The sequence below is a fragment of the Microcaecilia unicolor genome, chromosome 5 (genome assembly GCF_901765095.1).
Source record: "Microcaecilia unicolor chromosome 5, aMicUni1.1, whole genome shotgun sequence".
In the NCBI taxonomy this organism is placed as follows: Eukaryota; Metazoa; Chordata; class Amphibia; order Gymnophiona; family Siphonopidae; genus Microcaecilia; species Microcaecilia unicolor.
This window is the reverse complement of record NC_044035.1, coordinates 283,273,222-283,550,123: the sequence shown is the minus strand read 5'-3', so window position 1 is coordinate 283,550,123 and position 276,902 is coordinate 283,273,222. Positions and strand designations below refer to the sequence as shown.

General features: G+C 43.6%; 1 protein-coding gene across 3 annotated transcripts; it reads right to left on the bottom strand.

The window, feature by feature from the left end:
* Positions 1–45,809: 45,809 nt before the first annotated feature.
* On the bottom strand, positions 45,810–275,153 carry HTR1F (5-hydroxytryptamine receptor 1F). Of its 3 annotated transcripts, XM_030204243.1 has the most exons (4): positions 275,083–275,153; positions 271,890–272,117; positions 72,593–72,752; positions 45,810–47,609 (listed from the first exon to the last, which is right to left on the bottom strand). In XM_030204243.1, exon 4 carries the CDS (start codon positions 47,566–47,568, stop codon positions 46,465–46,467), a length of 1,104 nt encoding a protein of 367 aa, XP_030060103.1. In that variant the 5' UTR covers positions 47,569–47,609; positions 72,593–72,752; positions 271,890–272,117; positions 275,083–275,153; the 3' UTR covers positions 45,810–46,464. The 3 variants fall into 3 exon arrangements, with proteins under 3 accessions (XP_030060103.1, XP_030060104.1, XP_030060105.1); XM_030204244.1 differs by lacking the exon at positions 275,083–275,153 and having other exon boundaries at positions 271,890–272,154; XM_030204245.1 differs by lacking the exons at positions 271,890–272,117; positions 275,083–275,153 and adding an exon at positions 75,249–75,367.
* Positions 275,154–276,902: the final 1,749 nt, after the last annotated feature.

The following is a 276,902-nucleotide window of genomic DNA, read 5'->3' as shown; positions in this document are numbered from 1 at the left end:
TTTGCCAGTACCTGATGATGCTTCAAGGTCTAAACTAGGATCCATGGCTTATAATTATTTTTTCTGCATACCATGGTGGGAACAGACATGTATGTAACTGTGATCAGACTTTTTTCCTCTACACAAAACTGATGGTAAAGTAGTGTCCATGCCATATTCAGTGTATTTAATTTTGAAATGCACTTTTAATTTTAAGTGTGGGCCAAAGTTCATTTTTACTGAAGGAATAGTTTTAATTTAACTACTTAAGAATAGTTGTAAATCTTTAATTAGATCAGCTATTAAAAGAGTGAGGCATAATTACCCTGTCTGTAGTACATAGGAACAGCCATACCGGGTCAGACCAATGGTCCATCAAGCCCAGTCTCCTGCTTCCAACAGTAGCCAGTCCAGGTCACAAGTACCTGGCAGAGTCCCAAATAGTGGCAAGATTTCATGCTATTGATCCCAGAGCAAGCAGTGGCTTCCCCCATGTGTATAGCAATATATGGACAGTGTATCAAATTAAAACTTGTATTTGCAGTGTGGCACTTGTTTTAGCTTTACATAATCCTCCATTAATATTTTGATGAGCTTTGACATGTGTTAGTATCAGGATGAGTGCACATAAATGAAAGCCATAGTAGGCCATGAGATGTTTGTCATTCTAGCAGCTGTTACCATTTGATACGTTCTGTGTTAAACCAGAAACAGTCTAAAAGCTGCAAATTTAGGGACGTGTAGTGAAGGGGTTGGGAACAAATTTGGTCCTTCTGGCCTGTTATTGCATAAGTTACATAATACTGCCTAGAAGCAACTATATACCAATACCAAAAAACCACAAGAAACCAGCAAACGACATTACCAGTTACCGCCCTGTGGCCTCCATCCCTCTACTGATCAAACTAATGGAAAACAGAGTAACTTCCCAACTCAACGAATTTATGCAAACATTCTCCATACTGCATGAGTCTCAGTCGGGCTTCCGGCCTGCACACAGCACAGAAACGACATTACTCACCTTACTATCCAAGTTCAAACAAGAAATATCCGGAAACAACATACTTCTTCTGCAGTTCGACTTATCTAGCGCATTTGACATGGTAAATCATGACATTCTTACAAAACTACTGGACAAACTAGGGATTGGCGGAAACATCATTAAATGGATAAAAAGTTTCATCACCACAAGATCCTACCAAGTCAAATCAGCCACATCAATCTCGTCTGCGTGGTCATCAAAATGCGGAGTTCCCCAAGGATCACCTCTATCCCCAATCCTCTTCAGTCTTATGATGATCCCCCTGGCCAAGTCCCTATCTAAACATGGACTAAACCCCATCATATATGCAGATGACGTTACCATATTCATCCCTTTCCAATCAAACCTAGCAGAAATCTCCGATAAAATAACTACTGGCATGAACATCTTAGCTTCCTGGGCTAATGCCTTTAAGATGAAAATGAATAAAGAGAAAACACAATGCCTAATCCTCTCATCTCAATACTCTACCCTCCACCCAACTACCCTGATCACTCCTGATGTCACAATCCCCATATCTGAAAATCTAAAAATCCTAGGAGTAACATTAGACAACCACCTAACTCTGGAAACTCACGCAAAAGACATGACGAAGAAGATGTTCAACATGATGTGGGTGCTGAAACGAGTAAAACCTTATCTCCCCCTAAAAACCTTCCGAAACTTGGTACAATCCACCGTCCTTACCCATGCTGACTTCTGCAATAGCATTTTCATTGGCTGTAAGGCCCAAATCAAGAAAAAAAAACTCCAAACCGCCCAAAACACAGCAGCCAGACTCATTTTTGGTAAATCACAATTTGAAAGCGCAACACCTCTTCGTGAAAAACTCCACTGGCTACCTATCAGTGAACGAATAAACTTCAAAGTCCTAACACTGATTCACAAGATTATCTATGGAGAATCTCCAAGCTACATGGACAACCTTATAGACCTACCAGGCAGAAACGGATCAAAATCTTCTCGAACATATCTTAACCTACACCTACCCAACTGCAAAGGTCTCAAGTACAAAACCTACTATGCATCCAACTTCTCTGTCATGGGCAGCCAACTCTGGAATACACTGCCCAGACCCATTCAAACAATCAGTGACCATCTACCCTTCCAGAAGCTCCTAAAAACTTACCTCTTCAAGCAAGCCTACCCAAATGACCCAACTTAATCCATGAGAACATCCCATAGCACCCCTTCCTCCCTTACCTCTACCTCCCCAACCATTTCACTTATTCTAACCTAAGCAACCACATCTTACCCCTACCATTCTACAGCCATGTTCTTTCTATGAAACTTTGTAATACGTACTATTTAAGCCGCACTGAACCTGCTATTGAGTGGGGAAAGAGCGGGGTGTAAATGTAACAAATAAATTTAATACACTGGACCTCTTAGAGGAAGGCTGTGATAAAATGAGCAGGACCGAACTGTGAGTTTTAAAGTTCAGCATTTGCCTGTCCAAAGAATTACTCCTTTCTCTGTAATTCTAGGCTGTGTGTACCACATAACTTGACAACAACCCAGACATTTGCTGAGCCTGTCATGGAACTATGGGCATAAAGCTTGATGGCCTATTTGGAAGTTAGAGGGTACAGCACCCAGAAGAATGCCCCAAAATGAGAGAAAATAGTTCTAGCTCCCTTTTCTTCTAAGATAGTAGTTCCCAAATCTGGTCCTGGAGGCGCCCCAGCCAGTCAGGTTTTCAGGATATCAGCAATGTATTTTCATGAGAGATAATTGCATGCAGTGGAGGCAGTGCATGCAAATCTCTCATGAATATTCATTGTGGATATCCTGAAAACCTGACTGACTGGGGTGCCTCCAGGATCAGGTTTGGGAACCACTGTTACAAGAATTTGTTTAGCTTACTGCATCTCTGGTTAAAGGTGAATTCCTACTTTAAGTAAAAAAAAAAAAAAAAACATGCTAGAAATGTAATTCTTCGATTTCAGCATCTTCATTTACTTCTGGATTAAAGGGGTAGATGTGTAAAAGGACTGACATAATCTGGTACAGGAATATATTTAGCAGTGTGATGGCTGTAATTTCAGAGGAATTTTTAACCAGAAAATGTAGTAGACCATTTTGTTTTTAAAAAGAATAGAGGAGGCCAGAGAACTTCCTTCCCAAGCTGCACTGTGGAACAAGAAGTGTAGATTTTATCTCATGACTTGTTCCACTATTTATTACCTGTTTGACATTCTTTGTTTTTGGCTTTCATAGGTTACAATTTATGGGCTCCTTTTACTAAAGTGTGATAGTTTTACATCTACCGTGTATTCACTTTTACATCTAGCGTGTGGTAGGTGTAAAGCCTGTGTGCTGTTGAGTGTGCTGTCAGTATGTTCCTTTATAGTTCTTACTATAACAAACTTGGGTTCAAAATAATTTTATCTTTTCTGTTTATACACTTTAAAGTGTTAGTTCTTGTCAAACCAAAAAAAGAAGGTCCAGGTCTCCTGCAAAAAACACACAAAACAACAAAGAAAGCGGGAGAAAAACCAAAATAGACCAGGTAGAAACCACAAAGAGTAAGCGCACCAAAGAAGTGTATACACGCTGACGTTCGATTTTAGACAGCACCAGCGTTTATGCCTTGCACTCTATGAGAATTCTGGAGGCACATCTGTATATGTCAATTTGAAGACCCCTGAAGAAGGCTGATTGACCGAAACACAGACCGTCTAGGGTCTTAATAAACTTCTTTGGTGCTCTTACTCTTTGTGGTTTCTATCAGGTATATTTCGGTTTTTCTCCCGCTTTCTTTGTTCCTTTATAGTTCTTGCACAGAAAAGTTCTTTACTGTGCGTTATATTTGCGGTTAACTTGCATGTACTTGCTGCTTCATCTTAGTGATAGCACAAGGTAAGGTACTGTCTGCTAACTGCAGTCCATGCTCATTCCCTGTCCATAACTCACCCATGTCCTGCCCCATCATTGCCTATTTGCTTTGTGTTCTTTAGTACACTTTAGTAAAATGGCTCCTTAATATTTTCTTTTCCCAGAATAACTTTTTATTTTGTTGCTTTTCTTTCTTAAAAGATTGATATTGGTTTTTTTTTAATTGAAATGGGGAGAGGGGGGTTGGTATTTAAGGTAATATCTGAGTTTATTTTTTTGATAAAGGTCATATATTATAGATTGAGCAGTTACTCCACAAATTTATTTTCCCAACAAAAACAGGAGATTATATATGCCTCTTGGAAACTGCTTTGGTTAAGTAGCCATACCACTGTTCTGAAAAAGAAAATGCAGCAGGGGCCAGCCATCATAGTCTTTCATATTTTAAATTATAGTTACTATGTTGACAGTTCAGCTGTACTCATTGTATTTTCATTTTTGATGGCACTTGTGGCCTTAGGGGGCTGCTTGTGTTATTTCTAATTTATTTGGTACTTGTGATTGACTGAATGCAGTTTATGCATTTTGGAATGTTAAGCTATTATAGATTCAGCAAAAAAAAAAAATTGTTGCTGAATTGCAGACTGTTTTGCCTTTTTCTTTGGGTAAGAGTACAACTTAAAACTGAGCCATCGAACTGCAATAAATCAAGAGTAGTGTTTCATTGAAAAAATGTTTTGTACTGTGTGTATATAAATATCTATATATTTGTTCAATAAAACATTTGTCTCTTGTTAAGTCCAAGGATTTTTTTTGTTTGGGTTGGAGAGGGTCAAATTAATTCTATATGCTTAGGTATGTTACTGGTTTTTCATAATTAGAGCTAGCTGCTTACTATATTTTCAGAGGACACTTGGTTATAGCTGGTGTTTCCTGGAGCTATACATCAACATTTAAATGAGTACCACGCTGCCAGAATACTTAGGTGGAAGTTGCATTGTTGAGTAAAATTGTGCCATCATCCTGGCCTTTCTTCGATTGTTTTGAGACTGGCAGACTGGCTTTAAAAAGAAAAAAAAAACTATCTGTGCCATTGAAGTCATTTAGGTGAGTGACTAGTGGGGCTAGAGCATTTAAATTATTGGTGCTAAATACCTTGTAGATTAACAGTGGTGGTGTCTTTGGTCCGTTCTGTTGACTGTTTATTAGTAGCTTGGGCCAATTAGTGCATAGTGCTCACTTATAGACTCCTCCCACGCTGCATATACAATCATAACGTGTATCTTAAGTATAAAACTGCGCTGTAGTAAGGAGGGATAAGTTTAGGATATGCTGAGCTCCAGTTTCGAGCTCCATTCATTTTAGTGGGTTAAGATTGTTCAGTAACAGATGTTTTTATTCACGACAGCCAGCCAAAAAGCAGCTACCTTTACAACTTTTCAGGCATTTTTAGATATCAAAGTACGGATAGCGTGCTTCCAAGTAATGCATTAGTACAGATTGTTTTAGAGTGACATATAGTTATTGATTTCGAGGTCTCCAGATCAAGCGGGAAGGCGAAGGGGTAAGACGGTGCAGAAAATAGTAAGGGGTACTGTGTTAATGGGAGTAGTAAGAAGCTTGAACGAGGGAACAACCCTTAATTTAGAAGTGAGTGGTGCTTAAATTCTTTTATGTTCCTTTCGAAGTGTGCTCTCGTTTTCATTTCAGCTGATTCACCTTCCCGGATTTTGAAGTTATTCTTTTTAAGTAGTAGTGCCAAGTCCTATGTTTTATCGTTACCAGCCAAAGAACAGAGGGTTTGACAGCAAACATCTTTCAATATCTTGCCTGGAGGATCGTTTTGGAGTAAGTTGCAAACCCTTGCAGTCAGGTACCTACCTGCAATAAACCACACACTCACACAAATAGAATAATAAAGGACCGTTGTTGTAAGTGCCGAGTAAAAAGTTGTGTAAACAAGTGTTCAGGACCGCCCCTTTACACCATTGTGCCACTTTAAAAGCGTGCAGGAATTATTTCTCATATGGTATACCTTACTCATTCTGTTGTGCAGCAGCACTGTACTATAAATAATGTGCAATAACTAATGAGTTTTGTTTTCAGATTCATATTTATTTAAGTTAAAGTAGCACTTCTGACAACCTTGTGGTATCTCTGTTTGCTTAGATCCACCCATTACATATAGCTTATTGAAATCAGACACTAGGGGGCTCATTTTCTAAAGAGAAAACTATCTAAAAAGTGTCATAAAGCAACACTTGGACAAAATTCTTCACACACATTTGGCACTTACCGCAGGATGCTTGAGTGTGTCCCATTGTACACCATTTTATTAAGCTGTGTCAGGTGTGTGTTAGTGCTAGCTTAGTAAAAGGGCCCCAATATTAGGACATTTTTCTTCATAGTAACTGTGATAAGGATATGGAACAGTTTGTTAGTACAGGTGGTAGAGACAAAAACAGGGAATGGAATTCAAAAAGGCTTGGAATAACTTTAGGCATATGGTGCACAGTACTAAACTATGTTCTGTAGTTTTTCAAAGGGAAATTCAGTTTAGATAGACTAGATGAGTCTCGTGGGCATTTGCTATCTTATTCTACCTTTTGATGTATATAAATAATTAAAGGGCCCTTTTACTATGCTGCACTAAGAAATGGGCTTAATGGACTTTCCCGCTCACTAAGTTCATTTTTACCATGGCCCTCAAAAATGGCATCTTCCTATTTGTTGAATAGGTAATAGCAGCACACTAGCTGATTAGCATATCTATGCCCATTCTCCGCCCCTAACATGCCCCCTCCAAAAAACTTTAAAAAAAATGAATTACTACATGCTTAGGATTTTGAAGATTTTGAGTTATTCTTTAGAATGTGGTGAATATGTTAACAAAAACATAAATATAAATTTAAAAACAAATTTGAATGAAGTTAAATAGGTTTTACACTGCCTGATCGATGAGGGGGTGAGTACTGTAAAAAAATGTTTCCAAATTATTTTTATTTATATATTATACAACTCAAAAGAGAGAATACAGAAATTGGAAACTCAACACATAAACAAAATAACAGTATTGTCTTTTGACCAGAAATGGATACAAATCAAATTTTGTCCAATATAATTAGGCAATTTGGATCCAAGAAAATAAATAATTATAAAAAGGAAATAAAATTCTAAGTTATAGCTTTTTTATCCCATCAGACTTTCTCCAGCCTATCATACAGTGTGCTATCTGTGACTTAAACAATAACATTTACCTCTTCTTTAGCTAACAAAAATTCTTCTAACTTCTTGGGATCAAAGAATTGAAATTGCTTAGATTGAAATAATACACGACGTATACAAGGAAATTTAAGTACAAAATTAGTGCCCAAAGCCAAAGTCCTTGGGCGTAATGCCAAAAAGGCCTTACGTCTTTTCTGCGTTTCTCTAGAGAGAGATCAGGAAAAATTCTAACTTTAGTTCCCAAAAACAGAGAATCAAAGTGTCTATCTCGATCCATCTCCAAAGCAAAGGAACCTACCACAGTAGTTCTCTGGGTAATTACTTCTAGTGAAGATTCCAAAAAAGATTTAGGGTTCATACTGTCTCCTATTTGGGCTTGAGGATTCTCACTAGTAGATTTTTTTTTTAACCTTCTGTAAATACTGTGCCCGGGTTATGGGAGGCAGTGACTCACCCGACATTCCTATTATTTCAACCAAATATTTCTTTACCATATCTATTGGTGCTATTAAAGTGACCTGGGAAAATTGGTTAGTCTCAAATTAAGCCTCCTAGTCTGATTTTCCAGATATTCCAATCGGCGAAAAGTAAAAGTTTTCTCCTTAATTGCGACTTGTCCCAAAGTTTCCAAAGTATGAATTTTTTTAAATCTAAAAGTTTCGCTTCAGTAGATTGTTGAGCAGTTGCCTGTGCTTGAATAAGGACTGCTTCAGACAAAACCTTAATTTCACTAGAATTGTTAGTTATCAGTGCTTGTAAAGAGGAGTGTAAATTAAATGTCAAGTCCCAGAGTGATTTTTTTCAAAGCCCCCAAAGAAAAAAAACAGGAGGGGGAACATTAAGAGTCTGGTTTAAAGTACTCACTATCTGATGAGGTAAAACTTATGCTGCAATGTGAGTTTCCACCAGGCTGGTCTTCACAATTTCCCTCGGTGCGGGCAAGTTCCCTCCCTGCTCACTTGGCGTCTCAGCATTCAGATCCCCAGCGACAGGACCTGCTTCCGCAGCATTCCTTCCTGGTTGTGGGGGAGCCGCAAAACGGGGCTCAAGGAAACCCTGTCGACACTGCCAGCCAGCCAGCCAAGAAGCGTCTGCTCCAAGAGCAGGTGACGAAGTCTGCATAGCTCCAGCGCTTTTTACTGAATTTCCTCGTATGCCACTTACGTGCAAACTTCAGACAAGCATGCACATAAGTAGCGCCTGATCTACATTCATACAGTGGGGGAAATAAGTATTTGATCCCTTGCTGATTTTGTAAGTTTGCCCACTGACAAAGACATGAGCAGCCCATAATTGAAGGGTAGGTTATTGGTAACAGTGAGAGATAGCACATCACAAATTAAATCCGGAAAATCACATTGTGGAAAGTATATGAATTTATTTGCATTCTGCAGAGGGAAATAAGTATTTGATCCCCCACCAACCAGTAAGAGATCTGGCCCCTACAGACCAGGTAGATGCTCCAAATCAACTCGTTACCTGCATGACAGACAGCTGTCGGCAATGGTCACCTGTATGAAAGACACCTGTCCACAGACTCAGTGAATCAGTCAGACTCTAACCTCTACAAAATGGCCAAGAGCAAGGAGCTGTCTAAGGATGTCAGAGACAAGATCATACACCTGCACAAGGCTGGAATGGGCTACAAAACCATCAGTAAGACGCTGGGCGAGAAGGAGACAACTGTTGGTGCCATAGTAAGAAAATGGAAGAAGTACAAAATGACTGTCAATCGACAAAGATCTGGGGCTCCACGCAAAATCTCACCTCGTGGGGTATCCTTGATCATGAGGAAGGTTAGAAATCAGCCTACAACTACAAGGGGGGAACTTGTCAATGATCTCAAGGCAGCTGGGACCACTGTCACCACGAAAACCATTGGTAACACATTACGACATAACGGATTGCAATCCTGCAGTGCCCGCAAGGTCCCCCTGCTCCGGAAGGCACATGTGACGGCCCGTCTGAAGTTTGCCAGTGAACACCTGGATGATGCCGAGAGTGATTGGGAGAAGGTGCTGTGGTCAGATGAGACAAAAATTGAGCTCTTTGGCATGAACTCAACTCGCCGTGTTTGGAGGAAGAGAAATGCTGCCTATGACCCAAAGAACACCGTCCCCACTGTCAAGCATGGAGGCGGAAATGTTATGTTTTGGGGGTGTTTCTCTGCTAAGGGCACAGGACTACTTCACCGCATCAATGGGAGAATGGATGGGGCCATGTACCGTACAATTCTGAGTGACAACCTCCTTCCCTCCGCCAGGGCCTTAAAAATGGGTCGTGGCTGGGTCTTCCAGCACGACAATGACCCAAAACATACAGCCAAGGCAACAAAGGAGTGGCTCAGGAAGAAGCACATTAGGGTCATGGAGTGGCCTAGCCAGTCACCAGACCTTAATCCCATTGAAAACTTATGGAGGGAGCTGAAGCTGCGAGTTGCCAAGCGACAGCCCAGAACTCTTAATGATTTAGAGATGATCTGCAAAGAGGAGTGGACCAAAATTCCTCCTGACATGTGTGCAAACCTCATCATCAACTACAGAAGACGTCTGACCGCTGTGCTTGCCAACAAGGGTTTTGCCACCAAGTATTAGGTCTTGTTTGCCAGAGGGATCAAATACTTATTTCCCTCTGCAGAATGCAAATAAATTCATATACTTTTCACAATGTGATTTTCCGGATTTAATTTGTGATGTGCTATCTCTCACTGTTACCAATAACCTACCCTTCAATTATGGGCTGCTCATGTCTTTGTCAGTGGGCAAACTTACAAAATCAGCAAGGGATCAAATACTTATTTCCCCCACTGTATGTCAGGCATGCCTTATGTATAATTTCTCAATATCTGTAGAACAGTCATTAATCACTGTATTGTTACATTTTCTATAATGAGAATCAAAATTAGTGACGTATCCTTTCATCATATTATTAGTGTAAAAGTAAATAGGAAAGTGTCCATCAAGGAATCCTAAGGTGTATCTATTATTTCATTTTGAGGGTCTGAATTTCCTAAATTTTCAAATAAAATAGGTCTTCCCTGGACAATCTTAGCGCAAAAAATCCCACACAAAAAAAAAAAGAAAAAAGCTTAGCAGCACAGCAGTTTAGAAAAGTTATTCATACCAACCATAATCCAGTTGTAGAATACTTTTACATAATTGACATTTTGCCCTAACGCAGCAAAAAAGTCCTAATATGGGATACGCTATTGTGTTCTGTTCCCATTGCATGGGGTAGCTTGTACATTTCTGTCTATTTATTGAGCTTTGTATAGGGACCAGGTCCCTGTATTTCTGTTCTCTGTGATGGCCTTTATCAATACCTGGGTTCTGCTCTCAATGCCTTTTAAAGCTATTCTGGTGCTGCCTGCCTCAGAGCATGCTAGGAGGAGCAGAATTTCCTCCTCCCATGGATTACTGTCTAGAAATAGAGAGAGAGAGAGATGGAAGCTGTGCCTAGGTCATAAATCCAGCGTGTTGAGCTCAAATCTCCATGCTGAAGCAGTAAACTTGCTTGCTTTTTTTTTCCTCTCAGGATAGAAAGCCATAGTGATTTTATTATTATTATTTTTTTTTTAACCTGTGGGACTGCTGTGCCTGTTGATTTCAGTGTCCAAATTACCAGGCGCTGCCAGTTCTTCTCAGGCAGAGGGGCTGATCACAGATAGACTCACTCTATATATATATATATATTTCTCCGAGGACAAGCAGGCTGCTTGTTCTCACATATGGGTGATATCCACGGCAGCCAAGGTCCGGAAAATATTCCTAGCAACAAAGGTTGCTAAAGCCTTCGAGCGTGCGCGGCCATCTTCCCGCCCGTCGAGCGAGAGCCCCCCCCCCCCTTCAGTCTTCTTTTTCCTGTGGTCAAGAGCGGCTGAAGAGCCTTCATCTTTGCGGCTTTTCGCTGATTTTCTTCGTTTTTGTGCTCGTGAATGAGCTGTTTCGTTTTCTTTATAAAAAAACAAAAACACACAAAAAAAGTTACCTTAGTTTTCTTTAGTTTAGCCCTCAAGTAAGTTTCCTTTCATTTCCGTGTGCGGCCATTTTGGCCGCCCGTATGGGTTTTCTCCCTTTTTTGTGCCCTTTCTTTGGCACCATCGCGAATTTTGATTTCGCCGCCGCTATTTTCCCGTCAGTGACATAGAGGCCTGCCAGCGGCTTCAAGAAGTGCAATCGGTGCAACCGGGCAATCTCAGGCACTGACCCTCCCGCGTGGTGTATCCAGTGCCTTGGGCCCAACCATCGCCCAGACGCCTGTAAGTTGTGTCTTAGCCTTAAAAAGTGGACATAAGCGTCGAGACAAGCTCAACAGGAACACCTGTTTGGAGCTTTGCCCGGTACTTCGGCATCAGCGTCAGCAGCGGTACCGAGGTCGTCGGCGGTGTTGATATCAGCACCGGAGAGTACATCGACCTCAGGAGTGCAGGTAATGGCTGTCCAGAGACCATCACACGCTGGCAGCAGTGAACCATCGAGTGGGTCTCCACCTGCCTCGAGGGCTCCTGTGATACAGGCCCATCGGGACCAACCCCTTTCGGACCAGACCCCGAGGAGGCGTGTGGATTCCACGTCCTCGTCGGTACTGAGGGGTACCGGTGACGTGCCTTGAGCGAAGGCAAAGAAGCACCGTCATCGGTCCCCTTCTCGTCACGGTACCGAGAGCTCCGGGGCGTCGAGGGGATTGGCATCCATGAAGCGTCGACGCCGGGAGGACCACTCACCCTCCATCCAAGAGGTGTCTCTGCGCCGGTCTCCAGACAGCCCGGTACTGCCTCCTCCTCGGCAGATTCTGGCCTCGACTTCCGCACCGACTCCCCAGCTTTTCTCGACAGACACTCTTGACGAGCGCCTCCGAGCCATTCTTCCAGGGATCCTGGAAGGGCTGTTGCACTTGTCTGTTCCAGTACCGGGGGTGTTTGCGCCGTCGGTACCATCGATAGATGCGGCTTCTGGCTCCCCGCCTGTGGTGAGGCCTTCGACGTCGGTGCCGCTTGTGGCATCGGCCTCGGCTGCCACCCGAGTTGACCCTCCGTCGACATCGATGGAGAGAGCTTCATCGCTGCCGGCATGGGAGTCAACTTCTTGGCATCGCCATCGAGGACATAGCTCCTCGGCGTTGAGACGGGCTTGGCTTCGGACTGCAGTCAGAGAACTTCTGTCCGATAGCGAAGGAGAGGCCTCATGGGAGGCAGAGGAAGATCCATGATATTTCTCTTCTGAGGAGTCTTGTGGTCTTCCCTCTGACCCTACTCCTTCACCAGAGAGAAAGCTTTCTCCTCCGGAGAGTTTGTCTTTCTCGTCTTTTGTCCGGGAAATGTCTACAGCCATTCCCTTCCCGGTGGTCACTGAGGATGAGCCCAGGGCCGAGATGTTCGAGGTCCTGTACTACCTTCACCACCTAAGGAGTCATCCACTGTTCCTCTACATAATGTCCTCAAACAGACATTGTTAAGGAGCTGGATGAAACCCTTATCTAACCCCACCATTCCTAAGAAGATTGAGTCCCATTATCGGATTCACGGGGGCCCAAGAGTTGATGAAGGCCCAGTTGCCTCATGACTCGGGGGTTGTGGATTCTGCTCTCAAGAGAGCCAAAAGTACAAGAGATTTCGCCTCAGAACCCCCTCAGGACGGGAGGCTCGGACTTTGGACTCTTTTGGGAGGAAAGCCTACCAGTCAGATATGCTCATCTACAAAATCCAGTCCTACCAGCTCTACACAAGCATTCACTTGCGGAACAATGTGAAGCAACTGGCGGACTTGGTCAATCAGCTGCCTTCGGAGCAGGCCAGGCCTTTTCAGGAGGTGGTCAGGCAGCTGAAGGCATGTCATAAATTCCTGTCCAGGGGGACTTACGATTCTTTTGATGTGGCGTCCAGAGCTGCTGCTCAGGGTATAGTGATGCGCAGACTCTCAAGGCTGCGTGCCTCTGACCTGGACATTCGGGTCCAGCAGCAGCTTGCGGATGTTCCTTGCCGGGGGGATAATATTTTTGGGGAGAATGTCGAACAGGTGGTAGAGCAGCTCCACCAGCGGGAAACCGCATTCGACAAACTCTCCCACCGGGCGCCTTCAGCATCTACCTCATCAGGTAGACGTTTTTACGGGGAAGGAGGAATGCTCCCTATGCTTACAATAAGCGTAGGTACAATCCACCTTCCCGCCAGTCTGCTCAGGCTCAACCCCAGCTCGCTCGTTCTCGTCAACAGCGTGCGCCTAGACAGGCCCCTGCAGCTCCCCAGCAAAAGCAAGGGACGGGCTTTTGACTGGCTCCAGGCAAGCATAGCCGCTATAAAAGTCTCTGTGCTTGATGATTTACCGGTCGGGGGGAGGTTAAAGTTTTTTCACCAAAGGTGGCCTCTTGTAACCTCCGATCGGTGGGTCCTTCAAATAGACCAGCGGAGATACTCCCTCAATTTGATCTCCAAACCTCCAAAGTGCCTACCGGGAGCTCAGTCCTTTAGCTTCCAGCATAGGCAGGTACTTACAGAGGAACTCACTGCCCTTCTTAGCGCCAATGTGGTCGAGCCCGTTCCACCAGGTCAAGAAGGGCTGGGATTCTATTCCAGGTACTTCCTTGTGCAAAAGAAAACAGGGAGGATATGTCCCATCCTAGACCTAAGGGCCCTGAACAAATATCTGATTCGAGAAAAGTTCAGGGTGCTTTCCCTGGGCACCCTTCTTCCCATGATTCAGAAAAAGGACTGGCTATGCTCTCTGGACTTAAAGGATGCGTATACACACATACCGATACTGCCAGGTCACAGGCAGTATCTTAGATCCATCTGGGAACACAGCACTTTCAGTATTGTGTGCTGCCCTTTGGGCTCGCCTCTACGCCCCGGGTGTTCACCAAATGGCTTGTGGTCATTGCAGCGTCGTTACGCAGGCTGGAAGTGCATGTGTTCCCTTATCTCGACGATTGGCTGGTGAAGAACACCTCGGAGGCAGGAGCTCTACAGTCCATGCAGATAACTATTCAACTCCTGGAGCTACTGGGGTTTGTCATAAATTTATCCAAAGTCCCACCTTCTTCCAGTTCAGAGACTAGAATTCATAGGAGCACTGCTGGACTCGCAGACGGCTCATGCCTACCTCTCCGAAACGAGGGCATATAATCTTCTGCCGCTGGTTTCCTTGGCCAGAGCGTCTCAGCAGATCACAGCTCAGCAGATGTTGAGACTTCTAGGCCACATGACCTCCACAGTTCATGTGACGCCCATGGCCCGTCTTCACATGAGATCAGCTCAGTGGACCCTAGCTTCCCAGTGGTACCAAGCTGCAGGGGATGTGGAAGATGCAATCCAGTTGTCCACCATTTTTCACAATTCTCTGCTATGGTGGACAATTCGCTCCAATTTGACCTTGGGACGTCCCTTCCAAATTCCTCAGCCGCATAAAGTGCTGACAACGGATGCATCTCTCCTGGGGTGGGGAGCCCATGTAGATGGGCTTCATACTCAAGGACTTTGGTCCCTCCAGGAAACAGGTCTTCAGATCAATCTCCTGGATTTGCGAGTGATCTGGAACGCTCTAAAGGCTTTCAGAGATCGGCTGTCCAATCAAATTATCCAAATTCAGACAGACACCCAGGTTGCCATATACTATGTCAACAAGCAGGGGGGCACCGGATCCCGCCCCCTGTGTTGGGAAGCCGTCCAGATATGGCTTTGGGCCTGCCGTCACGGCATATTTCTCCAGGCCACGTATCTGGCAGGTGTAAACAACAGTCTGGCCGACAGGCTGAGCAGGATAATGCAGCCTCGCGAGTGGTCTCTCAATAGGGCAGTTGTCTGCAAGATCTTCCGAGCGTGGGGCAACCCCTCGGTGGATCTTTTTGCCACTCAGATCAATCACAAGGTTCCTCAGTTCTGTTCCAGACTTCAGGCCTACGACAGGCTAGCCTCAGATGCTTTTCTCCTACATTGGGGAAGGGCCTTCTGTATGCATATCCTCCCATACCTCTGGTGGGGAAGACTTTGCTGAAACTCCAGCAAGACTGCGGCACCATGATTCTGTTTGCGCCCTTTTGGCCGCGTCAGACCTGGTTCCCTCTTCTTCTGGAGTTGTCCTCAGAAGAACCGTGGAGATTAGAGTGTTTTCCAACCCTCATCAATCAGAACGAGGGGGCGCTTCTGCATCCCAACCTCCAGTCTCTGGCTCTCACGGCCTGGATGTTCAGGGCGTAGATTTCGCCTCCTTGGGTCTTTCTGAAAGGTGTCTCCCGAGTCTTGCTTGCTTCCAGGAAAGATTCCACGAAGAGGTGTTACTCTTTTAAATGGAGGAGGTTTGTCGTCTGGTGTGACAGCAAGGCCCTAGATCCTCGCTCTTCTCCCACAAAGACCCTGCTTGAATACCTTCTACACTTGTCAGAGTCTGGTCTTAAGACCAACTCCGTAAGAGTTCATCTTAGTGCTATTAGTGCTTATCATTATTGTGTGGAAGGTAAGCCTATCTCTGGAGAGCCTTTAGTTGTTCGATTCATGAGAGGTTTGCTTTTGTCAAAGCCCCCTGTCAAACCTCCACCAGTGTCATGGGATCTCAACGTTGTTCTCACCCAGCTGATGAAGCCTCCTTTTGAGCCACTGAATTCCTGCCATCTGAAGTATTTGACCTGGAAGGTCATTTTCTTGGTGGCTGTTACTTCAGCTTGTAGAGTCAGTGAGCTTCAAGCCTTGGTAGCCCATGCTCCCTATACTAAATTTCAGCATAACAGAGTAGTCCTTCGCACGCATCCTAAGTTCTTGCCGAAGGTGGTGTCTGAGTTCCATCTGAGCCAATCAATTGTCTTGCCAACATTCTTTCCCCATCCTCATACCCGCCCTGCTGAGCTTCAGTTGCATACATTGGACTGCAAGAGAGCATTGGCCTTCTATGTGGAGCGGACAAGCCCCTTCAGACAGTCCACCCAAATGTTTGTTTCTTTTGACCCCAACAGAAGGGGAGTGGCTGTCGGGAAATGCGCCATTTCCAATTGGCTAGCAGATTGCATTTCCTTCACTTACGCCCAAGCTGGGCTGACTCTTGAGGGTTATGTCACGGCTCATAGTGTTAGAGCCATGGCAGCGTCGGTGGCCCACTTGAAGTCAGCCACTGTTGAAGAGATTTGAAAGGCTGTGACGTGGTCATCAGTCCACACATTCACATCTTATTACTGCCTTCAGCAGGATAGCCGACGTGACAGTCGGTTCTGGCAGTCGGTGCTCCAGAATCTGTTCGGGGTTTAGAATCCAACTCCACCCCCCTAGGTCCCTTTTTATTCTGTTCCAGGCTGCACTCTCAGCTGTTCCTTCGTAGGTCAATTTTTGTTATGTCCTCACCGTTGCGAGGCCCAATTGACCCTGTTTGTTGTTTTGAGTGAGCCTGGAGGCTAGGGATACCCATATGTGAGAACAAGCAGCCTGCTTGTCCTCAGAGAAAGCGAAGTTACTTACTTATAGCGGGTGTTCTCCGAGGACAGCAGGCTGATTGTTCTCACCAACCCACCTGCCTCCCCTTTGGAGTTGTTCCTTTCTTTGGTTTTGCTTTATAAGTTGTCTGAAGCGGGGCTCTCGCACAACGGGCGGGAAGATGGCCGCGCCCGCACACTCAAAGGCTTTAGCAACCTTTGTTGCTAGGGAGATTTTCCGGACCTGGGGCTGCTGTGGACGTCACCCATGTGTGAGAACAATCAGCCTGCTGTCCTCGGAGAACACCCGTTACATGTAAGTAGCTTCGCTATACAGAATCCCTATTCTGCCTCAGTGTAACTGTAAGTGAAGAATTTGTTTTATCTTGTCATCAGTTGTACTAAATTGGGGTTTATTCTGAGTAACTAGCCTCAGGGGCAACTCTTTGGATATACAGGGTCAAAATTAATGCCTTGTAGAGGCCAGAATAGTGAGTGTTAACTGCATGCTAATTATTTTTTAACTTTTTTGTTGAGGGGGGTGAGGAGTGGCCATCCTACATTAACTAGCTAGCACATTACTGCACGCTCACTGGTGAGTGCACAGATAACATGGGGACCCTTACTGCCTAGAAAACAAAAGTTATTAAGTGCTCCTGTGGTAATTTTAAAAAATGGCCATACACTAATGGCAACATTAGTACATGATCTAGAAAATAATTGGAGATACCCAACATAAATCGTAAGCACGTACTGACAAAATTAATATTTTTAAAAGAAGGAAAAGACCTCGAGAAGCCCCCAGCATGTATATTCTTGCTTTAGGGGCTGGACTTCTTCATCATTGACCAAAACCTCTATAGCTTAGCAGACGGCAGAAATTAGCACTTAAATATTCTACTTTAACTTTTTTTTCATATTTTCATAAGTATTTTTTGATAGTGCACAAATCCAATTACTTAGCTTGTCTGCTGTAGTTCATAGTGCGGATCTTTCTTTCTCCACAGTGCTCCGACCACGGCCTACAATGGCCAGCATTTCGGTGACCTGCTTCAGGGTCCTGTGGTCCCACTATGATCTCAGCACTTGTAAAGGACAAGCTCTTTACAAGTGCGGAGATCAACGCTGGCCATCGTAGGCCATGGTCAGAGCACTGTGGAGAAAGAATGAAAAATTTGGATTTGTAAAATTGGATTTGTGCACTATCTTAAAATACTCAAGAAAATATGAAAAAAAGTTAAAGTAGAATATTTAAGTGCTAATTTCTGCCGTCTGCTAAGCTATAGAGGTTTTGGCCAGTGATGAAGAAGTCTAGCCCCTAAAGCAAGAATATACATGCTGGGGGCTTCTCGAGACCTTTTCCTCCTTTAAAAAATATTAATTTTGTCAGTACGCACTTACGATTTATGTTGAGTATCTCCAATTATTTTCTAGATTTTGAGTTCATTTATTAGGAGATTACCTCCTTTCATTCTGTAGGTGGAACATTAGCACATGGCCATTAATGAAATAAATAGAAAATGAAGGCTTCTTTACAGCTGCAGTAGAAATGGCCATATGGGAATAACCTACATAAGTGTGCAGTAACGCTATTTGATACTTCACTTTAGAAAGACAGATTTGTATAATGCACAGAGGAAGTAAGAGCTGGAGGAGGTAGGAAGGGTCGCCTGAGAAAGGGACTACAGCAGACAGTATGATAACAGTGGGTACAATAGAAGAGGAATCTGGTGCAGTAGAAATCGTTCAGTATGGTTATGATATTTTAAAAATCCCACAGAGTCAGAGCCTCCCACATTCATCAAGGTGAAATATTGGAAGTTGTTTTCACTATTGGAAAGGTTGCATTCTCATTTCCATATATTTTTAAGAGATTTGATGAAGGTAAAACCTGGACAATCTTGGGTTTCATTCTGCAGTTCTTTTGAATTACCCAATAGAGGCAACCACCTTATCTTGAAAAGCAAAATTAAATTAATAATTTGAGACATATTAGAAATGTAAAACATTCAAAACAATGGTGTTACTTGTTCACAAATATTTAGCTTTTAGATTGTTGTGCAGTGTTATGGAAACTGGATGGTTTAAATAGTCGTGCGTGAAAGTACACTACTAGAAGATTCAAAGGGCAACAGGGCAGTGGTTTTGTTTCTTCTTGACTGGAGGTTTGCTGTCTACCAGTGTGGTGCCAAATCAGCATATGGCATGTTCTGTAGTTGTACACGTGTCGGTATTCTACAACTGCCAATTTTAGGCATAACTATTTACACCAGCCTTTGAGATGGTGTACTTGCACCTAAAGTTAGGCACATGCATGCCAACCTATGCTGTATTCTATAATGGCAATCTCACATACAAATTGCTGGTATAGAATTGGCACTTAGCACCTAATATTTTGCACAATTTCTTGAATCTGTGGCCCACCCTACAGTTTGTGTAAGCCACATTGAGCCTGCAACTAGTGGGAAAATGTGGGGTATAGATGTATTAAATAAAAAAAATAAATAAATAATGGAGATGAGTACTGTTTGGAGATATATATGGCCATTATAGAAGAGATATATATTATGTTTGTGTGTATATACTATATATATATTACACACACACAATCATGACAAGTATATCCAGATGGGTTGTGTTTGAAAGGTTTTATTGGATGTTGATCCCCCCCCCCCCCCCAATGATTAATTTCTTTTGAGAGTTAATTGGTACATTTGAAAAGAAGCACAGTTGGACCAGTGATTTATAAATATTGGAGTGTTCTAGATCAGTGTTTCCCAAATCCGGACCTGGAGTACCCAAGATATCCAAAATGAATATGCGTGAAAGAGATTTGCATGTAATGGAGGCAGTGTATGCAAATCAGTGTCACGTCACAAAATATCTTCACCAAATTCAATGAATGTCACTCATGTACATTGTAATATAAGCAATGGAGGACAAAGCCTCTGAATTGGAAGGGTGCTAATGAAGTGCACACTAACATCTCTCGATCACTGGGTTAAAAAAAACTCGTCCTTTTTTTTTTCTTTTCAAATTTTATTTGTTATAAACAAATATTAAAAACTTTTGGAGGGGTTTTAAGCTAGTGGTTGAGAGATGTTGGGGTGCACTTCATTAACACCTGATTCTGAGGCTTTTTTTCTCCATTGTTAGTGTAAACGAGTGACATTCATTGAACTACATGCACAGATTTCGTTGAAGATATTGTGATTTGTGGGATTATTTCATTCGCCCCTTGTAAATATCCTGAAAACCTGACTGGCAAGGGTACTTCAGTACAGGACTTGGGGAAACACTAATCTAGATCACCAATGTGTGTGATTGAACTGATTGTTTATTTGGACATAATGTTAGTTCTGGATTTTGTTTGGATCTAGCTTTGTATTTAATATTGTGTAAAGTACATAAGTAATGCCATACTGGGAAAAGACCAAGGGTCCATCGAGCCCAGCATCTTGTCCACGACAGCGGCCAATCCAGGCCAAGGGCACCTGGCAAGCTTCCCAAACGTACAAACATTCTATAGATGTTATTCCTGGGATTTTGGATTTTTCCAAGTCTGTTTAGTAGCGGTTTATGGACTTGTCCTTTAGGAAACCGTCCAACCCCTTTTTAAACTCTGCTAAGCTAACCGCCTTCACCACATTTTCCGGCAATGAATTCCAGAGTTTAATTACACGTTGGGTGAAGAAACATTTTCTCCGATTTGTTTTAAATTGACTACACTGTAGTTTAATCGCATGCCCCCTAGTCCTAGTATTTTTGGAAAGCGTGAACAGACGCTTCACATCCACCTGTTCCACTCCACTCATTATTTTATATACCTCTATCATGTCTCCCCTCAGCCATCTCTTCTCCAAGCTGAATAGCCCTAGCCTCCTTAGTCTTTCTTCATAGGGAAGTCGTCCCATCCCCGCTATCATTTTAGTCGCCCTTCGCTGCACCTTTTCCAATTCTACTATATCTTTCTTGAGATGCGGTGACCAGAATTGAACACAATACTCAAGGTGCGGTCGCACCATGGAGCGATACAACGGCATTATAACATCCTCACACCTGTTTTCCATACCTTTCCTAATAATACCCAACATTCTATTCGCTTTCCTAGCCGCAGCAGCACACTGAGCTGAAGGTTTCAGTGTGTTATCGACGACGACACCCAGATCCCTTTCTTGCTCCGTAACTCCTAACGTGGAACCTTGCATGACGTAGCTATAATTTGGGTTATTTTTCCAACATGCATCACCTTGCACTTGCTCACATTAAACGTCATCTGCCATTTAGCTGCCCAGTCTCCCAGTCTCGTAAGGTCCTCTTGTAATTTTTCACAATCCTGTCGCGAGTTAACGACTTTGAATAACTTTGTGTCATCAGCAAATTTAATTACCTCGCTAGTTACTCCCATCTCTAAATCATTTATAAATATATTAAAAAGCAGCGGTCCTAGCACAGACCCCTGAGGAACCCCACTAACTACCCTTCTCCATTGTGAATACTGCCCATTTAACCCCACTCTCTGTTTCCTATTTTTCAACCAGTTTTTAATCCACAATAGGACATTTCCTCCTATCCCATGACCCTTCAATTTCCTCTGTAGCCTTTCATGAGGTACCTTGTCAAACGCCTTTTGAAAATCCAGATACACAATATCAACCGGCTCCCCTTTGTCCACATGTTTGTTTATTCCTTCAAAGAATTGAAGTAAATTGGTCAGGCAAGATTTCCCCACACAAAAGCCGTGCTGACTCGGTCTCAGTAATCCATGTCCTCAGATGTGCTCTGTAATTTTTTTAATGATAGCCTCTACCATTTTCCCCGGCACCGACGTCAGACTCACCGGTCTATAATTTCCCGGATCTCCCCTGGAGCCTTTTTTAAAAATGGGCGTTACATTGGCCACCCTCCAATCTTCCGGTACCACGCTCGATTTTAAGGATAAGTTGCATATCACTAGCAGTAGCTCCGCAAGCTCATTTTTCAGTTCTATCAGTACTCTAGGAAGAATACCATCCGGTCCAGGAGATTTGCTACTCTTCAGTTTGCCAAACTGCCCCATTACGTCCTCCAGGTTTACCGTGAAGTCAGTAAGTTTCTCCGACTCGTCCGCTTGAAATACCATTTCCAACACCGGTATCCCACCCAAATCTTCCTCAGTGAAGACTGAAGCAAAGAATTCATTCAGTCTCTCCGCTACGTCTTTGTCTTCCTTGATCGCCCCTTTTACCCCTCGGTCATCCAGCGGCCCAACCGATTCTTTTGCCGGCTTCCTGCTTTTAATATACCGAAAACATTTTTTACTATGTTTTTTTGCCTCTAATGCTATCTTTTTTTCGTAATCCCTCTTGGCCTTCTTTATCTGCGCCTTGCATTTGCTTTGACACTCCTTATGCTGCTGCTTGTTATTTTCAGACGGTTCCTTCTTCCATTTTCTGAAGGCGTTTCTTTTAGCCCTAATAGCTTCCTTCACCTCACTTTTCAACCAGGCCGGCTGTCTTTTGGAGTAAAGCAATGGAATGGCACTTGATGTGAATTGATAGAGCTGGGTCACGAAACCTGCATATTGGCTATCTCTACAATTATTTCTAGTTGCAACCCAGTTATGCTTTAGCTCTCTTGAAACATAATGCATTTTGACAGGGTCATTAATCTATACTTAATTGATGAGAAGATCAGAGATGAGCAAGCATGGATACCTCAGTAATCTTTGTCGGGATGCGTATGGTAAAAAAAAAAAAAGTTTGTTTGGTTCATTTTCAGATCCTAAAAGTCTTTGGTTTGTTCTTCCTTTGGTTCCTTTAAAGTCAATAGAGGAAGAAATTTTTCGCTCTTGACAGTGGTGTTTCCTTTTGGGCAATAGCATTCCAAAACACCAAAAGCAGTATGAGGCCCTGTTTTGGTGCTATGGGGTCAAAAAGCACTAACCCCCCTAATTCTGTAATCTTAGCTCCTAAGTGCCATTGCACTCAAACTATAGAATGTGTGAATACATAACACTTATGTATTCACACACACATGTGCTAGGTGCACTCTCATCACTATTCTGTAACTTCAGCATGCAAGCTACATGGGACTAGATTCTATATATGGCACCTAAAAAATTGGCGCCAAAAATATTTCTGCTAGGCATATTCTGTAAACCACGCCTAGATTTAGTCGTGGCTTATAGAATATGCCTAGCGGCCATGCCTGTGCCTAACTCTAGGTACATCCATTTATAACTTGGCGTAAATACCAGCGCTAAGTTGAGCATGGAGCAGGTGTATTCTATAATCCTGCACATAGATTTTTGTCATTTTACCGTGTATTTTGAAAAAATAATATTCCTAATATTTCATATAAACTCATCTGTTAGTATGGACTGTTCTTTCACAGTTAGCTTCCTTAGGAGACCCAGGATAAATATAGAGCCCTGTTTACTAAGCTGCATTAAAGGCATGCTAGCTTTTTTAGCACACTAAAAATGAGCATTTAGCGCAAGCTAAAAACACTAGCACCCCTTAATAAACAGGGCTCTTAGAGATTCAATATCTTTCAAAAGCTTAGGCACTCATTTTCAAAGCAGGTGATGCCTAAAAAAAATAATCCATGTGCTAAAAATGTCCAAATCCTATGGAATTTGGATGTTTCACACTGCAGTTCATTCAAATAGCAAGGGGCTGTCTTGTGGGTGTGTTTTGGGCTTGACTAGGGTCAGCCTATATGTAGGACATCCTACAGCAATTTCTGAACGGGATGAAACATCCATGCCTAAAAAAATGTAGTGTTCTATTGTGGATAGAAACAGAGAGTAGGGTTAAATGGTTGGTATTTGCAATGGAGAAGGGTAGTTAATTGGGTTCCCCAGGGGTCTGTGCTGGGACCGCTGCTTTATAACATACTTATAAATGACTTAGAGATGGGAGTAACTAGTGAGGTAATTTAAATTAGCTGATGACACAAAGTTATTCAAAGTTGTTAATCGCAAGAGGATTGTGAAAAATTACAAGAGGACCTTACGAGACCGGGAGACTGGGCATCTAAATGGCAGATGACGTTTAATGTGATGCATGTGGGAAAGAGGATCTCTAATTGTAATGCAAGGTTCCACATTGGGAGTCACTGACCAAGAAAGGGATCTAGGTGTCATCATTGAGGCGTTGAAACCTTCTGCTCAGTGTGTTGCGGCTGTTAAGAAAGCAAATAGAATATTAGGTATCATTAGGAATGGAAATCAAATATGAGGACATTATAATGCCTTTGTATTGCTCCATGGTGCAACCGCACCTCGAATATTGTGTTCAATTGTGGTCACCATATCTCAAAAAAAGACCTAGTGGAATTAGAAAAGCTAAAGCGGCTAGGTCTCTTCAGCTTGGAGAAAAGACAGCTGAGGGGAGATAATGATAGAGGTCTATAAAATGAGTGGAGTGGAACGGGTAGATGTGAAGCGTCAGTTTACTCTTTCCAAAAATACTAGGACTGGGGGGGCATGCAATGAAGCTACAAAGTAGTAATTTAAAATGAATCGGAGAAAATGTTTCCTCACTCAAAATGTAATTAAACTCTGGAATTCGTTGCCAGAGATTGGAAAAGGCAGTTACCTTGGGTTTTAAAAAAAGGTTTGGACGGCTTCCTAATGGATTTGGGGAAAATCCACTGCTTATTTCTGGGATATTGTAGTCAGTGTGACTGTCAAAACAAAAAAACTGTGCCTACACTCTGTCGAGCGTAAGATATAACAAAATATTCAAACTGACATGAATACAAGTATATTTTTACTTCTTTTGTTTTTTATTTCTTTTGTTTTTTATGCTTTTTATTTTTCTGTGTAAAGTGGAGTAGTCTCATATAAATAGCCACAAAATGAATAAAACTGTTGATTACTGCCAGAAAATCTTTAAAATACATGTTGTCTAAATAGTAATTTATAGTAATAATTTAGACAACATGTATTTTAAAGATTTTCTGGCAGTAATCAACAGTTTTATTCTTCTCTTTTTTTGCATAATAGAAATGGTGTCTCCCCCTTGATAAAGTCAACACGAAACGGGGACCTGTCAGGGTTTTTGAGTACACCAACACGCTCAAGTTAAGTGCTGCATTAATACTTTGTTGATTACTTAGAGATAAAGCAAAACGCACTAATATAACTTAAGTTAACAACAAAGGTTGGTGGAGGTCAAGTCAATGATTAGACCATACATATATATGATACACTCAGTCACTGAGTGAGAAAATCATCATTTTGTGGCTATTTATATGAGACTACTCCACTTTACACAGAAAAATAAAAAACATAAAAAACAAAAGAAATAAAAAACAAAAGAAGTAAAAATATACTTGTATTCATGTCAGTTTGAATATTTCTGGGATAAGCAGCATAAAATGCTTTGTACTTTTTTGGGATCTTGCTAGGTATTTGTGACCTTAACTACATATTACTGTAGGTTGTATGTATGCACATGATGTTTAAGCAGTGCAAAGAGGAGTTGAGTGTGGGTGCTAATTTGCAGGTAAGACATGGGTGCGCACAGAACATTAAAATGAATGGTAATGAACCATTAAGTATTCTACTGCAATGCACAGAAGGAAACTGCTTTTGAAGCATGCACTATGCAAGCACCAAGTCTGTGGCAGCATAGAAGGGTTGGGTAAGAGGATTTTGTGCCTTTTTTGCATTTGAAATGCTTTAATTTTGTCCAACCAGAACAGTATCTGCAATTTTAAAATCACAGCAATAATGTGTGCATGTCTGAACAAAAGTGAAAATGCCAGCTTTCTGAACACAAATACAGTGGTGGAAATAAGTATTTGATCCCTTGCTGATTTTGTAAGTTTGCCCACTGACAAAGACATGAGCAGCCCATAATTGAAGGGTAGGTTATTGGTAACAGTGAGAGATAGCACATCACAAATTAAATCCGGAAAATCACATTGTGGAAGTATATGAATTTATTTGCATTCTGCAGAGGGAAATAAGTATTTAATCCCTCTGGCAAACAAGACCTAATACTTGGTGGCAAAACCCTTGTTGGCAAGCACAGCGGTCAGACGTCTTCTGTAGTTGATGATGAGGTTTGCACACATGTCAGGAGGAATTTTGGTCCACTCCTCTTTGCAGATCATCTCTAAATCATTAAGAGTTCTGGGCTGTCGCTTGGCAACTCGCAGCTTCAGCTCCCTCCATAAGTTTCAATGGGATTAAGGTCTGGTGACTGGCTAGGCCACTCCATGACCCTAATGTGCTTCTTCCTGAGCCACTCCTTTGTTGCCTTGGCTGTATGTTTTGGGTCATTGTCGTGCTGGAAGACCCAGCCACGACCCATTTTTAAGGCCCTGGCGGAGGGAAGGAGGTTGTCACTCAGAATTGTACGGTACATGGCCCCATCCATTCTCCCATTGATGCGGTGAAGTAGTCCTGTGCCCTTAGCAGAGAAACACCCCCAAAACATAACATTTCCACCTCCATGCTTGACAGTGGGGACGGTGTTCTTTGGGTCATAGGCAGCATTTCTCTTCCTCCAAACACGGCGAGTTGAGTTCATGCCAAAGAGCTCAATTTTTGTCTCATCTGCCCCACAGCACCTTCTCCCAATCACTCTCGGCATCATCCAGGTGTTCACTGGCAACCTCAGACGGGCCGTCACATGTGCCTTCCGGAGCAGGGGGACCTTGCGGGCACTGCAGGATTGCAATCCGTTATGTCGTAATGTGTTACCAATGGTTTTCGTGGTGACAGTGGTCCCAGCTGCCTTGAGATCATTGACAAGTTCCCCCTTGTAGTTGTAGGCTGATTTCTAACCTCCTCATGATCAAGGATACCCCACGAGGTGAGATTTTGAGTGGAGCCCCACGATCTTTGTCGATTGACAGTCATTTTGTACTTCTTCCATTTTCTTACTATGGCACCAACAGTTGTCTCCTTCTCGCCCAGCGTCTTACTGATGGTTTTGTAGCCCATTCCGGCCTTGTGCAGGTGTATGATCTTGTCCCTGACATCCTTAGACAGCTCCTTGCTCTTGGCCATTTTGTAGAGGTAGCGTCTGACTGATTCACTGAGTCTGTGGACAGGTGTCTTTCATACAGGTGACCATTGCCGACAGCTGTCTGTCATGCAGGTAACGAGTTGATTTGGAGCATCTACCTGGTCTGTAGGGGCCAGATCTCTTACTGGTTGGTGGGGGATCAAATACTTATTTCCCTCTGCAGAATGCAAATAAATTCATATACTTTCCACAATGTGATTTTCCGGATTTAATTTGTGATGTGCTATCTCTCACTGTTACCAATAACCTACCCTTCAATTATGGGCTGCTCATGTCTTTGTCAGTGGGCAAACTTACAAAATCAGCAAGGGATCAAATACTTATTTCCACCATTGTATGAGTCTCAGCCTCAGGTGTGCTGACACTTCCATTTTCCTACAGACATGTACTCAAGCAGCTATACTTAACACTGAACCTTTGTGTCCAACAGGCATCCCCTGATTAATATGTGAGTTCTCTGTACATACAATTAGCATTCTAAATAGCATGGTTTTAAGCTTGTGGTAGAAGCTATGCACTCACCCATCCATGTGCAGCTCTGCCATGTTGCTTTCTGCATTGAACCCCACATTATAGAATAGTGTATAGCAAGCATTCTGGTCACTTACGCATATTCTTGGAGCTTAAATGTTGGCACATTCTTTATAAAATTACCCCCATTATGCAGAACTGTTAACGCCACCTCAAGAGCTATTGCTAATTGTCTTGTATGTTATCTGCTTTGTGACTTAATGCATATTAGCAATGTTCTCTCTGTATTAACTGCACGGCAGTCTTTCCAAAACTGCTGAAAACACCCCTCAACAGTTAACTACATATTACTAAATAGGGGCCTTAGTATCTAGTCAGAATTGGTGTGGGATTTACTCGTTTTAGCTTTCATATACAGTGGGGGAAATAAGTATTTGATCCCTTGCTGATTTTGTAAGTTTGCCCACTGACAAAGACATGAGCAGCCCATAATTGAAGGGTAGGTTATTGGTAACAGTGAGAGATAGCACATCAGAAATTAAATCCGGAAAATCACATTGTGGAAAGTATATGAATTTATTTGCATTCTGCAGAGGGAAATAAGTATTTGATCCCCCACCAACCAGTAAGAGATCTGGCCCCTACAGACCAGGTAGATGCTCCAAATCAACTCGTTACCTGCATGACAGACAGCTGTCGGCAATGGTCACCTGTATGAAAGACACCTGTCCACAGACTCAGTGAATCAGTCAGACTCTAACCTCTACAAAATGGCCAAGAGCAAGGAGCTGTATAAGGATGTCAGGGACAAGATCATACACCTGCACAAGGCTGGAATGGGCTACAAAACCATCAGTAAGACGCTGGGCGAGAAGGAGACAACTGTTGGTGCCATAGTAAGAAAATGGAAGAAGTACAAAATGACTGTCAATCGACAAAGATCTGGGGCTCCACGCAAAATCTCACCTCGTGGGGTATCCTTGATCATGAGGAAGGTTAGAAATCAGCCTACAACTACAAGGGGGGAACTTGTCAATGATCTCAAGGCAGCCGGGACCACTGTCACCACGAAAACCATTGGTAACACATTACGACATAACGGATTGCAATCCTGCAGTGCCCGCAAGGTCCCCCTGCTCCGGAAGGCACATGTGACGGCCCGTCTGAAGTTTGCCAGTGAACACCTGGATGATGCCGAGAGTGATTGGGAGAAGGTGCTTGTGGTCAGATGAGACAAAAATTGAGCTCTTTGGCATGAACTCAACTCGCCGTGTTTTGGAGGAAGAGAAATGCTGCCTATGACCCAAAGAACACCGTCCCCACTGTCAAGCATGGAGGTGGAAAATGTTATGTTTTGGGGGTGTTTCTCTGCTAAGGGCACAGGACTACTTCACCGCATCAATGGGAGAATGGATGGGGCCATGTACCGTACAATTCTGAGTGACAACCTCCTTCCCTCCGCCAGGGCCTTAAAAATGGGTCGTGGCTGGGTCTTCCAGCACGACAATGACCCAAACATACAGCCAAGGCAACAAAGGAGTGGCTCAGGAAGAAGCACATTAGGGTCATGGAGTGGCCTAGCCAGTCACCAGACCTTAATCCCATTGAAAACTTATGGAGGGAGCTGAAGCTGCGAGTTGCCAAGCGACAGCCCAGAACTCTTAATGATTTAGAGATGATCTGCAAAGAGGAGTGGACCAAAATTCCTCCTGACATGTGTGCAAACCTCATCATCAACTACAGAAGACGTCTGACCGCTGTGCTTGCCAACAAGGGTTTTGCCACCAAGTATTAGGTCTTGTTTGCCAGAGGGATTAAATACTTATTTCCCTCTGCAGAATGCAAATAATTCATATACTTTCCACAATGTGATTTTCCGGATTTAATTTGTGATGTGCTATCTCTCACTGTTACCAATAACCTACCCTTCAATTATGGGCTGCTCATGTCTTTGTCAGTGGGCAAACTTACAAAATCAGCAAGGGATCAAATACTTATTTCCCCCACTGTATATGGGCAAGTGATTTTAAGAGAAAATGAAGATGTATTTGTCTGACATCTTTTTAATTCGGCTACAACTAGACAGCTTTGTGTTCTGCATGTCTTTATGCTGAAACACGCAACTGCTCTTTTTCTATGAGTGGGGCACATTTATGGAACAACTTACTTGGATATTTGACACAATCTAAAATATCTTTGAAAACATTTTGTTTATGAAGCTTTTTAAATGTTTGACGCTCCATTATAGGGAGAAGCTGTTCTGGATGATTATAGTTCTGATTTATATATATATATTTTTTAAATCGATGTGTTTATTGTAACCCACTTTGTTAAAAGCTGGAAATAAATATGAAAAATAAATAAAATTGAGTAGGAAGCTGTTACTGCTGCTAGGAGCCTACTCTTTGCTCAAGGACATTTTAATAAAAGCTTACTTTTAAAGAAAACCTCCAATTTCATTTTGTATTTTTTTTTAATTCTTCTTTTCTTTCATTTGTCTTAGAAATGGTTGAACCATAGCTGAGTTACACCTGTGTGCTATTGTAAAATAGCTCATCAATTAACACTTGCAAAGGGGCAACTCCGTAACAGGGTGTCTGCACTTACACTCTGAAATGCCTAAATGGCGATGCCCAGTTATAGAATTGTTCCCATAGGGGTAAATTCTCAAAAGGTTGCAAAATGTAGGCACCAGGATGATGCACGCTAAGCATAAATTCTATAATGGTAGTTCTGCACACTACTGCCATTATAGAATAAGTTATCATTACTAATGTTAAGTCTGTAGTTCTGCGTTGGACTTTAGGCACCTGTGTTTGCCAGCCAAATGACTGGTGTAACTGCTATTCTGGAATTCCTAGGCAATGACCCTGACCCGCCCATCCCACCCTTGTAGTTGCACACTATGGAAATTAGGTGCTCAGTTATAGAATGCCTACTGCCAGTTAAATACCAATAATTGGCAATTATTGATAAAGCCTAGTAACATCTAATTAAAGTAGGCACTTACCTGACCTTATTTTATAAAATTGTGTGCAACTTTGTACACTAACCCCTGTATTCTATAAATGGTGCTTTAAAATTGAGCATGCAAGTTTAGATGTGTGCCCAATTTGTGTATGCAATTTGATTGAGTCAATGCCAATAATTGGGCCCTAAATCAAGGTGCTAATTAGCATTAATTAAAATGTACATGCGGTAAATTTACCTGTCCAGATCCTCGTGTAAAATCAAAAAAGGGGAGCATGGCTGTGGGAGGTTCAGGGGCGTTCCTGCAATTTAGGTGTGGCGTTATCAAATAAGGGGATCCGTGCCTAATTTAAGCATGGGGATTTACACCAAGGTTTTGTTGGTGTGAATGGTTGCACCTAAAAGTAGTCTCATTCCCAGCACTAAGTGCTATTCTTTAAATGGTGCTTAACTTTGAGCGCTGTTTATAGAATAGTGCTTAGTGCTTTTTTTTTTATTAGCGCCAATATTTTCAGTGCTATTTATAGAATTTAGTCCTAAGTGCAAAGTTGGGCACTACACTGTATAGAATTTGGGAGATTTTGTATACTTGCTTGTTTTGTCCTCCAAATAACTTGTGATAATCATAGCCCATGAGGAAAATTTTATATTGGTCTGTATCCATGAATTATACTATTATTTTTCTTTCCTTTTAGTTCTGGGAAGGGTAAAGACAGTAGTTCTTGTTTGTAGGACTTCCGACCTGAAATGAAGTGATGTCAAGGTGTTCTGGGTTCTTTTAGTACCAGGTTTCTACTTCAATGCTATTGGGCTGGTGGAAATTGCACTCGGTCTCAGCGATGTGCAGAAAATGTATTTCCACACAGCATTTTGGTCATTAGCAGTATCAGCTGCCTAATAATACAATTTCTACACAAACTGTCTCAGGAACCAACCTACAAAGTGCAGAAGACATACCCAGAGGCAAAACCGAAAAGTACTGCTCTATGGGCTCATTTTATATTTACTGTATGTTGGAGAAGAAATCATTTTCACTAAATTACCCTTACTTATCTTACTCATTTCAGAGGTATTTTACTTGTTAAAAGTGCAGTATTGATACAGCCACATTGCTCAGTTCTTACAAAACTCATCCAATTTACTTAGTACTTCATTACTTTTTTACTAAACGATTCTAACAAGACATATAGGGGTCATATTAGTAAGCTACAGTAAGCGCTACTGCACACTTACTACAGCTTAAGTTTCAATGAACCTCAAAGGAGGTTTTTGACCAATGATTGAGACTGTGAGCTGTGTATGGAAAAAATGGCTGAATGCTAATGTAGGATGAGCAATTACATTGTCAAAGGATGATCACAGCCAGCTGAGGTCTTCCCCTCCCCCTCCATTTTTTCTGCTCCTCACACACACATATTAAGGTTTTCTGGATTTAGAAGTGAGGTGTTCATTCTACTATTTGTTGTTTTTGGCATTTGCATATTGTGTTTTTTCTTCAATTTTATCTGTTTTGTAACCTTAGCACATGGCCATTCATTTTTTTTTTAATGGGGAAATCAAGTCATTTTACTGCCATGGTAGCAACTGACTTTAGCACATGGGACAAGGGTGTGCTAAGGCCACTTTTTCCCGCACCTTTGTAAAAGGACCCCTATAGATATTAAAGAAAAAGAATTCTGAAGTATATTTAACAGAAAAGAAATGTTAGATAAACTGGAAAACATAGGTGGTATTTCTTCATTCTCTCTCTGCTCTGGCATTTATGTAATTGGTTTTGTTTGCTACCCAGTGTACATGAATGTAACTCACCTTGAGCTATTATTGAAAAAGGTGTGAGCAAAATCCAAATAAATAAATAATGGAGTGCATACTTTCCCTTTGTACAGTCCGCCTCAAGAAGACCCAGCTTTAATGTTTATCTCAGTATTAATGCTCTTATTTCAGTTTACATTTATATCTTTTTCTTCAAGGCGTGGGTGGGATGGGAGCAACTCAGGATATGATTTGCTTACTTTATTTTTGTCTATTAGATTGTAAGCTCTTTGAGCAGGGACTATCTTTCTTCTATGTTTGTGCAGCGCTGCGTACGCCTTGTAGCGCTATAAAAATGCTAAATAGTAGTAGTAGTAGTAGTAGTAATATGCCCTGTTTGGATACCAAAGATGAGAGGGGATGGAGGTCTAGGGAGGGGAAAGGAATGAGCAAATGCCAGCTACCTGCACATGAGGACTTGGGGTCTCCACCTGTGATTTAGGGACAATTGTGCTTACCTCTACAGTGCTCACTAGTGGTGTGCAACCAGAACCTTTTCATTTTGGGGTTGTTTTTTTTGGGGGGGGGGAACGTTCATTTTATTCTGTTTTTTAACCCCCCCCCTTTATGTCCTCATAGCAATGCCATTAAGAGAATGTGCTCTGCGACACACTCTTCTGAAATAGTGCAGACAGTTCACAAATAATATGCATCATTCATGAACTGTGCACATACTCTTCGATGAATAGTGTGCATTATTTGCAATATACAAAAAAATATGAAATGTGCTTTTTCTTTTATTTGCCAATGACTTGAAGACATAAGATGTTCTAGACATTTACCTGTGTCATTTCAACTGAATAAACATGCCTAGTGTGTACCATCTCCTCACATTCATTAAAAAAAAAAAAAGTTATTTCATTGAGGGAAGGTTCTTCATAGCCTCCTTAAGTTGCCCCAGGAATGAAGATTTTCCAGCAAAATCTTCAAACTTTTGCAATAGCCGGTAGAGTGCAGAAAGGACGCACTGTGCATGCGTGACCATCTTCCCACCTGTGCGCGTCCGTTCCCGCCTCAGTTTTTTCTTTTCCGTGGTGGAGAGTGGCTGTTTTCGGTCTCCCTCTCCCTTAGGTCCCAGGACAAACTAAACTTAGGCATCTTTCGTTGGCGTTTATCGCTTTCTTTTTTGTTTTAGGTCACCTTTTTTTCTTGTTTTTCTTTTCCAGTTAAAAAGAAAAAAAAATCTTTTTTTTTCCTAGTCTTTTGCCCTGGTAAGTTTCCTTTCGATTTTTGTTGCAGCCTTCTTTGGCCGCCCATCCGCGGTTCTTTTTTGTGCCCGTTGGCATGATCGAGCCGTTTGACTTCACTGCCATGATTTTTCCGCTGATGTCCTTGAAGCCTCCCAGCGGTTGCAAGAAGTGTGCTCGGTGCCAGCGGATCGCCCAGACGCTTGTAAAGTTGTGTCTGAGTTTAAAGAAGCAGACACAGGCTCTTTGGGACCGTCTTTTTAGAGCTCAGAACTGACTCCTCGGCGTCGACATCGACAGTGGTACCGAGGGTCGGCGGCGTCAATATCGGCACCGGGGAGGACATCAGAGCGCAGGTAATGGCTGTCCTTCACCTTTAGCTGGGAGCAGTGATCCGTCGAGTGGGTCTCCACCTATCTCGAAGGCTTCTGGTGCACAGGCCCACCAGGACCGACCGATGTCGACCCCGACCCCGAGGAGGCTGTGTGGATTCCACGTCCTTGTCGGTGCCGAGGAGTACTGGTACGTGCTTCAAAGCAAAGGCGAAGAAGCATCGCACCGGTCTCCTTGAGGCACGGTAACCGGGAGCTCTGGGGCATCGAAGGATTCGGCACCTGGAAGCGTCGACGCCGGGAGGAACGCTCACCCTCCATACAAGGGGTGTCGGTGCGTCGTTCTTTGCACAGCCAGGTACCGCCTCCCAGGCCTCCACAGATTCTGACATCTACTCCTGTACCGGCCCCACAGCCTTCCTCGACAGCGACTCTGGAGGAGAGCATCCGCCGCCATTCTTCCAGGCTTTCTGGAAGGGCTTTCTCCGTCTGCCTGCTTCGGCACCAGGGGTGCTTGCGCCCCACTCGGTGCCGTCGTTGGAAGCGGCTGCTGGCTCTGTGCCCATGGTGAGGTCCCCGATGCCTGTACCGCTTGCAGCCTCGGCTGCCACCCAGGTCAACTCCCCGTCGTTGTCATTGGCGGAAGCTTCATCGCCGCCGGCATGGGAGTCGACTTCTCGGCATCAACGTCGAAGACATGGTTCCTCAGCGTCAAGACGGGCCTGTTTTCGGACTGCAGTGCGAGAACTATTGTCCGATACCAAGGAGATGCCTCCTGGGATGAAGGAGAAGATCCCAGATATTTCTCTTCTGAGGAGTCTTGTGGTCTTCCCTCTGATCCCACTCCTTCACCTGAGAGGAAGCTTTCTCCGCCGGATGAGTCTCTCCTCGTCATTTGTCCGGGAAATGTCTGTGGGCATTCCCTTCCTAGTAGTACTAAGGACGAGCCCAGGACTGAGATGCTCGAGGTCCTGGACTATACTTCGCCACCTAAGGAGTCATCCACTGCCTCTCTGCATAAAGTCCTTAAGGAGACATTGCTCAGGAAATGGATGAAACCATTATCTAATCCAACCATCCCCAAGAAAGCTGAGTCCCAATATCAGATTCACGGAGAACCTGAGTTGATGAGGTCACAGTTACCTCATGACTCTGTGGTTGTGGATTCCGCTCTCAAGAGAGCCAGAAGTACTAGGGATTTCGCCTCGGCGCCCCCGGGGCGAGAAGCTAGGACTTTAGACTCTTTTGGGAGGAAGGCCTACCAGTCCTCTATGCTCGTGTCCAAAATACAGTCTTACCAGCTGTACACGAGCATTCACATGCGGAACAATGTCAAGCAACTGACGGAGTTGGTGGATAAGCTCCCTCCGGAGCACGCCAGGCCTTTTCAGGAGGTGGTCAGGCAGCTGAAGGCATGTCGTAAATTCCTGTCCAGGGGTGTTTATGACACTTTTGATGTTGCATCCAGGTCCGCTGCTCAAGGTATAGTGGTGCGCAGACTCCAATGGCTGCGTGCCTCTGACCTGGACAATCGGACCCAGCAGCGGCTTGCGGATTCATGAGAGGTTTGCTTTTGTTAAAGCCCCCTGTCAAACCTCCACCAGTGTTATGGGATCTCAAAGTCATTCTCACCCAGCTGATGCAACCTCATTTGAGCCACTGGATTCCTGCCATCTGAAGTACTTGACCTGGAAGGTCATTTTCTTGGTAGCTGTTACTTCAGCTCATAGAGTCAGTGAGCTTCAAGCCTTAGTAGCCCATGCTCCTTATACTAAATTTCATCATATCAGAGTAGTCCTCCGTATGCACCCTAAGTTCTTGCCGAAGGTGGTGTCGGAGTTCCATTTGAACCAGTCAATTGTCTTGCCAACATTCTTTCACCATCCTCATACCCGCCCTGCTGAACGTCAGTTGCATACATTGGACTGTAAGAGAGCATTGGCCTTCTATGTGGAGTGGACAAGCCCCTTCAGACAGTCCGCCCAATGTTGTCTCTTTTGATCCCAAAAGAAGGGGAGTTGCTGTCGGGAAACACACCATTTCCAATTGGCTAGGAGATTGCATTCCTTCACTTACGCCCAAGCTGGGCTGACTCTTGAGGGTCATGTCACGGCTCATAGTGTTAGAGCCATGGCAGCATCAGTGGCCCTCTTGAAGTCAGCCACTATTGAAGAGATTTGCAAGGCTGCGACGTGGTCATCTGTACACACATTCACATCTCATTACTGCTTTCAGCAGGATTCCCGACGCAACAGTCGGTTTGGGCAGTTGGTGCTGCAGAATCTGTTCGGGGTCTAGAATCCAACTCCACCCCCCTAGGCCCATTGTTGTTCTGTTCCAGGCTGCACTCTCAGTTAGTTGTTTCTTCGTAGGTCAATCTCAGCTATGTCCTCGCCGTTGCGAAGTCCAGTTGACCTTCTTTGTTGTTTTGAGTGAGCCTGAGGGCTAGGGATACCCCACATGTGAGAACAAGCAGCCTGCTTGTCCTCAGAGAAAGCGAAGATACTTACCTGTAGCAGGTATTCTCCGAGGACAGCAGCCTGATTGTTCTCACCAACCCTCCCTCCTCTCCTTTGGAGTTGTTGTTTTATGTTTATTTGCTTTTCATTTAACTGAGGCGGGAACGGACGCACGCTGGCGGGAAGATGGCCGCGCATGCACAGTGCGTCCATTCCGTGCTCTACCGGATGTCGCAAAGGTTTGAAGATTTTGCTGGAAAATCTCCGCCTGGGGCCGCTGTGGACGCTGACCCACATGTGAGAATAATCAGCCTGCTGCCCTCGGAGAATACCTGCTACAGGTAAGTATCTTCGCTTTATAGAATATGGAATTTTGGTTTGACCTCATTCTTGTGATCTGTGGGTGGTTTAGTAAACGGGAATTAGAGGCCCTTTTAACTATGCTGTGTTAGATGCTAACACATGCCTAACACAGCTTAAAATGGTGTACCACAGTACAGTGTTTCTCAAGTCCAGTCTGGAGTACCTCTTCCCCGTCAGGTTTTCAGGATATCCACAATGAATATGCATGAACTTGATTTGCATACACAGCCTCCATTATATGCAGATTTGTCTTGATGGGGGCAGGGCCGTGCCTAGGGTCTCTGGCGCCCCCCTGCAGACTATCAGTTGCCCCCCCCACCCCCGGTGAAAATGATCACTCACCACTTGCCACACTGACAGGAATTGTCAAAAATATTCTTAGAAACAAATTGCTATACATTGCAAAATAAGATAGCAGATGTAAATTCTCAAAGTGGACATATTCCAAACACTTAAATGAAAATAAAATGATTTTTTTCTACCTTTGTTGTCTGGTGACTTTCTTTTTCTGATCATGCTGGCCCAGTGTCTGATTCTGCGGCTATCTGTCCTCTTAACTCCGTTTCCAGGGCTTCCTTTCCATTTATTTCTTTTCTTCTTCATTTCTGATCCTCAGCTTCTGCCTATTTTCTTCATCCATGTGCAGTTTTTCTCCTCTCTTCCTTTTCCCTCATTTCATCTTCTTCATCTCTCTTCCCTCCCCTTTATGTCCAGCAATTTCTCCTTTCTCCCTGAGCCCTGCCCTGCAATCCATATCCATCCATGCCCATCTGTCCCCTGCCCTCTCCATTCATCCCTATCCAGCAATTCCCCTCTCCCTGAGCCCTGCCCTCCCAATCCATGCCCATCCATGCTCCTCTGTCCCCTGCCCCCTCCATTCATCCCTATCCAGCAATTCCCCTCTCACCCTGAGCCCTACCCTCCCATCAATCCATGCCCATCTGTCCCTTGCCCCCTCCATTCATCCCTGACCCTATCCAGCAATTCTCCTCTCCCTGAGCCCTGCCCTGCAGTCCATGCCCATCTGTCCCCTGCCCCCTCCATTCATCCCTATCCAGCAATTCCCCTCTCTCACTGAGCCCTACCCTCCCTTCCATCCATGCCCATCTGTCCCTTGCCCCCTCCATTCATCCCTGACCCTATCCAGCAATTCCCCTCTCTCCCTTCCATGAACCCTGCCCTCGCATGCTCCTCTCTCCCCTGCCCTCCCACTCCCATGTCCCAACTGCCCGCCCTCTTCTCCCCCCTCCCAACATCCCTTTCCTTTTTTTTTTCTTTTAAATTTACCTCAATCCGGCAGTGCAGGCGCAGCATCAGTGAAGGAGGTGGTGCTCCCGATGTGTTTAGCCTTCCCTTCGCTCATGTTCTGCCTTCTTCTGACATCAAGAAAATGACGCCAGAAGAAGGCGGAACATGAGCGAAGGGGAAGGCTAGACAGTAGACAAGTCGGGAGCGCCGCCTCCTTCACTGACGCTGCGCTGCCGGACGGAGGTAAAATTAAAAGAAAAAAAAAAGGAAAGGGATCTTCTTGCTGCGGGAGGGCAAGGTAAGCATGGTGCGGCGGCGCCTCCCAAAGGACGGCACCCCCCTGCCATGCTTACCCCGCTTACCATATTGGCACGGCCCTGGATGGGGGATAATGTGCATTCTTTATCCTGCTCTCTTATTAAGTGTACCTGGCTTACTTTCAGCATTGTTGAAACCTCTCTACTGGTTTGCATACCAATGTAGCAGTACATACAAATCTTTCTCAATGCATATTCATTGTGGATATCCTGAAAACCCAGCCTATCTGTAGACCTTAAGGTTCGGAATTAAGTAGCCTGCCTGCTCTACTGTGTATTTCTCCCCCCTAAAAATAAATAATGATTGCAGTCTCTGACTTTGATTCGCAGCATTCACATATGTAGGTTTACAATATGGATGATATTGATGTGTAGGTAAGAAACATCAAATTACGCATGTATGTGGTGGCACTTAGACATGTAAGTTACCAAATTTCTCCACTGATTTTTTTTCTGTGTTTCCAATTCTAATATGGCTGTTCCTGATGTATATGCCACCACCACCCCCCTTCTATCTAAAATGGACCTTATAGTGTCTGATATGGAAATAAGACTCATTCAGTCTGCCCAGTTTCATTCTGAGTGCAGTGTCATAAACCTTTACTTTACTTTTCATTTCTTTGGGTCCCCTAAAGCCATTCACTCTTTTGTTATTTGCCTGGTATGGCAAGGGAATGTGCTGTCTGTATTGCAATAAGACCAAATGTAAAGCAAGGTGAAAAGGTCTGAAATAAAAGGCTTAGAGCAGTATGTGCATGTGATGGAAATGTGCAGGGGAACCTATTAAATTTAGCCAGAGTTCTTCTTACATATTTAGAACCCTAAGGTCACATTTTTAAGCAGTTAATCAACATCTTCCATTCTAACATACTGTCCTCTTAAGAGGGTAATTGTTTTTGCTGTGTGTCCTGTCTTGAGCATTTTGAAAGTTTCAACAGTAGAGACTGTTCATCATGGGGTAATTGTATAAAGCATTTTCCACAACTAATGCATCTTGTACACATGGAAAAGAACTATAACATTGTATGGGTGAATATGTGCACACAAGTATGAGTGCCAATAAGATGCAATCCTTTTATGATGTCTGTATGAAGGCATTCAAGCGAGCACAGTTTGAGTGAATTAGGTACAGAGTTTCCAAGCACTTGTTCACTTTATAAAATTGGAGCAGGTGTAAATTTCTATGAGTATTTGTGTTCTATTGTGGATAGTTATGGGAGCTTAAGGTGCCCTACCAGCTTATTTTCTAAGGAGATCGCCGGCCATCTTCTGAAGCCAGCCAATCGGTATAATCAAAAGCAGATTTTGGCCGGCGTCAACTGCTTTCCGTCGTGGCCAAACTTCAAGGGGGCGTTTCGGTAGGGTAGCGAAGGCGTGACAGGGGCGTGGTTATGAGATGGCCGGCTTTGCCCGATAATGGAAAAAAGAAAGCCGGCCCTGACGCGCATTTTGCCGGCTTCACTTGATCCATTTATTTTTAGGCTCGTCTCAAAAAAGTGCCCCAATTGACCAGATGACCACCAGAGGGAATTGGGGATTACCTCCCCTTACTCCCCCAGTGGTCACAAACCCCCTCCCACCCAAAAGACTTTTTTTTTTTTTTTGCCAACCTCTGTGGCAGCCTCATATGTCATATCCAGCTCCCTGACAGCAGTATGCAGGTCCCTGGAGCAGTATTTAGTGGGTGCAGTGCACTAAAGGCAGGTGGACCTAGGCCCATCCCCCTACCTGTTACACTTGTGTGGTAAAGGTTGAGCCCCCCTTCATGCCTAAGGGCTATGGTAGTGGTGGTAGAGTTGTGGGGAGTGGGATTTGGGGGGCTCAGCACACAAGGTAAGGGAGGTATGCACCTGGGAGCAATTTTTGAAGTCCACTGCAGTGCCCCCTAGTGTGCCCGGTTGGTGTCCTGGTATGTCAGGGGGGGCCAGTGCACTACAAATTCTGGCTCCTCCCATGACCAAATGCCTTGCATTTGGCCGGGTTTGAGATCGCCAGCATTAGTTTCCATTATTGCTGGAAACTGATGCCAGCCATCTCTAAAGCCGGCCCAAATGCTGACATTTGGCCAGCTCCAACCGTATTATCGAAACAAAAGACAGCCAGCTATCTTTTTCGATAATACGGTTCGGGCGCTGCGTATATGGCCGGCGCCGTTCGATTATGCCCCTCCTAGTTGCCTTTATAAAATAGAGCCACCCACACCACCAGACTACATGAGCGATCACAGTCAAAACACTCTCATTAATGCAATTAAAAGTTTTTGAATGTAATGTTTATGGATTATTAAAAAGGAGAGGTCATACATCATTCATAGAACAACATGCAATCTCAGATCTAATCCGTGGCCCAATGTCTATTTTACTTCATAATATCTTTTAAGCAAGTCTATGTATTGATATATATATATATATATATATATATATGAATGAATAAATCATCTTAGGTTTATGCTTATTAGTTTTTGATATACCATCTTTCAAGCCAAAAATAAAACTGGTTTAGAATAAAAAAAATAAGTAGCAGAACATGCAAAGGATCTACAAAGCATTGATAGGAAAGGAGAAGAAAAAGAGAGAGTTGCTACTGGCCAACAATCCAGTCATCCTATGCCTCCTGGAGCAAATTCAGTATAATGTGGTAAGTCTTTAACGATGCTTTATGTTTTGGATAGGATTGTTCAGACTGAACCTGGGACAGAAGAGAATTCCAGAGAGGGCACAAGGCAGAGAAATGCAAATGTCGTGTGGACACTTCTCCTGGAAAGCTCTTCTCTGACATGATATCGCGCTTTGAGTCTCCTGCTGTGCTTCAGTGAAACTTTCATATAACTTACTAATGCACTTTACTGAGCTCTTGTCTACTAGACTAGAAAATATGGCAGCAGTGTGTGTTTATATCCTAGCACATGACTCTTCAGAGTAAATCACAACCCATGTTCATTCCATCAATCAATGTATTATGTCTTCTCCTCCCCTCTGAGATACACACTTAACATATGATATGAATGTAATATTGATGTTGATGGTGTGAAGCCCCGCCCAGCGCATCCCAGGATGCACTGGGCTGGGTGCCGAAATTTTTGAGGTGGTGCCGATGGAAGCGGAGTAAGGCCACCCCCTTCCTCCAACTAAAGATAGGGGGTGGGGAAAGGCTGCTGGACCACCAGATGGGGGGGGGGGATTGACCTGCAACCCACTGGGCCACCAGGGACATCTGAGGGGTGCTGGGGAGGGTTAGGGGGGGGACTGAGACTCACTGGATCTCCAGCCCCCCTGAACCTGTGTTGAGGGGGGTCAGGGGACCGGAGGTCAGCCGGACCTCCAGTCCCTAGTGCTGGGGGGGGGGGGTCGGGTTGGGGTTTCTGAGGGTGCGGCTAGCATGCATATGCATGCTGGACAGGGCTCACTATTCCTCCCTAATGGTCTGCAAGGCCCTAATGTCAGCTCCGATCTGGCGTAGGGTTTGCTGTGGCCAGCAAGCAATCTTTGGCGCGCTGATCATTGGGGATGATTAGGTTTAGCATGCATTTGCATGCAACTTGCGCTAAGAGCCCTGTTTTGCATGAATTTGCATGCTAGTTGCATTCAGAGCCCGCGCGCACGTACTTTCACATGCTCAGGAGCTCTGATCATGGAGTGGTAGCAAACGCAGGTGCTAGTATGGGGCTAACAGCCTCTAGTGCCTGCATTTGCTTCTGATCATCAGCCCCAAGATGCAGATTTTTGCGAATTCCTGGTGAAGAAATGGGAGGCATTTTCAGACACTAATGAGCAACATTGTGATTCCCTGACCCTTTTTTTGGTAAACCTCCAAGGCAGTGCTCAGAGGTGAAATTATTGCCTTTATAAGCGCCTGTAATAGATGTTTATCTCAGAATATCATACACCTGGAAAAGGTATACAAGGCAGCTAAATCTGCTTTTCTGTGTACACCTTATGATACTACTAGGGAAGCCATAGATGTTATAACCATGTGCATCACAGGAGTGTGATTCACAGGGTTCACAGCTGAGGGGTTATCTTCTGCCTTGTGCTTCACATCATTCTTCAGCTGCTCCTCTTTTTTTTTGCAGTCTTCCATATTTCCATTTGCGTGGTAGACCACATTTAGCTTGGGCCATATGGCTCCCATTCCTAGGACTGAGGTTGACAATATCCAGTATCCTGTAGTTTAATCCATGTCCTGGCCCTCATGTTCGGTAGACTCTGAGGCCGGGGCCCCTGTTCTAGCTGTTGGATTCCCTAAACCTGTTGCTGGGCCCAAGCAGGACCAGCCTAGATGCCACCTGTTGCCTCTGGGGACCTCACCAGTTCCAGTGGGAGGGACAGGCACCTGCAGTGTGCTGGACAAGGACTCAGTGTGCCCACCTTCCCTATACTATTCCCCCTGCCTCTGAACCTGTAGCCTATACACTGCCAAAGCACATTTGCCGGGTTTGTACCTCACTGGTCACGTGTGAGGCAATATATATATATATATATATATATATATATATATATATATAAATCCACCTTGAACGTTCTGAAGCTCACTCCAAGGCAGAGAAGCACAAAAAATCCTGTAGTCTTCATAGCTAGGACCAGTCACCCTCACTCATAGACCCGCCCTCAGCCACGCCCCATCTGTACATAAAACGCTACCTCAACATTCTGAAGACAACCTGCTGAGCCATCTGCAAAATCCCTAAACAGTTCGTAAGTTCATGGTGTGAGCCATCCAACTCACCATGTCTCTCTGCCCCGCCCTCGAGGGCGGAACACAGAGAATAAAGGGATCCATAAAGGCACCCCTACCAACTGGCAACCCCCTCCAACAAACAACGACCCAGGCAGGGGGAGTGTTTCCATACTCCTCCCCCTGCTTAGGAATCGCTACAGACTGCTGGCAAACTCCCCAACCATACGACCACAAAAGCCACCCGCAACCTCCCCACACACACACACACACACACACACACACAAACAAACACATACACACCATAAACACACACACACACACACACACGCAAATGCAAACGCACACACAAATGCACACACACAAACACACAGAAACACAAACACACACACACACACACACACAAACACACACAGAGACACACACACAAACACACACAAACAAACACACAAAAACAACACACACACAAGAAACACAAACACATACAAACACACACACACAAACACATACATACAAACACACACACACAAACACATACAAACACATACAAACACACACACACAAACAGCCTCGACGGTGCACCTCTAAAGTGCCCCCCTGCCGCATCGCCACAACAACCCGTGCAACGGGGCATCAGAAAGCCCCTAACCCCTTCCCTCCTCGCCGCATCACCCAACCCCTCCCCCGCCGCTTCACCAAGCCCCCCCCCAACATCGACCGCCTCGCCACCCGCGACCGCTAATACAACTCTGTCCAGCGGCTGCTGCTGCTTCTATTCAGCAGCAGCAGCCCGTACATAAAGAAAACAACAAACAAAAAAAACAACCTCCTAAAACACACCTCCGTGGAGAACCCATCTCCACATTGGCTGACATCTCTGCAGCCGCTCCTCCTCTCCCCTCAACATCAGTGCCCCTGCCGGAAGAACCCCGGAGAAATGCCGAGACATCAGAGGGGAGAGGAGGAGCGCATGCTGAGACTTCAGCCAATGTGAGATGCTTCTCAATGGAGGTGCGTTTTAGGAGAATTTTTTTTTGTTTGTTTTTTTTATGTACGGGCTGCTGCTGTTGAATAGCAGAAGCAGCAGCCGCCGGACACAGTTTTGTATTAGCGGTTGCGGGTGGCGAGGGGGTTGGATGAGGGGGGAGGGGCTTGGGTGATGGTGCTACTGTGGGGGGTCGGGTGATGCGCAGAGGGGGGGACAAGGGGCTTTCTTTGGGTGCTGCGCCAGCTGGGGGGGGAAGGGGGGGTCTCGCTGGGACATGGGTGGCTGGAAGGAAGCAGGGAGAGGGAAGGGAGGGTCACTGCACATGGGTGCTGCAGGGGGTGGCAGGGAACAGGGAGATAGGGATGAGGCTCACACACCACATGGGTGCCTGCAAGGGGGACAGGGGATACAGGACGGACACTGCAGGGCGGGCAGGGGGACAGAAGGGTTGGTGGGTCATCGGGAGGACAGGTGGGTCGATGGACATGGCTGGCCACAGGGGAGGAACAGGGAAAAAGGAGAAACAGTGTCCTCAGACATGGGTGGCTGCACAGGAGAGGAGGGTCGCTGGACATGGGTAGCTGCAGGTGGGGCAGGGGGACAGAAGGGTCGCTGGACATGGCTAGCTGCAGGGGGGACAGGGGGAGAGAGGAGGGACGCTGCACATGCGTGCCTGCAGGGGGACAGGATGGATGCTGAGGGGGGGCCTGAGACCACATGGGTGGCTGCAGGGGGGAGCAGGGGAGACGGAAGGACGCAGCAGGGGGAGAGGAGGGTTGATGGGGCATGGGTGGCTGCAGGGGGATGCTGGACATGGGTGGCTGCAGGGGGAACACGAGGAGAGGAGGGTCGCTGCACATGCCTGGCCTGCAGGGGGCAGGGGAGAGGGAGGGGTGAGGGGGTTTCTCACCCACACACGCAGTCACTCATTCTCTGTCTGCCACATACACTCTCACTCACACACAGTGTCACACAGAAACACAAACACTGTCTCTCACACACTCTCTCTCTCTCTCGCACAAACACATACACTCTGTCTCTCTCTCTCTTTCACATTCTCTCTCTGACACACACGCTCCATCTCTCACACACGCTCTTTCTGAAACATACACTCCAAGGAAAACCTTGCTAGCGCCCGTTCATTTCTAACAGAAACGGCCTTTTTTACGAGTATATATATATATATATCATAGTTCCTTTCCCTTCTCATGTATATATCCCCTATATTTATATATAGTTTTTTCTTCCTTCTCAAATTTTATAAGTTGTGTTAAATGTGTAAATATATTGATAGGAAGCAGCTGTTTGTGCCATCTTCCTAAGCCCTCAGCAGTGCTGGTTGTGAGAAAGGCAACATGCTGAACAGAGAGTAAACTGTGGTTTGTGCACTGCAAAGCACACTTGTTGGTTTATAGTTTATTTAAAAAAAAACGTGATATACCACTATTACAAAATAAATGGTCACAGCATTTTATATTATAATTATAAAACTATCCAGGGCACTTCATTCAAAGTATGTACAGACATTGATATCGTGCTGAAACCTTCGGTTGTGCTGGATGTCTGTACATGCTTTGAATGAAGTGCTCTGGATATTTTATCTATTCACATCTGTTTGAATATCATTGTGATCCCTAAGTAGGCGTTTTATCATGCCGAACACAGACCGCGTTGGGTCCTGCTGTACAATATTTAATAAAGTACCTATTAAGCACTAGTTCCTGTGGTGGAGTGTCCATTTCCATCCTCTACTTCTTGTTGATTGAACTTTCTATGTGGAGATTTTCCCTTTTTGCCTCATCGATCCAGCTCTCTCCTCAGACCCATGTTACCCAGACTAAGGGAACGTCTTTTCATGTGCAGCATTATATATGGACATTGTATTCTCTACTGTTTTAGTTTGCCCAGCTTAAAAGATGTCATGAAGTGAAACAGTGGACCAATGATCATATTTGAGAGACTGCAAGTTGTTCTATGAGTAATGTATGATCTTGACTTTATACAATAGGCACACTTTTAGAAATTTTTATAGATACCCTATCTCCTATGTATCACTATAATGTGCCTGTGTGGCATCTGCTATGCCACATACAAATCATAATAATAGTATCTTTTCACACAGATCTATAAAATACTGTTGATAGGGTACAGTACTAGCTTCTTGTTTCACATATAGAGAATTATCATGCACTATGGTTCCCCCAAAAAGGAGTTGGTATGGTTAACCTTTTCCAGGCAGTAGATTGTGAAAAGTTTTTTTGTGACCTGTAAATTGTAATTAAAATTGAGATATTTTTTCAATGTGTATGTTATTTGAGACTGTGAGGTGATTAAGAATGAGGGAGTATACAACAAATTTAATCACATTCAGCTAAAAACAATCTACCCTAAATTTCATTAGCCTCCTGTTCAATTCTACCCAAGAAAGAGGAAGAGAAGACAAGGGTTTATAACTTCTAAAAATTTTATGGTACTTACAGCCATAACTTTCCCATCACTGAAAGGACATATTAGCTTATGTGCCCTGCAACAGACACACCCAACTAGTAATTGAGAATGGTGCTTTTCAAAACCAGATACTCCAACAAGAACTTTCGACAGGATCAAACTCATGTATTTTGTTCTATGGTACTTAACCCAATATACATTGCTGGGCTTAGGCTGAAAGCATCACATGAGAAAAATACTCAATTTATTGGAAGAATTATTCTCAAAACTATATATAAGACGTTTGGGTCTTTTTAAACACAGCCTTATTTCCATTAAGTGAGTTTTGGATACATTCCATTTCACTTGCAAATACAATTAAGTAAAAGCATTTAAGTTCACTTCAGGGAAATTAATCTAAGGGTTGTATTTTATAGGGAGTCAATCAATACTCATTTCATGTCTGTTTCTGGAATCAAATTATATTATTCTTTTGTCTAATGTTATAAAACTCAATCATACTGAACTTAAAATTTTCTTCTTTTACAAAATTATATTTAAGTCTCAATAAAGCATGGCATTAAGGGCTTGTTCATAAATACAATAAATATCTGCTTTATATAATTCAACTTGTAAAAATGTATGTTTATCATTTAAAAAAGGCCCTCGTTATTAGTATTGCAGTGCTTTCTTAAGGTCTGTAACAGTGTTTTCTTAAAGATAATGTCTACATCGCATGAGCTTCTGGAATGCCTTCTTAAAATCTTCATTGAAGATTGTATAGATAAGCGGATTGATCAGAGAATTGAGGTATCCCAACCAGGTCAGAAAATTGGACATGTCATCAGAAATGTAACACGTGGAACAGATATTAACTATAACTTCTTTAACAAAGAAGGGGAGCCAGCAGATCACAAACGCACCCAAAATTAAACCCAGAGTAGTTGCTGCTTTCCGTTCCCTTGTGCTAGAGATTCTCTGCTTTTTCCATATTTTCTCTTGCCTGCTTTCAGACTTTGGATTCCTTACTGTAATATGAATTCTGTCAAAGTCAGTGGAGGGATCAGAGAAGGATTTTTCTGTTATGCACAAGGTAGAACTCATTTTGGAACTCTTGCCAGTTTCCAACAGAGCTACTCCATTTTGTTCCTCTTTGGCCATCCGACTTACATTCCTTTTATGGTATAATGATTTTGCTGCTCGGTATATTTTGTAGTAAAGAATAAGTATCAAGGCTAATGGGATGTAGAAGGCTCCAAAGGTGGAATAAATCGTGGAAACAATGTGGTCATGTTTGATAATGCACTCATCTTCCCTGTTATTCCCTTGGTGTCGCCAGAATAACGGAGGCATAGATATAAAAATGGAAATGACCCAAACCACTGCTATCATGAATCCTGCACGCTTGGGTGTCCTTTTCCTGGCATACTCTACAGCATCTGTGATTGCACGATATCGATCCAATGCAATTGCTGAAAGATGCAAAATTGAGCATGTGCAGCAGGTTATATCAACACTTAACCAAATATCACAGACCACTTGTCCCATGATCCAGGTCTCCTTTACAATGTAGGCAATGCTAAACGGCATCACCAGGACAGCAACTAGGAAATCAGTAACAGCAAGGGAGCATATTAAGTAGTTGGCAGGATGGTGGAGCTTGCGGGTCACAATTATTGCCGCAATCACTAGAGAGTTGATGGCAGTTGTAATCAGTGCCAAGATGGAAAGAGTAAGTGATGTAAGAATCTTCATGGTTAAGCCTTTTGTCAGCTCTTCTGAAGTGCAGTTATTATCAGTTGAGTTTACTAAATCCATGTTTCTCTATAATATTAATATTCACATGACAAATTGGGCACCTGGAAAAAACAAGGAAGTATATCAATAGACAAAATAACTAGGTGAAAACCCATCATTATTACTATCATTCTTTACCTGTTTATTATGGATGGCAGGGCCGCAGAGAGGGGGGGCAGGGGGGACAAAATTCCCCAGGCATGGGCCTCCAAGGGGGGCCCAGCGCCGCAGTCCCACCCACCCTCCGTCGTCGACTGTCTGCCACTGGGCCGGGCCCCCTGCATTGAAATCACAGCACCTCTCACCTCTGTGTGAAAGCGCTGCAGGCAGCAGCAGATCGCCTCCGTTCAGGCCTCCTTCCCTCCCTGTGTCCTGCCCTCGTCTGATGTAACTTCCGCGAGGGCGGGACACAGGGAGGGAAGGAGGCCCGAAGGGAGGCAATCTGCTGCTGCCTGCAGCGTTTTCACACGTAGGTGAAAGGCGCTGTGATTTCAATGCAGGGGGCCCGGCCCAGTGGCAGACGGAGGGGGGTTGGGGTGGGTGGAGGGGGGAAGCAGCGGCGGCAACCCGGGGGGGGGGGTGTAGGGGGGGAGCGGCGGCAGTGACCTCAGCACAGGCCTGGCCCAGTCTCGGTGGCCTTGATGGATGGGAGAGGTTCTGCAGATAAATAGTGAGTGAGCAGGGATGAAGGCATGATGTTGGCTTTTAAACATAATTTGAAATTCTTCTGCCTACACATTTAATATTTTTTCTTGCCACATTTTTACACTGTTTCAGCTTCTGTTACCTGAAACAGGTTTGTCAAAACCTTGTACTTTGGCAGACATCAAACATTATCTAGGCATCGTGGACATCCTCCATGCAAAAATGATCTCCTAGTCAGTGGCGTAAGAAGGGGGGGGGGGCGGTGGGGCGGTCCGCCCCGGGTGCACGCCGCTGGGGGGGTGTCGGCGCCTCGCTGGTTCCTTGCTCTCTCTGCCCCAGAACAGGTTACTTCCTGTTCCGGGGCAGAGAGTGCAAGGAACCAGCGAGGCGCCGACACCCCCCCAGCGGCGTGCTCTCGGCAGATTGGCCCTCCCACCCGCCCCTCACCGCCTTCCAGGTATATTCTCATGGGCGGGGCGGGGGGGGGTGTTGCGCTACGGAGGGGGGGGGTGCGTCGCGCTGCACCCGGGAGGGGGGGTGCGCAGCGGCGACCCGCCCCGGGTGTCAGCTGCCCTCGCGACGCCACTGCTCCTAGTCTGAAACCTAGAGAGGAGAATAAGGTGGCTATTTTAGAAGCTCTAGTCCTGTTTTGGACATCTGCATGGACATCCAAAACTGCAGCATATCCGTACAACAAGGTGGTGTGGTCTGGGTGTGTTTTGGGTGGCACTAGGAAGGGACCAAAAGATGGATGTCCAATTCTGATTTCCGAAAGGGAAGGGACCTCCATGTCCAAAAAGATGGACATCTGTATTTAGATCTGGTACTTGGCATGTTCAGGTTACAGAAAGGTGCGCCAATCGAGCAGTTCTCCACTAGAAGGAGTAAGTGAAGTCACAGTAGATATTTTTCTGTCTCTGGAGGGCTCACAATTTAAAAAGAAAATTACAAATAGCTAAAGTTGAATTTGAACCTACAACCTGTAGATCTCTGCTCTGCTTCTCATTGGGCTACTCTAACCTTTATACTACTTTTCCACATGGATATCTGTGTGGCCATTTTATAATATGGATGTTTCTACACTGCCAAAAGAGACATCCATATCCCTTGTTTGGACCCGTACTTAGTTTGGATGTTTTTGATCATAAAATGGATGTTCATGCTGGATATAGCTATCACTTGGATGCTCATTTCTCATGTATTTTAGACCAAAAACAGATTCTTTTGTAAAATGCATGAAACATGGACATGTATATTTGACATACTGACCCAGATGTCCTTATTCTGAGTTGGATATCCTTTCTAAAATCTGTCTCCACATGTTCTTATTCCATGTCCTAGTGTTCCTTATGTCAATGACAATTTAACTGACAGCTGAAATGTTTCATGTCTTCTTAATCAGATAACAGGAAATAAGTGTAATGTGAGCATTCATTGTCCTCAGTGCACAAATTCATAAACTGAACTAACTCATGAAATAAAACTCTTAGGGGGGAAGTTATACATGTGGGCTACTATTAAGGCATGCTCTTTTATTGTTAACCCCAGTTATTAATAGCTAGGTCTCATGGCATAAAATGAGACCAGCAGTAAACTAGAATTAGTTGGGGGTAAAATAGCATATCTAAATGTTCTCCCACGTCAGGGGCGTAGCTACGGGTGGGCCTGGGTGGGCCCAGGCCCACCCAATCACAGCTCAGGCCCGCCCAATTTGTCCTGCTCCTCCAATCCGGTGCTGTCTTCTAGGTGCCGGTTAGGCTGCAGTGAGAGTGCTGCACAGCCTTTCAGTTCTGCCCTGTCGTAGGCGGCGTAGCTAGGCATAGCCAGGTGGGGCGCAGGGGGAGCTGGATTTTTAAACAAAACGGCGCCTATGCAATTTTGAATCGGCGGGGCCGGCACTTTTTTTTTTTTTTTTAAATTTGCAGTTTCTCCTCTCCCTTCCCTTCCCTTCTCTTCCCACCCTACGGTTCCACAAAACGCTTCCCTCTCCGAGTCTCCAAGCCCAACACCACTCTCGCTGCAGCAGCAACAACAAACTGCTTGATTGGGTCCGGCAACGGATCCTTCTGCCTTCGTCACGAGTCCCGCCCTCGCGCAAACAGGAAGTGCCTGAGCTGGAGGAGCGAGTCGAGACGCGGTAGAGGGAAGGAAGAGAACGAAGCAGGTTTGATGATCCCCGGGGGGGGGGGGGGGGGCGACGACACAGAAAGCGGCGCTGGACTCGGGGAGGGGAATGGAAGGAGAGAGGGGAACAGCGGTGCTGGACTCGGGAGGGGGAGAGAGGGGAATCAGAAAACAGTGCTGGACTCAGGGAGGGGGGTTGAAGGCAACGAACTAAAGGAGGAGACGCTACTACCCACTTACAAGAGGAGAAGAAATGGAAAGCCCAACCTGGGAAAGAATTTGTAAGGCTGACTTATGGAACAAGGGGAAAAAAAGACTGGGACCAGCCAAATTCCCAGACAACAAAGGTAGAAAAAATATTTGTATTTAATACTTTGTAGGGACTGAGGATACTGCTTTGTAAAATGTACATTTTTTCCTATTTTTATTTTGCAAAAATGTACATTTAAAAAATGTTTTATTTTACATTTCTTTCTCTTTTTTTTACCAGTATTTATTGCACTGTTTATAGAGTCTAGCTTCCTTGGGCAGATTGGGGGGAGGGTCTCTATTTCAATTTTTGTTGTTTTGTTTTGGTGGCTCCGTATTCTGTATTAGATTGGTAGCAAGGAATGTTGTCACAATTGTGTTTCTGCCAGGTGCTTGTGACCTGGGTTGGCCACTGTGGAAAAGGAAATACTGGGCTAGATGGACTGTTGGTCTGACCCAGTATAGCTACTCTTACGTTATATAGATGAGGGTCTGTCCATGTTCTGCATCTGTGACTGAGGTGAAGGATTCTGCTAGCATGTAGTATCTGTGTAGGAATGTGTAACAGTGCAGCTTGTTCCAGTTTCCCAACAGTTTCCCAATATTGGTGCTCCAGAGCCTAGTGTAATATATATAGCACTGTCTTTTCATAGGTGGGTTCAGTCTGTTATGGTGTGGTAAGTTTGGTGTTCTAGGGCAGTTCTGAAGTACCCCCTTGCCAGTCAGGTTTTCAGTATATCCACAATAAATATGCGTGACATTGATTTGTATATACTGCCTCCATTAAATGCAAATCTTTTTCATGCAGATTCATTGCGGATAACCTGAAAACCTGAACGGCAAGGGGATACTCCAGGACCACCTAGGGAAACACTTCTCTAGGACCTACTGTAATATTTATATCACCGTCTTTTCATAAGTGGGTTAGGGCTGTTATGATGTGGTAAGTTTTCAGTATAGGTTTTGGGTGTCTTTTTGCAGAGGTTTGTGTTATTTCACAAAGGGGCCTGTTTACTAAGGTGCTGTGTTTTTTAGAGCACCTACACTTAGTGCGCTCGCTATAGGGATATTGTAGGCACATACATGGTTAACGCGCGTTAAAAATGATAATGCTGTTTAGTAAACAGGGCCCAAAGTGTCTAGCCCTATTTGAGGCTCTGGGGCAAGGGCCACCAAAATAAAAATGTTCAAGACTAGTGTTCTTCACATCCTGTAAAGTCACCACACAAACAAAAGCCCATCTTGATTTAAACAAGGTGTCTAGCAGTGGAAGGACTGGGTGTGCTATTCCTGAGGTGATGGTCACGATTTGAATATTTTTATTTGAAGTTAAGAAGACAGGTTGCCTGCTCTGGCCAGTCCAGGGACCTCTTCTGCGTCCTGCCTACTGATGTAACTTACTGTTTCCTTGTAGGCAGGACACAACAGAGACATCCTGTATTAATCAGTGCCTGCTACAGCCCCTGAGCAACAACACAGACACTACTGTCTAGCTGACACCAACTGGCGCCTATTTTATAAAAGTCTGCTCCCCCTGCGATGAAAACCTGGCTACGCCTCTGGCTAGGGGGGATGGAAAAAACGGCGCCTATGCGCATTCATCGCCAGTTTAGTTCCTGCAGCGCACGTGATGCCAGTTGGCTGGATCGGATTCCTGCCTTGCTTTGCTGCGGATGGTTGGCGGCGCCGGCGGCACCTGCTTGCCGCTTTCAGCCCACTCAGCCGCCTGCCCCCTGTGCTGCCAGTGCCTGCACTGCTTGAAGCCAAGAGAAGGAGCAGAACGTCGTCCAGAGAGCTCAGCCGCAGCCATTGTAGTAGTAAAGTAGCTTACCACACAAGGCCGCTGCGGCTGGGATGAGCTCTCTCGACGACGTTCTGCTCCTTCTCTTGGCTTCAAGCAGTGCAGGCACCGGCAGCACGGGTGGGGGGTGGGGGGTCTGGTGTGTGTTGCAGGCTGCACTCGCTGCTGCAGCCCAGCTGTTTGGCGGCAGCAGCGCTTGACCGTGGTTGGTTGTGGAAAGCTGACTGCTGGGCTGGCGCCATGGCTGTAGTAGAGATAAGGTAAGGGACCGTTCCCACAGCACATGTGTGTGCTGTGGGTCGCTGACTTTGTGGGTTGCTGAGTTCCACCTCTGCGGCACTTGTAGGAGCTATCACCCGACCCGACCCGTCCCCAACACAACACAGGACAGGACAAGGAGGTTGAAGAAAACAGAAGATGGGGTGTTCCTATCTAGTCCATTATACGGACTTTAGCAAAAGAATTTTCAAAATAAATGTGTAGTCCATCTGTAAAAAGCCTAAAACAGTTCCAGTTGGATAGGCATTAGACAGTGCCTTAAAAGGTGGAGGTGGGATTTTGTTTTCTTTTTTTACTTATTTTTTTTTTATTTATTTTATTTATTCAATTTAAAGAAATATACAAGAAACTTCTTGATTGGAAAAGCATCATAAAAATAAAAATATGTCAACAGAAATTAACAATCAAAAAGGTAAATATTGATACTCAAGTCCATAAATTGGAAATCCAAAATTTAGGAATTCAAGGGGAGCAAAAAAAATAATAGGAAATTAATAAGGATAACACAATCTCTACTAGAAAGAGTTAATCTTTTCCTTAACGCTTATCCTTTTTCACCAAGGCTATAAGAGCTGATGCATGTGTTGGTTCTGTAAATACATATTTCTTCTCTTCAAGTCTGACTATGCACTTGCAGGGGTATCTTAAAAAGAAGGTACCCCCCAAGTGCAGTATTTCAGGCTTACGGAGCAAGAATTGTTTCCTCCGCTTACGAGTCTCCTTAGAGACATCAGGAAATAATAATATTTTATATCCCAAAAAGGGTTTATCTTTATTACGGAAAAATAAGCGGAAGATCCAATCCTTATCGGGCAATAATGCAACTGTCGCAACCAAAGTCGCGGCAGTTGCGAATTCGGAGTCAGAAGTTTCAAGCAAAAGAGAGATATCCAATGGAGTTTCAGGCATTTGATTCAATTCTTTTCCTGGGATATAATATGCTAAGGTAAAAGGTGGCAAATTCTGCTCTGGTATGTTCAAAATGTCCCGCAAATAACGTTTTAGCATATCAAGAGGAGGAACAGTTTTTGTTCTTGGAAAATTAACAAATCTTAAATTATGATTTTTTGTATAATTATCAAACATTTCCATCTTTTTTCTAAGATTTGTCAAGTCATTAGTAATTAAAGGTTGAATCGTTTCCAATTTCATAATACTTTGTTCCATTTTGTCAATTTTTTCATCTATAACTTTAATCTTCTCCTCTGTTTTTTGTAAATCCATCTCTAATAGTTTTATTTTAGGTGCAGTTTCATTAACTTGTTTCAGGAACGTTTGACCCAGGGTAGAAACTAAGTCCCATAAAGTGTCCAGTGTAACCTCTTTCGGTTTAACTAATAATTCCTTCGGTATTTCAAACCTTTCAGAAGTTTTCACACGCTCACTCTGTCCTTCGGCTCCTCTCCCTTCTATTTGCGGCGGCGTCTCTCCTTTCTCTAATGGAAGCAAGACCTCGTCTCGACGTTCTTCCGGGTCCATAACACCTAAACAGGGAGACCCCGTCGAGTCAGCGAGGAAGGAGCTTGAGCCTACCGGCTGGGGAGGTGGAGTTCGCATAGCGGGGCTCAGCGTGGTTTCAAGGCTAGGGGAGACCGATTCTCCCAAAACGCCGGTACTCCCTACTAGCAGCATTCCGCTGTTTGGATTAACTTCCTGCGGTCTGAGAAAACGGTCGATTGGACCAGGTAAAGAGGGGGTTAGCGGCGAGGCCCTGACCGTCAATCTCCCTCGGCGTTTTGGCATCGTAGGATCGAGACTCGCAGCGTCTCAGTAGAGTGCGGCCATCTTGGATTTTTCTTTTCTTTTTTTTTTTTTTACTTATTTAACAGCTTTTTAATTTATTTGAAACCTTCCTATATCTAGAGTTAACTATAAAATAAAAATTGAACATCAGTAAAACAGCTTAAAAATTATTATAGCTGGTAGAAATAGCAGTGATAATCTTTGTATTTTGTGCTCATTTATCTACAAGTTTCAGTGAGAATATTCTATTTCTTGATCTTAACTGTTCATCTTAATTGTTTCTGTAATCTGCCTTTGGGAAGCCTGGTGTTATAAAGTGACATAGTTAATGATTACAGATAAAGACCTGTAGGGTCCATCCAGTCTGCCCAGCAAGATAAACTCATTTTACATGGTATGTGATACTTTACTTGTATACCCCAGTTTGATTTCTCCCTTTCTTTCTCAGCCCAGCCCAGTACTGCAGGTAATACAATTTGTAAATGCTTTTTTTTAACATCATAATGGTGGGATGAGTAGGGGGTAGGACAGGGCTGACACTAGGCTACAGGGAGAGGTGGGAGTAGGGTGGGGCTGATGCCAGGTTATATGGATAGATAGGGGGTAGTGTAGAGAAAGGAAGGGCTGATGCCAGGCTATGTGGATGGATTGGGGGGGGGGGGTAGGAAAGGAAGGGTAGGGCTAATGCCAGGTTATAAGAAAGGATGAGGTGAGCAGGGAAGGGAAGGGTAGGACTGATGTCGGGCTACAGGGAGGACAGAGCTGATGCTGGGCAATTGATGAGGGTTGGTCTGTGTTCTGCATGTAACCAAAGTGATTCTTCTGGCATGTGGTTTGTGTTGGGATCTATATCAGTCTGAGTAGTCTGACTTTTCCAGATAGAGGCGTAATGCTGTTGTGTATATTCACTGCTGCCTTTTTAAAAGTACTGTTATTAGTATTTGTGTGTTCAGAATTGGTGGTGTTAAAGTTTGCTACATAGGCTTTGAGTATGTATGTGGTTTATATTGATGCTGGACAGCTGTTGGGCAGACTGTTTATTAGAAATCCTTCATCAAGTGCACTTTAAGGCATTATTTAGGAGTATCTCAAGAAATGCTACTCTCACTTATATATATAGTGCCCATCCATATTAGCTCTGGGCCCACCCAAAATGTCAGGTCTGGCTACGCCACTGTCCCACGTTGATAACTATGCCCACTGATACCCTTAATACTTTCTGTTTCCCTTGGATATTCTTGTAAATGTTTAGTGAAGTATTTGGGAGCGAATAATATTTTCTCTACCCTGAAACAGCTGCAAGTATTTTTGGACTCAAGATGTAGATGATAATAGTTAAGATGCATGGACATATACCTGTTGTTCACGCCTAGAACCTTTTACATTTAATTGTTTTTTTTCCAAAATAATTCCCCTTGTTTAAAGTTTAAAAAAAAACAACCCATAGAGGTAAATTCTATATAGGTCACTAAAAGTTTGGTGCCAAAAAACGGCGAATTAAGCTAGTATTTTATAATGGCAGAGTTATGTGCCAAACTGTTATAGTATATTAGTGTGAGTCTGCATTTACATGCCAAATTTTAGGTGTGCAGAAAAAAAAAGGAGGAGAAATTCCAAACCTCAAGAATGCATATAAAGCCAACAGCCAAAGGTGAGGGAACAAAAGATGAGGAAGCCAAAGCTAATCCAAACAATCAGGTCTTTATTGTTTCTAAAGCACTGCTCAGTTGAGCCTCTTGGACAATTGACCTACAGTGCTTTAGAAACAATAAGGACGGGATCATTTGGATTAGCTTTGGCTTCCTCTTCTTTTGTTCCCTCACCTTTGGCTATTGGCTTTGTAAACTTTAGGTGTGACCTCTTATGTCATATCTATGGCTGGCGTAAATGGTGGAACCCAAATTTGGCAGTTGGGTATATAAATGCAGCTATTCTATAGCAGTAGCATAGGAAGGGGGGTGGTGGGGCAGTCCGCCTCAGGTGCACGCCACTGGGGCGTGTCGGCTCCGCTGGTTCTCTGCTCCCTCTGCCCCGGAACAGGTTACTTCCTGTTCCGGGGCAGAGAGAGCAGGGAACCAGCGGAGCCAACGCAGCTCCCAGCGACATGCACTGGGGGCAAATCAGCCCTTCCGTCTGTCCCTCGCCGCTTTCCGATGTAAGTACGCGCTCAAGGGGGGGTGCGCTCCGGAGGGGGGAGGGTGCGCCGCGTTGCACCCGGGGGGGGGGGTGAGTGCAGCGCGACCCGCCCCGGGTGTCAGCTGCCCTCGCTACGGCACTGTTCTATAGAGCTCATAATGTTGGAAAAAGCTTATCTTAGCCATTTTCAAACAGAAAAAAACATCCAGATTTTCTGTTTGAAAATGGCCGTGAGATGGATGTTTTTATGCTGAGAACGTCCAAAATGAATATCTAGCTTCCAAAATGAAACTCTAACTTATGAACGGCAAAAAAACAGGGATAGGGACGTCTGTCTGGCATCATTTTTAGAAAAATGGCCACACAGAAGTCCAGGCAGAGCAAAGGGATCTTGCCAGGTACTTGTAACACTTGCTGTGTTTAGCAAACAGGATGCTGGGATATGGCAACACTTATGTTCGTATGTTTATGTTCAACCATAAACATCCATCTTAAACACTAGTTAATAAGACTTAACGCGATCTAGACAAAACCGAAATCCTATCACTTGACTGATTAACTTATTTGCCTATTAATGAACAACCACTAATACTTTAATCCTTATGTCAAATATGATCTCTATAGTTGATGACCTAATGTATATTACAATCCAATTTATAATTCAGGAACCTTCATGCAATACCATAATGTATTCTTCTTTACCATGTATGTATGCACATGGTATATATATATATATCATAATCTGTTCCATGTATGTTACGTTCCATGTATGTTACCATGTATGTATGCACCTTAACGTAATACCATTTGTAATTCTGTTACCCAGAAATGGCAACCGCCATTACGGCAAATGTAAGCCACATTGAGCCTGCAAATTGGTGGGAAAATGTGGGATACAAATGCTACAAATAAATAAATAAATAAATAAAAACAAAATGCTCCAAAACTAGGAAAACATCCAAGAAATTTGAAAACAAATTTGTTGTCTGTGCGCATCTAGCTTCCTTCCTACTTTATTGTAACCCATTTTTGCCATAAAGATTTTATAGATGCCTACTATTAGCAGCATGCAGCTTACCACTTGTTCTGCACCCATTTTTATCATTCCCACCTTTGTAACTCTGTTATACCTTATTTGTCCTGTTTGTCTGTCCTAGTCAGATTGTAAGCTCTTTCGAGCAGGGACTGTCTATGTCCAGTGTACAGCGCTGCGTACGTCTAGTAGCGCTACAGAAATGATAAGTAGTAGTAGTTATCAAGGCAATACTTTGTAGAAAGAGACTTGCCTTCAAGACACTGAAGGACAGTGGCACATTGTTTATTTTCGTGGCATCGTGCACACGGATTGGAGATTTTAATGAGTTTGGGAGTTTTGAGGCTTCTAGAAGGAGGTTAGGTGATGGACATCACCATGGCACTAACTCAGGTGGCATGATTAAGGGAAAGGGAATTGGGACTTGATATACCGCCTTTCTGAGGTTTTTGCAACTACATTCAAAGCGGTTTATATATATTCAGGTACTTATTTTGTACCAGGGGCAATGATGGGTTAAGTGACTTGCCCAGAGTCACAAGGAGCTGCAGTGGGAATGGAACTCAGTTCCCCAGGATCAAAGTCCACTGCACTTTAAAAGGGGTTAGCTGTGCATTTGACAGAGTCCTCAACTATCTTAACAATCATTGCATCTTGTTGCTTAATTGTTGTGTAGTTAATACCGCCGATGATACTCGGCAGTCACTGATGCAGACTCTGTCTGATTGCCATAATTGAAACTATAGCAATCACACCGTCATCACATTTACTGAAACACATTCTGCCTGGGTAGATTGCTCAAATGTCAAAACTAATAATATCTGATTCTTTTTACAATTGGCTAACTCATTCTGACATATCCCAATTGCCATCCTGTTTATGATCTGAGCTTTTTCTTTTAGCATCTTTCGTCTTTGGGCTTCAGGTTCAATCAAAACAGTCTTCTAATCAGCTTCAGCAACATGTGCCTTCATTTCCAAGAATCAACCCCACCCTTCCCCATTTTATATCACCTAGCTCAGTTCAATCATTTTACTGACAGTCCTTGGCCTGAAAGCACTAACAGTGACTCCCTCTTCTACAGTATAATATGGACTCTGAGGCTGGCAGGGTGTAGACAATGATCAGTGTCTGAGATTTTAATAAACTATGAAGGTACACACATTACATGCACACATTTACAACCTTTGCTCACAGTAGGTGTAAACTTGTGCGTGCACATTTCTGTCCTGTTGGAGCTAGTACTGCATGCCCATTAAAGCAGTGCTATGCTAGAATCCTTTCATTTTATAACAGGGTGCCTAAATTAACCACCAAAAATGCACTTTAAATTTACAGAATACTAGCATTTATGAGGGTGAACGTGCAATTATGTGCAAGTGTTGCTAGCAGAGCGCTCAGCGGTATTTTATAAAGTATGCGCACAAATACCTTAGGGGCCCTTTTACTAAGCCACGTTAAAAACTGGCCTTAACGTGCCCTTGTGAGGCGTTTTTCCTGCATGCTAAGGCCATTTTTAGCACAGCCAGAAAATGGCCGATTTTCCATTTTCTGAATTAATGGCCATGTGCTAATAATGCCTATTTTGTAGACAGTAAGGGCTCATGTGCTAATCACACACTAATCAGTTAGAGCTTGGTAATGCAGTTGCGCTAACTATTTAGCGCAGAATTGTCCATTCGCTGCCCCCCCCCCCAAACACCACCCCTCCTACAAAAAAAATACTTATTTTTTAGTGTGTGGTGTTAAGTACATAAGTGTTGCCATATTGGGATTGACTGAAGGTCCATCAAGCCCAGCATCCTGTTTCCAACAGTGGCCAATCCAGGTCACAAGTACCTGGCAAGATCCCCAAACAGTACAATACATTTTATGCTGCTTATCCTAGAAATTAGCAGTGGATTTTCCCAAGTCCATTTTAATAATGGCTTATGGAGTTTTCTTTTAGGAAGGTAGCCAAACCTTTTTTAAACCCCGCTAAGCTAACTGCTTTTACTACATTCTCTGGCAACAAATTCCAGAGTTTAATTACATGTTAAGTGAATAAATATTTTCTCTGATTTGTTTTAAATTTACTACTTTGTGGCTCCATTGCATGCTGCCCTAGTCCTAGTATTTTTGGAAAGAGTAAACAAGCGATTCATGTCTACCCGTTCCACTCCACTCATTATTTTATAGACCCCTATCATATCTCCCCTCCAACATCTTTTCTCCAAACTGAAGAGCCCAAGCCGTTTCGGCCTTTCTTTGTAGGGAAGTCGTCCCATCACCTTTATCATTTTCATCACCCTTCTCGGTACCTTTTCTAATTCCACTATATCTGTTTTGAGATGCGGCAATCAGGACTGCACACAGTATTCAAGGTGCAGTTGCACCATGGAGCGATACAAAGGCTTTATAAAATACTCATTTTTATTTTCCACTCCTTTCCTAATAATACCTAACATTCTATTTGCTTTCTTTGCTGCCGCAGCACACTGAGCACATTGCAAAATTACTGCATCTCATGGTAAGCCCTTTTAAGCTGCGGTAAGCACATGCTACTGCTTACCACAGCTTAGCAGAAGGAGTCCTTACTCCCAGAGTCTATATATGATAAATAAATAAATATGGCAACTAAAGTTGTGTGTGCAGTTTGGCAGTGTAGCCAAATTGAATGCGCAACTTGTTTAACAAGCTAATCAGTGCTGATAATTGCCCACTAACAAGCAATTATCAGCACTAATTGGCACTAATTAGAATTTATGCTTGCAACTTTTTAAGTATATTCTGTAAAATGGTATGCGTAAATTCGAATTTGTGGATCTCAAAAGGGAGCACGGTCATGAGAGGGTCACAGGCATTCCTAAAAATTACGTGCACTGTTATAGAATATGCCCAATCCGCGCCTGTTAGGTGCATGCATTTATACCGGGTTTTAGTTGGTGTAAATGGTCGCACCTAAATTTTAGTCACAGAAACAGGCACTATGGGTGAGAGTCTATATATGGCGCCTAAAAACATGGTATGGCATGGTATATAGAATATGCTTAGTTGATATTCCAGCACCTAAAACTACATGCCTCCATTTACACCAATGAAAACATGGCATAAATCCCAGCACGTAGAATTAGGCACACAGGGCCATATTCTATAACTACATGTGTACATTTTGGAATGCCCACAAAACGCCCATTTCCTCGCCCATAACCACGCCCCTTTTTGCCTGCACATGTTAGAAGTGAGGTGCACTACATTACAGAATATGCTTAGCGAGTTGTGCATATAAATTCTAATTAGTGCTAATTAGTGCTCATTATTGCTTGTTAAGAGCTGTTATCAATGCTTATTAGCTTCTTAAGCCAATTAAGTTATGCATGTTATTATAGAATACGCTTGGATTTCGACGCAGATCTCTAGGCGAGATATATAGAATCTGGGGGTATGTATATTCTATACACTGCGCTTAACTTAAGGCGAGGTTTCTAGAATAGTGCTAAGCGCATTTTTGTCACTGATTTTTTAGACGCAATATATAGAATCTGTTCCTTAGTGTGTAAATGCAAGGGGGAAGGAGCAGGGTTCCCACTTGCATTCATTAAGTTACAGAACACTGTAAGTTAAGAACGAAAGTATCGCATTTAGGTATGCACATTTATGCCAGCCTTAGATATGGTGTATGGGGCATGTCTAAATGTAGGCACGTTGATGCTGACTTATACTAGTATATGGACATTGTGGTGCACAGATGCTGTAATAGAATTGGCGCTCAGTATGCAACATCGACACATACAAATTGTGGTGCCCAATTATAGAATTGCCCCCTTAGTGTGCTAAATGGGGCATTTTCGATATGACATCTAAATCAAATTTGGAAAACATCAAGTGACTAACATAGCGATTTTCAAACTAGAAAAACAACTATCTTTTTGTTTCGAAAATGGCCATTTCCTAGACATTATGGAGATGTTTTATGCTCAGTTCTTTTTACTTGTGTGACCATTTTTGAAAAAAAAACACTGAGGGGAAAACGTATAAAAATAAGCCATTGGGATGTAGGAGGAGCCACCATTCTCAGTAGACTGGCAACATAGACATCCCAGCAGAGCAGTGGGGCACCCTAGGGGCAGTGGTGTGCTGGAGCCGGCTCGCTCCGGCTCGCAAGATCCGGTTTTTAAATTTTGGCCGGACTTGCGAGCTGGTTGTTGGAAAGGGCGAGCCGGCTCTCCCTCCCTCCGCCCTCCGGATCCGGTCCCTCACCGATCCTACCTTGACTATTGAATTCTTCGGGGCAGGCAGTGTTGCCTGCCCACTGCTATCGCTGACTTTCCTCTGCCGCCTGTTTGCGCTTTAAAAATGGCCACTGAGACTTCCAGAGGCGGCCTCGCGAGACTTCTGTAAGTCTCGGCGGCCATTTTGAAGCGCGGTCGGTCGGCGGAGGAAAGTCAGCGATGGCAGCGGGCAGGCAACACTGCCTGCCCCGAAGAATTTGATGGCCAAGGTAGGGTCGGTGAGGGACCTGATCGGGAGGGAGGAAGAAGGAGAATTTGCGGAACAAGTCGGGAGGGGGTAGCAGGGGAGAGAAGGGAGCTGCTGGCCATGGGTGGATGGAGGGCAGGGGAGAGAAGGGAGCTGCTGGCCATGGTGGATGGAGGGCAGGGGAGAGAACGGAGCTGCTGGCCATGGGTGGATGGAGGGCAGGGGAGAGAAGGGAGCTGCTGGCCATGGTGGATGGAGGGCAGGGGAGAAAAGGGAGCTGCTGGCCATGGGTGGATGGAGGGCAGGGGAGAGAAGGGAGCTGCTGGCCATGGGTGGATGGAGGGCAGGGGAGAGAAGGGTCGCTGGCCATGGGTGAATGGAGGGCAGGGGGAGAGGAGGGGAGAGAGAATAAATGCTGGACATAGATGGAGGGGAGGGAAGAGTGAGGAAGGAGATAAGATAAGGGAAAAGGAAGAAAGGAGAAAAACTGCACATGGATGAAGAAAATAGGCAGAAGCTGAGGACCAGAAATGAAGAAGAAAGGAGGAAAGCAAAAGAAATAAATGGAAAGGAAGCCCTGGAAACGGAGTTAGGAGGACAGATAGCAGCAGAATTGGATACTGGGCCAGCATGATCAGAAAAACAACAAAAGTAGAAAAAAATCATTTTATTTTCATTATAGTGTTTGGAATATGTTCACTTTGAGAATCAGGTGCTCAACATTAAAAGTTTATATTTATTTACTTATTTATGGCATTTTATCCCACATTAAACATGAATTAGATTGGAACCTGGGATCATTTAATTTTTTTTTTCCTGGAGAGAGTGATGCATTGCCCCCCCCCCCCCCCCCCCACACCCACTGGCTATAGCCAGCTCTGCAATTTTGGGGGGCGCAGAGTTGGACAGGGGGGGGGCACAGAGGTGGACGGGGGGGGGGGGGGTGCGCAGTGGTGGACGGGGGGGGGGGGGGGGGGGCGCCGAGGTGGACCGGGGAGAGAGCCTGTTGTTAAAAATTTACCAGCACACCACTGCCTAGGGGGCACTGCAGTGGACTTTACATATAAGGTCCTAAGTACACAACTCACCATTACCTCCCTTATATTGTATGAGGAGCCCAACAAAATCCTTCTGTATCCAACTGTGTACCATTACAATAGCCCTTGTGTCTGCAGGTGTCATCTATATATGGGTACAGTAGGTTTTTGGTGGGCTTTGGAGCACTCACACTTTCCAACATAAGTGTAACAGTTAGAGTGGGATATGGGCCTGGGTTCCCTTCTCTACAATGCACTGTACCAACCACTAGGCTACTCCAGGGGTTTGGAAGGGGTCACTGACCACTGGGGGAGTAAGGAGGGGGGTCATACCTTAATCTCTCCAGTGGTCATTTAGGGCACCTTTTTGTGACTTAGTCATGATTGAAACAGGTCTAAATCTAAATGTCTAACTTTTAGCCCTGGACTTGTTTGCTTTGTTCCATTATGGCAGAAAAATGTCCCAAGTTTTCGGAATGCCCAAATCCTGCCCACAACAGACCCCTGACATGCTGTTTTGTGATTTGGATGTACTGCAAATGAACTGCATAGAAAAACATCTTTAAAATGGGTAGCAAAAATAGTGATTTGGATGTTTTTGACAAAAAAAAAAGTCCATCTGCCTCTTTGAGCCAATTTTTGGATGTTTTTCTGTTTTGTAAATGAGCCCCTAAGTGGCCTAAGATGCTCCCAGCCTATCATTGTCTTTGTCATCATCCCCCATCTTGTTCTCTTCCATAAATCTGACCTATACTGTTCCAGCTGTAGCCGTCACCTTTCGTTGCCCTTACCATCACCCATGTGCAAAAGACGTCTACCAGCTGTAAACTACTGCTTCACTGCCTGCAGGAGTTCATTCCTTCTCATTTCAGCCTTTAGAATTGCAAGCAAGTCAGCCTGCAACTCATGCTAGACAGCTTGCCATCTTCCTCTCTCTACACTCTTCCCTCCCAATCCCAATTATATCTGAGATGAGGTCATCCTTTGTTTGGTAGTTTCCAGTTCTTCTTCTAATATAAGTTGGGCACAATTCCTACATGGTTGTCCTTTCATTAAGCATTGAAAGCATATGTATTTGAGCAGGCATTTTCAGATTGAAGGACTGGTGGATTCATGTGCCGATAACCAGGTATAGCCTGGTGCTGAATATTTTGCTGTCCTAATATACCTCGATACTTTAAAAATTAAACCTGGTTTTTATACCCTACATCAGCTGTGTTCTGTTCACAGCTATCTTTTAAACATTGATAATTTTCACACTCTTTTACATGGTTTGTTCCTGTCGAGGCTAGGTTATTGCAATATAGTCTACGTGATAAGGATCTCCATATCACTTTTACAATGGCTTCAAACATTGCAAAATTCTGCTGTTATGCCATGCATGAAAGTTTGATCATGTAACCCCTCTCCTATTTGGCCGTTATTGGCTACCAGTGAAATTTAGGGTACAGTTTAAAATTATGCTACTAATTTTTCAAGCTTTTCATTTAGTTCTTCTGTAATACCTTGCTAATTTCATTATACCCTACCATCCTCCAATCACTTAGGGCCTCTTTTACAAAGCCGCACTACCAATTCTCAGTGCGGCAAATAAGAGGAAGGGAAAGGGGAATGGGACTTGATATACCACTTTTCTGAGGTTTTTGCAACTACATTCAAAGCAGTTTACATATATTCAGGTACTTATTTTGTACCAGGGGCAATGGAGGGTTAAGTGACTTGCCCAGAGTCACAAGGAGCTTCAGTGGGAATCAAACTTAGTTCCCAAGAATCAAAGTCCACTGCAGTAACCACTAGGCTACTACTCCACTAGCAACATGCCATGTAGAAGCCTGCCCTTGTAGATCAGCAATGTGGCTGCGCAGGCTTCTGTTTCTGTGAGTCTGATGTCCTGCACGTACGTGCAGGACGTCAGACTCACAGAAACAGAAGCCTACGCAGCCGCGTTGCTGATCTGCAAGGGCAGGCTTCTACATGGAATGTTGCTAGTGGAATAGCAACATTCCATGTAGAATCTCAAATAGTAGCAACATTCCATCTAGAATCTCCAATAGTAGCAACATTCCATCTAGAATCTCCAATAGGGAAAGAAGAAATGGGACTTGATATACTGCCTTTCTGAGGTTTTTGCAACTACATTCAAAGCGGTTTATATATATTCAGGTACTTATTTTGTACCAGGGGCAATGGAGGGTTAAGTAACTTGCCTAGAGTCAAGGAGCTGCAGGGGGAAACAAACTCAGTTCCCCAGGATCAAAGTCCACTGCACTAACCACTAGGCTAGTCCATTCAATTCCTATGAGCTTCCTCTCATTTGCTGTGTGGGAATCGGTAGTGCAGCTTTGTAAAAGAAGCCCTTAATGACCACCACCTGGTCCTTCCTAGACCTGTCCTTGCATATTATGCATCAACATGTCATTCTGCAATCTTTTTTTTGTAGCGTCAGTGACTGGAATTCATTCCCCCTATCATTGAGGGTGGACTTGTCATATTTAAGAAATTAGTAAAAACATTTTTATTTTGTAAGGCATTTGGAGACTTGATGGGCTAATTAATAGCTAAAGCTGTGATTTTCATCTGGTATGGTTGGTTGCGTTTGTATGTTCTATCTGTTAAATGATGGCCTTGTTTACTGGATGAGTTTGTTGTTTTGTCAAATTGTGGTTGTGAATCCTGATGTTGCTTGAATATTCCCTGTCCTATTTATATTGTAGTTCCTTTCTTATCTTTCATTTTAGCCTGTTCACCACTTTGGCCTGCCTGCCAGAAAAAGCAATATAGAAAGTCTAATTAAATTAAACTTATCTGGGTACCAGCACTTAGGGCTGGATTCTGTGTACAGTGCCAAAAGTTAGGTGCCAGGAAGATGCACGCGAAGTCCGTATTCTAAAATGTGCCTAACCTTATAGAATACTAGCGTAGAGCACAGGTGTGCCTGACTTTCGGAACTGGACTGGTTCTATCAGGTGTAAGTCTGATGCCCAAAGTTAGGTGCAGATAAGCATCATTCTCTAACACGGCACCTAACTTTTGGGACTGCCAAGACCCCACCTAGGCCCCTCCCACGGCCACACCTACTTTGGGTTATATGCAGGAAATGTTAGGTGCCATGTTATAGAATAGTACGCAGAGGAAATCCGCATGCAAATCCAATTAATTGCTTGTTAATTAACACCAATTAAGTGCCCAATAATTAATTGAGTTACATGCAGATCTCAGATCCACGCACAAATTGAAGCGCCCAACTTTGGGTGACCTATATAGAATCAGACAAGTTCCAGCTCCACCCCAGACCACCTCAGCATTATCTGAATAGCACTTGGTGGTCAGTAATGATTTTCAGTGGCATTATCCTGGTAATGCCACTGAAAATCAGTGGCTGGCCCTGATGAATAACATTCATCAAGGTAGGAGATGCTCCTATCTGGATAAGTATTGCTGAGTATCAGGCTCTCACTGTTTATCAGTGTTTTCACAGTGCATTGCTTTTTCTGGTGGAATCTTAATACATACATTTTTGCAGCAGAGAAGTTGTTAGCACAGAAAAAGTGCATGCAGTGGGAAATTGAAGTTAAGCCAGGGACAGGTGAAAGAGTTCCAGGATAAGTAGGGATAAAGCTTCTTGTTTTATCCAGTGAACACTTGTTTTACTTTTTATGCATTAGGGGTGTTATATCTGTGTTTGTTGGTTAAAACAATTTCTTTGGGACTGATTTAATTACTGATTTAAGTTAATAGCCCAGTCACGTTATTGTTTTGAAGATGGATAATGTGTCAATGTCCTAGTTTTTCTACAGGGTGTTGATTGATGTTTTTTTCTTGTTTTACTTGTTTAGTGTAATTGTGTGTTTTTATATCTTTTTATTTTAATATGATATTTTTAATGATTACTTTTTTTGTACTTTGGAAAGGGCGGAATATAAGTAAGAAACCATAAACAATAGAACCCTTATAATAACTTAAATTGTCTTTACATTTTTTAAAGTTTTGCATGATATTGTTGCAAACCAAAACATTTAACTAAAACTGCCTGAACAGCCAAGTTAATAACACATGCTATCTTCAGCAGGGCCTATAGGAATAAAATGGATCCTGTGGCAGATAACCTTTAGTAAAAGACTCCCATTAGAAGTTTTCTAGAATAAGAATCCTTACTGCATCTGTAAGAGTCAGAAGCCAAGAAAATGTGGCACCCTTTTATTATTATTATTATTTCAAGCAGACCTCGACATGTTGCCTGTGCATATCAGAGATGTGCATTTTTTTTTTTTTTTAAACGATGTGGGAAATGTCAATATTTCATATGTCATTTCATGTTTTCTGCCAAAATTGTGTTGCAAGATTGCATCAGACATGACTATGGTTGGCATGATGGTGTATTGCTGACTGGCCTATTTGTAATACCAGTGTTTAATCATGATGGAGTATAACCTGCATGTAGTGGCTGCCTTGTTGGGCAGACTGGATGGACCGTGCAGGTCTTTGTCTGCTATCATTTACTATGGGGCCCTTTTGGTAAGCTGTATTAGGCATTAACACGTACCTAGAGCAACAAAAAAATGGACTACTGTGGGACACGTTAGAGTCATGCTGTAATTTTGGAATGTGTGCATGCTAACTGTATGCCAATTGTTTTTTTGGAGGGGGAATATTAAGGCGGAGAATGGGTGTTCCTGTGCTAACCAATTAGCATTTATACATTACCATGTGCTAATTGGTTAGTGCAGTGATGGCAAACCTATGGCACGAGTACCAGAGAGGGCATGCCATAGGCGTAGTTTGACTGTTTCATTTGGGGGGGCAAAGAATGGGCGGAGCATATTAGCATATCATTTGCATATATACATATGCAAATGAATATGCTAATATGGAGGACGGAATTGAAATTTACAGGCAAAATATCACAGATGCACATTTCAAAAAGCTGACACATTTCAATTAATAAATTATGAATAAAATACTTTTATCTACCTTTGTTGTCTGATCATTTAGTTTTTCTATTCGCTTTGGTCCCAGTGTCTTCTGTTTTAAGCAGTGTCTTCTTTCCAGTAGGCTTCCCTCTGCTCCCCACCCTCCCAGTCCCATCCATCTCTTGCTGCTTCCCTCTGCTCCCCACCCCTCCCAGTCCCATCCATCTTCTGTTCCTTCCCTCTGCTCACCATCCCTCCGTCCCATCCATCTTCTGCTCCTTCCCTCTGCTGTGCCTGACCTCTCCCAATCCCATCCATCTCCTGGTGCATCCCTCTGCTCCCCACCCCTCCCAGTCCCATCCATCTCTTGCTCCTTCCCTCTGCTCCCCACCCCTCCCTGTACCATCCATCTTCTGTTCCTTCCCTCTGCTCACCATCCCTCCGTCCCATCCATCTTCTGCTCCTTCCCTCTGCTGTGCCTGACCTCTCCCAATCCCATCCATCTCCTGGTCCATCCCTCTGCTCCCCACCCCTCGCAGTCCCATCCATCTCTTGCTCCTTCCCTCTGCTCCCCACCCCTCGCAGTCCCATCCATCTCTTGCTCCTTCCCTCTGCTCCCCACCCCTCGCAGTCCCATCCATCTCTTGCTCCTTCCCTCTGCTCCCCACCCCTCCCAGTCCCAACCATCTCTTGCTCCTTCCCTCTGCTCCCCACCCCTCCCAGTCCCATCCATCTTCTGTTCCTTCCCTCTGCTCACCATCCCTCTGTCCCATCCATCTCCTGCTCCTTCCCTCTCCCAATCCCATCCATCTCCTGGTCCATCCCTCTGCTCCCCACCCCTCCCAGTCCCAACCATCTCTTGCTCCTTCCCTCTGCTCCCCACCCCTCCCAGTCCCATCCATCTTCTGTTCCTTCCCTCTGCTCACCATCCCTCCGTCCCATCCATCTTCTGCTCCTTCCCTCTGCTGTGCCTGACCTCTCCCAATCCCATCCATCTCCTGGTCCATTCCTCTGCTCCCCACCCCTCCCAGTCCCATCCATCTCTTGCTCCTTCCCTCTGCTCCCCACCCCTCGCAGTCCCATCCATCTCTTGCTCCTTCCCTCTGCTCCCCACCCCTCGCAGTCCCATCCATCTCTTGCTCCTTCCCTCTGCTCCCCACCCCTCCCAGTCCCAACCATCTCTTGCTCCTTCCCTCTGCTCCCCACCCCTCCCAGTCCCATCCATCTTCTGTTCCTTCCCTCTGCTCACCATCCCTCTGTCCCATCCATCTCCTGCTCCTTCCCTCTCCCAATCCCATCCATCTCCTGGTCCATCCCTCTGCTCCCCACCCCTCCCAGTCCCAACCATCTCTTGCTCCTTCCCTCTGCTCCCCACCCCTCCCAGTCCCATCCATCTTCTGTTCCTTCCCTCTGCTCACCATCCCTCCGTCCCATCCATCTTCTGCTCCTTCCCTCTGCTGTGCCTGACCTCTCCCAATCCCATCCATCTCCTGGTCCATTCCTCTGCTCCCCACCCCTCCCAGTCCCATCCATCTCTTGCTCCTTCCCTCTGCTCCCCACCCCTCCCAGTACCATCCATCTTCCCTCTGCTCCCCGCCCCGCCCAGTTCCATCCATCTTCCTTCTACTGCCCCCCCCCCCCCCCGCGAGGTCCAAGATTGTGACTCCGTTTACCCCCTCTCTTCCTCCCTCCCTCTGGTGCAGGCAACAGTCTTCAGCTTTTTCAGCATTCCTGGCAGCGGTAGCGATGTACACGCTGCCTTCGGTCTGCCCCGGAAGCCTTCTCTTCAAGTTCCTGTTCCCACCTATGCGGGAACAGGAACTTGAAGAGAAGGCTTTGGGGCAGGGCCGAAGGCAGCGTGTACATCGCTACCGCTGCCAGGAATGCTGAAAAAGACTGCTGCCTGCGCCAGAGAGAGGGGTAGATGGACACGCTCCTCTCCGTCCGCTTGGCTTCCCTGCCCTCTCTGTCTGCGTCCCGCCTTCCTCTGACGTCAGAGCAGGAAGGCGGGACGCAGACAGAGAGGGCAGGGAAGACAAGCGGATGGAGAGGAGCGCGTGCCTGCATGTTTTTTTTTAACTAATGGCGCGGTGGCGCCTCGTCATCGTTTGGGGGGGCATTACCCCCCTCGCCCCCCCAGTCTACGCCTATGGGGCACGCAGAGCCCTCTCTGTTGGCATGTGTGCCGTCGCCTCAGCCAGGGTTGTCCGTCCTCCCTCTCTCCAAGTTCCAGGGTCGTCGTCCCTCCCTTCCTCCCTCCCTTCCTTCGAGTTCCAGGCCCCCTCCCTCCCTCCGAATTTTAAAAGTCATCTCTTGACTTATCTCATCGGGGACGGGTTACGGCGGCTGGCAGCAGCGGTGGTAAAATGCGTGCAGGCTCGGTCCTTCTCTCTGTCTCTCAGCTCTGGTCCCGCCCTCATTTCCTGTTTCCGCAAAGGCGGGACCAGAGCTGAGAGACAGAGAGAAGGGCCGAGCCTGCAAGCATTTTACCACCGCTGCTGCCGGCCGCCGTAACCCGTCCCCGATGAGGTAAGTCAAGAGATGACTTTTAAAATTTGGAGGGAGGGAGGGGGCCTGGAACTCGAAGGAAGGGAGGGAGGATGGGAAGGAGGACGACCCTGGAACTCGGAGGGAGGGAGGGGAGGGGGAGGGGGGACCCTGGAACTGGGAGGGAGAGGGGACAGGGGACCCTGTGGAACTGGGAGGGAGAGGGGACCCTGTGGAACTCAGAGGGAGGGGGGATCATGTGGAACTGGAAGGGGGGACCGACCCTGGAACTCAGGAGGGGAGGGGGGATGAGGGGGAGGGGGATGAGGGGGAGGGGTTAAATTGCCCTGTTGGCACTTTGGAATAAATAATTAGATTTTGGGTTGCTGTTTGGGCACTCAGTCTCTGAAAGGTTCGCTATCACTGGGTTAGTGCATGGATAATGCATGACCCCTTACCACCCACAAAATAGGAGGCAGTATGTGCTCCTGCTGTAATTGTTTAGAAAAGGCTGTGCATGGCAACATTAGCGCATGACCATTAATGCAAAAAATAGAAAATCAGACGTTTTACAGCTGCAGTAAACATGGCCTTAGCACAAAGGAAAGACCTGTGTAAGGGCACTAAATCCATTACTGCACCTTAGTAAAAGGACCCTATAGTGAAAAAAATTGAAGAAAAAGACTCCCCAAAAATAATAGTTCCTGTAAATGACATGGAAACAACATGAAACAAAAATTTGTGGGCTGCACATCCCTACAGTAAATTACACTCTAGGAACGACAGAAGAAGGCTCTCTTTGGAACAATGCAAATGTTGAAAGGAGCAGTAGCAGTGATTTTAACAGGCTGATATAATCTTCAGCACACCCTGACATTAGAGTGCAGTTCATTCCTGTCATGGTATGAACAAAATGTACTCATTTGGAAACACTACCCTAGAATCTGATAGAAAGGGCTATGGGAGAGAAATGACAGGAGATGGACTACAGTGTCCAGTGACACAGTACACAGGTAAAACTGGCAGACTAGGTAGATCAAGAAGTTGTTATTGGCTAATAATTACTGGGTAACTGAGTCATTTCTTTAGCTGATGATCAGTTTTCCATGTTCCAGTGAAAGTCTATTACTTCTCTTATGGGATAAAAGTGCAATCAATCAATCAATCAATCAATCAATAAATAAATATATACACACAAAGTAACATCAGCAAAGAAAACTACTGTCAAAAGAAGCACAAAGTGACAATATGAAAATAGGGGGAAAAGACCTGAGAAAATGCTCATTATAACTTCTTTAAAGACTTTAAGTTCATTTTTCCATCATTGCTCAAAACCCCCCACTGATGGTTTAGCTGCTTTAGGGCATTTAAATCTCTCAGGTCTTTTTCCTTCATTTTCATACTATCACAGTGGGGGAAATTCTATAAATGACACGCAAAAACTGGGCGCCAAAAAACATTATTGCTAAGCACTATTCTAAAAAGGGCACACACCCTTTATAGAATAGCACATAGCATCAATTCTTATACCTAATTTTGGGTGCCAGACTTATGCCTGTTGAAACCTTGTGTAAATGCTGGCCCAACATAGGAATGCTTACCCGGTATTCTATAACTAAACGTGTAACTTTTCGGAACATCCTTGACATGCCCATGCCCCTCCCATGGCCACACCCCCTTTTGGAATACTTGCTATGGTAGTTAAGTGCCCCCGCCTTATAGAATAGCGCACAGTCAAGTGCACATGCAAATTTGAAAAAGTGCCAATTAACATCAATAATTGATTGTTGGCATCTAATTATTGATGGTTAAGAACTCATTAACCAATTAATTTGCGCACACATCTTGGCAGCTTGCCCAAATTTGGGCGCCATCTATAGAATCCAGGGGTGAGTGCTTCCTTCCTTGATAGCAGTTTTTGTTACCAATGTTTGCCAGTTCTGCTGTATCTCTTCTCTTCATTATCTATAACATCATGTTTTTAAACTTGCCCTTGGACAGGAAACCCATATACTGTTTAAAAATCACCATCATGGACCAAGGAAGCCTGGCATTCTTTTCCTTTACAACTTTGTTTGATTATAAGATTGTCTGTCAAGAAAGCAGAACCATTGCCAATGGCAGTCACATGCAGTGAACCCACCTTCATCTTTCACTTAAAATTGCAAACATCATTGAATAATGCAAAGGTGTCTTTGCTGTCATCTCTGCAGATGGCTTCTTGTACAGTTCCTGTAGAAACAGGCATTTCAAAAGCGAGAGATTTGCTTGTTAGTCTTCCAGGGTTAATTAATTCTTCAAACCTGAAAAAAAGACAATCTAGAATGAGACTGTGTCAAGATGTCTTTAAAAAGTGTTATGCTGAAGGGAGAAGACAAATTACTGTCCTCAGGCTGTTGATTTAAAATGTCAGTATCTATCTATCTATCTATCTATCTATCTATCTATCTATCTATCTATCTATCTATCTATCTATCTATCTATCTATCTATCTATCTATATGTGTGTATGTAAAGAGAGAGAAAGAGAAAGGGAACATACATACAGGTGTGAAAGATATCTGCATCTATTTATATCTGGATTCCTGCCATTGCACACAAAAGTCATCACTGTCTGATGCTCCCACGCTCTGTTCTCAGCACCTTGCAACAAGTGTCTCAGAGTCCTGTAGGGGTTGATATTCAGCCATCAGCACTCAGTGTTTTGCTGACTGCCACCAATGTTATACCCGGAAATTCACTGCCGAGCCATGTCTGGGCTCTGGCATAGAATTTCCAGGTTTATGGCGCTGGCAAAACCATAACTGGTTAAGCGCAATATTCAGTACTTTAGTGGATATGGCAAACCGCATAAAGATAGGACTGAATTTTATGTGGTCTGATTTATATAGTTTCCTTGGCTGATTAAGTGCTGAATATCAGCACTTAACCAGCAAAGTGCTGGCTCCACCTCAGAGGCGGACTGACCATTTGGGCAACTGGGTAGTACCCGAGGGCCCAGAGGCTCTGCCCAGATGCCCACTGTACACTACAGCATTCCACGGTCCTACCTTTAAAGGCGCGGTCTACCTTTAAAGGCATGCTGCGGGTGATCTAGTTGCCTCTGTGGGGGGAGGGGGAACATGTTTTTTCCTGCCCATTGTGCTGCCGCTATTCCCCCTGCCCGGCACTGCTGTACTTTAAAAATGGCGGCTGAGACTCCCTGCAGATGTCTCGCAAGTCTATCGAGACCCACGAGACTACCGCGTGAAGTCTTGGCTGCCATTTTGAAAACACGCGGTGCCAGCAGGCAGGGGAATAGCAGCAGCACAGTGGGCAGGAAAGAACATGCTCCCCCCTACAGAGACCATTAGACCACCAGGGCTCTCCAGGTAGGACCGGGGCAGCAGGGGCGTCGGCTGCGGCAGTAGGGGAGCAGCAGCATGGTGGTAGGGGGGTGTGGGGCAGCGGAAGAGCGGGGGCCCAAACCACTCTCAGTCCACCCCTGCTCCGCCCCAGAGCACCCCAAAAATAGGTCATTTCCAGCTGGATGCTAACTGGACATTTTCAGCAGCACTAACCTGTTAAATGCCATTGAATGTGACTGGTTATCTCCAAACAACAACAAAAAATAGGCTAACAGACAAAATGAAAATTCAAAAAACTGTAGCCTGTTCTTTACAGCGTGTAATATAGTTCAAAGAAATTTTAATAAACTTTAAAATTTAAATGGAGGAGGAAAGACTTCAGTAAAGTAGTGCTACCAACTTTAGTGTATATGCAGCTACTACATAAAACCATCATAAGAATATGAATTACTATACTGGGTCAGACCCATGGTCCATCTAGTCCAGTATCCCGTTTCTAAACAGTGACCAAGCCAGGTCACAAGTACCTGGCAGAAACCCAATTATTAAAAAAATTCCATGCTTTCAATCCTGGAGCAAGCAGCTGCCTCCCCATGTCTGTCTCAATAGCAAACTATGGACTTTTCTTCCAGGAACTTGTTCAAACCTTTTTTAAACCTAGATACGCTAACTGTCGTTACCACATCTTCCAGCAAAGAGTTCAACTTTTTATATATATATATTTTTGAAACAGTATATATAGTAGCTGCATATAAATAGAAGTGATCTCTGCTATATTAGCCCTTCTTCTGGTGTAACACTTCTAATTTTCCCCTTTTCAGTATTTCAGCCTTCTTGCCTGTAGCCTCAGGTAACAGAAGCTTTAATGGTGGCTTTTAAGAGCAGATTAGAACATCTGAGATAAATATCTATCAGTAGCTAAGCATGTCTCCTTCTGTTGATTAGATCAGTGTGGTGAGGAGCTGTCCAGAAAGGTAACAGAGACCTCCTGGGAGGCTGAATGTTTAGTAACAGCTGCACTGGTACTAGTGGTTGTTTGGATTATTGTGGGACCCTCTTTTTTTTTTTACTTTTATGCAATTTTAACAACAACCGTACAGTGTAAAAATTAAAAAGAAACACTAGGGCTATTACGAGTATTTCAAGCAAAGAAAGAAATAATATGCAAGGCAAAAAGTAGAACCTCCATCTTGAACATGGGAGGAGGAAGGCTCTAGGTCAGGAGTCCTCAAATCTAGAAGTCGAGGTCCACAACCCAGGGTGGTTTTCAGGATTTCCACAATGAATATATATAAGATCTATTTGCATGCAATGGAAGCAGTGAATGCAAATAGATCTCATACAAATTCATTGTGGAAATCCTGAAAACCAGGCTGGGGTGTGGACTTCGAGGACTGGGTTTGAGGACCCCTGTTCTAGGTGTTGTTTGTGATGATCTTGCATGCTCACCTACCCAGTAGTGTGGCCAAGCTTTATGACTGGCAACTGGAATGTATCCTTGTTGGTGTGGACAGGAAGAACAGGGCAGACCGGAAGGGTAAAATGGTCTTATTCCATCACTATCATCTCCTGTTTTGCAAGGATTTAGGTGCAGCAGATTTTGAATGGATTAAACAGTCCCTCGATATCTCTGCCAGCCTTTCTTTGATTCTCTGTTTGCTATAATCAACCCAAATATTACAATAATTATTCTGAAATTAGTGAGTGCTTTTCAAATTTGAAAAGTGCAAAATAATTGGGTACAAAGATGAGAAATAAAACTGTTAGTAATTAAAAGGAAAGAGAACTGGTACTAAGAACAGAAGAAGCAACAGGTCTAGGAAACAGATGGGTGGATAACTAAACTACATACTGGTATGTTAGTTTGCATCTATGATGAAGAAACGTTTACCCTATTCACAATTTTTTGGAAAATATCTTTATTAAAGCCAAAGGCAACAAGGTAATACAGGCTAAAGGCTATTCTACCAAAATTGTTAAGAATATCTATACTGCCCTGCTAAGCAAGAACACTATTATCTGCAGTAAATCACATTTTACATTTCAATTTTATTTAATATACCACATATAACAAAGTATCTAGGCAGTTTACAATAAGGAATTGAGGGGAGGGGGGAACTATGCCTGAGGGAAGATTAAGGGGTGGAGGAGGGGCCTAATGGTCAGTGTAGCAGGCTTTGATCCTGGCAACCTGGGTTCAATTCACATTGCAGCTCCTTGTGACCTTGGGCAAGTCATTTAACCTTCCATTGCCCCAGGTACAAAAACAGATTGTGAGCCCTCTAAGGACAGAGAAAGTACCTGCATATAATGTGTACAGCACTGCATATGTCTAGTAGTGCTACAGAAATGATTAGTAGTAGTTAATAGTAGTAAGCACAAGAGGAGGCCTAGGTTACAATCAACTCATAGTAAGGGGGAATGGGAGGGAATGATCAGTAAATCTAAGATACGTTAGGAAGGGAGGATGCGAAAAAAAGACAAGAAAACAGAAGTGTGCTGGTCTTATAAGTTCTTTGGGCTCGATTTTAGATGTATCCGGTGATTGTGGTTGCTCATATACAGATGATATATTTGTTTTGATCCCAGTAGTATTCAACTTTCCAACATTACAAACTTCTATTTCTGACTGTATTGCTTTGATTCGCTCTTGGGAAAATCATCATGTTTTAAAATTCAATGTAGCTAAGACTAAATTGTTATATTTCTGTAATGATGTCTCTCTAGTTCCTAGTGAAGTGACTATAGCCTCTGGAGAACAGCTAAAGTTTGAAACATCTTCTAAGGTTTTGGGAATTGTTCTGGATGTCCAATTGATGATGCATCCGCAGATACGTAAACTATCTGTGTAAGAAGCTATTTTTTAAACTATGACAACTAAGGGCAATAAGATCTGGTTTTTTCACTGAACACTTTCGTATGCTGCTTCAGGCTATTGTTTTGCTTCTGTTGGATTATTGTAGTGCTTTATACGGTGGGATTAAATTTAAGATTAATTAATAAATTGCAGTTACTACACAACACTGCAGTCAAACTACTACTACCGCTACGAATCATTTCTATAGCGCTACTAGACGTTCACAGCGCTGTACACATATGCAGGTGCTTTCTCTGTCCCTAGAGGGCTCACAACCTTTGTTTTTTTTTTTTTTTTTGTACCTGGGGCAATGGAGGGTTAAGTGACTTGCCCAAAGTCACAAGGAGCTACAGTGGGAATCAAACTCAGGTTGCCAGGATCAAAGCTACTCCTCCAAAATGAAATATGGTTGTTCATGCTATGATTATGTAACACCATTGCTCAGATGGCTACACTGGTTTCCAGTCTCTGGGGGTCTTTTACTAAGGCACACTGGTGTTTTTAGCGTGCGGTAAAAATAGGCACACGCTAAACGCTAAAGATGCCAATGAAGTCCTATGGGCATCTTTAGCATTTAGCACACACCTATTTTTAACATGCACTAAAAACGCCAGCTTGCCTAAGTAAAAGACCCTCTCTGCTTGGATAAAGTTGCTTCTATTTAATATACTACAGAGGAATTGCTCTTCCGTTCTTCCACAGATAATAGTTTATCCGACTTTCTGAATGAATTCTCATTTTCATTCTACTCTATTATTGGGATATCCGTCTGTTAAGAAAGTTCATTATAAGAGAATTCATGATAGTTCTTTTTGTCTTCTAGCCAGTAAATTGTGGAATTTTATACCTACACAAGTTCGTGTGCTTTCTAGTTTATCTACAGTTTCGTCAAGGACTGAAAACTTATTTTTCAATAAGTATTTGGATGAATAATTTTGTAAGGCTTTCTTAACTTTTTCAGTATATGTTTTGAACTTATGTAAATTACTGATGTTGTCACTATTTTTATCCCCTTCAAATCCAACATTGCAGAAATTTCCGATAAAATAATCAATGGGATGAACATCTTAGTCTCTTGGGCCTATGCTTTCAAGATGAAATTGAATAAGGAGAAAACACAATGCTTAATCCTTACATCCCAGTACTCTACACTCTCTATGACTATAATCAACACCCCTGACATCACCATCCCCATATCAGACAACCTAAAAATATTAGGAGTATTATTAGACAAACACCTAACTATGGAAAATCACGCAAAAGCTACGACAAAGAAAATGTTCAACATGATGTGGATGTTGAAGCGTGTGAAACCTTATCTTCCCCTAAAAACCTTCCGCAATTTGGTCCAATCCATTGTACTCACCCACGTTGACTACTGCAATAGTGTTTTTATTGGATGCAAGACCCAAATTCTGAAAAAAATCTCCAAACTACCGAAAACTTGGCAGCCAGACTTATTTTTGGTACGTTGCGGTTTGAGAGCGCAACACTCACTTCTCCGTTTAAAACTTCATTGGCTCCCTGCTATGGAACGAATAAATTTCCAAGTCCACACGATGATTCATAAGATTATCTACGAAGAATCCCCAGCCTACATGTACAGTCTGATTGACCTTCCAGCCAGGAATCACTCTAGATCTTCTCGAACGTATCTAAACTTACATCTTCCCAACTGTAAAGGAATCAAGTACAAAACATATTATGCATCCAATTTCTCCATTATAGGTAGCAAGCTCTGAAACGCCTTACCAAGATCGATTCGAACAGTCAATAACCATTTACCCTTCTGGAAGCTGCTAAAAACTTACCTCTTCAAGCAAGCCTACACAAAGGACTTGACCTAAATTAAGATCCTTCTGCACCTCCCGGATCCGACCTTATGACAGAACCTGAAATATGCTTCCTCTTTTACCCCTTTTTGATTTCATCCCTCTTCTACCATCATTATACATTCTTCCTTAATTACAACATACTATCCCAATTTACACCCTCAATTTGAATCTGCTATTAAGTGGGAAAACTCAGGGTATAAATGTTACAGTACAATACAATACACTCTATATTGATATTAATGGGATATAAATACCCTGAATAAAATAAAACAGAATAGAATAAAGGAACCATCCAGTCACTAGAGGAGGCTGAATGATGATACGGTGACATGCAACCTAATTAAATATAGAAAATGCCTCAGAAAAACAAGTTCTGGCAGCATGGAATTATACTTGAAAATGAGTAGGAGTGATTAACAAATGTTTCTATTTCATAATGTCTATTCTATAAAAACCTATGGAAACAAAATATATTGCCAGGTTGGCAAATTAATATTCAGAAAAGTTCACTTTGCTTGAAATGTGATTTTCTGCATGTACAATATTCTTGCTTAACAGGGCAGTATAGACAGGTGCAGTTTTCTCATACAGTATCTGTTGACATCTAAAGAAAAGACCGAAGAGAATTTGGAAGTGGTGACATTTGTTAAAAGATACTCATAGATTAGGTGATCTGAATTAGATTTTGAAGAAGTACTGGACAAAGGAAGTATTGGACAATCTTACAAACGCACAATGTCTTCACAGTAAAATCTATAAGAATAGCTTATGCAAGAGACCACACACAATTTTACAGAAATTCTCTGTGCTCCTGAAAGGAAAACTAATATTAGGACATGACAATCAATTCTTAATGGCCAACAAGAATTGGTCACTATAAATGTGGTGCTGCTCAATCTGTAATGTTACTGTAGAATTTAATTATCAATCATTCAAAACACTTCACTGCTTATACCATATCGAGCCTATTGGATGTAGCCTACAGATAAGTTGTATCAGTTTTAGCATTTTTAATTGGTGTATAGTAAATAAGCTTGAGAACTGCTCTATGGGGTCCTTTTACTAAGCAGTGGTAAACCCGCTGCGGGCTTACCATGCGCCAATCTGGAACTAACACCGGACTACTGCAGGAGCCCAGCAGTAGTTCCAACCTCTAGCACGCATCATTTCCAGCGCTACAAAAGTATGTCCTATTTTTGTAGCACAGGCACTAACTGGCGGTAATTGGGCAGCACTGCCCGCTGCCCGATTATTGCCAGGTTAGCACAGGAGCCCTTACTGCCATCTCAATGGATGGCAGTAAGGCTCCACACCAACATAGCTGTGCGGTAAGTGGTTCACTTACTGCATGGCCAGTTTCTCCCCCAAAATTGACAGCCTTTTACCCGCTGCGGTAAAAGGGGACCTCAGCGTGCATCAAAAATATGCACTGATGCTAGTGCAGGCCTCCTTTTACTGCAGCTTAGTAAAAGGACCCCTATTTTAGGTACTTTGTATTTAAGGACTTTATAGTACTATTAAGAAGAAACAATATTCTGTATACAGTCGATATTCAAAGTGATTTAACCAATCAGAAACAGCTCTTGGCTAGTTAAATCACCTGTTTGGGGCTAAGCTGTCATTTTCAGTGACACATAGAGGGGCATAATCGAACGGGGCACCCAAGTTTTTCTGAGGGCGTCCTTGCAGGACGTCCCCGTGAAGGGACGGGGAAACCCATATTATCGAAACAAGATGGGCGGCCATCTTTCGTTTTGATAATACAGTCGGGGATGCCCAAATCTCAACATTTAGGTCGACCTTAGAGATGGTCGTCCCCGGTTTTTGGCGATAATGGAAACTGAGGACGCCCATCTCAAAAATGACCAAATCCAAGTCACTTGGTAGTGAGAAGAGCCAGCATTCGTACTGCACTGGTCCCCCTGACATGCCAGGACACCAAACGGGCACCCTAGGGGGCACTGCAGTGGACTAACTGATGCACTAACTGAACGGAAAAAGGCATGAAGTGGTCACTAACCACCTCCCACCCCAAAAAAAACAACTTTAAAAATGTTTGTCTTTCTTTTTTAGAGTATGGGTGAAGGATATCCTTTGCTATGCTTCCATCCCTCTGAATGCAGTTGAGGATGTTGTCCATGCCTTTGCTATGCCTCTGACACCCTCTTTATTTATTTGGATTTTGAATCACAAGTAGCAGCAGTGGGAATTGAACTGTCCACCTCTGGATTGCAAGGCCAATGCTCTAACCACTAGGCCACTCCTCCATTCTACTCCACTCCCTTGAAATTTGGCCGTCCCTGTAGGGGGGGGGGGGGGGATAGTTGAGGACGTCTGAAATGTTTGAAAGAAAGACGTCCACGCCTTCGTTATGCCTCCGCTGACACACACATACCTCCCCCCCCCGGGACCTGCATACGCCCCCCCCCCCCCCACAGGGACGTCCAAATTTCAAGGGAGTGGCGTGGAAGAGTAGAGGAGTAGGCTAGTGGTTAGAGCACTGGTCTTGCAATCCAGAGGTGGCCAGTTCAAATCCCAGTGCTGCTACGTGTGATCCAAAATCTAAATAAATAAAGGGGGCACCAGAGGCATAGCAAAGGCATGGGCATTCTTCAGAGAAACATCCACATTTTGGATGTCCTCCAACTGCCCGTTGCAGGGACGGAGGCATAGCGAAGGACGTCCTTCACCCATACTCTAAAAAAAAAAAAGACAAAAGTTTTTAAAGTTGTTTTTTTTTCGGGGTGGGAGGTGGTTAGTGACCACTGGGGGAGTCAGGGGAGGTCATCTCTAATTCCACTGGGGGAGTCAGGGGAGGCCATCCCCGATTCCCTCTGGTGGTCACCTAGTCATTTAGGGCACATTTTTGTGGTTTGGTCGTAAAAAAAAATGGACCAATTAAAGTCGGCCAAGTGTTCATCAGGGACGCCCTTCTTTTTTCCATTATCGCTTGAGGACGCCCATCTGTTAGGTACGCCCCGGTCCCGCCTTTGCTACGCCCAGGAATTTTAGACATCCCCGCGATGGAAAGCAGTTGAGGACGCCCAAAATCGGCTTTCAATTATGCTGATTTGGGCGACCCTGAGAGAAGGACGCCCATCTCCCAATTTGTGTCAAAAGATGGGTGCCCTTCTCTTTCAAAAATAAGCCTGATAATCAATTAATGCTGCTGAAAACATCTTGGCCTTCTTTTACCAAGCCGCGCTAGCGATTCCCGCACAGCAAATGAGAATCGGCAGTGTGACTTTGTAAAAGAGGCCCCTAGTTAGTGCCTAACTGAAAACTAGCTATTTTGGGGGGTGTTCTGGAGGTGGAGTTGGCATGTGGCCAGTTAAGAGCCAATATTCTGCACTTAACCAACCAAGGTACCACATAACTAGGATTACATAAAAGTCAGTCCTATCTTTATGTGGTTACCTATAGCCAGTTAAGTACTGATTTCAGCGCCGATTTTTTAGGCCCCATATATAGAATCTCCCCCTGAGTGCATATCTCTAAAGAGGATGCATGCTCAGTTGCTTGGCATAAAGTTGCCTGCAGACAGATGAATATAAATCAAAACCCATGTGGCATCTGTCCGGAATTTGTGAACGCACAAGATAACCTTCCCACCATCTGCAAGCTATAGTGATGTGGACTGGAAAATAACCAGTAGATGGCGTTCTATGACAATAAACAGACGATTCTTAGCTTGCTCAGGAAACAAAGACCAGAAAGTGTAGCTGAGTGACTCCAATAAGTGAGCAAGTCACAATTAACACTTCACTGAATGCTCCTGAGCACAGAGCAACAGTGCCCGTTCTACTCATTTTTTTCTCATCTTCCAACTGATCCACATGACACACCTGTGCTCTTTTACTCATTATCTCCTTTTCTTCTCACTTCTTAAGGATCTGCCCCATGCCCTATTCTATAAACTATGCGCCTACATTTTATAGCATGTAACTCAAAAGGGGCATGCTAGAATAGGGTCAGTTATGCACCCAACTGACATTAGTTGCGTGCCAGTGTTTACACCAGATTTCAGCAGGCATAAGCACGCCTATCCAAAGTTAGTCACACGATCTGCCCCAAGCTAGCATTCTACGCAGACCACCCTTTCCAGAATACTAGTTTAGGATCCTGAAAAACCTGACTGACAAAGGGTACTCCTGGACTGGACTTGGGACACACTGGTCTAGTTCACCCAGTAATGCATGTCTGATTTCTATTTCTGATAACTGAGTGTTCAGACTGGGCTCATTTGTCTGAGCAAGACCTTTCCATCGACTCAAGGTACATAAACTAACAAACTCAAGGGCTTTTTTTTTTTTTTTACTAAAGTGTAGTTTAAGAAAGTTTGATAGTCTCTTTTTATTATGTTGAATTCTATTGGCTGCCGGTAGAGGCCAGAATACTTTTTAAACTGTGCTGTTTCGTTTTTAACATCATTCAGGGCACTGCTCCAGCATATAGATGTGTTTGATGGTTAAACTGTTGTCTTCTAAATATAATACCCCAAATTATTTACAATTATCATCTCCTTCATACAAAGGATTGCACTCGAAAATAATTTTTTCAAGTTTGTTTTCTTTTCAAGCTGCAAAGATTTGGAATTTTCTGCCGGTTTCTATGATCTGTCTTTTTTTTTTTTTAGTATGTGTCATTCCACAAGTCGCTGAAGGCAGTTTTATTTTGGATTGTGGGCTCCTTTGAGCAGGGACTGCCCTTCTTTGTTAAACTGTACAGCGCTGCGTAACCCTAGTAGCGCTTTAGAAATGTTAAGTAGTAGTAGTATTTAGGAAGTATGTGCTCTCAGGTTAGGTTTTTGACTAATAATATTTGTTTTAAATCATATTGCATTTTTGTATTATGCTTTGTGAGCTCCCAATTTACTGGACTGGTTTCTACTTAGAATGTAATCTGCTTCGAATTTAAGTTTTAGTGTGAGCGGAATAGAAATCTCTGATAATGTAATGAAAAAAAGCTAGCGCAGAGTATGGGGAATTTTATAAATGGTGCTCAAAAATCGGCACTGGAAAAAAAAATCGGTGCTAAACAGTATTCTACAAAGGGCGCTCCGAGATGAGCACTTTTTATAGAATAGCACTTAGAGCTTTATATTTATAAAGTGCACAAATTAATAAATATAAAGCTTGTACAATTTAATAAATATAAAGCTTCCAGCTGTAATTTCCAAAGTAGGACATGCAGTTATAACTTCCTGTTTATCTGGTGTCAGATTTCTCTTTTCATGAAATTTCTGTGTAGCTATTTGTAAGGTTCATGCTGTAAGGACATTGGTAGCTTTCTTATTCCCAATATATGTTTTCACCATGAGATTTTAAAATGTCACATGCTTGCATGTGAGTTTCTATATCTAGTTATTGTGGTGCTGAATTTCCAGTTAAAGGCCCACTTTTATGGGAGCTTAGCTCAGAATACAAAACAGGTTGTGTATGTATGTACTGGGGATTTGGATTATATATCGGCCCCTGTTCCTGGTGAAGCATAAGGCTGATACCTATTAGACATTCATTGCCTTCACAAACAAATCTCTAACAGTAGCAGGCTCACCTGGTGCCCAAGAACACAAAGCTCTATGGATGCATGCCCTGACAAATTTCTCTGAGGTCCTCAGTACCTATGTTGCAGTCTAAAAGATCTTGTCGCAGTTGCCCTCCTGAATCTCTCCCATCAGCTAGTCCAGTCATCACCAACAACAAAACTACCCTACGAACTAGTCCTCAATACCCTCATTTTTGTCCTGTTGGATAACTGCACCAGCTGAAACCTGATGTAAATGCTGGTGCTCAACTCATGGCAATCCTCTCAAGCCCCATTTTGATTTGTACACTATGGGATTTAGGCACTCACAGTTATAGAATAGTACGCAAGCAGGTGCATGTGCAAATCCAAATTAGTGCCAATTAAGAGCAATTATTGATCGATAAGACCCAATAATTCATACTTGTCACGGATTCAGGGATGGTGAGCCCTTAGCAGCTTTGGCTGGCACAGGGCAGGAGTAAAAAGACACAACAAACAAGACAAGGTCTGGATCCAGACGAGGCAAGGAAAGCAAGGCAAAGGGGCAGAACCGGAACCCAGGCAGAACAAGGCAAGACAAAGAACTAGGTTAAAACTAGGTTCAGAATAGGGAAAACAGAACTGAACCCCAGGCAGAACAAGGCAAGATATGGAACTAGGTTAAAACTGGTTCCTGAAAAGGCAAGACAAGGTCAAGGCAGGAACTGGATCCGGACAGGACTGGACAAGACAATGCAAGGCTAGGCACAACTGGATGAAGCAGACAGACAAGAGAGAAGCTGGACCCAGATGAGGCAAGGAGAGCAAGGCAACAAGGCTAGAACTGAACTCAGACAAAAACAAGGCTAGAACTGGGTTCAGACGAGGTAAGGCTAGGCAGGGCAAGAACTGGATCCAGGCATGAGAAAGAGCAGAACAAGACACAAGACATGGCAGACAAGGCAGGGCTGGATCTAGGCAACATGAACAAACAGACTAAAGAAAAGGCAGAAACAGATCTTGGCTGTAGCAGAAACCAGGAACAAGGCTTGGCTGTAGCAGGAACTAAGAACAGGGCTTGACTGTAGCAGGAACTAAGAACAGGGCTTGGCTGTAGCAGAAACCAGGAACAGGGTTTGGAAGTAGCAGAAACCAAGAACAAAGTTTGGCAGTGGCGGGAGCCAAGAGCAAGGTTTAACTGTACCAAGAGTCAGGTGCAGAGTTATACTGTAATAGGAGCCAGGAGCAGGGTCAGACTATAATAGAAACCAGGAACAGGGCTTGGCTATAGTAGGAGGTAGGCTTTCAGGAACAAGGTTCAGAAACAAGCCAAACAGGAACAAGGATTCAGGAACAAGACTCAAATGAACAAAGCTAGACAGGAATCAAGGAATACAGGAATAAGGCTTCCATGAACAAGGTTTGCAAGAGCAAGGCTTTCAGGAACAAGGTTCAGAAACAAGACACACAAGAACAAGGATTCATGGATAAGACTCACAGGAACAAATCTAGGCAGGAAACCAGGCATACATGAATAACGCTTCCATGAACAAGGTTTGCAAGAGCAAGGCTTTCAGGAACAAGGTTCAGAAACAAGACACACAGGAACAAGGATTCAGGGACAAGACTCACAGGAACAAAGCTAGGCAGGAAACAAGGTATATAGGAATGGGATCCAAACAGGAAACATAAAAACAAGGCTAAGAGACCTCTTGCAAAGCATGATAGTCCCAGAGTTCCTTATAAAGGTCCTCACTGACGATGTAAGAACTTCTGGTGTCCTGGAATGAGGCTTGGATGCAGGAACACCAGAGTGAGGCTTGGATGCGGGAACACAAGAGTGAGGCTTGGATGCAGGAACACCAGAGTGAGGCTTGGATGCAGGAACACCAGAATGAGGCTTGGATAACAGGAAAACAGACAGCAGATGCATCAAAGCAAAGATGAGGTAGTACGGAGAAGCCACAGGGCCCGACCACTAGATAAAGGTGAGTCTGAACGCAGGGGCACTGCCATGGCCGTGACAATACTTGATACCCAGCTAGTCTATCACAATGTACTTTTTATTGGATACACGCAACTAATTTTAAAGAGGCTGCAAACTTTGCAAAATGTAGCAGTTTGTTTGATCTATTCTGCTAATAAGTATGATAAGACGTCTCTCCTCTTGGTGAGGGCCCATTGGCTTCCCATTAAAGCTAGGATACGTTTTAAAGCTTGTAAATCATTTTCAAAAGTTTACACGGTCTCGCTAACAAAAATATTCTGTCATTATTTACTCTTCCTTGTTGGGGTAATACCATAAAACTATGAAATACTTTACTTTTACATCTCATGTCTTCAAAATTTGTCAGATTTAAGTCAGTTTTCCAGTCTTCAATTGTTTTTATGGGAATAAAATTCTGGAATGAGCTCCCGGGCGTTCTTAGATCTTTCAATAGTCTCTTCTTATTTAGAAAAACCCTTAAAACATGGCTATTTGAGAAATTTTTAAAGTAAGTTTAATATTGGATTCTCTTTTATAATTTATTTGATGTTTGTCTTTTTTCATGATTGTTACTTCCCAGGTATGCCTGATTCTTTTTTTACGTAAACCACATAGAACCAGCAAGGTGGTTGCGGTATAAAAGTACTGTTTAGGTTAACTTAGTTAACAAATTTGGTCACACATGCATTTTGCATCGGCACTTACATTTTTGCACCAAACTTTCGGCACCATATATAGAATCCAGGGGTAAATGATAAAACTGTGTGATAAATTATGGTGCATGCCCAACATTTGCCATGCATTTATAGCACAGGGCAGACACTTTACTAAGCTGCACTAAAAGGGGGCCTGTGCCGGCATCAGCGTGTGTTTTTGAAGCTCGCTGAGGCCCCCATTTACCACAGCAGGTAGAAGGCTGTCATTTCTTTATGCATAGATCTCTATGGACGCCATATAAGTTACATGTTATCGCTCCCTCTAACCCTAGTGTATGCTGGTCTTGCCAGTCTCAAGTGAGTAATATAAAGCATCTTATATTTGACTGTGTGTGCCTTCGTAAATACTGGCTAGAAATCTGGTCACAACTGGTAGACATCTTTCACCTTCTTGGCTCAATCACTTATAAATTTGTGATTCTCATGGATCAGTGCTATAAGAGTTTGCTGACACATAGTGAAGGGTCTCTTGTTAGCACCATGGTATCTTTAGTATTGAAGGTAATTTTCTCACATTGGAAGTCCTTACACCAAGCCACCTGCCAGGAATGGTGGAACTTATTGCTCTAAATCTACAAATACGAATCACACCTTGCAAAGAAATCTTCTCGCTTTGCTGTATATAGGGAGAAATGGCTACTACTTGTATCTTATTTTGGCACTGTACAGCGATAAGCACTCAATTAGATGTATTTTATGGCCTATGCATGCTTTATACTTTGATTTGTACCCTCCAGGCCCCCCCCCTTTCCCTCTTTTTTTTCTTCTTTTCTACCTCTCTCTTTTCTTAACTTAACTTAAACCTAGATATGGATAGCTACTTCTTATATGTGAGCTCCGGTATTGCCATACTTTGTAAAATGTTCCTTGTTGTTATGTTATGAGCTCCAGCTTATATTTGTATCGAAAATCAATAAAAGAAATTAAACTGAAAAAAAAAAAGAAATGGACATGCGGAAAGTGAGCCACTTACCGCATGGCCATTTTGGGGGGGGGAGCACTTACTGCCACCCATTGAGGCAGCGGTAAGGGCTCCCATGCTAACCTGGGCACGTGGCACTACCCGATTACTGCTGGGTAAACACCAGCACTACAAAAATAAAAAATATTTTTGTAGCACCAGAAATGGCATGCGCTGGGGTTGGGAACTACCACCGGGCTGCTGAGGTAGGCTTACCGTTACTTAGTAAAAGACCCCCTTACTGCGCAGACACCATGCTACATACAGTAGCATAGTGCGAAAATACCCCCAGTATCTGTTACTGCATGTAATGAGTGCGGAGAGGGGTGCATATAAATAAATAAATGATAGCCATGATAGCGCTCCACCAGCCCTCCTTGTCTGATCTCCCCTGCATCTTTGATCCTCCTCAAGGCATCCCACTGGTCCCATCCCATCCCTGGAAGAATGCCCCCTCCAGGTAGCTGGATGGATATTCAGTCTCAATTATGTGAGACCATTTTGTATGTATCCACTCAGTTTCCACACTTACTTATTCTCGGTTACTTAATCGTACAGTTGGAAAATATTTCTGAACCTAATGTACGCAGTTTTCTTTTTTTTGGGGGGGGGGTCAGTACAAATTGCCTCCTTACATAATACTACAACCCATGAGAAAGGTCATTCATTATACATAGAGGGGCATTTTCAATATGCTGTCTAAGTCTGGCTTTGGGTGTTTTGTTCAAAATGTCTAAAATCCAAATAACGAATATAGTGATTTTCAAAACAGCAAAAAGTCTATCTTTTTTTGAAAATGGCCACTTGCTAGACTCCATCAGGAGTCGGGTCTGTGTAAACTTGTAAATGCCTTATGGCTGCAAGACGGTGGGGATTCTACTTCCACCTCACATCTGCCTACCAAACGTCTTGCAGCCATAAGGGATTTACAAGTTTACACAGACCCGACTCCTGATGACGCGGATGTAGCGAAACACAGGCTGTGTAGAGTCTGGGGTATATCGGATGACTGTAAGCAGGGCAGGTCTTAGCAAGTGCGGGGCCCTATGCAGACCAATTTGGTGGGGCCCCATCCTAGCCCCACCCCACCATAGCCCTGCCCCACCCTAGCTCCACCCCATTGATAAAATTATTCCATTTTTAGAACATTTTTTTATTTATGAAATTTCAAATAAAGACAAATGAAGCTAAACTTGTACAAAAAACTGATTGAAATAATAAGCACAATGCTATCATGAAACCTCCCCTCCCCAGAAATTATTCAGTTCAAGTCCACTACAATTAGTAGTTCCAATTCTCATAACAAAGGAGAATAAAGGAAAAATATTAAGAAAAGATTCAGTACTTTCAAATTCCCCTATTACTCTGTAACCCATATATGCAATAAAATAAAAATGAAATGAAAAGATATACAATAAAATTAAGTGATATGTAAAATATAATGTACAATATAAAAACATATAGACCACCAAGGTATTAAAATTGTTTTAAAATATATACCACAACTCTCTGACTCAAGAAGACTCCGACTCGGTCATCCATAATTGTCTGACAACACACAGAAAAAAAATAAGTAAAAAAAAAAAAAAGTCACAATTAATACCTTATACACCAATATACCAGCCATACGGAAAATGCAGATTATCAACAATATGAAGCTAGCAAGGGATCATAATATCACAATTCTCATGTAGAGCCACAAAACACCCTTTTAGAGATAGTGTGTCATGATTTAGGCTCTACACCCTTTCCGATGTTTGGTGCCACCTTAGTAAGGCCAACACACAATCTCTCCACTGCAAAACACTATACACAAACGTGTGCAAAAACACACTCATAACCTTAACAAACCATAAACAGCACTAATTCCAAGGACAGGACGAGCTACAACCTTATGCGTGGCGTGGAAAGGCAACTGTAATTACACCGGGCTCTAAAACACCAGTGCACAACCTAGTGAAAAAAAACAAACAAAAAGGGCTGCAAACTATACGCTAGCAGAATACTGCACCTTCCTTGATCACACCTGAAAAACACATGAAGGCAAAATACTGAACTGGAAAGTTACCTCAAGAAGTCAGACTCAGTATGTAGCAATACTACAAAAATTAAAACTTACATGAAAAATATCACAGATGCACATTTCCAAAAACTAACATATTCCAATTAATAAATCCTGAATAAAATAGTTTTTTCTACCGTTGTTGTCTGGTGACTTTGTTTTTCTGATCATGCTGGCTCAGTATCCGATTGTGCTGCTATCTGTCCTCTTAACTCTGTTTCCAGGGCTTCCTTTCCATTTATTTCTTTACTTTCCGCCTTTCTTCTTCATTTCTTGCCCTACATCCGTAAGTAAAAGCTGGGTCCTCCGCAGACTTGACTGTCCAGTGGATCCAGCTTCTGCCTATTTTCTATATCCATGTGCACTTTATCTCCTCTCTTCCTTTTCCCTCACCTCATCTCCTTCCTCACTCTTCCCTCGCCTCCATCCATGTCCAGCATTTCTTCTCTCTCCTCCATCCACCCATGTCCAGTGACCCTCCTGTCCCCCCTGCCATCCATCTATATCCAGCAACCCCCCGTCCCCTCTGTCCTCCCCTGCCATCCACCTATGTCCAGACATCCCCTCCCCTCCATCCACCCATGTCCAGCGACCCTCCTGTCCTCCCTGCCCGCCCCTGCCATCCACCTATGTCCAGAAACCCCCTCCCCTGCCATCCACCCATGTCCAGCGACCCTCCTGTCCCCCCTGCCATCCATGTCCAGCAACCCCCCGTCCCCTATGCCCTCCCCTGCCATCCACCCATGTCCAGCGACCCTCCTGTGCCCCCTGCCCTCCCCTGCCATCCACCTATGTCCAGAAACCCCCCTCCCCTGCCACCCACCCATGTCCAGCGCCCCTCCTGTCCTCCCTGCCCGCCCTTGCCATCCACCTATGTCCAGAAACCCCCTCCCCTGCCATCCACCCATGTCCAGCGACCCTCCTGTCCCCCCTGCCATCCATGTCCAGCAACCCCCCTGTCCCCTATGCTCTCCCCTGCCATCCACCCATGTCCAGCGACCCTCCTGTGCCCCCTGCCCTCCCCTGCCATCCACCTATGTCCAGAAACCCCTCCCCTGCCATCCACCCATGTCCAGCGACCCTCCTGTCCCCCCTGCCATCCATGTCCAGCAACCCCCCGTCCCCTATGCTCTTCTCTGCCATCCACCCATGTCCAGTGACCCTCCTGTGCCCCCTGCCCTCCCCTGCCATCCTCCTATGTCCAGAAGACCTCCTCCCCTCCATCCACCCCATGTCCAGCGACCCTCCTGCCCCCCTTGCCAACTGCCATCCACCTATGTCCAGTAACCCCCTCGTCCCCCCTGCCCTCCACCCATGTCCCGCGACGCGAGTCTCCTCGTTCCCCTGCTGCTCCCCCTCCCTCCAGCCACCTGAGACATCTCCCGTCTGAACCCCCCCTCCCCGACCTACCAAACGACCCTCTTCTTTCGCCCGCACCTCACCTGACCCGACCCAGCATTTAAAAAAAAAACCTTCAAGCGGCGGTGCCGGTGCCTCGCGTCTGAGGGCAGAAAACTCGCTTCGTCGTTGGCCAGCCTTCCCTCAAGTCCCGCCCGTGCAGAAGTTACATCAGAGGGCGGGACTTGAGGGAAGGCCGGCCAACGACGAAGCGAGTTTTCTGCCCTCAGACGCGAGGCACCGGCACCGCCGCTTGAAGGTTTTTTAAAAAAATGCTGGGTCGGGTCAGGTGAGGTGCGGGCGAAAGAAGAGGGTCGTTTGGCGGGGGGGGGGTCAGACATGAGATGTCTCAGGTGGCTGGAGGGAGGGGGAGCAGGAGGAGACTCGCGTCGCGGGACATGGGTGGAGGGCAGACGAGCGTGGTCGGCGAGGCAGAGGCGAGGCACGCCGCGCGGGGCCCCCTTAGGCGCGGGGCCCTATGCGGCCGCCTCGGTCGCCTCTGCCTAAGACCGGCACTGACTGTAAGAGTTTCAAGCATATCGCATGAGTGGAAGTGGATTGACCACAGGAGTGGAGAACTCTAAGCAAATGTTTGCATTTTTGTTTGGAATTCCTGGGACCCAGCACACATGAAAAGGATTGGATTTTGTGTAGTGCTGTGACTATGATGGGAGTTTAAAGCAACAAGCACACCCTAGGGGGTAGTGCAGCACTAAAATTAGATGAACGTTTTGAACTTGCAGTGTAGTGCTGTGACCAGTATGGAAGATTAAAGCAACAGGCACACCCCGTGGGGGCAGTGCAGTACTAGCATCAGAGGAACTTTTTGAACAAATATCCTGCTGAGGTTACTGGGCATTTTGAACAGTTAGGATATTACATGTATTAGTGGGTTTGCTCCATTAAGGTTTTATTGTGAAATGTGTATGAGTGTGCATTTGTAAGTGAGCATGCATGAGTGTGTATGAAGGAATGATAACTCATATTCAGGGATGAGCAATGACTCTACAAAGTCTACCTGGTTTATCATTTTTTCTTCAGGCACTTGCCCCATAACATTTCCCCTCCCTCAGCCTCCTTCCTTCTCACTGATTTTTCCTCCCCTCACTCATCCTTCCTTTATCTTATGTATTTCTCTCTCCTTTTCCCTTCCCCATCCTCTCCTCTATCCCTTACCCCTCTCCTCTTTCCCTCCCCTTCCTTCCCCATCTATCTTTGAGGTCTTTTGTTCCCTTCCTCCTCCTGTCCCCAAGATCCTTCAGATCTCCCACCCACAAACATCCCCCAAAAAACAAAATAAATTATACAGACATACAAGTCTGACTAAAGAATTACTTTATTGCTATGTAAAGCAAATTTGCATAGCTTAATGTGTAAACTGATGCAAATATATGCAACAGTGGTGCAGAATTTTACTACTAAAATTCTAACCACAGAATCTACCCCTGACGTTGCAGAACACAGGACAGCGGCTAAAGAAGGCCGGCGAGGTGCATGCCGAGCAGCCGCAAATAACATGGCGGCTGCCACGTGGCAGCTCCCCGATCCCGAGCAACCCTTCCCTTCCGGCTTCCCCCCCTACGGTCTGAATGATGTAGCGGGGAACCCTGCCCGTCATTGGTTGGAAGGCCGGAAGGGGGCGGGGCTTCGGGGGGTGCCCTCATGCACCGCTTAAGAGCTGCCAACGAGATGAGGGGAGTCTCTTTGTCGGCAGCGATCAGTGCAGGAGTTTTCCCGCCCTCCCTCTCCCTTCACACTTCTCAGAATGGGCGTTGGGTTCACCTGTTACGGTTAAAGGGGATCAGGGTTCTAACAGCATGCAATTTTCCTGTAAGGCTGCGATACCCACCACAGACTCTTGGGGTACTACTCACAGGCAATTCCACTGTTACGTTGTGATACTTATTGTTGAGTTGAATGGTTCATTCTCCATGGCACTGCGCTGCCATAGCAATTGTTAAGGTTGCCTTGTAATGTTAAGTTAGATTGTTAGTTCTCCATGTCACTGCTTTGCTATAGAAGTTGTTAGAGATTGTGTCCACTTTTTGTTTCATTTGTTATCTATGTGCATTGCTGTGCTCTACGGAAATTAGGTTGGGTTAGGACTATGGGAGGGTGCATGGGGAGGCCGTATGGCACTACTGTTTTGTCTCCCCCTAGGCAGGCGATAAATGATTCTGTATACTGTCACAGCAGTGGAGGCACCCGAGCCTGGGAACTCTGGGATGTGCTGGAACAACAGGCGAAAGGAAGATCGCCCGCTTCAGGCAAGGGACAGGAGCACTCACTGCTGGCAAACTAATCACCTTGCTGGTTATACATGGCCATAGGAGCCGACTCTGTGGGTGCTTGAGCACCCCCAATATAGAGAATATTCATTGAATGTGTCCAGGGAGGGGATATTTCCACTGGGCTTAGCACCCCCAATAATTTTGAAACATTGGCTCCTATGTACATGGCAGGTGGGACTCTGGTCTGGGGTGCAGTCCCATGCGGGCAGATGCTTGGCCACGCTGGCGGCGGAGTCAGGCCTGGCCGCAGCGTGGGTGGGGATGCTGGCTCTCTAGCTGGATAAGCATGGCGGAGGGCTGAAGCATCTGCAATGTCAAACCCAAGGCTCGGGTGCTTCCTAGGGATTGTTTAATGTGTTTTCAATAAAGCTGTGGCCATTTATTCCCAAAATCTGTCTCATACCTGGTCTGTGAATGTTTGAGGGGCAAAAGTGAGGGAGGGGCGAGAAAGTGTGCAGCCTGCCTATGTTATTTTCAGTTATCATATAAGCACAGAGTATTTTACATTTTACAGTGTCTCAGCTACTGTTGCAGAAGAAAACAATTGCTGTTTTGCTCTTAACTGTCTCTTCTTTCGTAGAGGATTGCACTTGAACTCTGCACGTTTTTACCCTTTAACTAAATAGAGCATGCTGCTGCTTGCATGCCAGTATGCTGCTAGAATGTACAGTTACTTCCAGCATCGTCATTATCTTCCTCTCACTATTCCCTCCCACGTGTAGGTAAATTAAATACCACACAGCATTCCCACGGATTGCCCTGCAAGCTCGGTGCTGCTTCTGCCCACACAGATCAGCCACTGTCATATCCCATCGCAGCCCTAATTACACAGGCACAAACTGTCATCCCCTTTGCTTCCATTCCACGGCTTCCCTCTGGTTTAGATAAGAAGCACATTTCTGAGAGCTCTTGCACATCTTACAATTGCCAGTCCACAGCTGGTCATAAATACACGAAGGCTCAGCTCCACAATGAAAGGCAGTTGTGAAATAGGCAGGAAGTGGCAATCAATGACAAAGAAATCAGAAGGACCAAGGGAAATCAGCACGGTCTCTGGGAACAGGGAAATGTGAAGAGATTTTAATCCCACTCCCTCTGAGGATGAAGCCTTTTGCCATGGCTACAAATAAATACACACTTTGTTGGGGCTTTTTTTTTGCTAAGTTTTAAGCCATTTACAACAGGACATAATAGTCCTATTGTCGTACCCCATACGATGCATCTTCACTCGCCAAGCATGACTGCCCTTCAGACTATAAAGATAAATAACAACCCTTGCAAAACTTTTGCTTATCCAGGTGCATCAGCAATGAAGCAAGAAATTAATTTTTTGCTCTCTAGTCCCAACAGTAATTAAACTCAACTTTAACTGTTCGTGGTAAGCAAGATTTTTTTTAAGCACATATGGGCCCAACAAAAAATAAAAATAATTTAAAAAATGGCACAAATATTACAACCACATGAAATGCGTCCGCTACAGCCTTCAGCAGGGAAGCGGGGGAGGGGGGGCGCTTGCTCTTCTCCCATGGCCTACCCTGGTCACTGAGTTTCAAATTTCACTGTTGGTTGGGTACCTATATCTGATGACAGCATTCGAGAGGGAGGGCGGAGGGGGGGGGGGGTTACAGCTAACTGAGATAGATCATATAAGCATGCTTTTGTTTGGTACAGTAAGTATGCATTGAATTTTGGTGTGCTGCATAAAAATAAAGCAATTGAATTGAAAAGAAGAAAAATAACATATTATAGGTGATCAATTTACAGACTACAGTGGTTTGAGACAATTTCAGTGTAAAATGCAAGAACTAGTAGGAGGGACTGACATTTTTCCATCCAGGTTTCCTGACAGCACAATGTGGAAACTTACAATGGCAGGAGAGTTTAACAAAAGCGTTCATCCAAAGAAAAATATTCTTTCTGCTACTGAACATCTCTGTTATGTTATGTACTTATCATTGGAACATACAAATTTAGGTGCTGTAGATTATAAAAGCAAGTTTTATTCTGAATAATCTGATTTGAAATAGAAGGATGTACTCATTTTTTGAAGGGAAAATTGTAGTTGCATACTATCCTCTCCTATTTGTTCCCATTAGTGTTAGAAAATCATCCTGTTTCCACTCACTTATCCAGCAGAAATGTTGTTGGTATCATCAGCCATAGACAAAGTGTTATCTGCTGTTTCTTAAAACCAACCATGGAAACATTCTTAACTCCTCACAGGCAGTTTCTCAAGTACTGCCATTGCAGGATGTGAGGTATTTCATGCCGCTGGACATTTGCATTGCATCCAGTGGCGTAGCTAGGTGGGGCACCAGGAGAGCGGACGCTCCCCCAAACGGAGTTCTGCAGGTGCCGGCGCCTATTTTTTCTCAAGTTGGGTTGCATTGAAAATGTATGCCGGCGGAAGTCAGGTCTCGCGCAACATTCGATCCCCCTGTGCCGTCAACCTGGCTTCGCTTCTGATTGCATCACTCCCTGCACTTGAGTTGAGGTGCAATGTTTTGGGATGATCATTAGAATTCTTCTGCATTATCATGTGAAACACCATTTTCACTCAAAGCATTGTGAGGAGAGTACTATCAAGGGGCGCTTACATTTAAGTACATTTAGGGCTAGATTCTATATATGGGGCTTAAAAATTGGCACCAAATACCTCACGTAAGTGGTATTCTATAAGCCGCACCTAAAATTTGATATGGTTTATAGAATTAATGCTTTGCACGTAAATTTAGGCATGGCTATTTGCACCAAAGAAAATGTGGTGCAAATGCCCGCACCTAAATTTCTGCATGGAGCATCATTATTCTACAATTATGTGCATAACTCAAAACCATGCCACCAATTTGCCCTGAAACGCCCATGACCTTTCCATTTCCGTGACCCCTTTTATGGACCGCATAAATTTTAGGCACCGATCCTATGCCTAACTTTATATGGGTAAGTACTAATTAAATCTAATTAGTGCCAATAATTGCTAAAAAGCCAATTATTGGCACTAATTGGCTCATTATTCTATTAAATTGCAAGCGCAAATCAGGCACACGCCTAAATCTGTGCACACAATTTTTGGTGTCCTTTATAGAATCAGGGGTTAATGTGCCTACTTGTAGTCCATTTTATAGAGAAAAATATGTGTATACGTTTCTTTATAGAATAACAGCAAACATGTCAAACACACTCCTAGAATTAAAGCACAATCACTTATATGAGTTATAGAGTTGGTGTAAATGATCGCCCCTGAATCACAGAAAAATATGAGCATGCAACAGGTACAGCAAAGTCAACTTACAGTTCTTAGAAAACTGTGCTGCAGACACACTCTGAATCCCAAAGGGAAAGAGAATGGGCAGGCTGCAGCCCAGCATACACAGGGACAAAGGGCCAACCAACAGGAAAAGTCCCACAAGGCATAGGGCACAGGAACAGGTGCCTATCACAAGAGAACTATATTTAAATCACTTTGTAGTTCTATCCTACGTAAAGAGCAAAGGACATATATAAACAACATGAATATGAGGGCAAAATAGTTACGTATACAAATGCAGACTTACACTTATGTTCCATAAAGGCAATTGCACACACAATTGTTGATTATAGAATTCATGCTTAGCTTGGTCTATCCCAGCACCTAACTTTAGGCTTTCTTTTGAGAATTGTCGTCTTAAGTGCTAAAATTATAGTATTAGGGAGATGGCATAGTAATGGGTGGATACATTTCTAGATTTGGGCCGTTGCAGGGTGGCAAGTCAGTAGGGTGGTAGTTTTTCAGATTAAGGCAGGTTACAGGGGTACGGGTGAGTATAGTTTGGATTTATTGTGGCAATTGTAGGAGGTATTTTGCATGTGTTGGGACAGTGTGCAAGTTAGTGTGGCAGTTGCAGAGGATGGGGAAACTTTGCTGGTTAGTGCAGCAGTTAAAGGGGGTAGTTTTTGGCTTACGGAGGCAGTTTGTGTAGGTAAGTAGTTTTATGTAGGGGCAGCTTGGGAGTTAGGGACAGTAGAGAATGGGGCAAGGAATTTTGAAAGGTAGAATTCCCTAACTGCTATGTTTCACTCTATGTATGTGTAACCCTGGTCTGGGCACACACATAGTTCCAGGGCACCAGCTAGCTTGTTGCAGGTCAGGGGCACCCCAAGACCAGGGCCACAAAGAAATCCATAAGACAACAATTCTTTTTTCCGCACCTTATCAAGGTCTTAGTTCTTCTAGTTCATTGAGCTGGGCACAGGCTGGGGTTCTCTCTGTTTTTTTATTTTCTTTACCAGTCTGGGAGTAAATAAATTTCACTCTCACTCAAAGAAAGACTCCAGTCCAGAGAGTTTTGCAAAAATAACCAAACTTCACTAAACCTCTGCAACAAGCAGTTCAATTCTTCCTTGAAACAAACCAGCCAATTTATAATCCACTTGGTGTCAGAGATGCAAATTGTAATCCAAAGCAATTTAAGGATATGGTATGTCTTCTTACATTTAATTTATAATTCTACAGTATGTACATATTTACAGCTCCTCCTGTCCATACCCATCCCTTCTGGGTGAAACAACCTAAGGCTGTGTCTGCAGCACTTGTGCATCAGGGGCATAGCCAGACCTCGAGGTGGGAGGGGACCAGAGCCCAAGGAGGGAGGGCACATTTTTGTCGCCGTCCTACCACTGCCCCCCTCCGCCGCCACCTTGCTGGCCCCCCACCTCCGCCTTGCTGCCCCCTCCACTGCTGTACATTTTGGCTGGTGGGGGTCCCTAACCCCCGGCAACTAAAGCACCGCTGCCGCAAATACCTTGGCTGGCGGGGGTCCCCAACCCCCACCAGCTGAAGACTTCATCCAATGCTGGTCTCTGGCGCCGCCGCATTAAAAGGAGCATTCCTGATGTGAGGGGAAGAGAGAGCAGGGCAGGTAATGCGGCGCTGCCGCCGAAGACCAGCGCTGGACAAAGTCTTCAGCTGGCGGGGGTTGGGGACCATGGGCGTACTTTGACTGTTTCATTGGGGGGGGGGGGGCAAAGGATGGGGCGGGGCATATCAGCATATTCATTTGCATATATATTGCAAATTAATATGCAAATATGGAGGAAGGAAGGAAAGGAGAAAGAGCTGGCTTTTTGGGGAATTTTCCAAAAAAAAAAAAAAACATCTCTTTCTCTCTTCCTTCCTTCTTTCCTCCTTATCCAGCACTCCCTCTTCCTGTCCAGTAGTATTTCCCCACCCCCTTCCCATACCATTCCAGTGTAGACCTTAGAAATGCATAAGCTCTATATGTAGATCCTTCAAGAGGTAGTGTGTCATGATTTAGGCTCTAAAACCCTTTCTGATGTTTTGGTGCCACCTCAGTAAAGCCAACACACAATCTCTCCACTGCAAAACACTATACACAAACTTGTGCAGAAACAAACTCATAACCTTACCAAACCATAACAGCACTAATTCCAAGGAAAGGACGAGCTACAACCATATGCGTGGAAAGGCAGCACTGTAATTACACCGGGCTCTAAAACAGCAGTACACTACCTAATGAAAAAAAATGGGCTGCAAATACTACACATTAGCAGAATATTGCACCTTGATCACACATGAAAAACAAATGACAACAAATATGACACAAGGAACTAGAAATAAACAAATATGAAGGCAAAATAGTGAACTGGAAAGTTACCTCAAGAAGTTAGACTTGGTATGCACAATACTAGAAAAATTGAAACTTACATGCAAAATATCACAGATGCAGATTTCCAAAAGCTGACATATTCCAATTAATAAATTCTGAATAAAATACTTCTGCGATGATGTATTTCCTGTTTCCCCAAGGGCGGGACATTGTGTGAGGGAAGGGAGGTGAGCCCGCAGTGCTTTCCTCTTCACTGCCATCACTGCCACTGAAAATAAAAGGGTTAAACACGGGGGGAGGGCGGAACGGAGAGGAGGGCTGTCGATCAGGGAGCTGAGAGCTGAGGGCGGGACGGAGGGATAGCTGCCTGCAGTGTTGCGCCGGCTCTGCGTTTGGGGGGGGGCAATGCCCCCTCGCCCCCCAAACTACACCCATGTTGGGGACCCCTGCCAGCCAACCAGGGGCCCAGATCAAATTGGGGGGGGGGCAGGCCCACGTGGCCTCACCTAGCTACGCCACTGTTGTGCAGCAAGCAGATGTTCCGCCAATATCTGGATACTGGCACTGAATAGTCAGTCGTGTTTTTACCCATGGTAGCCATTTTTTAAAAAGACACTGACTGCTATGGGCTGAATATTGGCCTCATGCTCCTTTTACTATTGCAATGGGCAATCATACTATCTCTATTGTAATGATTTCATGGTCAGCACAATGTTGCTTGACATTAATCATAGCAGCAACAAGAAAATCAGAAGCTATGGTGATTTCTGGTGATAATCTATTTTTATTTATTCATTTTAAAAACTTATATACCGCCTACTCCTAAGCGGTTTCCAAAAAACAAACATAGATTAAAATCATCAACCAAAACAAAATACTACAAAAATAATGCTACTCTGTCTCAGAATAGACAAAGCCATCGATACAAAAGCAGTGCCACTCCAAAACCCACTGTAGACAGAAACATCCTTATAAAAAGATCTCCACAAACAACCGGGTCTTCAACAGCTTTTTAAATTGAAGCACACCAGCACATAAGCAGAAATGCCCTGCTATTTATTTATTTTTCTGCATTTGTACCCCACATTTTCCAACCTGATAGTCGGTTCAACGTGGCTTACAGTTGTCTAGCATTTAGATAGGTTACATTTATGAAGGCTCAGTGAGGTACACCATTCTCTTATAGTTACCAGGTACAGTATGGTTTACATTTAGATTTTGTCAGTCTAATTATGTGTAGTACTGCCGTTTGAGGCGATGACGGATTGGTTCAGTTCTGTTAGTGCATTGTACATCAAAATTCCAGCCACCGAAAAGGTAGAAGCTTTCGTGTCACAGTAGTGTATTTTAACAACTGAGTCCAAGGCAAGCCTCATTGCAGTCTCTGATCTTAATCGTCTTCCTGGAAGATACACTGATATCTCCTTCAAATACTTTGGTACAGGCAAGTACAAAGCTTGATGTACAAAGCATAAAACCTTAAATTGCATTCTACACTGTACTGGCAATGTATTGGATCACATATCTACAATAAAATTGAACTTCTCTTGAAGTCTGCAGTGGCTTATTTGGGAATTATTTGGATGCTCGGTTGACCTTGCAGCAACTTATAAAGAAGATAGTACAGATAACCTTTTATAAAATGAGGATATTACATCATTTGTGTCCCTGTTTGACAATGACAGATTTTTGTACTGTATGTCAGGCTATAATTTTTCTTGTATTGATTAATGTATTTTTTTTCTGTTGCCAGCTGCAACCCTTCAGGCATTGTAACTTCTTCAGAATTTTCCTGATAGGATTATAGGAGTAGCCTAGTGGTTAGTGCTGCATGCTTTGATCCTGATGAGCTGGGTTCAATTCCCACTGCAGCTCCTTGTGACTCCGGGCAAGTCACTGATCCTTCCATTGCTCCATGTGCAAAATAAGTACCTGGAGGGGAGGAGTAGCCTAGTGGTGAGTGCAGCAGACCTTGATCCTGGGGAACTGGGTTCAATTCCCACTGCAGCTCCTTGTGGAAGTGGGCAAGTCACTTAACCCTCCATTGCCCCAGGTACAAAATAAGTACCTGTATATATGTAAACCACAGAAAGGCAGTATATCAAGTCCTATTTCCCTTTCCCTTCCCTAAACTGCTTTGCTTGCAACCACAGAAAGGTGGTATATCAAGTCCCTTCCCCATATTGGGTAAATCTAGATTTGATCATATTATTCCATGCTTGTTTGATTTCTACTTTTTCCTGATTATATATCTGATTAAGCATAAATTTTTATTGTTCATGTTTAGTTTAACTCTGTTTGTTTATTAAAATGTTCATATAATAAGACAATACAAAAACTCTTAAAGTGAACAAACCATACAAATCTGTAGACAGCTTGGACTCTTATAGCTCCCCACATGAATCTCAAACAGGTATATATGAATCCAAAGAAGAACCCACTACCCCCTTTCCCCCTCCCCTAAAAGAACCGAATATTAAACGTAGATTCACAAGACCACTTTACAATGATAATTTATTCAAAATAAGGCGACGCATTCGAGAGGATAGAGATTGCCCATAGGGCTACCATATAGACCAAAATCTCTGTTTTCATTTCAATGTAAGACATGCATCTCGAGCCTCCATAATCAATGCATTAGGTAAAGCATTTCTCCAGTACCAAAAGGTGGGTGAAGAACTCAGGGTCCAATGTTGTAAAATACATTTTTTACCCACCACACTAGCTTTATATACAAGCATGCATTTTTTTTGCATATCAGGCCCACAATGCTCTACCTGTCCAAAAAGGATACCCATCAGAGAAGGTATAATGGATTTGTGGAGCAACTGTTCCAATTAACCAAACTATGTCAAAACTGCTTAATAGGGGGGCAAACCCTACGTGATCACCTAAACCTGATCTTATTTTACAGACCCCCGGGCAACTGGCAAGAGTCACAATCGCACTTTCTGGATTTCATATCAAACACTTGTGTTTCCACCCAGAACCTTCTCATAGCAGGAGACATCAATCTTCATCTTGAAGACACTAACTCAAGCAATGTACGCAAATGCAAGGACTTCCTCCAACTATGGGAGCTCCACTAGCCAAATACACAACCCACCCATAACAAAGGACATACACTAGATATCATTTCCCACAAATTCTCAGCAGAACCAAATATCACACTAATAGACACAAAATGGACAGCCAGGCCATGGACCGACCACTACAGTGCAAACCTTTCCCTCCACTGGAAAACAAAAAAGACACAACAAAAACAAAAACAACAAACATACACTACGAGAGGCAAAATAGAACCACTAACATTCTGGCAACAATTCTACACTGACAAATGGACAATACCTACAGACTCACCCCAATTTCTCCAAGACTGGGATAACAGATGCAGAACAATACTAGACAAAATAGCACCACTTCAAACCAGAACCTCACACAGGAAAAACTCGACACCATGGTTTAACGAAGAACTGAAAGAACTAAAAACACAGGTCAGAAGATTAGAAAGAGCATGGAGCAAGAAAAAAGACGAAAGCTCACACAAAGACTGGAAACAACTACAAAGAAAATACAAATACACTATCAGACAAACTAAAAGGACCTATTACAAAACCAAAACAGGACCAAACTACAAGGATACACACAAACTCTTCTCACTCATAAACAATCTTCTAAATACTACCAAGGTCACCTCCAACAACTCAGATACCCCATCAGCAACCAACCTGGCAAACTACTTCAATGAAAAAATCATAAAGCTCCGACTCATGATACCCACCAACACAAAGGATTACACAAATATCCTTGAATGTCTAGACCCAAAACCCGGAGAATACCCAACAGACCGATCATGGACCGACTTTGACACGCTTTCATCAAAAGAAATCTCACATTGGCTCAGAAAATACGCCAAATCGCAATGCAAACTAGGCATCTGCCCTAACAGCTTAATAAGATCCGCACCCAAACAATTCAAAACAGACCTCTCGAACCACATAAATTACAGGCTTCAAAATGGACTCTTTCCCACGGACAAAGGGAACATCCTACTCACCCCCCTACCGAAAGATGCTAAAAAAAGCACAATGGACCTAACCAACTATCGGCCAGTATCATCGATTCCACTCATGACCAAACTCATGGAAGGCATAGTGACGAAACAACTTAATGAATACCTAAATAAACACTCAATTCTGCACGAGTCTCAATCAGGATTTCGGTCGAATCACAGCATCGAAACGGTAATAGTGTCCGCAATGAACTCATTCAAACAGGCAATTGCGACTGGTAACAGCATCCTCCTCCTGCAATTTGACATGTCCAGTGCCTTTGACATGGTTAACCATGATATACTAATAGATATACTAGAATACTTCGGAGTAGGAGGCACAGTTCTCAAAAGGTTCAAAGGATTCCTGACCACAAGATCATACCAAGTAACAATGAACGCGGACAGATCACCCCCATGGAAACCTGAGTGTGGAGTTCCCCAAGGATCCCCTTTCTCACCAACACTATTCAACCTAATGATGACACCTCTAGCCAAACTACTAGCTAATCAAAACCTCAACCCCTACATTTATGCAGATGACGTCACAATTTACATCCCATTCAAACATGATCTAAATGAAATCACCAACCAAATCAACCAAAGCCTCCAAATAATGCACACTTGGGCAGATGCATTCCAACTAAAACTCAACGCAGAAAAAACACAATGTCTTGTACTCACCTCACAACATAACACAAAAAACTTCTCCACCATAATCACACCATACTGCGCCCTCCCTGTCTCACAAAACTTGAAAATTCTTGGAGTCACCCTTGATCGAAACCTCACTCTTGATACCCATGTGAAAAACACGACAAAAAAGATGTTCTACATCATGTGGAAACTCAAAAGAGTAAAACCTTTCTTCCCGAGATACATCTTCCGTACCCTGGTACAGTCAATGGTAATAAGTCACCTGGACTCCTGCAATGCACTGTACGCCGGGTGCAAAGAACAAACAATAAAAAAAACTCCAAACTGCCCAGAATACAGCCGCCAGACTCATATTTGGAAAAACTAAATATGAAAGTTCAAAATCCCTAAGAGAGAAACTTCACTGGCTCCCACTTAAGGAACGCATTGCGTTCAAGATCTGCACGATTGTACACAAAATCATCCACGCAGACGCCCCAATCTACATGCTAAACCTCGTAGACCTACCTCCTAGAAACGCCACAAGATCATCCCGCAAATTTCACAACTTGCACTACCCCAGCTGCAAAGGACTTAAATACAAGCTGATGCATGCCTCTACCTTCTCTTACATGAGCACGCAATGCATTACCAATAGACCTGAAAGCAATCAATGAAACAACTATCTTTCGAAAATCTCTGAAGACATTCTTCTTCAACAAGGCCTACAATAAGAATCCACAGCCTCACTAAATCATCTCACCAACCCACTCAATTATGAACGCTTACCTTCGATAATCACCCTAATCACTCTCTTCCTTCTTCTTTTTCCCTTCCTAATTGTTACACATTACTAACTGTATCTGATCTGATATCCTGAAACGACAATGTTAACAAACCTATGTAAGCCACATTGAGCCTGCAAATAGGAGGGGGAATGTGGGATACAAATGCAATAAATAAATAAATAAAAGAGTAGGAAAGCATGGCAAATGGAGAACCACACTCAAGGCATGTCATAGTGGAAACACAACCTGCATTAAATCCTTTTTTTTTTTTTTTTGGAGAAAAATATGATCTAGTTAGGATTCTAAATTGACATTCCATATATAGGATACTGTGCATGTAATTAGGTTTCAATTGTAGCAGTTTAATTATTATTATTATTTGTTACATTTGTATCCCACATTTTCCCACCTTTTGCAGGCTCAATGTGGCTTACATATAACCATTAACGGTGTTAGCTGATTACGGTTTGAACAAATACATAGTATAAATGAATACAAAGTGATATTATGGTATAATAAGGTATAAGTATGGTAGGAAATGGGGGGAACTTAGAGAGGGAAAGGGGACGAAGAGTCAGGTAATGTCCCTTGCAAATATGAACTCCCAACTCAGTATTCTACTTCTGCACCAACTGAGCATAACTCTTACCAGGTACTACTAGAGTTAGCACCCCATGGAGTCTACAGACTGAAATCAGATGAAAGAAAAAACATTTTTTAACAAGTTAAATAGGCCCAGGAAACAATTATTACTGAGCAATTGTTTAATATAATAGGACAAGCAAAAAAAGCCCATTTTTCCAAAAATGAAACGGGCCCTAAAAAGGCTCTCGTGTAAGCGATTTGTCGTCTCTCCCCTGCCATCCCCTCCCATCCCATACATGTCCAGCGATTCTCCCCTCCCCTCCATGTCCAGTGGCTTGCCCCAACCCCCACCTTCCCCCCCTTTTAAGCACCCGAGTTCCAGTTCAACCCCAGCCCTCATCTGCCCACCCTCTTCTCCCACAACAGCCCTCCTTTCCTTTCTGCCGCCCTTCCTTTAAAACTTTTATTTTACCTGAAGTTGCAGCGGCATCAGTGAAAGCTCGGCTTGCCTTCAGCCTTCCCCTTTCCTTCTCTCTCAGGGTCCCACCCTCCTCTGATGTAATTTCCTCTTTCCGCGAGGGCGGGACATTGAGAGGGAAAGGAAGGCTGGAGGTGAGCCAATTATGTATACCTCATTTGCATACGGTTAAGAACCCAGCCAGCCAGCCATCCAGGGACGCAGATTGACAAATTATTATATATAGGAGAGGTTTGAATATATTCAAAGGTATCCGAACGATGAGACCCCCAAAGCTTGCTTTGTCATGGCCATGGGCTTCAATATGCCATTATCCTGTAGTAAGTCAGCTTCATATATCACCCCTTTAGTTGCCCAATGGTGAAACATTCCCGTATCCAATCCTGGACTAAAATCAGAATCACCAAGACGTGGTATAACATCTGTACATGTCAGATTCTGTTGTAGATAAGCTAATAAAAACTGCCAAAATGTCCAGAGGTAGGGCAGATTCTTGTGGGGACATGCAAAAGGTAATGAAGATGTATTTTATTTATTTATTTAGACTTTCTATACTGCCTTTGCTAACAAGCAGCTCAAAGCGGTGTACAGTAATCATAATCATAAAACATATATTCAATGTAAGGAAAAGGAATTACAATAATGGATAGGAAAGCGAAATACAGGCAAACATACAACAACTGGAAGAGATTAGACAAACGCCTAGGTGGGAAAAGGAGAAGGAGGGGAAATGCTTAGGAGTAGGAATGAGGTTAATCGAGAGCAAAATAACAACCAGAGAATTTAACCCTAAGGAGCAGGAAAAGCTTGATGAAAAAGACAGGTTTTAACCAGGGATTTAAATGTCAAAAAAGGAAGTTAAGAATGGATGAAAAGAGGTAGTGTGTTCCAGAAAGCAGTTGCAGCACAGTAGAAAGCATGGTGTCTCGTAGATTCGAGAGATGCATTTTTTGGACTGGGAAGAACTAACTGATAGTCATTTAAAAAGCGGAGGACACGGCAAGGTGAATAGGGGATGATCAGAGATGCTAGATTGGGTGTGTTGCCAGATCTATAAGCTTTGAAAGTGAGCATAAGAACTTTGAAGAGAATATGCTGCTCAACTGGAAGCCAGTGATGTGTCTTAAGCAGTGGAGACACATGATCTGAACAATGGGTGTGGCAAAGGAGTCTCATGGCGGTATTTTGGAGGGACTGCAGTTTTTTTCTGAAGTGACTGATACATCCTAAGTATACCATGTTGCAATAATCGAGTCTTGTTGTTAGTAAAGGTAGGATGAGTACATGAAATGAATCATGGTCAAAAAAACGTTGGATTGAGCGCAATTGTCTGAGTACAAGGAAACCTGTCTTGCGTGGATGAGAGATTTGAGCAGAAAATGAAAGCTGAGAGTCCAATATTATACCTAGGTATCGGAAAGATTCAACCAGCTGGATAAGAAAATTGAATAGATAAAGAGGAATACTGGGTGTAGATAGACCACCTGTGAACCAACAGGTTTAAAGAGTTCCTTCTCCACCTCTCAAGGAGTAAACCCCTCTGATCCCAGCACCCATTAGATAGATGTCGCAACAGACACACCAGGTTGTACAAGTGCAAATTGGGTAGGCCCAACCATCCCTGCCTCCAATTCCCATAAAGATAATACAACTTTAGTTTAGGCTTCTTACCACCCCCCCCTCCCAGCAAAATCATGTGATTAATCTTTGAAGAATCACGTGTTCCCTTTATAATATGTGAATTTGGAGGAGCTGGAGTACATATAGCTAGTGAGGAAATAGTACCATGCGATATACACTAATTCTACCACATAAAGAAATCGGTAAAGTGTTCCAAAGGTCAACTATTGTTTTGTGTAATGAAGTAAGATATAAATATTTCTTCTATATAGGTGTTGATGATTGGCAGTGAGCAAAATACCTAGGTACCGAAAACTATCCAATGCCCATTTCAAAGGTAATTTCCCCTCCCATTGATGGCATAGCCCAGGAGAAGTTGGCAATCCTTAGATTTATATTAAGATGAAAAATGACCCATATTCAGCAAAGCTTTCCAACAACACAGGTAGAGATTGAGCAGGGGAGGACAAATGTACCAGAAAATCACCAGCAACATCCAATATCTTAAATTCAAAGGTACCTAATTTTGCAACCATAATCTCTGGATTTCCAAGACTTTCCCGAATCAAAGGATCCAATACCAATGTGAATAATAGCAGAGACAGTGGATATCCCTGTTGGGTTCCACTAAGAACCTCAAATGGATCCGAGAGATTCCCATTCACAGAAACCCTAGTCTATATAAAGCCCTAACTGCTTGCTCAAATAAGCCCTCAACGCCAAAGACATGAAATACTGCAAATAGAAATTCCCAATTAAGGTTCAAGGTTATGTTTATTTGATGAATTGCCTAAGGCAATGCCGTCAAAGCGATTCACATATAAGAAAAGCATTATCATGCAATACAATACAGTGTGTCTTACAATTTTACAGTAAAAGCAAAATAAGCAGAAAACAATAAGAATAAAACAACAGAAAGTACAGAAAATAAGACCAAACAGACCACAAATGAGCAAACCTGCTGTATTCCACAGGACCCCAAAGGCTAATGCAGATTCACAATTAGGGAAAACATGTTTAATTGTTGAAGGCTAACTGAAAAAGATGTGTTTTAAGGAAGACCTTAAATAAGGGAAGAGAAGTCTCCAAATGTAAAATCATGGGCAGGTTATTCCACAGTGTAGGTTCCACTACACTAAATGTCACTTTCCGAAATGTGATGGAATGGTGCGCAGCGAAGGTACAGATAATAGCTGCTGGCTAGAGCAGAGGGCTTGCACAGGGATATAAGACTATAGACAAGGTAACTCTATCAAATGCTTTATCAGCATCAAAGCTGATAAGCTATGTAGAATGTCCACATTGCTTATCAGCTTTGGTAAGCAATGTGGAATGTGAAAAACATGTTCCAAGGTAGCTAAAACCCACTTGAGGATCTATTATAATGGAATGGTGCACCCTTGCAAGACGGTTAGATAAAATTGTAGCCAATACTTTTGCCTCATAGTTGATCAGCGAAATAGGTCTATATGATTCTGGGTATATGGGATCCTTGCCTAGTTTGGGAAAAACAATTATGTCCGCAATTCGCAAGGAGGGGAGGCAACATCTGGTTCTCTATTACAGTGTTAAACAGGGCTGCTACAGGTTGTCAAATATCTGCCAATAAGAGCTTATAGAATTCAGCCCTGTGCCTCAAGGATCTCCACTTTCTCCGATTCTATTTAATTTAATGATGCTACCACTGGCCAGATCTTTATCCAACCTGGACCTAAACCCATATATTTATGCTGATGATGTGACGATATATATTTCATTTAAAAACGATTTATAAGAAATTGCAGATAAAATCAATCTCAGTTTCCAGGTTATGAATTCATGGGCGGATGCATTTCATCTGAAGCTCAACACTGAAAAAACACAATGCCTTATAATATTATCACAATATAGTAAAATCAAATACACCAATATAAACACACTAAACCACACTCTTCCTGTTGCGGACACCTTGAGACTCCTAGGCGTAACAATTGATCGTAATCTAAATCTAGTTAACCACGTGAATAATGTTATAAAGAAAATGTTCTATGCAATGTGGAGGCTTAGAAGAGTGAAACCTTTCTTCCCAAGGGAGACATTCCGTAACCTAGTGCAATCATCAGTACTGAGTCATCTGGACTACTGTAATTCCTTATACGCGGGATGCAAGATTCAAACCATCAAGAGACTTCAGATTACCCAGAACACTGCAGCCAGACTGATTTTTGGAAAGGCGAAATATGAAAGTGCTGGACCCCTTAAAGAAAAATTGCATTGGCTTCCACTGAAAGATCGAATTGCATTCAAAATATGCACCTTAGTCCATAAAATTATTTATGGAGATGCCCCTTCCTATATGTCAAATCTGATAGATCTACCAGAGAGAAATAACAAAGGTTCATCACGCACTTACTTAAATCTTCATTACCCCAATTGCAAAGGACATAAATATAAATCAATACATGCATCCAGCTTCTCATACATCTGTACACAACTATGGAATGAATTACCGACCACCTTGAGAACAACACATGACCTGATGACCTTCCGGAAATTACTGAAGACTTATTTGTTCAATAAAACATACAAAAAAGATCCCCCCCCCCCAAAAAAAAAACGGCACCTTAACTTCACCAGATACAAGTTTAATGGAACTTTTCAAATCTGTTTATCCTAACTTACACCCAAATTATTGAACATTATATCTTGTCCTGTTATCATTATGTTATGTTTTATCTATTTATCCACTTCTCATTATTCATAATTTTCTGTTCACCTTAACTGCAATAGGGCTGAAATTGTTATTCCGCTAATATGATTACCATGATATTCTCATGCACCTTATTTGTTATCTATATTCTGATTTCCTTATCCCATTAATGTGATTGTTGTTGTATTATATTGTAAGCCACATTGAGTCTCAAAACCTGGCCAAGTCGGCTGAGGGTCTTAGCGGGTGAAAGTTGCGGTCAGCACTCTGCTGCCAGTTAAGTAATGATAATGATAAAGAGATACAAAATGGTATGAGAAATATATTTGAGATATGAGACATGAGGCATGAAGAAATAAGTAAAAAAGAAAAATAGAAAAAAATTGTGTTAACGTGCCAAAGGAAGTACAACAAACATACTAGTTTGACAAAGGAGGATCAATGAGGATGTGCATCTGACTACATAAAGAACTTTAATGTCGTTGTCAAGATGCAATAGGTCTGAAGATCCTCTACAACATACCTCATAGGACTGTGATTTCCTTAAAATCTTTAATTAAGTGTGCTTGGGAATCATTTAAACAAATAATAAATTATTGGCACTATTGGCCTTCATTGTTATCAATAGAAATCAAACAAAATAAAACACGGAAAAGAAAAGATGATACCTTTTTTATTGGACATAACTTAATACATTTCTTGATTAGCTTTCGAAGGTTTCCCTTCTTCGTCAGATCGGAAATCTTGGCCTTCATTGAAATCTATGCATGTATTTTTATTTGTGCAGCTCTGAAAAAGGGGCGCGGCCATGGGAGGGCCATGGATGGATCAGAGACGTTGCTAGCAGGGGCGTAGCTATGGGTGGGCCTGGGTGGGCCTTTCGGCTCAGGCCCACCCAGTTTTACAGCAGCTGAACAGCCACAGCCTTAGTTTCTGCCATCCAGGGGCATAGCTACGGGTGTAGGCGTTTTTTTTTTTTCTGGGTGCCAAAGGAAGGGAAAAGGACTTCAAAGGTATTTTACCTGTTTTGCTTAATCAGGCATTTACATTTTTTATAAAGCAAAGTATATGCCATTGCTGTAATTTTACTGCAGGATCCTGTTATGTGTATTGACATATTTGCCATTACAGTAGACATATCTGGTCAAGTTTGATATGGCATAATGTAACTATATTTAAAAATATTGTTATTTCCCATTATGTATGTGGTTTATGTTCATGCAGGGCAGCTGTTGGGCAGCATACTTAAAAATCCATCATCAAGTGCATTCTAAGGCATTATTTTGTAGTATCCCAAGAAACACTACTCATACATAGCACCCACCCATATTAGCTCTGAGTCCACCCAAAATGTCAGGTCTGGCTACGCCACTGGTTGCTAGAATTTATGCACATTGTTATAGAATTTAGATGTGAGGATTTACACCAGGGTTTACTAGGTCTAAATCCTCATGTCTAAAGTTAAGAACTAACCCCCTGATTCTATAAATTTGTGTGCACAAATTTAGGTGTGGTCCCGATTTGCGCATGCAGTATAATTGAATAACAAGCCAATTAGTGCCAATAATTGGCTTATAGCATGCAATTATTGGCTCAAATTAGATTTAATTGGCTGTTACACATGTAAAGTTATGTGTGGGATCTGTTCCTAAAACATACTGTATGGATGGCCTGAAAAAGGAGTTGTGGAAAGGGGATGGTCATGGGCGCTTTGAGGCAGAACATAGGCGTGGTTTTAAGTTACGCACATAATTACAGAATAAAGGGGCTCTGCACATACATTTAGGTGTGGGCATTTGCACCAAATGGCGGTGACTAAATTTACACACAGCCATAATGCTTAAGCATTAATTCTATAAACTGCGCCAAACTTTAGGCGTGGCTTATCAGTTAAGAGGGTTTTTTCAGCACTGATTTTTTAAGCATCATATATAGAATTTACCCCTAAGCGTATTCTATAAACAGTGCCTAACTTTCAATGCCATTTATAGAATAGTGCTTAGCATGTTATATTTCCAGCTCTATAGAATTTGGTCCTTTGTGCATACTGATAGCACACAATGGGACAGATATAAAATATGGCACATTTCTTTTTCAGGAGTAGAGGTGGAGGTTAATAAAACAGAGCAAAGTGTTGAAACATTTTTTTAAAGTACCAGCTATCTGTTCTGTTGTCCAGCTGTCTGTTCTGAATGCAGTAAAGACTTTTTCTCCATATTCATGGGTTACACAGCTTTACTGTGTTAGAGTAAGCCTTCCTCAAGGCTGGAGGCTCGATCACATGCTAAGATAAATCACGGCTAGAATCTGCTTTTCAGGGCTACGGAAACTCAAGTGAGAGATATTGCAGAGCAGCAGAGGCACTTAATATTGCAGGTTGAAGTTTCTATCATTCTTGTGGGAGGTTATGATTTTTGGATTAGGAGCTGAAAGCTGTATTTCTAAGCATGTTAATCGCTCAGCCTAGCCTCTTCAGCCCCTGTCCTGTCAAGCACCGTTATCCTTGATGGCACCTGACAGCTATAGACTTTATAATCTGGCTGTCTCAAATATTTTTTGAGTTGTATGTGGAAGGGGTGGGGGTGCAGAGCAAGCAAAGACTTTCTGGAATATGAGAGCTAGCAAGTTCATGTAGACAGATTTTTTAGCAATAGCTTGCCAAACCTAAAGATCTATCTTTTCTTTCTACAAAGAGTAACACAGCCATCTTATAAAGACTAAAAAAAACATTATGGAATCAACAATACCTTTAGGAATATACTTATAGATTAGTATTAAAACCAATTAGTCCTTGTACTCGGACCTTAAAATATTGAGGAAAAGGTGTGTTCATAAAAAGAGTTAAGGATACCTAAAGGAATAGTTTCAGTTTGTATTGATTCCCATAGGATAGATATTCTCCCTATAAACATGAAAGGTTTGATATCTGTTTATACCCCTTAATGCAATGGCAGCCCATAATACAAATAGTTATTTTCTTGTAAAGTTATGTATCCTGATCTCTATACTTAAATTGCATATTATATGTTTTACCCAGTTCGTATTGGATATGTTGCTGAGTGAGTTACACATTTGTTATTAATTTGTAAAATTAATGTGAAAAAAGGAAGAAAAGAAAGAATAGATATTCTTCTCCATACTCCCACCCCCCACCCTAAGAGATTAGAACAGCATCAAGCAATAAACTTGGTGAAACTATTTAATGCTTTATTATATCATACAAGAGAGATTTTCAAACTTACTGCTCACAGAATGGGGCATTTTATAGTAGAAAAGGCCTAACTAGCCTTCAGGGGTGAATTCTATGTATGGCAAAAAAAAACTTGGTGCCAAAAAAAGCGCTGTTCTATAAACCGTGTTTAAAGCTAGGCGCAGTATATAGAATAACATTTACATCTGGGAATTGTGCCTAACTTTAGGCATGGTCATTTGCATAAGCTGAAATGTGGTGCAAAAGTATGCACCAATATTAGGTGCGTATCCCCCTTATTCTGTAACTACATGTGTAATTTTTAGGAATGCAACTGTTCTGCCCATGACCCTCCCATTTCCGTACCCCCTTTTTGAACTCGCGTGTAAAATGTAGGCACATATCCTGCACCTACATTTACATGTGAATATTTCAATTAAATCTAATTATTGCCAATAATTGCTTGTTAAGAAGTCAATCATCAGCACTAATTAGCTCATTATTCAATTAAATTGCACTCACAATTTCTAGCAACTTTTATAGAATTCGGGGGTCAGTGTGTAGAGACAGGGTAGAGGAGGCGAGAATATGGGTGAGGGATAGCATATTTCTCATTCTTCAAAAGGGCTATTTATCCAGGTTTGTGATTGGGATAGAAAGCCTTCAAACAGGCTGGAGTTATCCTAGCAAAACCATGGTAAAAAGAAAAAGACTGGGTGCACAACTGTGGCAAAAATTATCCCGCAGGGGGCATAGTTTTCTTACATGCTATACAAGTTAAAAACAAGTATCCTCTCACTAGGTCTAAAGAGCTGTGGTATGGTGTTCTTGTAACACTGCCTTTCTGAATTATGCACACCACACTTTTTAATCACACCAAAGCACAAGCTTCTACCTCCCGTTGTTTTGTCTCAGATTCGAGGTCATAGACGACAGAGAAATGGACACAATCTCCTGAGAAGGGCGTCTTGCTGTACAGTACTTCATACAAAAATGTCTAAAAAACACAGGGTGTTTGGAGGATTTTTTTCCTTACATTTGTTCATACAATCATTGATAAATGATGAGAGATTTAGAAGGCTAGATTCATTTTTAATTAATGCATTTAACAACTGGGCTGTAATAAGCTCTTAAATGGCCGCAAGCACTCAGAATGTCTTAGACAGCTTCCTCGTGCTCGCCATCTTGGGATTCACCATGGCTGCAGCTTGTGCCTCCGGGTCAGCAATGTTTATGCCTCCAAGGCGCTAGAAATGAGAGAAGGCAATTCCTCCCTATGGAACAGGTGCACCGCAGTAGGGTCATCAGATTCCTCCTTGATTAATTCACCCCCTCCAGCTCATTCACTCTAGAAAGGCATAAGGACTCCCCAGCAAACAACGTCAATGAGGAGGAGGCAGAAACGGGGTCCAAGGACTCCACCTCAGATATGGAGGCTATTCACCTCCTCTTCTGAGCTGGATCCTCAGCGGAGGTCTGCAAATCCTGTCCCAAAGCTCCAAATGAAACTCCCAGGGAAGAAGCAGCTGGAAGAGGCTGGGACTGAGACAAGACCCTTTTTAACAAATAAGCCTTGTGCAGAAGAAGGACAAATTCTGGGGAAAAAAATTCAGGAGGGCCTACAGGCCCTGCAGCCATTCCTGGAGAAGACCCTAAAGAAGAACTGGAACTCCCCCGTGAAAATAGCGCCCAAATCCGCACCAAACTGCGAGGCCTCCAAAACCACCATCAGTTGAGTGGTAGGAACCACGTCGGCAGATACTTGCAAGATGGCATACGCACCTGAAGCATCTGGACAAGAAATGGACCTCCCCGGAGAGAGGAAAGCACAGTCACCTGCCAAAGCCTCAGAGCAGACTGCTACACAAAGCCCTGCAGCGGATCTCCGTTTTCCACAGCAGGAACATCTCTTTACTGTCTCCACCGCCATAGACACACTACACTAGTCCGCCACCCATACATCCAAAAAAAAAAAATCAAAGTAAGGCAAGGCACTCACCCACGTGGAAAGCAGTCACACGTTTACAGAGCAGGCCTAGGCAACTACCTCCATGAAAGACGGAGGATTCCTGTCTGTGTCTTTTTTTTGTCTCTCTTTTGTTTGTTGTCTTTTTTTTTTTTCTGTGCAGGCTGTAACATTTTTTTTTTTGGCAAGGAAGGCTACAGACCAGCATAAACATGCTGGGAAGAAGTAGACCTCAGGGTGAGGCAAGGAATTCAGTCTACCAGATATGCCCCTAAGGATGACACCGCTTGCTTGGCCAGGCACCCCAAAAACTCAACTTGCTAAGGTAACCCAGGAGCTGTCCCACAAAGAAAAATCCAGGAGCTGGTGAGAAACCGTCCACCACCTGCTTGAAATAGAGATATACTGAGTGAAGGAGGAGCTGGCTGTCTGGTATCACAGTTTTGGTAATCTCTATCTCCACCTGCTGGAAGATGTACACAACCCATCAGTTTCTGGATTCATCTGCTGCGGAGGCTAAAGAAGCACGGGTATGCGTGCACATTCATACATGCATACTGGATATGTGCCTAAGCATTATTCTATAACTTTGTGCATATCTCTGATAGGGCACAGTTGAAGGTGAGTATACACATGGATTGAATCTGAGTATGGAACAAAGTTACACCCTAAACTCTACTATCTAGGCACTCATATCTTTGTACACATTACATGCATAAATGTTTAGGATAATGGCATACACACTCATATCTGTGCACATACACATGTAAATGCCAAAATTCTACCTAATAGCTGTTCTACAATTACCCACTTAACTTACAAAGCATGTATTTGCAAGGGGGGGGGGAGTTACACAGGGTGGAGCACAGATGGGACATTGAAGGAACTCCCACTTATGTGCATTACTTATAAGTTATGCAGGTGCTGAACGTAGAGGAGATGAGAACATCCCAGGAACAGGAAGAACCAAAGCTCAAAAACTCCAAAGTTTCCAGATCAATGACCACTAGAATGTGAAGATGATTTCTCTCTGAGGGGAACAGACATGTCAATCTGCTGTCTATGATGTTCCTGACTGCCTAGTGCTAAGAATAGAGATGTTATTATTATTTATTGCATTTGTATCCCACATTCCCCCACCTATTTGCAGTGTGGCTTACATAGCTTTGTTAACATTGTCATGTTAGGGTTTGCTGAGACTCATCAAACCTACTGACAATTATCTGATGCTTCTCTTTAATGTTGGCATGACTGATATTGCTAGGTATCCCACTGAATGTATCAACAGTGACTTCAAGACTCTGGAAGAGAGGGTGAAGCAGATTGGTGCACAGGTGGTATTCTCGTCAGTCCTGCCTGTCAAGGGTAAAAGTCAAAACAGAGAAGCTTGCATACTGGAGATTAATGCATGGTTGCACAGATGGTTTCATTAAGAGTATTTTAGCTTCATGCATCATAGAATTGTGGAATGATTTTCCAAGGGTTATTGAGCAGAGATGGTTCCCATCTATCAAAAAAAGTGGCAAAACGTCTTTCACTAACCTACTGAAGAGGGCTTTAAATTAGAATCATTGGGAATCGATGAACAACAGCTTCCATGTAAGTAAATGCCCTCAGGTAAGTAAAATTAAATACCTCTATACATATAGCCACTTACTGCCACCCATTTTGTTGGCATTAAGGGCTCATGCAGTATTTCTGTGCTATTAATAAGCAGCTGTGATAACTGGTTGGTCCCAGAATGCCCACTCTCTTCCACCCTACAGACACGCCCCCTCCAAAAAGAAAGTAATATTTTTTTTAGCATGCAGTTAGCGCTCGCTGATTTGGCAGTTACCACAGGATGCCTGAGTGCATCCCACTGCATGCCTATCACAGCTTAGTAAAAGGGCCTTTATGTTTTCCATATCTGAGTTTTCTTTGCTTGTTACGAGCTACATATATTTCAATAAAATTGTAAAAAACACTCGTATCTGCGGCAATGGAAGATTAAGGGTCCTGTTTACTAAGGTGCGTTAGGCGTGTACTAAGGCACATTAACCATGTAGGTGCCTATAGGGATATTGTAGGCACGTACATGGTTAACACAGCGTGCATGGTTAATGCGCATTAAAAACGCTAATGTGCATATAACATGGCTTAGTAAACAGGGCCCTAAGGGGTTCTTTTACTAAGGCACACTCACATTTTTAGCACACGCTAAAATTGGGCATGCACTAAACGTTAGAGACGCCCATAGGAACTATTTTAGAGCGCACTAAAAACGTGAGCGTGCCTTAGTAAAAGACCCACCAAGTGACTTGCCTGAGATCACAAGTGGCGGCAGTGGGATGTGAACCAGGTTTTTCTACTTCTCTAACTATTAGGCTACTTCTCTAATCTAGGCAGTAAAAAGTACTTATAAGTTATGCAGAAAGGCAGTATAATTTATTGCCTCCATAGAGTTTATTTGACAAACGTCGACACCTAGAAAGTCTACATGAATTAAAGAAGTTGAATATTAAATGTCATCCTGAAATCTTAGCATAGGCATTAATTTTTTTATTTTTTCTTACATTTGTACCCCGCGCTTTCCCACTCAAAGCAGGTTCAATGCGGCTTACATATTATATACAGGTACTTATTTGTACCTGGGGCAATGGAGGGTTAAGTGACTTGCCCAGAGTCATAAGGAGCTGCATCCTTTATAACAGCTCCATAGGGTGTGGGGGAGAGAACGTGGCAAAGGGGAAGGAAATAAAAGCCTGGTACTATACTCTATTATACCAACAACAGAATGACGTGTTCTCCAGGATAGGCAACCAAGCACTAAATTATTGTTCTTTTAGCAGAAAATTTAATTTAATTTTCCATTTCATTTAAACATCTTATTATATAAAGTTCTCCACCAAATTATTTTCAGGCCAGTGATAATCAGAAGCAAATTACTGCATTTTGGATCATCATCTTACTCAGAAATGATTACAGCATTTATTGGAAATTTTGTGATCTAGTGGTGTCCTTTAGGAAGACTGCTAAAAAAGATCTATGGTGCCTATTGAGGTCTTGTTTAATAAAGTGCAGTAAGCTTTTGCATTTGCTGTGTGTTAGTTGCAAAACTTAATGTATGGTAATTGAAAAGCCCAGTGGCGATCCTTGGTCGGTTGCCACCCGGGGCGGATCGCCACTGTGCACCCCCCCACCCCCACCAGGTGCAGCAGCATCTATCCCCCCGGGGTGCATTCTTACCTGCTGGGAGCAGCCTGTAAGAAGTAACCTGTTCCAGGGCAGAGGAAGCAGGGACCAGCGGAGCAAGCAGCTGCGCGACTGCTTTCTGCACCCCTCCAGCAGCGTGCACCCGGGGAGGACCACCCCCACCGCCCCGCCCTCGGTACGCCACTGGAAAAGCCTGCTTGGTAACTTTTAGGTGCGGGGCCATCATCTGCATAAGACCAACTTGTAACTGATTTGTTTTCATTTATTGATTTGATATACCACGTTTACACCAACAGGCACCAAAACAGTTTCTAAATAGAAAAGCAACAATTATAATATGGGGCTCATTTTCAAAAGATAAAAACATCCAAAAAGTAGCATAAATCAGCATTTGGACATTTTCTCACAATGTCCAAATTGATATTTTCAAAACCAATTTTATATAGATATTTTTCTCCATCAGAAGTGCATTCAAATCACAAAGGGGCATGTTAAGGGCAGGATTATAGGGTTTCTAACACTTGGACATTTTTCTGCGATAATGGAACAAAACAAAAACATCCAGGGCTATAAGTTGGACATTTTGGTCTGGACCTGTTTTATTAACGAATAAGCCACACACAAAAATACCCTAAATGACCAGATGACTACTGCAGGAATAAAGTAATGGCACCCCCTTACTCATTCAGGTGTCACTGATCCCCTCCCACCCCACAAACCTGTAAATGAAACAGTACATACCAGCCTCTATGACAGCAAACAGGTTCCTGGAGTGGCCTAATGTTTGGTACAGGGCATTGTAGAGAAGGTGACCCAGACCCATAATCTACTCTATCACACTTGTGGTGGAAAGTGTCAGCCCCCCCAAAACCTACTGTACCCACATATAGGGGATACCTGCAGCCATAAGGACTATTATAGTGGTGTATAGTTGGGTACAGTAGGTCTTTTGTGGGTTTTGAAGGCTTACCATACAATATAAGGGGGTAATGGTGAGATGTGTACCTAGGGTGCCCCACTGCTCTGATGGGAAGCCTTTGTGGCCAGTCTGCTAGGAAAGCCGGCTCCTCCTACGTCCCAATGGCTTGATTTTGTACGTTTTTCACTTGGACATTTTTTTTTTTAAGGCTCCAAAATGTTAGAACGTATTAAGCACAACAACATCTAGGAAATGGTCATTTTGAGAGAAAAAAAAAGAGACATTTTTCTAGTTTGAAAATGGTCATTTTCACTATTTGATTTTTGTACATTTTCAGCAAAATGTCCATAGTCGAATGTAGATGTCATACTGAAAATGCTCTTTCACATCTGCACATCAAAGAATGACCAAACACATCTTTCACAATAACCCAAAAGCACTTATATAAAGCCAAGTTTTCAAGAATTTGCAAATGGCAGGTAACTATATACAGGCTTATTTTCAAAGCACTTTGGGAGGCTAAGTTCCATAGGTTTCTATGGAACTTTGGGAGGCTAAGTGCTTTGAAAATATGCCTATCTGTACTTATTTCCTTTGGCAACTGATTCCACAATCAGAATTGGAATAACAAAAGGTCTGATTCACGGTTGATGATAGCTTGACTCCAGAGAAAGGTGGAAGTTCCAACAAGGTTCGCTGTGAGGACTGAAGTTGCCTTTTAGGAACATATCTTTTTGATCACTGCAGAAAGGTAGCCAGGAACCCCTAGACGAAAGGCTTTAAATAACATAAAGTTTTAAAAGTCATTCTTGCAGTTACTGGTAGCCAATGTAGCTCAGCCAGGACCGGTGTTACATGATCAGTTTTCGTTTTTCCCCATAATCATATAGGCACAGTATTCTGTACCAACTGTAGCCTTTTCAAGCAAATCTGAGAGATACCCTGAAAAAGCGAATTGCAATAATCCAATCTGCTGGTCACCAAAGCATGTGTAATTTTCACCAAATTTGCTTTGGTCAATAAAGGCCTTAACTGATGTATCATCCTTAATTAAAAATGACTTAACCCCATCACTTCCATGAACATTACATTTCATTTGATCATTACAGGGAAAGACTAAAGTAACAAAATCATGGGCAATAGTAAACTGTTATCCTTGTAACAATGCCTAGACTCTAACGGACTGGATTTATGAGAAATCCACATGACTACTGACTTATCCATATTTAAAACCAGTTCTTGACTACTCAAACACTCCCTTCGAACTTCCAATTTCTTACTGAAGTTAGCAATCACATCATGCTGGTCGTCCTTCATAAAGATATTAAAAGTGATAACACAGTTCCAGCAACACTATCAGTATCCATATTGCCCAGACCTTCTGATACATTCCCCACCATTCCTGACTACCACAAAAGATCCCCCAAACGATAGCCAATAGACCCCCATCCTCTTCACCTGACTCCCTCAACATCAGAACCAAATAGCTCCCATACCCTGGACCTACCCAATCCACAATAGCCCTCTCTCCTTAGATCTTACCACTAGACACCCCTGGTGTCTAATAGGAATGAGGCACAATCCCCAGTTGCTCATGCTCCTTCTGGGAATCAGCATACTAAAAAAAAAAAAAATTCCAGCACTTTCAAGGGTAGTCTTAAGGTAATAGTGATATAGGTTTGTCTTGATAAAAATATTGAGGGTACCTTGTCAGGTACTCCTTTGTATGATGGTAATCTGAATTGTGCCCCTGATGTAGACTATATGTTGAAAACATGTCAGGCTGCTAATGATAGGTTTCCTTTGAATACATCAGCTCTTAAGTACTTCTTTGGTGCCTCTGTCTTTATTTTTTATTGACATTATAAATCCATATTATCTTTTGCAATCCTGCCAATTTTGTGCTGCTCTTGTATTTTGGTGGGCATTCAAATTCGCAAAGCTGGCATATTCAGATCACTAAACCAAAACTAATTTCTTTTCTACCTTTATTACCTGGACAACTCAACTTGTGTTTCTCACATTTTAATAGGTACTGGGCTATTATGTCTTGGCTAGAGCAGGTGCCTCTACATTCTGTGGACCAGAGGGGATTGGCATAGATACTGCTGGGACTCTTTCATTAATACTTCGGGCAGTTTTTTAGCAAGGAATGAAAAGGTGCCGGTATTCAGTAGCCCTTGAAAAATGTCATGGAGGTTGTTCAGGTTATATTTTAAAGTCCTGGGTCTGTAGTCCTTGGGCCACTCTTTCCTTGCTCTTTTCAATGCTTTGGGTGGCTAGTAATGTTCCCTTTATGGAATACAGGGGATTAGATTTAGGTATGTTATTTCCTTTTCCATAGTACTTATTTCTCCCCAAATTCTATATAGGTCACCCAAAGTTGGGTGCCCAAATTTGGGTTTGGAGCCCAGATGCACACAAACTAATTAGTCAATTGGGTGCTAATAACTAGTTATTGATGTTAATTGGAGTCAATTGAGACTAATTTGGATTTATAGGCACATCAGCCTATACACTATTCTATAATGCTGCAGTCCCAAAATGTCTCACCTGCAACCCAAAAGGGGGTGTGGCTATGGGAGGAGTATAGGCATTCCATATAATTAGGCACAGTGTCATAGAATACCAGAATTATGCACCCAGTTTGAGTGCCAGGATTTACACCGGGTTTCAGCTGGTTTAAGTCCTCATGCCCAAAGTTGGATGTAGGAATCCACTCTAACTGCTATTCAGTGAAGGGTGCTCAGCTCGGAGCATGTTTTAGAGAATAGTACTTAGAATGTTTTTTTCCTGGTACTTAAAGCTAAGAGTTTTCCTGGCACTTAAAGCTAAGATTTTACCTCTATCCAGGGAATCTAGACTGCCCCAATTGACTGTCTGCACATGTTGTCCATTAGATTGTAAACTGACTGCACATGTTGTCGTTTAGATTGTAAGCTCCTTTGAGCAGGGACTGTCCTTCTTTGTTAAACTGTACAGCGCTGCGTGACCCTAGTAGCGCATTAGAAATGTTAAGTAGTAGTAGTAGATGTGTGACAAGACAGCGAAGATGACTCAAAAAGTGGATGACTCTCCAGATAAAGATAACTGTTTATTGAAGGGTGAACAAGACTCGACAGTTGTGTTTCAGCCTATGAGGCCTGCATCAGGAGTTTTTTGTTCTATGATTATATCCACTTGTCGTATTTGTCATCAAAAGTTTGTCTAAATGGAAGCTGCTGCATCCTATGCACCAGGATAAAATAAAGCTATAATCTCTCTATATAAAACGCACCTCCAACGTTCTATGAAGCCTCCACAACACCCAACGTTCTAAATGCATGGTGGTGAAACCCGGAATTCACCCATGAGTGTTAGCTCCACCCCCGCGTCAAACGTCATGACGTAGAGGGCGGAGCAAAGGCTCTCAACCAATCACATCGCTCCGCCCACGACGTCATCACATTTGACATGAAGGCAGGGCATCTACAACACTACAAGCCAGGCAGGGGGAGGAGTAGGGAAACACGCGGAGCGTGTTTCCCTACTCCTCTCCCTGCCTACGAATCACCTCACAGAGCCCCCCCCCCCCGTGCAACAACAAAGCCCCTCCGTACAGGCGCATCTCAGAAGCCCCTCCCCCTGGCGCATCACCTCACAGAGCCCCCCCAACAGCAAAGCCTCTCCGTGCAGGCACATCACAGAAGCCCCTCCCCCGGTGCACCAACCAAGCCCCTCCCCATGGCGCAACACCCAAGCCTCTACCCCCCTACACCCTCGGCCACATCAAACCCCTCGCCACCCGCAGCCACCAACGCTGAATGGCTGCTGCTGCTTCTCCTGTTGAGCAGCAGCGGCCTGTACAAAAAGGAAAAAACAAAATAAAATTATACAACCAGAAAGAATGCTCCGTAGACAGCCAGCTGGCATTGGCTGTTGTCTCTGCAGCCGCTCCTCCTCTCCCCTGCACGTCACTGCCCCTGCAGGTAAACCCCGGAGGAGTGCAGCGACGTCACAGGGGAGAGGAGGAGCAGCTGCAGAGACAACAGCCAAAGCCAGCTGGCTGTCTACGGAGCCGTGTTTCAGGTTTCAGCCACGTGTACGACAGTGGTTGAAAAAGATGTGGAACTGCAGGTAAACTGTCTTAGCATACAGAGAGCAAGGGAAGGAGAGGGTCATGGAAAATGGGGACGGGGCCAGCAACACAGACATACGGAGTGAGCAAGGGAGGGAAAGGGTCATGCAAATTGGGGCCGGGACCAGCAACACAGACATACAGACTGAAATCACTTCACCACACACACTCTCTGTATCTATCAGACACACAAACACACATGCTCCATCAGACACACACAGACACACTCTTCAAATCCCTCTGTCTCACTCGCACACAAACACACTATCGTGAAAACCTTGCTAGTGCCCGTTTCATTGCCTACCGAAACGGGCTTTCAATACTAGTCAGCAATAAAACATTGAGGGTGAACTCGTAGTTAAAAAGCATTAAACCTAAAGCTGAGATTTACTGAATCTGGCCCTTTTAGCTCGCACCTTTTCAGTAGTAGCTCAAGGTGAGTTACATTCAGGTACAATAGTTATTTCCCTATCCAAAGAAGGCTTACAATCTATGAACCTGAGGTAATGAAGGGTTAACTAACTGACTTGCCCAAGTCCACAAGATGCAACAGTGGGATTTGAACCAGGCTTCCCTCCTTATAAGCCAAATGCTTTAGCCACTAGGCTACTCTTCCTCTCCTATTTGAACTCCTGTTCTATCTAAACTCAAGTGAGTTGCACTCAGGTGCAAGAGTTGTTTCCCTGCCCAAGTAGGTTCACAATTTAAGGTGTAGCTCAGGCAATGGAGGATAACTTGGCCATGGTCACAAAGAGTGTCAGATTGCTAACATCTTTCTCTTTGCCAGATGTGCTCCACGGTGCCCCATAACCTGCAGGAGCTGCTGCCACATGGTTCAGATCACAAAATGTCTGAAGCTTGCCTATCTGGGAGAAAGGCGCTGATGGTCACTTAGATGCATACGAGAAACATTGACCAGGCTAAACTACAGATGAAATATATATTTTTTTATTTCCCTTTACTTTTAACTTCTGATATCACACTTCATTTTTTTCCTGGTTGTTTCTTGGTTGCTAAGATACAATTTAGCCCTCTTATTCTGATCTTCCCTAGCTCAGCTCACGTCCTCCAAAAAGCAGATTGTTACCCTGATAACTGTCTCCAGCCCAGTTGTGCAAATATGAGTGGGCCTAAGCCCAAAGAGGGTGGGTGCACAATATCCCCCCCCCCCCCCCCGTGATACCAAATACAATAAATACCTGAGCTGGTGGGAATCCTCAAGCCCTGCCAGCTTAAAAGGTCCTGCTCCATGGCCTAGCATGCTCCTGTACTCACTGCAGCTGGCAGCATTCTCTATGGGTCACTGCCAAGCTGGTCATCCTTCCTCCTGTGCATGTGCAAAAACTGAGCATATGCAAGAGGGTGTGAGCCGGTGTAGCAGAGATCCATAGGGAGTGCAGCTGGCTGCTGGAGCAGGATCTTTTCAGGTGGAGGAACCTGAGGATCCCCACCAGCCTTAACAAAGGTACCACAAGCCCACCTGTGGCTATGCAGCTGAGCTACAGTGGTCCTGTGGTCAGAGATTATGAGTGAACACCTTTGCAAAGAAAACTCTATGTTACTCCGTTGCAGGTCTGATTACATAGGTAAATGGAGATATGTCCAGTAATCTACATATTTCTATGCAGCAGCAAGAAAAACATAATGGCCCCGCTCCAGAAATGTGCCAATCAAATCTGAATAGGAGGAAGTCTATTCTGAACAAGTGGCCCAATAGCATTGAAGCCTGAGTTTTTGGAGGGAAGTATAAAACTCTGAGTTGAAGAAGGAGCCTTGTCTCCTTTCTGGAAGTGGTCCATTAAGGAGCATGTAGAACAGCGGTAGGTGAGTTACACCGCTCAGGTAACTCTTTGTTCAACAGGATAAGGAAGAAGGGAGAAGGAGAAGAGAAATGGCTATTGTTGCCAGTTTGGCTCACAGGTGTGCTCTGCTGTTTACAGGAGAAGTGTATTTCCATAATGACTGAACCGAACGGGGTATGCCAGTCTAATTCACAGCTTTTCCCAAGGCACAGATTGTCGGAAGGAAGAGAGGTCTTGACAGGGCACACTTGATCCTGGTCCTCTATCAGAGAGAGAGGGAGAGATTGAGCATGAAAGAGTGAAGCTGTTGCCTTCAGAGAGTCCTTATCAGGGAAAGGACCTGAAAGCTGGAACAGTAGAGGTAACAGCAGCAGGGAATACAACACCTACCCAGGGTCTTGTCCACTAACCTGTTCAACAAGACAAAATACAGCAGTCGGGGAACTTATTCACAAAGGACAGCTAGAGGAAGCACTGAGGAAGCAAAGCACAGAGCTATTGAGACACATACACAAGAGAAGGAGAGGATACAGGTTGGGCTTCATCCTTGCCCCAAACCAATATACTTACTGTGAAATGAGATAAGGACTCTAGAGTAGCATTGAGGAGGATAAATGCACCACAAGGCTGTGGACAAGTGTGAGTGATGTTGGAGTTTGAGGTGAATAATTTGGGTCAGAGGAGTTTAAGGACTGTCAGTCTCATGGTGTTGTTTGACTATTTTTGCAACAATCTTACTTTGTTTTTATGGACTGTTTGTCTTTTGGTATATAATTCTTCTTTTCCATATACTTGAACATTCCTGGACTGCCCATTAAATGGCAATTTCTAGTTTAAAACCATATCAGTCTTGTCAGTCATGCCTAATTACTATTCTACCTAATATATTTACATCACTAGCAGGGGACCCTTTACTAGTCTGTATGCTGTGAGTGAGAAAATTAGGAGCAAAGATGTATATTTTTGGTCTCCTGACATAACCCTCAGCCCTAATAAAAGAGAGATTCATTGCATATACTTATTACTAACACCATATATTCCAATTATAAAGAATCAAAATGCTGGGCTGAAGTTCAGTGGAATGTCTCTTTGGGAGAAATGCTGGATAATTTAAATCGGTTAGGTCATTTCCGCGAAGCCCTGAAATGTGACGATATGAATTACCAGAGACCGCTGTGCCTCTGGACAGGGTTGTCAAAAGGGATGGGAAGACGGGTGGTCCCTAGGGGTACTAACCTGGGGGTAGAGGAACCAGTGCACCATGCTACTGTTGTCTTTAGAGCAGCAGAAGTAGATTTCTGTGTGGCCATGCCACCAGTTGGAGGTCCTTCCTACCCAAATGCCCAGAGCACCGTTTTCCCAGTCATAGTTCTTACTCTAGAATGACTTGTAATTTAATTGGTATCATAGGATGCTTCAAAGTTAACTGCTGAAATGATGCAGATTCGCATGGAGATCAGCAAGGCAACAGAAGGCTCTTTAAAGCAATCGAGTTACTGTATTTCAGGTTTTATGCAGTTGCCTGTCGAAGGCAAATATAAATCTGCAGCTTCATGGGGACCAGCTCTGTAGATCACGGCTCAATGACTGTTGAGAATTTAAAACAGAAATCAGCTTATTCTGAGAACATTCAGTGAATGCTATTCACAACCTGCAAACTGTTCATCACTGGATGTGACAAGGTCCCTTTTTGGCATATATGCTCTTTAATGCACAGACCATGCATGTATAAATCAATCTATTTTGTCTGCCCATATTAACATCTGCAAAATGACTGCTGAGTGGCTGCTTTAGATAATATGTCATTTGTAATGCTGCAGAATCTACACCAAATGACATATGAGATGTGTCTTATGAACCTAAATTTATACCCAGGAGGTGAAACAGAAGAGATTTGATGCAGATGTTTAAATACTTGAATGGTATCTATACACAAGAAACAAACTTTTCTAAAAGAAAGAAAATTGTAGCACCAGAAGGTGACATAGCTAGGACTGAATGGGCCCCAGGTGGAAAAATTTAAATGGGTACTTAGGACACTGTATTTCCCAAAGTACTACAGGCCAGGAGCAGGTCCCCTTCAGTACTCTAGTCAAGGAAGGGGTTGGCGAGATATTTGAAAATTGAGGGGTATCTGGGATAGAGCATGCTTGGGTCTGGGGGTTTTGTATATAGGGCAAGATGGTTCCTATGGGATATGTAGGGGGGGTACCTAGGACAGTAGGGATATGTGGGGATGTCTAAGGTGTGGGAGTAGGGACTTGTGTATGTCAGGGAGTATACATGTGTTTCATGTGGGATGTCTGGGGTTGTGCAGCAGTTGTGTGTGTGTGTGTGTGTGTGTGTGTGTGTGTGCATGTGGGTGGGGAGTCTATGTGCATAAGAGACTAAGGAGAGAAGTATCAGGTGCACAGTGAGGGCATGGGGAGCCCTGTCTGAAAATGTGGCTCTGTACAAGTGTTCATGGGAGGGTGCAATAGAGAGAGATGTCCAAGGTGTTTTTCTTAACTCCAGTGTTACATCCTTTTACTAAGCCGTGGTAAAAAGTGGCCTGCGGTAGTGTAGGCGAGTGCATTCTTTTTACCGTGTCTGCAAAAAAGGGCGTTTTTTTTTACATGGGATGAGAAAGTGGTAAAACTATGCACACCCAAAACTGGCCTGAGTCCTTAACGCAACCCATTGATCTAGCGGTAAGGGTTCACGTGCTACATGCACAGTGACTGGTCAGCACGCGCCAAGGGCCGATTACCGCCAAAAACAATGTGGTGAAGGGTGTTGTGGTTAATACAATCCAGTGTTATGATATCATCGCATTATATATTCATCCAGTGTCTATTTCAGACTAATTTCACAAGAAGATAAGAATTGGGAAATAAACATTGAAGATCTTCAGAAAAAAACACAGCGGTTTTACTGGCTCTGTGGTGAGGTTCACTGCTGCTGTCTGCTTTAGTTTTGGCTCCATGCCTGTACACCTGATGAAGCCATAGGCTGAAACATGGACCGTGTAGAGTCTTCGCTTCAGTGAATGTTTGTCAACCATTTTGAATGTGCTGATATATAATAAAAACCGTCTTGGCTCATCGCTCTGATCATTCCTACTCCTTGACTTGCTTGTGATGACTCCAGTGGGTTTGCTTGTATTTCTTTTTGTTGGATTATTCTTCCCATTGTACATCACTGTGCATTTGTCCACATTAAATTTCATGTGCCATTTGATTGCCCAGTTTTCCAATTTCCTAAGGTGTTCCTGCAATTTTTCAATGCGTTTTAACAACTTTGAATAGTTTTGTTTCATCTGTAAATTTAATCACATTACTTCTCATTCCCATTTCCAGATAATTATAAATATGTTAAATAGCACCAGTCCCAGTACAGATGAATATTTATCCACATCAAAGATTTTCAAATTTGAACATTTTACTGAGTGCAAACCATCGCAACATAGGAGATCAGAGAGCAGGGACATGCATTTTTTTGTTTCATTTTCCATTTATTTTGTTTTGAAAAACATGTCATTTTGTTTGTATCCTTTTTCACATGCTAATATTTACAGTCTGTGCACATTTGCAAACAGCATGCATTTAAACTTTTCAGTGTGTAATGAAATGCTTCAGCACAAGCTAAAATGACAGCATAGATGATAGGTTTTTTTTTTTGTGCCATTTTAGATAGGAAATAGCAGAAATCTATAAGAAAACTTGGGTGAATCTCCTTATAAGGACAGTTAATAAAATCTTAAGCAAATGAAGCATATTGGTTTTTGTTTTTTTAAATAGCAGCACATTCGCTAACATACAGAGGGTGTGATTGTTGTTGAGAGGATGTCAACAGGGCAATAGTAGATTCAGAGTGATTCTGCTTGCTTGCTCACAGGTTACAGAGTGGTAGCAAGATCGAATTAGGACTCTGCCTCCTTGTTGCTTCATGAGTCCTTTGACATGCACTGACCAGTAAGTACTGTACAACTGAAATTCCATAATTAATGCAGGAATTAAGATCACACAAGCATTGCCAGCAGTGCCGTAGCGAGGGCGGCTGACACCCAGGGCGAGTCGCCGCTGCGCCCCCCCCTTGGCGCGCACCCTCCCCCCCGGAGCGCATTCTTACATTGAATTAGGAAGCGAGGGACAGGCAAGAGGGCCGATCCGCCCCCGAGTGCACATCGCTGGGAGCTGCGTCAGCTCTGCTGGTTCCCTGCTCTTTCTGCCCCAGAACAGGAAGTAACCTGTTCCGGGGCAGAGGGCAGGTAACCAGCAGAGCCGACACCCCCCCAGCAGCGTGCACCCGGGGCAGACCGCTCCACTGCCCCCCACTTCCTACGCCACTGATTGCCAGTTTTGTGAAGGACTATAAAAATAAAGGAGCAAACTCTTTTTTTTATAGGGGGAGGGGGCAATTCAGAATAAATTGCCACAACTTAGAAGCCAAAATGCAGGCAAAACGGTGGGTTCTAAGTGCTAGTCTCTAACAGATTTTATGTACCTACAGTTAAGCATGACCATTTACCCCTGGTCTATGACAGGCATAAATGCATGCGCCTAAATGTTGGCACTTAATTGAATAACTTAGGGGTCCTTAAAGGTGCATTAGTGTTTTTAGCATGTGCTAAAAATAAGCGTGCGCTAAACGCTAGAGACACTCATATATTCCTATGGGTGTCTCTAGCATTTAGTGCACGCTAATCATTAGTGTGTGCTAAAAATGCTAGCATGCCTTTGTGAAAGACTCCCTTATATTGTTCTATAAGCTTTGTGCAACCCACCCATGTCCTGCCCAAGCCCCACCCATGTACATGCCTCCTTGTAGTTATTCACTACATCATTTAGATGCTACTTTATAGAATAGCAGCTTAGTGCAATTATGTGCATAAAATTTGCATTTTTGTTTTGTTTGTAATTTCTACTATGTATGTGTTTATGGTAGCCACACAAGTTTTAAGTGGGTTATAAGTTAAAAAACAAACAAACTGAAAATACAGGCACCATGCGATGCATAACTTCCCATGAAGCACAGTTTTGCTCAGCAGATTGTAGAATTAGGAAGCTGGTATATTAGCAGCAAATAGTTGTAGAGAGAACTTTCTAGTAGATCAGGGGTACTCAGCATTTTCCCATAAATGCTCATGGCTTGTTTCCTGTGTCTATGGGTGAAGACCAGTGCTAAACTTGCTAAGGGCTAAGGAGTCTGCTTATTAAGGTGTGACCATAAGCAACAGAATGGGGTGGGCCAATAAGGCCGTGGTCTGACCAATATTTTCCCTAACACAGCAGCAGCAGCAGCAGCAGCAGTAAGAGAGCTTGGGGCAGGCCAGAAATTGATTTGTTTGGCTCCCTCATAAGAACAGCCATACTGGATCAGACCATTTAGTCCAGTATCCTGCCTCCAAAAATGGCCAATCCAGGTCACAAGTACCTGGCAGAAACCCAAATAGTAGCAATATTCCATGCTTCCAATCCCAGAGCAAGCAATAGCATCCCCCATAAATTTGTGGCCCTTTGTCAGGCTAACAAGGGAACCTAAGTTTTTAGCTGAAATTCATCATAATTTAGGAGTTTAAAAGTTATGCTTATAAATGTAGGCCTGCCATTCATTTGCCTAGATTTATGAGTCTAATTAATTAACCTAATGCTGAAAATCAGTGCTGAGTTCCTAATCCTTTCCCCCCTTATTTTTATGGAATCAGCAATATATCAAGATTTGATTATCATAATAATAATAATCTGCCCCAGTTGCCATCCACTTTTATGCTTTTACATTTGACTTTACTAAACGTTTAAGTACAAATGTAGGTAGTCATCCCTAGAAAATTTTCAACGAGGCCCATTTAGAAGCATAACTCTCAAAGGGTCCTTTTGCTAAGCTGTGGTAAGCGCTAGCATGTGCTTACCGCAGCTTAAAATGGCTTATCGTGGGACACACTCAGACATCCTGTGGTAAGTTCCAAATCTACGCACACTAATCAGGGTACTAATATTTTTATAAAAATGTTTTGTTGGAGGGGGCATGTCAGGGGGCAGAGAATGGCATTCCTGTGCTAATCAATTAGCATATGTTCAAAAAAATCCGCAATCAAGCGGAGAACTCGAACGCCCCACGGGAAAACACAGATATAGGTAAAAAGTGGGATGTTTGACCACGGAAATACAAATCCTGGAGACAATATCATTAAAAACTTCTTTATTGAAGAAAAGACTCGACACAACTGTTGTGTTTCGGCCTACAGGCCTGCATCAGGAGTCGCTATGACGTAGCGTATATGAATCTGAAATGCCTGAAACACGATTTGGTCCGTGTGACGACCCAAATGTAAAGTGATTGGCTATATTACAAAAGTGGTCTTGAAAAAGACCTTTCGTGGTAAGCTTGTCCGTAGCGGGTCACTAGGAGCGCAGCATGGAACGCTGCGCTCCTAGTGACCCGCTACGGACAAGCTTACCACGAAAGGTCTTTTTCAAGACCACTTTTGTAATATAGCCAATCACTTTATGTTTGGGTCGTCACACGGACCAAATCGTGTTTCGGGCATTTCAGATTCATATACGCTACGTCATAGCGACTCCTGATGCAGGCCTGTAGGCCGAAACACAACAGTTGTGTCGAGTCTTTTCTTCAATAAAGAAGTTTTTATGATATTGTCTCCAGGATTTGTATTTCCGTGGTCAAACATCCCACTTTTTACCTATATCAATCAATTAGCATATCCACATTAATGTGCACTAACTGGTTTGCATAGGATTATGGCATGAGCCCATACCACCTATAAAATAGATGTTGGTAAGTGCTCCTATGGTAATTTTTTAATGGATGCATGTTAATGGCAACCTTAGGATGATCTATTAATTGAAAAAATATGTAACTCCGGGGGCAAACCAGTAATGGAGTGAGCTCTGGGTGAGTTCTCCCAGGGGATTATTGAATCATTTCTGGTCAAGGGCTGGGAGGAGCAATGGGAGTTGTTATTGGCGGTTACCCAGCCGACTGACATGCGTTGAATGTGTCAGGGTACAGTACCTATACTGTAATAGGAAAGGGAAAAAATTGATACTGTAATGACTGACAGATGTAATCGGGGAGGGGAGGAATGAAGAGAGATAAAAGTATCTGCAATTTTAAGCACAAGGTCTTTGGCTGCCCTAACCCCCACTAAGGCCCTGGAGTGAGGGGATACCCTACCTAGCACAATAAGCAAGGGCTGCCATAAATGAGTAAGAGGGCTCCAGAGGAGGGAGAGAGAGAATAAACCCCCTCCACCATGAGCGGAACAAGGAGAGACCTCTTCGGGCCCGGCGTTGGGTGAGAGAAACCACACCTTTGAGGGAAAAGGCCTGCACCCAGCTCAATAGATTACCTTTTGTACGTCCTGGTCCAATTACCTTTTGTACACCCTGTTCCGGGTGCCTGACCCAAAGAGCTTAGCTGGCATCCAGGACTGTCTTGAGGGTAACAGGGTAGCAAACAGAAAACTGGCCATTTTCTGGATGTGGTAAAAATGACCTTAGCTTGCGGGAAAATCTGACATAACAGCACACTAAGGCCATTTATTAGTCAAAGGACCCCAAAGTTAGGAGCATAAATCCTTTGATTATCAGGCCTTTATTGTTTACATTTTTAAATTATACAATCAATGAAATGTACAACAATCAATAACAATATGAAAAATTCAGTCTACAATAATAAAAAAAAATCCAAGCCAATATTAAGTCCTGAAATTCTAAGACTATGTTAAAAAAAAACCCAACTTATTCCTAATTAGCGTACTGTGGTGGGGTCTGCAGTAAATATTGTGCCTTATTGCATGCCAAACCTTAATAAATAGTCTCTATACCATGAAAATCCTGCTGATAACTGAATCCCCTTGATGTATAAAAAGAAACCACAAAGCTGGCTGTGACTTTAGAAATTTGATTTTCTTCAAGGTTGCATTTATTCACAAGTGTTTTCTTAGTGGAATTTTGACAGCTTCATTGCTTGGAAAAGCTGCAAGGTGTACAGCTATCTTGTACATTGAACGTTTACTATTCTCCCCAAAGATCTTTGTCTCTATTCTCATCCCTTACTATCAGGAATGTTTCATTCATGTCCTCCTAGAGAATTTTCTTCCACAGACTGGTGAAACATTGCATTACCCCCCTATATACATGGCAATACTTGAAAGCTTTCAAGAGAAATGTTCAATGCAGTGGCGTACCAAGGGGGGGGGGGCGGTCCGCCCCGGGTGCACGCCGCTAGGGGGGTGCCACGCGCCGGTCAGCTCTGCTCGTTCCATGCTCCCTCTGCCCCGGAACAGGTTACTTCCTGTTCAGGGGCAGAGGGAGCATGGAACGAGCGAAGCCGACAGGCGCGCGGCACCCCCCCAGCATGTACAAATGCACCCGGGGGTGTCCTTTCGCCAGGGGGAGGTGTCCTTTCGCTGGGGGGGGGGGGTCACGCGCTGCACCCAGGGGGGGCATCGGCGATCCGCCCCGGGTGTCAGCCACCCTAGGAACACCACTGGTTCAATGAGGAGTCAGACAATCAGTTGCTGTTATACTACCGGTACATCGATGACATTTTTATGATTTGGACTGAGGGGGAAGAAACTCTGAAACAATTTTACTATTCCTTCAATACATACCATCCTACAATCAGATTCAAAATTGACTACTCCCCAGAAAAAATCTATTTTTTGGACACCACGGTCTCAATCAGCGATGGCTATATACAAACATCTATATACAAGAAACCCACAGACAGATGCAGCTACCTCCACAACTCCAGCTTCCACCCTTCACAAACAGAGAGATCCATTATTTACAGCCAAGCCACAAGATATCACCGTACCTGCTCTGACGACAGACACCTTGAAATCCTGACTGCATCCTTCGAACGGAAAGGCTACAACCCCAAAATAATCTCCAAGAACATTGCCTCTTCCCTCAAAACACCCAGGGAAAATCTACTACAGTACAAGGAAAAAAAAGCCACAGACAGAATCCCCCTTATAGTGACATACAACCCTGAGCTGGAAAAATTAAGAAAAATCATAAAAGATCTTCAGCCTCTGCTCCAGGAGGATGAATTACTGAAAGAGATATTCCCATCCTCACCAGTGTTTGCTTTCTGACAGCCACCCAACTTAAAACACAAGCTAATCAGAAGTAAACTCCCAACACAGACTAAAAAAGAAGAGAACGGCACACATCCTTGCAATACATCCAGGTGCAAGCTATGCCAAAACATTTCACAGGACCCCACAGTCATTCACAAAGAAAAAATATTCAACATAAAGGAATCCTTTACATGCTCATCTTCCAATGTGGTATACATCATTCAGTGTAAAAATGTAACGAAGGATGTTATATTGGAGAAACAAGCCAGATGCTAAAGACAAGATTTAATTTACACAGACATCACATGAAGCCAGTGCCAGACAGGATTGCACCCCTGTGGAGCATCACTTTACAAAACCAGAACACTGTACCAGTGATTTCATAGTAAGAATACTGAAAGGTAACTTTAAAACAATATAGGATCGTAAGACCTTTGAAGTCAAAATGATTGAATATTTTGACACCCACCAGACAGGACTTAACAAAGATCTGGGCTTTCTAGCCCATTATAAACCATAAAATTGTATTGCTCTGTCACCCTCCTCTCAACTATCCACCCCCTCCCCCCTGTTAGATTATCATTGAAATGCTTTGATGTTCCCATGCATATCTCCTGGTCTCTCATTATCCACCCCCACCCTGTTAGACTGTCACTGAAATGCTTTGAAGTTTCACCTACAGTGGGGGAAATAAGTATTTGATCCCTTGCTGATTTTGTAAGTTTGCCCACTGACAAAGACATGAGCAGCCCATAATTGAAGGGTAGGTTATTGGTAACAGTGAGAGATAGCACATCACAAATTAAATCCGGAAAATCACATTGTGGAAAGTATATGAATTTATTTGCATTCTGCAGAGGGAAATAAGTATTTAATCCCTCTGGCAAACAAGACCTAATACTTGGTGGCAAAACCCTTGTTGGCAAGCACAGCGGTCAGACGTCTTCTGTAGTTGATGATGAGGTTTGCACACATGTCAGGAGGAATTTTGGTCCACTCCTCTTTGCAGATCATCTCTAAATCATTAAGAGTTCTGGGCTGTCGCTTGGCAACTCGCAGCTTCAGCTCCCTCCATAAGTTTTCAATGGGATTAAGGTCTGGTGACTGGCTAGGCCACTCCATGACCCTAATGTGCTTCTTCCTGAGCCACTCCTTTGTTGCCTTGGCTGTATGTTTTGGGTCATTGTCGTGCTGGAAGACCCAGCCACGACCCATTTTTAAGGCCCTGGCGGAGGGAAGGAGGTTGTCACTCAGAATTGTACGGTACATGGCCCCATCCATTCTCCCATTGATGCGGTGAAGTAGTCCTGTGCCCTTAGCAGAGAAACACCCCCAAAACATAACATTTCCACCTCCATGCTTGACAGTGGGGACGGTGTTCTTTGGGTCATAGGCAGCATTTCTCTTCCTCCAAACACGGCGAGTTGAGTTCATGCCAAAGAGCTCAATTTTGTCTCATCTGACCACAGCACCTTCTCCCAATCACTCTCGGCATCATCCAGGTGTTCACTGGCAAACTTCAGACGGGCCGTCACATGTGCCTTCCGGAGCAGGGGGACCTTGCGGGCACTGCAGGATTGCAATCCGTTATGTCGTAATGTGTTACCAATGGTTTTCGTGGTGACAGTGGTCCCAGCTGCCTTGAGATCATTGACAAGTTCCCCCCTTGTAGTTGTAGGCTGATTTCTAACCTTCCTCATGATCAAGGATACCCCACGAGGTGAGATTTTGCGTGGAGCCCCAGATCTTTGTCGATTGACAGTCATTTTGTACTTCTTCCATTTTCTCACTATGGCACCAACAGTTGTCTCCTTCTCGCCCAGCATCTTACTGATGGTTTTGTAGCCCATTCCAGCCTTGTGCAGGTGTATGATCTTGTCCCTGACATCCTTAGACAGCTCCTTGCTCTTGGCCATTTTGTAGAGGTTAGAGTCTGACTGATTCACTGAGTCTGTGGACAGGTGTCTTTCATACAGGTGACCATTGCCGACAGCTGTCTGTCATGCAGGTAACGAGTTGATTTGGAGCATCTACCTGGTCTGTAGGGGCCAGATCTCTTACTGGTTGGTGGGGGATCAAATACTTATTTCCCTCTGCAGAATGCAAATAAATTCATATACTTTCCACAATGTGATTTTCCGGATTTAATTTGTGATGTGCTATCTCTCACTGTTACCAATAACCTACCCTTCAATTATGGGCTGCTCATGTCTTTGTCAGTGGGCAAACTTACAAAATCAGCAAGGGATCAAATACTTATTTCCCCCACTGTATATATATAGTCATCTACCAACACTTGCTTATTTCCCATCTGACGAAGAAGGGCAACCTTCGAAAGCTAATCAAGAAATGTCCAATAAAAAAGGTATCATCTTATTTTCTTTTCCATGTTTTGTTTTATTTCTATTGATTACCTTTAAAAGTGGACTAACATGGCTACCACACCTCTCTGTTATCATATTAAAAGTGAGACTCTTATTTATGGATAGCAGTGTATGAAACAAAAATGTAGGGGCCTTTTACAAAGCTGCACCAGCCAGTACATGCAAATCTCTCACATGAATATTCATTGTGGGTATCCTGAAAATCTGATTGGCAAATGGTACTACAGGACTGGACTTGGGAAACACTGCATTAAATGATTTTTCCTCCTTGGATCCCAGGACAGCACAGAAGCACAACTCAAAAAATATGGTCCGACAGAACACATCATGCTTCCTGTCTTGCTACAGGAGGTAATGTAAGCCAGACCTCAGCAGCAATTCCTCATTGATCTCACACTTGGAGCTGCAACGCTGACTCCAGAGGTTAAGGACTAACCCAGTCAACTTTAAAGTGGAACCAACTAATCTGCTCATGGAGCTGTGAAATGACAATACATGTAATAGAGAGGGCTAGAGGAAGATAAAGCATGAATGGAGGAGCAGCAAGAACAGCTATCGCTGTACAAAAGCAAACATCAGCATTAGAGAAATGCAACAAAGACCTCTTAACATTCAGGTTCTGGAAAACAGATCTAGGCAAAGAAATCTCTGGTGGTGCAGGATCTTGCAGACAACCAACTTTAACAATTGCATGGATGTTATTATGAGACTCAACCAGCAGGTGTTGAGAGTACTGCAGAGACTGTTATAATTAAAATAGGGTACATCATGCTCCTCCTCTATTTTAAAGGTTTCTTTGCTTTTTCTTTTGCTATCAGAATTATTGATAGGAAACAGATAAGGTTTTTCTTTCTTTTTCTTTATTTCTTTATTTTGGCTCATCTGTTTCCTTCTCTTTGGTTCAGCTTCCAGCTCAGGCAGGTAGTTATTAATGTGAGTTCCCGTTAAGATGTGTTATTTTACCACAAGTTGTGCTATTTTAGCACTGGCTTTCATTGCATAAAGTCAGACCCTGTGCTGAAATAACATGGCTCGTGGTACGATAACCTGTATTAACGACTGCCCACATCGATAACTTCTCCCTTAGTCAGAGTAAGGCTTTGTTAGGCAATGGTGCCATGAACTTCATTAATATACACCCAGAGGCTTTGCATCTGGGTCTGCCTAAACATCATAAAGAAAGTTCTTAGCAGTTTCTGGAACCTGGATAACATGGACACTAAATATGGCCATGGTGAGAGATGGACAATAAGGAGATCACCATGGGAGTAAAATAAAGAGGGCATCATATACCACTTGAGTCACTTTTATTTTTTCAAAATAGACTTACAATCAGCAAATCAAGAAAAGAAGATCAGGATTTTACAAAAAAAAAATTAAACTACACCACAATGAAGAAACATTATTGTCCAAAACCTTCCATAGCGCCCACAGTGAGAGAGGATACAAGACAGAAAGAGTAAATTATTTAAAAAATTTACATATTTTAAACAATAAACTGCCTTGAAAACATTTCTAATTGCTTTAACTATTCCAGGGTAGATACTAAAAAAATTGGAAATAATTCAATTAGGAAAACTTTTATTCATAAGAAAATGTAAGGGATCCATAAAGGAATAGCACACAAGGCACAAGGAAAACAAAGGAAAAAGATAGCTGACAGGTCTATCAGATGAGGTTTAGGCTGTAGAAAAGTTTTCCTCCCTACCTGTGTACCTCTAGCCACACTGGGGAAGACAGTCATATATTGGCCACAAAATGAACAAATTCTTAAACATGATTTTTCAGATTCAGAACACAGATCAGCCACTAATGACTATTGACAGCAGAGGATTAAAAAAAAAACTGAAATACCTAAGCTATCAGCTGATAAACTAGAGTCCATTCCACCTTCTTCATCATTGCTACTTCTCTTTCCAGATGGCAAATAAAATAATGTAGACTCTCTAATATCTGGTTTTTCAATTTGTGTCTTCGTAAGCTTGATAGCATGAGAGAGAAAAGAGGTTGCTGAAAACAAACTACCACGAAACCTAAGAACGACCTATGAACTAACCAACTTCCGCAAACTACTAAAGACTCATCTCTTTGAAAAAATCTATCAAAAGGATCAAAGCACATGAAGACCACACACACTGTTGGCAATGCATTAACACATTCTCCTATTACATCTATCCCCATAATTCACACCCAGCCTTTTTCTCTTCACTATTATTCTTTCCCCTTATCGATACTTGGACATTGTTTCAACTCAACTCCTCATAATGTAACCATAATCATGTAATAACTTATTGTACTTCCATCGTTACAATGTATTGTAAGCCACACTGAGCCCGCAAATAGGTGGGAAAATGTGGGATACAAAAGCAATAAAATAAATAAATAAATAAATAAATAACCCTTAGCCAAGGGTTCCAGTTTGTCTAGCAATGTTCCCTGATGTTTGACCACTAGGTGTCATTGTTGTACAATGTCAGGGATTTTCCCTCTGAAAACCCGAGCAGGATGTTCATATTGCTTTCACAGCATCCCTAATCTCCAGCCAGACTAGGGAACTAATGATCTGATCTAGGAATCAAACCCATTCATCCCTATGGTGAACCAGCCTTAAAGTATCTTTGATAATTAGAGCTTATAACTCTAAAGGGTTTCAATTGTGCACTGTCCTGGCTATTCCTACCTCTGCTTAAAAAAAGAAAAAAAACCCACTTGTTTTAAAATGAATTATCTTTGCAAGGTCTGCACCTGTTCTTTGCCACTGAAATAATTCCTACTGTGAAAATGCTCTGCTCATACAGTGTTACCAGGTGGCGCCAAGGTCATGAAGCTCAAATGGACCAAGTACTGTGAATATCTGCAGAACAGTCTCACTTCCTGAAACTGTGTAGATGATGAGGAACTAGCTAAGATCTTATCCTGCTGCTAAAGCAATTACTGTAACAAACATCCCATAAGGTCATTTTATAGTGTCGAGCATAAAATAGGTTTTTATTTAATAACTCATGAAAGCATGTGTAGGAAAAGAGTGTACTTTAAGGTTACTCCACACTGCGAGTATAAAATGCTCAAACTTCTGTATGTCTGATGCGCTGTTTGCCTGAGTGGGTCACGTTTTGCCTCCTTGATGACCATGGTCACCCTGACTTCATTTTATGTCTTCATGGCCTCTCATATTCTGACCACAGCCTGAGCACAGAAAGCTCAGCTTGGGCTGAACACTTTGTTTTGAGCAGGCAGAAAAATGCTTCTGATTAGAAGTGTGACAGATGTTGCCTGGAAGTTGCTTTGCAGAGATGGAAGCCATTTCTTACATTCATTCTGAGATTATTGAAAGAGATATTACCAGAGCTCTGTCTAGTAGTTCTCACTTTAGTCTTAGGTGCAGCAGGTGTACTTCTGCCCTTCCCTCAGTGCCACAGAGGGAGATGGGAAGTGGGATTTTTAGTTCATGCCTTTTTCAGTAGTTGGGAATTGTCCTCATGGATAACGACCAGGAGGTCTAGATCTAGAGCTCCACACCTATATTTTCAAACAAGACTTGACTCAGACTTATGCAGTCTGTAGTCTAACATCCCTTTTACCCCAGGCTGCACTCTCCAAACTGTGCTGTTGTTCTTCTGGCTACATGGTTTTGTACCTCAGATTGCTGCACCTCAGTGGCATGCAAATATCACCATTTCCTTACTATCCCTTTCTTTAAGAAATTGTCTGCATAGTTAGCTCTTCCTACTGCTGCATGCTTGCAATAAACAGGTTTCTCCTAGGGCTCCTCTTACACTGTTGTCTTTAATTTGATCATTTCAGTTCTTCTGTGGAAGAGGTTCTGTATGGGTCCAAAGAAAACTGGAGAATTTGTGTCAGTGGGGTTCAGTAGGGGCCCAAGGAAATCTGGAGAATTTGTGTCAGTGGGGTTCAGTAGGAGATCAAAGAGAAATGGAGTCATATCAGGGTGAATTCTATAAATGATGCCTAAGAAATTGGTGCTGATAACAAATGTTTAAGCCGTATTCTATAAACCGTGCCTAAATTATGGTATTGTTTATAGAATAATGCTTAGAGGAGAGGATGCCTGTAAATTTAGGCACCACCATTTGCACCAATGAAAACAGGGTGCAAATGTCCGTAACTAAATTTACGAATAGAGCACCAGTATTCTATAATTACACACGTAACTCAAAACCACACCCCGATTTGCCCCAAAACAGCCATGACCCTCCCATTTCTGCACCCCCCTTTTTTCGATCCATGCATACATTTTAGGTATGGATGTCCCAATTAAATCTAATTACTGCCAATAATTGCTTGTTAAAAAGCCAATTATTGACACTAACTGGCTCATTTTTCTATTAAAATTGTGTGCACAAGTCAGACACGCCTAAATTTACACATACGTTTTTGGTGACATTTATAGAATCGGGGGGGGGGGGGGGGGATAAAGAAGAATGATTAAATTCTTCTTTTGATGAAAGCTGTAACCTTGGAGGGAATGAGCTGAGAATATTATCTGTTATCTGTAATTGCTGAACCAGAATGTACTATACAGGACCTTGAAAAACCAGGTATAATGGAGGAAATGTGTGAGTAGTCTACAACCGAAGAAGATAAGGTGTGCTGTAAATAGACAAAGGGAGAAGTATATTGGTCACCAAATTTGTGATCATATATGAAAAGTTCAGTCATGCTTCATTATTGCTAATGAAAAGCCAGAGCTTACAAGGGGAGACAGAAGTCAGTCGAGCAAAGCTGCTAAGCTTTTTAGATGTGGAACTGACCTCCCTAAAGCTTTAGCAAACTTGCAAGTACTTTTGGTGGTGTTGTGTAGGGTTACCATATTTGCAGAGACATAAAAGAGAACATAAAAAATAAATATGGTGCTACTTTTGCTAAGGAAATATTTAATTGTAGCCTACAAAGAGAACCCATAACCTTACACAACTACCTCACCAATCCACCCAATCATGAAAGTCCACCTTCTATCCTGCCTAACACCTTCCCTCTCTCTTCCCTTACTCAATCCTTGTACATCACCAATTGTATCTGATATCATGGAATGATTATGTCATAACCAAACTCTGTAAGCCACATTGAGCCTGCAAATAGGTGGGAAAATGTGGGATACAAATGTAATAAATAAATAAATGGCTTTTAGTTAATAAACAATATCAAACACTGACTGACTTACAGCAATAATGTACCTTTCAAAGAGTTCTGAATTTCAGTGTTTGACCGAGTCTGAGCCCAAGTGTACTTATCAGAAGAACAGATATCCCTCAACAGCTTTGGCTGGTTTCTGAGATACGTGTGAAAGTCTTTGCATGGCATATGTTTGAAGTTGTGCTGCAGGAACAAAATTCCTTTAACAGATTCAATCAGCATGAAACAGAGAGGAGATTGTCGCAATGTTAGGAGTAGAAGTGAGCCCTTGTGCTGATCAAGGGACCAGCAGTCAGAAACTCAATGCTTCACCTATGGCGACTACCATTCCCCAGCCACCTGCATATGCTGTATGCAGGTGTGATTCATTCAATCCAGTGTTTGTCTCCAATTTCTTTTTCTATCAACCTCTATACAAATATGGGAAAATTAGGTTCTTACCGTGATAATTTTCTTTCCTTTAGTCATAGCAGATGCAGCCATTACAGATGGGTTGTGTCCATCAACCAGCAGAGGGAGATAGAGAGCACACTTTTTTCAGTGCCTCATACCAGCTTCCTCCACTGCCTCTCTTCAGTATTTGAAGCTTCCAAAGCAGTATGGCAAACCGCAATGGGAATAACATGAGCTTTCCTCACAGCGAACGATGGCCCTACAACAAAGGGCATTAACTCAGAATGGAGGGAATGAAACATCCTCCCAGAGGTCATAAACTCATCCTCCACTGAGACATAACTGGAGGGAATAAACTCATCCTCCCGGAAGGAATAAACTCATCCTCCAAAACATGAAACTGGAGGGAATTAAGTCATCCTCCTTTAATTGAACAAGAATCCTGAAGACTGTTTTCCGACTTTCTCCCAAGGACGGAATCTCCAGGAAACACGAACAGAACCTGAAATAGATTTACAGCAGATAGCATCAGACAGGGAGGGATCATGGCTGCATCTGCTATGACTAAAGGAAAGAAAATTATCACGGTAAGAACCTAATTTTCCCTTCCTTGTCATCAAGCAGATGCAGCCATTACAGATGGGATGTATCAAAGCAATCCCTAGATAGGGTGGGAACAAGCCACACCACGCGCCAGCACTTGCGCTCCAAAATGTGCATCCCTCCTGGCAGCCACATCCAGCCTGTAATGTCGGGCAAAAGAGAGCTTAGAAGCCCATGTTGCTGCACTACAAATCTCTTGAAGAGAGAGTGCTCCAGTTTCAGCCCAAGAAGAGGAAATTCCTCTAGTGGAATGCGCCTTAAAGGCATCAGGCGGAGGCCGTCCAGCAAGCAAATAAGCTGAAAAGATAGATTCTTTAAGCCAGCGGGCAATAGTGGTTTTAGACGCTGGAGACCATCTGCGAGGACCTGATAGCAAAACAAACAGCTGATCAGAGGTCCTGAAAGAGTTAGTAACTCGCAGATACTGCAGCAGAGTCCTGCGCACGTCCAACAGGTGCAATTGCCCAAAAGATTCTGGAAACTCCTCCTCGACAAAGGAGGGCAAGAAAATAGGTTGGTTTAGGTGAAATGCTGAAACCACCTTAGGCAAGAAGGAAATCACGGTCCGAACCGTGACCCCGGACTCTGAAAACTGCCGAAAAGAGTCTCTACAGGACAGCGCCTGGAGCTCTGACACCCGTCTCGCCGAAGTAATGGCCACTAACAAGACGGCCTTCAGTGTCAAATCTTTCTCTGAAGCACACGAAAACGGTTCAAAGGGAGCACCCTGAAGGGCCTTCAGCACTAGCCCCAGGTTCCAAGCTGGACAAGGTGCACGCACGGGAGGACGGAGCCGAAGCACCCCTCTAAGAAACCGTGCCACATCCGGATGAGCAGCTAAAGACACGCCTTCAACCTTGCCATGCAGGGAGGCCAACGCTGCCACTTGCACCTGCAGGGAATTATAGGCCAAGCCTTTTTTGTACACCATCCTGCAAAAAGTCCAGGTCCGCATACCAAGGCCTCCTGGGCCAATCCAGGGCGACGAGAACCACTTCTCCTGGATGCAGCCGAATCCGCAGGAGCACTCGCCCTATCAAGGGCCACGGAGGGAACACATACAGTAGGCCCGGAGGCCAGGGTTGAGCCAAGGCATCCAACCCCGCCACGCGAGGATCTCTCCGTTTGCTGAAGAAGCACGGGACTTTGGCATTGGTGCTTGTCGCCATTAGATCCATCACGGGCTTGCCCCACTTGGCACATATCTGCAGGAACACTTCGTCTGCGAGTTCCCACTCCGCTGGATCGATCTGATGTCTGCTTATATAATCGGCTTGCACGTTGCTCTGACCTGCAATGTGAGTTGCCGACAGAAACTGTAGATGCAGCTCGGCCCAGTAGCAAATTTGTTCGGCCTGCGCGGCTAGAGCTCTGCACTGAGTGCCGCCTTGTCAATTTATGTAGGCCACTGCTGTCGTGTTGTCCGACATCACTCTGAGAGCCAATCCTTCCAGGGTCACTTGAAAGGCCAGAAGCACCTGAAACACCGCTTTCAACTCTAGGCGGTTGATGGACCACTCCGACTCCTCGGGTGTCCATAGACCCTGGGCATGCTTCCCCTTGCAATGTGCACCCCAGCCTTTCAGACTGGCATTTGTCACCACTAGGCACCAATTGGGGAGCGCCAGCGGCATTCCTCACCGCAGCATGCTGTCTGAGAGCCACCACTCCATGCTGAGTCGGGCTGCAGGGAGCCAAGAGAGTCTGCATTGGTAATCCTGAGATACTGGAGACCATCTTTGGAGTAGAGCATACTGTAGAGGTCTCAGGTGCGCTCTCGCCCAGGGCACCAGTTCCATGGTGGCCGTCATTGATCCAAGCAGCTGGACAATGTCCCAAGCTCGTGGGCGGGGCATCCTCAGGAGCAGACGGACCTGATTCTGAAGCTTGCACCGCCTTTGCTCGGGTAGGTACACATACCCCGAGGCTGTGTCGAACCTGGCCCCCAAATATTCTAGAGACTGCGAGGGGGTCAGGTGACGTTTGGCCAAATTGACGACCCAGCCTAGAGATTGAAGTACTGAGACCACTCTGGCTGTGACATGCTGAGTCTCTGAAGCAGAGTTTGCTCGAATGAGCCAGTCGTCCAGGTATGGGTGAACCCGAATACCCTCTCGCCTTAGAAAGGCAGCTACTACCACCATAACCTTCGAAAAGGTGCGGGGAGCTGTGGCGAGGCCAAAAGGCAAGGCCCAGAACTGGAAATGCTTTCCCATCACCGCAAACCTCAGAAACGTCTGGTGCGGGGGCCAAATTGGAATGTGCAAGTAAGCTTCTTTCAGGTCCAGAGACGTGAGAAACTCTCCTGGCTGTACCGCCGCAATGACGGAGCACAGGGTTTCCATGTGAAAATGCCGCACTCTCAGGGACTTGTTTAATTCTTTTAAGTCCAGAATAGGGCGAAAAGACCCTCCTTTTCGCGGCACCACAAAGTAGATGGAGTAGCGGCCACAGCCGTGTTCGGCGGGAGGTACCGGGGACACGGCCCCTATCTGAATCAGACCTTGTAAAGTCTCCTTTACTGCCGCCCGTTTGGTGGCAGAACCGCATCGGGACTCCACAAACACGTCTCTTACCGGGGCGTCGAATTCTATTCTGTAACCATCTCTGATCAGGTCCAAGACCCACTGATCTGAGGAAATGTTGGCCCACTCCTCGGCAAAGAGGGAAAGACGTCCTCCGATGACAGGACTCGAGGAGAGGGCCAGCACACCATCATTGAGAGGGTCGCCCCTGAACTCCAGGCCTTGAGCCAGTGGCTGTGGAATATTTGTCCGAGCGAAAGGAGTTCTTCTGCTGAAAACGGACACGAGAAGTGAACCCAGCAGAACGCCCCGGGCGGTACCTTCGAGCTTCACGGAAGTGAGGTCTGTAAGAGGAGTGGACCGCCGCACCCTTAGAGAAAGGCCGAGGCCTATCTTCGGGCAAGCGCTGGGGTTTAGCCTCACCCAGGCCCTTCACAATTTTCTCCAACTCCTCACCAAACAGGAAAAGGCCTTGAAAGGGCAACTTCACCAACCTTTGCTTAGAGGCCATGTCTGCCGCCCAATGCCGTAGCCAAAGAAGACGGCAAGCCGCCACTGCTACTGCCATGTGTTTAGCCGAAGCTCTGACAATATCATAAAGGGCGTCAGCAAGAAAGGACAAGGCGGACTCCATCCGCGGAGCCACATCTGAAAAGGGCTCCGCTCCATCACCGGGCTGTTCCACTGCCGGTTGCAACCAAGCCAGGCAGGCTCTAGCAGCATAACAACTGCATGCAGACGCCTGAATAGTGAGACCTGCAATTTCAAATGACCGTTTAAGTGCTGATTCCAGTCTACGGTCTTGAATATCCTTCAGGGCAGCACCTCCTTCAACAGGGAGGGTAGTTCTCTTTGTCACAGCTGTGACTAGGGCATCCACTTTAGGCATAGCAAAGCGAGCCATATGCTCCTCACTCAGAGGGTATAATTGTCCCATAGCCCTGGAAACTTTCAAAGGTCCCTCGGGGTCAGCCCATTGAGCCGAAATAAGCTCTTGGATGGAGTCATGCAAAGGAAAGGCTTGAGCAGGCTTTTTGGTACTAGCCATCCTAGGATTCACAGAGGAGGCTGTGCCACTGGCAGGGTCCTCAATAGAGAGAGCCTGCAGGGCATCAGAATAAGCGCTGCAGCTCATCACGGTGGAAAATCCTCACCGCGGAGGGATTGTCCAGATCCTGAGTCACTTCTGCACCAGACTCTGGCTCCTCAGACCATGAAGGCCTGCCAGAGTCCTCCGAATCCTCGCAGCCCGACCACGGGGGGGGGGGGGGGGGGGGGGGGGGGGGGGGAGGGAGGGCGCAGCACTCTCTGAAGGGGAATGAGCCCTTCTGCGCTCTTTCACATTCTGCCCCAATTATTCAGGTGACTAACACCTCAGAAGGGCATACCCAGGCTAGAATCCACCGGGGGTGGGGGCATTAGAAGAGGCCCATGCCGGGCTTTGTGGGAGAGCTCTTTTAAGCATGTATGCTTTATGCATTAATAAGACAAAATCAGGGGAGAAAAACTCACCCTGGGCACCCGGATCTCTGCCAGGGCTAGTAGCTCCCATATCAGCCTCACTCCGAGGCCTCCCCCCGGGCTCAGGACTCTCCGTCTCAGCGGAGGTCGCACCATGTGGTAAATTCAAAATGGCGCCCGCTGCCAGCTCAGAGCGTGAAGAATGTCGCTCGCCATGCTCGGGCCGGCTCTAACATCTGTACAGCACGATTTACAGAGCCCCGCTGCTGATCTGCGCTTGCCACACTTGGAACAGCGCTTTACTGTCTCCGCAGCCATCGCCGAAAACGGTGGTAAAATTCAAAATCGCCCCAATCGCGGGCCCACCCCGGAGGAGTCAGAAAACACTCTTACCTCACTGGACCGAGTATCACAGCTCCGGTCCCACAGAAAAAGGCAAGGAAAAACCTCTGTTCCAGCGTCTAAGTGCTTTTTTTTAATTTTTTTAACGCTGTGAGGAAAGCAGAAGTAAATAGAACTCCGGAGGCTCAGGTAAGTGGGAAAGGCAAGGAAAGGGCGAACCTATGTGCCTGCATCCACTGTTGGTGGGGAAGGACAGGGAAAGCTAAGCAATGTGTCCACATCCACGGAGGTATGGGTAAGGCAGGGAAAGGGCGAACCTATGTGCCTTTAAAGTGAGGCTGCTATAGCCTCCAACACCCCTGCTAACAACTGGCAAACGCACAGGAGCAACCTCCAGGCAGGTTTTAGATGGAGCTCGAAGAAGCTGCAGCCACTCTACTAGGGGAGATAGAGAATACTGAAGAGAGGCAGTGGAGCAAGCTGGTATGAGGCACTGAAAAAAGTGTGCTCTCTATCTCCCTCTGCTGGTTGATGGACACAACCCATCTGTAATGGCTGCATCTGCTTGATGACAAGGAAGGAATATTTTTTTATTACAAACTTAGGGGGTCTTTTACAAAGCAGTGGTAAGCCAAACACTGGCTTTTACCGCATGCTAAATCTTAACTACCGCCAGACCAATGCAGCTGCTGGTGGTAGTTCCAGGTCGAGTGCACGCTATTTCCGGTACTCTGGAAATTTTTTTTAGTTTTTTCTAGTGCGGTGGTAACCCAATGGTAATGGGGCATCATCATGTAATTCCCGGTTACTGCCAGGTTACTATGGAAGCCCTTACCACCACTTCAGTGGGTGGCGGTAAGTGCTCCCCGCCACATGGCCATGCGGCATGGCCATTTTTGGGGGGACATTTTACACACTGTGGTAAAAAGGGTCCTAGGCCCTTTTTCCCACAGCTTAGTAAAAGGACCCCTTATTCACTTGTGGATTGATATGCAAATATATTTAATACTAAACATGTTATAAATTAGAAGTTTCCAAGACATATATTACTGTGATTGCCACCTGGTTTGAAAATATATGCATCTGTTGTTTTCTCTATTGAAGATATGCTAAAAGTTTGAAGTTTGGATTCATTGGCTGGATTCGCAATAAATTAATTAACATATTTTCTTTTACCACTGTAAACCTATTCTACAAGACCCATCCCATGAAATATTACAAGCATCTGCAAGATTACTGAGCCCATTCACAGATGGCTATGGGCAGCCACTACTTAGGTGGCACTGCGTCCAGTTGGCTATGATTTGCCCATAGGCATGCAGCAGTATTTAGAGCACAAGGCTGTGTATTGTCTATGTGAATGAACTTTGATATCTGCCTGATATGCAAGTGAGGTTTGTTCTGAAATATTCACTAACAGCTGTCCTATTGCAATATGAACTGAAAAAATCTTTAATTTTTTAATAATACTTAATATACCACGTTTTCCAGTGTGTGGATCAATACAGTTTGCAATAAAAATATAAAAGACAGGAAAGTGTCTCATTCATTCAACTAGATAACAACAACTGTGCATCCAAAAGAAATCCAGGGCTTACGACCTGCAAGCTGAGTGCAAGTCGCCCACCCCAAAGGTCAGTCTAAAAAATTTAGTTAAAGCAACAGTGGCCAACACTGTCAATTAAATTGTTCTATTACGTATTGTGTTGGCATTGTAAGTAATATACTGTGCCATACTTTGTATTGTTGAATATTTTTACTGCTGTAATTGTCTGTTGCTCATGTTTGATTCATTCTTATTGTACACCGCCTTGAGTGAATTTCTTCAAAAAGGCGGTAAATAAATCCTAATAAATAAATAATAAATTCACCACAGGGACAAATAAACCAGTTGAAGAACACCTTCTTCGTGATTCTTTTAACGTTGTCCTGTCTGAAGACACTAAGGGCGTGTATTTGTCAGTGTGCATTCAGTTTGTGGGCACCTAAAACTTTTTATATGTGCAAATTACTTGTATGCACAAATGAATATGCAAGCAATTTGATTTGTGAATGCATAATGTATGTATGTAAAAAGAAATGGAAAAATAAAACAATTAAAATTTAGAAAAAAATGTGAAAATAAGGAAAGAATAGGCAATGTTTTGGCCATGCACATCATTAGGGACATAAAGCTATGTTCATGTATTAGACATATGAAAATCAGCATTTAATCATCCATATTGTATGAGTGTTCAAATCCCAATTTTGCAAAGGCAGGATATGGATGTTTACAACTGCAGAATGTCCATATGGTATGGGGTGTGGTCTGGGTTTTTTTGTTTGGGACTATGTTGCTGTTACTGAGATGAAATCCGAATCAGAAGTATGGGGAATTCTATAGGGAAATACCCTAGCTCTGTGCTGTACCAATTGTTGTGAGGATGCCTTCTTAAACATCTCACCCACAGCAGACATCCTCCCAGCACAGCAGACATCCTCCCATTGTCCTAGATACCCTACACACCCATGTACTGTCCTGCCCTACATATAAAACCTCCAGACTGACACATATTCATAAACCTGTAATCCACCCCCACACACACTCTATCTCAAATACCCTTAAATGTCCAACATCTTCCCACCCTATCCCAGCCATTCCCTGACTGGAGTACTAAAGGGGATGTGCTCCCTGTGCTCACTACCTAGGGAATGTGGTTTATAGGGACCCATCTTAATTTTATCAACGTGGGGCCATTCAGTCCTAGCTATGCTCCTGCCCAGATCCCACCCCCTTTTTTGCATATATAATTTTAGCCATATAACAATTTATATAACCGCACAGACCAGATTTTTAAAAAAGCACTTATGTACTTGGCCCTATCTCCCATCCCATAAGTGCGTTTGAATATCAACCCACTTAAGCACAATTTGTCAATAGCTGATTGCCACAGCATGAGCTCAGTCGTAATACCGGAGTCCTCCATAGAAGGACTGCCATTATTTATTTATTATTTATTTGTTGCATTTGTATCCCACATTATCCCACCTATTTGCAGGCTCAATGTGGTTTACATAGACTTGTTATGGCATAGCTATTCCAGGTTACCAGATACAGTTGGTGTAACAAAAAGAAGAAAGATGAGAAAAAAAGGTCTAAGTAGATAGTATAGAAAGATGACTATCAAAGCTGGGGTGGGTTAGTGATGTGGTGTAATTAATACATTCCCTCAACAATGGCTTGCCTCATCTTTATGCTTGTTTTAAGCCAGTGCAAATGTTTCTCCAATCTCTTCCCTAGTCTGAAACCACCACTCTAATGTATGCAGCTCAAAATAAATAGCAAGGAACCTGAGGTGTTTTATAGCATGAGGTGATAATGAGGTTTATCAGTTTAATTGCTGATCACACCTCTGATGGTTTTCTCATGACCTTATCACCGTCTACTGCTATGAAAAACGTAGCCCACTGGCGTATGCTTAGATTCACGTTACCTGATCTTTGCTCTATTAATATGCATGCAGGGTGCTACAAAAAAAATCACTAGAAAAATTCTGCAAGGCTACTACTATTGGTCCAGAAAACATACCTGCGTAGATTTGCATCTGCTTTTTCTGGAGGTGCGTTTCCTTTTAAAAATGACACACAGAGCTTTAAAAATGCAATCTATGGAGGTGATTCTTAAACATTGTGCCTAAACTAAGGCATCACAATGGGGCGAGCTGAGCACCAATTGCAACGCGCCTAACTCACTATAGAATACAAGCACAAAGAAGCCAGGCATAGCAACCACTTATACAAGGACAATAGCAGGAGTAAGTTGCTACGCCTAAGGGCACCATGACTAACAATATTCTAGAAGTTACGTGCGAGAAAAGGAGAAATAAAAAAAAAATGAGCTGTACTTTAGGGGCCCTTTTACTAAGCCGCTTAAGCATCTACATGCGCCCAATGTGCACCAAAATGGAGTTACTGCATGGCTACTGCGTGGCTCTTGCAGTAATGATACGTGGATCTGAAAAATCATTTTTATTTTTGGCCGCGTGTATCGGACGCATGCCAAGTGGCATTTGGCACGCATAAGTCATTACCGCCCGGTTACCTTGTGAGTCTTTACCACTTGGTCAATGGCTAGCGGTAAGGTCTCAGACCCAAAATGGATGCGCGGCAATTTTGATTTTGCTGCATGTCCATTTTCGGCAAAAAGTTTTAAAAGTAATTTTTTACAGGTGCACTGAAAAATGATTCTGTATGCACCCAAAACCCGCGTCTACATTACCGCAGGCCATTTTTCAGCGTGCCATTGTAAAAGGAGCCCCTTAGAGTTTTTGAACTTCCACTGATTCTGAACCCATGAGGCTCACATTCACATACCAAAAGCTGAACCGCTTTGCAGGGCCAGCTCTAATTCTAATTTCAACTATTTGTCTGTTGCTCCATAACAGATTAGATGGAGAACCTTCTTAGATCCCCCCCAAATTTTATCTACTAGCATCACAAACCCAGAGCAGGCTCATAATATCAAATATTTATATACAATTATATCCTACAAAATTGATAGATACTAAAATGTTACTTTTCTGTTGGTGAGACAACAAAATACTCATCCAAGTTTTTCACCTACACAGCATTATTTTTCAGTTTGCAAAAACCAGTATCAGAATATTGACATTAATTGGAAGATTCTGTCTATTCTATGGCAGAAAGATGAAATTTTGTATAGTATCTATAGGTAAAAACAGTTTGAGAGAGGCTATTGATAAGGCAATGCCAACACAGGCATGGTCCACTTCATTGCTATCCAACAGGTAAGTGCTTGACACTTCTGCAGCCATTTTGGTTCCATCTCAGGTGCCAATTCCATATCAGTGTAATGGCAGCTAAGGGCACGCATGCAGGCCCAGGAGGGTACATTCAGCAATGAAGAAGCAAGGAAGACATTAAAATATGGAGAACCAGTTGATATTATTGAGTGAATTTAAATGAGTCACATGCACGATTAATAATTCCAAGGAAAATTAGCTGCTGTAAATTAAGGTTAATTGATGACAGTATTTTAGGAAAGTATAATTTTACATAAGAAAATTCAAACAATTTAGTTTCAAAAACTTTAAAACAAGATCCATTAGGAGTTAGGATGCAGTACACAGGCAGGCTGGCTCTTATTGCAGCGATTGCTCTTCAAAGACAAAAAAAATGTAAATTGCCCTGGGACCTTCTGTTCAACCACATAATCATTATCTGCAGACATTTATTTATATGTAGAAATTGCAAGATGCAACCCTGAGTTTCCTCCTGTATTGACGTTGAACGTCTTTATAAAAAAAATTGTCACAAGCCCCACGGAATACCGACTGCTTTTACATCTAAATTACTTTCAGCATTCTGGGTTATTTAAAAACAAAGAAACTGAACATCTATTTCTTTGTTAGAGACATTGTTTGCCCTTTCAAGCAGACCTATGTGGGTCAATTGTGTCGGAGGATGTGGTAACAGCGGTTAACGTATCTGGGTTTAAAAAAAGTTTGGACAAGTTCCTTGAAGAAAAGTCCATAGTCTGTTATTGCGATGGACATGGGGGAAGCCACTGTTTGCCCCAGGATTCGTAGTGTGGAATGTTGCTACTAATTGGGTTTCTGCCAGGTACTTGTGACTTGGATTGGCCATTGTTGGAAGCAGGGTACTGGGCTAGGTGGACCATGGGTCTGATTCAGTATTGCTATTCTTAGGTTCTTATATAATGCATAAAATACAAAAAAGGCATTTTTACGGCTGCAGTAAAAATGATCTTAGCAAGTGGGAAAGACCTGCATAGGGGCATGCTAAGGCTACTTTTTACCACAGCTTAGTTTTTAGACCTCTTAGGGGTATGTTTACTAAGGTGCGTTAGCGTTTCTAACGCGCCTGTAAAGTTAAGGTGCATTAAATGATAACGCACCTATACATTTCTATGGGCACATTAGCGTTTAACGTGCGTAAACCGTTTACGTGCGTTAAAACCGCTAATGCGCACATAGTGCCTCTTAGTAAACATAGGCCTTAGATTGTGAGCGCAAGAGGGACAAGGAAAGTACCTGTATATAATAAATGTAAACTGCTTTGGTTGTACCACAGAAAAGCAGTATATCAAATCCATGATGTTTTATATAGAAAAACAAGAGATTTTAACGCTGAAGCATTTTGTGGGAGGATTAGATTTGGATATAATCATGTTTTAACTGTAAAGTATGCTAACATGCAGATCATTTTGGGGGGAGGGGTTCACAAATTTTTCCTTAGGACTGTTAGAGTGCCTGATGCACTAAATGTTTTTTCTCATTTTCAGGCTGTCATAATAAGCGTATGCTATTCTTAGCTCAGCAGTATACTTCCTGACTACAGCAGATTTTCTTGAGTGCTTAGATAACTTCTGATGCAGCAAAGTTTTTAGTAAAGAAAAATCTTTGCTGAGTGAGGAGTAAAGAACTGTGCTCATCTTAATGCAAAGAGCATGGCAACGCATGCCAATAAGCTGCATATGAAACTACTTTTATTGCAGTAAAGAATGCTAAAATTTCTGCCCTGTATTTACTTATAGTTTAGCATAGGATCTTTGCTTTAATCCTGTAGGTGAAACTAACTTTTAACACAGAAATGATTAGGTCAAGGTAAAGAGCAGCACACTGCGGTCTGATGTTTGACAGAAAACACACAAAAAGACCCAGATGCCCTGTTGTGCCATCACCTTACCAGAGACAGAGCCAAGTTATGCTCCCAAGACAGGTGACCCTCCCAACCCAGATAGAAACAGGGCCAGGTTCTCTGGTGTGCTCCCACCCCACAAAGAAATTTGCATATCATAATGTTATTACATTGGAAGAAAATATTAATGCAGAATAGAAAGAAAGAAAGAAAGAAAGAAAGAAAGAAAGAAAGAAAGAAAGAAAGAAAGAAAGAAAGAAAGAAAGATCAGTGTTAAAAATCTACAATAGATTTCTAACGTACTCATTATAACAGCCTGCGTAGTAGTATGGAACACAGTGGGCCAGTAGCTCATAACTATAAAAATTAGGACATTTTCAAAACAATCAACATAATTATATTGATTTAATTTTATTACTACTACTACTACTATTTATCATTTCTATAAGTGCTACTAGATGTGCACAGCGCTGAGAATCAGTCCCTGCTCAACAGAGCTTATAATCTATTCAAGACAGACGTTACTGTAATTTTCTTTTGATTATTTTTTTAAACCACCCTGGGTTGATGGTTTAAGGGAAGCAGTATATAAGTAGAACATAACATAACAATTATAGAAATGTAGCTAGTAAAGGGGCTATATTTTTAACAGGATACATTTATGCATTTAAAATCCAATTTTAGTTCAGTAACTCTTTGGAATATCCACTTTTTAATCCCTAGGGCCCAGAATACAGCTAAACCGTTCAACCATTATCATCAAGGATGAATCTGCACAGGCCTTTGTTATTATCTATTAGAACAGACCACTTTCAGGCTTATTTTCGAAAGAGAAGAGCGCCCATCTTTCGACACAAATCGGAAGATGGGCGTCCTTCTCCCAGGATCTACCAAATCGGCACAATCGAAAGACAATTTTGGGCATCCCCAACTGCTTTCCATCATGTGGACGACCAAAGTTCCAGGGGGCGTGTCGGAGGCATAGCGAAGATGAGACTTGGGCGTGCCTAACACATGGGCGTCCTCGACCCATAATGGAAAAAAAGGGCGTCCTTGACAAGCACTTGGACGACTTTACTTGGTCCTTTTTTTGTTACGACCAAGCCACGAAAAGGTACCCGAACTGACCAGATGACCACTGGAGGGAATCGGGGATGACCTCCCCTTACTCCCCCAGTGGTCACTAACCCCCTCCCACCCTTAAAATATTTTGTGCCAGCCTCTATGCCAGCCTCAAATGTCATACTCAGGTCTATTGCAGCAGTATGCAGGTCCCTGGAGCAGTTTTAGTGGGTGCAGTGCACTTCAGGCAGGTGGACCCAGGCCCATCCCTCCACCCAGCTGTTACACCTGTGGTGGTAAATATGAGCCCTCCAAAACCCACCACAAACCCATTGTACCCACATGTAGGTGCCCTCTTCATCTGTAAGGGCTACGGTAGTGATGTACAGTTGTGGGTAGTGGGTTTTGTGGGGGGTTGGGGGGCTCAGCACACAAGGTAAGGGAGCTATATACCTGTGAGTATTTTCTGAAGTCCTAGGGTGCTCGGTTGGTGTCCTGGAATGTCAAGGGGATCAGTGCACTACAAATGCTGGCTGCTCCCAAGACCAAAGGGCTTGCATTTGGTCGTTTCTGAGATGGGCGTCCTTAGTTTCCATTATCGCCGAAAATCAGAAACGACCAAGACTAAGGACGACCATCTCTAGGGACGACCTAAATGTCAAGATTTGGGCGTCCCCAACCGCATTATCGAAACGAAAGATGGACACCCATCTTGTTTCGATAATAGGGGTTTCCCCGCCTCTTCATCGGGATGCCCTTCGAGGACCTCCTCAGGAAAATTTGGGCGCCCCTTTCGATTAAGCTCCTCCACGTCTTTCTAGTGTCACTACTAAAGCAAACCATTTTGAGCCAGATTCCCCAGAGACGCAAAATGGAAGGGAAGCCTTGGTGAATCACATAACCATTCCTCTGTAGTGTCTTTTTTTCACAATATTGAAGAAGTTCAGTGGTGCCTCCTGGGTATTTAACGGGGCACTGCATCTCAAGGCATTCTTGTTCTCTTTACAGCTAATCAGATGGTTCCTTTCTAGTCAATCATCCGAAACTTATGATATTCTAACAATCAGAGCCAGTGCTAGGGTGGTTGGTGCCCTAGGCAAACCTTTAGTTTCTCCCCCCTCCCTCCCATTAACTTTCAGGCCTCTAGTCTGCAGACCCCTCAAGATTTTGATAATTATACTATGTAATCACGATCATCCCATAAACATCCTATAAAAATCCAGATTAAAGTATGTGCTGGTGTTTGAGTTTGTGTGGCTCTCAGAATCTATTGTTATGCTTTGACTGCAGCTGCTTTTTGCTCCCCCTCCAAGAAGCTACTCTACATGACTGCCTAGTCTGGTCTAATGGTGGGCCGGCCCTGGTAACCATGCAGAGCTGCAGCTTCACAAAGTCATTAGCTAAAAGAATTCATCAACCTTTAATTCTTAGACCCGTAAGGTAAATAATTTAAGGATGCTAACCATGTCTGAAATTAACATCATGAACAAGGAACAGAAATACAAGAACAGAAAGTGAGAGCAGCAGGATATTGTAAGAGTGGGAGAGATGTAGGAAAAGAAACTTTTGTATTAACGATCTAGCAATTATTCTTGTGATTTTTTTGGTGCCCAAGCTATCATTCACCTAAAAAGCATTCAATTCTTGTCAATCCTCACTTTCAACAAATTAGTAAAATAGAGGAAATAGAGATGATTTTAAGGAAGGCAGCTTGACAAAAAAGATATGATATTACAGATGAAAAGTTTAATTTTCCCATTTGCAATACCACGTGAACTATTTATTTAAACTACGGGCCTGATATTCAGCCAACAGCAGTTTACTGACTGTCGCCAGTGTTAAACCTGGAATTCAACGTCAGGCGACATCCGGGCTTCAGCATTGAATTTACGGGTTTCTGGAGCTGGCTAATGCATAGATGGTTAAGTACGATATTCAGCACTTAACGGGCTATGGGTTACCATATAAAAATAGGACTGACTTTTATGCAGTCCTATTTATGCAGTTAACCTGGCCGGTTAAAAGACTTGTTCCTGCATATACTATTCCCAATTCAAAAATGGAGGCTGTGACCTCCCGTAGCAGTCTTGTGAGGCTGCTGTGGGAGGATGCAGCTGCCATTTTGAACAAGGAACCACCAGGAGCAAGACCAATGCGGGATGCTCCTGTCCCGAAGAAGCCACTAGACCACCAGGGCCTTTAGAAGTTAGGCCAGGGGAGGGCCTATAGGGACAGGGAGGGGAGGGTGGGTGGGTGGAGTTGGTGGGTGGGCAATTGGGGGGATAGGTTTTCTCATGTAGTGGGAGGCCAACTCTGGGGGGGCAGTCTTGTGGCAGTGACGATGGTGGTGGCGGGGGAAGGGCCACATTTTTGGTTCCGACCGAAAATGCTCAGGCATTTTCAGCTGAAACTGAAACTCAAATTTTAGGTCAGTTTCAGTGCCAAATCTGAAACTGAAATGCAGTCAGCCTCTAAACTAGTTAAGTGCCACTAAAAATCAATGGTTAGCCCTGTAAGGCAATTTAACCAGCCAGGAGCCGTTTTTGGCTGGTTAACTCATGTTGAATATTGACCCGCACACAAAATGTGGGGCACCTGTCTTCAGGGAACCATTGAGGTGTGCATACATGTGCTAAGGCAAGTATACCTCTTGCCATGTAACTGCAGAGGACACAGGGCTATAGGGCTCATAATGGGCCCAGGGTGAAGGCACAAAGAAGTCACAGGGAGGGAATGTGGGACAGGCAAGAGACACAGAGTCTCATATCAGAACAGAAAAAGTGAGGTTTGTGTGGGATGAGGCAGGGCAGGTGGGAGGGAGAAATGAGAATGGTCAGTCCATATTCAGGTTGGGGCTAGGAAAGGGGAGCCATATGTGTAGAATAGAGATTATGGGGTCAGGCTGGGAGAGAGAGGTCACCTAGTAGGGGGACAGGGAGTTAATTGGATCCTTCAGTGCATTTAACCAGGTGACATCAAACACACAGTGGAAATAATCCCTCAGAACCTGAGCAAGCTACCACATACTGCCTTCATGCTCTTGTGTCTCTATTAAAATACAGTATCCTGCCAGGACTTTAATTGTAGGACTGTGTTTGCACAGTAGTAGCAGTTAACTAACTTCCTAGAATTTTTTCTAAAAGGAAAACAGTGAAAAAATTAGTATTATTGCTATTTTTAAGTACCTTCACTATGATCACTGAGCACATCTAACTGGACCTGGTTTCTGTGTTCAGATCTGGTTTCAAATGAAGATTTATGCATACACTTTTCCTGAGTCTGTTTTTCAAAGAAATATTTTCCTTTTTGCAAGTTGATGGCTAGACAGTATCCACAGACTTTAGACCAGAGTTTCTCAACCCAGATCTCGAGACATACCCAGTTAGTCTGGTTTTCAGGATATCCACTATGTTAATTCATGAGATTGATTGTTTACAATGGAGGCAGAGCATTCAAATCTGTCTCATGCATATTCATTGTGGATATCCTTAAAACCTGCCCAGCTGAGTGTGTTCCAAATACTGGATTAAAAACCAGGTGCCTTACACATATTGATAGGAACAGTTCCCCCAAGATTCGCACCAAGGGTTTGCACCAGATTCACACTGGCAATGTTAAATTAATGAGTTAAGGAGGGGCACTAGTGAGCTGACCATCATGGCAAATGTGTGATCTGATAGCTCTCACTCCAGGAAGATGTTAACAGATTATTTTAGCTCCTTTTATTGTTATGTTTTGCTTAAAATAGATAATGGAAGCTGCCTGGTTTTCATTTGATATTGTTTTCTGGTTGTTTCAACCAAGGCTAACCAAGAATGTTGAATGCAGTTTACTGCAGTATAGTGGCTGGGTTGAATAGGGGTGAGTGAATGCCTTGACAATTCTGGTGCAGTGGGCATTAATTTTGTACATAATGCTGCTCACCTTTGTTATTAAAGACAAATTTGTACTTTGAAGTGTAGAATGAAGAAACAAGGATTGTTTTTGTAGTTGGAGAATTGTTGCTCATAGAGGGCAGCAGCTATGATGAGCAACAGCCCAGGAAATCCAATTGTTTGGACCTACAAATGCCCAAATAAATAAACAGTTGATTACAAATTCCTCTTAAAGATTGAGATTTTAGGCTTATTGGTATCTCTGAATTAGTGTACTGTTAACCTCACTTTGGTACTTATTTGTAGTAAAGTTGAGCCTTCTATGTTCTGTAATGCTCCATAAACATATGGTAACATTTAAGACTGGAATCTTTGACTGGTAAATGCTCGGGGTCTGATGCTCAAATGTCCCCGTTAAAAACTGGGCATTTAGTTCCAAGGTAGAAGTTACTGATTTCTAAATAGTGAGTGATGCTGAAAGGAAATCGCATGCAGTTGGGAGGCGGGGATAATGCGGGGCAGACTTATACGGTCTGTGCCAGAGCTGGTGGTTGGGAGGCGTGGATAGTGTTGGGCAGACTTATACAGTCTGTGCCCTGAAGAGGACAGGTACAAATCAAGGTATATACAAAAAGTAGCACATATGAGTTTATCTTGTTGGGCAGACTGGATGGACCGTGCAGGTCTTTTTCTGCCGTCATCTACTATGTTACTATGAGATGCACGTAAGTTCAGTAAGCAGCTTGATAGGGGAAGCACCTAGCACATGTGCTGAACAGTCTCTCAGTAAGAGTCCATGTTCTACGCATGCCCACTCACAGGACTTCTCTCTTCTGTTGACTCTCCTTTCACCCAGGTGCACTGGTGCTCACACTGCAGCTCCCTCATGCTGTTGATCACCTCTAGACATACCCCCAACATGGCTTAGATGCTCTGGGCTTGTACTTGCTTTCTCTCAGGCTGCCTCCCCTCCCCCCCCCCCCCCCCCCCCCCCATTGATTTTGCCCCTGTGCTTGGGAATCTCTTTTTTTCCTGCCACTTTGGGGCTATACTCTGCCTCTTCACTGATGTTACTCTTGACATAGGCTGACATCATAGGGGCATTCCCCAGTCAATTGGCTGTTTGCTTTTGTTTTTCAACCCCTTGTGGATGGGATTTCTGACATCATAGGGGCTTTCCCCAGCCGACTGGCTATTTGCTTTTGTTTCTCATTGGGCTACTTGTAGAATTCCCTGCGTCTACCAGTTCCACCAGCATTTTGAGCAGATCTTGGGGAAAAGACCTTAGGATGCACATCTATTTACTACTATGTAGGGTTACCATATTTGCAGAGACAAAAAAGAGAACACAAAAAAATAAAATGCTGCTCCATTCCTGGCCCCAGCCACACCGCTGGCCCCACCCCTAGCCCCACTCCCATCATGCCGCACCCTGTTGCACAGTCACCTTGACCCCCAAACAGCAACATGTCCCCCTTTCTTTTCCCTCCCATCCATGAGCAGCATGTCCCCTTCTCCTCTCCTCTCCATCCCCTTCTATCCATGTGCTGATTTCCCCCTTTTCCCTCTCCCCTCCATGTACGTCCCCCTCCCTCAAACCCACTCTATCCACCTTTTTTACAGCCCCCACCCTCCCTTCCCCCATCCACATGACTCCATCCATCCATCCATTCACCCACCCACCTCCCTTCCCCTCCCCTCCAGCCCTGAGTCAGGTCAGACCCAGGATGCCCTCCCCAAACATACTATAATGCTCCCTGGTGGTCTAGTGACATCTTCAGGGCTTGAAAGAACCCCACTTTTTCGTACCCACTGTCACCAATCTCCTTCCTGCCATCCCTTCTTCAAAATGGTGACCTCCTCATGAGGCCGCCGCTTGAAGTCTTGGCAACCATTTTGAAGATGTGGTGTCAGCGAGGAGTTCAATGGCAGTGGGCAAGAAAGAGTGGGATTCTTTCCTGCCCTGAAGAGGCCACTAGACCACCAGGGTGAATAATGGTAGGATTCAATGCAATGTACAGATAAGAATAATCCTAATAACAGAATATTTACGTAAGAAACATAATAACTAATAAAATCTTCCAAATAAATATGTTTCAAATTGCCTTTGAAAATTTAAATAATTTGCTTCCACTCTGATAAATAATGGAAAAGAATTCCAAAGTGGTATTAATACTACTGCAAAAATAGTATTAAATATTCTGAGAAACCGAATCTTACTGTGAAACACAGGACAAAAAATTAGCTGCTTAATTAGTCTAAAAGAAGAACCAAAGAGGGCTGTAGAAATCATATTAATCAATAAACAAGGTGCTGAACCATGAATTATTTGATATAATATGCAAAAAGCTTTGAATAGGATGCGTTCAGCAACTGGTAACCAATGTAGTACCTTCATATAATTAGAGACACTGATGAATCTGTTTAATCTGAAAATTAATCTCACAGCAGTTCTCTGCATAAGATGTAGTTTCTTAAGATATTTGATATTAAGGACCAGGTACAAAAAATTACAGTAATCAAGGTGGGGTAATATCATCATTTGAGCAAATGTTTCTTTGGTGAAAAAAAGCCCGTAATAACCTTAACTGTCTCAATTTGAAAAAAAATTATTCCATAAATGATTAACTTGTGAGCAGTAAAACAATGAAGCATCAAGAATGACTCCTAGAACTCAAGATTCCATTTTGATCATTAGGATATTATTTTCTGCTATTTTATAGTGGAAAGTACTATTTCTTTTGGTCTTTTAAATCATAAGATCTTGGTCTTGTTTGGGTTTAATTTCAATGTATTTAATAAAGCCCATTCTGGAATTCTATTTATTCTGCTGACAATTACATCAGGTAATTCAGAAATTAAGTAAGGGACTGATACGAGTAATATAATATTGTCTGCATATGACAATATCTCACCTGCATTTACATAAGTACATAAGTAATGCCATACTGGGAAAAGACCAAAGGTCCATCGAGCCCAGCATCCTGTCCACGACAGCAGCCAATCCAGGCCAAGGGCACCTGGCGAGCTTCCCAAACGTACATTCTATACATGTTATTCCTCGAAATGCGGATTTTTCCCAAGTCCATTTAGTAGTGGTTTATGGACTTGTTCTTTAGGTAACCTTCTAGCCCCTTTTTAAACTCTGCTAAGCTAACCGCCTTCACCACGTTCTCCGGCAACGAATTCCAGAGTTTAATTACGCATTGGGTGAAGAAACATTTTCTCCGATTTGTTTTAAATTTACTACACTGTAGTTTCATCGCATGCCCCCTAGTCCTACTATTTTTGGAAAGCGTGAACAGACGCTTCACATCCACCTGTTCCACTCCACTCATTATTTTATATACCTCTATCATGTCTCCCCTCAGCTGTCTCTTCTCCAAGCTGAAAAGCCCTAGCCTCCTTAGTCTTTCTTCATAGGGAAGTCGTCCCCGCTATCATTTTAGTCGCCCTTTGCTGCACCTTTTCCAATTCTACTATATCTTTCTTGAGATGCGGCGACCAGAATTGAACACAATACTCAAGGTGCGGTCGCACCATGGAGCGATACAACGACATTATAACATCCTCACACCTGTTTTCCTTACCTTTCCTAATAATACCCAACATTCTATTCGCTTTCCTAGCCGCAGCAGCACACTGAGCAGAAGGTTTCAGTGTATTATCGACAACGACACCCAGATCCCTTTCTTGGTCCGTAACTCCTAACGTGGAATCTTGCATGACGTAGCTATAATTCGGGTTCTTTTTTCCCACATGCATCACCTTGCACTTGCTCACATTAAACTTCATCTGCCATTTAGACGCCCAGTCTCCCAGTCTTGTAAGGTCCTTCTGTAATTTTTCACAATCCTGTTGCGAGTTAACGACTTTGAATAACTTTGTGTCATCAGCAAATTTAATTACCTCGCTAGTTACTCCCATCTCTAAATCATTTACAAATATATTAAAAAGCAACGGTCCTAGCACAGACCCCCGAGGAACCCCACTAACTACCCTTCTCCATTGTGAATACTGCCCATTTAACCCCACTCTCTGTTTCCTATCCTTCAACCAGTTTTTAATCCACAATGGGACATTTCCTCCTATCCTATGACCCTCCAATTTCCTCTGTAGCCTTTCATGAGGTACCTTGTCAAACGCCTTTTGAAAATCCAGATACACAATATCAACCGGCTCCCCTTTGTCCACATGTTTGTTTACTCCTTCAAAGAATTGAAGTAAATTGGTCAGGCAAGATTTCCCCACACAAAAGCCGTGCTGACTTGGTCTCAGTAATCCATGTCCTTGGATGTGCTCTGTAATTTTGTTTTTGATAATAGCCTCTACCATTTTCCCCGACACCGACGTCAGACTCACCGGTCTATAATTTCCCGGATCTCCCCTGGAACCTTTTTAAATTATCGGCGTTACATTGGCCACCCTCCAATCTTACGGTACCACACTCGATTGTAAGGATAAATTGCATATCACTAACAGTAGCTCCGAGTCCGAAAGCTCATTTTTCAGTTCTATCAGTACTCTAGGATGAATACCATCCGGTCCAGGAGATTTGCTACTCTTCAGTTTGCTGAACTGCCCCATTACGTCCTCCAGGTTTACCGTGAAGTAAGTTTCTCCGACTCATCCTCTTGAAATACCATTTCTGACACCGGTATCCCACCCAAATCTTCCTCAGTGAAGACCGAAGCAAAGAATTCATTCAATCTCTCTTCTATGTCTTTATCTTCCTTGATCGCCCCTTTTACCCCTCGGTCATCCAGTGGCCCAACCGATTCTTTTGCCGGCTTCCTGCTTTTAATATACCGAAAAAACGTTTTGCTATGTTTTTTTGCCTCTAATGCTATCTTTTTTTCGTAATCCCTCTTGGCCTTCTTTAACTCCACCTTGCATTTGCTTTGACACTCCTTATGCTGCTTCTTGTTATTTTCAAACAGTTCCTTCTTCCATTTTCTTTTAGCCCTAATAGCTTCCTTCACCTCACTTTTCAACCACTCCGGCTGTCTTTTGGACTTCCGTCTTTCTTTTCTAATTTGCGGAATATGTTTGGCCTGGGCCTCCAGGATGGTATTTTTGAACAGCGTCCATGCCTGTTGTACAATTTTTACCCTCTCAGTTGCCCCCCTAAGTTTTTTTTTAGCCGTTCTTCTCATTTTATCATAACTTTTTTAAAGTTAAACGCTAACGTATTTGACTTCCTGTGTATAGTTACTTCAAGGTTGATATCAAAACTGATCATATTATGATCACTGTTATCAAGCGGCCCCAGTACCATAACGTCCCTCACCAAATCATGCGCTCCACTAAGGACCAAGTCTAGAATTTTTCCTTCTCTCGTCGGCTCCTGCACCAGCTGCTCCATAAAGCTGTTCTTGATTTCATCAAGGAATTGTACCTCTCTAGCGTGTCCCGATGTTACATTTACCCGGTCTATATTTGGATAATTGAAGTTACCCATTATTATCACATTGCCCATTTTGTTTGCGTCTCTGATTTCTTTTATCTTAATCTAAGTTGCCCTAAAGATGACATTAAAAAAAATTGAATAAAACCAGAGACAGTGGTGATCCCTGAGGAACCATAAACTAGAAATTTTTTTTATTGAAGCTTACACTACAAGTATGGTTTTCTAAGAATTCTTTAACTCAGTTATACACAGTTCCTCTAATACCTATGTCAGCCAGCTTCACAAGTAAGAGGATATGGTCCATGGCATCAAATGCTGCAGAAATATCAAACTGTAATAGAACAGTCTGCCTTCCAACACTAAGCTGCTCTTTCACATAAGTAGTTAATACCAAAAGAAGAGTTTCAGTGCTATGAGCAGCACTAAACCCAAATTGAGAAAAATGCAAGCAAGAAAATTTATCAATATATTCCTTAAACAAGTGACTCACATATGTTTCTAGTAACTTAGTGAAAATAGGTATACTGGCAATGGGTTGAGAATGAGAATGTTATTGCCCTTGGGTATTGATGTGAGTATAATCTTAAACAGTAGCAACATTCCATGCTACCAATCCCAGGGCAAGCAGTGGCTTCCCGTGTCTGTCTCAATAGCAGCCTAGTGCGTAGTTGGTGAAAGTATTTAATTGCATGACCCTGGAATTGGCTGTGCCATTGGAGGATGACAAATCTGAGGGACCATGTACAGTTTTACCATTCTTGGGCATTGACTTGGATTCTGAGTTGATGGAATCTAGGTTGAGAAATTAGTTAGTGGATGCTATAGAAAACACTTGTGAGCTAAGAAGCTTACCTTGTGTCAAGTATAGTCCTTAATTTGGCTGTTTAATTTTATTTGCTGAGTGATATCTCAAGGCAGGGTTTTCATTTGGTGTCTGGCATGCCTAACCATCAAGTTTTAGCATAGGTATCATGTGTTGCGGATTCCATCAGTGAAAGAGGATTTGCATATTTGGGGTCAGTTTTTACAGAATTTTAATGGAGTTCATGTGTGGCAGACCCCATCCATTTCAGCTTAGGACTAAGAGTTTTTTTCAGATACTTCTAGAGGCCTAGGTTTCGGCTTGTATTTTCAGGGTGCATGGTGTGTGGATGGAGGCTGGTTAGCTGGGTACAACAAGGGGGGTGCAGAAACATTGCATTGTTGGAAAAGAAATTAGTTCACTAATATGGGAAGAGTATTAGTGGTAATGCAGTCAGGCGATTCCATCTACCATTTTTACATGATCAGTTGTAGTGTTTATTTCATATTTATTTTATTTATTTGTAGCATTTGTATCCCACATTTTCCCACCAATTTGCAAGCTCAATGTGGCTTACATTTGCCGTAATGGTGGATGCCATTTCTGGGTAACAGAATTACAAATAGTATTGCATTAAGGTGCATACATACATGGTATCAGGCATGTAGCATATGCTGCCTGACATATGTTTGTCTGATGGTGAGTGCTTGTTGTTTCGAAAAGCGTAAGTTTTGGCATTTTGTGGGGCTTTTCGAGTGAGTGAGCTTGTGGCGGTCAATAAGTTTGATAAGCGTACTCAAGGTCTGTTACAGAGTGATGTCTGCTTTTTAGACCCGCAAGTTTGTTTATGTATATGGCAGTCCAAAACAGATCAGATTGAACGGGATCATGAGTCATCTTACATAACGTTGCTGATTTGCCTACCTGCCCATGGCAATGTGCATGGTCTTTGCAAATGCGAAGACCTTTGACAGTGTTATTCTGGCTCGTGCATATGAATGGGTTGAGCTTGACTAGATTTCTGCAGTGTTAAGCAGTGCTTGTTGCAGCTTGGAATGGATCCACAGGATTTTGGAACTCTTCATTTCACATTAGGACTGCTATTTCAGCAACTGAGTGGGGTTATTTATGGTGATGGGGTCCACCTATCTGATACAGGTTCAGACATATATTTTGTCTTCCAATCAAGATATTCTGGAAGCACGTGTGCCAACTCAGCGGACCACAGCCTATGTGTGTGTGGGGGGGGGGGGGGAGCAATGACTAGCTAAGTTGTCACCACTCGTGGTGGTAAATACAGTAACCATTCCCAGTTATTTGGCAGCTTGGGGTTGGGAATGATTTTGTGATTTGAAGGCTTATTGGGGTGAGATGGTTTCATGTATGGTACCATCATGAGCCTTCAAGCACATTGACAGGGTTTTGTGTTTTGGAATTTTCAGTTTGGTGCATTTGGGTAATATTTCAATGTTGGAAATGTGAATGTTACATGATATTGAAGTTTTGGGGAATGGTGGGGAATATTTCTGGTTATCTATCAGGCTTATTTTCGAAAGAGAAGCGCGCCCATCTTCTGACACAAATCGAGAGATGGGCGGCCTTCTCTCAGGGTCACCCAAATCAGCATAATCGAAAGCCAATTTTGGGCATCCTCAACTGCTTCCCGTCGAGGGGACTACCAAAGTTCACGGGGGGGGGGGGGGGGGGGGGGTGTCGGCACCAGTACAGAAGAAGCAAAATAACTTGTGATTTTTTTTCCATTATAAATAATTTCTATAAGCTGTTACAGCTCCAGTATACTCAAAATGACACAAATCAAATTAGCATACAGACCAGGAATTAGGAGAACAGTCTTATCAAATCTGAGGGCATTTTCAAAAGAGAAGGGTGCCCATCTTTTGACACAAATCGGGAGATGGGCAGCCTTCTCTCAGGGTCGCCCAAATCAGCATAATCGAAAGCCAATTTTGGGCGTCCTCAACTGCTTCCCGTCGAGGGGACGACCAAAGTTCACGGGGGGGGGGGGGGGGTCGGCACCGTAGTGCAGGCAGGACTGGGACGTGATTAAGAGATGGGAGTCCTCGGCCGATAATGGAAAAAAGAAGGACGTCCCTGACGAGCACTTGGCCGACTTTACTTGGTCCATTTTTTCTTTCGACCAAGCCTCAAAAAGGTGCACAAACTGACCAGATGACCACCAGAGGGAATCGGGGATGACCTCCCCTTACTCCCCCACTAGTCACCAACCCCATCTTACCCTAAAAAAAAAACTTAATTTTTTTTTGCCAGCCTCTATGCCAGCCTCAAATGTCATACCCAGCTCCATGACAGCAGCATGCAGGTCCCTGGAGCAGTTTTAGTGGGTGCAGTGCACTTCAGGCAGGCAGACCCAGGCCCATCCCCCCCTACCTGTTACACTTGTGGTGGTAAATGTGAGCCCTCCAAAACCCACCCAAAATCCACTGTATCCACATGTAGGTGCCCCCTTTCACCCCTTAGGGCTATGGTAGTGGTGTACAGTTGTGGGGAGTGAGTTTTTTTTTTTTGGGGGGGGGGGTTGGGGGCTCAGCACCCAAGGTAAGGGAGATATGCACCTGGGAGCAATTTGTGAAGTACACTGCAGTGCCCCCTAGGGTGCCCGGTTGGTGTCCTGGCATGTCAGGGGGACCAGTGCAATACTAATTCTGGCTCCTCCCATGACCTAAGGGCTTGGATTTGGTCGTTTTTGAGATGGGCGTCCTCGGTTTCCATTATGGCTGAAAACTGGGGACGACCATCTCTAAGGTCGACCATCTCAACATTTAGGTCGACCTAAATGTTGAGATTTTGGCGTCCCCGATCGTATTATCGAAACAAAAGATGGACACCCATCTTGTTTCGATAATACACGTTTCCCTGCCCCTTCGCGGGGCCGTCCTGTGAGGACGCCCTCATGAAAACTTGGGCGCCCTGTTCGATTATGCCCCTCTTTATGGACCAAATATTTGCCTCAACCAAATGGACAGAGCTACTAATTAAAAAAATCAAGGGTGTGTCCCTTTTTCATGTGTGGGACCACTATTTATCAGAATTAATCCACAAGATTATAGAAATTCTATAAAACTAATATCATTAGAATCACTAAAATCTTCCAGGTGAGGATTCAAATCACCAAGAATGATCAACCTATCAAACTGACAGGAAGCTTGTGTAATTATCCTATATAATAATTTGCACCTCCAACGTTCCATGTCTGGCTGCCTGGGTTCGTAACATCTCCTGACGTCAGCCAGCCTCCAGCGTTCCATTCCCTCTCACTGTCCAGCCCTCGCATCAAGATATAATGACATCAGAGGGCAGAATAGTGAGAGAGAAGGGAACACTGGAAGCAAGCTGATGTCAGGAGGGATGTTATGAACGGAAAGGAAGCCAGCGCCAGCCATCCAGATAACGTTCAGATACAAATCGAGGGGAGGAGAGAATCGCGGGACATCGAGGGGAGGGAGGGAGGAAGGGAAGGGGAGGGGAGGGCAGGGCAGAGGAGAATTGATGGACATGGATGGGATGGGAGGACAGTAGAGAATCGTGAGACACAGATGGGAGGGCAAGGAAGAGGAGAATCACTGGACATGGAGGAGAGGGGAAGGAAGAATTGCTGGACATGGAGGGGAGGGCAGGGGAGAGAGAAAAAAAAAAGCTTACATGACAGCCTTCCTAGGGCCCGTTTCATTGTTGAGGAAACGGGCATGGTTCCACTAGTATCTAATAAATTCTCCTCTGATTTTAACCATAGGCCTGGTGGTTGATATATCAACAAAATACCAGCGAAGTTAGAATTGTTTCCTAAAGAATAGTTGTAAAAATCATCCTGAAAGCTACATAACATAAATTCTAAGCTAGGAGAAATCTAAGTTGACACTATAGAAAGCTTAAAAAATTGCTTAAAAATTATAGCTAAATCTCCTCCTTTTTTTCCTTTCCTAGTAGACTGTAGCACACTATAACCTGGTGCACAGAGATGAGAAATAATTGAAATATATTCCTCTAACATCCATGTTTCAATAATGAGCATAAAACTTAAATCTAATGTAGCTAAACAATCTTGAAATATTAAAAGCTTGTTGTTAAGAGATCTTGCGTTTACATAATAGACAGGAACTAGGGTCATAAAGCAATAATAAGGTCAAGTCAACTGTGCTGATAGAGATATTACATATCTATCTAACTTAAGATCTCCCAACAGAGTTTTACTATATCATTTCTCAATAGGAATTCTTTTAGGACATACATCAGGCAAGACCTTTCTGCCAATAATGACATCAATGCTACGAGGGCAGACATCTAAACAATCAATCAATTGCCTTCTTGCTGTATAATTAGATGATTTACATTTCAGCCTGCTCGCCGAATATGTCCATACTGGAATTTTAACTCATAATCTTGTACAGTTCCCGAATTTACCTGAGACAACCCAAGTAAAAATATGCAAAAAAAAGTACCAACTTCATCTTGAGGATGATACACAATATAATAGCAATAAAACCAAATAAGTATTATCCAGTTAATCGCTTCACAAAGATGCTTCGCAAAGGCACACGCTAAGGCACTCGCTAAGGGCTCGTGCCTTTGGCTTTGTGCCAAGCTGCAGCATGTCGCTAAACCTTGTGGTTTAAAAACCCTTTGACATCTAGCACTTAATTCAATAGGCGGAGCTCCCATGCCTAGCTCCCAGATGGTAATGACAACTATAGGCGGAGCTTGCTCCCATGCCAAGAATAGCGATAGCTGCAACCACGTTGAAATTAAAAGAAGCACAGACAGGAACAGTTCTGTTCATCAGTCAGCTGCAATGTGGTTTACAGATGGTAAAACAGCATGGTCCGTTATTTCCCCTTTCCCGGAAATATTTATTATTTATTTCTGACATGAAACAAAGACTGAATTATTCTTTGGCCCTGCAGATGTTCACCAGGGTTCCTCCTTAAGCTTTGGAACCCTCTCACAGTCTAGCAAAAATCCTGTGATGTCATCTGTAACACAGACCAAGACTGTCCCTGAGGTGGTAGTGGCTGGTGCTATTTTAGCATATCTTGTCCAACAAATTAAATCCTTGTGATTTGAAGTCAGTCAGGCCATTGCTGATCCTGAATATTAAGTGAAATCACTTAAGAAGAGAGTGGCTCAAAACGAGCAACATATCAGTGAGCAAACTATTTCCTTGGGCTATTTCTGTGTTAAGCTAAGTGAATTGGAAAGGCACGAGAAGGTTAATAAAGAATTCTTGATGATTTTTAAACTGCCAGAGAAAAAATAGCATTAGGGTGTTTGAAGTCCATGAGAAAGATCATGCAATCCTAAATGATACCATGGCTTGGGTGTCATCAGATTTGATACAGCTCATAGGATCCAAGGTTTGGACCAAGTTAAGTCAAAAAGTGCCCATTGAATTGGCGATTTTTAGTTTCTAAATTAAAAGTCCTTCTCTACTGTTACCCATCACTAATAATGCTTTATTGCCTCTGGGTATTCAGGAACTCTTCAGAGGATGCTATTGGAACAAACGTATTGATAAAACCTCTGACTTTTCTGATGAGTCATCTTGTCTAACATATAAAAAGCTTGTTTGTAGATTAAGGGCTGATTCAGTAAATGACGCAGAAAAAGCTAGAACAAAGGAAAGAAGAAAAAAAAATCTAACCTAGTATTACAAGTACTTATGTTAAAATCATTTTTATCGATGACATTCAGAAAAGGAACAAGTTATATGACAAGCAATACTGAAACAAATATTATCCAAACTTTTCCAAACATAAAAACTCCCATTTCCACCCCACCACCTACCCCTCCATACCCAAAACTTTCCAACTAGACTGACAGAGTAAAATTCTCCTTGTCATCACTTACATTTCAGTATACAGGTGTTCTCAGTCTGGCTATTGTTACTCTGTTACTTTGTGCCAATGCTTTCTCTATCCACTAAATCACAAAAAAAAAAAAAGGTCAGCAATTTCCTAAAGGAAATTTACTACAAAGCTACGAGCCCTCAGGGGCAAAGCCTGTATATATTTATTTTTGTTACATTTGTACCCTGCGCTTTCCCACTCATGACAGGCTCAATGCGGCTTACATATTGTATACAGGTACTTATTTGTACCTGGGGCAATAGAGGGTTAAGTGCCTTGCCCAGAGTCACAAGGAGCTGCCTGTGCCTGAAGTGGGAATTGAACTCAGTTTCTCAGTTCCCCAGGACCAAAGTCCACCACCCTAACCACTAGGCTCCACCCAGAGACAATTGCTATTGTCCCTTGGTGGAGGACCCAACTACCTGGCCTTCCATCAACAAGAGTTCACGGAACTTGTTCCACCAGTGCCATTATTCTGGTGGAGACTCACTTTTCTATGTACCCAAAATAAGTCTTTTGCTCAATATGCAAACTTTCCGAACTAATTGTTGTGCTCCCCTACTTTGTAATGTAAAAAGTTCATATCTATTTAAGAGTGCTCCAAGTGGAGAGAGTGGTATTCGTGTCTTTAATAGAGCTTCCAAATATTGGTACAGGGCAGTCCAAAAGGCTTGAATTTTAGGGCCTTCCCAGAGAGAGTGAAAGAACGAGCTTGTCTGTTGCCCACATTTCAAACAGAGGGGCTCCGCTGTACCCCCATCTTGAATATTTGAGCTTTGGTCAACTATGCTCTATGCAAAACCCGATATTGGCATTTTGGGAGACTTGCATTGATGGTCAATGTAGGTATGCATAGGACAACTGATCAAAATCTAAAGCAAGACTGGGACATCCCAAATCTTGTGCTCTAATTCTGTCTTTGCCCTTACGAGGGGCTAATCGTGAGTGCCTTATATAGACCTGAAACCGAGAGTTGATCTCCCAGGACTGATCTGAAGAATGCCCTGATGTGCTGACAATGCCGATCCCCCAGAGCCTCACCCTGTAATGTACGAACATAGTGTGCCAATTGATTATACGTATTGTTAAAATTAATGCCAACACCCAGGGCTCCAAGGTTCAACAGAGAGCCTTTCATGTTCAGAACATGCTCTAGTCTTGTTATACCCATGTTTGCCCATCTCTTGAATACAGGATTTTCTGAACCTGGGGAGAACAATAAATTGCCTTGAATAGGCAACAAGTCTAAAATATCTGAATCTACTATATCTACGTTGGTCTGGTATTTCCATGCCTCCTTCTCTCCAGGTGCCCAGCATATAGTACATTGCCAATTTAGGTTTAGTCTCACCCCAAATGAACCTTCCCAGGTGCTTGTGCAATACTTTCAAGTCTTTTTAAAGAAGGTGTAATGCTAGCATTTGTAGGACATAAAGCCACCTCGGGTATTCAATCATTCAAAATAAATGTATCCTGCCATGCAGAGTGAGAGGCAGGGATCTCCAGTTGCACAAGTGTCCTATCGTACTATCTAACAAATGAGAGATGTTAAGTTGATATAAGGTAGGTACTCTCATAGAGAGTTTTATCCCCAGGTAAGTAAAAGATTCTTGGGCCCATCTATAGGAAGCCTGTACCCCATTCCTGTCTTACCTGGTCTCTAGAGGCTAACACCAAGGATTTGGAAAGATTTAATTTAAATCCTGCAAAATCTCCAAACTCTCAAAATAACTCCAAAAGAGCTGCCAGGGATCTCTGGGGTCTGGTGAGCTGTGTTAGTAAATCATCTGCAAAGGCTGAGATCGTAAAAATAGATTGCCCAATGGGTACAACAGGGATCTCTGGGTGAGAGCAAATCTCTCTAACAAGGGGATCTAAAGATAGCACAAAAAGTAGGAGGGGGTACAGCGGGAATCCCTGCCTCGTTCCTCGGCGTATATGGATTGATGGTGATCTCTCTCCATTAACCTACATGTATGCCTGTGGGTCAGAACAGAAGACACTACTACTACTACTACTACTTAACATTTCTAGAGCGCTACTAGGGTTACGCAGCGCTGTACAATTTAACAAAGAGAGACAGTCCCTGCTCAAAGAGCTTACAATCTAATAGACAAGTGAACGGTCGGTCCGATCGGGGCAGTCAAATTGGGGCAGTCTGGATTCACTGAACGGTAAGGGTTAGGTGCCGAACGCAGCATTGAAGAGGTGGGCTTTAAGCAAAGACTTGAAGATGGGCAGGGAGGGGGCTTGGCGTAAGGGTTCAGGAAGGTTGTTCCAAGCATAGGGTGAGGCGAGGCAGAATGAGCGGAGCCTGGAGTTGGCGGTGGTGGAGAAGGGTACTGAGAGGAGGGATTTATCCTGTGAACGGAGGTTACGGGCGGGAACGTAAGGGGAGATGAGGGTAGAGAGGTAGTGAGGGGCAGCAGACTGAGTGCATTTGTAGGTAAGAAGGAGAAGCTTGAATTGAATGCGGTATCTGATCGGAAGCCAGTGAAGTGACCTGAGGAGAGGGGTGATATGAGTATATCGGTTCTGGCGGAATATGAGACGTGCAGCAGAGTTCTGAACAGACTGAAGGGGGGATAGATGGCTAAGTGGGAGGCCGGTGAGGAGTAAGTTGCAGTAGTCCAGGCGAGAGGTAATGAGAGCGTGGACGAGAGTTCGGGTGGTGTGTTCAGAGAGGAAAGGGCGAATTTTGCTGATGTTAAAGAGGAAGAAGCGACAGGTCTTGGCTATCTGCTGGATATGCGCAGAGAAGGAAAGAGAGGAGTCAAAGATGACTCCGAGGTTGCGGGCAGATGAGACGGGGAGGATGAGGGTGTTATCAACTGAGATAGAAAGTGGAGGAAGAGGAGAAGTGGGTTTTGGTGGAAAGACGATAAGCTCGGTCTTGGACATGTTCAGTTTCAGGTGGCGGTTGGACATCCAGGCAGCAATGTCGGATAAGCAGGCCGATACCTTTGCCTGGGTCTCCGCGGTGATGTCTGGTGTGGAGAGATACAGTTGGGTGTCATCAGCATAGAGATGATACTGGAAACCATGAGATGAGATCAGGGAGCCCAGGGAAGAGGTGTAGATTGAGAAGAGAAGGGGTCCAAGGACCGATCCCTGGGGAACACCAACAGATAAGGGGATGGGGGTGGAGGAAGATCCATGAGAGTGAACTTTGAAGGTGCGGTGGGAGAGATAGGAGGAGAACCAGGAGAGGACAGAGCCCTGGAACCCAAATGAGGACAGTGTGGCAAGAAGTAAGTCATGATTGACAGTGTCAAAAGCGGCGGATAGATCCAGGAGGATGAGGATGGAGTAGTGGCCTCTGGATTTGGCAAGGAACAGGTCATTACAGACTTTAGAAAGTGCTGTTTCTGTCGAGTGAAGAGGGCGAAAACCGGATTGAAGCGGATCAAGGATGGCATGAGAGGAGAGAAAATCAAGGCAGCGGCTGTGGACTGCGCGCTCAAGTGTCTTGGAGAGGAAGGGTAGGAGGGAGATGGGGCGGTAGTTGGAGGGACAGGTAGGGTCTAGTGATGGTTTTTTGAGGAGTGGCGTGACTACAGCATGCTTGAAGGTGTCGGGGACAGTTGCAGTGGAGAGAGAGAGGTTGAGGATATGACAGATGGAGGGGGTGATAGTAGGAGAGATGGTGTTAAGTAAGTTGGTGGGGATGGGATCAGAGGAACAAGTGGTGCATTTTGAGGAGGAAAGAAGGCGGGCGGTTTCCTCCTCGGAGATATCAGGAAAGGAGGAGAAAGAGGTCTGGGTTGGTTGGTTGAGGGAGAGGGTTGAAGGGTGAAGAGGAGGAGGTGGCTTGGTAGTGAACTCAAGGTTGATCTTTTGCACCTTGTCGCGGAAGTAGTCAGCCAGTGATTGAGGAGAGAGTGACGGGGGGGTGGGAGCGGAGGGCACTTTGAGGAGGGAGTTAAGGGTGGCGAAGAGACGACGAGGGTTAGAGCTGAGAGAATTAGTCAATTGGGTGTAATAGTCCTGTTTGGCAAGGAATAGTGAGGACTGGAAGGAGGATAGCATGAATTTGTAGTGAAGGAAATCTGAATGGGTGCGAGATTTCCTCCAGAGGCGTTCAGCAGATCGGGCGCAGGAGCGAAGGTAACGGATGCAAGGGGTCAGCCAGGGCTGGGGATTAGTACGCCTTGTGGGACGGGAGGTGGATGGTGCAAGGGTGTCCAGAGCAGAGGAGAGAGTGGCATTGTAAGCGGAGACAGCCTCGTCAACAGACTCGGAGGACATGATGGAGGGGAGGAGATTAGAAATACTAGATGATAAGGTGGGAGGGTCAATAATCTGGAGATTCCTGGAAGTAGTGGTTAATGTTGGGCGGGGCTGAGGGGGAGGGTGAAGAAGTGTGAAGGTGATCAGGTGATGATCAGAGACAGGAAGAGCTGAGGTGTGGAAATTGGAGGGTGAGCCGGAAGAGGAGAGGACGAGGTCAAGGCAATGGCCATCACGGTGAGTAGGGGTGGTGGAACAAAGCTGGAGGTTGAAGGATGATGTTAGAGTGAGGAACTGAGAAGCGTGAGAGTTGGACAGGTCATCAACGTGTATGTTGAAGTCTCCGAGAATGAGGGATGGAGATGAGGGTTCTGTTGGAATGTAATTGTATTTTGCATGCATTGCCTGTCACCTATTATTTCTCTGTGATTACTCTGTGACCTCTGATGTGAATTACTTAGAGAGGTCACACAGCTATGCAACTTCCTGTGGGGGTTAGATGCAGCACATGGAGCACATGGAGCTCATGATCTCTCCTAACCTGAGAGGATCTATGGTGGTGTGAGCATCCATTACCATCTAAGCACATGGAAGGAGCTGATAATACAAATGTATAGTAATATGTATATATAAGCCTGTCTGATTATAATCTAACTACAAACTGTGAGTAAACAGATGTTTTGTTACTTCAACTTTAAAGTGACTCAGCAGTGAATTATTCAGGGGTGAATGAGAGAGAGATGAAGAAAGAAATTAACATTTCTAAAGCTGAAGCTGTGTGTACTAAAATCTGCTAATTATTTACTACAAATAATCCAACAAAAGGGTTATGGGCCCAGGGGCTCAGGAATTGAAAAAGAAGAGAAATATTACCAGGCAGAAAAAAGGCCACATTTTTCTCTTAAGTTTTAAAGGAAAGATTCAGTCTGTCTCTCTCTCCCCCCACACAGCAGACAGAAGGCTAAGAAAATGGCTGAGGGAGGAAATTCACCATTGTTCTATTCTCTCAAGGTGCCTAGATTAACTGAGTTTAATTATCAGCTGTGGGAACTAAGATTCATATGTCTCCTTCGAGCAAAAGGATTAAATATATGCTTAGACCAAGACAGAACAGCTGAAAATATGGCTGAATGGGACAATGCAAACTATTATGTGAAGTGCATGCTTTTGGAAGCTCTCTCAGAGAAACAAGCCATATTAGTGGAGGGAAAAGATACACCAAAGGACATTTTATATAAACTGAGAACTATGTATGCAACTACATATGCAAAGCAGCAACCAATTTGGCTGGCAGAGTTGAATGAAACCAAATTAAGGGATAAAAGTAAATGTAATGATCACATTATGCATCTTATGTCTTCATTTCAAAAGCTAGAACTTTCTGGAATTCCCATGTGTGATGCATTGAAAAGAGCATTTCTTTTTACCTCACTATCAAAGAAGTTTGATGTTTTTAGGTCTGTAAATGAGGCCATTGAAGGGCAATCTTTTGAACAGGCAACATCAAAACTAAGGCAGGAATGCATAATAAATGATTCTGAGGAGATGTGTTCTCAAAGCAAGTCAGAGAGAAATGAAACAAATTTCTTGGCAAAGAACAGAGGAAGGCGGAGCTATGGGAAAACTCCACCCAAGGGCAAGCTGATTTGCTACTCATGTGGAAAGGAGGGACATGTATCTAAATGGTGTAAGGAAACACAAAACACTCCCTCTAGCTCACCTAAGCCAATGGAACTAAAGAATTTTCAAACCAGGAAATGTATGAAGGACAAAGATAAACACAAGGGCTTTCTAATGGCAGAAAAATCTTTGACTATGGTAAATAAAAATTCAAATGAAAGTACTTGGATTTTGGATTCAGGGAGCACATGCCATTTAACCAATTGTAAGGATTTCTTTCAGGAAATGTGTCCAGAGGAAGGTATTCTTAAAACTGCAAACGCAGGGACTGCTAAGATCCAAGCAAAAGGTATTGGATTCTTAAAATGCAAAGTGTCTAATGAAGTTAAAGAAATTCCTGTAAGTGATGTCTTGTATATTCCCCAAGCAGTTTGCAATATGCTTAGTGTATCTACATTAGATAAGAAGGGATTTGTGATTCATTTTGAAAACAGTAAGTGCACAATCTCTAAAAATGATGAAGTGTATGCTGAAGCTTTTATGCATAATGATGTTTATAAACTGAGCATTTCAGGTGAAGCCTCACATATGGCGCAAGTAAGGAAGAATGATGGTAAATGTAGTCTGGAAATCTGGCATCGCCGCCTGGGACATCGTGATTCTAAGGTGATCCAGGATCTTTACAGTAAGCAACTGGCCACCGGCATTCAGATAAGTGCAGATGCTGGTAAAATGGAGAAATGCATAGACTGTGTTACTCAAAAAGGTGTGAGACCCTCATTTCCTGCATACACAGGAAATAGGAGTAATAAAGTGCTGGACTTAATACACAGTGACTTATGTGGACCGTTTAATATCCCATCATTGGGAAATAACAGATTTGTGCTAATATTCTTGGATGATTTCTCTAGATACTGTGTGGCCTATTTGCTGAAAGAGAAAAGTCAAGTCACAGACATGCTGAAGAAATACGTAGCCATGGTGAGCAATAAATTTGAAAGAAAACCAAAGGTTCTTCAGACCGACAATGGTGGTGAGTTCACTTCACAAAGCATGCGCACATTTCTAGAACAAGAAGGCATTCAACATATCACAACAGTAGCTTATACACCAGAGCAAAATTCTGTTGCAGAGAGAAAATTTAGGTCACTTGTGGAAATGACCAGATGTATGCTGTCAGATAGCAATCTCCCTAAAAGACTATGGGGGGAAGCCATTCTCACAGCAGTGTACCTACAAAACAGAATGCCAACTAAAGGCGCTGAGCGCACACCACATGAGACATGGCATGGTAGGAAGCCAAACCTGTCACACATAAGAACATTTGGAAGTACAGCATATGCTCATGTACCAAAGCAAAGAAGGCATAAGCTGGATTCCACAACAGAAAGGGGCATTTTAGTTGGCTATACTCCAGGACACAAAGGATATAGAATTTTGAATCTGAAAACTGGCATTGTTGGCATAAGACATGTTACATATTTTGATGAAAACAAAAGGGTTGATAAAGGCTGGATTATCCCAGATGAGCCTTATCATCCAGAATATGAAACTAGAACCATAATAGACATGCCAGTGTATATAAATGCCATACCAAGGCAGATGTCTGAAAGTAACTCACCTGTATCTAACGAGGAACAGGCAGAGGAAGCAGACACAGAAAGGATCATTGAAGAAGACAGTACAGTTGGAGAAGGGGAATCAATTGGAGAAGGACTCTCAGATTTAGAGGATGCGGAAAGGTCAGACCAACCTGTTGTCAGACGCTCATCCAGGGAAAACAAAGGTGTTCCACCCCCAAGACTGTCTTACCTAACAAAGTCAGCAGAAGCTCAAGAGCCCTTAACATGGGATGAGATTGAGAAAATGCCAGCAGAAGAAGCTGCTGAATGGCGTAAAGCTGCACAAGAAGAAATTGATGCATTGGATAAAAATAATACTTGGATTCTTACAAAATTACCTCCTGGCAAGAAAGCTATAGGATGCAAATGGGTATTCAAGTTAAAAAGGAATGCACAAGGAAAAGTGGAAAGGTATAAAGCCAGATTAGTGGCAAAGGGATATCTTCAAAAATATGGAGAAGATTTTGATGAAGTGTTTGCACCTGTAGTGAAACACACGACAATCAGAACACTTCTGAGCATTGCAGTCTCAAAAGGCATGCAAGTCAACCACATTGATGTGAAAACAGCGTTTCTTCATGGAGAAATAACTGAAGACTTGTACATGGAACAACCAACAGGTTTCATAAATACAAAACAAAGACAGCTAGTGTGTAAATTAAACAAAGGTCTTTATGGATTAAAGCAAAGTGCAAAATGTTGGAATGATAAATTGCATGAAATATTGACAAATTTAGGATTTAAACAAGGTGAAGCAGATAAATGCTTGTACACTAGGTGCACAAATGGACAATATGCATACATTTTAGCTTTTGTTGATGATCTGCTCATTGCAAGCAAAAGTGAGCAAGAGTACAAGGACATTGTAAAATATTTAAACCTCAATGTTGAGATAAAAGAACTTGGAAATGTGTCATACTATCTTGGTATAGAAATTGAGAAACAAAATGATGGTTCTTATCTTCTAAGCCAGAAGCAGAAAATAAATGAGCTTATTGAAAGTTTAGGTATGCAAGATGCCCAAGTTGTAAGCACTCCCATGATCACTGATTTTCTGAAGGATGAAACAGTAAGAGAACCTTTACCAGATAACATCCAATATAGATCAGCCATAGGTAAGCTTTTATATCTAGCTACCACATACAGGGCTGATATAGCAAATGCAGTAGGAATTTTGAGCAGAAGGGTCAGCTCACCTACCAAATCAGATTGGACTGCAGTTAAAAGGATGGTAAGGTATTTAAAGGGTACCATTGATTGTAAATTAAAGATTTCAGCCAATAGTAATCCAAAACTAATATGTTACTGTGATTCAGATTGGGCAGGGGATCATTCTGATTATAAATCCACAAGTGGATATGTGTTTATGTATGGAAATGTACACATTTCATGGGCCAGTCATAAACAAAGTATTGTGAGTTTGTCTTCTACAGAAGCTGAATATGTGGCCGTATCGGAAGCGTGCAGAGAACTGATGTGGATTGAAAAACTTTTGCTGGATTTCGGAATAGCTGAAAAGAGACCAATCCAGATAATGGAAGATAATCAGAGCTGCATCCGACTGTCACAGAATGACAAGGTTCAGTCACGCACCAAGCACATCGCAACGAAATACCACAACGTGCGAGAGTTGGCGAAAGAAGGGGTCATCAGTCTACACTATTGTCACACCAGTGAGATGACAGCTGACATCATGACCAAACCGTTACCCAGAGAACGTTTTGTGAATCTGCGTATAAAGTTTGGACTTTGTATGAATAAATAATTGCATGACAGTTATGCATGAGAAGGGGTTTGTTGGAATGTAATTGTATTTTGCATGCATTGCCTGTCACCTATTATTTCTCTGTGATTACTCTGTGACCTCTGATGTGAATTACTTAGAGAGGTCACACAGCTATGCAACTTCCTGTGGGGGTTAGATGCAGCACATGGAGCACATGGAGCTCATGATCTCTCCTAACCTGAGAGGATCTATGGTGGTGTGAGCATCCATTACCATCTAAGCACATGGAAGGAGCTGATAATACAAATGTATAGTAATATGTATATATAAGCCTGTCTGATTATAATCTAACTACAAACTGTGAGTAAACAGATGTTTTGTTACTTCAACTTTAAAGTGACTCAGCAGTGAATTATTCAGGGGTGAATGAGAGAGAGATGAAGAAAGAAATTAACATTTCTAAAGCTGAAGCTGTGTGTACTAAAATCTGCTAATTATTTACTACAAATAATCCAACAGGTTCAAGAAAAACAGAAAGCCAGGCATCGAAGTCGGTGAGGAAGGAAGGGAGGGATTTATCAGGGGGGCGGTAAATGACTGCCACTCTGAGTGGCAACGGGTAGAATAGACGGATGGAGTGGACTTCAAAGGATGAGAAGCAGTGAGACTGTGGTAGGAGGAGGGGTTGGAAGCTACAGGAGGGCGAGAGTAGTAACCCGACGCCTCCTCCACGGCCAACTAGGCGGGGAGTATGGGAGAAGAGATAGCCTCCATGGCATAGAGCCGCAACTGAGGCAGAGTCGTCAGGGGAGAGCCAGGTTTCAGTTAGGGCAAGCAGGTGAAGGGAATGAGAGATGAAGAGATCGTGGGTGAAGGGAAGTTTGTTGCAGACCGAGTGGGCATTCCACAGTGCACATGAGAAGGGGAGGGAAGAGGGGGGGAGGAGGGGAATAGATATGAGATTGGAGACATCCCGGAAACGTTTGCATGGATAGGACGAAGACAGGTGTGGGGGACCTGGATTGGGATTGATGTCTCCTGCGGATAGCAGGAGGAGGAGCAAGAGAGTGCGGAGGAGGGTGGGGGAGGTAGGGCGACGAAGGCGACGAAGACGGGATGCGCTTAGGAGGAATGGGGATGGGTTAATGGCAGGAAGGAAGTGTTGAAGGTTGAGAGCTAGGAAGGAGGAGGGGGACAGGAGAGATGGTGAGGTGGTGAGGGACGGGGGTGAGTAGGGTATTGCAGTAGTGAGCAAGATGGGAGAGGACATGGGTGGGCAGTGAGTTCCAGTGGTAGACAGCGGTAGGGGGAGGGGAAAAAGATTAGGAAGGGACAGGGCAAGGAAGAGAATGTGTAAAGGGGCCATAAGTAGTAACTGAGGTGTTATGGGTATATATGTAGTGACTGAGGTGTTAAGCGATAGATAGAACGGCAGAGCTGGATTAGAGGCTTAAGACACCCACTGCCTCCCTGAAAAAAAACCCTTGATAATTTCTGTAGTACTGCAAATAGGTATTGCCATACTACCTGGTCAAAGGCCTTCTCCGCGTCAAAGCTTATCAGCAGAGAAGGTGCCTGACTTCTCCACGGCTTCCAGGGAGGCCAGGATTGATCTGATGTTCCTGGCAGCCATTCTTCCTTTCACAAATCCCACTTGTGGTGTGTGGACTAGATCTGGGAGCATGTGAAACAGTCTATTCACCAGTATTTTTGCATAGTTTCATATCGCAATTTAGGAGAGAAATGGGATGGTATGACCCCAGATCTTCCAAGTTTCTGCCTGGTTTCAACAATACAATCAGTCTTAAAATATTCTGGCATATCTCCAGATTTCATCATCAAATTGAACAAGTTAAGGAGGGGGGGGGGGGGGTTACCTGATCATAAAAAAGCTTATAGAATTCCACAGTGTATCCATCGGAGCCCGGTGATTTATGGAGCTTGCTCTATTGTACCGCCAACAAGAGGTCTCCTCCTGTGAAGGGGCATTTAGATTTAGAAAATCCCACTGTGAGGGCCAGACCTTAGGTAGGATTAGGTTGTCTAAGTTACTATCTAATATAACATCTGTGGGCGCTTGATAAAGAAGTTCATAAAATGTATTGAAATGAGATGATATTTCAGCATTCATTCTAAGTTATCTGACCTCTGAGTCTTGCAGCCGTACTATGCGGGATGTCTCCCTTTTACCTCATATTAAGTGCGCTGACAGGCCTCCTGCCTTATTCCCGTGAAGGAATAATTGATATTTATAATAAAGTTGAAATTTCACCGTCCTCTGATGCAGCAGTTCATTCAACTCTCTCTGGGAAGCTAAGATGGCTTTTCTCGAAGTGTCTGTCTGAGAGGCCCCATATTGGATTCATTCATGGTGTATCGCTCTCTCCAAGCAGAGAATTTCCCTATCTCTGATTTTCCTAGCTCTGGCTCTGTAAGATATTATTTCCCCTCTCATTACGGCCTTTGCAGTTTCCCAATAGAGGCCATGTTGATGAACATGTTCCCCATTATGAAACGCAAAGTCCTCCCACCTGTCACAGAGAAAGGTATGAAATGCAGTGTACTGATAAAGGTCTAATGGAAATTTCCAGGTGAGCTTCTGTCATGTTCCAGTGCCTGCTTCTAACTGCAACCATATGAGAGTATGATCTGATATCACACATGGGCCAATCTCTGCAGATGGGATTCTAGAAAAAAAGGGCACTTGAGACTAAAAAATATATTCACGATTGCATTGAATGGGCATGGAACAGATGTGTATAGTCTCTAGGGTGGAGCACCTTCCACACATCTATGAAATCCAAAGCAGTGCAAAGAAAGGGGAGGCCGCGTGAGTACTGTACCGAGCTATGGGCCATGATGGTGAATTTGTCCATCTGTGGGTCATATACCAAATTGAAATCACCCTCCAAAATTACATTGCCCTCCTGGTAAGGGGTCAAAAGATCAATTAACCCTCGGAAGAATTTCTGTTCAAAGACATTGAGAGCATAGATATTACATAATACCATTGATTGGCCCTCTAGCTTGACCACAGCCAGAACATATCTGCCCTCTGGACTACACTTAATTGAATTAATCTGTATGTTTAGTCCTTTTCAAAAAAGAATCATTACTCCCTCCCTTCTCTGCACTGCCAGAGCCTCCACTAGGTGTTCCACCCATCCTTTTTGAAATTTCGCATGTTCCACTTAGGTTAGGTGGGTCTCCTGCAAAAATGCTACATCAGCTTTATGGTGTTTCAGAGCTTGCAATATTTTTGTTCTTTTAATCGGCGAGGAGACCCCCCCCCCCTACATTCCAAGAAACTAGCAAAAGTGATCCCTGGATGCCATAAGGTTACTCGGTTAATGTAGTAAGGATTACTGGAGCCTTGATAAGAGGTGGGCCATCTAACCCCTCCATATCCACGCTGACAATTCCCACATGTTTCCTAAACACTTCCAAAGAAATAGGTGTATTCTGCTGACTTCCAAAATAACATAGTTTAACAAAAATAAAAGTATAAACCTCCCCTCCCAACCGTTCCCCACTCTTCCAATTCCCCTTCTCAAAACATTCTTTTCCCTCCAGTGTCGTATACTCTCCCTAAGGATCTGATCACCCCAGGCCCCCTCCTCTGCCCCCCCCCCAAGCATTTCAGAGATAATGCAGGATTTTCAACCCTTCATACACATATTAAATAATGCAATCTTACTCCAAGATTTTAGACAGTTCTATACTTCCCGTTAACTTTGTAGAAGTCTGAGAGTCGTAGCCTTCATCCATGCTGTGTCTCCAACTGGTGGTGAGCATCGCTCTTCACAGTTCCGGTCTCTACCCTCAGAATATAAGTATGCTTGATCATAAAAAGAAGGAAGAGTAATCGATACCACTGTCTCTCTTATAGTAAAGAGTCTTATCCTGATGTTAGTTAGAAGGTCAATATCCTCCATACAAACACTAAAGAATCCCATAGGCAGTGATTTTCAACCTGTAATTTGCACACTGGTCTCGACTGGTGTAAGCATAGTGATTTCAGAGCTTTTGGTGTTATTTGTTATGGAAGCTGCGGCCTGGGGTGAGGCCTCAAGCCTTGCTTGACATAGTTCCCTCTGCTGACTCTGATTCCAGCTGGGTAGCATATTGTAAGGCTTCTATGGAGGACCTGAAAAAATGGGCTTTACCAGTATGCAGGATCTTTAGGCGAACTGGGCAAGTTATATTTTTTTCATACATAACATTTTACAGGTTGCAGAAAATAACCGGCGTTGTGTGGCTACTGCCACCGAAAACTCTTGAAAGCAGATAATGTGGTGGTTTTCATAATGCAGCACTCCCATCAGCCTCAGGACCTGTAGAATCTCCTGCTTTTGTACATAATTGAGAAGTTTAAAGATTACAATTCTTGGTCGGGACTCTCCTGGTCTGACCGGACCCAAGCAGTGAACACATTCAATCTTTAATGGACCTTCTGTGGTTTGTAAGTTTAGTGCCTTGGGCAGCCAGGTCTCCAAGAAGCCATATAGTACAATATCTTTCATTGTCTCTGAGAGTCCGACCAGCCTAAGGTTGTTTCAACATGCACAATTTTCCAGATCTTCAAGCTTGAATTCCAATTGCTCTAACCTTTTCTGCAACATTTGCTGTTGGTTTTTCTGTTGCAGGCATTTATCCTCCACATCAGAAAGTCTCTGCTGGTAGCCCGTCAAATCAGTGTGCAGGCCTTCTAGTTTCTCGTCCATCCTTTCCTGTTTGTCTGAAATTTTCTGTAATTTTGTCAACCGATAATTCCAGTAGCACTGAGACCTCCGCAGCTATTTCAGCCGCCCATGCAGAGCCCACTGATGACGCTCCCGAGGGGCCATTCTCTGCCATCTTGCATTCCCCTGCGTGGCCTCATGTTCCCTCTTTCTTCTGGGCTTTTGCTAACATGTTTGCTCATGAAAAGACTCAGCACTGCCTGTTTCTCATTCCAAATGCTTTCACAGATAGTGTCTGCTATAAAGTGGGTTTTAACAAGAGTATGGTAGCTGCTTGGGGCTAGATGTTAATTGGGGGGCCCAGGAGCTCCACTCTGTGGCTTCCTCTCGCTAGCCTTGCATCACGTGATCTCATTTACAAGTACTTAAATAGACACCTAAGACAAACAAATCGAACAAGACTGTTGGACTGCTGAGTCTCCGGCTCAGCAAAATCTAGGAAAGCTAAGATAAATAGATGAGTTTTTAGTGCTGCTTTAAATCTGGGAAGGGAACATTCTGAATGGAGGTAGGGAGGTAGGGAATTCCATAGGAAATGGGTGGTGCAAAAGAAGGCAAAATGGTGTGTAGTCTGGAGGCGAGAACAGTGAAGTGGAGGAAGTGTGAGATGATTTTCATAGACTGAACGAGTGGATCTTGAGGGCCAATAGGGGACAATTACTGAAGAAAGGTAGGCAGGCAAATTGGTATGAAGTACCCTGTGAGTTAGAATCAATGTTCTAAATTGCAGATGAAAAGGAATAGGTAGCCAATGATGGGAGGCCAGAAGGGGGGGACATGATCAAATTATGAGAAATGTGTGAGAAGATGGATATCAGTGTGCTGTACAGTTTGTAGCCATTTCAAAGCAGACAGAGGAAGATCAGTGTAGATAATATTACAGTAGTCAAGCTTAGAGAGGACAAGAGTGTGAAGGAGCATAGTACAGCCAGAATCATCTAGAAAATACCAAAGAGAATGGATGTAATGAAGGCAGCAGAAACAGGAACTGACAACAGAGGAAATATGGGGGTGAAGGGAAAGTTGACTGTCTAGAAGAACCCCAAGGTACTTTAGGGAAGAAACCTGGGACAAGGGAGAGGATAGAAGGTGTGGCACAACTGTAGGTATAAATGATTGCCCTGTGATTCCCAAAGCCACTGATTTAGATGGGTTAAGGACCAAATGGTGGTCGTGAAGCCAAGAATCTATAGCATCAAAGGTAAGTTTTAGAGAGGAGAGGACAGAGAATATCCTGTGATAAAACCAAAAGTATATCATCAACATAACTAGAATTTGGTGAAAAACAACTGTACCAGAGTAGCTAGAGGACTAAGAAAGATGATGAAAAGGAGCAGAGGCACACCACAGGTGAGGGGCTAAGGAGCAGAACACGAGATGGGGAGACACGATTAAACAGAAAGGGGGAAAAACATTTCAGTACGGTGCCTGAGATACCAATCTCAGCTAACCGTAGTTCAAGGAGGGAATGACTGACTAAATTGAATGCAGCCTTTAGATCTAAAGATACCAAGAGAATTCCCTTTCCCCTATTGAAGGCACAATGTACATCATTAAACAGAGATGCTAGGATAGTTTCGGTAGAGTGGCTCAGGTGAAATCCAAATCGAGCAGGGTGGCAGACAAAAGATGCTTCGATGTGCTCCAAGAGTTGAGAGAAAACCACTCTTTCTGCCAATTTGGTGACAAAAGGGATATTTTAAATAGACCTGTAATTGTTCGAGTCTTTGCTGTCTAAAGATGACTTCTTAAGGATTGGTTTAATTGGAGCAGTTTTCCATTCCAGAGGGACAAATGCCGAGGAAAGGTCATTATTGATCATAACTCATAGGACAAGTCAGGGGCAGGAGGGACATAGATTATGAGAAAATGAAGAGGAAAGGACAGGGTAAGTTGGACAAGAATGGAATCAGGAAAGGAGGAAAGAGTGGTAGAAATGTCGAAGACTGGGAGAGAAGAGGAGGCAAGAAAGGCTACTCTCCTCCCCTCTTACCAGAAGATGTAGTAACAATGTAGGCCAAGTGAATAGATGGAAGACATTGGGAGAGAAAGGCTTCTTCACCATCATGAAGCAATTTCTCTGAGTCAGAAACAGAGAAGAGTGGGGAGAAGAAGAAAGAAGGTCAAAGATCAAAGCTGACTTAATGTGGACTGCCCTACAATCAAGAAGTAAGAAAGAGAGAGAAAGAAGTGAGGAAGTTTTGTAAAGAGAAAACCTGGGAAAGGTAGGAGGGGGCAGTGATCGAGGACCAAGGGAGTAAATACCTAGGCTTAGGAGTAAAGTAAAAGTGGGAAGGCCAATGGCCCACTTGCACTGAGATCGAAGGCCAATGGCCCACTTGCACTGGGATCGAAGACATAGATGAGGTGGGTACAGGGGAGTGCAAGAAAGGAAAAGTTAGAAACCTAACACAAAATATAACATGAAAATTAGAAATCTAACATAAAAACTAAAAGAAAGCTAAAAGAAGGATCAAAATTGGGAGTCACCCAGGAGTTGCTCCAAGAAGCCTGTCCAAAAAGCATGTGCATATCCACAGCGCATGCCATCGTGGTTTAGACACCACTGAGTAGTGTTCCTGGGCGTCACTCACTGATGTCACTATTGGGGGTGGGGTCTTGCTGAGACTTTGGACCAGGGACAAGGAGAGTTATAGAACAGCGTCTAAACAGAAAAAAGAAATAAAACTTACAGTCCAGTAACAGAGAGACAAGCAAGAAGGTAGGAACACAGCAAGTGCAACAGTACAGAGGTAGTAATAATAAAACACAGACACTGCTAAGCAACATGTTAAAGTAATGTTCCTGGACATCACTCAGTAACATCACTATTGGAGGTGAGGTCTTGCCAGGACTTTGGGCCAGAGACAAGGAGAGTTGGAGAACAGTATTGATGTCACTATTGAGGGTGAGATCTTGCCAGGACTTCGGGCCAGAGACAAGGAGAGCTAGAGAACAGTGTTTATGTTGCTATTGGGGGAGGGGGTGTTGCCTGGAATTCGGGCCAGAGACAAGAAGAGTTGGAGAATAGTGTAGTCCAGTAACAGGGAGACAAGCAAGGAGGTAGGAATTCATGCTCAACTTTGGGAACAAGGATTTACATCAACTGAAATCTGGTTAAAATTTTGGTATGTAAATTAAATGTGGATTATTCAGTAAAACTTCATGCATCTTTAGTGAGTGCCCCTGAGCCGCCCATGGCCATGACCCCTTTTGAGTTACATGCTATAAGATTTGCGCACAGATCTTTATACAATAACGCTTAGCAAGATGTGCACGCAAATCCAATTTTTTTCCGATTAATCTCAATAATTGATTATTAGCGCCAAATTATTAGTGCTAATTAGCTCATTAGCCAATTTATTTATGTGCACATCTCAGAACAGCATGCAGTTTTGCACACAGAAATTTGTGCACCATCTATAGAATTCCCTTGTTAATGTCCTTGACTGCTTGATTTTTCTTGGTATGACCAGGGTGGGGTGGGGTTGGAGCCTGAAGGTGAGGGCTAGGGTTACCATATGTCCGGATTTACCCGAACATGTCCTCTTTTTGAGGGCATGTCCGGGCAACCAGGCGGGTTTTGCCAATCTAACCTCCCTTCCCCTTACTTACTAGTGCCCTGGTGGTCTAGTGACCTCTTCTGCCTTCGGGGCAGGAAAGAGCCCCCTCTTTCCTGCCCGGAGCACTGCCCTGCATGCATCCTTCCTGTTGCTGATCCTCGGCGCCGATTCAAAATGGCCGCAGACAGTTGAAGTGACCTCGTGAGACTTCAACTCTCGGCGGCCATTTTGAATCAGCGCCAAGGATCAGCAACAGGAAGGATGCATGCAGGGCAGCGCTCCAGGCAGGAAAGAGGGGGCTCTTTCCTGCCCCGAAGAGGTCACTAGACCACCAGGCCAGTAGTAAGGTAAGGGGAGGGGGGTGTTGGGGGGGGGCAATGGGGTATGTGACAGAGGGGAAGGGAAATGTGACAGGGGGTGGAGCGATGGTGTGAAAGGGGGTGGGGCGGGGTGTGTGGTGGGGGCGGGGCATGTGTCCTCCTTTTTGGGGGACAAAATATGGTAACCCTTGGTGAGGGCTTGCCTGTGTGATCAAGGGGATCGAAGCCTGAAGTGAGGGATCACTTATGTGATGGGGGGGGGGGGGGGGTAGAGCCTAACAGGAGACTTGTCTGTGTGATCAGAGGGATTGAGGCCTGAAAGGGGGGATGTGGAATTCTGTTGGGTAGTAGTAGTAGATTTGTTTTCGAAACAGAAAATAGCTTAAAGTAAAAGTCAAAAGAGTTTGAACTTCTATGTCAAGACGAGCAGCTTGGAATGAGAAAAGATTATCTAATAGCCTAGTTCTTTTCATAGTTTTTAAAGAGGGAAAAGTAAATAGAACTGTTGATCTAGTGACCCTTAATTTTTGGCGCTTAAGTGAAAATTGGCTATTTTGGGGGGCATTCCGGGGGTGGTGTCTGCAGATGACTGGTTAAGTGCCAGTATTCAGCATTTAACCAGCCAGGGTAACTGCATAAAATACAGCCCAATCTTAGAAACATGACTACCGATAAGGCCTGAATGGCAAATAACAGACACAGCAGGACTTGAACCAGTGATCTGTGAGTTCCCAGACCTAGCCACTAACCACTACTCCATACTGATTGGAAACCCAAGTTCTGAATATCGAATTAACTGGCTATGCATTAGATGGCACCACATAAACTGGATATTCAATGCTGAAGCACTGAATATCCAGGAATAACGCTGGCGGCAGTCAGCAAAACACTCACTGCCATCAGCTGAATATTTACCCCTTAGAATCTACTCTTCTTGACACTCATACTTGTACTCTCATGCCTTTTGTTCCTTATGGTAATTGCTGTTCTCTCAAAGTTGAAAAGTTAAAAAAAAATGAGTTAAGAAAATAATACTTTCCACTGTGCTGTGATTTGCAGGAGGTGTGATCCTCCTCTCTGCCTGCTTCATCAGCATCATATGTCTACTTGCCCCAACAGCAATGGCCTTTTTTGGTTTATTTTTAATGCTTGCAGTTTCGATGAATCCAGACAAGGTTTTGCAGTAGAGCCAACTGGTTTATGCCACTTCTAATGCTAATCAGATTGGCCTTGAGCCTATCAGTTTGGGTGCATTTAATTTTGCAAGACTGATTATCCTTGTGCATTCAATTTTATGTTCTTTATCAAAATATCAGCATATTCTTTATATCTCTCTACCTGGCAACTAATTTCAATATTTAGATTGTGGGAGAGTCTGCCAGATGACATAATTAGAGGTACACAGATGCATTTTCTTTTTCTTTTCTTTTATTTTTTTAGCTGCAAAAAAATCTATCAGGATGTTGTGAAGGATCTACTCAGCTTTTTAACCCCCCTCCCCCCTTGGCATAGAACTGGTTGAAAAGCTTTAGAAAATCAGACCCCTATAGAAAGCACAGGGTAGATAATGGCACCCAAGGAATACTAGACTGGAAAAAAAAATTCTCCCAAAAATAACACAGTGACACAAAAATAGATGTTGATTCTTGAGTAACTGTACCTTTGTAATGGTGATAAACCGCTTTGGTAAGTTATCGGCCCCTCTCATCTAAAGCAATGTCAGTCTCCCGCTTTTCTCATTTGTCTTCAGGAAATTGAGCTTTTAAAATAAGGGCAGAGAGTGTGAGTCTTGCAGTATCTGCCTTGCAGCCTAGATGAGGGCTATGTGCAAGTTGCTAAGTTTAAACAGTCGGACAGGGTTGCTGAAACTTCAGTGTTGTCATCATGAAAAGTAATAGGCGCGCGGAGATAAGAGGTCAGCACATAGGGGGAAAGCTTTATCTGAGCTTCAGGTACAAAAAGAACCATATTCTTCAGATAAGCGTCGGGGGAAGAGAGGATGTTTGTCTTATGTAGGTTTGCTTTCAACCTCTGAACCTTTGGCTCTATTTTCAAATAAGTTGTTGATAAATTGGGAGTAGTTTCACTCCTCACACTGCTCCTCCCCGATTCTGTAAACAAAGCCCTGAAGATGCCCCTCCCCTACCTTGTTTTCAGATTAAATCTATTTTAGTTAAAATTATTTAGCAAACTTACCAAATTAATAACATAACTTTACTGTGCCCAGTGGATTTTTAACTCTTTCTATTCTCCTTGTTTTGTCTACAGTACTTTTTGTCTCTTCATGAGAACAAATAAAAGACAAACATAAAAAGAAGAGCTAAGAATGGAATTACACTGTGGGGCCAAAAGTGGTCTGTGGCAGTGCGAGCGCATCCTTTGGGCACACGCCGGGGCAGTTTTTGCCATGTCCTGGAAAAAAGGCCTTTTTATGGGACTGGAAAATGGACGTGCGGCAAAATAAAAACCAGCACACGTCCATTTTCGGCCTGAGATCTTAACGCCACCCATCTACATAGCGGTAAGGTCTCATGCGCTACCCAGGCGGTAGGCATGCAGCACATGTCCACTGCTGTTTACCGCTGGATAAGCACCACATGGTAGAAAATAGAAAATATTTTCTACCAGGTGTCTTTGGTGGATGCCAAATTCAGATTTTGCCACCTGGGGCATGCGGCAGCCAGGCGGTAATGCTGATTTGGCGTATGCTGGATGCACATAGGCCCTTACTTGCCTTTGTTAAAGGGCCCCTGAGTGAACAAAAACAAACGGAATCCGCATGTAATCTCATAACTTGCAATGGTCACAAAATCCAAAAGTCTCAAACAATAAGCGGAGACTGCCAAATCTGATGTTGAAAAAGGAAGAATACAAATTCTAATTCTAAAGGAAAATAAATGTGGGAAATGGGCATGTAGATAACTTGAATTCGGAATGTGCAAGAAGAAATGTGATTCAGAGAGCACGTGGATGCAATATTACAAAAAAAAAAGTCAGATTGTTGTAAATAGAAAATATACTGCAATGTGCTACACAGTAAACTTGAATACAATGTTGCAAAAAGTAATTAACAGAGATGTGATGGTGGACAAAATGAGACCAACTGTAGGAAAAAAAAGAAAAAGATTTAAGTGCTTGCAAGCAATGGTGCCATAAACAATAGACAGCTAATTTTTCAAGCAAAGGTGCTGTGTTGGTGAGTACAGAACGTAAGTGATGCATCATTAAAAATCTTGCATGAAAAATGGTTGTGGTGCTAATTGCGATATAAAAGGCTAAGATTGGCAGCGGGTAATACCATGATTCACCAAAAAGACGCTGACAAATGGTGTGGAACTAGAAAGAAGGAAAATGGTGACTAGGTAGTCAAACATACTACTACTACTTAACATTTCTAAAGCGCTGCTAGGGTTACACAGCGCTGTACAGTTTAACAAAGAAGGACAGTCCCTGCTCAAAGGAGCTTACAATCTAAAGAACAACATGTGCAGTGCAGACAGTCAATTGAGCAGTCTAGATTTCCTGGATAGAGGTAAAATGATTAGGTGCCAAAGGTGACATTGAAGAGATGGGCTTTGAGTAAGGATTTGAAGATGGGCAGGGAGGGGGCTCTGCGTATGGGCTCAAGGAGTTTGTTCCAAGCATAGGGAGAGGCAAGGCAGAAAGGGCGGAGCCTGGAGTTGGCGATGGTGGAGAAGGGAGCAGAGAGGAGGGATTTGTCCTGTGAGCGGAGTTTTCGGGTAGGAGCGTAAGGGGAGATAAGGGTAGAGAGGTAGTGAGGGGCTGCAGATTGAGTGCATTTGTAGGTTAGTAGGAGAAGTTTGAACTGTATGCGGTACCTGATTGGAAGCTAGTGAAGTGACTTGAGGAGAGGGGTGATATGAGCATATCGGTCCAGGCGGAAGATAAGATGTGCAGCAGAGTTCTGAACGGATTGAAGGGGGGATAGGTGGCTAAGTGGGAGGCCAGTGAGGAGTAGGTTGTAATAGTCCAGAAAGATAAAAATTTATCAAAGGTAAAAGTGATATAATTACTCCCATGCAGTAAAACGTTCCTTTATAGCGCTGCAAACAATCACCAAGTAAAAGCGATACTATTGACACTGGACATGTTAAAAAGCATTGTGCATGTGACATCACTTACAAAAGCATGGATGTCCAAAAAATAAAATCGCAAGTGTAAAGGATAATAAAATGCAGATTCCACTTTTACATTATACTGTATCAAATATCTTTCCTATGGCGAATAATCTAGGGCAGCGTTATTTGAGGATGCAATTGAGAAATGATAAAAACATCCTTAAAATGCTGGGGTTCAAAATAAATGAATTAAATGTTTAAAAAATCAAACAGATAACTGAATGCATATGACCAATATCATGTGCTGTTTAGTAACTGACCCCCTTAGATCTGCAGGTCTGTGAGAGTTTTTGTGGAAGTATGCCTGTGCCTGGTGACTGGATTTCATGCACCAGGTTTTACCAAGGTAAGGTGAGAATTGGAACCTGGCCAGTGAACCCCCTTCATATCTGAGGGAGTGCTTCGTAGGGTGACTATCCTGCTTATAATCGAACGAGAAAAACGCCCAAGTTCCGACCTAAATTGGGAGATGGACATTTATCTCACAAAAACGAATAACGCGGTATAATCGAAAGCCGAACTTGGACGTTTTCAACTGCACTCCATCGCGGAAGCGTACAAAGTTGACGGGGGCGTGTCGGAGGCGTGGTGAAGGCGGGACTGGGGCATGGTTATCACCCAAACAGAGATGGGCGCCTTTCGCCGATAATGGAAAAAAAGTATGAGTTTGTAGCTAGAATTTAGGGCACTTTTCCTGGACCCTGTTTTTTTACGAATAAGGCCCCAAAAAGTGCCCTAAATGACCAGATTACCACCAGAGGGAATCGGGGATGACCTCTCCTCAGTCCCCCAGTGGTCACTAACCCTCTCCCACCACAAAAAATGATGTTTCACAACTTTTTATTTTCACCCTCAAATGTCATACCCACCTCCCTGGCAGCAGTATGCAGGTCCCTGGAGCAGTTGTTAGGGGTGCAGTGGACTTCAGGCAGGTGGACCCAGGCCCATCACCCCCTACCTGTTACAATTGTGCTGCTTAATGCTTAGTTGTCCAACCCCCCCAAACCCACTGTACCCACATGTAGGTGCCCCCCTTCACCCCTTAGGGCTATAGTAATGGTGTAGACTTGTGGGCAGTGGGTTTTGAAGGGGATTTGGGGGGCTCAACACACAAGGGAAGGGTGCTATGCACCTGGGAGCTCTTTTACCTTTTTTTTTTGTTTGTTTTTGTAAAAGTGCCCCCTAGGGTGCCCGATTGGTGTCTTGGCATGTGAGGGGGGCCAGTGCACTACGAATCCTGGCCCCTCCCACGAACAAATGCCTTGGATTTATTCGTTTTTGAGCTGGGCACTTTCATTTTCCATTATCGCTGAAAAACAAAAACGCCCAGCTCACAAATTGTCGAATAAAACATGGACGTCTATTTTTTTCAAAAATACGGTTCGGTCCGCCCCTTCACGGACCCGTTCTCGGAGATAAACGCCCATGGAGATAGACGTTTTCGTTCGATTATGCCCCTCCACATAAACATGCCATGTCTTCTTCAGAATGTGGAATTATTATAAAAAGTAATTTAAACCCCATCTAAAGAGCTGAGTACAAGTGAAGAAACATAGACACTAATAGCAGATAAGGATCATGCAGCATATCATGTCTTTCCATCCATACTGACTAGTAAGCCTACAATTTCTTCCTCTCTCTTAAAGATCCTCTTTGTTTGTCCTATGCTTTCTTGAATTCAGATACAGCCCTCAGTCTCCATCACCCCTGCCTGGAGATCATTCTTTCCACAGAGAACTATTTTCTTAGATTACTCCTGAGACTATCCCCATTTACACTCATTCTATGACCCCTCGTTCAGGACCTTCCGTTCAGTCAAGAAAACTTCTTAAAACTGCTGCAAGGACCCAGTTATCAACTGGATTCTTCCAGTTTGGTTGATATATTTCTTTCTGTCCAACTGGCAATAATATCGTTATGGCGTGGGAGATGCCTTCCTGTGCTTGATCACTTCTGGGAATACTGGTTGTGTCAACAGAGTCTTTGTGTGACTTATATCCCCAAAATCAGAAAGATATTACATTCCTACATTACATTTTCAACTCAGGAACCTCATTATAGGCCATTCTAGAAATTGTCATAGGAAATCTAGCATAAGGGTCTACGTTTTAGTTCAATGACTCCATCCTTGGAAGCTGCAGCTGGCTGTCATATTTTAATGAGTGGAACCATATACAGGATCCATATTATGCATATTTAGCCAGATTAAATAAATGATGCTCAAAAATCGTCAAAAAATCAACACTAAGTGCTATTCTATAAAGGGCGCTTTGGATGGAAAGCCCTTTATAGAATAGCAAATAGTGCCAATTCCCATCCCCCAAATTTGGCAATAGCATTTACACCAACTGAAACCTGGTGTAAATGCCGGCGCCCAACTCATGTCATTTGCACAGGTAAATGGCGCTGCTCTATAACACTGCATGCAAATTTTTGGAACATCCCTGACCTATTCGCTATTCTCTAATTTTTGTTGGGCTTGGAAGAAAAGAAAATTGAAATATGCATTTTTGTTGGGGAATTGGCATCAGGGAGGCTTAGGCATACCAAAATTTATGTTTGTACAACCATGCTTGTTTATTGCACCATATCAATGACTGGCTTTCTAATACTGAGCATTTTATATCCCACTGAGATTGGAAAGTGCTTATTATGCCCCATACCATATTTTTTCTTTATTGTATGCTCCTCTCAGAGCATTTCTGTCCCACCTATGTTGTTGCACCCTCTACAGGATGCATGGATACGCTAAGTCAGATGATAAGGGAGATCTCCCTCCACAACTGAGCTGCTTCCAATTACGAGTAATCTTGATTTTCTGCCAGGTCAGGATAACCAGCTTTTTTAAAACTTGGGAACAAGCGGGCATTACCCTGTTGGAATATATTCTTGTGGGTGAGAACACTATTTCTTCATTGTCAGAATTACAAGAGCGTATAGGCGAGAGGTGAGGGAATAGATTTGTATATTGCCAACTGAAGCATTTTGTAAATGCTTGGATTGGAGATCACTTAATCTCTGCGTCGGAGCTAAACTGAGCGCCTTTTTTGATGATCTAGCGGAGGAGGTGGTCTCAATCTTAGATTGTAAGCTCTGTCAAGCAGGGACTGTCTCTTTATGTTCAAGTGTACAGCGCTGCGTACGTCTAGTAGCGCTTTAGAAATGATAAGTAGTAGTAGTATGGGAAAGAGATCTGTGTCCGATCTTACCAAATTGGAACTTGATAATGAATCTCAAAGGTATCCCTTTGACTACCAATGCCAGTCTCCGGGAATGTTATTTTCACACACTGCATAGGGCGTATTTCACTCAAGTGGAATGCTATAAATCTGACTGTGCACAGTCCTCATTGTGTGGGAAATGTAAGCTTTCTGATAATACCTTATTTCATGCTTTTTGGTCCCGCTCTAAAATGGTTCGTTTTGGGCGGCCATTGCACATTACCGTTTGACCTTGACTGATCATGTGACATTGCCCTCACCTGTTACCTGTCTCCTGGATAAGCCGGGGTCTACCAGAGGTGGTACTAGAGGGGTTATACTTCTTATTAGGAAGCTCTGTTTTCTAGGCCTTAAATGTATTCTGCAGTCCTGGACTGTCGATGATGTGCCCTCCTTTTAGAAGTGGTGTGGGAAGCTTGTGGTTCTTTTAAATGTAAGCAATGTTTTCTGTTGGTTTGGGATAGCTATATTCAGCATATCACACCACGGGGACGAACTCTTCTTTCATATTGTGGGATTTTTAACAGCATACTTAGATGTTTTAGAGTTTTATATGGCTTGTATATTCATTTTTTAATGTATGTTGTTCTTATCTAACTATTACGTATGTGCTGTAACCAGCCCAGAGTTGGAGATGCTACAGGATATAAATACTTTTAAATAAATAAGTAAAATAAAGATCTGTTCTTCAATTTTTTAAAATTAATATGTAAAAAAAAGCACATATAACAATAAAACTGTGTTGCTAGCAATAAAACAAGCATGTAAATGTCAAGTTTCAATTTAGTTTGCAATGAACAGTAGAAGTTCTGGTGAAATGTACAAGTGCAGGATTGAAATGCTGGTAGGAAAGTGTTCTTCCATTGTATATTGAACCACATGAATGCTGGTCTAATTTTTTTTCCATAATAACTAGCAATCTTGACTAATTGCTGCATCTAAATGGTTGAAATTGTCTATTTTTATTTCTCTCACAGCAGAGGAAGAGCAAAACTATTTGAACATAGTAAAATAGTAAATGATAGCAGATGAAGACATGCATGGTTCATCCCTTCTGCCCAACAATTTGGCTGCAGTGTAGCTTAATCATACAATGTTATGATTTTATACCTTGGCCACTGCCTAAAACATTTGTGCCTTTCACACTCAGATGCATTTCCCAAGGACTGACAGAACAGAACAGTAACATTTATCATTCCAAGGGAATTCTGCACAATATTTTAAAATAGTGCAACACTCAGAGTAATAACAGTAAAAACACTGTCTCTGAAATTAATATATGGGTTCTTTTACTGTGCTGAAAAATGGCCTATGGTAGTGTAGACGCGTGTTGTGGGCGCACTTAGATCCATTTTTCAGCGCGCCTGCAAAAATGCCTTTTAAAATTTTTTGCCGAAAATGGACGAGCGGCAAAATAAAAATTGGCACGTGTCCATTTTGGGTCTGAGACCTTACCGCCAGTCATTGACCTAGCGGTAAGGTCTCACGTGTCAACCAGGTGGTAATGACCTACGTGCATGAAATGCCACTTGGCGTGCGTGGAGGGGCATAATCGAATGGGACGCCCAAGTTTTCCTGAGGGCATCCTTGCAGGACGTCCCCGCGAAGGGGCGGGGAAACCCATATTATTGAAACAAGATGGGTGTCCATCTTTCGTTTCGATAATACAGTCGTGGACGCCCAAATCTCAACATTTAGTTCGACCTTAGAGATGGTCGTCCCTAGAGATGGTCGTCCCCGATTTTCGACGATAATGGAAACCAAGGATGCCCATCTCAGAAATGACCAAATCCAAGTCATTGGGTTGTGGGAGGAGCCAGCATTCGTAGTGCACTGGTCCCCCTCACATGCCAGGACACCAACTTGGCACCCAAGAGGGCACTGCAGTGGACTTCAGAAAAAGATCCCCGGTGCATATCTCCCTTACCTTGTGTGCTGAGTCCCCCAACCCCCCCCTCATAACCCACTCCCCACAACTGTACACCACTACCATAGCCCTTAGGGATGAAGGGGGGCACCTAGATGTAGGTACAGTTGGTTTGTGGTGGGTTTTGGAGGGCTCACATTTACCACCACAAGTTTAACAGGTAGGGGAAATGGACCTGGGTCCGCCTGCCTGAAGTGCACTGCAGTACCCACTAAAACTGCTCCAGGGACCTGCATACTGCTGTCATGGAGCTGGGTATGATATTTGAGACTGACATAGAGGGTGGAAAAAGTATTAAAAAAATTTTTTTAGGGTGGGAGGGGATTAGTGACCACTGGAGAAGGGGAGGTCATCCCCGATTCCCTCCGGTGCTCATCTGGTCAGTTCGGGCACCTTTTCGAGGCTTGGTCGTGAAAAAAAAGGGACCAAATAAAGTCGAGCAAATGCTCGTGAGGGACGCCCTTCTTTTTTACATTATCGGCCGAGGATGCCCATCTCTTAACCATGCCCCCATCCCCCGATTCCCTCCAGTGGTCATCTGGTCATTTGGGGCACATTTTTGTGGCTTGGTCGTAAAAAAAAAAGGACCAAGTAAAGTCGGCCAAGTGTTCGTCAGGGATGCCCTTCTTTTTTCCATTATTGGCCGAGGACACCCATGTGTTAAGCATGGCCCAGTCCTGCCTTCGCTATGCTTCCGACACGCCCCCGTGAACTTTGGTCATTCCTGCGACGGAAAGCAGTTGAGGACGCCCAAAATCAGCTTTCGATTATGCTGATTTAGGTGACCCTGGGAGTAGGACGCCCATCACCCTATTTGTGTCGAAAGAGGGGACCCTTCTCTTTCGAAAATAAGCCTGAAAGTGGATGTGCGCCAGAAAATAAAAATTATTTTTTGGACTCGCATATCAGATGTGCACCAAAAATGATATTACCGCAAGAGCCATGTGGTAGCTGGCGGTAAGTCCAAACTGGCGTGCGTTGCGCACGTGTAGATGCTTACGCGGCTTAGTAAAAGGGCCCCATAAACTTAAAAAATAGTTCTTGGTCAATTTTAGGGCCCTGTTTACTAAGATGCATTAGTGTTTTTAGCGCGCCTACTCTTAGCGTACGCACTAACCATGTAGGCGCCTATAGGGATATTGTAGGCACGTACATTGTTAACACACATACATGGTCAATGCGCATTAAAAACATTAACACACCTATAATGCTGTTTAGTAAACAGGACCCTTACTTTTAGTTTTCCTCATGAATACAGTAATGCAGTAAAGCAAGAACTTCTGGCTTTCAGAGATTATTTCAACAATCCACTGAGTCCAAGAGATACTCTGAGATGCAGGTAGTGCTGTCTTCAAGCAGGAATAGAGTGGTGTGGGTAGTCCGTGCTATAAATGTCAGCAGTTGAAAACAAATGGTAATGCCTCCCATTCTTCTTGGGCACCTCAGATTCCAAATGAAAATATACAAAATCCAGAAGGCCTAACAATAAAGCACATACACACAGTCCGCATCCCTCAGGTCATACCTCCTTCAGCCTTCAACACTGTTGCTTCTCCTTTCATCAATGTCTCTCATCCTCCTTCAACTCTCTCTCCTCTCAACTCATCCTCCTTCAACATTCTCTCCCCTAGGTCATTTCCCCCTATACTCATCATCTTACTCCATTTGTGGCCGTCTTTGAGAAAACATCACTAAAATCATGAATCCAAAATATTGCGAATGGTCAATTTTTATGTCATGGATCCAAAACCAAAATTGAATTAATGAGTTCTGTACTTAGGGGCCCTTTTACTAAGGTGCGCAAAAAAATGGCCTGCTCTGGTTTAGGCGTGCGTATTGGATGTGCTCAGGTCCGTTATCCAGCACGCCTGCAAAAATGCCCCTTTTTTGTGGCTGAACATGGACATGCGGCAAAATTAAAATGAGCACACGTCCATTTTGGGCCCCAGACCTTACCGCCACCCACTGACTTAGCAGTCAGGTCTCATGTGTTAACCGTCGGTAATCGTCAGCATGCATACACTGCCGATTACCACCCAGTTAGCGCCATGCGGTAGAAAATATTTTCTGCCACATGTCCAAGTTACTGCCCAGGGCATGCAGTAGCCGGGCAGTAGTTCTAATTTGATGCAAGTAGGTGCCTACGTACCTTAGTAAAATGGCCCCAGTTTGTTATCTAATATATGATCATCTAACCTCCTGTGTAATAAAAATGAATTTTATTAAGTATTTATGGAGAGGCTGTTTCAACGGACTTTAGTCAAGTTTTCCTAGAGACGGTCAGGTTTCACCTCCCCTCACACACATCTTTTGAACTCTGTTGTCCACAACTTTCTTCCTCTATTATAATGATGTGGTAAGAATATATACATACATATATTAATTTATTAATGTATCTATTTATTTATTTATTTATTTATTTTGAATGTGTGTTGGGGAAATTGTATTAACCTGCACTGTATAATGTTTAAGGACATATGCTCAGAACATAAGGACTAGATTCTTATTCTCAGGTACAAATAAAGTTTATTTACACTACATGTAATGCAATAATTTTAGAAGGCAGTTTAGGAATTTTACACAAGGGAAATGTGCCACAAGATAAATATTGCTAGCAAGGCGGGATTAATAATTATGCTGGCTTAATAGTAACTCACTTTGATTGAGGCTCAGATGTATTCATTCTGCTGCTTGATGGCGTGGTGAAGGAGCTCTTGTCTCTGTAGCTTTGATGGTGGATCCTTGCTGGGGAAAGAAGTCTTCTATGTGTAGAGTTGATAACATTGGAACCTGGAGAAAGTCTTATCTTGGGTCTGTGTGGAGTCCAGCAAGGCCCAGGAGATCTTCAGGGAGGGTCCAGAGAAAGGTGCAGTGTTCTAGGCTGCACAATTTCATTTGCTATTCGCTAAAACATGTGGAGGGGCATAATCGAACGGAAACGCCTATCTCCATGGACGTTTATCTCCGAGAACGGGTCCGTGAAGGGGTGGGCCGAACCATATTTTTGAAAAAAATGGACGTTTTTGAGCTGGGTGTTTCTTTTTTTTAGCGATAATGGAAACTAAAAATGCCCAGCTCAAAAACGTCCTAATCCGAGCCATTTGGTCGTGGGAGGGGCACGATTCGTAGTACACTCAACCCCTGATATGCCAAGACACCAACTGGGCACCCTAGGTCAGTGTGGTGGAATTCAGAAAAAGCTCCCACATGCATAGCTCCCTTACCACGGGTGCTGAGCTCCTAACCCCTCTCCCCCAAAACCCACTACCCACAAATGTACAACACTACCATAGCTCTTAGGGGTGAAGGGGGCACCTACATGTGGGTACAGTGGGTTTTGGAGGCCTCCCATTTACCAGCACAAGTGTTACAGGTGGGGGAGGATACGCCTGGGTCCACCTGGCTGAAGTGCACTGCGGTACCCACTAAAAGTGCTCCAGGGACCTGCATACACGCAGGCCTCTAGGACTTGTTACTGCTGTATAACATTGGCACATCAGTTTACACCTGAAGACTAATCTCTCCGAAAACGTCCTTTATTGGAATAAGCACCCTTACTCACAGTTAACTGCAGATCAGAGGTTGTGCCCCACCACTGGCAACGAGTCTCCCTGGTAGTGAGATTAGCAGGTCAGAGCTGGAAGAATGTTGTACAATGCCTTCTTTCAGTCACATTCAAGGTAAGAACTAAGTTCTCTAACGTGGCAAACACATGGAAGGGATCTAAAACTGGCTTACAAAAATGGCCACTACCTCATGGACTACCGGAAACACAACAGGGCATACTCTGACCCAGTAGGCAGGGGGAAAAGCACCATGGGAGAAGAGCCTACCAACTACCAACATCGTGAGACTGTAACAGAAGCTAATGAAATCACGGAGCCCAATACCCTACACCACAATGCAATGCTGATGTGACCCTGTAGTGCACCCGAGAGCCACATCTGACCCAGGGAAAGGCTGTGACAGGATCGAACATATTCTGCTGTCATGGAGGTGGGTACGGCATTTGAGGCTGGCATAGAGGCTGGAAAAAAAGTTTTTAAAGTGGGTTTTTTTTTGGTGGGAGGGGGTTAGTGACCACTGGGGGAGTCCGGGGAGGTCATCCTCGATTCCCTCCAGTGGTCATCTGGGCAGTTGGGGCACTTTTTTGGGACTTGTTCGTGAAAAAAAAGGGTCCAAAAAAAGTGACCCAAAATCGCGGTAAAAACACCTTTTTTATTCGATTATCAGCTAAAGACGCCCATCTCTCCTCAGCTGATAACCACGCCCCAGTCCCACCTCCACCACCCCTCCGACATGCCCCCGTCAACTTTATTCGTTTCCGTGTTGGACATGCCCAAAATCGTCTTTCAATTATACCGATTTGGGCGCCATTGCGAGAAAAACGCCCATCTCCCGATTTGGGTCGAAATATAGGCGTTTTTCTCTTTCGATTATAAGCTGGATATTCTATCAAATATTATAGAAAAAAATGTACAGGAATTAGAGAGAATTAAAAGTATTTTTAATTACTCACCCACCATCACAGCATCAGACATCAGTTTCAAGTTATAACAAACTTACAAAATCTAACATCAGTACCTCTGGTAATTATAAGTAATTAGACTAATTATATGAAGAAGAGAGAAAGGAAAAAGAAAGTTTGTTCCTCATACAAAGGTCACAGAACAGAGAGAAAGCAGAGAAAGAAAGAAAGAATGAATGAATGAATGAAAGAAAGATTCATAGCTATAGAGAATTAGATTCTATCAAGGGGGGGAAGAGTACCCCCCTGGAAATAGACTGCGGCAAGGACATAAAACTCTCCTGCCATCCTGACTATTTCAGAGTCTCTTTAGATGAGCAGTTACTTATATACCCTTCCCATCTCAAAGGACCACCTCATATATCACCCAATCAGCAATCCTGCAAGTACATAGGAGACCTGTGATAGGGTCTTAGTGTCCTTGCCACACCTCTGCTTAGTAACAAACAGTTGGGATGTCATGACAATGGGGGGGGGGGGGGGGGTTTGGTCAGTTTGTTTCTAACAAGACAGTTGGTTGGGATGTCATGGCAATGGTCTTGTCAGTTTGTGGTCAGCCACAAATTCCTGTCTTGTAACTATCAGTGGAAACTCACAGAAACATACAGAAATAAGCAGACCTAAAAGAAAAGGCCAGAATATTCCAGAACAGCAGGTCCAGAGTCCAGAAAAAAAAAATACAGATCCAGGGTCCAGAGAAAGAGAGAGGCAGAGACTGTGTTCCAGTTTTGTTTTGTTTGTTATAATTCATGTTGGGCCACAGGCTGAAATCAGGTGGAGTGTATTGGTCCAATCAAAATTCAGGAATAGGTGAAACTGGTTCACTCTGGTTTTTGAGATGGAGACATGAAAATGTTGATTTAGCTGGTCACATGTTTTCCTGGCTGACCAACTACTGCCAACTACTGTGGTATTGTTGTGAAATCTGGGCAAATCTCTTTTGACTGTCAGATGAGTGATGATATTTCTAACCCATTTGTTCCATAGCAACATATTCACAAATCATGTCCTAGCAAAGTGTAATGCAGATAGGAGAGGGTGTGAAATGATACAGTAATTAATACTCAATTTTACACAGCTACCTGGTAATTGCTAGCAATTACCCCTCAATGCCTAGCATGGAAGGGGAGGAGGGGAGAAATTGTTCATGCATAGTTCATCCACATATACAGCTCCTAATGGATTTCTAGGAAGAGTTGATCTAACATGTAGCAAGGTCACTATCGCTGCAGGGACTTTTTCATACACAAATTTCAAATGCTACTTACAGCTTCTGCACAAGAGTTTTCTTTTTTTCAATTTTGGCCCACTAGTTCCTCTTTTCTCTTTGTTCTATCTAGTTCAGATGGAACCATTGCAGTTTTTCTCACTTTCTGACCCTTCATTCACAACTATCCAAAGATTTTCCCCCTGTTTTAGAGGATCCTCCCACTGTTTCTAGTCTGATCATTGCAAGAACAGACCTGAAGCTGGAGCCACCCATTTCTTTCCTTTTCCGACCACTATTGCCTCCAGCTGCCTATCTGCTATGTGAATTATGTACATCAGTAGTAACTTAGGAGTCCTTTTACTAAGCTAAAAATTGAGTACCACAGGATGCACTCAGGCATCCTGCGGTAACTTCAAAATGTGCATGCACTAATAAATGTTTCTTTTTTTTTGTTTTTTTGAGGGGGGCATGTCAGGGGCAGAGTGTGAGCATTCCTGCATCATCCAGTTAGTACTTTGCAATATAGATGAGCTAATTAGTTAGTTCAGCAATACTATGTGAGCCCTTACCACCTACAAAATGGGTAGTGGTAAGTGCTCATGTGATAATTTAAAAAAAATGGCCACATGCTAATGGCAACATTAGCGCATGGCCATTAATACAAAAAAATAGGACATTTAATGGCTGCGGTAAATATGGCCTTCGTGCATGGGAAAGACCTGCTAATGGCATGCTAAAGTCACTTTTCACCACAGCTTAGTAAAAGTTTTCTAGTTCCTCGTTTTCAAGTTTATTAAGGGCTTATATCCCGCCCATCAAAATAATGTCTAGGTGGCTTACAATTAAAAGTAATCAGGGAGGGGTGTGAAACAGAGCGACAGACTGCGAGGAAAGGGAGGAGTGAAATACAATGTTCGATAGGATACGGTGGTGGGAAACACAAATGGGGGTGGGGGGGGGGGAGATTGTGTACTTCACGTTGACAGCCAGTGCCCTTGTATAAGATATGCAAACATCATCAGCCATAGATGTCTGCAAATAGGAAGGACTTAAGGTCGGATTTGAATTTCTGTAGGGAGGATGACAGCAAATGGTAGGTTGGCAGTTTGTTTCAGAGCTCAGGTCCTTAGACTGAAAAAATATGGTGTCAAATCTAATTTCTCGGAAAGTGGGGACTAAAAGCTGGTTTTGTTGGGAGGACCTAAGCGTGCATGAGGGGCAGCAAGGTGGCACAGCCTTTATATACAAGAAGCAGTAGCTTAGGGGGCGTGTCAAGATGGCGGCACCCTGCTGATCGCTGCTTGACTCTCTCATGGATAGCTCTGAATTAAAACTTTTCTTCAAACTTAATGCCTCATACAAAATGTAAAGGGACGGTTAAGGCCGGTCCTTCGATGGCCAAAACCTCCTCACCTCAGCAGCAAACCATTGAGAAGTTCACAACGAGAGCTCCCACCCATAATGCCGGGAAGATCCCTGCTGTTGCTGTGGGAGGAGGAGACCCCAGAGACCTGGGGCTAGATGTCACTCTTTCTCCCCTGGCACTCAACCCTCCGCCTCTCCCTGAAGGACCGTGTCTCAGTGGAGGCCTCCTGAACTCGAAGAAGCTGCAGGAAGTCCTCCGGATCGAGGAATTGAGAACACAGGACCATTGGGAGGTCTGAAGTTTTTCTGTGCTTCGACTGAGCATGTTACGCCATTAAAACAGCCAGAGTCGGTAACGCTGGAGACTATCTGGGAAGCTCTCCAGCAGTTGGATAATACAGTGGCTAAATCTACAACTGAAGTCTCGACTTTAGTGAGTACTGTTGAAACTTTATCAAATTCCTTAGTAGCTATAAAGACGGAATTTAACACTCAAGTGGATAAAATTAAAGAAGATGTAAAGAACTTGCAAGATTATGCTGCAATGGTGGTAAAAGATAAAATGATATTACATCGTAAGATTGAACAAATAGAAAATTATAATCGTAGATTAAATCTCTGCTTTCTGAACTTTCCAAAATCTCTGGGTATTACCCCTTTGGAAGTATTTAAGAAATATTTGCTTGAAATTTTGAAATTTACCCCGGAAATGATTCCACCGATAAATTGGATATACTATTTACCTAATAAGAAAATCTCGGAGAATTCTCTGGAAATGTCTGGTCAAGAGATGAAAGACATTAAATATATCTGAACTTTTGGAAACATCATTATCTTCAGATTCGGAAAGGACAACCTTATTGGTTTCCTTTGTGTTTGACCAAGATTTGGAAGCGGTGAAATGGTTATCCCTCCGTAATTTGCAAACTTTGTTTTATGGGAAAAAAGTTTGGATATTTCCAGACGTAACAAAGCAAACACAAGATAGGAGGAAAGCTTTTTTGGCTTTAAGAATTGGGGGCTTCCTTTTATCTTAATTACCCATGCAAATGTGATGTTAAATATGTTGAAAATTATTTAGGTCCTCAAAAGAAATTATTTCAAGCAAGTACTCTTAATGACTTCAAGAAGAAAAGGCCTCGAAAAACCCCTTGACACATAAAAAAGTCAATTCTTCATTAATTGAGACAGTAGTCTCTTTCGTTTTGTCTATAATCAAAACCATCAGGTCTAGCGAAAATTTGTTCAATATCCCTCCCCAATTCATTAGAAAATCTTTATCATCTTGAAACATTTTTGGTGGTTTTATAATCCTTAGACCTCTTGGAATATATTCCTTTCGGCAATACTCAATAAGAGTCGCCCCATGTAGCTCAGCCCGGACTAAACATTTCATCAAGGCTGCTATGTTGGCATAAAATATGTCTTTTTTTCTTCTGGAACAGTTATGAGCTTTTATATACTTGAAAAAGATTCACACTGTATTACCCTCAGTTGAGAATAAGTAAAAGGGGTGGGGAATAGTGTGCTATAGCATTTATTTGTGACTTGTGTAATGATATTGTGTAGCTTTTCTCCTGAGCTGTATGTTACTTACCCCCTTAATTATGGTCTAAAAGAAGATTAACCATTTGTTTTCTTTGTTTTCATATTCTTGATGTAAAGTTTATTTTCTTTTCTGAATTTCTTGATCAAGTGTTATGACTTGTAAATTGATTATATATCTATACAAATAAAATAAAAATAAAAAGAAGCAGTAGTTTATAGGTTATTCGATGGGTTGATGGGAGCCAGTGTGCTGCTTTCAATAGTGGGATGACATAATCAAATTTTTTATGATTAAGAAGTCATTGGGAGTTTCAGGAAGCTGTATAGCTGTATTTTGAATAAATTGCAATTCCATAGATCTCTGATTCGGAGTCCTCTACATAAAACATTACAGTAATCGAGTTAACTGATCACTAAAGAGTGTATGAGGATGTTTGAGGCTGAAGGATATAAAAGACTTCTTATGGAACAGACACCTTAGGCATATAAAGGGCAATTCTATAAACTAGGTACTAACATTTAAGTGTCTATTGTGCATATAAATATTTAGAATGCTAGTATATATGTGTGTGTGTGTGTGTATGTATATATATATATATATATATATATATATATATATATATATATATATATATATATATATATATAAAGTGTATATATGCCAGTATGCTGCCTAAGCACTATTCTATAAATACGTGACTATCTTGCACAGTGCATATTTGCAACAAGAGTGTACACATGGTCGGATCATGGGCAGCATATATAGGTGGGGCAACCACTTTTGCACATAAGTTACAAAATACTTGCCTCATTTAGGGGCCCTTTCACAAAGGTCTTACCACACGCTATCCCCGAAGTACCGCCAGCCCAATATGGCTGCCATCGGTAGCTACAGCTGGAGCATGCACCATTTCTGGCATGCAAGAAAATATTTTTAAATTTAGTAGTGTATTGCTAACCCTGCGGTAATTGTGCATTGCCGCGCACTGCCCAGTTACCACCAGGTTACTTCGTGAGCCCTTACCGCCACCTCATTGGGTGGCAGTAAGTGCTCCCCTCCACTCCCCCCACTTGGCCATGCAGTAAAAGTACTCTTACTGCATGGCCATTTTTTAGGGGCTTTTTACCTGCTAAGGTTAAAAGGGCCCTGGCACATGGGAAGAATGTCCCCCGCTGCTACCGCAGGGCTCTTTTTCCCGCAGCTTAGTAAAAGGACTCCCTTAGGCGCCCGCAGTGGCGTAGCTAGGGTAGTTGACACCCGGGGCCGGTCATTTTTTAACACCCCCCCCTCCCCCGAAATCCAGTACTAGGCATACCGAGAATACAAAACACTCAGGACCTATAGAGCAATTCTACCATACCATAAGCAGTAATTTGTACGAGTCACACAAGGAAAAGGAATGCATCTTAAACACTACAGTGAGCACTAGAACATCAATTCACCTATTGTAAAACGAAAACAGACAGATTAGTACAGATCGTCGATCCTGCACAGTCAATGCCAACCGAAAGCCATGTCTTTTTCACAAATAGATACACCCTAATCCACTATAGAATAAATAATCATAAACTTTCTATTTAGACAAAAATTAAACTGAACCCCCGATGCCAGACTCTGCATACAATGCAACACCACAGAAACTGAAAATGACCTCTAGTACTGTGCAAAATATAAAGACAGCAGATGTAAATTTGAAAAAACTAACAAATACCAATCACCACTTTACAAATTAACAAACAGAAATAAAACAAATAATATCATTTTATTGGACTAATACATTTAGCTGTCAGAGGCCAAAACCTCCTTCCTCAGGTCAATTCAGTATAGTACTGTTACAGTGTCCTATCCTGACCTGAGGAAGGGGGTTTTGTTCTCCGAAAGTAAAATGTATTAAAATTAGTCCAATAAAAAGATTACCTTATTTACATGTTCTATTATAAACATTTATTAACACAGCTACAATACTACTTTATCCTAAAGCAAAAAAATAAAAATATATATTTACAGTTCGTTGTCTCTGGTTTCTGCTTTCCTCATCTTTTCACTGTCTTCCTTCTATCCAGCATCTGTCTTCGCTCTCTCTCTGCCATCCAGTGTCTGCCCTCTCTCTCTCTGCCCCTTCCATCCACTGTCTGCCCTCTCTCCCTTCCATCCACTTCTGCCCCTTCCATGCACCATCTGCCCCAGTCTGCCATCTCTCTCTCCCCCTTCCATCAACATCTGGCCTTTCTCTCTGCCCCTTCAATCCGTCTGCCCTCCCTCTCCCATCCGTCCAGGGTCTGCCCTCCCTCACGTGCCCCCCTTCCATCCAGGATCTGTCCCCTCTCTCTCTGCCCCCTCTTTTCAGCCCCCAGTTCCAGTCCCCTTCATCCACCACATGCCTTGCATCCCCCCTCTTTCAGCCCCAGACCCATTCTCCCACCTGCCCCAGGCATGGACCCATTTTCCCTCCTGCCCCCATGTCAGACCCCAGTTCCAGCTTCAGACCCCTTCTCCCATCTGAGCACTCCCCTCCCTCCCAATCCCCTTCTCCCCTCTCTGAGCACCCATCTGAGCTCCCCCACCCCTCCCCAATCCCCTTCTCCCCTCCTTGATGCTCTCCCACCCTCCCTAATCCCCTTTAGGCACCCCTCTGAGCTCCCTCACCCCTCCCCACCCCTCCCCAATCCCCTTCTCCCCTCCTTGATGCTCTCCCACCCTCCCCAATCCCCTTTAAGTACCCCTCTGAGCTCCCCCACCCTTCCCCAATCCTCTTCTCCCCTCTCTGAGCTCGCCCACCCTCCCTAACCCCCTTTAAGCACCCCTCTGAGGACCCCCACCCCTCCCCCCTCTCTGAGCTCCCCACCCTCCCATATCCCCTTTAAGCACCCCTCTGAGCTCCCCCACCCTTCCCCAATCCCCTTCTCCCCTCCTTGATGCTCTCCCACCCTCCCTAATCCCCTTTAAGCACCCCTCTGAGCGCCCCCACCCCCCCCCCCAATCCCCAATCCCCAATCCCCTTCTCCCCTCTGAGTCCCCGACCCGACCCGACCTGAGATCCGTTCTCCTACCCTGTATATATTGTTTTCGAAGCGCCGGAAAGTGGCAGGCAGCGTGCCTTGCGTCTGCCCTGCTAGTAAAGAAGATCTCGCTGACGTCGTCGCCCTTCCCACATTGAGTTCCGCCCCCTCTGAGGCAAATTCCTATTACCGCGAGGGCGGGTGGGACTCAATGTGGGAAGGGCGACGACGTCAGCGAGATCTTCTTTACTAGCAGGGCAGACGCGAGGCGCGCTGCCTGCCACTTTCCACGCTTCGAAAAAAAAATTTTAAAGGCAGAGCAGCAGGAGCGGAGCACCCCCCCACCCGATGACACCCGGGGCAGACCGCCCCCACCGCCCTGCCCTTGCTACGCCACTGGGCGCCCGCACTTATGCCAACTCTATGGCTGGTGTAAGTGCAGGTGCCTAAATGTTAGGGGCAGGTTGCACTAGAATTCTATAATAGAACCTATGCACAGGATCAACATTAGAGTTCACTTGGCTTGTTTTTCTTGTACACTCCAGATATTGGTCTGTCTGATGTGCTCTGTTTATCACTCAGTATACACATCCTCACTAATTACACATTAACTCTTGTTGCACTTTTGGTATATCAGCTGAGTTCTCAGACAGCTGTATTTCTCACACATGGAGCTTGTTTTCAATTGCCACAAAGACATTATCATACATCTTTTATATTTTTCTCATTTGTCCCTTATTCACTCACACGTGAACATTATTACAGTTTTCTCCCCCATTGAGAAGTGATATCAATATGTTTTCAATTTATGTATTTTAAATTTACTTATTTATTCTATATGTTTTTACATTTGGGCAATATTATAGTCATCTCTCCAAATACTATTGGTTAACACCTAATTTTTCTATATGGTTTATTTTATTACCTATTCACTTATTCACACATTATTTTATGTTTTATACTCATGGTTACATTACACAAGCTTCCAATTCAGCTTTATATCAACAGATACATTGACCTTTTTCAGACGTCTTTAAGTGGTATGTATACACATGATTTTCAACAAAAATATATATTGATTAATATTATATATTTTCATACACTGACATATGTCTCTGAACATATCATATATCACTCAATTTTGAGTAGATTTATATGTTATTTGATATGAGATACATGTTGTCTGATATATTTGTATATGGGATGTACTATGAGTTGTTTGATTTTAGACGTTTTATTTATTCAGAGTTTACAGTGTTCTCTTGTGCATTTTCATTAAGTTATATTTTAGAGAACAAGAGATATTTATTTTAGCAAGATTATTTTAACTCACTATTGTGATAACTATTTTTTATATTTCATTAATGTTTATAAGCAATATTATTATTTTTAAACTTAGTTTTATGATTTGCTTAGGGGCCCTTTTACTAAGTTGTTTAGGCGCATATGCGCATCTTACGCACATCAATTTTGAACTACCACCCGGCTACCGCATGGCCCGGGCAGTGATTACATTTTCTACGGGTGCCTACTACATGCCCCAGAACATTTCTGGCACGTGGCACTAACTGGATGGTAATCAGCATTGTACACGACCTCACAATTACCACCCAGTTAATGCGCAAGACTTTACTGCTAGGTCAATGGATGGTGGTAAGCTCTCAGGCCCAAAATGGATGCACGCCAGTTTTTATTTTGCTGCACATCCATTTTTGGCTTAAAAAAAGGCCTTTTTTGCAGGTGCGCAGAAAAATTGACCTGCGCGCATCCAATACACGCGTCTACACCAGCGCAGACCACTTTTTTCGGCGCACCTTAGTAAAAGGACCCCTTAGTCCTCTTATTTTGATTTTATTGTTATTTATGAATATTAATTTCTTGATTGTGTCATTCTTGGTTTTCTTTTATATACAGTGCAATCCTCTAATCGGAGCGTGCACTTAACCGTTGTGACCCAAAGAAGCTTGACATCTGATAAACATATGTACAGTACTGTTTATTACACGTACAGCATACAGTCTCCATTAACTGACGTTATACAGTCTCCGTTAACTGGCGGTAGGCTTACTTGAAGTAATCAGTCATAGTTCTCTGTACACTATTGTGTCTGACTTTGTTTGTTTTCTACTTTTTTAAGAACTTCTATTCGTTCAGCCAGTGTTAACGTCTTACAGTTGTGCGATGATGACGATGACTCCAGTGTACACTCTAACAACTTTCTTTCGCTTACTCTGCCTGTGGCAGTTAACCAATGAGATTTCAAATTTATCGCCCCTTTGTCACATGCCAATCGGCTTTCATATTCCATGCATGTGCTTATACGTAGTCTTTCCTGCAGAGGAGCGGTCTTAAACCATGCATATAAGTGAATCTTGCACTTATCAGTGGTGCGCTAAACCGACGTTTGCCCCCATAAAAATTGATGGCGCCAAAAACGGGACCGAAGTATGGCATGCAGTTAAATAGAGCATGCGCTTATCCGACATGCACTTAAATGGAGTGCACGGTACTTGCTTACATTATAAGTTGTTGATGTGTTTTAATTTAGACTATAAAGACTCCTGAGGCAGCCGTGTCAAGTCTTTAAAGCCATACAATAAATCTAGACTATCCAAGCATTGTCATGAGACTTTTTTTGTGTGTCGTGATCAATCTGCATGCACCACCTCCAGTTTATACATGGATCTACCTCATACATTTTCTTTGTGAAAACCTTGAAAACTTGACTGGATGGGTGTGTTCTGAAGGCCGGACTGAGAACCACCGAACCAGGGAATGGATACAACTGAGATGAAAGGGGGCATCTTTGGAAAGGGGAGGGCAGAGACTGCGATCAGAAGATGAAATATGTAGTAGAAATAGGTAGAGGAGAGAGAGAAGTAAAAGGGTAAAGGAGAAAACAGGAGAGAACAAACAACGTCATACATTTAAGCAATAAGGAACAAAGAAATATTCTGCTGAAAAGAAGTTTAGAATAACAGTGCACAAGCACAAATAGTATTATCAAAAGATAGAAGAATGATGAAATGTGCAAAGATAAGATAAGGATGTCTGCCATCCTGGTGCTTAGGTTATTGGTACATGCCAGCCAGGGCCGTGCCTAGGGTCTCTGGCGCCCCCCTGCAGACTATCAGTTGGCGCCCCCCCCCCCCCCCCCCGTGAAAATGATCACGCCCCCCCCCCCGGTGAAAATGATCACGCCCCCCCCCCCCCGGTGAAAATGATCGCTCACCACTTGCCACACTGACAGGAACTGTCAGCAATATTCTTAGAAACAAATTGCTATACATTGCAAAATAAGATAGCAGATGTAAATTCTCAAAGTGGACATATTCCAAACGCTAAAATGAAAATAAAATGATTTTTTTTTTACCTTTGTTGTCTGGTGACTTTCTTTTTCCGATCATGCTGGCCCAGTATCTGAGTCTGCTGCTATCTGTCCTCTTAACTCCATTTCCAGGGCTTCCTTTCCATTTATTTCTTTACTTTCCTCCTTTCTTCTTCATTTCTTGCTCTATATCCATTTCCAGCAATTTCTTCTCTCTCCCTGGGTCCTGCCCTCCCATCCATGTCCATTCTTGTCCCTCTCTGCCCTTCCCTCCTCCATCCATAGCCAGCAATCCTCCTCTCTCCCCTCCCCTCCATTTCCAGCAATTTGTCCTCTCCCTGGGCCCCCATGTCCATCCTTGTCCCTCTCTGCCCTTCCCTCCTCCATCCATAGCCAGCAATCCTCCTCTCTCCCCTCCCCTCCATTTCCAGCAATTTGTCCTCTCCCTGGGCCCCCATGTCCATCCTTGTCCCTCTCTGCGCTTCCCTCCTCCTCCATCCATAGCCAGCAATCCGTCCTCTCCCTGGGCCCCCATGTCCATCCTTGTCCCTCTCTGCCCTTCCCTCCTCCATCCATAGCCAGCAATCCTCCTCTCTCCCCTCCCCTCCATTTCCAGCAATTTGTCCTCTCCCTGGGCCCCCATGTCCATCCTTGTCCCTCTCTGCCCTTCCCTCCTCCATCCATAGCCAGCAATCCTCCTCTCTCCCCTCCCCTCCATTTCCAGCAATTTGTCCTCTCCCTGGGCCCCCATGTCCATCCTTGTCCCTCTCTGCGCTTCCCTCCTCCTCCATCCATAGCCAGCAATCCGTCCTCTCCCTGGGCCCCCATGTCCATCCTTGTCCCTCTCTGCCCTTCCCTCCTCCATCCATAGCCAGCAATCCTCCTCTCTCCCCTCCCCTCCATTTCCAGCAAATTGTCCTCTCCCTGGGCCCCCATGTCCATCCTTGTCCCTCTCTGCGCTTCCCTCCTCCTCCATCCATAGGCAGCAATCCTCCTCCCCTCCATTTCCAGCAATTTGTCCTCTCCCTGGGCCTAGGGTTACCATACGTCCGGATTTCCCCGGACATGTCCTCTTTTTGAGGACATGTCCGGGGCGTCCGGCGGATTTTGCCCGCGCCCACGTTTGTCCGGATTTCTGGACAAACGTGAGCGCGGGTGCGGGGAGGCGCGCGCGTGCGTGCGGTGGGCGGGCGATCGGCGCCGTGGGTCACCTGGTCTCCCGTCCTCTCCCCTTCCTTACCATGTTCCCTGGTGGTCTAGTGACGTCTTCGGGGCAGGAAAGAGCCCCCTCTTTCCTGCCCGGAGCGCTGCCTCCCCTGTCTATCATCCTTCTCGGTCTGGCTGGGGATTCAAAATGGCCGCCGAGAGTTGAACTCTCGCGAGGCCGCTTCAACTCTCGGTGGCCATTTTGAATCCCCAGCCAGACCGAGGAGGATGCAGCAGGCAAGGGCAGGCAGCGCTCCGGGCAGGAAAGAGGGGGCTCTTTCCTGCCCCGAAGAGAAGACACTACTAGACCACCAGGGCTAGATCGTAAGTGAGGGGGGGGGGGTATGTGATGGTTGGAGGGGACTATGCGACGGGGGGGGGGGAGTAGGGGCGGAACCCGACCTGAAGGGGCGTGGCATGGGGCGTGGCGGGGAGCGTGGCATGAGGCGTGGTGGGGGCGGGGTAGGGGCGTGACATGTGTCCTCTTTTTCAGAGGACACAAAATGGTAACCCTACCTGGGCCCCCATGTCCATCCTTGTCCCTCTCTGCCCTTCCCTCCTCCATCCATAGCCAGCAATCCTCCTCGCTCCCCTCCCCTCCATGTCCAGCAATTTGTCCTCTCCCTGGGCCCCCATGTCCATCCTTGTCCCTCTGCCCTTCCCTGCTGCATCCATAGCTAGCAATCCTCCTCTCTCCCCTCCCCTTCCAGCAATTTGTCCTCTCCCTGGGCCCTGCTGCTGCCCTCCCATCCATGCCTCTCTGCCCTCCCATCCATGCCTCTCTGCCCTCCCATCCATGCCCTCCCATCCATGCCTCTCTGCCCTCCCATCCATGCCTCTCTGCCCTCCCATCCATGCCCTCCCATCCATGCCTGTCAGCAATTCTCTCCCCTGCTCTGCCCTCTCCCCTTCTGTCCAGTGATTTCTTCTCTCTCCCTGCCCTGCATCCATACATGGCCAACAATTCTCCTCTCCCCTGCCCTCCCCCCTACATGTGGCAGGCTGCAGCGTTTTTGCGAGGCAGCTCTGGCTCTCCCTCCTTCCTTCCTTAGTTCCCGCTCTGGCTCCCCGATCAGCAGCCCCCCCCCCCCCCGCGTGTTTTAACCTTTACGCGATGTCAATCAATGAAGAACGCACACCAGACTCGTTTCCAGCTTCTCTCTTCACACAGTGTCCCGCCCTCGCGGGAACAGGAAATGCATCATCGCTGACGCTGAAGGCGGGACACTGTGTGAAGAGAGAAGCTGGAAACGAGTCTGGTGTGCGTTCTTCATTGATTGACATCGCGTAAAGGTTAAAACACGCGGGGGGGGGGGGGCTGCTGATCGGGGAGCCAGAGCGGGAACTAAGGAAGGAAGGAGGGAGAGCCCGAGCTGCCTCGCAAAAGCGCTACGCTTGTGAGGGCAGCAGGGACATCCGAAGTCGACGATTGGGCTGGGGCGCCGGGGTGAGGGTAAGCACCGCGGCGGCGCCCTCCAGAGGTGGGCGCCCCCCTGCGGCGCTTACCTCGCTTACCGCATCGGCACGGCCCTGATGCCAGCTATTATCAGTCTAAGGAGGTCATTTTATTTATTAGGATTTATTTACCTCCTTTTTGAAGGAATTCACTCAAGGTGGTGTACAGCAAGAATAAGTCAAACACAAGCAATAGACAATTACAACAATAAAAATATTCAAATAACAATACAAAGTATGGCATAGTATGCTACGTTACAATGTCAACAGAATACGCAATAAAACACTTTAATAGACAGTATAGGGTGGAAGTAAAGATTAAACACATAGACAGATAAGATAGAGTAGCAGGAGTAAGAAAATACGGGACTAATTTAAAGAAAGTTGCAAATGCGGTCAGAAAGGTGCCTGAATGTTATCTTAGTTATGGTAGGAGTGGATAAGCATGCCCTGCTATAGTATGTGCAGCTGGTGTTATTCCTTGTGCGTGTGACTAGCAAGTTAGTTACTTCTTCCATTAAAGGCCTGGTTGAAGAGCCAAGCTTTCACCTGCTTCCTGAAGTAGAGATAGTCTTGTGTTAAGCATTCCAGAGTGTGGGGGCTACTCCAGGGAAGGCTCGCTTGCAGGCAGGGCCGCCGAGAGCCAGAGCCGGGCCCGGGACAAGGCTACCCCTGGGCCCCCCCCCACCCGAGGTCGCCGCCCACCCGAGATCGCTGGGCCCCGCCCACCCAAGGTCACCGCCCACCCGAGATCGCCATCCACCTGAGGTCACCGGGCCCCCCTCCACCTGCTATCGAACCGGGCCCTCGGAACTAACCTTAAGCCTCCTTTCACTGCGCAAGCAGCGGCAGGGCAGACCTCTCCTCCTTCCTTCCGTGCCCCGCCCTCGCGGATGTTACATCAGACGAGGGCGGAACATGGAAGGAAGGAGTGGCCTGACCTGCTGCTGCTTGCTGCGAAGTGAAAGGAGGCTTAAGGTTAGTTCTGGGAGTGATGGAGGGCGGGCCAGGCGGTGACAGAGGGCGGGCCAGGCGGCGGCGGCGCCAGGCCCCCATGGAGGCCCAGGACTTTTGTCGCCCCTGTCCCTCCCTCTCGGCGGCCCTGCTTGCAGGTACCACATCGTGTGATGTCCTTAAAGTGCTTGTGTGGTATCTACACATGTAAATAGCAGCATGCAGACATGCAAATGATGATTTCACAATGCTACTGTTTAGACACAGGACACAGAGCCTATAAGGGAATATGTTCTGGAAGTGGTTTTGGAGGGGACTGAAAAAAATATATACGAATATTTCTGATTTTGGGAGCAGAAGAGAGGGTCAAAAAGTACACAAGCAAAGATAACATAAAAAAAAGCACAAAAAGCCTTCAGGATTGGAACAATCAAGAGATCTTTAATAGAAAGACATGACACGGGCCATGTTTCGGCTTGCAAATGCCTGCGTCAGGAGTCAATTGAAATAAAATACCTAAAATAAATAACAAATAAAAAATCTTCAGATAAGAAAGCAAATGTCCAATCAAGCAGAGCTTAAAAGCGCATCTTGGAGCACCACGTCTATGTTCGTTAGTGAACACAGATGCTTTCTTATCCGAAGATTTGTTATTTGTGATCTATTGAGCAATTTTACACCAATTGACTCCTGATGCAGGCATTTGTACTCCAAAACATGGCCCGTGTCGGGTCTTGTTATTAAAGATCTCTTGATTGCTCCAGTCCTGTAGGCTTTTGTGCTTTTTTCTGTTGTTAGTTCTGATTTTGCACAGAAGTACTGGTATAAGTTTTAAAATTTCCTTATTGGCTTTTGAACTTCCTCTGAGCTGCACATAAGTGTAAGCAAACTGCGTGATTCAGCCAGGAATTTAGAAAGGTGATTGAGGGAGCAAGTGCACCTTATCTTCTGCTATGTAAAATATTCTTTAAAAGACCTCTTAATTTTAAGACCTCTTAAAAAGACCTCAAAAGTTGTGAAGACAACCTACGACCACCTAAACTTCAGGAAATCATTAAAGACCTACCTGTTCAAAAAGGCATACCCCGCCGACCCAACATAAATGCCTGCACTCTGCAACACAACATAACCAAAGCTTGTACTGGACACTAAATAATCTGTCCTCTCCTTGATTCCCATTGTAATTGAAACATATGTTCCTTACTCAACCAGAATACCACCTGTATTTGTTTCTTTCCCGGACTGGCGAATGCCTCTACGGTACTATGTAAGCCACATTGAGCCTGCAAATAGGTGGGAAAATGTGAGATGCAAATGTAACAAATAAATAAATAAATGACTGCTCGTATATGTGGATTTTGTACAATGCATTGCTAAAACATGTACGTGCTGACACTTCTAAAAATCACCATCTACACAAATAAGTGCTGCTGCTTACGTAAATAAGATGCCTAGTCATACCGCTGTTTTAGTACACATGCATTTTCCTAAAGGCTTACTCTCAATAAGGGCCCTGTTTACTTAGCCACTCTAGTGTTTTTAGCATGCACTAAACGCTAGGGTCCCCCTTATATTCCTATGGGTGACAGTGTTTAGTGCATCCTAATTATTAGCACATGCTAAAAACGCTAACATGCCCTTAGCGCTGCTTAGCAAATAAGGTCCTGAATGTTTAGGAAAAATTCCTATTGCCCCTATACCACTCCCTCGTCCTGAGCCATTTCGACCACTGCAATGGAATTTACACCGGCTGCAAAGAACATACCCTTAAGTAACTCCAGACTGCGCAGAACACGGCGGCGAGGCTTCTATTTGGCAAATCTCGATTTGTAGCAGCAAAACCCCTTTGTGAAAAGCTCCACTGGCTCCCGATTAAAGAACGTATTGAATGTAAACTCTGTGCTCTTACGCACAAGATAGTTTATGGGGACGCTCCTGCTTATATGTATAGCCTGATTGACCTTCCTCCACGAAATTCCATGAGGTTGTCCCGCACCTATCTCAATCTACACTTTCCTAACTGCAGATACTTGAGATACAAGCTACTTTTTGCCTCCTCTTTTAGCTTTATGAGTCCCCATTATTGGAACGCATTACCACTATCGTTAAGAGAGCTATCCGATCACAGCCTGTTCAAGAAGTCCCTAAAGACCTACCTATTTGATCGATCATGCTCCTCTGCTGCTTGACCTCCTGCAGTTCCCCATCCCTTTATCCTTTTGTTTCCCTCCCTTCCCCTCTTCTGCCTTATTCTCTGTTGCTCTAGAATTACTATGTTACTATTTTACTTGAATATTGTAAGCCACATGGAGCCTGCCTCAGTGGGATTTTGTGGGATAAAAGTGTTCACAATAAATACCTTCTGTAAAATAGACAGGAAATTATAACTGTTCCAACTTGGACATTCCATTTTCAACCCAGATGTTCAATGCTAAATCGAGCTTTAATACTGTTGGAATAAGCTGTATTCTAATTACACAAAAAGAATGTGAGGACAACGGAGTGAGCCAGTGTCTTTTCCCATAGGAAGTTTGAGTTCTTTCCATATGGGTAGAGGTGCTGTATTTTGAGGAACACTTTGGAAAACTCAACTCCTCCTTCTCTGAAATGTTGGAATGCAATGTCCCAAAGCTTCTCGTTTGTCATACTACATCTGATGCTGCACTTTATTTTTTTAATAGACAAGTTTTGAGTTTTTTAGCCCCAGTACTAGTATCCCCTCTGAACTTTGTATTTTGTGGTAAAAAAAAAATAGACATTTTCAGAATTAACAGAAGTTTCTAAAGGTACAATAATTTTTGAATGGCATAAGATCAATCATTGAGGCATTTCATGAAACATTTGGGTTGAAAAACCCTCAGTTAAGTGAGAAAAAGTAAAACTATAACATTTATTTGCAGATGGCATGCAGGTATTAGAAACAAGATTTCTGCTAAGGTAGGTGGAGGTTATATCACCCTAGTAAAGTTGTTATGTGATATTTTCATCTGATAAGGCTGAACTTTAAAAAAAAAAAAAAAACCCCATTCAGGATGACTCATTTCCTTTTGAAGCAGTGAATTGATTAACATCTTATTAGTAATTTATTTTAGAAGTGTATATTATGCTTTATTTGTACTGCTGAAGGGTAAGTTGGTAAAACTAAAAAAGAGAATTTTTATTGTTACGATGGTTGTTGACTCTGGTTTATTTCCAGATTTTTTCACTAAGGGATGGTCTGTTGTTTGTAAGAACAAAGGGATGTCAACAACATTGAGGTGGGTATGACATTTGAGGGTGAAAATAAAAAGTTGTGAAACATCATTTTTTGTGGTGGGAGGGGGTTAGTGACCACTGGGGGAGTCAGGGGAGGTCATCCCTGATTCCCTCTGGGGGTAATCTGGTCATTTAGGGCACTTTTGGGGCCTTATTCGTGAAAAAACAGGGTCCAGGAAAAGTGCCCTAAATTCTAGCTACAAACGCATACTTTTTTTCCATTATCGGCGAAAGGCGCCCATCTCTGTTCGGGTGATAACCATGCCCCAGTCCCGCCTTCACCACGCCTCTGACACCCCCCCCCCCCCCCCGTCAACTTTGTACGCTTCTGCGATGGAGTGCAGTTGAAAACATCCAAGTTCGGCTTTCGATTATACCGTGTTATTCGTTTTTGTGAGATAAACGTCCATCTCCCGATTTAGGTCGGAACTTGAGCGTTTTTCTTGTTCGATTATAAGCAGGATAGTGTGCTCTATTATCAGCAACTGACAAAACAACAAAAGGGCCAAACAAAAATGAAAAGTCTTGTAAATGACATAGGAAATGACATGAAATTAAAATTTTCTGGCTGCCCATCCCTATTCTTAACATGGCCCAGTCTGCAGCAAAGCCCTTGTGGGTTCACATGTGCATATGACTGGAAGTCTTCATCCTGATGGGAATTTATAGGTAATTGAAATGTACAACAGTCCTGCTCTCTAAGGGGTCCTTTTACCAAGCTGAGCTAAATAGTGGCTGGCCCTGTTGTCAGCGGGTGAGTTTTCTGTGCGCTATGGCCACTTTTAGCGCGGCAGTAAAATGGCTGCTTTTCTATAATGACCAAAAATATCAAGCTAAAAATTCAATCTCATTAAGATATGACTTAATTTGTTCACAATATTCAGTTGTGAACAAATTATGTTCTTTGAATTATAATATTCACAATTTTTATTTAAATTTTAATTTGTAGAGGAAAATACTTCAAATGTCTTGGCTCGGCAGCAGATATTTCTGATTGCCAGCTCTTCACAGACTCCAGTCAAAAACCTCCATTCTTAATTATAACTTTGTTACAATTTTTTTGTGTGCACTTCTTCAGTACTTCTATATATAAAAAAAATAATATAAACATTTGAAGGCACTTAGCTTGTTACCCAACAGGGTTCTCTGTTTCACTTTAACACCAAACTTTGTAAGGGGATTAAGGGGCCCTTTTACTAAGCCGTGTATGCTTCTACGCACGCCCAATGCGCACAAAAATGGAGTTACCACACGGCTACTGCATGGCTCTTGTAGTAATTTCATTTTTGGCGAGCATCCGATACGTGCGGCCGAAAAATAATTTTCATTTTTGGACGCAAGGAGGTCATTACTGCCTGGTTACCGAATGAGACTTTACTGCTAGGTCAATGGCTCGCAGTAAGGTCGCAGACCCAAAATGGATACACGGCAATTTTGATTTTGCCGCACGTCCATTTTTGGCAAAAATAGAAAAAAGGCCTTTTTTACAGGTGCTCTGAAAAATGGATTGGCGCACACCCAAAACCCGCGCCAACATTACTGCAAGTCAATTTTCAGTGCACCTTAGTAAAAGGACCCCTAAGTGCTTCCCACTCTCATTCTTGTGCTGAACCTTCAGACATGGCGTTCTGTGACTAAAAGACGCTGACCATAGATTAGCCTGCCACCTCTTCTTGTCCTAGGGAATGTGCATTTCTTTGAAACAAATGAGTGCACACTTTAATAGTGTTCCTGTAAAGAAAAAAATGTCAAAACATTCCCCTCAAATATGAACATTCCTGTAAACAACATGGGGAAGGACACGACATGAACATTTTCAAGCTGCTCACTTCTATCTTATCCTTTCACTTCCCTCTTCCCCTTTCCACCTTATAATTGAAAGAGAAAAACGCCTAGATTTCGACCCAAATCGGGAGATAGACGTTTATCTCACAAAAACGAATAAATCGGTATAATGGAAAGCCGATTTTGGACGTTTTCAACTGCACTCCATCGCGGAAGCGTACAAAGTTGACGGGGGCGTGTCGGAGGCGTGGCGAAGGTGGAACAGGGGCGTGGTTATCGGCCGAGGAGAGATGGGCGCCTTTCGCCGATAATGGAAAAAAAGTATGCGTTTGTAGCTAGAATTTAGGGCACTTTTCCTGGACCCTGTTTTTTCACGAATAAGGCCCCAAAAAGTGCCCTAAATGACCATATTACCACCAGAGGGAATCGGGGATGACCTCCCCTGACTCCCCCAGTGGTCACTAACCCCCTCCCACCACAAAACATGATGTTTCACAACTTTTTATTTTCACCCTCAAATGTCATACCCACCTCCCTGGCAGCAGTATGCAGGTCCCTGGAGCAGTTGTTAAGGGGTGCAGTGGACTTCAGGCAGTTGGACCCAGGCCCATCCCCCCCTACCTGTTACAATTGTGCTGCTTAATGCTTAGTCGTCCAACCCCCCCAAACCCACTGTACCCACATGTAGGTGCCCCCCTTCACCCCTTAGGGCTATAGTAATGGTGTAGACTTGTGGGCAGTGGGTTTTGAGGGGGATTTGGGGGGCTCAACACACAAGGGAAGGGTGCTATGCACCTGGGAGCTCTTTTACCTTTTTGTTTGTTTTTGTAAAAGTGTCCCCTAGGGTGCCCGGTTGGTGTCCTGGCATGTGAGGGGGACTAGTGCACTACGAATCCTGGCCCCTCCCATGAACAAATGCCTTGGATTTATTCGTTTTTGAGCTGGGCGCTTTCATTTTCCATTATCACTGAAAAACAAAAACGCCCAGCTCACAAATTGTCGAATAAAACATGGACGTCTATTTTTTTCGAAAATACGGTTCGGTCCGCCCCTTCACGGACCCGTTCTCAGAGATAAACGCCCATGGAGATAGACATTTTCGTTCAATTATGCCCCTCTTTGTCTCCTATGTCCTATACATTTTACTCTCTCCCATAGTTTAAGGATAAATTCTTCTAGTCGGAGAGGGAGGGCTTATTACCTAAAATGTTTGGGGGGGGGGGGGGGAGGTAATTTTGAGATTAAGTTAAGCCCAAGAGTTGTTGGGTCTTATTCCAGAAGTACTTTTCCCCTTTTTGTGCCTGCAGGAAAAAAAGTTATTGAATAAGCCCTATAAAGAGGTAAAGTGTCTTTGATTTCCAAGCTATTCATTACTAAGGATGGTCTTTCTTTCAAATTTTTTTTCTGCTGCTAAATTTAGAAAAGGAATGGAGGCAGTAGGTGATTTACATGGTAAACTGAAAATGGAAGCGTGCATATTTTATCATGAATCTGTGATCTCTTAGTAATACAGAGGCAGTGAACATGCTGGGAGGCTTTGATTAATCAGCAGTACAAGAAGAGGCATGAAAAAATAAATTCTGCATTTTTCTTTCCCGTATCTGTGTTTTGTTTCTGAGTTTTAATGTCAAACTAATGGAAAATAAGCCAGAACATGGTTCTATTACACACCATGAGTCTTAATAGTACTATAAGTCATTGCTTAAGTGTTAAAAGTTAACTCCAGGTTAAATCTTTTTGGTTGTTTTTCAGTCACGAAACAGGAGAGACACAGGGTGACACATTATTCCACCATTTAAAATGATATAATGCTGGGTATATAATAACAGAGTCAAGGTGGTACTTTTTCAAATGTAGAGGCCCTTTTACTAAAGTGTTGCTTGCACTTATTACATGTTAGATACAAAACCTAGTGCCTGGTAACTGCCAAGCCTGTGCGGTAAATGCAGGGGCTGTTTCCAGCATCGGTTCTGCATTTATTGCACAGGGAACACAATCAGTGCATGGGTACCATGTTGTATGTAGTGGCAGATAGTGCAGAAGCACTCACGCCATGTGGTACAGCATGCAATACGATGCAGGCCCACTTCATAAAATAAAGGTAGAACAGATACAACGGCATACTCCCCCAACACATCCCCTGCTTTCTGATCCCCAGACAGCTCTCCTTCTAACCCCCCCCCCACCTCCAAAAGAGACATATCCTAATCCTCATCTGACCCTCCTCCTCACCCACAAACCCTGCACTCTGAAAAAAAAAGTACTGCCCCCAGAACCCTGCTCCTACCTAGGATTGAACTGGGATCCAAAATGGTGCCAAAGCCCCCTAGCAGTAGTCTTGTGGTAGGTGGGAGGAGAGGAAGACTACTTGAACCACGGGGCTACTGGACTATCAGTGCAACTCCAGTATAATTTCTAGGGGGTCAGCGGGTGAGAGAATGGTCAGGGCCTGGGGCTTGGGTTTGTTTTGGAGAGTGAAATTTGAGGACAGGGAAGAAAATTGGATAGAGGGATGAATTGAGGGATCAAAAGGCAGGAGTGCACCGCTGTGGATGTTCTTCCTTGAGCATCCATATTACTGGACTGCCAATAGCACAGCCACACTTAATGTCACCTCTTGGGGTGGATAGCATTTAGTGCAGCCATACCGTTGGCAGTTGTGACAGCTAGTGCATGGTACCGGTCCATACACTAGCTTTCATCACCGCCCAGTCCCCTGCTACACATCTGGCATACCCATGCTCTGCCTCTGCCTGTGTAATACTTAGTGTGAGGTTTTTTCCTCACTGGCTGTTTTAGTGAGTGTTAGCCATTAGCACTCTTCTGTGCTAAGGTCTAAGGCTTTGCATCTAACTTGCCAGTGCTTATGTTTCTTCTGGAAAATGCTCAAGGTTGTTCTCATGGGCCCCAGCCAGTTCTGGCAGATGTACATGTAAAAAACCTGACATAATAAATAGAAAATAAAATTCTTTTTTCTACCTTTGCTTTGTTTTTCCTCTCTGTTTTCTTAGCTGTCTTGCCAGGGTCTCCATGTCCATTTGGCATTTCTTCTCTCTGCATGTCCACCATCCATCTTTTCTTTACATCCTCTGCCCTGCCCAACATTGCCTTTTTGTCCCTGCTCCATCCTCCCACCATGTTAATCATCTCCCTTCTTTCTAACCCTATTCTTGTCCTGTCCAATGTAACTCTTGTGTCCATAATATTTGTCCCTCTCTCTAATTTCCCTCCTGTCCCCCCCCCCCCCCCCCCATCAAGCCAGCAGCACTCCCTCTCCTTTCATCTCTCTTGTCCCCCTGCCTCCCCCCAGTGGTCAGCGTGTTCCTCTCTCTTCTGTCCAAAGCTCCCCCCCCCCACCTGAGCTTCCACCCTTTTCCCAATGCTCCTCCCCAGCATGAGGATAATGGAGGGTTTCTGTCAATGAAACACCCCCATATGCCACCAACACATTTCCCCTGCTCTCTGTCTTCCTCTCTTCTTCGGTACATAGATAAACTCACACTCACTTCCTCCCCCTCTGTGGAATCCCAAAATTCAGCCACAGTAATTTACTCACATGTTTCACCCATAGCACCCCTGGCTTGCCCTTTTTCTCCTACAGCCATACTTTCAGTGCATACACCTCTCCTAAGGCAATCCCACCTCAGCTTTCCATTTTCATCCTCTCTCTCACTCCTCAAGGTCTCCCTCCACCTTTAGCATGTACCTGCCCTCCCACAGCACTGCCCAACTTGTCCCATTCATTGTTCCTCATCCCTTCCTTCTCTGATGCTATGCACAAGTGGACAACCCTGTCCCTCCCCCAGATCTAAATAGTGGCCGTGAACTCTCATGGTAGTCTCACGAGAGGTTGCTGCCACCATTTTGAGCCACAGAGCCAGTATGGGCAGCAGCCACTGGGGATTGCTGCTGCCCGCCTTATCCTAGACCACTAGGGCATCATTCATGTAGGTCTGGGGTGAGGGGTAGTGGGAGGCTGGCTGGCTTTTGTGGTAGGGCCGGGAAGGGAAGAGTTCCTCTCAGGGGGTCCTCCCTAAAATGTGTGAGAGGAGGGGGTTTTAGCATGTGAGCTGGTGAATGGGGCCGAAAGCATGTGTCACAAGATGGCCGCCTGAATGCTGCGCGAGGTTGACTGAGAACGCTGAAAATCTTTACCTCTCAGAAATATGCCACATACCAAAAGGAAGGGTGCGACGAAAAACCTATTGCCGAAGGCAATAACTTCGACCCCAACTCAGCAAACTCTCGATCACTTCTTGCAGAATATCCCACCTGAGACCGGTTTGGCGAGCCCGATGTTAAGCCCCGACGGAGGAGCGTCGGCGCTTCTGGGCTATGAGGTTTCTCTCACGCCGCCGGAGTTGATTCCGCCTCCCTGCCCTGCTTCGACCCGAGATGGGGAAGCCCCGCTGGATGCGGAAGGCGCTGCTAGGGGGACTTCGTTCGGCAAACTATCTCGGAGTTTTGAAGGGGAGGACTTAAAGTCCCAGGAAAATCCAGGAGAGGTTACACTAACGGAAGTCTGGAAAGCAGTTCAAGCTTTGACGGTAGCAGTGACTAAATCCACTAATGAATTTGCTACAATCGTGAGTAAACTAGAAAAATTTGATGCTTCATTGGAAAAAATAAAAAACGATACTAACACCCAAACTCAACAGACACAAATTGAAATTAATGGGTTAAAATCTTCAGTAGAAGTTTTAATTAAAGATAAACAAATAATCCATCGGAAAATTGAATTAATGGAGAATAATAATAGACGTTTGAACTTGAGACTTTTGAATTTTCCTATTTCTTCATTGATAAAAGCAGATGAGTTATTTAAAATGTATTTGAAGGAAATTCTGCAGTTACCAGCTTCAAATTTACCCCCATATAATAAGATTTATTATTTACCACTGAAAAAAGGTTTGAATACAGGTCCTGCAAAGAATTTACAAGGAGAACATCAGGAATTACATGATTTGACTGCTTTTTTGGAAGATTCTAATATGGATATAATTGATAGAGGAACATTATTGGTCCAATTTGTGTTTGAGCAAGATTTAAACCATGTCTTCAAATTATATTTCAAAAACTCCACTAAAATGTTTTATGGACAGAAAATATGGATCTACCCAGATGTTGCGAAGGCAACTCAGGATAGAAGGAAACAATTTTTGGATTTAAGAAATGATATTAGAGCTTTGGGTGCATCGTTTTTGCTAGCTTACCCCTGTAAGTGCAGGATTAACTTTCAGGGGAATAAATATGTTTTCTCCGATCCTTTACAGCTACGATCTTTCCTAGAAATGAAAAAAATCCAGGCACCTGTTTTGTAATAACATCATTTATCAACTAAAAGTATATGTGGGTTTAAAGGCAAGCCGAATTATACAAATTTTTCTTTTTGATTTAATGTCTCCTCATGTTTCTTAACGTCTCTCACCATTAGAGGTCTAAGGAAGAATGTATTTCTATCATTTTGGGTAGATATATGCAATATAATGTTACATGAGATTGTTGCTTTTTGTTTTTCTTGTGCAAGTTAATGTACTTGTAATTTAAAATCAATAAATAAATTATATATAAATGCATGTGACCTGGTATGTTTGCATCATACATAAGAGCTAGGTAGATATTTCATTACTGATACAGCAATTCTTGGTGGGTCTGCTCTGTATTTTTTTTGCAATTTTTTACTGCCTATTAGAGAGTTCTATCCTATCTTGTTTCTGCCCAAATCCCAGTTCCAGCTTCAAGCCTGATTCCTGTTATATACCTGTTTCCTGCTCTACACCTGCACTGCTTCACCCTTAGTACATAAGTACATAAGTATTGCCACACTGGAACAGACCAAAGTCCATCAAGCCCAGCATCCTTTTTCCAACAGTGGCCAATCCAGGTCACAAATACCTGGCAAGATCCCAAAAAAGCTCAATACATTTTATGCTGCTTATCCCAGAAATAGCAGTGGATTTTCCCTAAGTCAATATCATAAAGGCCTATGGACTTTGCCTTTAGGAAGCTGTCCAGACCTTTTTAAAACCCTGCTAAGCTAACCGTCTTTACCACATTCTCTGGCAACGAATTCCAGAGTTTAATTACATGTTGAGTGTAAGAAAGATTTTCTCTGATTCGTATTAAATTTATTACTTTGTTGCTTCATCACATGCCCCCTAGTCCTAGTATTTTTGAAAAGAGTAAACAAATGATTAACGTCTACCCATTCCATTCCACTCATTATTTTATAGACCTCTATCATATCTCCCCTCAGCTGTCTTTTCTCCAAGCTGAACAGCCCTAGATGCTTCAGCCTTTCCTCACAGGGAAGTTGTGCCTTCCCCTTTATCATTTTTGTCACCCTTCTCTGTACTTTTTCTAATTCCACTTCTATGGGTCTAGTGGCACCATCCATGCTCCTGCCCAGGAGAGGCCTGACAGTGAGAATCTCAGAAGCCCTCACTTCTCACAGCTAATTCCACTGCTTTAAATCAAAGACCACATCTCAACATATGTTGTCTGCATTTCATGCCTGTCTTTAATAGAATGCAAGCTCCAAGAAAGACGGACTATGTATCTGTAAAGCAGTGTATGACCTGGTAATGCTATAGAAATTATAAGAATAAAATAATAAAACTGCATTTTAACTAATCAGGGCCCGACACCCTGAAATAACAGCCTGGACAAAATAGCCTTGTAACAAAATGGCCCTTGACAAAATGGATCACAACAAAATAATCCTTGACAAAATAACCCCTGATAAAATATTCCCCTGACAAAATAGCCCCTGTAACAAAATAGCCCATAGCCCTTCACAAAAATAAGAAGTATAGTAAAAACTCTGTCTTCCACCTCTCAACACAGTCCAACATGTCTCCCTCTTCCTCCTGCCTACCCTCCGTGGTACGGTATCTCTCCTGCCTTCCTCCCCTGGCAATCCTCCAATGTTCCTGTGGTCCACTGGCTGCATCAACAAGCTGCTTTGGCTGGAAGCATTCTCTGTTGTATCCTGCCTACATGGACATAGGACGTTGCATCAGATGAGGCGGAACACAACAGAGGAAACACTTCAGGGGAAAGGGGGAGACATACCTCAGCTCAGAAAGACACACAGTCACAACAGAAGCAGGTAAAATACTCAAAGATGGGCTCTTTGTCAGGGGGCTCATTTGTTAGGGGACAAATTGTGGGCAGGCCCTTTTGTCAGGGGCTATCTTGTCAGGGGCTTTTTTTGTCTGTTTTTTTTTTCTTATCGGGGCTATTTTGAGTTGAGGCTTTTTTGTCTGGGCTATTTTGACCAGGTACCGGCACTCCGACATAATAGCCTGGACAAATTAGCCTTGTAACAAAATGTCCCTTGACAAAACGGATTGCAACAAAATAGCCCTTGTCAAAATAGACTCGTAACAAAATAGACCATAGCCTTTCACAAAAACAAGAAGTATAGTAAAATCTGTGTCTTCCTCCCTCTGAGGGTCCAGCATCTCTTCCCCTCTCTCCCCACCTCTCAACATAGTCCAACATGTCTTCCTCCTGCCTACTCCCCTGGCAATCCTCCAATATTCCTGTGGTCCACTGGCAACATCAACAAGCTGCTTTGGCTGGTCTTGGAAGTATTCTCTGTTGTGTCCTGCCTACATGGAAATAGGATGTTGCATCAGATGAGGTGGAAGAAAACAGAGGGAATACTTCCGGGGCAAAGGGGAGACATACTTCACCTCAGAAAGACACACAGTAGTAGCAGCAGCAGCAGCAGGTAAACTACTCGAGGATGGGCTCTTTTGTCAGGGGGCTCATTTGTGAGGGGCCAAATTTTGGGCAGGCCCTTTTGTCAGGGGCTGGTTTGCCAGGGGTTATTTTGTCAGGGACTTTTTTGTCTGATTTGGTTTTTTTTTTGTCAGGGCTATTTTGTGTTTGGGCCTTTTTGTCTGGGCTATTTTGACCAGGTACCGCCCTGGGGGTACCTTTTTTTCTTTTTTCTGTTTTTTTAGTTCTATCAGTTTTATTACACTTTTCCAAAGAAACAATAACAATAATAGGAACAAAACAAAACAGAGCATCAACATCAAGATGTAGCAGAACATATGATGGGAAATTTTGCTAAAGTAGCAGGATACCAACGATAGCAGTTGACCAGAAACCAAATTAATATTACAAAATGTCACATGGTGTTTGCTGATCGGTTGGCTGGTCTTTTGTTCTCACTGACAATTCGGGGATTCACAGGGACCTGGAGTCCCTCCAGAGGAGGTTCCAGCGAGTGAGGTGGGAGAGACCTGAAATAATCAGGGCAGTGCGACGGCGCCTGAGGACTCGGCAAAGTTGTTTGTGACCCCTGAGGCAGGCGCTTTGGCTCCAAAACACGGACCGTGTTGGGTCCTTGATATGAATATTCTGAATAAACTGTTTTTTGATATTATCTCCCTATTGGTTTGCACATTTGTCAGCCTCTACTTTTGCTGTTTTGCTTTGACTCTCCGTGGAGGCTCCTCCTATCTTCTTGAACAACAAAGAAGGACACACTGCTGCAGCCAGAGGCAGGTAACTGGGAGGGGAGTGAGAAGTGGAGTCAAGACTCAAATGCAAGTGAAAACAGATGGGTTTAAATGTTTTGGTAATTAGTTCCAAAGGGATGGTGCCAGGCAGAAAAAACCAGACTTTCGTGCAACATCAAGATATGCTGAGGACAAGGGAAATGGGACTTGATATACCGCCTTTCTGAGGTTTTTGCAACTACATTCAAAGCGGTTTACATATATTCAGGTACTTATTTTGTACCAGGGGCAATGGATGGTTAAGTGACTTGCCCAGAGTCACAAGGAGCTGCAGTGGGAATTGAACTCAGTTCCCCAGGATCAAAGTCCACTGCACTAAACACTAGGCTACTCCTCCAGGAAGGAAAGCAGAGTCAGCAATTTCATGGCTGTGGTAAAAATGGCTTAGCACACAGGAAACTGTTGGGTTACCATGCGCTAAGCCTATATTCTACCCTGGTTTTGTAAAAGGACCCCTAAATTAAAATAAATTTAAATTCCTTCAAAAAGGCGGTAAATAAATCCTAATAAATAAATAAATAATGAATAAATAGTCAGCTTTATAAGAATATAAGTATTGCCATACTGGGACAGACCAAATGTCCATCAAGACCACTATCCTGTTTGCAACAGTGGTCAATCCAGGTCACAGACACCTGGCAAAATCCCAAAAGAGAAAGATTTTATGTCAGCGTTAAGGGTCTGATTCACACTGCTTACCGAACTGGCAGTGGCGTAGGAAGGGGGGGCGGTGGGGCAGTCCGCCAGGGTGCACGCCGCTGGGGGGGTGTCGGCTCCGCTGGTTCCTTGCTCCCTCTGCCCTGGAACAGGTTATTTCCTGTTCCGGAGCAGAGAGAGCATGGAACCAGCGGAGGAGCAGAGAGAGCATGGAACCAGCGGAGCTGACGCAGCTCCCAGCGACGTGCAGTCGGGGCAGATCAGCCCTCCCGCCCGCTTTCCCATGAATCAGAAAGCCAGGTAATACCGTGGTTCAACCTTCAAGGTTTAGGACCATGAAGGAGCCTGCGGGGGAGGGGTGTGACTGATCCCCTGCACGGACTGAGCCGGCGCGGCTGAGAAAGAATGAAAAACCCGAAGAAGCGAGCAGAAGAGGGAGGAGGTGTTGTGGGGATCGGGGAATCCTAGAACAGCAGGGATCTGGGCAAAAGGAGAGGGTGTGGGCACTGCGGAGATTTAGGCAGGCGAGGGTGCGGGCACTGGGAGGTACTGTGGGGGACCCAGGTGGCAGGGGGACCAGGATATCAGGAAAGAGGCGGGGGGGGGGGGTGTGCGCCAAGGGGGGGGGGGGGGTGCACCGTGTTGCACCCGGGGGGAGTGCACAGCAGCGACCCGCCCCGGGTGTCAGCCGCCCTCGCTACGGCACTGCGGACTGGCAATGTTTGCTTCCAGTCTAAAGCAAACATTATTTTGCGAATAATGTACAAAGGGATTTGAGGCTCTAACATGTGTCATTAGCAGCCACAAAGAACCTATGCAAATGAATTACAACAAGCTCATTAGTATTATAATGAGCATTTTATGCAATGCAGGGCTCTAGAGTTCCTAGCAATAAGAAGCTAGATTTTATAGCATCTCTTGAGCTTTCAGAGAGGATGGAAGCACAAAGAAGTAGCTGTACAGCCTGCCTGCTTGTGCTCCCTACCTCTTACCTCCCAAGCTACCACCCCCCCCCCCCCGGCACCTTCCTGCAGCTCCCTGTGACCCCCCCCCCCCCCATTGCCCTCCGCAGAACAAAAAGCTCCCTGGTGGTGTAGTGCACTACCTCCTGACCCCCTGGTGCCCCCCTCCTGTTGATCCAGTGGACCTGTTAGACTTAGCCCCTCCTAGTTGCTCCTCCCCGCCTACTTTTAACTTTTTAAGGTATGGCATGGAGAGGGGAAGGAAGGATTAGTACATAAGTACATAAATATTGCCATACTGGGACAGACCAAAGGTCCATTAAGCCCAGAATCCTGTTTCCAACAGCGGCCAATCCAGGTCACAAGTATCTGGCAAGATCCCAAAACAGTACAATACATTTTATGCTGCTTATTCTAGAAATGAGCAGTGGATTTTCCCCAAGTCCATTATAATAATGGTCTATGGACTTTTCCATTAGGAAGCCATCCAAACCTTTTTTAAACCCCGCTAATCCAGAGTTTAATTACATGTTGAGTGAAGAAATATTTTCGAGAAGGGGTCCACTGGACCACCAAAGATTTTTTGTTCTTAGGGGCACAGGGGGGAGGTCAGGAGGTGGCCAACTGAAGCACCGGGGATTTTCTGCATGTTATCAAATGCATTTGACAGCTTTGGGTCACAAAGAGCAATCGATGCACGAAATGGGATCCAAAAAGCACACAGGCAAGCAGTCTGCAAGATCCAAAACAGCATGTGCATTGGTCGCTGTTTTTGACCTGGTCATTTTTTCCTGTGGCACTCATATCTAACGGGTGCCGCTGTGCATCGGCCCCTTAGTCAGTTGTGTTTAAGTACTTTTTTTTAAAAATGAAGTAAAATGACTGAGAAAAAATGGCGAGAGTCTGGGGTACTTCAAGTGCCATAGAATTATCATTGTTCGAAATGCAACAATTTCCATCTCCATTTGTGAAAAAGTTCTTCCACATCCAGTCATCCTTCAGCAACTTGAATTCAGTTCCCCGAAGGTTGAATAGACTTTACAGTTCTGGCATTATTGTCATTCCCAGACACTGATAAATTACATTTCACTTGCTAGAGGAAGACAAATGGATTATTTTTTCAGTTTGCAAAGAAAAGAAAAAAGACAGTGTGTCCTCTCACAGCAAAGCATGAGCACTCTCAGACAGCCTGTGAAGACCATGAACAAATGCTGAGTGGCTGGAATCAAGGAATGGTTCTGTTGAAATGATACCAAGCAGACTGTTTATGGCTCTTTGCTGCCTGCTGCGTTTCATTGGTACAGAATAAATACATACCAGAGAGAGTTTCCCTTTTATTATGCATGAGCAGAGCACTTTTTTTTATCCTGAAAAGAATTTTGGAAATTGCAGTTGTTTTCAAGATAGCAAAATATATAAAAGTAATCTTTGAATAATTGAAGTTTTTATTCAGTTAATGTGGGCCAAAGTCAACAAATATTTGTGGATAACAGGAGTTTTCAGATTCTATAACTTCATATTCTATTGTACAAACCAATTTTGAAATGCTAAACAATCTGCATTCAAGAATTCACATTCTATGGAATCTGAGAAGCATAGGCGTCGCTATGGGGTGGCAAGTAGTACCACCCACAAAAATTCTTTGCCACCCCTCTGCCATCCATGTATTTTCTATTGTTTATCGGGTATTTACTTTTCAGTGTCTCCACTATAAAGTGGTTTACAGGCTAAATACAGTCAGAAAAGAGTGCCAATTAATTTAATAGAATAAAGGAAACAGAGAAGAAAACAATATGTCTCAGAGAACAGATTTGAACCCAAGGCAGGCGCATCATCCCCCCCCCCCCCCCCCAAGACCCAGGACTGTATGATCAAATGGGTCTTAGGCCTACTTTGAATTTTATATATGAGAGCTCAGCTCTGAGCGGTAGTGAGTTCTATAATGCTATTGCTAGACAGAAAAAGGCCAAAAGACGGGAGAATCCAGCTATGCCTTGAACAGAGGTGGTAGAGAGAACAGAAGATCAGATGAAGAGTGTAAGTGGTGAGGAGAATGGTAAGGTACTATAAGTAAAGCTACGTAAGGCAGGGAGCCAATACAGATTGCTTTGTGGGCAAGAATAAAAATCTTGAACTTAAAGCAATAGTGAATTGGGAGCCAGTAATGCTGATATAATAGTGGTTGATCACATTTCTGAGCCCTACATATACTATATTACAGTAGTCTAAATGGGATGTTACAGTAGCAAAGAATGGTTTCTTGATCCTTGGTTTCTAAAAAATCTTGGATGGCTCTGAACTGGTGAAAAGCATAGAAACAGCATCTAACTACTACAGAAATATAGTGGTTGAAAGAGTTGTGTACCTAAAATGACCCCTTCTCTCTGTAGTGTCCCACCTACACAGGAACAGGAAGTTGCAGCAGAGTGAAGGATTTGGGGACCGACCAGAGGCAAGGCTGCCTTGATTGCTGACACTGTTGGAAGGTTGGTGGACTGCAGTGCATGAGGGAGGGATGGAGGGAAGGGAGGGGGAGAGAGAGAAGGAGAAAGAAACAGATACCGAACTGTGCATGGTAGGGAGGAAGGGAAGAAAAAAAGATATGCCAGATCACGGGGATGGAATGCTACCTCGTGGGGAGGAGAGGGAAGAGAGACTTTGGAAGAGGACGCGGAGAAGAGAGGGGGAGAAATGCTGAACCCAAGGAAGGAGGGAGAGATAGGTAGACAGACAGGCAGGAATGGTGGTGAAGTGAGAGGAGGGAAAAGATCAAGAGACTTGACTGGGGAGGGGGGGAGAGTTGGAGAGATGCTGGCCCTGGGGTGGAAGTGCAGGAGAAAGGGAAGGAAGGGAGAAATGCTGGACATGGGAGAGGGACAGAGACACCAAGGGGAGATGCTCGAAAGGACAGATAGGGACACAGAGGGAATGACAGTGAACATGGACAGAAGCAAAAAACATTTTTAAAATTTTTTTTAGGGTGGGAGGGGGTTGGTGACCACTGGAAGAGTAAAGGGAGGTCATCCCCAATTCCCTCCGGTGGTCATCTGGTCAGTTCGGGCACCTTTTCGAGGCTTGGTCGTGAAAAAAAAGGGACCAAGTAAAGTCGAACAAATGCTCATGAGGGACACCCTTCTTTTTTCCATTATCAGCCGAGGACGCCCATCTCTTAACCACGCCCCGTCCCGCCTTCTGTACTCTGCCAACACGCCCCCATGAACTTGGGTCGTCCCCGCGACAGAAAGCAGTTGAGGATGCAAAAAATCGGCATTCAATTATGCCGATTTGGGCGACCTCAGGAGAAGGACACCCATCTCCCGATTTGTGTCGGAAGATGGGCGTCCTTCCCTTTCGAAAATAAGCTAGATAGGAAATCCAATATGTTAGCATTTAACTTTCAAAAAGCATACTATGAGAAAATGGTTACAAAAAAAATTGAGAGGAGCAGCTGCAAAGGTAAAAAATTTACATCAGGCATGGATGTTGTTCAAAAATATCATCCTGGAAGCCCAGACCAGATATATTCCATGTATTACAAAAAAAGGGGGAAGGCCAAACGACAGCCAACATGGTTAAAAAGTGAGGTGAAGGCAGTGTGTTTTTTTTTTAGCAAAAAAGGTGTTAGTACTCAAATGCTAGGCCACCATTCGGGGAGGGGGGGGCGGGGTGATCATTGGGGACCCACCCACCAATAGCCAGGCCCCCTGCAACCAGTCACAGAATCTATAAAAAGGCAGAATTGATGTTTAGAGCCTGAGCTCTTTCATTAAAACTTGGGGTCCATGGGTCAATTTTAGCAGACAATAGAAAAGGTGCCAGTACTGAGTACCCCCAAGTACCCCCTCAAAAAAGCCCTGGGTGAAGGAGATATGGGGAAAAACATTGTTTGTCCCTGAGATCAGTAGCATGAATCTTGTTACTATTTGGGATTCTGTCAGGTACTTGTGACCTGAATTGGCCTCTGCTGGAAGCAGGGTACAAGGCTAGATGGACCATTGATCTGACCCAGTATAGTTATTCTTATATTCTTATGGTTATTACAGAAAAAAGAAATCCTTCAGAAAATGGAAGAAGGATCTAACTGAAGATAATAGGAAACAGCATAAGGAATGGCAGGTCAAATACAAAGTGCTGATAAGGAAGGCAAAGAAAAACTCTGAATTGCCTTGGAGGCAAAAACACATAATAATTTTTTTTTTAGTTCTACTAAAAGCATGAAGCTGGTAAAAGAATCAGACTGCTAAGATGACTGAGGGGTAAAGGGGGCACTCAGAGAGGACAAGGCCATAGTGCAGGGACTAAATTAATTCTTTGCTTCCGCCTTCACTGAGGAAGATGTGGGGGAGATACCCATGCCAGAAATGGTATTTAATGGTAATGAGCAATACATTTTAGGAGCATCGCTCACAGATTTTAGATGGTTGCTCACAAAAATGTGTGTGTGTGGGGGGGGGGGGGGGGGGGGGATTGTGCTATATACAGAAATGTATTGCTAATTCTGGTGCTAAAAAATTGTTGGTTTTTAAAATGTATTGCTCACACGAAAAAAAAAATTTTTTTGCACACACCAGGCCACTCTTTAGAGGGAACACTGGTGAAGAGTTGGAGGAAATGAAACAAATTTCTAAACCTGGAAGATGCAAAGGGGCAATTTGACAAACTAAGATGTAGCAAATTACCTGGACCGAATGTATACATCCCAGAGTACTGATAGAAATAAAAAAAAAAAACAGAACTTGCAGAGCTATTGTCAATAATATGTAATTTATTTTTACAATCAAGCATGGTACTGGAAGATTGGAAGATGGCCAATGTAGCACCAATTTTTAAAAAGGGTTCCAGAGATGACCTGGGAAATTATAGACCGGTGATCCTAACATCAGTGCCAGACAAAATGGTAGAGGCAATTATAAAGAACAAAATCACTGAGCATATATATATATATATACAGGCATGGATTTAGCCAAGGGAAATCTTGCCTCAACAATCTGCTACATTTCTTTGAAGGAGTGAATAAACATGTGAATAAAGGTGAGCTGGTTGATTTTGTGTTTTTGGATTTTCAGAAGGCATTTGTCAAAGTACAACATGAATGACTCCTGAGGATATTAGAAATTCATGTGATAGGAGGCAGTGTCATATTGTGGATTAGATTCTAATTAAAGGATAGAAAACAGAGTATGGTTAAATAGTCAGCACTGTCAATGGAAAAGGGTAAATAGTGGGGTTCCCCAGGGGTCTGTGCTGGGACAACTGCTGCTTAACATATTTATAAATGATCTGGAAATGGGTATAATGAGTGAGGTGATTAAGGGGTCTTTTTACAAAGGCGCACTAGCATTTTTAGTGCACTCTAAAAATAATCGTGCACTAAATGCTAGGGATGCCCATATATTCCTATGAACATCTCTAGCATTTAGTGCGTGCTAAAAACGCTAGCGCGCCTTTGTAAAAGATCCCCTAAATTCATTGACAGCACAGTTATTCAAAGTTGTTAAATCACAAGAGGATTGTGAAAAATTGCAAGAGGACCTTATGAGACTGGAAGATTGGCATCCAAATGGCAGGTGACATTTACCTCCGGATACTATACCCCGCAACTGAAATTGCGTGCACAATCCGGTCATATTCTCGATTTGTGCACACAATTTAATTATTTAACAAGCCAATCAGCACCAATAATTGCCACTTAACAAGCAATTATTGATACTAATTGACATTACTTAGAATTTACAGGCACAACTTGTTAGGCATATTCTGTAAAGTGGTGCGTATACATTCTAATGCATGCTACCAAAACGGGGGCATGGCCATGGGCATGGAATGGGCAGACCGTGAGCATTCCAAAAATCTATGCTCAGGGAAATAGAATACACTTGCTTTGTGCCTAACTTAGACGCCAGTATTTACAACAAGTTTCACGTGGCATAAATGGACACACCTAGATTTAGGTGCAGGCATGGCCACTAGGCATCTCTCTATATAAAACGCACCTCCAACGTTCTGAAGCCTCCACAAGTCCCAACATTCCAAATGCATGGTGGTGAAACCCAGAATTTGCCCATGAGTGTTTGCCCCGCCCACCGCGTCAAACGCCATGACGTCGAGGGCAGACCAATGACAAACAACCAATCACAACGCGAACCCGTTACTAAGCGACGGTACGTGACAAACAACGCATCACGGAACAAAGAAAACCAGCAGCACACAGTTGCTACGCAACGTCAACAGCAACGCTAAAAGGACCAATCACGCAACAAGGCTACGGAACAAGGGAGCAGAAGGAAGAACACAAACCGGGAACTTCAAGAACAACAAGGAGACGACAAAACTCGCTGGAAACCGATTAAAATTTGGAAGACCATGCTTAAGATCACGGTATGTGCTTTCCCCAGACAAAACGCCATGCTTAAGATCACAATATTTATTTATTTATTTATTTATTTATTTATTTGTGGCATTTATACCCAGCTCTTTCCCGCTCAATAGCAGGTTCAGTGCGGCTTACAAAGTATGGTACAAAGTATCATGTGCTTTCCCCTGACAAAACGCCCTACCAAACCAAAAAAACACTATTCAACATTGGAAGTACAAAAATCTGACTGCTAAGAAGTAGCATACAACAAAAACCAACGAAAAACAAACACTGCAGTCAATAATACGTCCTTAGCTCTCACATTGTGGGAAGAAAAGCACTATATAGATCTCTGCTCTCCACACAAACAACGAACACGGAGGGTATAGGAAGGAAAGAAAAAACCAGCACATACACACTCACTCTCACTCTTACCTGGCTATAATGAGCAAATGACCTGCCGCTATCATAGGGACTGCTAGCACCTCTCTCTCTCTCTCTCTCTCTCTCTCTCTCTCTCACACACACACACACACACACACACACACACGGGACACAAAGGGGATGGAAGACAAGGAAAGAATCGTTGGGTATGGAGGGGGCGGCAGGGGAGATAAGGCAAGAACTGCCTCAAATGTTTTTTGCTGTGCTATGTACAATTATAATGCTGACTCTTCATTTCGACCCTACCCTTTCACACTCTCTTTCACACAGACGCACACACACACACTTACACTGTCTGTAACTCACACACACACGCACCCACACACATATACACACTCTCTCACACAGACACCCAAACACGCCTCAAATGGTTCAGCTGTCCTATGTACAATTTCACTGCTGACTCTTCATTTTCACACTACCCTTGCACACTCTCTTTCACACACACACACCCACTTTCTCTGTGTCACAGACACACATCCATATACACACTCTCACTCTCTCTAAAACCTTGCTAGCGCCCGTTTCATTTGTTTACGAAACGGGCCTTTTTTTACTAGTATTCTATAAACTGACTAGGCGTATTCTATAAACCATGCCTAAATCTAGGCAAGGTTTACAGAATACGCCTAGGCAGAAATATTTTTAGAAACCATTTTTCGGGCGCCATATATAGAATCTAGTCCTTAATGTGAGCAAGTGCAAAGTGATGCATGTAGGAAAGAGGAACATAATCTATAGCTACACGAAGCAAGGTTCCACATTAGGAGTCACCACCCAGGAAAAGGATTTAGGTGTCATTGTTGATGATACATTGCAACCATCTACTCAGTGTGCAGCAGCAGCTAAGAAAGAAAATAGAATGTTAGGAATTATTAAGAAAGGAAAGGAGAACAAAACTGAGAATCTTATAATGCTTTGGTATTACTCCATGGTGCAACCGCATCTCAAATATTGTGTGCAATTTTGGTCACTGCATCTCAAAAAAGATATAAAAGAATTAGAAAAGGTGCAGAGAAGAGATATGAAAATGATAAAGGAAATGGGAAAGGTTAAAGAGGACAGGGCTCTTCAGCTTGGAGAAGAGATGGCTGAGGGGAGATATGAATGAGGTGGTTAATAAATTCCAATAAATAAATAAATATGATAGAGGGCTATAAGATACTGAATGGAGTGGAATGGGTAGAAGTGAATCACTTGTTTACTCTTTCCAAAAATACAAGGACTAGGGGACACAGAATAAAGATATTAAGTAGTAAATTTAAAACAAATCTTAGAAAATATTTCTTCACTTAACATGTAATTAAATTCTGTAATTCATTGTCACAGAATGTGGTAAAAGCTGTTAGCAGGGTTTAAAAAAGGGCTGGACAAGTTCCTAAAAGAAAATTCTATGAGCTATTATTAAAATGGACTTGGGGAAAATCCACAGCTTATTCCTGGGATAAGCAGCATAAAATCTGCTACTCTTTTGGGATTTTGCCTGGTTCTTGTGACCTGGGTTGGCCACTGTTGGAAACAGGATACTTTGATTGATAGATTTTCAGTCTGACAGTATGGCAATGCTTCTTCTCTTATGCTATGACCTGGAAGAATGGAGAGAGGATGAGAGGCATTGAAAAAGGATGGGGATATTGAGGAGGAATATGAGTGGAAGAGGATGGCTCTCTATAGAGGTTGAGTGAGGGCAAAAATGGAGTAGAGGGAAAGAGAAGAATGTCCTGTAGGGAAGGGAAGGAGAGAGACAGGGATTGTGTTGAGACTGGCGATGGGATAAGAGGCAATGGAGGGTAGGTGAGGGCTAAAATAATGAAAATGGAGGACTAGGAAGTGAGGAAGACGGGGGGATAGGAGACTGGTGAAGGAGAGAGATAGAGGGGCCAACAGGAAAACTGTAGAGGGGATGAGAGGGAAGTGGGAAAAATCAATAGATTGATGAAACATGAAAAGATGGAGACTAAAGACTAGAAAAAGGGAGAATGAGAGTAAAATCAATTGGGCAAGCATAAACATAGAGAAGAGAAAAGTAAGAAAAAGCATAAAAAGATCAGTGACAGAGACAGAGAAGAAATAGTAAAGCAAACCTGGAAAAGAATTTATGAGAACACTGACACAAGGAAAGTGGAAAAGAGATTGGGACCAGAATAATTAGAAAAATAAAATGCTCAGACAACAAATATAGAAATTAAAAATATATTTTAATAATTTTAAAAGATTGGGATGTGTCTGCTTTGGGAAAGTAGAAAATGCATTTCTGTTTCTCTTTTACTAGTATTACGCTGCTTATAGAGTCTGGGTTTCTTGGGTGGAGAGGGGGAGGGGAATTCTATTTCTGGTTTTGCCTGCATGTTTTTATTGTGGTTCTCTATTTTGTATCAGGCGAGGATCTGTACATTTTCTGCATGTGCGACTGAGGTGAAGTTTTTCTTTACTCAGCGTGTAGTTAGACTCTGAAACTCGTTGGCAGAGAATGTAGTAACAGCAGCTGGCCTTACGGAATTTAAAGGGGGTTTGGACAGATTCCTGAGGGAAAAGTGCATTGAACATTATTATTTTTTTTGCGGGGGGGGGGGGGGGGGGGGAGGGGTTGCCGGGTTCTTGAAGCCTGGATTGGCCACTGTTGGAGACGGGATGCTGGGCTTGATGGACCCTTGGTCTTTTCCCAGTATGGCGGTGCTTATGTACTTATGTACCAGGGGCGTATCTGCGTGGGGCCTCAGGGGCCTGGGCCCCCGCAGATTTCGCCCTGGATCCCCCTACCGCTGCCAACCCTCCCCCTCCATTGCTCGCCTACCTTCGCTGGCGGGGGACCCCAACCCCCGCCAGCCGAGGTCCGCGTCCTCCTGCCGCTGCCGGCTGCCTTTAAAAGAATTCCGTCAGCTGGCGGGGGACCCCCAACCCCCACCAGCCAATCCGAGGTCCTTTCATTTCTTCCACTAAAGCTGGCACCGAAAGTTTCTTTTGAGTCTGACGTGCAGCGACGTCAGACTCAAAAGAAACTTTCGGTGCCAGCTTTAGTGGAAGAAATGAAAGGACCTCGGATTGGCTGGTGGGGGGTGGGGGTCCCCCGCCAGCTGACGGAATTCTTTTAAAGGCAGCCGGCAGCGGCAGGAGGATGCGGACCTCGGCTGGCGGGGGTTGGGGTCCCCCGCCAGCGAAGGTAGGCGACAGCAACGGCGGGGGGAGATTGGCAATGGCAGCGGCTGGGGGGAGGGGGATCGGCAATGGCGGCGGCGGCGGGGGCTATAATGTGCCCCCTAACTCTGGTCCTGGCCCCCCCTACCGCCGCAGTTCAGATACGCCCCCGTTATGTACTAGTTCTAGTTTCCAAGTACTATTGAGGCTCTAGGGCCAGTGTCTTTTCATGGGTGGGTTAAGGCTTTTATGATTTGGTAAGTTTGCTATTTATGTTTTCAATATCTTTTTGCAGAATGTTGTTATTTTGCAAAGAGTTTGGTCCTATTTGAAAGCAGACTTTGAAGCAAGGGCCACAAAAGGAGGCCCTTGTCCCCCTAGAATTAAAAATGCTCAAAATTAGTGTGCCTGTAGCGTCACAACATAAACAAAATACATCTGATTTAAACAAAATGTCTGGCGGTGGAAGGCGTGTGTGCTGTTCATGAAGTGGTGATTGTAATCTGAATATTTTTTGTATGGTCGCTGTAAGGGGGATATATGGAGTTTGTGATACAGAACTGGAGTTTCAAGATTTATATTGAGATTATGCCTAATCCTGTAGAGAATCCAGACTTCATTTCTGCACAGAAGAATTTGTTGAATGATGCTATTGATTATAATGGCAGTTTTACCAGGTAACTGAAACTAGCTGTAGGGAGAGGGTTTCTTTATGCATAGAAGACCCTGGTGTCTGAAAATAGAGGTGAAGAGGGGAAGAGTGTGTGATGTGGTGGTGGGCATGATGTGTGGAAATATCACTTTGGCTTCCCACCCCCCCCCCCCCCTTTTGCCACCCGTAATGTTGTCTAGGGATGCCACTGCTGACAAGTCTTAAAGCCACATTATTCAATAAGACACCAAGAATCAGGGAATCTACTTAAAATATTCCTCCCATGATGGAAATCACTTTGTAAAAATTAGACATTTGAGCTTTCTCTGAGCAGTTGCCACATTACTTTATTATCTAAAATCTCTTTTTTTAACATTTATTGCAGAGAGAATATTAAAGACAAGGCTCAGAATGTGTTCTTTTGCGGATATTATTGAATCTTAATTTCCCTATTGTCAAATGGCATCAGCTGTAGAAAGAACATACCTTCAGTTCTGCCATCCATTCAAAATGAGTGGTTAATGGGAGTAGTATGGAAAAATATTGTTTACTTAGTGAATATGAGCTGAGCATCACTGAGAAGTTGCCATGTAAGAAGTGGGCAAAGTATCCTATTCAACGAGAATGAGTGTTAACTTATAGATCCAGCTGCTTGTACTGTTCAGAATGCTTTGTTTGGTTCAGCAGTGGCTTTTCTAAGGGTAGCAGGTTCAGGATCTTTGATGACAAAAGCTGATGTAAAGTCTGCCTCTAGGTTGCTACCTATTCATCCGAAATCTTTTCACTTGTGGGATTTTCAATTTTTGGGCAAATATTATGGGGTCCTTTTACTAAGATGCACTGAAAAATGGCCAGCGCTAGTGTTGGCGTGTGTTTTGGATGTGCACAGATCCATTTTTCCGCACGCCTGTAAAAGTGGTGCTTTTTGGAGGCCGAAAATGGACGTATGGCAAAATAAAATCGGCGCATGTCCATTTTGGGTCTGAGACCTTACCACCACCCATTCACTTAGCGGTAAGATCTCACACATTAACTGGGCAGTAATCGTCTACACGCGTACAATGCCGATTACCGCCCAGTTAGTGCTGCGCTCCAGAAAATAAAATACATTTCCAGCGTGCGTAGTAGACTCGTGTAAAAAAAATGAAATTACTGCCAGAGCCACACGGTAGCTGGGCAGTGGTTCTGAATTGGCGTGCATTGGGCACACATAGGCGCTTATGCAGCTTAGTAAAAGGGCCCCTATGTGGACAAATGCTTGCCTATGGGGTTTTCTGTAGGCTGCGCTTATTTCGAAGCATTTTCTTCTCTTTCTTTCTTTCTTTCTTTCTTTCTTTGAGTAGTGATATAAGCTGTACAAGTTGATTCAATTATTCATTACCTTGATTTTTTAATTTGTTGGTGATGCTGCATCTAATTTGTGTGCTGGGTTAGTAGAGAGATTTTCAACAGTTGTCTAGAGTTTTTGGTATTCCACTGGCAACGGAAAAGTCTGAAGACCCTTGTACAAGATTGTTTTTTCTTGGATTTGAGTTAGGTTTGGTTAATTGAACTCAGGAAATCTTGTTTGTCTCAAGAAAATTTTGGTTAAATTATTAGAAATTCTGACTGTAGTTTCTGCTCTAAGGAAAGTTACTTTTAGTCAGACGGAAAGTCTATTAGGACACTTGAATTCTGCTTGTAGAGCCATTCTGATGGGGAGACTGTTTATTAGAAGGTTAGGGCTTTTAACTAGGGGGGGGGGGGGGTTAAAAAGAAACATAATTTTATCAGATTGACTCATCCAGTAAAGGAAGACCTTGAGCTTTGAAAATCTTTTTTGAAAGGTTTTAATGGAATACGTATTTGACAATTTCTGGCAGTATCTAATGTTGATTTGGACTTATTCACTGATGCAGGATTGGATTTGGTATTTAAATTAAAGGCTCATGTTGTGCCAGTGGTTGTCCTGCTTCATAGGTAGAAAGAGGTTGGTGTAAGAATATAAGTTTTTTAAAGGTATTTCCAGTTATTATAGCTTTATTTATATGGGGAACTCTATTAAGGAATAGGAGAGTGGTGCTTCATTCCCATAATAGTGCAGTAGTAGAGACTATTAATAAACAAATTGCATGTTCTGCATTATTAGAGGAAGGAATGAAAACTTTAGTCCTGCGCTGTTTAAAGCTAAATGCAACTTTATCTGCTAGGCATATGCCTGGCGTTGATAATTCTATAGCAGATTCTCTGTCTCATTTCCAATGGACATGATTTTGTTCTTTAGCTCCTGGTGCAGAGGAATTACCGACTAAGGTGCCAACAATGATTAGGGTTTTGATTCCTGCACAGTTAGTAGATTGTTAAAGGGTTCCTTGCAGGGGCGTAGCTACTATGGGGCCACGGGGGCCTGGGCCCCCGTAGATTTGGCCCTGGACCCCCCTGCCGACGACCCTCTCAAACCCCCCCTCCCGCCGTCAACCCACCGTCGCCGTCTGCTACCTTTGCTGGCGGGGGACCCCAACCCCCGCCAGCCGAAGTCTTCTTCCTTCGTTTGGTTTCTGAGTCTGACGTCCTGCACATACAATGTGCAGGACGTCAGACTCACAGAAACAGAACGAAGCCCTGCAGATCGCAAGGCTTTATTCTGTTTCTATGAGTTGGAGTCCAGGCCTGCTTACCTGCTTAATACTTGTTTCCTGCTCCTGTGTGTCAGGACTACGTTAACTCTGCTCTGCACACAGGTCCTTCTTTCTGCTGCGTCCCTTCCCTTGTTTGCGGAAACAGGAAGTACTTCACAGAGGAGGTGGGATGAGGCAGGAAGAAGGACCTGTGGCCGGCAGAGTTAACCCGATAACCCGGCACTGCGGCACACAGGAGCAGGAGACCGATCAGCTATGCTGGCGCCGGGGGACCACTCTTGGAGGTTGGACCCTTGGGAATCTTGCCCCTCCCCACTCCCTGGTCTAACCAAATCTGAGAAGGTGGTGGGACGGTGAGTAAGGAGGCCTGGCAGGAAGGTAGGGAGGCTGAGAGGGTGCCTCCAAATTTGCAAGGAACTATTTCCTGCCCCTTGACTGACAGAAAGGCAGTTGTCAATTGCACCATCCTGTCCAGAGCTTCATTCAGGACCAAGGACTCCAGAAAATTCCTCTTTTATGATATATGAAGGACACTTCTGTGGCCTTTGCTACATTTGTTTGATTAGACTGTCTGACATAAGAAAAATCCATGGATGTCGTACATGAGTTTGACAGCAGATAGGGGTCTTCTATGGATGGGACTGCATAGTGCTGGCTGCATCTTTGGTGTACCAATAGATACAGCATACAAATTCTATTCATTAATTAGGCAATCTGGCCATTTCCATTGGAATTTTGTTTTCTATAGGTTTTTGCATTTCTGTATCTATGGTTAAAGTCTTTACAAATCAGGGCCCTCTCTCCCTCTTCAGGACTGTGTTTGTTGATCATTAAATGTACCAAATGATATTTCACATCCCTAAACAGCCAGTAATTGCTGAGTACTGAAGGCTATTAACAGAACCATTACAGCAATTATAGGTTAATTCCAATCCATAATAGTCCTATCATTCACTTGACAGTAAGTGCTGAAGTAGCTGCTCTTGTCAGTGACAGCAGTGTGAAGCTGATGAGGTTACAAACAACAGTTGGATCTTACAACTAAGTAAAGATAAGAAATTTTGAAACTGGCCCAAACGTGAACTATGCCACAGAAGAAAAGGAAATTTATACAAGACAAAGAACATTGTTCACACAAAGCTGTGCAGCATAGGAGCCAGTCCAATATTGAACAAATTCCTTGCCTGTGTCCATAGAAAGGTAATTTTCATGGGTTTAGCACCTCCAATATTTTTGAAAAGTTGGCTCCCCTGCTGTGCCGGAGTCCTCCACCTATAATCCTGCCAGTGGAGGGTGTTGTTTCACTATCACATTTTTGATAGCGAGGGACTCCAGGGAACCTGCCTATCCCAAGGAGGTTTGATTGAGAACAGCAGATGGCATGACGTCAAAAATTTGAAGCCACTCAGGTTAGTCTATGTTTCCCCTTCCCCGCGAAGCCGTCATTCTGCGTACACTTAAAACAAAGCAAACAAACCTATGAGCTGCTTTATCCACATTGACATTCTTTATCGTTGGTAGCATTTTTATTTACTCTCACTTATATTTTTTTTATTATTTATTTATTTATAAGTTTCAAATATAACATTCACAACAAAGCAAATGCAGGAAAATCAAGAATTATATAATGAAGAAATTGTCTCTCATCCTTTACATATAAGGAGACATAGGAAATATACATTATTTACTTAGTCCATATTTTGATCAAGATACAAAGCAAAGGATATAAAGAAATTTAAGAGATCTTAATACTCTACAAAAAAAAATGAGCGGGTAGAATTCAACTTCCCCACCAACGGTTTCAGCGTCCTACGGGAGTTCCCAGAGCTACTTCACCACCCCTTTCTTTTGCAATTATAAACTGCTTCAATTTTTCTGGTTCAAAAAAATACATAATATGCCGTCTGCAAAGAAATAAGACATCTACATGCAAATTTAAGTCTAAATGTTCCTCCTAATGATAGTATCCGAGGCCGCAGCCCCAGAAACTCTATCCTCTTCCTCTGAGTAGATCTGCTAATATCCGGAATCACTTGTATCTTCGATCCGAAAAACTGAGATGAAATAAATCTGAAGTAAAGTCTAAATATATGATTCTTATTGGATTCGAATGCAAAGGATACAAGAAGAGTCGTGCGCTCCGTTATAGGTTCCAAAGATGTTTCAAGAAATTGAGTTAAATTCACTTCTGGAGCTTCCACAGCAACTGTTTTTGCTCCAGTAATATAATACGCTTTTATAATTAGAGGCAAAGCTTCTTTTGGAATTCCCAACATTTCCATGAAATATTTAACATTTCTAAAGGTGGTATTAATGGAGTTTTGGGAAAATTTAGAAATCTCAAATTATTACGGCGTAATTGATTTTCAAAGAATTCCATCTTCCTCTGTGTAATATCTTTTTCAAGTACTAAGTTTCCCACAACTGTTTGAAGTTTCTTTATTTTAAGTAAATTAGACTCACATTTATCCTCCTGGACCTTGACCTGTGATTCCAAATTCTGATGCTGTAATTTTAATTCCTTCACTTCAGAATTAAATGAATTGAAATTTGAAGCAGGGATGAGTTGAATAGCTGGATCGCATCCCATAGGGCCTCAAGGGTTACAACTGCCAGTCTTGAACTAACTCCGAGACCCACAGGTGGCGCTGCCTGGATGGGGGAGGGCGAGATTTCCAAGCTTCCCGCCCTCCGTGTTGTTACCGATCCCTCCAGCGTCGAGTGACCTAACGGGCCGCCACTAGTCTCAAAAGATTCCATCTGAGACTCCGGTCGGTCCCAACTCTCCACTCGGTCTCGGTGGGGCAGTCTGACAAGGCGGACTTAAAGACGCCGCCTCCACGCTAAGATCCCCACGCTGTTCGGGGGATCCAACCAAGGTAGGGGTTTGCGTTCCAAGCGCCTGTAGTCTGAATGCTTCCAGGGTCGGCTGGCGCAGCGTTGAGGCTCCAGCAGGGCACGGGGCAGCTTTAGCCCCCGGTTTCCCCTTTCTTTTCACCATAATAATGGTGAAAGAAAGATCAGTGCTGCGAAAAATGGCCTAGTTATCGGGAGCTTCAGGCAGCCCTCCCTCTCACGGATGCCATCTTGATCCATCAGTTCACTCTCACTTATATTTTAAACATGCTGGCTTGTGCAGCATACGGATGTACACAGAGGAAGTATAATAACGGCATAACTTTTCATAGGTAGAGTTTTAATTTGTAATAAATTGTAATCAGTGTGTCATTTGGAGGGGCTGGTTATAGGGACACCCTAGTATGTGTTATATTTATGCAGAGATTTTTTTGTCTCCTAGTAAAGTGTCACTAAAACATATGAGAATCAGGTGCTCAACATTCAGAGTTTCTGGTTATTTATTTACTTAGTTATTGCAGTTATATCCCACATTAAACATGAATTAGTTTGAAACCTGGGAGCATTTAAATTCTTTTTTTCCCCCCGTGCTTAGATCAAAAGAGAAAGATGGTTTGTGGTAACTTACTCCTTTTGTTTTGTAGAATGCAGTGGTATATAATAAAAATGCACTTAATATTTATTATTATTATTTAAAAGAAAGATATCAAATAATGAGGGCAGAGCTACCTTCATGCAGAAGACCAGAGTCAATCTAAATATGCCAACATTTTCCAGTTCTGTGTTATATAGAGGGGCATAATCGAACAAAAACGTCTATCTCCATGGGCGTTTATCTCCGAGAACAGGTCAGTGAAGGGGCGGACCGAACCGTATTTTCGCAAAAAATAGACGTCCATGTTTTATTCTACAATTTGTGAGCTGGGCGTTTTTGTTTTTCAGCGATAATGGAAAATGAAAGCGCCCAGCTCAAAAACGAATAAATCCAAGGCATTTGTTCGTGGGAGGGGCCAGGATTCGTAGTGCACTGGTCCCCCTCACATGCCAGGACACCAACCGGGCACCCTAGGGGGCACTTTTACAAAAACAAAAAAAAAAGGTAAAAGAGCTCCCAGGTGCATAGCACCCTTCCCTTGTGTGTTGAGCCCCCCAAATCCCCCTCAAAACCCACTGCCCACAAGTCTACACCATTATTATAGCCCTAAGGGGTGAAGGGGGCACCTACATGTGGGTACAGTGGGTTTGGGAGGGTTGGACGACTAATAAGCATTAAGCAGCACAATTGTAACAGGTAGGGGGGATGGGCCTGGGTCCACCTGCCTGAAGTCCACTGCACCCCCTAACAACTGCTCCAGGGACCTGCATACTGCTGCCAGGGAGGTGGGTATGACATTTGAGGGTGAAAATAAAAAGTTGTGAAACATCATTTTTTGTGGTGGGAGGGGGTTAGTGACCACTGGGGGAGTCAGGGGAGGTAATCCCCGATTCCCTCGGGTGGTAATCTGGTCATTTAGGGCACTTTTTGGGGCTTTATTCGTGAAAAAACATGGTCCAGGAAAAGTGCCCTAAATTCTAGCTACAAATGCATACTTTTTTTCCATTATCGGCGAAAGGCGCCCATCTCTCCTAGGCCGATAACCACGCCCCAGTTCCACCTTCGCCACGCCTCCGACACGCCCCCATCAACTTTGTACACTTCCGCGATGGAGTGCAGTTGAAAACGTCCAAAATCGCCTTTCCATTATACCGATTTATTCGTTTTTGTGAGATAAACGTCTATCTCCCGATTTGGGTCACAATATAGGCGTTTTTCTTTTTCAATTATAAGCTGGATAGTCTTCTTCAAGGCAGTTTTCAACAGTATTTTCTCAGTTATTACCCAAATGTGAATACAATTATAATGTTAATTAATAAGTTTGGGATGTTACTGAATTCTATTACTCTGTCTCGCTGTATTTCCGGTTTTGGCGTAGTATAAGTCATCATAAGAACAAAATATAAGAAAACCAATGGACTGTATTAGGGGCTTATAGCCCATTTAGTTAAAGAAATGAGAGATTTGCATGAAAGAAAATATTTATTTTTATTATTTTGACTTATGAAAATCACTTGTCCCTGAAACATGCTCAAAACAGAATAATCCATTTCTACACAAGAGATAAGGTGAAGATGTGATTCCATGTGCCCAATGAAAGGAGAATTTAACGTTACTTCCAATCTTTATAACATCAGGCTTCCCAAGGCAGATTACAATAGTTGATGAATTCATCAGTAAACAGGATATCCTCTCTGAAATTTGGCCATGTATTACTGAATTGTATAGAACAATGTAGAAAAATGAGCACAAAATACAGCCTTTATTAGTGCTGTTTCTACCAGCTACAATCATTTTTGAAGCTGTTTTAGTGATATTCAGTTTTGATTGCATGATATTTATATTTATATATGGGATGCTTTCAAACAAATTAAAACACACAGATTTGCATGTTGAAGAGACCTATCTGAATTTTATGAAAAGCTAGAAGATATGGCCATATCCTGCAAGCTAAACAGTGTCCATGATGTGATCTATATATCCATTTAATAGTTCATTCTACATTATTTAATTTTATTATTAATTTAATTGTACCCCTCTCTCACATTATCTGAAGCAAGTTATCAAATCAAACAATAAACTAAAACTAAAGCAACTGTCTGGAAAATCTGCTTTAATTAAAAGTACAGTTCAAAGCTGTAACACAACAGAAGCTAACTTTATTACACAGTAGAAAAGTCCTATTCCATTTACCTCTATTTTGCTGTGATTACAGCTTCACTTTATCATCAGTCCTTAACCTTTATCATGTATTCATGTATGGCCTCTTTTCTTGACATTTTCTTTGAGGGCAGTCACATGAGTAGAAGAATAGCTTCATGGTTAGAGCACTAGACTAAGCCCAAGTGAAGCTGGGTTTAAATCCTACTACCAGTCCTTCAAGCCTTGGGAGGCAAGTCTCTTACCCCTCCATTGCCTCAGGTAGAAGCTTAGATCATAAATTCCTCTAGGGGCAAGGGAAATATCTTGAACTACTACTTAAAAGGTATAAGCTAAATAACAACCAGGATCCATGAAAATCTTTCAAAATTAAAGATGGCAGAAGTTATTTATTGTTGTTAGGCTTATAAACAATAGTGTTTTCCTTTGAAGAAAAAAAAAAAAAAAGGTACCAGATTAGGGCCACTGGCAGTTTCTGCTTCAATGGGGAAAACAAAAGAACTTGCTAGAATTCAAACACACATGATATGGCAGTAAATCAGATCTGTTTATAAGGCTCATCTGAGTCATTTTTCCTGCAGTCCGGCAATGAACATGGTAGAATTTACCTGTTGTATCACATTCAAGACCCATTTCCACTACAGTTTCAGGAGTGAGATTTTTAGGTTAGTCCTGGATTTTTAACCACCATGTCCTGATGCACTGTCAGACTTGGGACATTGATTTCAAAGAATAGAATCAGGCAGGGCCGGTCTTAGCAAGTGCGGGGCCCTATGCAGACCAATTTGGTGGGGCCCCATCCTAGCCCCGCCCCCCACTCCAGCTCCACCCCCATTGATAATATTATTCAATTTTTAGAAAATTTTTTATTTATGAAATTTCAAATAAAGACAAATGAAGCTAAACTTGTACAGAAAAACTGATTGAAATAATAAGCACAATGCTATCATGAACCCCCTCCCCCAAGAAATTATTCAGTTCAAGTCCACTACAATTAGTTCCAATTCTCATAACCCGGGGGGGGGGGGGGGGGGGGGGTCAGAGGTGCGGACACACAATCTCTCCACTGCAAAACACTATACACAAACTTGTGCAAAAACACACTCATAACCTTACCAAACCATAACAGCACTAATTCCAAGGACAGGACGAGAACAACCTTATGCGTGGAAAGGCAGAACTGTAATTACACCAGGCTCTAACACACCAATACACTACCTCATGAAAAAAACAAAAAAACAAAAAGGGCTGCAAATGCTACACGCTAGCAGGATACTGCACCTTGATCACACATGAAAAACACATGACACAACAGATATGAAGGCAAAATACGGAACTGGAAAGTTACCTCAAGAAATCAGACTCAGCATGCAGCAATACTAGAAAAATTGAAACTTACATGCAAAATATCACAGATGCACATTTCCAAAAGCTGACATATTCCAATTAATAAATTCTGAATAAAATACTTTTTTCTACCTTTGTTGTCTGATCATTTGTTTTTTTCTATTCACTTTGGTCCCAGTGTCTTCTGTTTTATGCAGTGTCTTCTTTCCACTTGATATTTTTTCTCTCACCATGTCCACCATCCTCCTGTGTCCTTATGTGTCCTGTCTACCATCTGTAGCCCTGTCCCTATCCTTTCTCCAGTTTCAGCATCTGCCTTCAAAGTGTTCCGATCCAGCCCTTAAATTCAGCAATTTCCCCTCCATGCATATCCAGCATTTCTCCTCACTCCCCTCCTTCCATGTACATCTACTTTCCTCCCCTCCCCTACATCCATGTCCAGCATTTCTCCTATATCCCTTCCCCTCCATCCATGTGCATCTCCTTCCTTTGTCTTTCTTTCCCTCCATTCCTGCCCAACATTTCTCCTCTCTCCCCTGCCCTCCATGTCCAGCAATTTCTCATCTCTCCCTGGGCCCTGCCCTCCCATCCTTGCTCCTCTGTCCCCTGCCCCCTCCATTGATCCCTATCCAGCAATTCCCCTCTCTCCCTGAGCCCTGCCCTCCCATCCATGCTCCTCTCTGTCCCCTGCCCCCTCCATTCATCCCGATCCAGCAATTCCCCTCTCTCCCTGAGCCCTGCCCTCCCCTCCCATCCATGCTCCTCTCTGGCCCCTGCCCCCTCCATTCATCATCCCTATCCAGCAATTCCCCTCTCTCCCTGAGCCCAGCCATCCATGCCCAGGTCCTCTCTCCCTTGCCCTCCCGCTCCCATGTTCAACTGCCTGCCTGTCCGCCCTGGCGCCCTCTTCTTCTCCCCCCAACCAAGGATTTTTCTTTTAAATTTACCCTCCGTCGCTGGAATCCCACAGCAGTGTGCATCACTGAAAGCACTCCTCCCTTCCCGAGTCCCCCCGACGTCTCTAGCAGAACGCAGAAGCTCTTCCTGATTCGTTCATTCTCATGAACGAATCAGGAAGAGCTGCGTTCTGCTAGAGACGTCGGGGGACTCGGGAGGTGAGGAGCACTTTCAGTGATGCACGCAGTACGCTGCTGTGGGATTATGGCAATGGAGGGTAAATTTAAAAGAAAAATCCTTGGTTGGGGGGGAGAAGAAGAGGGCGCCAGGGCGGACAGTGGTGGTAAGCATGGCACGACGGCACCCTCCAGCCATGCTTACCATCCATGTCGGAGTCGGACCGGCCCTGGGAAGAGGCTGACTGAGGCATGCCGCGTGGGGCCCCCCTAAGCGTGGGGCCCTATGTGGCCACCTCGGTCGCCTCGGCCTAAGACCGGCCCTGGAATCAGGGACTGTAACCACCACACTGCTTTGGGATGTAGATTAAAAGGCAGGATTGTGGCCAAAAAGTGTCTCTCCTGGAATGGGGTAATTTGGCTGTAACAACATGCACATTACCAGCATTCTGTACTACATATTACAGCCCCAACGCCACATCTGATAATACTCTATCAGAATCCCCAATTAATCCACCTACATTAAACCTTTCAGGCCTTACACTCTTATCTCAAAGCCTTCTATTAATTCTTGTAGTGTGCCTTATCTGTCTGTCCTTCAAGATCCAAAGTGTACAGACTGTCCAACGTAGGGGTAATTTTATAACTGTGATATAAGGTGAAAAAGTATCTGAATACCTTTCCCTGTACAGGTTTCACTGAAGATTTAAATCAGCAGCATGCACGTACTTCTATTTTTGAAATTACTCCAGGGAATTTATTCATTTACATTTACACCTGCTCTGTACCATGCATACATTTTCTAGGTTAATTTATGCTCATGCAACTCAATTTTGAAAAGTACACATACAAATATAAACCCTTTCCCAACCCTGCTTCCACTTTGTCCAGCTAAAGTAGCACATGCACAGTAAATTCAATAACATGCATTTGCTTCCTTATCATGCCTTAAAAAATTTAGGTCATTCTATAAATTAGGTGCTAACATTTACTGTACATGCCAGTTACACATGCAAATATTTAGACTGTTTATATGTGAGCACATGTACATGCCAGATGTGCACCTAAGTGCAATTTTGTAAATACGTGTGTATCTTACATAGCTTTTATTTTACAGATGGGCATGCGCACAGACAGATTTTGGGTAGGGTGTAGAGTGCACATTTATGCACACACTGCCGGAATCTATATAGCGTGCCTAGCATTCCGCACTGAAATTTAAGCATATTCCATAACAACGAATATTCCATAACTTAATTGGCTTAACAAGCTAATAGTGCCTAACAAGCAATAATGAGCACTAATTGCCAATAATTAGAACTCAAGCACACATCCATCTGCCACTTTGTGCCACTTTCTGTTTCAAAAATAAGCCCGCAAGATAATCAGCCAATATAGACAAATACCATCTCCTGCTTGAAATTTATGGTCCCAACGTCCAGGTAAAAAAAAATCAACTGTTGCTTTAGAACAGGGGTGTTCAACTTCGGCCCGCGCCAGGGTTTTCAGGATTTCCCAATGAATATGCATGCGAACAGATCTCTTGCATATTCATTGGGGAAATCCTGAAAATCTGACTGGATTGCGGTCCTCGAGGACAGAGGTTGGACAACCATGCTTTAGCATGATCTCTATATTCCTTCCAATCATCTCCACTTGAGTGGAATCTGAATCATCAGTTTTCTAACGGACTTATCATCCAGTTTAGTCAGAAATCTGATTGGCAATCTTTCACGTTACATTTGAACTTTTACATTTTCAACTGATCCAAAGAATCTTTAAACGTCTCCATTTTCTGTTGTCATTCTGAATGTTGCTTATCATACTTTTCAACTGACAGTGTTTCATGAAGTTTTTTCTTAGTATCTTCAATTGTATTTTGTAATTCACCCTCTACTATAGCCATAGTTTCAAGTAGCAGTAGCATAAGGTCCATACCACATTTACTGAGAATCGCATTCCATTTATTAATAAACTGCGTATCATATGTAAAGATGTTAGGCTCTTTATACATTCTCAGCTCCCTAGAAATCATCCTGGCTTTCACATAGCATTGCGAAACATGATGTCATGTTGGGAAGTTTCCTGATAGTTACCACTGATAGATATTAAGATAAATGTTACATTCAAGTTATAATAATTAGAGGAAAATGGACTATATTTACGGAATCCAGCCCTGTATGTGCAAGTGCCATCCTTGTATAATGCTCTTCTGAGATCACTATTATACTATCTATCTGAAAATTTGGTTCATTCATTTTCTTTTTATCATATTTATTTTTATCATCCAGAAGAACGTGGCTATATCTATGTTGGAGCATTCAATTTTATTTTTCAAACCAAGCTTTTATAGAATATATTGGGATTAAAAGTTGCATCAAAACATAAAAGCTTAATCATGGCTTTATTATAACTCCATCATTAGGACTGGCTCTGGCCAGCATGCTTTACAGATTTATGTTCAGCTTGTATCTTAACACTGGCATTGCTCTGCTGAAATTAGCCCATTGTCCTCTATTAAATTGAGTTTTATCTTATCACTGAGGTAAAGCTTCTTAAGTGCAGCTATGTGACTGAGGAATGAGTACTGAAAATCATAGCAACAAATCAAATACCTCACCATCTGTTTTTTGTCTTTTCAATTTCATTGCTCTCCTGTGTTCTACTGCTTCTGATATATTTTCAGGCAGGGAGAACATGTCCTGACCTGGATGAGCACTCTGTTTACAGGGTCAGAGAATATTCAGTGGTTCATAAAGTAGAAAAATGGTTCTGTCTGAAGGACTTAAAACCTCCTTCCAACAGAACTGCACTCAGCTAAAACACTTCTCAAGAATGTCTGCATTTTACTCCTGAAAATAAAGTTTGAATAATTCACATGTGGAATATATTTTTAAAACAAGCATCATTTAAATATTATACAGAACCTTGCATGTTGACCTTAATTATCAAGAGGGACAATAGGAAATCACATACACCCAGATGTTTGTTACAGGTTGATTGACTGATAAATGCAGAGTTGGAATGAACTATATGTGCTAAATAAATTATTATATGAGGTCTGCTAATTAAAAGTGCTTGTTTACAATACAAAAGCAATTCCTCTGTATGCACTCAGTGCTAACCCAGCAATATCTGAACAAATATTACATGAGTGAACTAGCAGCAGAATTAGAGTATATTGATGGAGTAAACCATCCAGACCCAGCAGGATAGTGGTGCTAATCCAGAACCTACAGAATCTGTTTTAAATCCCCCATTCATCATTGACTGTTTGACCTTGGACAAGTCACTTACTGTAACCTGCCTGTCCAGAGAACTGGTTGCAAAACATTTTCTTTGTCTATGATCAATAGAAGCATTTTATATCTGCAATGCTTCTATCGATCACAGGCAAAAGCAAAAAAGAAAGGTTTCTTATAGCAAATGGTCCAGTTCAGTAGACCACTATCCCCCTAATTCTATATATGGTGCTCAAAATAGCGTGCACAAATTTGGGCACATGCAAAATTTGCACGTGCAATTTAATTGCCAAATGAGCCAATTTGTGCTGATAATTGAGCGCTAATAATCAATTATTGGTGCTAACTGGCATTAATTTAAATTTATGCGCACATCTTTAGGTGCTAGGAACTGCACATAAATTTTACGCATGGATCCGAAAAGGGTGTGCAGCCATGGAAGGGGCTTGGAGAGATCAGGAGCATTCCTGGAATTTGCATTCAGTGTTATAGACTAAGGGAGATCTGCGCCTGATTTAGGTGTGAGAATTTACACCAAGTTTCAGTTGGTGTGCGTGGATCCAAGCGCCAAATGCAATTCTATAAATGGCGCTGGGTGCCATTTATAGAATTGCACCAATTTTTGCATAGCACCAATTTTTCAGCACCATATACATAATTTAGTCCTATCTGCCTAACAGTGATGGAATATCCTAAATAGACAGTAAGGGGGCTAGTTATCAAGATGTGGTAAAAGATCACCTTTTATTGCATACTGATTTTCCAGGGATTCAGCAATCTATGGTATCTCAGTCCTGCAGGTTGTTGAATCCCGTATTAAAAGATAAAGCCCCAAGCGTCACTATTCTAGTGGCCCGAAAGCATCATGCTCTTGGGCCAACAGAATAGGATCTCCCCGGCTCAGTCTGCCATGGCTCAAGCCCCACCCACCTCAATAGGTCTAAGCCCCTACCCTTCTCAATAGGCTAACTTTTCAGTATTGGTGGTCAGGGAAGAGTTGTGCAGCAACAATGCCCAGTCACACCTGCCCAGTACAACGCTGGCCACAAAATGGCACCCCTAGAGGTAGTCTCACGCGACTACCGCTAGAGGTCATGTTTCCATCACTGTTAACTTGTAGCAACTTAAATATTGCCACAGAAAATTAAGACAAGCTGCGTTAGGGCCCTTTAAGTTATGCTAAGGGGTAAATAACGCAACTTAAAGCCTTAACGCAAATTGATAACTTCTCCCCCCAAACGTTTATACTGCTCTTTCACTCAGCACCCCAATTCCTGCCCTGCCCCATACCTTCATGTTCATAACTGGGCTGTTTCTGTTTGAGATCATTTCTGTTCAGCTATGGTTAACATTACATGTAGATAACTCACAGTCAGGGCCATGAAGAATTCTTTCAAGCTCCAAGATAACAAAAATTGTGGGGGTTTCAAAACAGCAAAAATGCTTATTTAGGCCGTCTAGATTCCTAATTACTGCTGTATTCCAGGGAAAACAGTTCTAGTTGCCTATTCTTGGCCATCCTGATCATGCTATGTAACTAGGACCAGCAGTAGCAAGGGGCTAGAAATGTTATAAACCTTTTCCTTCTTAATAGATTCTACTACCACTACTACAAATCATTTCTATAGCACTACCAGTTGTACGCAGCGCTTCTACCATTTTTCCAAGAATGGAAGAACCAACATCCTCCTCATAGTTACATATGACATCTCATTTTCTTCATGTCTGTCAGTCTTTTTTTTTCTTTAATTTATGAATCCTCTTCCCAAATTAATGATCCAGGTGATATACAATCCACACTGAAAATAATATGCCAATCAAATGATACAACATCAAGACACACATACTTACAGATTCTATATAGCGTGACTTAATTAGTTAACAAGCCAATTAGTGCCAATAATTGCAATGTAAGAAGCAATTAGACACTAATTGTCTTTAATTAGAATTTACGCGCAGAACTGTTTAAGCATATTCTGTAACGTGATGTGCATAAATTCTAAGTCACATGGAGGGCATAATCGAATGGGGCCGGCAATATATATCGGCGACCATCTCCAAGGCCGGCCCCGGAAACTGGCATTCACAACTGTATTATCGAAAGAAGATGGCCGGCCATCTTTTGTTTTGATAATACGGTCGGGGCCGGCCAAATCTCAACATTTGGGCCAGCGTTAGAGATCGTCGGCGTTACAGATCGCCGCCATTGGTTTCCTGACGATAATGGAAACTAATGGCGACCATCTCAAACCAAGGCATTTGGTCGTGGGAGGAGCCAGCATTTATAGTGCAGTGGTCCCCCTCATATGCCAGGACACCAACCGGGTACCCTAGGGGGCACTGCAGTGGACTTCATAAACTGCTCCCAGATCCATAGCTCCCTCTTACCTTGTGTGCTGAGCCCCCCAAAAACCCCCAAACCACTCCCCAGAACTGTACACCACTACCATAGCCCTTATGGGGGAAGGGGGTCACCTACATGTAGGTACAGTAGGTTTCAGATGGGTTTTAGAGGGCTCACATTTATCACCACAATTGTAACAGGTGGGGGGAGGATGGGCTTGGGTCCGCCTGCCTGAAGTCCACTGCAGCACCCACTAAAACTGCTCCAGGGACCTGCATACTGCTGTCATGGCGCTGGGTATGACATTTGAGGCTGGCATAGAACCTGGCACAAAAATGTTTAAAAAAAATTTGGGGGGGGGGGTGGGACAGGGTTGGTGACCACTGGGGGAGTAAGGGGAGGTAATCTCCGATTCCCTCCAGTGGTCATCTGGTCAGTTGAGGCACTTTTATGAAGCTTGGTCCTAAAAATAAGTGGACCAAGTGAAGCTGGCCAAGTGCTCGTCAGAGCCGACCTCTTTTTTCCATTATCTGCCTAAGCCGGCCATCTCATAACCACGCCCCCGTCCCGCCTTCCGTACCCTCCCAAAACGCCCCCTTTAACTCTGGCCGGCCCTGGAACGGAAAGCAGTTGAAGGCGGCCAAAATCGGCTTTCGATTATACCGATTTGACCGGGTTTATGAGATGGCCGGCCATCTCCCGATTTGTGTCGGAAGATGGCCGGCCTTCTCATTTGAAAATAAGCAGGATAGTTGAAAAAATGACATGGCCATGGGCGTGGAATAGGCAGGTTGTGGGTGTTTCATAAAACTATGGTCCGCACCTAATTTAGGCGTCGGCACTTACACCAAGTTTTACTTGGCATAACTGCCCATGTCTAAATTTAGTCATGCAGACAGACGCTCAGCGGATTTTATAAACTTAAATTAAGGCATACTTTATAGAATATGTCTAGGCGTATTTCATTTCGGTTCTGATTTTTAGGTGTGATATATAGAATCTAGTCCATAGCAGAAAAAAATCACAAGAATGAATACAACCATCCAAATCAGCTGGTTCAGGAATTCAAATAAAAATAAAATATCACAATCAATTAAGTCTCTCCCCCCCCCCCCCCCCCCCAAAAAAATAAGACCAAAAACAAAAAAATGTCTCTCAAGCTTTCTGGATCTAATCTCTAAAGGGGTCCTGTTCCAAAGATAAAGTTCAGAGATGGAAAAGTTCTGTTCCATGTTTCTATCAACCTAATATCAGAAACAGTTGGTCATCAACTGTTGAGAACCATGTTCTCAACCTATTAGGTGCATAATGAACTAAGTTCTAATTTAAATAAGAGCTGTATAGATGACACAAAGGTTCTTAAACCACTCAAAATACATTTGGGAGCCAATGAAGTGCATCCAACATTAGAGTAATGCAGATATGATCTGATAATTTGGTCTGCATATACAGCAATATAAGCAGGTGTTTCTTACAGATCCCCATCAAAAGATCATTACAGTAGTCTAACTAACCAAATACTAAAAGGCATAATAGTATCAAGATCTTCAGGTACCAAATAAGGGCACAGATTATGAAGTAGGGATGGGCAGCCCAAAAGATTTTGTTTTCCATGTTGTTAGCGGGATTATTCATTTAGTATTAGGTCAGGTTTCATTTTCATTGCTGGGCCAATGTCATTACAAGCACACACTCAACGGCAGAATGCACCCTCCATTAAAAAGGGTACACTCCACAAAAGAGTGTACACTGCACCTGCAGGACGAGTGCGCAATTGTGGCAAAAGTTTGTGGAACTTTGCCACTGCCACAGTGCCCCTGCCTGTTGACTTCTGCTAGAGCCCTGCCTGCCACCAGTCTACTAAAAACTCATTGTATAATTTGGGGCTAACAGATGGAACAGCCACTTAAACCCCACTTTCTTCATGATCTGCAGGAACTGGTCAGCCAAAGCAATCATTTCAGCCATGCACTGTGTCACCACTTTGGATGCAGCCTGTCTCTTGGCACAAGACAGGGTTGTAGGACACCCTCCCATTTGCTCCACTGTAGCCTGCCTCTATGTCCGAGGAAGGGCCTTTATTATAACTGCTGGCAGGGGCTGGAGAAATGGATTAACATCAGAGTCACTGCTGCTAGACCCTCCCTACTTCTGCCGTTCCTTTCCTGTTCCTACTTCTTCATTCTTTTGAAATAAGACTTCCAACCTCCCCTGAAAACAACACAGTCTTATGTTGCGTTTCTAAGTGGCATTTCATAGAGTTGTTGTAAAGATGGCCATTGATTTTTCCCCAGCGCACATGCTGCTCACAGTGCAGACATTCTACTAAGCACTGATCTTCCAGGACAGGTGACTCCACATATCTAAATTTTTGTTTTGAACACCCTATTCTTGGACACTCCTATGAAATCCTTTGATGTCGCTAGGACACGTGGTTAATAGTGTGTCAGAAGATACTGGCATACTAGTAGCAGCTTGAACAATGCTATGGCTACTATTTGCCATTAAAAAAGTTTGGATGGCTTCCTAAAGGAAAAGTCCATAGACCATTATTAAATTGACTTGGGGAAAATCCATGGCTTATTTCTGGGATAAGCAGCATAAAATGTACTGAACTTTTTCGGGATCTTAACAGGTATTTGTGACCTGGATTGGCCACTGTTGGAAACAGGATGCTGGGCTTGATGGTCTGTCCCAGTGTGGCAATACTTACGTACTTATAGTAAAAGTCTCCTCTACATCAGACACCAAGCTGCTAATCTCCTGAGAGATTAGAACGTTCCATTTCTATTTCTTCTATATCAACATCATCTGATTCAAGGATTTTGTCTAACTAATACTGGGGATCTGAGAAGGGAGACTGTTGCACTAGTTTTGCCTGTTGCCCTTCTGCTCCTATACCACTGCCAGGCTGAACCGCCAACCATCTTCCGGCTTCCATATCTATGAAAGAATATATGTTTACTTCTGCTTTCAGGACTATTACTCCTACTAGTGCTACCCAATACAGCCATGGTTTCCTTCTCTCGCTGTCTGTCACCTACATATTTTCATCCTCTTGACAGGCAGATGATTGATGTGCCTGTCCCTGTGGGTAGCTGCATGGAGTGCTGCACAAACACAGAGGGGCCAATGCAGAAAGCTATCACAGGCCTAACCATATGGCTACTGTAGGATGAATGAAGGCTTTACGAGCCGAGCCATGCAGAGAGGGCCAGGAGCACAGATGTTAACTCGCACAGAATATATGCCTGCACATTTTATTGAAGGCATGAGTATTTTGCAGCAATGCTGAGAGGTAAACAGGGGCTGCTGACTTGCAAAATTTTTTCACCAGGTCTAGGACAGTGTACAAGGATTCACAGAGAGGATTTCATGCCAGTTTTGTCTCCTTTTGCAATCAGAAGGAAGCCCTTGCAAAGTTCAAAGGTAGACAGTAGGTAACAATATGTGTATGTGTTTGAATAAAACCAAAAGTGAAAGCACACATCAGCACCTGTTCTTCGGCACCTAAATATGAGCCTCACAAAACATTTATGTGCAAGCAAATTTTGTGAGGCTCGTATTTATTTATTTTATCAAACATTTTTAAATTGAAATACTGCAAATTAACAAACTATGAATACAAAAATGATAGCAGCATAAACAAACAAAGAAAAAAACTCCCCCCCCCCCCCTATCCCTCCCTCTCCCCTCTAGTACAGTGGCATATATTTATCATGTCTGAAGGCCTGAGTAAGTAAGCTGTGGTGCTATCCCTCACGTGGAGGGGGTACCAGCTCCCATCTTCCATTGTTCATAGACTTGCCAAATGTCATATAAGTTAGTCAGTCGACCATGTTGTAAAGCTATAAGCTTTGAAAGTTGGAAAATACCATCCAATTTCTGCAGGATTCAAGACACAGGAGGTAAAGCAGCTTGCTTACACGCTTGTGCAACAATGACCAGTTTACTAGCTATTAATAGCAGAGAAGCAAGTTTGTGTTGCGGGACAGTAATTGCAGTTGGTTTGTGATGCAGTAGGCAGTGCTACTCTGCCCGTAGTGGGTAAGTCTTCCCCAATATGTCTTGCAGAGTATCAATTATCAAAGCCCATTGAGTCTTTAAAACTGGAGAAGTCCACCACATGTGGAGGAACATATTCTTGAGTTTAAGTGAGGCTCATATTTAGACACAGAAGAACAGACGCCGATGTATGCTATCATGTTCAATTTTTGTTTGGACATACACACAAGAAACTGCGCTTACCACTAAACCTTTGTTCACGTGTCCGCCCCCTCCCCCCCCAATTAGCTACAAGTTTTCAACACACAAAATTTACATGCCATCAGCTTTTTGCATGGCACAGTATTACATTTGCAGTAGAAAAACATGCTCAGACATCTGAACACAGCTCTATGGTGAGCATTTTGGCATCGGGCCCAGATTCACACATAGTACTGCTCTATCTCGCTGCTCCTTCCTCAGGCACAAAGGATAGTTGGACTACTAGTGTACCTTTGAAGCCTGATGCCTATGTCTGGCTGTGTAGCTCAATGAATATGAGCCTACAAGTGACTACTAGCACTGCACCACTACTGAGACACACAGAGCACAGTGGGCAGTCTGGGCGGGGCACTGGTGTGTGACTGCCTCTGTCTCGCAGGCACACTTTGACTGATCTGCCAAACCTGATGCAGTTTTTATTTTTCAATAATATTTCTGTCTCTCTTTCTCTCCCTATTCTTTTCTCCAGAATGAATCATCAGAAAAATGTAGGCCAGCTGCCTGCTTGTATACAGAGATCCTTCCAAAATGGCACCACCACCAAAAAAAAAAAAGCCTGTACACTGATTGGCTGATTCACTTTGCAAGTTGGAAGTACGCATGCATGAGCTGTGAAGCCATTCCCTTACAAAGAACACATCAGGAAACAGGATTTCCACTAGCATCTGCATGCTTTAACTTGCAATTCATGGCCAAACTCACATGGCAAGAGCTTTCATTCTATTTGTGTAATCAATAGACCTAGAATAAAATAAAATAAAACAAAACACAGAAAAGAAAATAAGATGATACCTTTTTTTATTCGACTAACAATACATTTTTTGATTAGCTTTCGAAGGTAACCCTTCGTCGTCAGATCATAAATCTATTTATGGAGAGGTGCAGTTTATATTCTGTTTGGCATCCCCAATTATTTGTAAGTGTTAGTGCCCAATGTCTGCACTTACAAAGAAAAATGTACATTCACACATCAGAAGATTCAGCCAATGTTCTTCCCCACCCCTCTTCCCATGTCACAGGAAAAGAGCCATAATTATCTTGAGCAAACACAGAGCTGCAAAGAACCAATCAATCTTCACCCAGACTAGGTGGCTGAGGAATGGCCTGGCAGGTGTAAAATTAATTCAGCAAACAGTGGGGGTGGGGATGGAAAAAAAGCAAAGGGCCGTGACCTCACACTTCTGGCAATGCGCACTTTCCCATGCATGTGCAGTTGTCCAAATACTGTGCACTTGTATCCAAAGATGACATGGGGTAGAATTTCAGATTTCTCCTGAACATTTTTGGTTTCCAATGACATGAAATGATATGGGCTATGTCGCTGAGAATGCCCTTATCGTTTCTAACAACAGCCATCCTTATTATGAACTAGTCTTAGAAAAAAAGGCAGATTTTACAACATTATTACTACATACATTCATAGATCAGAATTTGAAGTTAAGCCTAGAACACGGAACTCAGGGTTAATAATTAACAAACAGTACTATAAATTTAAATGTAGGACCACAGCCATTTAATCTTAGTAATTCGGCAACATGGTAGATAAGAGTGAATCCATACTGCCTCAGACTAGCTCACCACAACTATGATCATGAGACCAGGTCCAGATCCTTTATAGCATAAACTGTAAGGTAAGAGCTAAACATAGGATGGTGTCATACCTGAATCAAAAGGATCAATGGTAATTATGGGAAAGAGTCAAAAATTAGAAGAGTAACAAGTATAACATGATACTAGTGTTATTTCTTATATACTCAGTGAAGGAGTAGCTTAATGGTTAGAGCAGTGTCCTTAGAACCAAGGGGACCAGGTTTGATTCCCACTGCAGTTCCTTGTAACTCTAAGCAAATCACTTAACCCTTCATTTCTGCAGTTACAAAATAAGTGTCTGCATATAATATGTAAACCACTTTCATTGTATGTTAAATTCCATCCTCTTTTCCCTCACTATTGAAGTGGTGTACATTTTCTGTCCCTGGAGAGCTCACAATCTGAGTTTGTACCTAAAGTAACAAAGGGTGAAGTGACTTAACAAAGATCACAAGAAGGTGCAGAAGGATTTGAACTGGGATCCAATGGTTTTCAGCCCACTGCTCTATTTTGGCCAATTTGTAGGGAAGAGAAAGTATGATGGGATTTTTGATTTAGCCCACACCTTCTTCAGTTGTAGCTCAAGGCAAGTTACTTTCAGGTACAGTTGGTATTTTCCCATCCCTGGAGAGCTTACACTGTCAGGGGTCCTTTTACTAAGCTGCTGGGAAAATGGCCCTGCAGCAGAGGCGGGGGCCATTTTTCCCATGCGCCTGGGCCCTTTTTACCCCCCTCCACAAATGGCCATGTGGTAAGATAACCCTTACCGCGTGGCCATGTGGTGGGGAACACTTACCGCCACCCATTGAGGTGGCGGTAAGGGCTCCTGCAGTAACCCGGCAGTAACCTGGCAGCGCGTGACGATGCCCGATTGCTGCCGGGTTAGTGCCGCACTACAGAAAAAAATAAAATTTCCAGAGCACCAGAAATGGAACACGCTCCAGCCAGAACTACCACCAGCGGCCACGTTGGGCAGGCGGTAGTTCCAGATTAGCTCCCTAAATTTGCACCTAAGGTAATGGAGGGTTATGTGACTTGCCCCAAATCACAAGCAGCAACAGTTTAATTTGAACTAGGCTTTCCTGCTTTTCAGCCCACTGCTCTAACCATTAGGTACTCCTTTCTGTGATCCTTGTTTCAGTGCTCTGAGGAATTTGCAGAGGACAAAAGAAAGATGAAATAAACTTCTGAAGTAATGCAAAATGTTAACATTTACTTCAGGACCAGGAAAGAGAGAACCTTAAGGTGTCTGTGTGCCATTTTCCATCTAAAAGCTTAGTATCTCCTTCCAACATGAAAACTGGGAGCTAACTTGGAGTATGACCAGCCAGTGGCGTACCAAGGGGGGGGGGGGGGCGGGGGGGGCAGTCTGCCCCAGATGCATGCCGCTGGGGGGGTGCCGTGCGCCGGTCAGTGCTGTTCGTTTCCATGCTCCCTCTGCCCCGGAACAGGAAGTAACCTGTTCCGGGGCAGAGGGAGCATGGACATGAACGACGCTGACCGGCGTGCGGCACCCCCCCAGCGGTGTGCACCCGGGGGGGGGGGTTCTTTCACCGGGGTGGGAGGGTGACCCTTCGCTGGGGGGGGGGGGTCGCGCTGCACAGGGGGGGGGGGCGCTGCACCCGGGGGAGGCGGGGCGCATCGGCGATCCACCCCGGGTGTCAGCGCCCCTCGGAACGCCACTGTGACCAGCACAAAGAATGCTGGTGCACATCGGATCCCAAAATGCACTGCAAGCTCCACATTACCTGTAGCTTAGAATGCTGTAAGAGTTAAGAACATGTCTGTTTGGAAATCTCTGTGAACTGCCTCAGCCTTCATGTCTAGTTTCTCCTCTCCTATTAGCGAATGGCTGCATGGTCTTTTTTCTGCCTGCTCTTCTTCTGCCTCGCCAGACTTTCATCTGTAGGCAGAAGCATCATTGGAAATCATCAGGGCCACCATGAGGAAAAGAGGGGGGCAGGGAGCAAGATTCCACCGGGTCCGGCGCCAGGGCCCACAATAACAGAACAAAATCTGGTGCACTTACCACAGGTATGGGAGCAAAACGTTTTACCACCTTGTGGGAATGGTAAAATGCCTTGCTCCTGTGGTATAAAAAAACAAAAAAAAAATGCAATTACTGCTCCTGTGGGTCCAGCATCTCTGTGTCTTCCCCCCCCCCCCCCCCTTCTTCCCGCCATGGTATCTCTACCTAATGGAGCTGATAACAACGATCCCCACAGGCCTGCTCTGGGGCCTTCCCTCTGCCTGGTGCCACCTTCTGATGCAACTTCAGGTATGGGAGCAAAGCTTTTTACCACGTTATGGGAAAGGTAAAAAGCCTTGCTCCTGTGGTATTAAAAAAAAAACAAAACACAATTACCGCTCCTGTGAGTTCGGCATTGCTGTGTCTCCCTGCCCCCTGCTATGATACCTCTATCTAATGAAGCTGCTAACAATGATCCCCACAGGCCTGCTCGGGGCCTTCCCTCTGCCTGGTGTCACCTTCTGATGCAACTTCCTGTTTTCGAGGAAGTTGAATCAGAAGACAAAGTGCTGGACGTGCGGTGAGGGAGGCACTGGAGGGAAGGAGAGGTACTGGAGATGAAACGAAGGGAGGGAGGTACTGGAGCCGTAAGGAGAGGGCAGGAAGGAAGGAAGGGAGAGAGGCGGGAGTAGAGTGGGGGGGGGGGGCACCTTAACATTTTTTGCCCTGGGCCTGGCTTTGTCTCTTGGCTGCCCTGGAAACCATTCCTAATCCTCTAATACACAACAGAAGTATTAAGTTTTGAAGCAAAATATGCAAGGCACATCTTTTGAAAGACATGTTTTGCAAATGTAAAGGACTGTATCTTTGATAAAACATTCAATACAGATTATTTAATGAACTTTAGTATTCATGCACAATGAAAGGTGGGAGTATAGTGCACTGGAATTCCTCTGATCAAATCCTTCCATATATGTCTGCCTTCATCAGTACTGCACATTTTCACAGTGCTACAACACACACACTCTATTCTTCAGTAATGATGCTACTTACAGTGGAAACTCTTAATTAAACAATCTTTGCACTAACACAGGACCAAAACCTCACAGTCTGGTTTGGAAAAGAGTAAATTATCTCCTGGATTTAACTGCACCTGAACTAAAATAGGCCACTCAACAGATGTATGATGTGAGGAGGTGGGACTCCAATTTATGCACAGTTTCCTCAGGCGTCTGGGCAATCAGGATTGGGCCAAGGATGCACACAAAAGAAGAAAAGTTGAGAAACAGAAGACACTGACAGTGTTGCCATATAAAAAAAAAAATTCCCACACAAAACCGCTCAAAACCCGCCCAAAAACCGCACACACCCCAACCCCGATGTCATCACCCCCCGCCCCTTCCGTCATCACCCCAGCCCCCGCTGTCATCAGCCCTACCCCTTCCGTCATCACCCCGCCCCGCCGTCATCAGCCCCGCCCCACCGTCATCGCCCCGCCCAATACGTCACCAAACTCCACCCAAAATGTCACAAACCCCGCCTCTGTCGCCATTAGCCCCACCCCCCGCTGGCCGAAAAACCGCCCAAAACCCGCACAGAAAAAAGAAAACGAGCCCAAAAAACCGCAACCTGCCGCAGGCAAAAGTTTCCCGCGGCGGGTTGCAGAAAACCGCCCAATTGGGTTGGAAAACTGCCCATCTGGCAACCCTGGACACTGACTGTTGGGAAGGAAGCTCAGCAATTCAGGCCAAAGAGCATGTGCTGTGCTAATTCTCACATATCTGCTCGTGTTTTTTGGCGTTATTTTACATACATTAACTTTAAAAGGTATTTCCATGGGTAAAACAGTTTTACACTCAGCAGTGACCTTTACTAAAATTGCCTGACGTCTATCCACTTAAACTTATTTATTTGTTGCATTTGTATCCCACATTTTCCCACCCATTTGCAGGCTCAATGTGGCTTACAATGTTCCGTCATGGCATTCGCCATTTCAGAATAAAAGTTACAATTGGTATAATATAAAGAACATGGATGACAAAATAGTATTAAGCAGTCAGTTATAAAAAGAAAACATTCAGAAAATCAAATAAGTGGTGGTGCATTACAGTTCTTATTATGGGTCATTGTGGTATGCCTTGTTGAAGAGATAAGTCTTCAGAAATTTATGAAAGCTGATTAGGTCGTAAATTGTTTTCAAGTCAATTGGCAGTGCATTCCACAGATGCGTGCTCATATAGGAAAAGATCGACGCTTATGTGCATTCCCCCTGTAAATGCATACGTTTAATTATGGAAGCACTCCCGTGGCTAGGATTGGAGCATGGTTTGGACTTATACATACATTTTCTAAAATACATGCACATCCTTACCATGGGGTACATTTTAAAGGGAAAGCATGCACATACTGTCCATCTGAAAAGTGGTGTAACTTAACATAAGAACATAAGAATAGTCATCTGGGTCAGAGCGATGGTCCATCTAGCCAAGTATCCTGTTTCTAGCAGTCCAGGTTACAAGTACCTGAAAGAATCCCAAACAGTAGCAAAATTCCATGCTACTGATCCCAGGGCATGCAGTGGCTACCCTGTGTCTGTCTATCTCTTACCTGCCACAATAGTTAGGTGAAATAGTGGGAAACAGAAGGAGACTGGACAAACAATGGGGCTTCCAATGGAACAGTACTTTAATTACATATAACAGTCTTTAGTTGTAGAAAATACTGTTCTTCCAATGCTGTAACTTAAAAGACTTGGCACGGCACCGTGTTTTGTCATGGAGTGCCTGCCTCAGGAGCCTAACAAAGCTAACCGCCCAATTTTTCAAAATGTGAAGGAAAAAATACCCAATCAATGGGTATTTCCTTCACACTTTGAAAAATTGGGCGGTTAGCTTTGTTAGTTTTAAACATTATGGGTACAGGCTTTAAATTGATGTGTGTGTTTGGGGTTATTTAAGATTTACCAGGTTTATTACCGGTTTGGTGGTTTTGAGGGGAGGTGTTTCATCTTGTTAATTTCTATAATTAGTGAAGGAGAAGGGGAGTTTTTATACCATCCGTTTTTCTCATGTATTCATGAGTTTTTGTGTTTGGTTTTTTTCTCTCTTATTCTCCTCACTGGAACCAGTGATAGTATCCTACTCCTTGAAAAAATAGTGGATGGTGCAATTTTTGCAGTATGTTTCCTATTAGGAGGTTTGAGGTTCCCTGTTGATTTATTAGAAATGATTCCGGTTGTGCAATCTTAGAATAACAAAGTGAGACACCCACAAAACTATAATTTCAAACTTTTTTGGTATTTAGAATACAGTATATACTCACAGTGTACTTGCACCTGCTTTGGAGCAGGTGAAACCTTGCGCAAGAGCATTTATGGCTGATTCACTTTGCAAGTTCGTAGCATATACACATGCACTGTGAAGCCATTGTGAAACAGGGGGCTTATTCAAGAAGTCTTATCATAAAGACACAATCATGTGCATGCTGCCTTCATAAAATAGGCCCATTTTTGGCATTCTCTATTGGTCCCCTGTTGTCAAATAATTTCCTTATATGATCAACATATAATTCAGAAAGTAAGACAAGCAAGATTTAAACATGGTAGGCGTTAGCCCCCAGATTCTATATATCGTGCAGAGATTTCCACTTAGAAATCAAAGCGTATTCCATGACGATGCGCATAACATTACAGCAAAATTCATGGACTTTATTATCTTTAATTATCTTGTATTATCTTTGTTGTCTTATATGTTGCATATTCGATTACTATCTTATTATTACATAGTTAAATTGTATTTTACTAACTATAGCCTGCACTACGGTATTGTGTAAGCCACATTGAGCCTACAACTAGTGGGAAAATGTGGGGTATAAATGTGTTAAATAAATAAATAAATAACCTCAGAAATCAAAGCGTATTCCATGACAATGCGCATAACCTAATTGTTTAACAAGCCAATCAGTGCTGATAATTGCCAATTAGCAAGCAATTATTGATACTAATTGGCATTAATTAGAATTTACATACAGAACTCTCTAAGCATATTCTATAACATGCTGCATGTAAGTTCTTATAGTTGAAAAGGGGTCATGGCCATGGGGAAGGAACAGGCAGATCACGGGAGTTTCTAATATTTATGTGCGTGGTCATAGAATATACCCGGTCTGTGTGTCAGGGGCATAGCCCGACAAAATGGCGGGAGGGGCCAGAGCCCGAGGTGGGGGGGGGGTGCACATTTTGATCTGCTGCCTGCCACCGCCCCCCACCGCCTCACTGCCCCCACCACCTCACTGCTCCCCCTCCGCTGCCGCTGCCTCGATGCTTCCCACTGCCGCAATTTAATACGTTGGCTAGCGGGGGTCCCCAACTCCCACCAGCTGAAGTCTTCATCCAGAGCTGGTCTCAGTGCCGCCGTGTTGCCTGCCCTGCTCGCTCTTCCCCTCACGTCCTGCACGCTGCTTTTAATGAAATTGAGCATGCTCAGTTTCACTAAAAGAAGCCTGTCGGACGTGAGGGGAAGAGTGAGCAGGGCAGGCAACGTGGCGGTGTCGAGACTGGTGCTGGATGAAGGCTTCAGCTGGCGGGGTTGGGGACCCCCACCAGCAAAACAAGGGGCCAGAAGACATTTGGGGGGGCCCAGGCCCCCATGGCCCCAAGTAGCTACGCCACTGCTGTGTGTAATTTAGGCATCAGCATTTACAACAGGTTTTACTTGGCATAACTACCCACCACTAAATTCAGTCACACACACTGGCGCTCGGTGTTTTCTATAAACCGTGCAGAAATTTAGTCTTATTTTATAAAGTACACCTGTTAAGGTATACTTTTTAGAATGCGCTTAAGCAAAATTTTAGCTCAGCGCTGAATTTTTAGGCGTTATATATAGAATCTAGTCCTAAACGGTTTTATGGAATTCTATTATTTTACATATGTAAAGAAAACAGAAGTACAGCAGACCTGACAAAATTCACCAAGATCAATATTAACCAAGTAAAAAGGGAGAAAGGTGCAAACACAGTTGTTAAGCTAATCAATCTCTTTTTCTATCCTGAACCTGTCTTCTATAATGGCTTATGACACTAATAGCTGTTGCTACAACGTGAAAACATTCACCAATGCACATACCCCAAGTCGAAGCAATATAATATTCAAAATAGAGCTGTATCGAATATTCGTATTCAATTTGATTCAGCCCCAAATACTGATTTAAATTAAAATACAAATAATCCGGGGCTCTACTGTGCTAAATCCTTCTGAAATAAACACTTGATCTCTGATTTCACGTTGGGTTTTTTTTGTACTATTTTTTATATTAAAGCTCAATGACCATTATTTGTATTCGGCCAAATAATAATTTTCATTATTCATATTTGGCCAAATAGTAAAATATGCTATTCAGTACAGCTCGAATTCAAAACAAAACATGCAAAAAAATCCATTTAAATAATTTAAAGTGCCTTAATAGCTTTTTCTACAAATGTAATTGTAGAAAGTCAATGATATCCTTTTCATTTGGAAAGCAGAGCTTGAGCATAGCAAGAATTCAATAAGGCAGGTACAGGGCTCTTTACTGTGTCAGGACTTGCCATGCAAATATTGTGTAGAAATCTGTAAGAAAACAAGACTGTTCTCAAAGCTCTCACTCACCTGATTCTGCGACACTGCCACAGCCACCTAGTTCCACATTGCAAAAGTCGCACAACTTTGTTTCCATGTTTCAGAGGAGCATGATAAGTTCCAGTCTCCAGAGCTCTCTGGCTTCCCACACTTCCTATGCACCTCTCCAGTTAATCCAGCATGTGTGGGATAAAAGAGGAGGTTATGGCAAGCTGTAAAGTATCCCAGACCAGAACAAACAAGGAGTAAAAATGGAATCTGGAAGAGAATGAAACAGCCTGGTAAACCCTAGAAAAAGAACCTGAAAACTGAGCTCAGATAAGAAGCTCCTGTCTCCTCCTCTCCCTTCCTCTCCTCTCTCTTCAGGCACAAGCTCTTTGGACTTTACTAGATTTGCTGCTGCCACCTACTGCACATATTTTCCAGCTAAATATTCCTGGTTTAAAATTACCCTAGAGGTGTTTTCCTTGAAGTTGTTTAATGTGCTACAGAATTCCCTTCCTCCTCTGTCTTGCTGCCTGTTTCTTTATCTAATTGGTCCCAAGGTTTAGATTATCTGATAAACTTTGACATTTCAATCCATCAGTAATATTCTTAAAGCCTAGATATCAGAGGATGGGGCACTGATTAAAATCTCATGCTAATTCAGCCACATATGCAAGCTGTTAGAGAACTAATGGAAGGTGTGTGATTAATGCAGAATCTATGCACGATTTCCTGGATGCACAATACAGAAGAATGTTTTGCGTAAAAGCTAACCCTGCAAAACCTAAAAACTACGGTAATGAGGCTATTAGCTATTCCACCCTGATGCAGAGAACTACACAAACGATTTTAAGGGGCCCTTTTACTAAGCTGCGGTAAAAGGAGCCCTGCACTAGCTGTTCTTGCCACGTGCTGAGGCCCTTTTTGCCGCAGTGGGTAAAAAGGCCAAAAAAATAAATGGCCATACAGTAAGATCGCACTTGCTGTGTGGCTATGTGAAGGGGAAGCACTTACCGCCCGCCACCCATTTAGGTGGCAGTAAGGGCTCCTGCGCTAACCCAGTGGTGACTGGGCAGCGCCACCGCCAAGTAACTGCTACAGTAAAAAAAAAAGGAACCTATTTTCCCCAGTGCCGGAAATGGCATGCTCTGGGGATGGAGCTACCACCGGCGCCCACGTTGGGCCTGCGGTAGTTCCGGATCGCCGCAAGGTAAGCCCACCGTGGGATTATCGCTGCTTAGTAAAAGGGCCCCTAAGGTAAGCAGGCCCACCCATTCTTGGCTCAGGTCCACCTAGAGCAGCTCTATCTGAAAGGTGGCTGCTTCTGAATTTAAGGGTCAAAGGTTTGAAGCTGGCTGGCCTATAACCTGGGGACGGGAGAAAGCCTTGAGGATTTTGAGTGAGAAATGTAATTGGGTAGATAGTTTTAAAAAAGACCCGACATGGCCGTGTTTTGGCACCGAGGCCTGCATCAGGGGTCTATTGAATCTCTTGTGTTATGGCTAATAGATTAACCAAGAGTAGTATAGCTGTGGATTGAGAAATTTCTTTGTTTCAGTCCGCCGTGGTGACAAAACACACCTATGAAGTCAAAGCATAACAGGTACATGTGCTATACTTATGCACATATATATTACCACTGTATAAGGAGAATTATGTATTTGGGAATGTTGTGCGGCTGGTACTTGTCCTCATATAGCCTACACTTAATTTCCTTTCACCAGCCATACTGAAAGTTTCTTTTCAGTAACTAAAGCTGTTTTGTCTGTGGTCCACCTGCCTATCACTTGCATATGGACTCAGTGGTGTAGCCAGACCCAGTATTTTGGATGGGCCCAGAGCTAACTTAGATAGGCCCTTTCATGGCATGGCACTCCACGGCCCCCGCCCCCCGGAGATATAAAAAAAAAAAAAAAGAATTTTTTTTCACCTACCCCCCCCCCATCAACATCTTTCCTCTTTCATGGCGTCCTGCATCTGCCCGCCCGTCGCTGAACCCCGTCCCTCCCTGGTGTACCTTACAGGTGTCCCCGGCGCCTACAGTGATTCAATTATTGCCTGTACCAGCCCTACAGGCTTCCATCGGCTGGGTCCCGCCAGACAGAAAATGATGAAAGCGAGGACTGGACCCAACCGATGGAAGCCTGCAGGGCTGGCACAGGCAGCAATAATTGAATCACTGCAAGGCTGGGGACGCCTGCAAGGTACACCAGGGAGGAACGAGATTCAGCTGTGGGCAGGCAGATGCAGGGACACCACAGAGGAGGAGAGATGTTGATGTGGGGTAGGTGAAAAAATCTGTAATTTTTTAATATCTCGGGGGGGGGGGGGGGTGTGGAGTGCCATGCCGTGCAAAGGCCCATCTAAATTAGCTCTGGGCCCATCCAAAATACTGGGTCTGGCTACACCACTGATGCTATCAAAAGTCCACATGCAAGTGATAGGCAGGTGGACCACAGACAAAACAGCTTCAGTTACTGAAAAGAAATTTCAGTATAGCTGGTGAAAGGAAATTAAGTGGAGGCTATATGAGGACAAGTACCATCTGCACAACATTCCCAAATACATAATTCTCCTTATGCAGTGGTAATATATATGTGCATAAGTATAGCACATGTACCTGTTAGCAAAGTGGGGTTCCAAGTATCAGGAAAATGCGCTCTGATTTCATCCATTTGCCTGGCTCATTACTTATTACCACGATCAGACATTCCCAGGGCTTTTCTTTCAGCCAGTAGGCACTAGTACCTTTATTTTTCCTGCTTCCAAAAATGTCCTATCTACCCCATTACATTTCTCACTCAAAATCTTCAAGGCTTGCTCTCCTCCTCCCCATTATAGGCCAGCCAGCCTCAAACCTTTGACCCTTAAATTCAGAAGCAGCCACCTTCCAGATAGAGCTGTTCTGGGTTACCTGGCTGTATCCAACATACCAGGTGAACAAATACCTGGTTACCCTGCATCCCCCCCCCCCCCTAGGGTTGGCTCTGCATGAGTACCAGCACCCTTTTTCCTAAGGAATAAAAAAAGCACTGGGCATTACTCTCAAATAAACAGTAATATGAAACAGTACTCTGGCTCTGTGTTTCAGAGAAATGACAAAGAAGACTGAATGGATGGGAGCGGGAGAAAGGTCACTAAGCTGCATGACATTAAGAAGAACCAATTGCCAACTTTAAGGAGGTTGCAACCTGGAGATGTAGAGGAAGGTAGGTGAAAAGGCAGCACATATGCTCACCGGAATGACACATGTGAAAGGAGCAACACAGTTGCTCAAAATGGGTTTGGATGCCAAAACCGATCCTGCATTGCCATTCCCTCTGTCCTCATCACCATGTAGGCGTCTTATCCAGGACCACATTACGTAGCATCTGACAGAAGGAGATGGAAAAGGAAGTGCAAGTGAGTGGCATGAACTGAGGATGGTGCTACAAAAAATGGCAAAGGCCCATGCCCTGGCTTCCAGAGTGATAGTGCTGCCTAATATGCAGATTGAACTCCCAGAAAGCATCACTATGATACTTAGAATACACACATGCAATGAAGACAAGTGCTGCCATTCATTCATCAGAGTCCATGGTGGGTCCTGCAATGTGGCAAAAAGGACCTCTCTACTTCAGTGGTGTGACTCACTCCTTCTCCTCCCTTCTTTGTGCAGATGGAGGAACTGAGGAAGATGGTCAATTTCCTATATGTGCATTGATGGAACTGTCTGGAGGAGGTCCGGGCACAATTGGAGGAAGAAACATAGTAAAATGACAGTAGATAAAGACCTGAACAGTCCAACCAGTCTGCCCAACAGTCATACTCATTATCAACTCATGATTAAACCAACAATGAACGTGATATAAAATACTTGATCATTGTATTTCTTTGGCATTTCTGGGACATAGACCATAGAAGTCTGCCCAGCACTGTATTTAGGTTCCAACTACTGGAGTTGCATGTCAGTACCTGCCCTTCAAGTGCTCACAATTAAAGAATAGCCATATGAATACATTTCCCACAGCAGGCCCAGCACCTGCCTCAACAACTGGCAGCATGTCTAGCACCAAACTGCTACAGTGAGAGTTCACTTCCCACCTGTATGTTATGTTTCCACAGTTATCTATCCCACACTGGGATCAGTTCCTTCTTCGTCCACTGCAATCCTCTATCCTGCCCTTCCCTCCATCTACCAGGGATTATAAACTATCATATCTATCCATTGGTTTACAATGAATACCCATGCAGTATAGATATAATAAGGGTTAATATATATATACTTGACCATTCAAATCCATTCTGCCTCTATAACTATTATATATCTTATGTAGACGTGCTGAAGGTTAACATTTGTCAATCAAAATGATGTACTAAGGATACAGTCAGTTCAGTAGGTGTGGCATATGTCACTTAACAGCATTAAACCTATTACCTGCTAGTAGAATTTATAGCCCCAGACAGTGATTCTCCATTCATGAATAACCAGGGTTATACTGTCAAAGCTCAGTCCTTATAAATGCCTTGCTGTTTTCCAAGCTACACATTTCACATTTAACTTTATTTGATATTTGACAAATAATAAAAATAACTAAAGCTGTTTTCATGAGGCAATAAATCAAATTGTTCAGAGGGAAAAGAAAAAGTCGTGAGCAGAGGCCTAAGTTACAGATTTATAGTAATAAACAAGATAAGGGAAGAAGGGGACAAAATTACTCTGTGACATATAAGGAAGGGAGGACCACAGAAGGAGAAAGACATAGGACATGTCGCCACTGACTAAGGACACATGAACTAGGCATCAAAGCAAATTTAAATGAACCATTTACAAGAGAAAGACCCGGGCAAAGTAGGGGCTTTCAGAAGAGCTTTGAATTTTTTGATGGAGAGCTCCAATCTTAATTCTAATGGAACTGAATTCCAAAGCAGTTCCCCAGGATCAAAGTCCACTGCACTAACTACTAGACTACTCCTCTACTACAGTGATGACCTTTATCATATTCACTAGTAGGCCATTTCTGGCCTTGCAAGCTTCAACTTTGCTTTTCACAAAACCAACACTTTAGCCAATACCCA

Excerpts from the sequence above, each read along its gene's own strand:
- HTR1F (XM_030204243.1), bottom strand. The coding sequence starts at position 47,568 with ATGGATTTAGTAAACTCAACTGATAATAACTGCACTTCAGAAGAGCTG.